At 40.8% G+C, this 288358-nt stretch overlaps 3 protein-coding genes and 2 pseudogenes across 18 annotated transcripts; 2 read left to right on the top strand and 3 right to left on the bottom strand.

Moving 5' to 3' along the window:
* Window positions 1-54587: 54587 nt before the first annotated feature.
* FHDC1 (FH2 domain containing 1) lies at window positions 54588-123583 on the bottom strand. Of its 9 annotated transcripts, none has more exons than XM_063664201.1 (15): window positions 122726-123583; window positions 117741-117789; window positions 116224-116290; window positions 98900-99029; window positions 90788-91409; window positions 80739-80800; window positions 79980-80082; window positions 73600-73685; window positions 73406-73506; window positions 71360-71430; window positions 71126-71233; window positions 69296-69366; window positions 66176-66293; window positions 61744-61908; window positions 54588-59604 (listed from the first exon to the last, which is right to left on the bottom strand). In XM_063664201.1, the coding sequence occupies exons 5-15, from the start codon at window positions 91280-91282 to the stop codon at window positions 57532-57534; spliced, it is 3453 nt and encodes a 1150-aa protein (XP_063520271.1). In that variant the 5' UTR covers window positions 91283-91409; window positions 98900-99029; window positions 116224-116290; window positions 117741-117789; window positions 122726-123583; the 3' UTR covers window positions 54588-57531. The 9 variants fall into 9 exon arrangements, with proteins under 9 accessions (XP_063520271.1, XP_063520275.1, XP_063520272.1 ...); XM_063664205.1 differs by lacking the exon at window positions 122726-123583 and adding an exon at window positions 108247-108377; XM_063664202.1 differs by lacking the exons at window positions 117741-117789; window positions 122726-123583 and having other exon boundaries at window positions 98900-100520; window positions 116224-116278.
* On the bottom strand, window positions 105834-106739 carry LOC129034846 (PSME3-interacting protein-like; annotated as a pseudogene).
* On the bottom strand, window positions 122816-252210 carry ARFIP1 (ADP ribosylation factor interacting protein 1). Of its 4 annotated transcripts, none has more exons than XM_054484562.2 (9): window positions 251792-252210; window positions 203059-203160; window positions 169076-169184; window positions 163610-163705; window positions 161873-161985; window positions 153257-153478; window positions 151574-151731; window positions 146153-146327; window positions 122816-124669 (listed from the first exon to the last, which is right to left on the bottom strand). In XM_054484562.2, exons 2-9 carry the CDS (start codon window positions 203149-203151, stop codon window positions 124514-124516), a joined length of 1122 nt encoding a protein of 373 aa, XP_054340537.1. In that variant the 5' UTR covers window positions 203152-203160; window positions 251792-252210; the 3' UTR covers window positions 122816-124513. The 4 variants fall into 4 exon arrangements, with proteins under 4 accessions (XP_054340537.1, XP_054340536.1, XP_054340538.1 ...); XM_054484561.2 differs by having other exon boundaries at window positions 251927-252200; XM_054484563.2 differs by lacking the exon at window positions 163610-163705 and having other exon boundaries at window positions 251792-252201.
* LOC129034845 (ribosome biogenesis protein NSA2 homolog) lies at window positions 235232-236082 on the top strand (annotated as a pseudogene).
* On the top strand, window positions 252131-263914 carry TIGD4 (tigger transposable element derived 4). Of its 5 annotated transcripts, none has more exons than XM_054484559.2 (3): window positions 252277-252547; window positions 260262-260350; window positions 260516-263914. In XM_054484559.2, the coding sequence occupies exon 3, from the start codon at window positions 261062-261064 to the stop codon at window positions 262598-262600; it is 1539 nt and encodes a 512-aa protein (XP_054340534.1). In that variant the 5' UTR covers window positions 252277-252547; window positions 260262-260350; window positions 260516-261061; the 3' UTR covers window positions 262601-263914. The 5 variants fall into 5 exon arrangements, 4 of the variants coding, with proteins under 4 accessions (XP_054340533.1, XP_054340532.1, XP_054340534.1 ...); XM_054484556.2 differs by having other exon boundaries at window positions 252277-252570; XR_010126155.1 differs by lacking the exons at window positions 260262-260350; window positions 260516-263914 and adding an exon at window positions 255281-258023 and having other exon boundaries at window positions 252131-252547.
* The last annotated feature ends 24444 nt before the right edge of the window (window positions 263915-288358 follow it).

Raw genomic sequence — 288358 nt, 5'->3', positions numbered from 1 at the left:
GGCAAGCTCCTATCTACCTACTTAACAATGTCTCAGTGTCTAACTGGCTAAATGTGATCTGTTAAAATTCAACAAGTAATGAAGCACCAATTCTGTGCGACTTACTGTGCTAGCAGTAGGGATGTCGAGTCCGAAAGCCACAGCCCCTTCCTACAAGGAGTTCTCAGAGGGAGAAACCAGCAGGTAAACAGGTCGTTATGGTACACTGTACCCATGCTCCCTTAGAGATAAGCTAGAGAGTGCGAAGTTGCACTTCTTGTCTATAGTTATAAGTGAAAACTCAGCAGGGCCTTCATAAGAATTTACACAAATCCCTGCTTAGATTTGCCCAGAGTGTTTCAGAATAATGCAAACCTTTTCCTTAACAAAAAGAATAAAACTAAAAACCACACCTAATCATCTCTTACTGAGATGTCATCCCAGATTTGAGTTAGAGACCATTTAGTGTTTCAGAGCAAATGGGTTTGAAAGCTTTCTATGGTTTTCCCTGTTCGGACAGTGTCTGATCTTGTTCTTATCCCTGCTTAGTTATTTGCTATAATAATATCTTGTGGCAGTGAGTTCTCCTGGGTTACTATTCACTGTGAAAGGGAAAGAACTATTTGTTTCATGGGTTTAGACTCACAGGGGAAACTTTATTCTCTTGTTGAGAGAAGTGAAGTTTAAGCTGCTAACAGCAGCTGCAAGGGACCATTCATGGCTCTGATGGGGATATGAATGGGGAAGAGAGGGTCAGGGATTCTGGCACCTGGTCTCCATTCGGGCTTCCCTGTACAAGCCATTTTAATCATTCGACATCTTCATCTATGAGAAGAGAATAAAATGTCTTTTAAATATGCTTAAATGTCACACAGTGCCTGTGTACTGACAGAACAGTCCTTTCCTCTTTGAGGAAACACTACAGCATCATGGCACACAGATCACCATGGGGCGAGCTTGAGGAAACACCAAAGAGGCAAAGGCCATGCATTCCACCTTATGTATTTTCACTTTTACTTCTTCTAAGGAAGCCTTTTTCCCCTACCTGTAATCAGTCCATTTGCTCAATCTTTGGATAGTCTTTTGAACAAAGGGTTTTGACATTCCATCAGCAAATCAATGCATTTTTGGGTACCTATATCAGGTCTCAGACTGAGAACTCTAGGGCAAGGCTTCTCAAAGAGGGGTCCAGGAACACAAGGCCAAAAGTAAATATATAAGTGGATTTTAATGTAACAGAGTATGAAAAGTTTATCGATATAGTTTCAGATTGCAATTTGCAAGTAATCTTTAAAAGAAACTATCACTTCCATATCATAGTTAATCTTTTTTTTTTTTTTTTTTTTTTTTGGAGTCTTGCTCTGTTGCCAGGCTGGAATGCAGTGGCACGATCTCAGCTTATTGCAACCTCCGCCTCCTGGGTTCAAGCAATACACCTGCTTCAGCCTCCCAAGTAGCTGGGACTACAGGTGCACACCACCATGCCCAGCTAATTTTTTGTGTTTTAGTAGAGATGGGGTTTCACCATGTTGGTGAAACCAACCTGTGATCTGCACGCCTTGGCCTCCCAAAGTGCAGGGATTATGGGCATGCATAAATAGTCTTAAAAAGAAGTATCACTTGTCAATTTTTTTTGTGTAGTATTAAAAAAGAATATCTACAACTATTTGAAAGGCTAATACAATGCTCTTCTCTTTTCCAACTACACTTCCAAGTGGGGTTGAGTTGTCTTAATATACTTCAATTAAAACAACATATTGTAAGAGACAGAATGCAGAAGCAAATATGATAATCCAGCAGTCTTCTATTAAGCCAGACATCACAGAGATCTGAAAGATGAAAAACAATGCCACTTTTCTCACTAATTTTTCTTTGTTTTGGAAAATAGTCATTTTCCTAAATATATGCTATTGGTGTTAATATATATTAGGTATGATATTATTGTTATTTTCAAATGAATTAAGTACATATGTTTAAATGTCTCTGTTTTGGTTTTTTGTTGCTGTTTTATGAGACGAGGTCTCAGCTCTGTTACCCAGGCCAGTGTGCAGTGGTGCAATCACAGCTCACTGCAACCTTCACCTTGAGCAATCCTCCTACCTCAGCCTGCCACGTGGCTGTGACCACAGGCAGGTACCACCAGGCCCGGCTCATTTTTTTTTTTTTTTTTTTTTGAGACGGAGTCTCGCTCTGTCGCCCAGGCTGGAGTGCAGTGGCTCGATCTCGGCTCACTGCAAGCTCCGCCTCCCGGGTTCACGCCATTCTCCTGCCTCAGCCTCCCGAGTAGCTGGGACTAGAGGCGCCCGCCACCACGCCCGGCTATTTTGTATTTTTAGTAGAGACAGGGTTTCTCCATGTTAGCCAGGACGGTCTTGATCTCCTGACCTCGTGATCTGCCCACCTCGGCCTCTCAAAGTGGTAGGATTACAGGTGTGAGCCACCGCGCCAGGCCATTTTTTATTTTTTGTAGAGATTGGGTCTCATTATGTTGCCCAGGCTTGTCTCAAACTCTTAGACTCAGGTGATCCTCTCCCCTCAGCCTCCAAAAGTGCTGGGATTATAGGCATGAACCAGGGTGCCTGACTTCTGGTTTAGTTGATCTTTTTTATTTTTTGAGACGGAGTTTCACTCCTGTTGCCCAGGCTGGAGTGCAGTGGTGCAATCTTGGCTCACTGCAACCTCTGCCTCCCGGGTTCAAGGGATCCTCCTGCCTCAGCTTCCCGAGTAGCTGGGATTACAGGCATGCACCACCACACCTGGCTAATATTTGTATTTTTAGTAGAGATGGGGTTTCACCCTGTTGTCCAGGCTGGTCTCGAACTCCTGACCTCAGGTGATCTGCCTGCCTCAGCCTCCCAGAATGTTGGGATTACAGGCGTGAGTCACCACGCCTAGCCTGGTTTAGTTTTTAATACACTAAATATCAATAGATATAATCAATGTAAGAAAGCTCTTTGCTGTTTCCAATAATTTTTAAATTAAACTTTTTATTTTGAGATAATTATAGATTCATGTGCAGTTATACGAAGTATTACAGAGAAATATTGGACACCTTTCACTCGATTTCCTGAGTAACAATGGTAACATCTTCCAAAACTATAGTATCTTATCACAAGCAGAAGATTGACACTGATACAGTGAAGATAAAGAATATTCCCATCCCCACAAGGATTCCTCATGTTACCCTTTTATAGCCACCCCCACTTTCCTCCCATCCTGATCCCTTCCCTAATCCATGGCAAACACTAGTCTGTTCTCCTTTTCTATAATGTTGTTATTTCAAGAATGTTAAACAAATGCAATTATACAATATTGCATTTTGGAATTGCAGTTTTAGAATTGACTGTTTTTTTTAAATTCAGCGTAATTCTCTGTAGATTCATCCAGGTGCATATATCAACAGTTCATTCTTTTTTATTGCTGACTAGTATTCCATGGTATGGATACATTATGATTTGCTTAGCCATTGGCTTATTGAAGGACGTTATAGGCAAGGTGTCATTTTTCTGTGGCTGCTTTCAAGATTTTTTTTTTTTTTTTAGTTTTCAGAAGTTTGTGATGCGTCTTGGCATGGATTTATTTGGGATTATTTTATTTCGGGTTTGCTTGGATTCTTGAATCTGCAGGTTTATGTATCTTGCCAAATTGAGACGTTTTCAGCTATTATTTCTTCAAGTTTGTTTTCAGTTTTCTTCCCCTCCCCCTCCCACTTCCATAACTTCAATTACATAACTCTTAGAGGTTTTGTGATAGTCCCATAGGCTCTTGAGGCTCTGTTCACTTCGTTTTCAGTCCATTTTCTCTCTGTTTTTCAGATTAAGTAATTCCCATCCCTCTATCTTCTGGTTCATTGATTCTTTCCTCTGTTCTCTCCATTCTGCTGTTGAGCCCATCCACTGAGCTTTTTATGTCTTTTATTATATCTTCCAGTTCTAAGATGTCTATTTGGTTCTTCTCTGTATCTTTTCTTTCTGCTAAGGCTTTCTTTTTTTCATCTGTTTAAAGCATGTTCAAAATTACTTGTTGAAGCATTTTATCACGTCTGCCTTAAAATCTTTGTCTCATAATTCTACTTTCTCTGTCATCTTGGCATTGGCATCTATTGATGGCCTTTTTTTTTCTTTTTTCATTCAGCTTGAGGTCTTCCAGGCTCTTGGTATGATAAGTGATTTTTTTTTTTATTGAACCTGGACTCCTTTGCATTATGAGACTCTGGATCTTACTTAAATCATATGTTTTGACTGGCTGTCTCTGACGCCACTCTGACATGAAATAAGGGAGAGTAGCACCTCATTACTACAAGTGGAGGAAGCCCAGGGTTCCCACTCAGCTCAGTGACAGCCGAGGTGGGGATGTCATACAGCCAGTAGGGGTGGGAGTTCTAGCTCCCGGTGGGTCTCCACTGACACCGTGGTGAAAGTGAACTCATTACCTCTAGGCAATGAATGCTGTGATGCTCTAGTAAACTTTCTCTGACATCACCCTATCAGGGAGGAGGAGGGGTTCCTGCCTCATTGCTTCCAGGTCAGGGTGGATGTCCAAGTGCCAATATGGTCTCTATGTGTGTGTTTGTGTTTGTGTGTGTGTGTATGGTGTGTGATATGGCTTGAATGTTTTGTCCCCTCCAAATATGTTGAAATGTGACCTCCAATGTTGGAGGTGGGCATAGTGGCAGTTGTTTGGGTTGTAGGGGCAGATCCCTCTTGAAGGGATTGGTGCCCTCCTCGAGGTAGTGATTAAGTTCTCACTCTATGACTTCATGTGAGGTCTGGTTGTAAAAGAGTGTGACACCTCCCCGCTCTCACTCCTGCTCCCTCTCTCACCATATGACATGCCTGCTTCCCCTTTGCCTTCTGCCATGGTTGTAAGATTCCTGAGGCCCTCACCAGAGGCAGATGCTGGCACTATGTTTCATGTACAGCCTGTGAAACCATGAGCCAAATAAACCTCTTTTCTTTATAAGTTACCCAGCTTCAGGGATTCCTCTATAGGAACAGACTAACACAGAAAATTGGTACCAAGGAGTGGGGTGTTGCTATAAAGAGACCTGAAAATGTGAGAGCAGCTTTGGAGCTGGGTAATGGGCTGAGGTTGGAAGAGTTTGGAGGGCTCAGAAGACAGGAAGATGAGGGAAAGTTTGGCACTTCTCAGAGACTTGTTAAGTGGCTGGGACCAAAATGCTGATAGAAATATGGGCAGCGAAAGCCAGGCTGATGAGGTTTTGGATGGAAATGAGGTAGTTATTGGGAACTAGAGCTAAGGTCACCTATGTTATACCTTAGCAAAGAACTTGGCTGTGTGTGTCCATGTCCTAGGGATCTGTGGAAGGCTAAACTTAAGAGTGAAGACCTAGGGCATCTGGTGGAGGGCATTTCTAAGCAGAAAAGCATTCAAGAAGTGGTGTGGCTGCTTCTAACAACCTATGATCAGATACAGGAGCAAAGGAATGATTAAAGTTTGGAATTTATATTTAAAAGGAAAGCAAAGCATAAAAGTTTGGAAAATTCAAAACAGACCATGTGATAGAGAAGGAAAGAGCATTTCGGGGTGAGAAACACAAGCGGGCTATGGAGTAATCACTTCCTAGAGAGATTTGCATGACTAAAAGGGAGCTAAGTGCCAATAGCCAAGACAATGGGGAAAAGGCTTCAAAGGCATTTCAGAAGTCTTTGGTACAGCCCCTCCCATCACAAGCCCAGAAGGAAGAATGGTTTCTGCGGCCAGGCCCAGGGTCCCACTTCCTTGTGCAGCCTCAGGACACAGCTCCCTGCATCCTCACTGCTACAGCTCCAGTCAAGGCTCAAAGGGCCCCTGGTACAACTCAAGGCCACTGCTTCAGAGGTCACAAGCCATAAGTCTTGGCAGCTACCACACAGTGTTAAGCCTGCACAGAATGCAAGAGTGAAGGAGGCCTGGCAGCTTCCACCTAGATTTAAGAGGACACATGAGAAAGCCTGGGTGCCCAGGCAGAAGACTGCTGCACGTCCACGCCCCTGCAGAGAGCCTCTACTAGGGCAGTGCCAAGGGAAAATGTGGGGTTGGAGACCCCACACAGCTGGGGGCTCTTGCACTCTGAGCCTGGAAGAGCCACAGGCACTCAACTCCAACCCATGAGAGCACCCACGGGGGCTTCACCCTGCAAAGCAACAGGGACAGAGCTGCCCAGGCCTCGTGAGCCCACCCCTTACATCAGTGTGCCCTCGATGTGGAACATGGAGTCAAGGATTTTGTTGAAGCTTTAAAGTTTAATGTCTGCCCTGCTGGATTTTGGTCTTGTGTGGAGCCTGTTTCCCCTTTCTTTTGGCTGACTTCTCTCTTTTGGAACAGAAATGCTTACCCAATGCCTGTGCCACCATTGTATCTTTGAAGTAAATAACTTGTTTTGATCCTACAAGCTCTTACAGGCTTAAAGGAACATGCCTTGAATCTCAGATGAGAGTCAGGACTTTCGACATGGGACTTTTGATCTGGTGCTGAAACAAGTTAAGGCTTTCAGGAACTCTTGAGGAAGGATGATGGTTTTGCAATGTGAGAAGGACATGAGATTTGGGGGCCAGGGGTGGAACGACATTGTTTGGATGTTTGTCCTCTCCAAATGTCATGTTGAAATGTAATCCCCAATGTTGGAGGCGGGGCCTGGTGGGAGGTGCATGGGTGATTGGGACAGATCCCTCATGAATGGCTTGGTGCAGTCCTTGAGGTAATGAGTGAGTTCTCCCTCTGTGAGTTCACACAAAATCTGCTTGCTTAAAAGAGTCTGGAACTTCTTCCTCTCTCTCTTGCTCCTGCTCTTGCCGTGTGGTATGCCCGTCCTCCTTCACGTTCTGCCATGACTGGAAGCTTTGTGGGGCCCTCACCAGAAGCAGATGCCAGCACCATGCTTCCCGTACAGTCTGCAGAACCATGAGCCAAAATAGACCTCTTTTCTTTAGAAATTACTCAGCCTCAGGTGTTTCTTTACAGCAGCACAAATGGACCAACACTGTGTGTGTGTGTGTGTGTGTGTGTGTGGTGTGAGTGTATTTGTGTGTGTCTGTGTGTATATATGTGTGTCTGGTGCACGTGTGTGTATGTGCATATGTGTGTGTGGTATGTGTATGTGTGTATGGTGTATGTATGTGTGTGCATATGTGTATCTGTCTGTGTATGTGTGTATATGTGTTTTGTGTGTGTATATGTATGTATGTGTATGTATATGTGTATGTAGCTGTGTCTGGTGTGTGTACGTGTGTATGTATGTGGTGTACACATGTGTGTATATGTGTGTGTATGTATGTGCATGTGTGTTGTATGTGTGTGGTGTGTGTGATGTGTGTATGTGTGTGGTGTGTGTGTATGTGTGTATATGTGTAGTGTAGGTGTATGTGTGTGTGCATGTGTGTGTAAGTGTGGTGTGTATACGTGTGTATATGTGTGTATGTGTGTGTATATGTGTGGTGTGTGTGTGTGTGTGAAAGAGAGACTCAGAGGCTGGCAGAGATGATATCCTGGCTCTCTTTGTGGACTTCTCCGACAGTAGCCCGCTGACGGTGCTGAAGAGCCTCGTTACAGCCTCATGAGAGTACAGGCCTAGGCTCCCCACCTGCCTCTGCTAGCCTGGGTTTGGGTGTGGTCATGGGTTTTGGCTGGCCTAGGGTGATTATTGTCTACAAGTTTTCCGTCTTGTTTTGCTATCCCTTTCCTGGGCTTCTGGCTGGAGAGAGGAGGTTTTTGTTGGGGCTTTTCTGGTCTGTGCCCATTGATATTTCCAGGTTACCAGCTTCTTCAGCTCCAAGTCTGGAATATACGGGACAAAAAGTGAACCCAGGAACTTACCACTGTGTGACTCCTTGGGTCCTGCGGTTCCTAGCCAATCTGGCACCTTCTACTCACCTTTCAGAGTTTTCTTATGTTTGTTTCATACAGAATGTCCAGAGTTTTTAGCTGTACATAGTAGGAGGAATATGGAATTTTGTCTAATCTATCTTCCCAAAGGAGAAGACTCATTAATAATTTGTTAAGAGTGTGAAGACTTTAGCTGGGCATGGTGGCATGCACCTGTATTCCCAGCTACTCAGGGGGCTCAGGTGGGAAGATTGTTGAGCCCAGGAGTTCCCAGCTGCAGTCAGCTGTGATCACATTGCTGCACTCCAGCCTGTCTCTTAAAAAATAAAAGTGTGAAGAGTCTTGAGTTTGAGAACCTCTGCTCTAAAGGATACAAAGTGCAGTAAGTCACAAATTCTTGCTCTTGGGTTCATAATCTTGCTGTGAATGTGACATATTAGAAGTTTTTAATATTTAGCACTTTATGTTAAATGATTTTTTTTTAATAAAATAAGCTATATCCAATTATAAATGGTCCCAACAATCTCTCTTTCTGGTTACATTATTATTTTATAGGCTTGCATTTCTGTTTTCTACCCAGCATACCACACTGTATCACACCACCCTGTAATGACAAGATTAGCAACAATTCGTATTTGCATAGCCTGTGACACTTTACAAAGTGCTCCCATGTTCATTATGATATTTGATCTTTACCACAGCCATATAAGGTCAGCAGAACAAGTATCATGATTACCAGGGCTGACATTCTCCTGGCACACACCAGTACATTTGTACTGGCTGCTAAAATAACAAGATGATTCCGTAAAAGCTGCCACCCTGAGCCCCAGGCACCCCCTGCCACTCTGTGCTGCCATCTCCTCATGACACTGCAGCTAAAAGGTTAATACAAGGCCCAAACAGGGACCTCAGCCAGTATCAGATCTTACTGGGTGGTGCCCGTGCTGCTACTGTTGGTCACATGTTTGGACTCTCACCTCTTAGCCTTCTGCTCATGAGACACTGAGGCTTCAAGAATAAGTGACCTGCTCATGGTCTCCAATCAGAGTTTTCGGGAATCAAAGGCCCTAATCTTTTAAATTGCATTTTATTTTTTTGAGACAGACTCTTACTCTGTCACCCAGGCTGGAATGTAGTGGCACAATTACAGCTCACTGCAGCCTTGACCTCCCAAACTCAAGTGATCCTCCCACCTCAGCCTCCCCAAGTGTGTGCCACCACACCCGGCTAATTTTTGTAATTTTGTAGAGATGAGATTTTGCCTTGTTACCCAGGCTGGTCTCGAACTCCTGGGTTCAGGCGATCCTCCTGCCTTGGCCTCCCAAAGTGCTAGGATTACAGGCATAAGCCATCTTGCCTGGTCCCCTGATCTTTTCCTGAACCAAGGAGTAGAATGACAGTAGGGTTGCAGCCCCTCCAAGCCTCCACCCATGTTCATTTTTCCTGCCCCTGTGCCTTGGCACCTGCTGTTTCCCCAAATGACCTGGAGAACCCACCCAGGGAGCCTTCTCCTGGAACCTGAGCCCACGCCACTCTTCCCCCTCTAAACTTCCCTTCAGAACACCTCACTGAGCACTACATACATCAACTTTACTTAGGGGGTGCGCTGGGGAGGGGCTCCATAGTGAATCACACATGTAAGTTTTCTATTTTCCCCCAAAGATCATGTGCTTCTTGAGGAGAAGGACCATGTCTTAAAATCCCAAATTATGCCAACGTGATGCACATAATGGGTTCTCCAAAACCCGTAAAAAATACTCACTGGTGGCAGGTTATCAGATGCAGAGCACAGGATGTCTCGGGCAGGAAGACGCAATCACACAACAGTTTCTGCTCTCTTTTCTCTCTTGTTGGTTTTCCACCCACATAAAGTTTCACACACACGTACACACTCGTGAAACAAGATCTGCATGACTCCAAATTTATTCCTCCGGTGCCCTTGAACATTTAAGGAAAGGCTTTCCTTTGACAGTTACATGATTGGTGTGTGTTCACTCCCCGTACAATTTCTTTGAGTATAAATATTTTAAAAAGAATAAAGATGAATGGCATAACTCTGACGAGTTAATGGGAAAGGGAGTTTCTAAGTGGAGCCCTTCACTCTGACTGAGAGTATCTGGTTGGAAAGTCACTGGAAGAATAAGCCACCTGGCTGCACAGCGTCAAAGGCTCTGACTGGCACTACCACGTCTGCCAAGGGCTCTCCCGGGACAACAGAATCATCTTCAGAAAACATCACATGAAATCCTCTCCATCTATGGTGGCAGACGGTGAGGGATGACCCTGATGAGATGAGATGATTTCTAATTTCTGGGACCTGACAGCCTGAGATAACGCGGACCACAGCCGCGGCTGGGAAGATCTGCGGGGACATGCTCCAGATGGAAGAATTTGTCTGGGCCTGAGGCAGCTGCATACAGAAACTGGGGATCTTCAGGGGGGGTCCTCAAGCTCACTGTTCCTCTGGAGCCTCTTTCTATTCTGCAGCAGGGGCTGCTCTTTTAAGAGTCTTTGGAGGAATAAACCATTTCCATCCTACTTGATTCGGAAGCTACCTGTTCATGGCTGGTGGTGCACCTTGACCCGCAGTTTGCTTCTCTTTTGAGAAAGACACTGTGAGAAGGTGGAGAGGAAAGTGAGAGGATTAAAAATGACAAAGACGGGAGGAAGGGGGAAGAGGAGGCTGTGAGAAACGGAAGTGAACAAGAGTTGCTCAGCCAGCACAGAGGAGTCCTGGGCCTGCGGGGACATGCAGGCACCTGGAGGTGCAGACAGGATGGCTCAGAGGTGCTCTGTGGGTCCAGCACCTACAGGTTTGCTTTTCTAGGACTGGAGGCAAGAAAACAACCTGAAGCATAAAACTTGCTGTCCCTTTGCTGATGTCAGAGTGGAGAAGTTGTAGGTGTGAGCATATGTGCTCTGTGGCAGGGCGGAGACAACAAGAGCTGCGGGAGTGCCAGCCCTGAGGGGCCCAGGGTCTTCAGGCCACCTCCCATCGACAAGCCTTGTGGCTGGTGCCTTCTCTCTCTGCATTTCTCTCTCTCTCCCCCTCCCCACCCCCACAGGCAGAATGCCATGCCGCCTACCCCCTTTCCTCTGTGCTCCACTCTTGCCTGAAGGTCTCAGATGAGGCACTCCACTAAATTGAAAAACTCATCTCAAAGGCTCTGCCCAGGTAATCTGTGTCTTAACAGGCATTTTAAAGACAGGGCCACACCCCTAGCAACACCAGCCCCTGAAGCAGCCAGCAGTGGAAGCAGCCTGGGTTTAGTGCCCCTAGACCCCACCCTGAGGGCCTGCGCCTGACCCTCACTTGCACGCTCAGGGTTCTGGTCTTTGCTCTTTTCCTGGAGACTTCAGTTATGAGAATTTGCTTTTATGGAACTGTGGTTTTTTGTTTTGTTTGTTTGTTTGTTTTTTGAGACAGAGTCTCTCTCTGTCACCCAGGCTGGAGTGCAGTGGTGCGAGCTCAGCTCACTGCGACCTCTGCCTCCCTGGTTCAAGCGATTCTTGTGCCTCAGCCTCCCAAGTAGCTGGGACTACAGGCATGCACCACCGCGCCCGGCTAATTTTTGTATTTTTAGCAGAGACGGGGTTTCTCCATGTTGGCCAGGCTGGCCTGGAACTCCTGACCTCAAGTGATCCGCCCGCCTCAGCCTCCCAAAGTGCTGGGATTACAGGAGTGAGACTTACATAACTGTGATTGCGGATGGCTCAATTGTCTAAACAAAAACAAAACAAAACAAAATCTCATACATTTCTTCCTATTGTCAACATTTTATCCCCCAAGGGTCGGTGAGCTCTGAGGAGAGTAGGTTTCCCAGAGATAATTACATCTTTAAGAAAACTGCAGCACTGTGCCTGAATGTGCAATGCCCAGGGGTTATTTCATGGGAGCCACACCCACTGTCTCATTATCCAGTACACCCCACCATTCTGCTGCCCAGGAGGCACCCTGCTACCTTCCATATAGGGCAAGCACCGCAGCTGCTCGGGGTGTGAGCCATGACAGGCCCGAGTGGGAGAGCTCCCTGGAGTGGGGACCCGCTGTTCTACCTGCCCAGGTGTGGGTGGCTCAGGTGGAAAAACAATGCTGTCTTTCATGGGAGGCAGGTGGCTTTGTTGCGACATAGCATGAGAAGAGGCAGGCCAAACTGTGAGAGGCTGTTCTGGTAATGGAAGGAAATGCATTTCCAGAGGGAAGGAGCTGATCAAGTGCTGTCGATGTGTCCAGCCCTCACGCCACGTCAGGGCTGAGAGCCAGCAGGGATACTCCGGACCAGCTGAACCGCTTGTTAAAATAGTGAAATGCTTTGGTTCCGTGTGGCAAATAGCGGCTGTCTGGAGTCCTCCCGTGTCCCAGGCACCTGGACCTACCTCTGTGAGGTGCCTGGACCTTCCCAAGCCCAGCTGCTGAGGATTCCTATCAGGGCCCTCCAGGAACTTTGCTCTTCCCTGATGGGTCAGTCCTGTCAATCTATCACATGATTTTTAGCAGCGCCTCCTTCATTAAACCTCCCCACCCCCCACCCAAATCAGAATTCATTGCTCCTCAAGAAGTCAGATAGCATGTTGCTTACACACTGGGCCTTCACCACATCCTTTCATGTTATTTATATGCAGTGTAGCTATTTACTTTCACATCTGTCTCCCTCTTTAGACAATGCACCGTTCCCAGGGCCCTTGTGCCATTCACCACAGCACCTAGCACAGACTAAATGCCACATAAGTGTTTGAGATACTGGTTTGAATTAGGAGTGGCCTGGAGATGGGAAAGCAGGATGAGAACGAAGCCCCACTGGGACAAGTGATGTGTCCGTGTGTGCGTGTGTGCACATGGCAGTGGTGAGCAGGCATTTCTGCCATCTCTGCCCATCTGAATGTAGGGAATGAAGATGAGTGCTGGTTGGAAGTGGGGAAGCCATGAAGCAGACCAGCTTGGGCTAAGGGTGGCCACACTGCAGCCACGACAGGCCTCCCCGGGGCACTGGCTCTCATCACATCAAGCTCCTCGGCTCTTTTCAAACAGAGGCTGCCGGCTGGAACTTTAGCTTCTTCTCACTGGGACTCTGAAAGAATGTGAGTCTATGCAGTTATCCCCAAGGCACTTGGCCGGAAGAGACCCTGGAAGGTTTCTAATTCAGCCTTTTCCCCAACAAATGGATAAAACAACCTAACACTGAGCTCTCTTCCCACGGCCTCCTGATGGTGATGCTGTCCACAGAGCAGGGATGCTGCAGAACCCAAGGGGAACGTGTGGGTCTGCCCTGAGGGGGCTTCCCAGAGCCCTGCTCTGGCTCTGCTGTGCCCTGGCAGAGGGGCCTGGGCTGGAGCTCAAGCAGGGCAAGGACTGTGGATCCAGATCCGGGTTTTGGGGAGTCCAAATCTCACCCAATTGGGGGGAGCATTTTTTAAGAGAAAGCATACAAAATTGCAAACACAAAATGAGGTACAGGGCTTTGGAATGAGCCTGCACAAGGAAGGATCCGAATCTTATACTTCACGAGCTTCACCATAAACTAACCTCTGGGGCAACCTAATGAGCGGGGAGGATGTATTGGTTTTCTGCCTATTAGCTGCTGTGCCACAGTACTGCAGATCGGATGGATTAAAACAGAGGAAATGTGTTCTCCCACAGTTCCAGAGGCTACGAGACTTAGGTCAAGGTGCTGGCAGGGCCATGCCGCCTCTGAAAGCCACAGGGAAGTCCTTCCTTCACTCTTCCTAGCGTCTGCGGGCTTGCCGGCAGTCTTTGGGGTTTCTAGGCTTGCAGCCTCATCACTCCAGTCTTTGCCTTCGTCCTCCCACCATGTTCTCCCTGTGTGTCTGTGTTCACATGGCTGTGTACATATAAGGACACCAGTCATCTAGGATTAGGGGCTCCCCCTACTCCAGTATGACTCCATCTAACTGGCCACATCTGCAACAACCCTCTTTCCAAATGAGGTCACATTCTGAGAAACTGGTGTAAGAGCTTCTCTATTTCAACATATCTGTATTTCGGGGATGGAGCACACAATTCAAACCATAACAGGTGCAGGAGGAGAGTGGGGAAGGAGGGGAGTAGGGCAGTAGTGAAGTGGTAGAAGCCAGGGGATCATTCTGGAGACAGGGTTGGGAGGTCACCAGTGGCTGTTCCACGGGGCTCTCTGGGTGAGGACAGCTTCCACCCCTTCCCGGGGCCACCTGGAGGACACAGAATCTCAGCAGACACCCCGCCGGCCAGCGCTGCTGCTTCATCTTTACTCCCACAGACTCGCAGCATCACATTGCTGATCCCAAAGAACCTTGGCGGTTTCCCTTGGAAGCCTTATGCATCCCGGTGAAGGCAGGCCCATGCGTGTGGGCGGAGCATGTGCTGGAGTGAGGTCTGCTGAAGCTCTGGTCCCCAGCAATTGAGAGTTCACAGCCTGGTGAAACACCAGGAATGAAGATCTGCCAACAAAACCATGTGTCGAAGCTTCCAGAGCTACAGAGCCACGAAGGTCAACTCCAAAATACTCACCACGCTCAGTGAAAGGGCAGATAAACAGGTGGTTAAAGCAGCAGGTAATTTTGGCTGGACTGCATCACTGTTTATGGTTTTCTTTCCTCTAAGAGATTTGCTCTCTTAATTATGTTTTGCTTAATCTCCAAAATGAATTCACATTCCCTGAGCAGACTGCAGCACAGGGGCGGGAGAAGCCCAAAGTGTTCTGGGTGGCAGGGAGAAGCCAGATGGGGTTAAAAACAGACAGATCATAACAAAGTGGGTGCTCCACATGCATTCAGTAAACACAGGCGGCCCAGCAAGGTCAACCATGGGCTGGGCTGGTTGCTTCAACATTCTAATTAACTGGGTGCCAGAGACGCCGTGCCATTTTCAAAGAATCAAGTTCCAATGAAATACACCCAAGGTTAAAGTGCTCCAGAACACGGCCCACCGGTGCTTGTTTGTCGACACCTCAGAATCTAGCAGTGGCCCAGGGACGTCGCCCTGAGTGTAAATTACCCATGGATACAGTGCTGCACTTGTGAGCCATGTGGGGGACTGGCTACATCTTGCTGGCCCTTTGATATAACATAGAAGCTGCCTCTTAGTCACACCAGTCGACGATAGGAACAATAGGCTTTGGGGTTGTTCGGATTCTAGATTAAGAAGCAATGTTAAAATGGAGAGTTGATTGCATTTGTATTTGAGGTCATAGAACAGAGCGCACTGGTTGACCAGTTGTGTTAAGAGCATGTTTGAGCTTGCCAAGCAGGGAAAGGCAGGCTCTGCGTGACCCAGCCCCACCCCCACCCCCACCCACACGCAGGAGAAGAAGAAGGACAGCCTCTCTGACCCTTGGATGGTGTGCCATTTAAGGATCTTTTGTGACTCTTTAGCTGGCTTTTGTGCCACCCTGCTGTGGGCTCATGGGCTTTCACTGAAAGAATCAAAACCTCCGCCCCCTCTGCCTTTTAGTCCCCCAGACCTCAAGTCTCACTTTTCTGTGGGGTGACAGTTCTCCTTCTCCCACACTTGTGCTCAGCAGCCGTCTGTCAGAAAGCAGGGCTGCCCTTCAGGGTCCACTGCCCACAGCAACCTCCTGACAGTCCTGCTCTCAGCTCCAGCCCCAGGAGACCCACGAAACAGCAGCTCACAGATACGCACAGTCTGCCGCCTTAAAAGCACGAAACAGTTGTGGCCCATGGGAAAGCTTTTTTTGCAGCTGTCACCAAGCTGGCATGAGATGAGTGCTTGCAGTATGGTGGCTGAAAGCTGTTTAGTGTTGTCTGCTTTGTGTATGTCACCTAACTGTGGCCTTGCATTTATTCTACTTGGTGACTGCCAAAGCACTGCAAACTGGAAACATCTGCTAGATAATTGATATGTGATCAATAGGGACCCTGTCTATGTTTGCTCTCATTCTAACCCCCAGTGACTGGCACAGTGCCCCGCACAGAGGAGGCCCTAACCGAATTTTTAGTTAAATGAATAAAAAAGTAAACAAACAAATGACATCGAAATGAGAGGCATGGCGATCAGAACAGAAAAAACCCAGGTGAACCAAAGAAACTGGGCAAGGCTCCATGAAGGAGTGTGATCCTGTTTGGCTCTGCATCCCCACCCAAATCTCATCTAGAATTGTAATCTTCACGTGTCAAGGGAGGACCTGGTAGGAGGTGATCGGATCATAGGGGCGGTTTCCCCCGTGGTGTTCTCCTGATAGTGAGTAAGTTCTCGTGAGATCTGATGGTTTTAAAAGTGTAGTACCTCCCCCCTACCTCCTACTGCCATGTAAGATGTGTCTTGCTTCCCCTTTGGCTTCCGCCATGATTGTAAATTTCCTGAGACCTCTCCAGCCATGTGGAACTGTGAGTCAATTAAACCTCTTTCCTTTATAAATGACTCAGTCTCAGGTAGTTCTTTACAGCAGTGTGAAAATGGACTAATACTAAGACCTGGGCTGGGCAACTGAGACTAGTGGGATTTAACCCAGAAATGAGACGGAGAAACCAGAGCCATTTCTGTCAAATATCTTCCACGGAGAAAAAGGCCTGTGCCACTAGGGACGTTGGGGGCTCAGTTAGTTAACAACCCTCCTTCCCTAGTCTCAGGGTGGTTATTTCTCCATGGGACCAAGCTAGATCCTGACATGGAAGCTTCAGGAATTCGAGATCATACAGCACAGCCAGCTGGTAGAGGCCAACAAGAGGCAAGGAAGGCAAAGAGATATAATCGTCTAGTGGGGGACTCTGTCACTAAGGTATTTGTAGCTAACTAGTCATCTATGCTACCAGAGTCCAAAAGATGCCTCCACTCCAGACCCCAAGAGCAATAGTGGGTGCAGGCAATGAGTGTGAATTCATCTTGTGCTTAGGCAATGGGGCCCTGAGTGGCTGTGCTCTACGCTCTGGAGGAGAAGGATTAAGGAAAGTCTACATCACCCTCCTCCTTAGTACCCTGGACTCTTAACCACTTGCACTGACAGGTTTTCCACTCAGCTTCTTGTATTTCCCCTAAGGAAAGTTTTCAACAGCACCACCTACTCCCAGTGTCCCATTTTGGTTCTCACACAGGCTCATCCATTCACACATACTTATCCAGCACCTGCCATGTGCCAAGCTCTCTCCCAGGAACTGCCATGGTGCAAACCAGGCAGGGTCCCTGCCTTCGTAGAACTTACAGTCTCCAGCAAGGAAGACAGAGAACAAAGAAGGAGAGGGAAGGAAAGAAGGAAGGAGAGAAAAGGAAGCAAGGAAAGAAGGAAGGAAGGACAGGGAAGGGAAGGAGGGAGGGAGGGAGAGATTAATTGCTGGTGTTTGCTGGTATGAAAGGCACAATAAAGAACATCAGCCAGGACAGCATGACAGAGCATGTAATAACGTGCGTGGCAACTTTAGATATGGTGGTTGGTAAAAGAAGGTAGCGCTGAGGAAGTGACATTTGAACTGAAAGCCATAGGTAAAGAAAACTCGTGCCAAATGTCAATAAAGAAAGATAGGGAATAAAGTTTTGAAATTATCCCAATTAGACACTGAGATGTATTGTTATTAACAACAACTAACCAAAGTGGCTTAACTAAGTTAGAGGCTTATTTCTCTCACATAAAATAAATACAGAAGTAAGCAGCCCTGAACTAGTACAGCAGCTCATCAGGGTCCTGGCTCTGTCTAGCCTTCTGTTTCACTCTTTCTAGTACCTGGCTTCAAGCTTTACATTTACATCATGGCTCAATATAACTGCTAGAGCTCCAGCCATCACATCTGTATTTCAGGCAGAAGGAAGACAAAGGGTAAGGAGAAATGAGGTCACTGCCCAGTTATGTGTCTTCCTTTGAGGGAATTTCCCTGAATTCCATCCAATGAATTCTCATTTACATATCTTTAACCAGAACTTAGTCTCACAGCCACAACAAGAGACAAGGAAGGCAGAGAGATATAATCTTCCAGCGGGGCACTCTGTCACGGATATTGATAGCTAACTAGTCACCAGAATCTAAAAGATGTCTCCACACCAGACCCCAAGAGCATGAGCTTCCGTTGACAACACTGATGGGATAGAATTTAAAACAGGCCACTTCCCCACAGGCGGGACTGAGGATCTAAATCAGAACTCAGAGGCGGGCTGCTCCCCCACCGTACAGACCCCACCTTCAACCTTCCCGAGTTCATCTCCCTGTATTAACCTCATTTGGACACATGTTGTTCTTTCCCCCGAAGAACAGAAAATGAGTTGGGTTTTTTTTAAGTGATTGTAGTAGATTTAATAGTGACCACTCAAAGATGTCAAGTCCTTATCCCTAAAACTGGTCAATGTTATCTTATTTGAAAAGGGGGTCTGTGCAGATGTGGTTAAATTAGGGATTTTGAGATGAGATTACCCTGGATTATGCAAGTAGGTCCTAAATGCCCTCACAAGTGTCCCAATAAGACAAAAACAAAGAGAGTTTTGAGAAACAAACAGAAAAGAAAAGGAGGTAATGTGGCATGGAGGTGGAGATTAGAATGACACAGCCACAGGCCGGGGAACACCTGGGGCCACCAGAAGCTGGAAGAAACAGGAAACGTATCTTCCCCAGAGCCTTCAGTGGGAGCAGGCCCTGTCAGCACCTGGATTTCAGACTTCTGACTTCCAGAATTGTGAGAGAATACATTTCCATCGTTTCAAGCCACCCAGCTTTTGGTACTGTGCTTCAACAGCTCAAGTAAACTAATCTGGTAGTATGCCAGCCTGGGGAAATACACCAGCCTGGGGAAATACACCAGCCTAGGGAAATACTGAGTTAGAGGCACATCTTCTACTATAGACTGGTGGGTTAAATATTTCAATTAAAAAAAAATAAATCACAGAAAAACTGATAGACAATGGAATCTATATCAGATTTGTGAGAATATAACAAAAAAATAAAAGAAATATCAAAGAAAACAGGTACAAATGTAGACATAAAATTATAAACTTCTATAAGAAAAATGATGAAAATATTTAAAGAATATGTAACAAGACTATAAAACTAGAGTATATGAAGAATGCATTCAAGTTGGTGAGCAAAACAGCTAGATCCTAACAGAGACAGAAGTATATGAGTGGTTATCACAATGGGAAATTCAGTGAATGAGCACAGGACATCATAATAAAAAGTTGCTTTCATTGTGTCAGATTCCACGGTAGACTCTTCAAAAACACCATCTCAAATCCCTACACAAATCCTGCAAGGCAGATGTTCTCCCCATTTTATAGTTGAGTAAACTGAGGCCCAGGAGTATGAACAAGGCCTAGGGAAATGGAATTTGAACCTAAGCCTGAGAAAATAATTTTCATTGCAGATAATCATTCATTGATTTATTAAATATTTCCATTCTACTCTGTAGAAATGGGCACTGTGCTAGAATTGGGGATGTTAAAATTGATAAGCTGCCTCTTTTCCTTGGAGACCTGAATGTAAGGGAGCAGGTAGAAAAGTGAGCTCTCAAAGACAACAATGAGAACATGAGACAACCAAAGCCGCACACTTGGAGACGCACATTTGCATCCAGACTGATTTTCAAATGTAACATCCAACAACAACCCCGGTTTCGGAGAGCAATTTTGCAATTCACAGCAGGAGCCACAAAGATATGTATACCCTTTGACCTCGTAATTCACTCCTGGAATTTTATCTTAATAAAATAATTCAAAAGAAATAAGAAAATCCTATGACACCATATGTTTATTGTAACATTGAAAAAAAATCACAATAAGAAGCTGAGAAGAGGCAAGAGGCATTTTGAGACATCCTAGGACAAAAGCTTGGGCGTGTGAGACTGATTGATAAACAGGAGGAAAGGTAGTTCAGAAGGGCTGGTCAAGCTATTCTGTGACCCAATGCCTTGGTGCCCTGATTCCCCTGGACTTGCCCATCGCTTCTGCCTGAGTCACAGATGTAGCCTGTCCTGATCTCAGCATGCGTCTCTGTGAGCAGCCTCAATTCTGGCCTAGTCTGTGCACACAGCCAAGATGGCCAGCATGAGGGACATATGTTATAACAGATTAGGGAAGATAAACATGATGACCTATCATTCAGCCATTTCAAAAGACATAATCAGGAAGGCTCTCTTGAAACATGGAAAAATGTTTCACAGCAGAGACAGCCTAGATGACCATAAGGGGAAGGACTTAATGGATTGTGGTGAATCAACACAATGGAACATTATAGCAGCTATTTTTTAAAAGGTAATTGTGAAGACCATGTAGGGAGGTGGAAAAAATGTTTCCTATTGTAATAAGTAAAAATTGCTGAATACAGAATTATATAGGAACAGACTGTAAAAGGCTTCTCTACTTCTCAAATCTTCCATCATGTTATATAACTTTTATCATCATAAAAATGGAATGTATACAAATAGAAAGTGACATGTCAAAGTTTCTGAGTTAGGGTGGGGTAAGTGAATGGAAACTGTAATTTTTCATTAGCATTATTTCAGTATTTTTCAGTAAAATGAACAAAGCATTGAAAAGACAATTCATTTCAAAATTAAGAGAACTCTTCAAAACTAGCAGATAAATATTTTTTGAGTGACTTCAGAAACATTGTTGTAGGCTCTGGTGGTAAAGGGTTAAGCAGCCAGACATGGTGCTTACCCCCTTGTTTTTCTGTCCCCAGCTTCGTGGCTAAAGAGCTGCAAAGACGGCACCCACAGTTCCTCCTGTTCTTCTGCATGCTCTTCCCACCAAGATGTGGAGATGACTTGGCCTCCTCTTACATCTGGGCTGGCTTATAACTTGCCTTGGCCATAGCACGTGGTGCAGGTGACACTGTATGACTCTGGGCCTTGGCGTGTGTTTCCTAGAAACACATGCTTCTGTTTTCACCCTCATGGGAGCCAACTGCCATGTACACAAATCCAGCTGCCCTGCTAGAGAGAGAAACCACATGGAAAGAGAGACGCTGAGGGGAGAGAATTTGACTCAGCCAGCTCCTGGGTGTTCCAGCCACCCTGCAGAGGTACCAGACTTGTGAGCAAGGCTATCTTGGATCCTCCAGCTCTGGTAGAACCACCCTCGCCAACACTATGTGGAGCAGAGACGAGCCATCTGCATTGAACTCTGCTCTAATTGCTGAACTGTAGGCAAATAAATGTTTGCTGCTATTTGCAGTCGCTAAGTTTTGAGATGGTAGCAATAGCTAACTGAAACAGCTCAAATCTTGAATAGACTGAAGGACTCTAGGACCAGCGCCAAGTCTCCCCTGGTTTTACATTTCCTTTCCCACACAGAGCCTGGCACTTTATAAATGTTGGATGGATGGATTCAGGTGAGAAAGAGGAGGGAAGCAGAACAGGCATAATAATGCCTAACTTTTACTAGGCACATTAAAGCTCCTTTCTATGTATTGACTCAGCTAATCCTCACCACAGCATGGTTGAAGAAATATGGCACAGAGAAGATAATCAACTTATTCAAGGAAAGCACAGTGATATCTGGGATTCAAACTCTGGCAATCTAGGCCCCATGCATACAACTATTTTGTTATGTTAAATAACATGATGAAGATTAAGAAGTCTAAATACTGGCTCTTAACAGGCGTCTTCTCAAATAAGTATAGAGAGAACCAGGACAGGATAATTATCAGGCGAGGGCCTGTGGCTGGGCTTCAGGAGGGATGTTCTTGGCATGGGGAGCCTGTGCCTGGTTCCACAGGGTAATTCTGCACACACACAAACCCCTGGGCAGGCTGGGCCCCACCATGCACCTGCAGCCTCCAGATTTCTGGAATTCAGGGATTCCTACAGGCTTACCCATGCAGGTGGGTGAGTTAAATAATCCACACCGCCCATTAGTTTCCATTTTATATAAACACTATGCTGGAGAAATTGTGAATCTTGACAGGCCTGAACCATCCAGTCCAGGGATTGGAAAAGTATAGCCCAGGACCCAAATCCTGCCCACCACCTGTTTTCATATGACCTGCAGCTAATAATGTTTTTCACATTTTTTAATGGTAAAAGTGGAGGGAAAAAAATCAAAGAATAATACTATTTTTTGACATGTGAATATATTACATGAAATTCAAATTTTAGTGCCTGATATAGTTTGGATATTTGTCCCCACCCAAATCTCATGTTGAACTGTAGTCCCCAGTGTAAAATGTGGAGCCCGGTGAGAGGCGTTTAGGTGTCATGGGAGTGGATCCCTCATGGCTTGCTGCTGTCCTTGCAATAGTGAGTGAGTTCTTGTAAGATCTAGCTGTGTGCATGTATGGCACCTCCCCCGCCCCAACACTCTTGCTCCTGCCATGTGATGTGCCTGTTTCCCCTTTGCTTTCCACCATTTTCAGTTTCCTGAGGGTTCCGCTATGCTTCCTGTACAGCTAACAGAACCATGAGCCAACTAAACCTGCTTTTTTTTAAAATAAATTACCCAGTCTCAGGTATTTCTTATAGCAATGCAAGAACAGCCGAATACAGAAAATTAGTGCCAGGAGTGGAGCATTTCCAAAATGTGGAAATGACTTCGGAACTGGCTAACAGGCAGAGGTTAGAAGAGTTTGGAGGGCTCAGAAGAAGACAGGAAGATGAGGGAAAGTTTGCAACTTTTTAGAGACTAGTTAAATGGTTCTAACCAAAATGCTGATAGTGATATGGACAATGAAGTCCAAGCTGATGAGGTCTCAGATGGAAATGAGGCAGTTATTGGGAATTGGAGCAAAGGTCACATGTGTTATGCCTTAGCAAAGAACCTGGTTGCGTTGTGCCTCTGCCCTGGGGATCTGTAGAAGTCTGAACTTCAGAATGATGATTTAGGGTATATGGTGGGAGAATTTTCTAAGCAGAAAGCATTCAATATGTGACCTGGCTGCTTCGAACACTATGCTAAGATGCGGGAACAAAGAAATGACTTGAATTTGGAATTCACATTTAAAAAGGAAGCAGAGAGTAAAAGCTTGGAAAATTTGCATCCTGGCCATTTAGCAGAGAAAGAAAAAGCATTTTCAGGGGAGGAGTTCAAGCAGGTTGTGGAGCAACCACTTGCTAGAGAAATTTGCGTAACTAAAAGGGAGCCAAGTGCTAACAGCCAAGACCTTGAAGATCTTTAAGGCATTTCAGAGATCTTTGTGGCAGCCCATCCCATCACAGGCCCAGAGTCCAAGTGGGAAAGAATGTTTTGTGGGCCTGGCCCAGGGCCCTGTTGCTTTGTACTGCCTCAGGACTCTGGTTCCCACATCCTAGACACTCCAGCTCCAGTGATGGCTCAAAGGGGCCCACATACAGCTCAGGCTGCCACTTTGGAGAATGCAAGCCATAAACCTTGGTGGTTTCCATGTGATGTTAAGCCTGCAGGCACACAGATTGCAAGAGTGAAGAATGTTTGGCAACCTCCACCTAGATTTCAGAGGATATATGGAAAAGCTTGGGTGCCCAGGCAGAAGCCTGCTGAAGGGGTGGAGCCCCCACAGATGCCCTCTACAAGGGCAGCATGGAGGGGAAATGTGAGTTTGGAGCTCCCATACAGAGTTCCCACTGAAGCACTGCCTTGTGGAGCTGTGGGAAGGGAGCTGCCCTCCAGACCCCAGAGTGGTAGAGCCATCAGCAACTTGCAATATCAGCATTGAAAAGCCACAGGGGTAGAGCTTCCCAAGGCCTTGGGTGTTCACGCCTTGCACCAGCGTGTGCTGGATGCAGGAAATGAAATCAAATGACTATTTTGGAATTTTGAAATTTAATGACTCCCCTACTGGGTTCTAGACTTGCGTGAGGCGTGTATCCCCTTTCTTTTGTCCAATTTCTCCCTTTGTTTACCCCAGTGTAAACATTTGGGTAAAGAACTACTTACTCCCTTTGTTTCTCCCAATGTTTACCCAATGCCTGTACCCCCATTGTATCTTGGAAGCAAATAACTTGTTTTCATTTTATAGGCTCATAGGTGGAAGGAGATTAGTCTCAGATGAGACTTTGAACTTTTGAGTTAATGCTGGAATAAGTTGAGATTTGGGGGGACTATTAGGAAGGCATGACTGTATTTTGCAATGTGAGAAGAACATGAGATTTGGTGGGGGCCAGGGGCTGAATGATATAGTTTGAATATTTGTCGCTGCCCAAATCTCATGTTGAATTGTAACCCCCTGATGTTGGAGGTGGGGCCTGTTGGGAGGTGTTTGATCATGGGGGCAACATAGCTTGGTGTTGACCTCGTGATAGTCAGTGAGTTCTTGTAAGATTTGGTCGTTTAAGTGTGTGGCCCCTCTCTCCCCACTCTCTTTCTTGCTCCTGCTCCCACCATGTGACATGCCTGTTCATCGTTTGCCTTCCACCACAATTGTAAGTTTCCTGAGGCCTCCCCAGAAGCAGAAGCTGCTATGCTTCCTGTATAGCCTGCAGAACCACAAACCAATTAAAACTCTTTTTTAAATAAATTACCCAGTCTCAGGTATTTCTTTATGGCAATGCAAGAACAGCTTAAAGCAGAGCCCATAAACAAAATTTTATTAGAATATAGCCACACCCATTTATTTATTTATTTGTATTGTTGCTACTACAAAGACAGAGTGATAGAGACTGCATGGCCCACAAACCCAAAAATATTTACTAGGTGCCCTTTTACAGAAAACATTTACCAACCCTTCATGTAGATAACACTTCCTTGGCTCTTAGCCTGTTTTCTATCTAATTATAGAAATTATAAATAACTCAAAATATTATGGTATTGACAAAGCCTATGGGTAGGCAGGCTAACTACAAAATGTTAGAGAGATGCTTTTCCTGGTACTAGGCTGAGGATCTAAAGAGAAGGGTCATAGCCTGAGCTGGGGTATTATTGCATGACCTTAGCTGGATCTTTTAATCTCCCTTAGTTTTAGTCTCTCCATCTTAAAATGTAATGCTAGCTGCAGGGCTAGTATTCAGATGTTTGCACAAGTGAAGGGAAACTGCTTGCTGAAAATGAAATACTTTGGTAGCAGTTGGTGGATAGCTGTTGTCTTGAGTTCCCAGGAGGCTCCCCAGCAGCCCTGGGCCTTCCCCGCTTTCCTTCATCTCCCCAAATGTTTGCTGCGGCTGAACTCTCCAAGACCCCGCGCCTTTATTAGGACCGGCCAGGGCCTGGGTCTCCTGGGTTATGAAGTATTTTCAGTATCACCTCTTTCAAGCGTCCTACGCAGTTTTCTATTAGTACGATGCACCCGTTTTCCTCTAAAGCACACTTTCAGTCCTTGGGTTTAGCCTGACTTCTAAACTCGGCATAATCATAAGATTCTGATCTTTTGTCAGACCTCAGTCCCCAAGTGAGCAATTAAAATGAAAAAAAAAAAGGAGAAAAAGAAAAAACCACTCCAACAAACAAAATAAACCTCCTAAACTGAGTTACGGGAAGGAAGGCAAGAATGTGAATATTTGCGAACTTCCGGCCCATTTGGATTTTGTGCCGCACAGGGCGCCCAGGCCCAAGAGGAAAATGCTGACTAACCTGGCTGTCTGGAGACAGAGTGGATTCTGACAAGCCCTCTCCTCAGAATCCTCTGCCTTTGCTCCTCCAGACAACTCCAAGTTAATGCATCTTCTAGAACGTGCCAGCCTGCCACCTAATAATTTCCCTGGGAACGGGGGTGAGAGAGAAGTGGTCCTCACCAACACAGAGCTTGGCCAGCTGCCGTCAGCGAGGATTGGGCACATACTCACCCGGATCACCATCTTGCACCAAGGTGAACTGTATACAACTAGCAGCCCCTCCTTCTGCAATTCGATCCTGCCCAGGAAAAGTACATTATAGTTGCCTCTCTTAATTAATCACTGTTTGTTTGCATGCAAATAGCCCCATTTCCTCTGCAACTCAAGTTTTTTAGGAACTGAAATATACCACTCCCACTGCAGTTTTAACCCTCGCCTGGTAGGAGCCAGGAGAACAGGGTTCATATCTGGGTTATGACGCTTCAGCTGGGTAATTCAATCATCTGTAGGACGGGGTTAGTGTTTATCCTGCGACCACAGAGGTCTGTTTTGAGGATGAAATGAGATGAAGCGCGTAAAAGCTCCTGTACGCATAGAGCCTTTGTATTGTTTGTCTTTCACATTCTCTTTCTCTCTCTTTTTAATTTTTTAAAAAATTGTTTTAGAGACAGAGTCTTGCTCTGTTGCCCAGATTGGAATGCAGTGGTATGATCATAACTGACTACTGCCTCAAACTCCTGGGCTCAAGCAATCCTTCTGCTTCAGCGTCCCAAGAAGCTGGGACTACAGGTGCATGCCACCACACTCAGTTAATTTTTTTGTTTTTGTAAAGTCGAGGTCTTACTATGTTGTCCAGGCTGGTCTTGAACACTTGGCCTTAAGTGATCCTCCCACCCTGGCCTCCCAAGGTGGTGAGATTACAGACGTGAGCCACTGTGCCCAGCCCCACATTCTCTGTCTTAGGTTGCTCATTTGGCTCTTTTGGAAGGGTGTGAGAAGTGGCTAGGGCCTTTCCTGGAAGAGGAGGAACGGAAGGGCGAGCCATCTCTCACTCCCCTCTAAAGGGAACAAACGCAAAGCTGATGAGGATATGGCTGAAGCGAATAACTCCAAGGGACTGCAGCTAATCTGGCTTAATGTTTTAGCTAACTTTTCTTTAGTGAGAAAAGTTCTTATTGTAATGCATCACCTCCTGTGCTAGACCCTGAGTGGACTGCCTATTCTGTCTGTCCAGATGTGGAAACTGAGGCTTAGAGAAGTTCACTGCCCTGGGTGCCAGCGTCCATTACACAAGGCCCAGGCTGCCGTTTGGAAACAACATCCTCTTCTGTTTCTAATGGGTAGGTTTGATGAACCTAGACCAGAACATGAGAAAAAACCTGAGCAGTTTCCCAGAGTATATTCCTACAAACACTATTCTTGGCATCTCCCAAATAAAACATGGAAGAATCTCATTATCCCAGTGTAGCCTTTCTTACCCTTTTCCAATCAACTCCTACCCACTAATTCAGTCACTCTTCCGATTTCCAGCAGGCTAGATTGGTTTCTCCTGTTCTTGGGCTTCCGATGAAGAGCATGATACAGTAAGAGCCCACTTTATCCGTCGTTCATGTACCTGTGAGGCTCATCCGTGTGTGCACATCTGTAGTTGGCTCCTTATTTTTATTTATTTATTTAGAGATGGTGTCTAGCTCTGTCGCCCAGGCTGGAGTGCAGTGGCATGTGATTTTGGCTCACTGCAACCTCCACCTCCCAGGTTCAAGCAATTCTCCTGCCTCAGCCTCCTAAGTAGCTGGGAATACAGGCGCCTGCCACCACGCCCAGCTAATTTCTGTATTTTTAGTAGAGATGGAGTTTCACCATGTTGGCTAGGCTGGTCTTAAACTCCTGACCTCAGGTGATCTGCTCACCTTGGCCTCCCAAAGTGCTAGAATTACAGGCATGAGCCACCACGCCCGGCTGTTGGCTCCTTTTTATTGCTAAGTAGTATTCCATTGTATGAATATGCCCACTTTGTTTATCCATTCTTTTGTTGCTGGAAATTTTGGGTTGTGTCCAGTTTTTTGCCTTGTGAAAAAAGCTTCTATGAACATTTTCATATAAATCTTTTTGAAACATATGCTTTCATTTTTCCTGGTAAATACCTGGCAGCAGGATTGCTGCAAGATAGGGTAGATATATGTTAAATTTTATAAGAAACTGTCAAATAGCTTTCCACAGTGGTTTCACAATCTCTTTCCCAAGTGGCAAGACCACTTTGAAAAATTGTTTGGCAGTTTCTCAGAAAGACCTCAGTCAGAGCTTTGAGTTTTCATCTTTTAGAAGCAGAGGCAGGACATGGCTCGCTTCTCCCCTGTATTCTCTTTCAGAGGGCCTCCTGCAGCAGCGTGTGCCAGTTCTTGCTGCCTGTGTTCTTGATGGCACTTGGTATCATTCATCCTTTTAAGTCTAGCTATTCTAGCAGGTATGAGGAGGGATAAGGGTTATCTTATTCTTTCACCAGCCTCATAGGCCCTGAGCTTTTGTAGTGATTTCTGTACCACCCTGAACACTTCTCAGGGAGGTACCTCAGAGATTCCTGTCTTGGTCACTTTCTGGGTCCCCAAAAACTTCACTTCCCCATAGTCCTCAGAATAAGACCTGAAATCTTTCGCTGGACTTTCAAGACCCCACGGTCCGGCCTCCACCCACCTTCCAGCCTCATTTTTCTCAGGCACCTCACACCCACCCTGCCTGGCCCGCAGAACTGCTGCGGCTTCCATTGCTTCTCCCGAGTCCCCTCAGAGGCTTTGAGGGTGGGGGGAATTATTAACCTGAGGTCACTGCACTTATCTCACGCATAGAGCAGCTGCCCAGCCCTGCCACCCACCCTCTCCTCCTCCACTGGGCGTGAGCTGTTAGAAGTGGGTTTCACAGTTGGGAGGTGAGTGCAGGGGCCCTGGTGCACTTGGGTGCTTTTGGAGGCGGGGTCTTTGTGGCATAACAATCGGTGTCCCTCACCCCTTTGCCCTCATCTCCTACTCCTCCCACTTATCTGCCAGATCCATCCTGAGCTAGGAATTAGGAAGTGACACTCCCTGGCTCAGTGTTGTTTTATTTTCAGCTCACAGCCACCAGTTTCCATGCCTTGGCCCCTTCCTAGAGCTCACACTGGCCATAGTTTCTGTCTGGAAACCATGGAGAGTGCAGCTCACAGAGCCCTGGGTGAAGCATGAGCTGCCTGGCGGCTGGAGAGAAGAGGAGCCAAGGAGGCTGCCTTCAGACTGTGTGAATGTGTCTTCTGGGAACTCTTGTCTCAGGCTGTCCTCAAGGCCACTGGCTCATGCTGCTGCTGTTACTGAATTTAAGTGGACTGATTAGGGAAGCTTTCCCCCATCCCATGGTCCCTGCTGCGTGTGTTCCCGGCTCCACGGCGGAGCTGACAGGAGACCCCAGCTCCAACACACCTCCAACCCTGGCATCATTTATGGTACCATTCCTGAAAACAACACTAGAAGGTGTTCCCCAGGCATCTGCAAAGTACCTGTAATGCAGGCGCTGAGTAGACCACGTACTTGGGCTATACAGATGTGGAGACTGAGGCACAGAGACATTGAGTGATTTGGGTGCTAGGACCCACGACACAAGTCTCAGGCTGTGGTTTTGAAACAGTATCTTCTCTTTCTAATGGGTAGACCCTGATGAAGCTACAACAGTGTTTCCCAGGGTGTGTTCCTGTAAAGAAATCCCTGCCAGATGCCCAGTGGGAAAAAAAAGTGTCCTTTGGTCAAATATGGAAATCATTGCACACAGATTGTTTCTAGTAAAGGCTCTGAGAAGTTCTGAAGTTGAGAAAAAGTTTGGCACAGGTGTATTAGTTTGCTAGGGCCGCCGTAATAAAGTGCCATAAACCGGTGGCTTAAACAACAGAAGTGTATTATCCCCCAGTTCTGGACTCTGGTTCCTCCTGAGGCCTCTCTCCCAGCTTCTGGAGGCTGTGGGCAATCTTCGGCATCCCTCGGTTTGTAAAAGCACCGTCCCGATCTCTGCCTCCATCTTCATGTGGCGTTCTCCCTGTGTGTGTGCCTGTGTCCTAACTTCCTCCTTCATAAGGACACCAGTCATATGGGATCAGGGGCCCACCTTGTTCCAGAATGACCTTAACTAATTGCATCTGCAGTGACCCTATTTCCAAATAAGGTCACATTCTGAAGTACTGGGATAAAGATTTCAACATAGGGAGGAGGGGGACACAATTCAACCCGTAACACGAGGAATTCCCACGTTTAATTTAGCCTTGATGGAATTGGACAGAGATTAATGATATAGCTCAGGGGGAACCAGAACACACACTCCCAGGCTAGAAAGACCAGCTTGTCCCTCTGAACCTTCCCCAAACTCAGGTGTCACTGGAAAGTCAGCCACCCCCCTGGGATGCCCATGGAAGTACTGCCCATGAAGCGCTGGGTCTCAGCCCTGACGGGGCAGAATGAGGGCCGGCTGAGGTGAGCGGTGACTCCAAGGGCTCAATGATGGGCAGTCCAGGTCCCTGCCCAGAGGAGAAACAGAATCACTCCACACTGGCTTGTTCTCTCCATGGGTGTTGGGAGGAGGCTGTCCATCATAGGACCTGCTCCAGATTGAGCAGAAGAAAGATCACTTTTCTCTCAATATTCAGCAGCCCCTGCACCATCACAGTTTCCAATATTCAAGGGGAAGTAGAGCTCTGGGACAGGTAGGAATTCGTCTTTTGTCTGGAGCATGAATTTGACCTCTTTTGTCTGGAGCATGAATTTGGCACCACTCTCTGGGGCTGATGTAGCTAAGAGCCTCATTGGCTCCCGCTGACATAAGTACCTGGGTGTGGCCTTCCTCCTCCTCCCCACGCACTCTGGGGGAAGTGCTCAAGGCTTTCTTGGGGAAGAATGGCCCTGTTGGAGCTCTCTCTTCTGATTATCTCAAGGAACAGAGGAGGAATAGAAGGCTTTTTATTAAACGTGGATGCCCAGCTGGCCCTCCAACAAATCACTGAATTTGACATGAGCATCTTATTACCCAGAGGTTCACTTAAATACCACAGTAGGGAGGCTGTCCTGAGATATTATTGGCACAAAGAGCCACATTGAAGGGGACTAGGGGGTGGCATTTAGATGAGCCCAGAGAACCAACTAGGCCAGACAAGAAGGAGGGAACCTCAGTTCTGGAAGGTGGAGGTTGAAGAGAAAATATGCTTCAAATGTAAGACACCACGCACATCTCAGATGAGGAAAACATTTTGGAATACTTGAGCTAACAAGTATTTCCTTGAGACTTGGAGAAAGTAGCTATAGGACAGGTAAAAGCAAGTACTACTTTTTAAACAGGTGAAAAAGAATTCATTAGCCCAGGATAGAATACAGGTTGATGATATTATAAATAAGTTTGAAGAGTTTAAATCAATAGACAGCTGATGACTCCATCATGGAATATCGATTTAGCCACAGGAGGGATAGCTGGGTTCAAAATGTACAGTGGGAGCCACTCTAATTTTACAAGCTGGCCTTGAGCCCAAAGCTGAATGCAAGTCCTTAATATTTACAAACATGATTCTAACTTTTGTTCGTTTGTTTTTGAGACAGAGTCTTGCTCTGTCACCCAGGCTAGAGTGCAGTGGTATGATCATAGCTCACTGCAACCTGAACTCCTGCATCTCAAGTGATCCTCCAGCCTCGACCTCAAAAGTAGCTGCAACTACAGACACATAACACCACACTGGGCTAAGTTCTTCATACTTTTTGTAGAGATGGGGCCTCACTATGTTGCCAATGCTGGCCTCAAACTCTTGACCTCAAGTGATCCTCCCACCTCAGCCTCCCAAAGAGCTGGGATTACAGGTGTGAGCCACTGTGCCTGGCCTGGTTTGATGAACCTAGATCAGAACATAAGAAAAACCTGAGCAATTTCCCAGAGTATGTTCCTACAAACACTATTCCTGCCATCACCCAAATAAAATATGGGAGAATTCCATTATCCCAGTGAAGCTCTCTCCTGTCCTTTTTCAATCAATCCCCACCCATAGAGACAAACACTGTTCTGATTTCCGGCACCCTAGGTTAGTTTTGCCTGTTCTTGAGCATCATATAAATAGGATCCTACAGTAAGTACCCACTTACGTCCAGCATTTTTCAAATGCCTGTGAGGCTCATCCAACTTTTAGAGGATGCTTCCCCCTTACCCTCTTCTACTCTGGCAACTGCTTTTTTCTTTATATTTGTAACCACAGGTAGCATACCATAATGGAAGGAGGGTGACAGGCTTAAGCGTAGGAAGGTCAGTTTAAATCCCGGGTTTACCTCTCATGGGCATGACTTTAGGCGAATTATTGAACTTCATCTGTTTAATAAAGATCATAATCAAACTAGATTCTTATGAATCAGTGATATAAATTATGTGATGTGCATGGCACACAGTGGATGCTCAATAAAATTAGCTCCTTCCCTCCCTCCTCTGGATTCTGGAGAGAAATTAGCTTTTCTGAACCAAGACAGACAAAGCTCACATGCTGGCTAGATGGAGTGATAGAGAAAATTCATCTAAATGTGCACCTTCCTCCCACTTCCTTGCTTCTCATTTCCCTGATTTCTCTCCCTGTATAAATGGAGCTCCCATGGGAACTAGAGGTGAAGCAGCCCCTCCTGCAACATCGTCTCTTGAGAAGACCCAGACAATGACCTCAGGCTACATTCCACTTGGCCAGAAGGCCTGAGCAAAGTCAACACTTTTAAGAGAAGGAAATTGTAAATAAATAAAAAGTTTTAACATCTTCTCCTTCTCTCTCTATGTCACTTGTCCTCAGAGGCCACCCTTGTTAAAAGCAGTCTTCTTTTTTATTTGTATAATCCATGAACACATGTTTACATGCCCAATACCGGGAGACAGCAAGGGGCAGGGAAAACACAGTCCCTGACCTCGTGAAACTCACAGTCCAGTGGAGGAGTGAACATTTCCTTTGTGAAAAACCATTTTTCCCTTAAACATTTAAGAACTTCTTGGGCAGGGAGAAGGCATGGGGCCAGGGAGCTGCCTAGGCCTTCCTTTATTCCTCAGAACACAGTGATGGAAGAGAAAGAAATGAAAGTGGGGTAAAGAGTGGAGGAGAAACGGACTTATTTATCAGGGGTTGAAGAGGCCAGGGAGAAGAGAACAAGCAGGAAAGCCAGGCAAGACAGCAGATGCCTACCTAGAGCAGGAGCCTTGGGACCCAGCTGCAGGCTTGCCCAGTGCCAGTTCCACAGGCCACACATCGGCCACGGGCAAATCATGGCTCAGGCAGGAAAAGGGGAGGACGCACGGGACCTCTATGTGACTCAGCCCAAAAGAGTGCTGGCTGTTCCCACCAGCCCCCAAAGGAAGCTGTGTGGGGTCCCCTAATCCTCTGCTTCCTGGTGGGGGACCAGAAAGAGCTACTCTTTACTTTCATGAGGGTACAGCTGTCCAAGGCCCCCTCCCTCGAAGGTGGAGATTTGAATGAAAAAAGGAGGAAACAGAAAGAAAAGAAGTCCCCCATAGCAGGACCCTGACCTGCCTCCCAGCTTCCCAGCACCCCACTGAGCGGCCTCAGCCTGCCCCATCCACCCATGTGGGGTTCTGTGGCCCTGGTGGCAGTGAGATCAGGTTTGTTGTTTTAAATGTCCTTGTGAGCCATACTTCTTCATCCTAGACGCTGTTCTAGGAGTGACCGTCCTTAAGCAGCATCCCCCAGCTACCCCCAAGAAGACAAAAGCTGCTGGAGTGGCTGATATGTGGGGTTTGCCCCAGACTGTCCTGTCTTGAGCATGGAAAGCCCCATGTCCCCAAAATCACTGGGTCCTCGGTCACTCCAGAGCTTCCTCAGGGCCACTCCAGCTTTGGTTTTTCCTGAGGGATCCCCTAGGCAGCCATGGGGTCCTAGCCCCTCTCACTGGTTTTGCCTTCTGGGACTGCCCAAGTGCTCTCTGGCCATGGCAGAGAGAGCTCCTGGGGGCGGCCATCCTAGCAGACTCCACCACAGCTGCCTTTGCCAGCAGACAGTTCTCTTTGTTGTCCTGGCCCACGTGCCTGAGGGAAAGAAGAGGACGGCTTGTACTGGGGGCTTTACCTACTGGACATATGACATTATCTCATGATCGTCCCGACCCTCCTGGGAAGGTGAGAAAATGAGCAAAAAGCAAGTGGTGGATCTGAGATTCAAATCCACATCTTGCAAACTCCAGAGCCCATTCTCTGAAACATAAGAACTAACAAAAAGTTTGTGGGGTCAGGGTTGGTGGCAAGCCATCAGGCCAGTCAATGAGGCCTCCCAGGAACACTTCTCCAAATATCCTGCTCTCCCCCATCCCCCCATCCCCAGAGAACTAGAAGAGGTGGTGGAGGTGGCAAATCTGTTTTTTAAAATCTCTCCAAGTTGTTCTGACGCATCACCCACCCCCATCACCCTGTTGACCGCGCGGAAGGGCGTGGCTCTTCCAAACAGAAGGATGGGAAAGAGATGGACTTGAGCTTCTGCAAATGCAGGCAAACCTCCAGATCTATAATCTCTCAGGAACATTCTCCAGCTCCCCTAGGGCCACAGCTCCTCATTTTATACAGCTCCTCCCAAGGAGGGAAGAGGCAGGGAAGGTGGTGTATTTCAAGAATGGCTGTTAGTAACCTTCTCAGAAACTTGGTGCTGTGCGACCTGAGCTTCTCTCTGCGTGCAGCTTGAAGTGGTAGCCTTTGAAAATAAACCAAGCCCCAAGGCCCATAAGAAATCCTAGTGAGCCTTTCAAAGTCAGAGTTCAGGCCTTAGTCTCCCAAACTCAGTAATATTTTTTCTCACTCTCCCTGTAAATGTATCAACGCTTGACTGACAAATTTTTTGAGGAGCTTGGAATGTATTTGCTGCCAGCAAAGGCAAAGGCTTAGGGCATGGCCAGATGGTTCAGGATCTCAGGCCAAAGTTTCCCAAGAATCTCAATCTATTTTAGGTACAAAATGAGCACATCTCTAGTCCTTACTTTAAGTCCAGGGAAGTATTTCTTTCATATTGCTTAATGTCTGTTGGTTGTAAAATGGAGAAATCTTTAGTCCTTTCTACGATTTCAAGGGAGTGTTTCCTTAGGCTATGGAGAGGAGAAAATGGAAGCGGTCCCTTGCTGGCTTGTGGCTGCCCTTCAGACTTTCCCATTGGACTCCTGGGTCATCCTAGGTCTCGGAACGTCAGGCCTTTAAGTTGCATTTATTGCACTTTGTACTCGGCACTGAGCACCTGCCAAGGGTCTTCCCAGGTAAATGTGTCCTTGAGGTCCACCCATGCCAGCCTCTTATTTGATCTGATATTTGATGCCTTGAGCCTGTCACAGTGCCTGTCACATGGTCGGCACTCAGTCTTACTGTGTCTGACTATTGTACTGAGCATTATTTCACTCTGCTTTCGTCAAAACCCTAAAATGGGCATCTCCCCCAAGTTGCCTCTGCTTCTTGCCATCTCAACTCCCTGTGAAGAGCCACGGGCTTCAGTAGCTTGAATCCTTGTGTCAGTGTGACAGATGGAGCAGTGATATATGAGACTGCCTGACTGGCTTGCCTTCTTGCACTAGTATGTTATTTGCAGCTCCTAAGCCTGCTGCATTATATGAATGAGCATGAATCAGATAGGACAGATGGTTTCCGGGGGCCCTCCTTTCTTCCCCTAAAAGAAAAGCACCACTGCCATCTTCTCAGCTGAGTGTCATTCCTGTCAGGCTGAGGTGGAAAAATCTCATCATTGATTAAACTTCACAATCCTACAGCTGTTGGAGTCCATAATGCTCAGGGTCAAGTCCCCAGGCACTGAACCCACTTTCTAAATGGCATGTGAACCTGTGAATTTAAAAAAAGAGAGAAATTGTATGAGTCACTTTCCTTTGAGGGAGGGGAAGGCGGAGATCCTCTCCACTCCTTCCTCCCACCTCTGGTTCTCCAGGGCTAAACTGGTCCTCTTTGCAAAGCAGGATTTTCTTGGTGGCACCTGAACTCAGGTCCCCTTTCAGGTTGGTCCTGGGAGTGTTCAGCAAACGAGATCTGCTGGCCCTGTTTGTGGCGGGGCCATGCCATGAGGGATTAATGTGATGGAGCTGGGAGGTCACACGTGGAAGGGGAGCCTCTTCAGCTGACGGGCGTTGCAGCAGACCCTGGTTCCCAAGGGCCTAGGAAGCTCCCGCCATCCTCTCCTCCAGCGCCGCCTCCCTCCACCTTCCTCCCCAGGTCTCTGGCCTCTGCCTTGCCCTGCAGTTTCTGGCCGTGGGAGCCTAGCTTCCCAAACCTGGAGAATCACCTGACTTTCCTCTCACTTGGGCTTCCAGCAAAGGCCCAGAGAGCACAAAGTTGCTTTGAATTTGTATAAAATATATTGATCTCAAGGCTGGGTTCCTCTCCCTGCTGTTCTGTGTTCTCTAGAGCTTTTGCCATTTGTTGAAGGATTTTTAATCAATATCTCCCTTCCTAGAGGCTGCAACCATAGAACAGGAACTCTAGGAAGAAATAGTCACAGAACATTGTGTCTGCACCTCCTGTGTGCTCTTTCTATGGCTAGAAGGTGGCACCAGGTGACTGGGTCAAGCACTGTCTTTGTGCAGCAGAGGAAAGTGAAATCCAGGAGAGGGGAGTGTCGTGTTCCATGTCACGCAGTTCTTGCTGGACGGAAGCTGGACCCCAAGTCTGCTGATTCTGTCTCCCCTTCAAGGGACCATCAGCTCACCCGACTGTATTTTCTGTAAGCAGTGACCAGTGTCTAAAGGTACTTATACGTTTACCTGACTCTTCTCTGTCTTTCCCCCACCAGCATGACACATCCACCAAAGTGACAGAGCTTTGGGACGTTGTTGCTCTCGTCTTCAGCACAACCCTGTGCCTGAACAGTGTCTGACACATAGTAGGACCTCAGCAGATACTTGTGGACTGACTCTGTCCAGTGCCCTTTCTGCGACTCCGGTCTGCTTTAGGAGCCCTGTGAACTCAGTGTTTAAGAAGAAACACTAAACCGGATACTCACTCAGGTAAATAAAAACGCTCATCCTTCCTGGGCTCTTACTTCAGTGAACCAGGCTGGTCCCAGTTGGACAAATAAGGAGAACAGCTCTGTGAATCACTCTCTTCACTCCTGCCTTTGGCACCCAGAGAGGTTACCTCACCCACCTCGAGGCAGAAAGAGCTGCTGGATTACTCACCTGCTGGAGAGCTTGTCACCAGCTGCAAGTTCTTCCTGCGTGCCCACGAGGCAGTGTCGAGAAACCAAAGGCAGTGGCAGAACAACACGTGCAGCGTGACCCCACGGCAAAATGGCATACACGGAGAGTCCGAGCATCGGTGCAGAGGAAAGGGCCTCAGGGATCTACCGCTTAAGAGTGGGTACGCTGAGGGGAGGACTTGGTTTGGTGCTGTGATATTCAGGGAGGGTGGCTCTTACTTTGTACACTGCACTTTTTTATAGCATAAATGTTTGAAATAAAAACCACTATAAACAATTTTTTTAAAATAAATTCTTACAGGGCACAGTGGCTCACATCTGTAAACCCACCACTGTGGGAGGCTGAGGCGGGTGAATTGCTTGAGCTAAGGAGTTCAGGACCAGCCTGGGCAACATGACGAAACCTTATCTCTACAAAAAATATGAAAATTAGCCGGGCATGGTGGTGTGCACCAGTAGTCCCAGCTACTGGGGAGGCTGAGGTGGGAGGATCACCTGAGCCCAGGGAGGTTGAGGCTGCAGTGAGCCATGATCAAGCCACTGCACTCCAGCCTGGGCAACAGAGCAAGACCCCATCTCACAAAATAAATAATATTTGAGAATCCAAAATAACCGCTGTCCCCACATCCTCTCTCACTCCCTCTATATTCTCTGTCTTCCTATTTTACCTGGGCTGTAGGTAGACCCAGGAATTCAAAACTCTGGCTTAAATCATAGCAAAATGGTCTAATTCAAAGATGCAGAAGAAAGTCTAGTCTTCAAACTTTTAGACCCTGGAGGAATGAGTTCAAATGTTTTACTGACCAAAGGGACAAATAGTTCACTGGGTTCCATGGACACAAATTGCCCCACCAGCCCCAGACAACCACCTTCTTTTTTCTACCCACTTTCCCAGGCCTTTTCTCTCTAGAGACTCAGGCCCAGATTTCTCATCTAAATGGCACGGCCTCCTGCCACAGCAGGCAGCGCACCAGCAACATGTGATAAGGTGGAGCTTCCCAAGCTTTGTGCTGTATCCGAATCCTCCTGGGCAGCTTTCGCTAGGATTCGTACCCCACTGAGCCTCCTAGGGGTCTTCCTGCAGCGCAGGTAGGGTAGGAAGTGAGGGAGGATGGAAGGAAGGGCTGAAGGAGTCCAGGAAGGAAGGGAGGTCACCAGTGCCACAGGGCGAACTTTCTGGAAACACTGACTGAATTTGTTCTATTTTTATTTAAAAAATGTAAGCTTCCCGGCGGTTTTGACATGTCCCTAACCAGAGGTCCACAGCTACATGTCACTCTAACCAAGATGGGCTGAAAAATCCCCCCAACTCCTGTTCCCACAGGAGGGTAGAGAGCGTGGCCCTCCTTCAGGAAGGGCACGGAGCTGCCAGAGGGGCCCAGGAGGAAAGCAAGTGTGGCCAGCGTTGAAACGGCCTTACAGGCCAATTTTTGGCATCATTTCTAAGCACAGGGAGCTCACTTCTGCCAGGAAGCTGGCTGTAGCCTGGGGTTTTCCTGCTCAGACGGGGCTGCGCTGAGGACAGATTCCAGGGCCCTCGGAGAGAGCCTGGCAGCACTGCCTAGGGGAAGGAGGACTGCTGAGGCTGCACCTGCCTTCAACTTGGCCACCTGGCCATGGATCTGAGGTCAGGGGACAAAAGAGGGATTCAGAGGAAACAAACAAACAAACAAACCGAGCTGTTTCGGGGCGGGAGGGGGGGGCGGGCTGTGGGAGGAGGAGAAGAGAGACCTGAGGCACTGGTAACCCCCGAACACTTTCCCAGAGAGCAGCAGAGCCTGAAAGTCCAGTTTGGTGAATGGGTGGAGAGGAGAAGAAAATTTCTCTTCAGCAAAGTCAACATTGAAGTAAGCAGAAAGATAATTATTTCTCCCTCAGGTAATGCGGCTTCCTCAGTATGGTGTAGTCAAGATGGCCCTACTAATTTCAGAGGCTGCATTTAGGTTTCCATTTCAGGAGAGGGGAAAGAAGAGGCTCCCCTGTCATGGTCGGTGAGCACAAGAACAAAGCGAAGCCATCCTCCCAGTGTGTGGGTGTCCCGTGGAAGTGCTCTGCCAGACAGCTGCGCCTGCCCCCTGGCTGGGCCATGTTCCCTCTGTCCTGAGGATGGGGACAGCCATGCAACCTGGATAACCTTTCCCAGTCTGAGTGGGCAGGACATGTCTTTCATCTTTCAGGCAAGGCTGACAGTCGGCCCAGTGGCCTTTTCTCCTTTCTGGAAAACAACTTTGCTGATGGTTGCTTGCTTTACAAGACTGGGGACCCCTATTCCAAGGGGAGGCACTTCTCTGGCTCAGAAGGGCTCTCTCACTCTTTGCCCCAGTGACACCCTATCCACTGGGACTGCAGATCCTCAGTTCTCTGTACACCCAGGGCTACACATTTCTACAGCTTTCCATGAATGTGTGTGAAGCGGTGACCCTGGGCTTCCAAGGCTGCCCACTCCATCTCCACACAGATGGCCCCAGGCGCCCAGGGCCACGCCTCCTCCCTCTGCTCCTCCTGCCCATCTCCCTTCACCACAGCTGCCAGGGACAGAGCCTCAGCTTCTGTCACCTCTACCAAGGTCATAGCCTCACAATCCCTGCCTGCCCTCAGAGTCTTTCCTCACCAGACACCTCCAGAGGATCTTCTCAAGTGCAAATTTGTTCTTGCCGCCTCTGTTCTTTGATGAATTATTGCCCCCAGCATATGCTCTGCCTCCCTCCCTTCCCCCTGCAGCCTCACCTCCGTGTGCCCCAGCCCATCACCACCCAGCCTCCGGGCCTCAGCCTCCCGCTCCAGAAACTCAGGACCCTCGCGCCACCTGAAGGCACTGTGCTGTCCTCACTCAGACCTCCACATGGTGGCCCTGGCTCAGATGGCTCTTCACCGCCACCCTCTTGACAGAATTCAGCCCCAAGAGTCCCCTCCTCAATGCTGCCCGAATTAGCCAGAGCTTCTTCTCTGCCTCCAGTGTCCCAGGTGACGACATTGTCATTAAAAAAAAAAACAACTCTTCTTTATGCATTGCAATGACTTATTTTCACAACCCCCTCCCCCACTGAACAGTGATTCTTGAGAGTTTCAGAAGCCCACATGCTAGCACAGGGTTATCACATAATTGATGCTCAATGAAAGAGAGAGGGAAGAAGAGAGAGGGAAGAGGAAGGCACCTGGTTAGATGCTAAACTTGTGATTAAAAGCTTTCCTAAGTCGGGCGCGGTGGCTCACGCCTGTAATCCTAGCACTTTGGGAGGCCGAGGCTGGCAGATCACCTGAGGTCAGGAGTTTGAGACCAGCCTGGCCAACATGATGAAACCCCATCTCTACTGAAAATACAAAAATTAGCTGGGCATGGTGGCAGGCACCTGTAATCTCGGCTACTTGGGAGGCTGAGGCAGGAGAATCACTTGAACCTGGGAGGAGGAGGTTGCAGTGAGCCAAGATTGCACCATTGCAATCCAGCCTGGGTGATAGAGTGAGACTCCGTCTCAAAAAAAACAAAAACAAAAGCAGGTGAAAGTTGTGTCTGAGGCTCAGAGCTGTGTCTGGGATGAGACAAGGGAGACCCTCATTCCCAGGTCTTGCCTATGCAGATGGGCACCAGAGAGTGAGGGCTCCTTAAGTTTTGTGGCCTGGACACTGCTCTTCCCTCCCTAGTCCCTAGAGGCTTCATTTGTATTTGTCACAGCTCAGGCTCACTCACTGATTTATAAATCCACTGGCTGTTTGCTGGGCATGTACTGTGTTAGCTCTGTTTCAGGCACGGGGCATAATACAACTGCGGGTGAGAAAGCCACCGTGCTTGCCCTCAGAGAACTCATGGTCTAGGAGGAGAGACAGACAGTCAAATAGTAAATCAATTCACCTTTAACTCAAACCATGATGTGGGCTATGAAGTAACGGGATGCACAGCTCTTAAAATAGGACCCAGTGAAAAGACTGCCTTCCCCAGAGGAGAGAATCTGGAACCAGCACCGAACAACTCAGCCAGACAATGGCTTGTGTTCAGCAGGCCCCTCTCCAGCCTATCCCTCCCCAGCACTGTGCCGCCATCTCCTCTGCCCTGACCCCTAGAGCCATCTAGTCAGGACACTGCATATACCTCTGCCTTATGAGGCAGCAGCTCCCAAGAAACTCTCTTTGAGGTCCTTAAGGGGATGATGTGGAAATGTTCACAGTGGCGCTATGTGTGGTACATGGTATATAAATAACATAGGTGTCCAGCGTGAGAGAAATGGATAAAAACAATGTGGTGACCCCATACCAAAGAATTATATGCATCAGGCCGGGCGTGGTGGCTCACACCTGTAATCCTAGCACTTTGGGAGGCCAAGGCGGGCGGATCACCTGAGGTCAAGAGTTCAAGACCAGTCTGGCCAACAAGGTGAAACCACCGCCTCTACTAAAAATATAAAAATTATCCAGGCATGGTGGCACACACCTGTAATCTCAGCTACTCAGGAGGCTGAGGCACAAGAATCACTTGAACCCAGGAGGCGGAGGTTGCAGTGAGCCGAGATTTCGCCACTGCACTCCAGCCTGAGAAACACAACGAGACTCTGTCTCAAAAAGAGAAAAAAAGAATTCTGGCCGGGCGTGGTGGCTCACGCCTGTAATCCCAGCACTTTGGGAGGCCGAGGCGGGTGGATCACACGGTCAGGAGATCGAGACCATCCTGGCTAACACGATGAAACCCCATCTCTACTAAAAATAAAAAAAAAAATTAGCCAGGCATGGTGGCTGGCACCTGTAATCCCAGCTACTCGGGAGGCTGAGGCAGGAGAATGGCGTGAACCCGGGAGGTGGAGTTTGCAGTGAGCCGAGATCACCCCACTGCACTCCAGCCTGGGTGACAGAGCGAGACTCTGTCTCAAAAAAAAAATTCTATGCATCAGTAAGAATTAACAAGATTAACAAGCAACATGGAGGGATCATCAAAACAGAGTGCAGAGTGAAGAAACAGAATGAGATTTGCAACATGCTACCATTTATGTAAATTTAAAACATACCCCAAACTGTGCTACGTGTTTTACAAGGATATATCTATAGATAGATATACATACACACACACACACCCCTCACATATATAAACACACATATCTAAGAACAGATATCAAATACGTTGTGGTGGGTGCCTGCTGAGGAGAGGAGACTAGGGATAAAGGGGAAGAATAGAATAATACTTGGCATGGAAGGGCTTTGCACAGACTGATGACAACTGTGCACCAAGAACGGAGGCATGTGGTCAGCTTCCTCTTCTGCTCCTTCAGTCCAGCACAAAATAAGACAATGCAAACCCAGCCCACCAACCTGTACAAACCCTGACTGCATGGGCGTGGTGATTTCATTCCATTCTTTTCAGGGAACTTAGAAATTACTCTGACCCAATTTCTTACTTTTGGTTTAAGGAACTCAAGGCCCAGAGAGGGCAGGTGAGTTGCCCCAGTCACACGGCTCCTTGATGGCAGGAGGAGAAGGTTCTAGCCCCCAGCTGGCACTCCCTGTGTCCCATCCTCTGCCTGGTTCCATTTTCTGACCGCTCGGCCTAACATTTCCACAATGTTTGTTTAAAGGGCTTGGCCATGTTTATCTTAGCACATGAGTGCCCAGTCTGAAGTCACGCACTGGCATTAGCTGGCCTTTCCTATGTGAAGTTCAAGGTGAAGGCCTCCTGGGGGCGGAAGGTGCAGGTACTACTTTGCGTTTGTTGTTTAGTGTTTTTTCTCTTTCCAGGACAACCGCCTCAAACCTCAGATGAGCTCATTGACTCACCTGGGCAGGTAAGCACAGAACCTGGACAGGGCTCTAATGGGAGTGCATGCTGGCTGGAGGAAATGACGTCACTGTGGGGCTGAGGGCCTTTAGAGGCCCAATCTTTCCCACAGCATTTTCAGCATTTGCTCTGAGCACAACACGACCAGAAGCCTCTGCAGAGTGTGGCTATGATGTGTTGATGTGCTGATGTCAACAGTTTTGCTGGAACCCATGGACCCATAAAGCTGCTGACAAGGAAATTGAGCAGGGTATTAATGTGGGCAGTTGGTCAAGGTTTATGACAGGACTTTTCCTGAAGCAGGGGTCTGAACAGTAAGTGTCAGAGTGCCTCTCAAAGAAGCAGCCTTCGAAATGGGTTTCCATCATGAATGCCCCCCAAATCCTGCATGGCCCTGTTGTGTGTTTTTTTTTTTTTATTAAAACATTGTATATATACATCGAAAAAATTGTACATATTGTAAAGATGAAGTTTTGCGAACTGCACATGCCCAAGTAATCAGCATCCAGATCATGACACAGAACATTCCAGACCACAGAACCCCTCCCCCCACATCCCTCTTTCCCTGCCCTGTGTCCTTTTCAGGTCACCACCTGCCCTCCTGACTTCTAACAGCACAGATGTGTTTTGCACCCCCAGTTTCAACTCCCTGGGGACCAGGGTCAGCAGACGTCAGCAGACAAGAAAACCTGTGCTACTTGATTTAGCTCCAAATGTTTGGGGTTCCAACTGACTTGGAGTCTGAAGCTCCTAGAAATTCCATCCTGACATAGATGGGTCATGCCACCAGTTCTATTGGTTACTGGACTGAGTTGGAATTGAGGGCTTGAAAAATTTCTCAGGGAGGCCAATTTATCAACCAGCAGAATGAAGAAAGAAACAGCTAGGTGAACCTTTTTTCCTGATGGCTATGTTTACACTCAGGTTTATAAACATCTGGGCATATGTTTATAAATATATGCTATAAACATATAAATATCTGAGCAATGTTATTTTGAGTCTACAGCAAAATAACATGCAGAGTTAACTCCTGGGAAGAATATTATGTGGCTAAAACCACTATTTGGTTCCAATATGCCACCTGTCACTCAAGATTAAAGCCCTTTTAAAATGAGCTCCCTTGACTGTACTACACTCCAGTGAGATAGACAGGTGGCAAGCCGTCTTCCCATTCTGGGCTGCAGAGGCACAGAGAGAACAAGTGGCTTGCTTAGTCACTAAGTCCCATAATGAGTTAGCAGAAAGCTGGACAATCAGCCAGCAACCCAGGCTGGCTCCCAGCTCGCCCCGCACCATCTGACATCCGTGAGCAGCATCCAACAGGCTGAAGCTCTGTGCCGAGCCACCCGAGCCATGCTGGGAGGGCCACAGGTTTGACATGTGATAAAGGTCCCTGGGAGATTCCTGGTCCTTTCCTCCAAGAGAGCTCCTTGGTGACAAGCCTTAGAAATGTGTTTCATTGTTAGAAACAGCCAAACAGTATACCCTCCTGTGAGAAGCAATGGTCTGGTATGCTCAAAGTGCTTGGAGAACTTCTGTTTTGGAAATTCCTTTGGTGCTGGATGATAAGCCATCATTATTTTATCTTACGATTGTATCTCACTTGTGATGGAACAGGGGTATAAGCCTGTGTGACTAGCCACCATTTTTCTGACATGTGTCCCCATTAGGGAACAAAGAGCCAGCCATTGTCATGAAGCATACAGGAAATAGTTGCAGAACAGACTTCCCTAATAATTCAATTGACCATTTATTGAGCACCTCCTATGCACCACTTAAATAACCACCTCAAAAGGCATGGTTTTTACTGTTTTACAGATAAGAACCTGTGACTCCCCAAGGTAACCCAATCAGTAGGTGCAAAGTTGGGATTTGAATCAGGTCTGTTGGTTCCAAAGCTCATGCCATCACCCATCAGTATTCATAGGTCCTCAAAGAGGCCCCAGGGTTCTGGAAGAGATCGCAAAGAGCAGCGAGGGAAGGGCTATTTGAGACCCTTCTAGGAGATGGGTGGAGGCTACTGGCATAAGATGTGAGCACTGGAGCAGAGGGGTGGGCTGCAGTGGGGGTCAACACCCTAACACTCTTACCAAGAACTGTGCCATGAGAATCAAAGAACTTCAGCCCTGATGGGAACTTGGGCATTGAGCCCACCTCCCTTGGAAGAATGAGGAAACAGACATTTAGAGAGGATGTGTGACTGCCCAGGTCCGCCCAAGACAAGGCCAGGAGGTTTCATGAGCTCCAGGCCTCTGCTCCTTCCCTAATATCTTGTGGCCTCCTCTTTGCTAGTGCTCCACAGTCACTGGAACACTAAATGTCTCCTCCCCTCCTGTCTTGCCTTCTTCACAGCTGGGGTGGCAGCGTCAATGTGGGTGGAGGACACACCAGTGCAGGTGGTGCCTGGGAAGCAGGTGATCCCAAGGTGGAGTCAGGGAAGAGAGTCCTGGGCCCCAGAGACAGAGCCTCCTTGTTCTTCCTGCTTCTGCTGGGCTTTGCTGACCTTAAGGGAGAGCTCTGGGCACAGTGTATTCCCTTGACCTTTCCCTGAAGGGACACAGTGCCTGCTACTATGTAGACGGCACCTTTCATTCTTATAAGTGTTGGGCAAACATTCTCCGGGAGGGAGGAATGCCAGGAGTCCTGGGTGGGAGGGATTCCCCTGAAGACTTTGGCCTTGAGGATGAGATCATGGGCTTTGGAAGCAAATGCATTTTATAGATCCAATAAATTAGACACAATCTGGCTATTAATGTGCTGTCAGCTGTCATGGAACCATGCCTTGCTTTCTCCAGTGGAGGAGGAAGCAGGAATAGAGGCATAGCTGAGTTCAATGACCTACCCAAGGTCACCAAGCAGATACGGGTGATGTCAAGGCATCAAAGGTCACTGCCTTGAGTCATCAGGCTGCTGTGACTCCCCACCTGATGCACACAGGTCTCTACAGCCATCTCTCTCTGGCAGGCAGAACTCCAGGGGTGCATTTCCAGCTGAGAAGTTGCCATGTCTGTGCTATGACCTAGAAGAGTGATAATGGCAAACACTTATACTGTTTCAACACATTTAGTCATTTAACCCTCTCAATTGCTCTGCGATTATATACAGCTATTGTTCCCAAGCAGAGATGTTCAGCAATTTGCCCAAGGCCAAATAGCTAATAAATTGCCTAGTTGGCCCTACCTAGCTGCTGGTAGAGGGCAAGCACTCAGCTTGTCCGTTTCCCAATATTGCCTGGAATATGTTGAGCCCTCTGCAAACTACAGATGTAGGACATGCCTTGAAATGCACAATGGCTGCTCCTTCCTGCTCAGGGCTTGAGGGTGTGGCATAAGGGCGTTCAGAACAGGTGGAGGCAACCGCCTGCAAGGGGGCTGTGGCCACTCCAGCTGCCTCCTGACGAGCCTGAGGAGGATGCCATGAGTTTGCCATTCCTCTAAATGTAAAGCCTAGGTTAGGTGCCTGGGGCACTTGGTGCTCTCTTTATCTTTGCTCTTGTCCCTTTTCTGGCCTCAAAGGACCCTCCTCTACCAGAAGCCATTTCTTTGCTCCCTCTGTGGGAGCTTTCAACAGAAGCCCTGGGTGCTGTCACCTTTTCCCGCCGAGGCCAAGCCCAGGCAGAGGCAGAGATCTGATCATGAGCAGGGCCCTGGGCAGTGGGTCTTGATCATGTGTTCCCCTAGGACCAGGGAGATCCAGCATCTTCCCTTCACGTATTCAATTCCATCAGCCTGCACACGGCGAGCACCCACTTAATGCTGGCCCTCACTGTGTCCTGGAGAGCTCCACAGATGAAAAAACATACTCCCTCAACACACGCACACCCTGAGAAGGTCACTGCCCAGTTCAGCAGCCAAACAAACAGAATAACTGTCGAGCCAGGCAAGTGGGGATCAGTGTGATGACCCCAGGTGCTCCAAGAGCTCAAGAGAGGGAAAGATCTATTCCAAGGCCGGGGGTCAGAGGAAAGATGATGGAGGGAAGCATTTGAGCTGGTGGACGCTTTTCATGTTGCTTCTCTGAGCTTTCACTTGTCATTATTGTAAATTGTCATTATAAGTTTCCATATTTTCTTATAATCAAATTCTTTGTGTTTGTAATTGCCAGTTTTAAGTTGGCTTTAAAAAACCACACCATCAGTCTAGTTTGTGCGCGCATGGCTCCCCTGGGGCCTTGCTACGAACGAGCTGCCTTTTATTAATGCCATTTTGACATTATTTTTATTTTCTGATTTTTAAAAATTTAACCATAATTCTCATAAGAACCTGTGATAGGTAGAAAGAATTCTGTGTTTTTGTTGCTTTCATTATTGGTGTTCAGATTCTTTTCAGAATATTTTCTTTGGTTTTTGCATCTACTGATTGTGAAACTAATTAGTTACTTTGCTTCAATTTTTGGTTGTTGCTATTATAATACAATATGATAATATTTATAGCAGAAATTGTTTTCATGTGTGTAATATACTTTCTTTTTTCTTTTTTTGAGATGGAGTCTCGCTCTGTCGCCCAGGCTGGAGTGCAGTGGTGCAATCTTGGCTCACTGCAACCTCTGCCTCCCAGGCTCAAGCGATTCTCCTGCCTCAGCCTCCTGAGTATCTGGGACTATAGGAGCACGCAACCACATCCAGCTAATTTTTTTTGTATTTTTTTAGTAGAGACGGGGTTTCACCATGTTGGTCAGGCTGGTCTCGAGCTCCTGACCTCAACTGATCCGCCCGCCTCAGCCTCCCAAAGTGCTGGGATTACAGGCATGAGCCATCGTGCCCGGCCTTCATTTGTATCAGGCATGAGAATGTAATGTTGCTTTATTTTTATATGCTCTAAGACTTTTTTAAATTAAGGTTTGTATTCTTAGAAAATAGTAGACCCCGCCGGGTGTGTTGGCTCATGCCTGTAATCCTAGCACTTTGGGGCCGAGGCGGGCAGATCACCTGAGGTCGGGAGTTCCAGACCAGCCTAACCAACATGGAGAAACCCCATCTCTACTAAAAATACAAAATTACCCAGGTGTGGTGGCACATGCCTGTAATTTCAGCTACTCCAGAGGCTGAGGCAGGAGAATCACTTGAACCCAGGAGGCGGAGATTGCAGTGAGCCAAGATCGTGCCATTGCACTCCAGCCTGGGCAACAAAAGCAAAACTCCATCCAAAAAAAAAAAAAAGAAAGAGAGAAAGAAAAAGAAAGAAAGAAAGGGAAAGAGAGAGAAGGAAGGAAGGAGAGAGAGAGAGAAAGAAAGAAAAAAAAAGAAAGAAAGGAGAGAGAGAAAGAAAGAAAGAGAAAGAAAGAGAAAGAAAGAAAGAAAGAAAGAAACAAAGAAAGAAAGAAAGAAAAAAGAAAGAAAGAAAATTGTAGACTCACATACGTGAAGTTGCAAGAAATACTACAGAGAGATTTTGTATACCCTTCACCTAGTTTCCCCCAATGGCAACATGTTGCAAAACCAGAGTACAATCTTACAATCAGGATATTGGCTTTGATGCAGTCAAGCTACAGAACATTTCCATCAATACAAGGATCCCTCATGTCACCCTTTTATAGCCACTACTTTTGTTCTCCATTTCTATAATTTTGTTATTCTAAGAATGGCGTACAAATGGAATTATACAGTATGTAACCTCTTGTGATTGGCTTTTCTTCACTCAGCATAATTCTGTGGAAATTAACCCAGGTGTTTGCATGTATCCATAGTTCATTTCTGGCTATTGCTGAGTAGTATTCCATTATATGAATATACCACAGTTTATTTACCCATTGGCCTGTTACAGGGCTTCTGGATTGTTTCTTGTTATTAGCTATTATGGATAAATTTGCTATAAAAGTGTACATGCTTTTGCATGAACTTAGGTCTTCATTTCTCTGGCACATATGCCAAGTCGAACAATTGCTGGGTTTTATGGTTGCATGTAAGAAACTGTCAAACTGCTGTTTATAGGGACTCTACCATTTTTAATTCCCACCAGTCAATGTATGAGTGATCCTGTTTTTCTGCACCTTCTCCAACATTTGATGTTGTCCCTGTTTTTTTGTTTTGTTTTGTTTTGTTTTGTTTTGAGATGCAATCGCGCTCCGTTGCCCAGGCTGGAGTATAGTAGTGTGATCTGGGCTCACTGCAACCTCGGCTTCCTAGGTTCAAGTGCTCCTCCCACTGCAGCCTCCTGAGTAGCTGGGACTACAGTTGTGCACCCCCATGCTCAGCTAATTGTTTTATTTTTGGGTAGAGATGGGGTTTCACCATACTGGCCAAACTGGTCTCAAATCCCTGGACTCAAGTGATCCACTCACCTCGGTATCCCAAAGCACTGGGATTACAGGCGTGAGCAACCTCAACCGGCCTCTCATTGTTTTTTATTTTAGCCATTCTGATAGGTATATGGTGCTATTTGATTGTGATTTTAATCTGCATTTCCCTAATGGCTAATGATAATCAGGAGCGTCTTTTCATGTGCTTATTTGCTGTCCATATCTCCTCTTTGGTGAAATGATGCTACTCTACTTTTGTGTATCTTCAAATTTCTCCTGGATAAAATGTTTTAAAATGAAAAAAAAAAAGAAGAAGAAGAAGAAGAAGAAGAAGACATATTCGAGCTGGGGTGGAGGACGACTGGGACTCTGAGGAGCCATTAGACAACACAGACCTGAGCACATCATTTCCAGAATCCCTGCAAGACTCAGCGCTTCCAGGAGTCACAGACTTTTCCTAACTCCCACTGTGAGTCTGTTATAAGGTGATGGTCCTTGTACTCCAGAGCTGTGCCATGTGGGTGAATCCAAGAGGAATGTACAAATGCTATTCAAGGTGACAGTGGGTCCTATACCTAGGAGATGCTCAAGAAGCGTTTTTGGGCTGGGCACAGTGGCTCATGCCTATAATCCCAGCACTTTGAGAGGCTGAGGTTGGTGGATCACTTGAGGTCAGGGGTTTGAGACCAGCCTGATCAACATGGTGAAACCCCGTCTCTACTAAAAATACAAAAATTAGTGGGCTTGGTGGTGGGTGCCTGTAATCCCAGCTACTCGGGAGGCTGAGGCAGGAAAATCACTTGAACCCGGGAGGCGGAGGCTGCAGTGAGCCAATATTGTGCCACTGCACTCCAGCCTGGGAGACAGAGTGAGACACTGTCTCAAAAAAAACAAAACAAAACAGAATACTTTTGATGTGATGATGATGATGATGATAACCAGGAAGTCTCTTCTCATGGCATGCTAAGGTGCAGCTGGCCTTCCCAGGAGGTGACCCCCATAAGGGACAAGTGGCCTTCAGGTCCTACTTGATCAGCCCAGCAACTGAGTTTGGGGCAGTCATTTTACAAGTTCAAGTCTCCCAGTGGAAGGGGCTTTGAGGCTGCCAGCCCAGGGAGGTAGGTAGATGTGCAGCTTTGGCATGAACTCATCCTGACCCTGAGGATTTATCTCTGTTGTGTTTTGGAACAACACAGAATAAGATTAATTACACCACCAGGTTCTTATTAGCCTTTTTTAAGCTTAAATGATCTTGGCAGCCTCAGTTGCTCACCATGAAACATGGTGCCCACACCCTGACTGCCCGGTCATTCTCCTCTGTCTTACTCCAGCTCATCAAGGTTCCTCCTGAAAGGGAGGTTCCAGGGCTGAGGACAGTGTCCAGTGACCAGGTGGGCCTCATTCTGGTGCTATCGTTCCAGGAACATTGCCAATGCTAGCCACATGGAACCACTGGTTCACAAGTTCCCCTTCACAACTCCTGGAAGGAATTCCTCCACTGACAAGTGGGAATGATGTTTGACAAGTGGGAATGATGTTTGACAAGTGGGAATGATATTTGACAAATGGGAATGACGTTTCACCTCCTGCTTGGTCACTAGGACAGCAGGAATGTGGTGAGTAACTGTGTGCAAAGCCATGAGCTTCTTGGAAGACAAGCTCCAGTCAGAGTTCAACCCATTGTGAGCTGGTTGAGAAAAGCAGGGGCTTGAGAAAGAGCTGAGAACATTTAGGCACTTTACCCCGCGGCTTATCTAGTGACTCCAGTTCTATTGTATTGGAGTCGATCTTGAACTTCGGAGTAGGAGGCCCTGTGGGGGTGGGGAAGCTGTTCTGCTGCCTCTGTCTCTCATCAGTGGTGAAGAAGCCTGCCCTGCAGGGAGCCCACCTCTTTTCTCTTCTCCCTGGGGATGAATCAGCTGGTGGGAACCTCTTGTGCCTTGGGAAAGAAGGAAATAAGCCAATGGGAAGCTGACGGCTCCACTCAGCCATAGCTGAATGGAGGCACTGTTCTTTCTGCTGAGGCAGCTTCCAAAGCTGAATCATCATTTTCTTTTTTTTCTTTTTTTTTTTTTAGATGGGGTCTCACTAGGTTTCCCAGGCTGGTCTCAGACTCCTGGGCTCCAAGTAGCTAGGATTACAGGCGTGTACCACTGAGCCTGGCTGAACTATCGTTTTCATTCAAATATAGCTCAAACCCTTCTTCAGCACTTGCCTAGGCTAGCAAGACCGTCCCTGAACGTAGCAAGACTGTCCAGATTCTTCCAACAACCTTGTCAGACTGATGAGCAGCCACTGACAGCACGGGAGTGGGAAAATGGTCAATTATTCTATGCTGGTCACTTTGGAAAGAGCCAGGCTCAGTCCTTCTTCCAGGGAGGGTTTCCACATCCTAAAATAGGGTGGGAGGCTGTCTTCCCGCATCCCTTCTTCTGCCTGCATTGTGAGTCAGCACCCTGGAGAGCTGCACCCCACCCCGTTCCTGACCGGTGAGGTCAGTGCAGATGCCCACCTGCCTGGCCCCAGCACAGAGCAAGAGGGAAGGAACCAAAGCTGCTAGATGGGGCTCCCAAGGCCCAAGTTGAAGTGATCCTCGTGAAGGCTGTGGAAAGCTCCAACACCCATGAAGTCCAGGGAACAGGGTTCCAAAGAATAGCTTTGCTGACAAATTCTTACTGTGGGTACTCAGACAGGGGTGTGGCATTGTTCAGCACTTGTTAGTAAAATGCTTCACATACACTAAATTATAATCTGTCCAAAGGGCAGCTATGGCAAGATGCTAGTGAAGTGTCACTTCCAATGTTCCCCCAGGAGCCATTGTTATGGAAGCTCTAATGTTGTATGACTGAGAGCTCCAGACTCTCCGTGGCCATGCATACGACTGCAAATATTTATGTTTTAAGATCTAAGTTAGACCAGCTCCTCAGGCTCCTTTGAGGCAGCTCTCCTCTTAATTGGATGCTGAGCTCAGAGTAAATGCTTCTGTCTTGCTTGCTCAGAGCGAAACACACCTACATTGCCCGGACAGAGGCTCTAAGAGGGGTCCAGCATGGAGAACAGCTCATTAGCCTGCATGGGAATCCCGGAATTCTTACCAGTCTGCCTTCTTGCCTCTCTCCAGCTTAGTGGGTCTCAACAGCAGGAGGGAAAATGAATCAGTGGAAAATTGCTAAAGTGCAAATCTGGGGGCCCATCAGAAAGATTCTGGCTTGTAAGTTTGGGGTGGGACTAGGAATCACCACCCCCAAGTAATTCTGCTGCGCACAGGAGCACTCCATGCTGTGAGTGCTGCTGGATGCTCCAACACTGTCAAGTCAGGAGCACCGAGAGAAGCTCACCATCTGCAGTGAACATCCCGGCTCTCACCAAGGTGGCTCACTTCCCCAGCTACCAGCTAGCCTTGACTCATGGGTCCACGGCCCTGGCCACACAGTTGGCCTCCCCACAGCCTCTGCCACCTTCTCATTAGTTGTCTAGCAGGCTAGGCGGAATCCAGCCTCCCTCCCAGAAAATGAAGGCAGAGGATGTGCACCCTTCTGTTGTCCCAGGGTGCTCTCTATTAGGAAGAACAGCCAAAAGGCAATTACAGTTATAGAAATGACCCATGTTTCCTGGAGTTGACCTGGGAGATGGAAACCCCTGTGTCTGCCTCTGCATTCAGCCCTGCCTCAAGAGCAGAGAGATCTTTTCTTCTCCAGCAGTGGAGAGTGGACATCACTCCTCCGGTCACCAGTGCCCTGAAGCTGCAGTGCCTTCATCTCCACTTGATGGCAGGAGGTAGAAGAGAAACATTCCTGGCACTCCTGGCCTTTTCCCTCAGGAACACTGCTGTAAGTGAGCTTCTATTCTGTAGAAATTCTGGTGCTGTAATCTACCTACACCTGGCGTCTTAGGCCGCCTGGGCTGCTATAACAGAATAACACAGACCTAAGGTCTTACAAACAACAGAAATGTATTTTTCACAGTTCTAGAGGATGGGAAGTTTAAGATCAGAGCACTGACAAACCCAGTGTTTGGTGAGAACCCGTTCACGGACAGTCACTTCTTGCTTTGTCCTCACGTGGTGGAAAGGATGCTTGCGCGTTCTCGGGCCTTCTTTATAAGGGCATTAATCCCATTCATGAGGGCTCCAGGCTTATGACCTAATCACTCCCCAAAAGCCCCACCTCCTAATCCTACCTCCTTGGGGTTAGGATTTCAACACAGGAATTTGAGGAGGAGCAAACATTCAGACCACAGCGGACAGGTTAAATAGTTTTCTAATGTGCTATCCTGAAAACATACCCATAACGCATGACATGGTTGCTCTGGGACAGTGCATTCTGAAATCCTCAAATCTCACTGCAAGCAAACTTGGGGAACATCCTCTGCTTGTGAGCTGGGGACTGCCTGCATGACTCAGCCCTTTAGTGTGTTTCTGAGGCGGGCAGGGGAAAGCCCAGGACCTGACTCCAGGAGCCTGGCATGACTCCATCAGTGAGAACCTGGAATAGGCATCCTCCCTGAAACGCCCAGGTGCCTCCCTCCACAGCTCATAGTCAGGAATGTCAGGCTTCTGGTGGGCCCTTGGTAAAGGGTCTGTGAATGAACAACTATGAATGCTGCTTGCGGCCAGTCCAATTGTCCTACCTACCAATCAGGAAGCCAAAAGCCCCATTGCAGAGCTCTGGCCCAGCAGACAGAAAAGCTGTTTTCTTCAACTACAAAGTTACTCTTGTCTTCACTTAGGAGATCCAGTGAGCTGTGGGACATCCAAACCAGGAGATATTAGTGGATGAAAAGCCCCAAGGAGCGGGTGCTCTGGGTTATATTTTCAACCCTGCCACAGATTCGGCCTGAGCTATGCATTCTTTCCCCACAGATGCTGAGCAGGGTGATTTTGCAGAGATCCCGGTGCCCCAGTTTGTTTGTGCTCACAGCCCAAATAATTTTAAGCAGTGCTTAATGAGTGATCAGATGCAATGTCCTTTATTCAAATTTGGTTTATACATTTGATGATTATAAGTGTTTGGGGACACGCACCAAAAAAATTCTCTCTTCTATTTTTCTGACAGGGTTGGAGCATGCAGCAAAAATATAATGATGAATTAAGTTTAAGTTTCAATGGAAAATTCCGTAAAATTGCAAAATGTCATCATTGCCATATGGGGGGAGCTAGGGAAAGGCTACTGCACCCTTAGAGGCAGAAATTCACAAATGTACACACCTCCGAAGGTGAATTAATAGTTCTTCCAAAGTCTTCTGGGGTCCCTCACCCTAACACATAAATATGTAATCTTGAATGAACAATTAGAAGATGGTGGCCTCTTTAATTTAATGAGTTTCTTTAGGAGGATGAAACCACAAGTTCTTTATGAAAGCCATAAAATAAAAGGGAAGGAGAAATGGAAGATTACTTGAGACCCATTAGAAAAATAAAAAGCTTTCTTGGTGGGGGGATGGGGGCGGTACATGTCAGTTATCCCTTGAGCAGCAGGACTGAAGGTTTAGGGAGGAGTCTGGTGTCCCAAACTGCTTACAACACAGACAAGACCAGCTTCTAAATGTTCAGAGAGCAAGCAGCAACTCCCAATGAGAACATCATTTACTCTCATCTGCTGATTCTGACCCAGGGATGTTCCTCTAGCCCACTTCAGATAAAGCAGGAAAGTAGCTAGGACTGAAACATGACATAATCCAAGGTATGAGGTGTATCTGAGGCACAATCCCCACTCCTTTTCAAATATGCACAATGCTGGTCATATCAAAGCCATTCTCCCTCCTCTCTGCTCATTCCTGAGTCAGCCATGAGGTGAGCTGTGATTTCCTAATGGTGTCCTGAACCAAAACGCAGGACACCCAGGACACCATCTAGACTTGCCGGGCCCACAGAGATGACATAAAACTTAGCTCAGCATGGAATAACGTGAGCCGCACACTCCATCGACAGCCTGCGTGTCAGAGGCGGGGTTACATCCCCACGGCCTGGGGCAAGGCCCACTCTCTAAGCCCTCAATTATGAGCAGGTTCTGTGCTATCAAGAAGACACACAGCCAACAGCCTCATTTAGGCTCTCCAGCCTTTGGAGGATGAGTCAGCTGCATCCCAACCCTTCCTAGCCTCCCGGATCTCTGCTTCTCTCTGGGCAGGAAATTGAATACTCTCCCAGCAAGATCACACAGACACATCCGTGGAAGAAGCTGAGACGAAACACGACTCTCATAAAACAGGAACTTTATTAAACTACGTGTTACATAAAAGAACATATAAATGGACCATTAAATACATTCAGTTTATTTTAAACAAATTTACATAGAAACTTATTTACATTACTCCATTGTATTCTTAAATTATTTTTCCAAGCTTACTACCGATAAAAGGTAATACAATGATCATCTGCTCACACAGATGCATACAGAAGTTGTCCACAAGGCTAAGTAAAGCACCACTTCCCAGGAAACGCAGCTTATTAGATCTTCCAGCAACAACTCATGCTGAAGGTACTTTCTTCTGAGCAGCCCTTGAGGTGAGGCTTTTGCTTTAGAGATGCTGGGGGTTGGTTCTGAGGAGCTGATCCAGGGCAGAGATGGGTCCTTGCTGATTGACCTGACTTGGACTCATAGAGGTGGAAGGACCCGTGGAGACCATCATTGAGGCCATGGCCCCACATCTGTGATATGGGAAACAGGCTGGGGAAGAGGTGGTGACTTCCCAAAGTCACCCAGCATCCATGATAGAGGAAGGGCCTGGGAGCTCAGTACCCAGGGTTCCTCCAAGAGGTCCCGACCCCTCTGCTATCCACAAATCCACAAACTTAGAATCACTTGCATCCATTTTCCACCACCATGGACTTTATGCTTTGAACTGTTTTGTCTATCTGATTAAATATATACCTTCTTAGGCTTCTTGAGATGGTGAAAAGCAGCTCAGGATTCCCATAAGCATCTTTGTGGAGCCCTGGAAATACCTACTCAGGGCCATTTTTACAAGAGGTTTTGTGGTCAGGTGCTTTACTACTTCAGCCATAACGTTTACCTTTAAAACTCAGCTGACTTATAGAAGCTCAGCATTTCCAATTAACTTAGATGAAAGGCAACAGTCTGCAGAAGGGAGGCTCTAACGTCAACCACGTGGATTCCCCACAAATGCATCATATTTGCCTAAATCCATCTATCTACCAATGCCAGATCTAAAATGAGGTTTCACTAATAAGTGACCTAAAATAAAAAAAAAAACACAAAAAAGTTTCTTAAAAAAAAAAGTTCCAAGAATTTCCCCATTTCCCAATTAGTCTCAGAGGAGTCATGAAACGGGCATTGGGTAGAAAAAGTCCATGTTTTCAACTCTTTTTTTTAAATAAAGCCTGATTCCCCCACTCTGCCCCCAAACTTTTCCTGATGATATACATTCTTCTGAAAGCAATTTCATGCTTTTAATCTGCTTTAAAAAACCTGACTTGGTTCTTCTCAGGATTTAAAAACCACTGTACCAAGGAAGAGATGTCAACGTTAGAAACTATTATTAAGAGACAGAGACAAGGAGAGAGACAGACTTTCTCCAGGCCATGTTAGAAAAGAAGGAAGTGCTGGGAACACACAGAGAGAGAAGAAAGGCTGGGAGACAGAATGGTTTGCACCTCCCTGTAACCAGAGTGAACACAGGTCATAGCAGCCTTCACTCAGTTTTATAATGGACACACGAATGGAGGAACACGGGATTGGAAAGATGCACACTGTCAAACAGCCCTGATGCCTTTCCACTAAAATATGGCACTTCTAGATTCCAGAGAAATCCAGCATTCTACCAGGGGCTGCCACCCATCTGCAGGGAAGCCTGCCCTGCAACCATGAGGCCCCCGAGGCTCATACTCCACTGCTCACAACGCGTGCCCTGAATACATGGAAGCATCTGATTTCTGTCTGAGTCCAACTTTCCCTCCTATTCCTAGACAGACTCACACCCAGAGTCATGCACGGAGAAGTGGGCAAGCCAGACAATCTTCAGGGAGACACAGCCCATCACAGGATACCCAAGGCTTATGGGGGAGTCCAGTTGCCAGCAACGGACCGTGTGGGCAGGTGAAACTCTGAGGCCAGAGAACACAGGAAGATAAACATATCTTCATACTGAGGATATACCGGCCAAGTGTTGGTGGCTCACACCTGTAATCCCAGCACTCTGGGAGGCTGAGGTGGGAGGATCACTTGAGCCCAGGAGCTCGAGATCAGCCTGAGCAACACAGTGACATCCCATCTCTACAAAAGATAAAAAAAAACAATTAACCAGGCGTGGTGGTGCACGCCTGTAGTCCCAGCTCCTAGGGAGGCTGAGGTGGGAGGATCACTTGGGTCTGGGAGGTCAAAGCTGCAGTGAGCTATGATTGTGCCACTGCACTCCAGTATGGGAGACAGAGCGCGACCCTGTCGCAAAAAAATATATATGTATTTTTTTCCTGGGAGGCATTTCACTCTGCAAAAGAAACCAAAACTAAAACATTTCATTTTTGTTTTGTTTTGTTTGAGACAAGGTCTCACTCTGTCATCCAGGCTGGAGTGCAGTGGTGGGGTCCTGCGCTCAAGTGATCTTCCCACCTCAGCGTTCAGAGTGGCTGGGGCCACAGGCATGTGCCACCACGCTCGGCTAAACTTTGTATTTCTGATAGAGACGGGGTTTCTCCATGTTGCCTAGGCTGGTCTCGAACTCCTAGGCTCAAGCAATCCACCCACCTTAGCCTCCCAAAGTGCTGGATTACGGGCGTGAACCACTGCATCTAGCTAATTTTTATATTAAAAAGAAAGTCTTTGATATATAAAAACTGGCCAGAAAAAAACTTTTTTGACTTGTTTCATAAGAATGTCACCTTACACTCCTATTAAGTCTTTCTCGGGATCCGGGCTTTGGGGGAGGGTGGGGTGCATGGGGGAGGTGTGGCCGTCACAGTAGTGAACGTGCATCCATCTGGACGCTGGACTGCAGCAGGGCTCAGCACAGCAGGCTGCAGTCCACAGGCCTCCTGGACTGTGCCATCCCGACAGCGTCACTAGCAGTGGCACCAGTGGCTGCTTTATCTGTAACAAAGACATGCTGCCTCTTTCCCCATCCTCGTCCCAGAAGTCAGTCTTCACCATCTGAATCCCAGGAGGCAGGAGAGGACAGGCACCCATCACTTCCGTAAGGGATTGAGGATTTTCCCCAGCGTGGTCCGACTGGAGTCCTTCCGACGGAGGGAGGCCCTTTCCCCAGCCCCTCTGGCCTTCAGAGGGGCCTCTGTGTTGGCACTGGGACCCTCCGCAGATTCTGGGCGCTTCTTGGGGGCCCGGGCACTGCTGGCTCGCCTCAAAGTGCTGCTGTCCTTGGGAGCGGCATCCTCGGGGTCCCCTTTCACCCTCAGCTGCCGCTGCGACACTGTCCGAGTGATGCCGGGGGCTTTGGCCCCGGGAGGAAGATCTGTTCTCATGCTTCGAGAGGAGGAGGCCACCGTGTTCCGGGCAAAGCTCGGGACACGCGGTAGTTCATGGGGGACGCTGGGCACTGGTGGGGTCTTGGGCTCTTCTTTGGGACTCTCAGGGCCCTCGGAGTGGGCGCGGCAGGTCTTATTTTCCTCAGGCTTCTGTCTGGGGAGGTTCCTGAGTGGTTTGGCACTGGGCTTCTTGAAAGAACCCCTGGGCTGCAGGGGGACGTCCCTCCCCGGACGGGTGCTGCTGGAGCCGCTGCTCCCCCGCGGCAGCCTCTGCTCCTCGGCGCCTGTGGAGGACCTCCTGGGCGACGTGTCCGAGGCCCTCCGCACGGAGTTCTGGCGTGACCACACAGTATCTGTGCTGCTGGGGGGATTCTGGGAGGGCCCCCGGGAAGACAGCTCTGGTCGCCTCCAGCCGGCGCCTCTGCTGGACTTGGTGATGGGCATGACCTTGCGCATGCTCTCGTTCTCTGAGGCGGTCAGGGTCCGCACAGGCTTGGCCACTGCTCCCTGGCTCCGCCGGGCGCTCCCGGGCTTGGAGGTCCCGGGAGACGCCTCTTTCAGGGAGCCTCTCTTTGGTGCTACAACATCTTTCCTTTTGGTGGGTTTGTCCCTGGGCAGGCCATCCTTGCAGCTGGGCTCACTATCCACAGAGACGGGGGCAGGAGCCTCCCCAGGGGGGCTGGATGTAGGGTTGGAGGAGACTTGGCTGTCCCCCATTTCTCCAACCCCAGAGGACATGGAGCCATCCCCTTCCCCGCCTTCCTCCGGGTCCCCGCCTCTGGGTCTGGAGTCGGTTCCCTCTGAGCAGTCCAGGGTCAGTGAGCAGTCGGTGGTGTCCGAGATGCAGAACAGAGGCCTAGGATCTTTGTTCTCAGGGTCGCTGCTACCCACAGATCCCAAAGCCGCACTTCCAGGCTCATCAGGGGCAGCCTTGCCGTCCTCCAGGGCTGGGCTGAGACTCCCCAGGGCATCTCTGCCCATGGGTGTCAGGCTGCTGCTGCTGGCACTGAGGGACTGCGGGCCCCCATGCCCCATAGACTCTAGCTCCATTGGGCTGAAGTCACTCAAAGTCAGCTGGGAGGTCTCCTCCATGCCCTGGGAACCCTGGAGGTTGAACTGGGCCAGCCCTGTCACCAGCTCATGCTCCTTAATTCCCAGAGCCAATGGCGAGAGAGGAGGGGACTGTGCTGAGCCCAGGCTCACTGGCTCACTGTACCTCTTTCGGAGGACACTGACGCCCTGGCGCCGAGCTCTGGGGAAGGCAGAGGCAGGGTCCTCAGGCTGGGCGGCTGGAAGCTGGTGCCCCCGTGCTGAGGGTGGGTTGGGGGCCTCCTCCTGGCCCCCCGAGGCCTGAGGTTTGTGTGCAAAGCTGGAGTCCTGGTGCCTCACTTCTGCAGGCTCCAGGCAGGCTATTGTGGGCCGGGCCTGCCGGGGGCTGCTCCGGGGCAGGCTGTGGAACTTATTGGGCTCCTCAAGGCTGCCGGTGGAGCTCTCCAAGAAGGTCAGCAGCTCCCGGTCAGCAGAGGGGCCCAGGGAGAGGCGGGAGCGGCGGGTGTTCGGGGGCCGGTAGGAGGGGCTGGAGGGGCTGAGGGGCCTGGGGTGCAGGAAAGGGAGCAGGCCCTCTGCACCCTTCTTGGTCAGCAGCTCCACATCATTCTCACTGCTGCTCCGGCCAAATGCCCCCAGCTCCCCAGTTGCCCAGGAGCGCTGCTTCTGCTCCTGCTCCTTCAGCCTCTGCAGCTGCCTCAGCTCCTGTGCCTCCCGGTCCTGGTTGTCCTGAGGGATGGAGAGAAGCCCAAAGATGCATGAGACATGTGGGACCAATGTGCAGTTCCAGAGCCACCTACGCTGAGAGCCAAAGAAAGATACAGGCATGGAGCAGAGCTCTGGGTCATGTCTTACACTGAGAGGCTCTCTGTGTGTGTGCACATGCATGTGTGTGTGTGTGTGTGTGTGTGTGTGTGTGTGTAGAAGGAGGGTGAGGCTCTCCAAAGCTACTAGGGATCTGACCAGAAGGGGTGAATGCTGTAGACCTGGCCCAACAATCTGTCTACAGTTTTTATCCGATCCTTGGGCCCAACTTCCAGCTTTCCAGCCAAGGCACTGCTCAGTGGAGGCTGCCATTCCACATATGCATGCGACCTCAACTCCAAGGAAAGCCAGCTCTGTTTCTGAGCAGTATAAGACAGAGAGGACTTCCAGGAAAGGGCTATATAGGCAATAGCTGAGAGAAAAATACTGTGGGTGTTTAAAGAGTGAGCCTCAAATTGTAGTTCTGTGCAGCATGGATCTGCCCTACACACATTCATGTGCAGCACATTCTACTTAACAATGATTTGAATGTATTAATGTATAGCCACAATATTAAGAGATGCTCTGTTCAGCTCTGTTCCCTGACTGCTCCTTGGTAAAGCAACACCACACGTGGCATGGTGGCTCTGCCAGCTGCAGCCTGCAGTACATGGCTCTGCCTCTCACGTCCTAGCCTGTTCCCACAATCAGAGAAGAGGAAGAGGAGCAGGTGTGCTTTACAAATCTTTCAACCCTTCACCCTGCTCCAGAGAACCCAGCCCTTCCCATCGAAACTGCACCAGAGCAAGCTCACATACCAAAGCACACTCTACCACCTGGCCGTGCGCTTTAAATAGATTTGTGTCATGGAAATATGTGGATCTCACAGCCCAAATGTGTTATTGTTAGCAGTTTTACTTGACAATCAATTTCCTCCAATGATGGCCTTTCCCTTCCAAGTTTCTGTGGGGCTCTAGCTGGGGACTCTTGGCTCCGCCTGCAGCTCTGGCCTCAGCCTCCCACCTCGTCCCCAAGTCTCTCAGGCCTTCTTTAAAGGCTGCCTGTGGTGGTGGTGGGGCCGGTGCCTGGCTCTTTGGACAGTGGGGCTGAGAGCATCACACAGGTGGCCTCACAGGCCTATGGAATTCCTGGGAGTGAGGGCCTCATTAAGAGCCAACTTGGCCTTGACACCCACCACTGCCTCCCACAGCTGAGCTCACTTCTTGGCCAGAGAAGCGCAAACGTGGCCACAGGCTGAGCCTCCTTCTGTTAACTGGATAGAGAAAGGAGGGGTCAAGAACACAAAGCAATTCTGGGCTTGAGAGAAATCTGACCAATCCCTTGAAGAAATTCAGCTATGGACTAAGCTGCATTCCAACTGGAGGGGGAGAGATGACTCACGAGCTTTGCTTCCTCATCACCACCCGAAATGAAGGGATGTGAGTGGCCAGTTTGCTTTCAATTGACGAATTAAAGTTTTACTTGAAAGCCAAGCAACCCAGAGAGTTTTCTGGCTTCTACATTAAACCCAGAGATGACTGGAATTGGTGGTTGAAGGGCAAGAAATGTAGCTGTTTTGCTCAGTACGGCAGCAGGCTTTGTGGTTATTTGGGAATCTGGGAGACTGCTCTGGGGAGGACAACATGGTTGCCCTGGTGCCAATCCCACAGTGACGGCAGTGGAGCTTGGAAGAAGGGAAAGGGAGGGCCGTTTTATCATCCCACCACAACAGAAGTCTCCCTGAAAGAGGACGTTCTCTTCTGGGAGCGGGTGAGAAAGACATTCAGGATCTTCAAGAGACTTTTAAATGGTATGACTGCCATCATGGAGGAATTTACTAACAAAATGCTCTCAAGGCATTAATGTGAGTGTCAGGGAGCCTGTGCACCAAAGTAGCAGAGGCAGTCAAATGCCGCCCCCTGATGCTATGCAAGCCCTTGGGGCTGGGATGGCAGAGCCACTTTCCAGCAATCCCAGCCGAGAGCCTGGCAATGCCACCTGGGCCAGATGTCCCTGAAACTGTGGAGATGCAAAGTGCCTTTCTGTGGTGAGCAGAGGACTAGGTTGAGAAGAAGGAAAATAAAAATCCAAGCAACCCCAAGACACAGATGCTGCCAGACGTACCTTAACTGCTTTGTTGAATTTAGTACAGAAATCTCTAAATATCTGAAAGCATTCATCCAGTTTCATGGTTTTTTTGTCTTCACAGAAAAAATCTATAAGGGTGTAGGCCTCGTCCTGGAGCTCTTGTTTCCAGCATTCCAGTTCCCTCAGCTTTTCTATGGCAAACTGCAGAAAAACAAACGAACACACACTGAGGTAAACGTGGTCAGCTGAGGCGGCACTAGGCACTGCATCCGGTGCCCAGAGAAGGCGTGCTCTGGGGTTTCATTTCAGGTCTTGGAAAAGGAAGGTTTATTGCAAGGCCAGTGCAATCAGAACCAAAAGGAAAATAATTCAACCCAGACCAAACCTCGGGGAAAGCAAGGTGAACTCCCGCGTGAGACCTAGACTAAGCAACAAGATAGATTTAAGAGCTTTAACCTGCAGAATGTCACTAACAAAATGTTCACTTTTAATGTCACTGAAAAAAATTACACGGGTATACAACTGGTCTTTACCAAGGAAGATCCATTTTACATCTGTTCCTCCTCCTCTTAAAATTGAGTCTTACACTGGTCAAGAGTTTACTTTAGGGTCCCTGAAGCTACTCGCTGTACTGATGCATTATCAATTTTGCCCCACTGAGAGGGTGTCTAAACTTAATACCAAATGAGCTCTGTGAGGGTCAGGGTCACCCCCACAGGACCAAAGCCCTCGTGCCTAAACCCGGGGTGCTGATCCAAGTCAGCTGGGAAGCTTGGTAACAGGCCATGCCTGTGTTCGTCCCGTTCAATTTCACAGGTTCGGGGTGGACCCAACACTAATATTTTCTGAAAGCACTACCCCAGGAGATTCTGATGGGTCTCGATGGCTAGCCATTACTGTCCTTTACAAATCCACCCTCTTCGCTTCTTCATTTTCTCCTAATTCTTCTAGGACAAATAAGTCTCTGAGGCCCCTATGCATTCTGGTACTGCCTCAACACAGAGATGGGAAGCAAGGAAGCTTGTTTTCCTCCAATGAGTTCCAAGGCCTTCAGCATGGAATCTGCCATGTCCAAGGGTCACACACACTTCCCCGATGGCAGTTCAGTGACAACATGGGGAGCTGCATGAGGAAGCAGTATGGTGCAGAGAAAAAGGGCTCCATAGCAGCCACAGCCCACGAGAATGAACATTTGGAATCACACTGAAGTTTTATGTTGAGACAGGGTCTCACCATTACCCAGGCTGGAGTACAATGGAGGGATCATGGCTCACGCAACCTTGACCTCCTAGGCTCAAGCAATCCTCCCACCTCGGCCTCCTGAGCAGCAGGGACTATAGCTATGCACCACCACACCCAGTTAATATTTAAATATTTTGTAGAGACAGGGTTTCCCTATGTTTCCCAGGAAGGCCTCAAGCCATCCTCCCGCCTCAGACTCCCTAAGTGCTGGGATTACAGGGGTAAGCCACTGCGCCTAGCCTATGTTGCTTCCTTGTTTACTGGGAAATAATGGTTATATGAAGAAGGAATAAATGAAGTATGTTACTTTATGAAATCACATGTATCATGTTTTTAAAAAAGGTTGTATTTGAAAACATTTTTTGAGTGAAGTGGGGATGGGCTGGGAAATGGTAAAGCTAAAGTTGCCCACTTTGGAGGGGTGGAACTGCTGTTTGAACCTGTGTGGAGAGCTACAGAACCTACAGGGAAATTCTGTGAAGATGCCACCTCCTACCCACTCCAACCCACTTTCCCCCTTAAAAGCCCTTCTCTTAAACCAAACACACTCAAGAGGTAGTAAGAAACCAAAACTATGTAGGAAACCAAATACCAGAGAAAGTAACCACCTGAGTCAGTAGCCCAAGGCAGTGTGTGCATTCATGCTATATTTTCTTTACGGAGGAATGGTATTAATGAAAGGATAAATCTTTGCCTGTCATTCTTCCACAGGGGGAAAGATGGATTCAAGCCAAGAACAGCTCAACTGCAGAAAAATAGGCCTCTTGACAAGAAGCTACATGGGAGCTCAGCTCCACCTCATATGTTTCATCTCTAGATCCTGTGGGGATTGACAGAGTACCAGGAAGGAAAAACTTAAACACACTGAAGTCACCCTTTGGACTTGGGAAAATGAAACATTCTGTATGTGGATCTGAACAGTAACCACACTTGAAGTTACCGGGCAGGAGTTCTACATGATTAGGGCCAGAAATGGAAAAGTTCAAAGCTACACTGGCAAAGCAAGAATGACAACAGGTTAGCAGCTGTAGTGTCCAATTCAACCTTACATCTCTAACTTGCCTGCTACAAACCGAAGTTTCAAACAAGTTTACTCAGTATTTCTTACCCCAAGGGTGAAAATGCTGAAATAGATCTGAAAAAATGTGTTCCTGTTATTTTTCTGCTCTGAATCCTTGAAGAGTTCCCCACTTCTTATGGCATAGAGTTTGAATCCAGCATTCAGACTGGTGTTCAGAGACCTGAGTGGCCTGACCCTGACCTACCTTGAAACATTTTATCTCACCTATTCAAAAGGAAGTTGAATTTAAGAAAGAAAAGTATGCAGCTGTATGAAACGTTTTACTTATAGAGAATAAAATGACTGGGTTGGCGCGGTGGCTGATGCCTGCAATCCCAGCACTTTGGAAGGCAGGCGGATCACGAGGTCAGGAAATTGAGACCATCCTGGCTAACACGGTGAAACCCCATCGCTACCAAAAATACAAAAAATTAGCCTGGTGTGGTGACACGCACCTGTAGTCTCAGCTGCTCAGGGGGCTGAGGGAGGAGACTCACTTGAACCCGGGAGGCAGAGGTTGCAGTGAGCTGAGATTGTGCCACTGCACTCCAGCCTGGGTGACAGGGTGAGAATCTGTCTCGAAAAAAAAAAAAAAAAGACTGCCAGAAAGAAGTGTAAAGGGTTAAAACAAGACTGACTATGAAAAGCAGTCCAGAGGTGAGGCTAAGTCAGAGCTGTTCTTCATCCTAAGCTTCTCTGTGTGAATATTGACTATGAGATGGTAATAGTTAATATGAGAACTTGGAGGAATGAAATATCCAGAATTTTAATCTTGATGTGTGATGGTCCTTATTCTTGATTTTCTGGATTTGTTTAATGCATTTGTTTACTGTTCAGTATTTTTGTGGTGTTGGTGGTGGTGTTTGTAACAAGAAAATTAGTTTGGTTTTACTTGAAGGAAAATACAGAGCACATGTTTAATAATAAAAATAAACTCACAGCAGAGCCAAACAAAATCAAGCATCCGCCGAAGGTCGTAATATTTTGAAGGAGCTGAATTAAGAAGCGAAGGCTTCAGCTGGCACAACCTCAGGAGCACGCTGTTCCTCCCCAGTGCCAAGGGCAGCCCTGCCACATGATTCCACCTCACAGGTCTCAAAACACTAACAACACTTCAGGTAGCACAGCCTTTCGCTGAAGACTAAAAGCATGAGATGGTGCCCTTTTTTTTTTTTTAATAAGGAAGATAAAAGAAGTATGTCAGACTATGCGATTAGTGAGTCACAGTGAGCTGTCACAAACATGTCCACTCTGCTGTTTTTTGTTGATGTTATTTGGAGCAGCTCCCGACACACCCTGTGGGCCCTGTGTACTCCTGGTGTTGACGGGCACAGCTCTCATGTGTTCTGCTGCTCTCATTATAAAACACGCCAAAACGCAGCTTGTTTCTTCAACATGAACAAGTGAAGAAATGACAGCCCAAGTTCTAAGGCATCTTGATTTCTGTGGAACTTTGTTCTGTTATCCAAAAGTTTAATTGGTTTAGAAACAAAACCTGAGTTGCCAGGTATAGCCCAAGTGCAACTCCATGGCTGATACCAGTTCACCACAGTAAACTGCAATCGTGCAAGCTGAGCAGTGAACAACAGAAGCCTCGCAGAAGCACTGTCCCTAAACAAATATATCAGGCTTGGGCTGGGTGCGGTGGCTCACACCTGTAATCCCAGCACTTTGGGAGGCCCAGTGAGGGTGGATCACCTGAGGTCAGGAGTTTGAGAGCAGCCTGGCCAACATGGCAAAACCCCATCTCTACTGAAAAAATACAAAAATTAGCCAGGTGTGATGGTGCATGCCTGTAGCCCCAGCTACTTGGGAGGCTGAGGCAGGAGAATTGCTTGAACCAGGGAGGCGGAGGTTGCAGTGAGCCGAGATCGCACCATTACACTCCAGCCTGGGTGACAGAGCAAGACTGCATCTCAAAACAAACAAACAAACAAACAAAGTCAAACAAATGAAAAGACAAAAAAATATATATCAGGCTTAGATCACATTTAACATCCTCTGCAAAGAATGGGCATGGAAATACCAAGTTCCTTTGACTAACTTGGAGAAAAAAAATATGAATGGGAACTGCTGCTTCCACAAATACACCCATGCAAATTTAACCAGCCCCGGGGTGCTGCTAGGAGATGAGATTAGGGGGACTGACTTGAGTCACCTACAAACCTGAAGAAAATCTTCCATCTGCTGACAAAGTTCACCATCCTGCTGGATGTTTTCTTTTAGTGATTTTGTCCTGACAAACAGCAAGTGCAGTTCTGCCTCCGTGTTCTCCAGAGATAATCTAAAAGAAGAAAGGGGAGAGTGGGCAGTTGGAACAAGGAAGCCATATGTCATGTAGGTATATTAAATAAGACTAACTGTTATTCAATCTTGGAAACAGAAGGGGAGAGCTACTGTGATGATATTTACCTATGCCTGTATTTAGATCTTCGGCGTTTCCTCCTGTTTTAAGAAGTGATTCGTTTCTAAAGACATATACTGGTTCAAAGAGAGCAGGTTGTAACTGTGCTCTCGATGGCAAGATAATCAAAACCAAGGGACCTGTAAACCTTTTCATAAACTAGCTCTGAACACCTTTATGCAATAAGCATTACAAACTAAATGCCAGTGGATTCCAGGATTCATATGCTTTCCATGGGCCACTAAACACAAATAGGAAACTCTAACCCACAAGAAGCAAGGCAATATATGTTGATAATTCTAACACTAAGGGTAACAGTGAGAAAATAGCAGATTCCATGTTGTTCACCACAGGTGGCCAGAGCAAGCTTTCTATATTTTACAGAGAACTAAAACATAGCTAACAAATGTGCAACTTTTTTTTTGAGACACAATCTCCCTCTGTCACTCAGGCTGGATCGCAGTGGCCTGATCTCGGCTCACTGCAACCTCTGCCTCCTGGGTTCAAGCAATTCTCATGCCTCAGCCTCCAGAGTAGCTGGGATTATAGGCATGTGCCATCATGCCAGCTTAATTTTTGTATTTTTAGTGGAGACGGGGTTTCGCCATGTTGGCCAGGCTGGTCTAGAACTCCTGAGCTTAAGTGATCTGCCCACCTCAGCCTCCCAAAGTGCTAGGATTACAGGTGTGAGCCACCAGGCCCAGCTGATTTTTATAATTATTATTATTATTTTTTAAAGAGACAGTCTCACTCTGTTGCCCAAGCTGAAGAGCAGTGGCAAGATCATGGCTCACTGCAGCACTGACCTCCTGGGCTCAGGTGATCCTCTCACCACAGCCTTCCAAGTAATTGGGATCACAGGTGTGCGCCACCACACCCAGCTAATTTTCAAATTTTTTGTAGAGACAGGGTCTTACTATGTTGCCCAGACTGGTCACAAACTACTGGTCTCAAGCAGTCTTCCTGCCTTGGCCTCCCAAAGTGCTGGGATCACAGGCATGAGCCACCACAGCCAGCCCTAATTCTGCAAATTAACGGTTGGATTGATTGCAATGCTTTTGTTACATCAAAATCAAGATAGGCAGAATGTGGGCCTGGCATGGTAGCTCAGGCCTGTAATCCCAGCACTTTGGGAGGGTGGCGCGGGCAGTTCACCTAAGGTCAGGAGTTCGAGACCAGCCTGGCCAACATGGTGAAACCCTGTCTCTACTAAAAATACAAAAAAAAATTAGCTGGGCATGGTGGCGGGTGCCTGTAGTCCCAGCTACTTGGGAGGCTGAGGCAGGAGAATCACTTGAACCCAGGAGGCAGAGATTGCAGTGAGCCAAGATTGCACCACTGCACTCCAGCCTGGGTGACACAGCAAGGCTCTATCTCAAAAAAAACAAAAGATAGGCAGAATGTGAATGATGGTTTTGTTACCCAGAAAATTGAGTAGGCGAAACCTAAAATGCATGTGAAATTGATAAATTAGGATGCATTCATGCTTCCATTATCAATTCAAATGTTTCTTTGTGCAATAAAGTTTTCCACCTTCACTGGTCACCAGCACATATCTGAGACCTGTTTGTACTTCACAAGTGTATTTCACCTTCCATTTCAAATAAACAAGCTTGCTGAATAGGATTTTTCTAAGACAATATCTAACTCCAATCCAGCTCTGACCAGAAATGCCATTTCAAAAATATAATGCTAATTTCTATCTATATATCTCTTAGGAACATTTTTATACTAATTACAGTAAAAATGTTCCCACACAAATTTCTTTCAGTAATTCAAAAGTTCCTATCTTATAAGATGTCCGTTCTTTTTAGAGAATAATCCAGAGATCTGTAAACATGAATTATAAACTGTTTACAACACCTTTGAACTGATAATCCCACTTTGGGAAAGACAGGTAATCTGTGGCTAGATGTTCATAGAATCAGTAACTTTGAGGTACAGGCCAGTGGCAGGGCTGTGGGCTATGGTTCATTTATTTATATGCATATGGTTCACAGATGTTATAGTTGGATACACTCAATAAGTATATGCTAGGAACTGGCTTGATACATGAAGCGGTGGCTGAACCTGCTCATGAGACCCAACTGCGGGTGTCTCTTCCTAATTTGCATTCAGTAACGTATGTCAGCAGCTTGACATCAGCCATGGTGACGGTATTTACAACACGGAAATCAGCAAATGCTACAAATCAGGACTTTTTTCTCCAACAGCTGGTTACTGAACATTTACCGTGGGATGCATGGATGCAATATAAATTTTAAAACACATATACAAAAGTCAAAATAGTATATAAACACAGAGTCTAGCTACATTAAGATACATATCTACATAAGGATCAGAAGCAAATTAGAGTGATGTAATTAGAGCCTTACGTTTGGCAGATACTTTCTCTGTATGTGCCTTTCTCTGTGAGTGACTAATTTAAAGCAAAATCATTTCACAGCTCTTGGTACGGTTCCAAACTCTTTTAATGCAAAGGAAAATAAATGTACCATGTTAGATTCTACAAGGAAACAGTGAAATGTGGCCATGAAAGTTTGATTGATATATACCAACTCCCAAGGAAATAGGTGGTGGTGTTTAAGCTCTATCTCTTGGGTGTGGAGGGATTTGAAATTCTTAATCCATATTTTTTATACTGATGATATTCATTAGAATAGACTGAAATAGTCTCTTTAGTTTACAAATAAAGATTAATTTTTCAAAACCCCCAAATTCCAAAGGTGCACACATACCTGTGTTAAGCAAATGAAGGACAGTCTGAAAGTTCAATGAAACAAAACCTTTTAGACTTCAAACTGGAATCTGAAAGTTTTAACTATTTATTAGTTTTCATAAAAAGGTAAAGAATCTTGAATTCTCACAATTCACTTGCTCACCTAGCAGTCTTCTGAACGTGATCCAATTTTTCTGAAAAGTTTAGAAGAATGGTATCTTTCTTTTGAGCTTCCTGGAACAAAAACAGAATTTTCTCTCACTATATTGATAAAACTGGAAGGAAATAATTTTCTTAGGGCTTAAAGGAATCTTGAAATCACTGCTCCTGTTTTTAAACTTGACACATTCAAAGCATTTCACTGAGACATGAACCCTGATATTCTTAGTAAGATTTGCTAGAACTCTCCTACTCTCAAGATACATTTAACTTTCCAGAGCAATTGATCTTGACACAAAATACAATTAATGCGCATTTGGCTGCAGCTCAGCAGGGCCCCTTGTTTCTGAAAGAATCCAATATATCCTGCTTAAATACCACCCATACCTGTGAGCATGCCTTTAAATGAACGAGATACCTTCAGCTGTTAAACCTGTTTGCAAACAGAGTTTAATCAGAAGGTACAGGAGCCATGGCAGTGTTTGGATTCTTCACCTGTTCAGAAGGTGAGAGGAAGGCAAGTGGGAAGGAAGCAATGACTGACCCAGGAGGCTTCCCCACATGGACAGAGACCAAGTTACCCAGAGGGCCTGGACACTTGGATTCAGGAGAGCTTTGCCCGAATACTATCCACGACCCTAGCTGGGCAAGGAACACATTTTCTTCTTTTAATGCCTGAAAATTAACCTTTCAATTAAGTCCCAAGTTAAACATGGCCCTTTGTCTTCTGAAGAATATAGTAATAATAGTGTGTATGGTTATTTATGGAGAGCTCACCATAGGCCAAACATTGAGATAAGCACTTTATGGAGTCAGCTCCTTCAGCACTCTCAATTACCTAGTTTTGGGGTAAGTTATCACTACTCTCACCGTTAGATGAAGAAATTGAGGGTCTTCAGGTTTAAGTAACTTGCCTGAGGAAGTACAGCTAGCAAAGGACGGTCAAAATCTCCCAGTCCTGTCCTGTTCTGAAGCTCACATTCAAAACAAGACTGCACCACAGCTTCCTCCCCAGTTTAAAGCTATGACTACAGCACTGATGTCAAAACAACTGAGTGATTAAATGGAGGAAAAGCCAATCAGTTCAATTAGCTGAGATCATTTCAAAACAAAGATATAAGTGTCCTTGATTTTCCACTTTGTACCTCACTCTTTTGGTGTTATAGAGATCCAGTCAAAAAAAAAAAACAAACAAACAAAGCAATGGATAGGGTCGGACCCCAAACCCTGTGCTAGCAGCATGGCGCTCAAATGCATGGTTCACAGAGAAAGACAAAAGTGACCTTTCTACACATAACTGGTCACAAATCTACTCAATTCCACATCAGAAATATTTCAATCCTCCATCCTCTATTCTCCGTCCCTATGACCATTACCCTCCCTCAATGCTCACCAAACAATTACAGCCAACTTCTGCGGAGGTGTATTCCTATTTCTAGTTCTTTCTCTACTCTAACCCAGCCTCCATAGTGCCTTATTTGCTTAAAAACAAAAACAAAAGAGATCCAGTCAAGCTATTACACTGTGCACAAACTCCTGTTGTTTCCCCACTGCTAAAGCATGAAATCCAAATTCCCCACCTTTGACACTTAAATCTTTCATAGCTGGCTTCACCAGCCTCTCTGCTTCACTCTCCCACTTCCCTTCAGCCCTATAGCCCTGGGTGCAGTACAACTCAGGAATCTGCTAATGGCGCTTCTACAAACAGAACCGTCTTGGAACTCGCCATGCCCTTTCCTAACCCTGCTGGACACCATCTTATGCCTGGGAAAAACTTCACTGCCTCCAAGGGGTATTCATATATGTTCTCTAAGTCCTAATCATTTCCACATACCTGTGCAACAAAGTGCAGGAGATTCATCCCAGGTTTGTTTGCTTTTGTGTCTGCCAATTTGAGCAAAGAAGACAGTTTAAATCCTACTGCATTGCCGGCATACCCTCCCTAAAGAAGACAAATCAAAAAGAAAAAATTATGTATACATATACACACACACACACAGACAAACACCTTTAGATAGACAAATAAGGTTGAAAACATAACATTACAATTGTTTTGGATTTTACTTACTGCATTCATGATATTCCCAGCCTGGAGCACCAAGTGTAATATTGAGTGTAGCTCTTCACATGACATCAGTTCTATCAAAAAGAACACATCACAGCACCTTAGAGAAGGCTTCAGCTTCAAATGCACAAAAGGACAGCTACCACATCCAAGTTCAAGTGTGTCTGAAGCAAACTGTCACCTTAAACTGTATATAAAACGGAAAAAACAAACAAAGCAATACATTCTATGGGATACCTAACACATCATTTGCTACCGGCAATCCGTGTCATAGTGTTTACTTGGAAATCAAATAGGTATGATAAATAGCACAAAATAGTTCAATAATAAAAATTTTGAATTAGTGAAAAATGCAAAAGCCTAATGCAAAGCAGTATCCCGTGAGATAGGAGTTAACTTCCTTCTCAGCAGTTATTTAATTTTTCCTTGTATATCCACTACTCTTTGAGTATGCAGTCTCAAAGAGATTGCATTTATGGAATATGAAAACTAACAGCAAGCAACGTTTTGCTTAGTCAATGAGTTATGAAGAGATAAAAAATAAACAAGCTGGGATAACATGTAAATAACTTGCAAAGCACAAACCACAAGGGCCCAGGCACCCAGGGAATCTTTTCATTTTATTCAAAGCCACACATTTCATTTGGATTGGCTGAAAGTTTTAGAAAGAAACTTATCATTGTAATATATTGGTAAACTAGTTCTTTATTAACACCAAATCCTTTGTACACCCATGCAAAGAAACAAAATTTAAAATTTTTAATACATTTAGAAAGGTAAAAAGAAAACTTCATTATTAAAATTACATTATCAATAAATAATAAAATGTCACTGATATTTTTAAGTTAATATTCTCCATTAAGTCTGGTAATACTTTCAAAAAATTACAGTTGGATCACTGCCTATATTGTGTTATCTAAGAAGGCCAGTTTTGGAAGGATGACCAGATAAGAAATGTTTCCACCATGCCCGCAAGTTTGCATTGCTCAATATAAAAACAGATTCTTCCAGAACAAACCTTCCAAAGTCGCTGCAATAGTGTGTATGGAAAAAAAGTTTAAAGGCCTTTATGTTGAAATTTTTAAAAATCTTTTTCCTTCTTAGTCTCCTCTCTAAAATGAAGAAAATATTATGGACCAAAGAGAAAAATTTTATCTCAAAACAGGCCAGAGCAAGTAAACAGGAAAACCAAATAGGAATAAACAATTCTACAACAATAAGTAGAAATCCAGAAAATGACCAAAAGGAAATCAGGCTGGCACTGACGCATGCTGAAAAGTGTGAGGGTCAGGGAGGGCCAGAGAATATGGCCGGGAGCTGAGAAGAAGCCAGCTGCAACTCCGCCGGGATTCTCAGTGCCAAGATGCCAGAAACCAAAGCTCCCACCCCTCCGGAAGGAGACGGCAGGGCAGCTCTGAGAAGAAGCTATCCAAGCTGGGCAGGCAAGAATTTAAAGAGCTGTTCAAATAAATGAAAATGGCCTATCTGCCCCTCTCAAATTTAAATAGCTCAGCAGAAATTGGAGTATGGAGGAGTGGGAGATGACACCACAGAACAGAAACGTCAGGAACCCTGGCAGAAGAGTCACATGGTTGACCCCAGGAAAGGAGGTCTGCTTCCGGAAAGGCTGGGTCCCAGCCACCAACAGAGGCCATGACAGGGAAGAGAGAGGCAGCTGGGCCAGGGGCCCGGGCTTTGTGTACGTGCACAGCCCACACCACACATGCACACACCACATACCAACATACACCAAGAAAGCTCATCCAGGAGAGGAACAAGAGCAAGCCGTAACCAGCAAGGTTGACTCTGAAGCCTGAGATGAAAGAAACTCCCTTCCGTGGGAGGGTAATATGCAAATTAACATTCATTGCAGGGGAAAAATGTCAATGGAAATAAACCTTAAGTGCATCCCTAGTAACATCTCATTTCCCTTTTCAGGGTATATCAGAAATTCAGGACTTTCCATGTCCAAGTTCATTTGGCTTTTTTAAAAAACTGCTATCGAAATTAATAAAAACAAATTCTGCGAAGGATCACACGTTGACTCACCTTTTATAGCAGTTCTTAAAACTGTTATATCTGTATATAGAGAAGAGCAAGAAGGTAGAAATTCCTTCTTTAGCACCATGGCTTCAATCCGAAGTGAATAGCTGAAAAATAAAAAAGTAAAACTGTAGAATTTGATGTCATTAGTTTAAAAATCTTACTGTGTGAAGACTAATGACCAGCAACTGTTTCCTTACTTTGGCACCTGAATTAAGCCGTACAGAAAGGAATCTGCCAGAGACAGCTTGGACACGTTGCCACTAAATGCTTTTAACTTCTTTACCTAAAAGACAAATGGAAAGGGAGGGTATATAAAATCACTTACGAATAAAATTTAAGATTATTTAAATTTCATCTTCCAATTCTTCTAAAAAAATTGGATTTTAGTGCTAAATTCAAATTAATTTAGAAAAGACAAAAAAGGAAATCCTCCCATCTATTTGGTTTTTTTAAAAGAAAAATACAAACTCACAAATTTGAAAGCAAAGAGCTAGCATCACTTATGTAGCTATAGATACATAGTCTCGTGTAAACTGGAGAGCCGGAGTCAGCAGAATCCTCAGGAAAGTTACAAAAGGGAGGGACTAAAAAGGAATCAGTTCTAAGGATGAAAATTTTCTGTAAGCGATAATCTGGAAACGAGATCATTGGGAGAAGAAATAAAAGACTGTAGAGTCATTATAATATGGTTCTTTAAGTCATAAATGGAAAAAAAATCTTATTTTGAGTATTTTGTATATAAAATACTTAGACTGAGTAAGATCTAACACAGATTTTCTTTCGGTGGTCAAATCCCACTTCACATATAATAGCTTTAAAGGAAGAGACTATTGTGTCTTCAGGTGAGTACGTATCTGCTCTTCAGCAGGAAGACAAATAGGAAAATTGCTTAAACAATGGGACGATCAATGTTAAGATTGCCCCCAGGGACCCTGGCAGAAGAGTTGTACTGTGGATGTCTGGAAAGGAGGTCAGCTTCTGGAAAAGCGGGGTTCCAGCCTGAAAAGACTAGGCAATAAAATAGTATGTACACTAGGATGCCATTTCTATAAATTTTTTAAAAAGGTATCTATTAACCTCCAATCCTCCCATGCACACACCTACGTACACAGGAAAAAGATGAAAAAGCCCCACATCTCCAGGTAGTGACTCATGCCTGTAATCTCAGCTCTTTGGGAGGCCAAGGCAGAAGGATCACTTGAGGCCAGGAGTTCAAGACTAGCCTGGGCAACATAGGGAAACCACTCCCCCAAAAAGCCCCACATACACTAGGTGATAGGATTACAGTTGTCTGCTATTTTCTTCTGTTGCTCATTTTTATTTTCTAAGATATCTACAATGAACGTGATCACTCTTTAAAAAATAAACTAAACTAAGTTTTTAAACACACAATTATTCCTTCAACTGTAATACAGGAAAAAGAGAAGAGTTCTGACAACAGGTATATAGCCAAAAAGCAAATAGGTGAGAGTGGAGATGAAAGGAAAGTTTTCAAACAACATTAGATCATAAATCATGCCTTCCCCACACAGAACACTGGGCCATTCCCATGGCAAAACCACTTCTAAGTCCACTGTTTAAATAGAGAGTCATCCAACAAAATTCTTTATGGTAAGTAGTACCTTAATACTATTAGTGAAGTGTACAGCCTATCTTTGCAGCTAACTGTCGCCAGTAAGTAGCTAACACTTCGTATTATTCTTTATAAAGCTTATTCTCTTCCACTCCCTTGGTTATGATTAATAACATGATTTTAAGTTCGTTGCAAAATAGGAAATGACAGTTCAAAAATATAAAGAAAGGAGTATTTGCAAAGATCCACAAACTGAAACATCTACCTCAATTATTTGAAAATATAAAATGTAACACTTCGAGTTCACACCCTAGTATTAAGTCTGACTCTTAAGACTATTTTCTTTTTTTAGGACAGAAAATAGCCATTTATGTAATTGCATTTCCCTTACTGGTAGAGCCTCAAAGTGAATTGACCATTTTTAGCCTTATTAAATTTAAGGGCACATGGCACTTCTGGTTTAGCTAAGCCCAAATCAGTCCCTGACTTCTGTGCTGAGAAACCTATACGATGAATTCTAATCCCTTCTGAACTAGAGTTGAACAATTCACTATATATGGGCAGGGGCAGAGGGAGGTTGTATAAGACCATATATGTAGCATGTGTGAAGCCTCTGAAAATCACAGCATGGTTTTCAGTCTAAAGTGTAAGAACAGGTCATGCTAAGTAAACTTGGTAAATGTTTCTATTAAACATGTGCTAAACTGTAACTGAACAATGATTAATCTCCTTCACTTACGTAAAAAGCTAAAAAAAATTTATGGATTTCAAGAGAAGGGTGATGGAAAGACCGTATTTAATTTAAATGCCATGTATACAGTTCTTTGTTCAATTTCAAAATGAGATTCATGTTCTTTAAGCGGGATTATTGTATCTTCACAGCAGCAAGGAAGTAAAAAAGAAAGGTGAACAGACCCTATAATTATTATGCATTCTCATTACCAAAAAAACATTTATTAAACATGGTTAGGCATAATTTTGTGGGCTGAGCCAAGAGACACTCATTATGGCCCTGGTTGTGCCCAGTTGCTGTCCTAACAATGAGAGCAGGCTCCTTGAGACTCTCACACTCCAAAGGGCACACCTCCTTCATCCTATCTAATTCCAGTGACATGGCTTGAAATGGCAGGATTTCCCACAAACACACCCACCCAACAGAAGACCCATGAGCTTCCCGTCATTCCCCTCCCAGCAGCAGAGTCAACGAAGAAGGTGGGAAAGAGATACTACAAATGTCCAGCAGAGGCAACTCAAGCTGCCTCAGGAGAACAGAAAGTTTCTACCATGTCTAGCACCAGCCCACAACAGAGGAAGGGTCAGGCGCGGTGTCGGGGTTCCCTGACTTGGGAACTCTGTGCTGGACAAGAACACACTCCCAGAGTTTCATTTCTGGGCCCACCTTCTTCCTCTGCAAGTGTGAACCTCTATTAGAGGAAAGATGAACAAACATGTCAGATAAAAGATTTGTGGTAGAGGGCAGAGAAATTCTCAACAACAAATTAACCTTGGCTTTGGTCGGCTTGTCAGCTGAGAAGGCAGGAGAGAAAAGGGCTGTTTCCGTTTATATCTTTCAGCATGCTGATAAGATTACAGTATTATTCAAGTGACACTTATTCACACCAGTACTTTGTGATAGCAGAGGTGATGAAAAGGCTGGCAGGCCAGCAGTGAGAGGCGGGGTTTTGACAACCTTTGCCCTTCCTTCCTCCAAGGCAGGCAGTGGAGTGCAGCAGAACCACACTGGGCTCAGCGGAATCAGGGCTCAAGTCCACCCTGCCGCTGTATCACTCAGCAATCATGTGACACTAGACAAGGTATCACTAACCTGTGTGAGCCTCAGTTTCTCATTTGTAAAACAAGGAGTGTCTTAAAACATTGCTGCAAGGATTAAATGAAAAATACACAAAAGAATCATAGCTATGATTGATTTTATGTGCCAGGCACTAGGCTGAGTCACTTCATTCTGCCCTGTCCAGTCAGTGCCTGGTACATGGGGGCACTCAATAAAGGTTTAGTCTTTACTTGTGCTAAAAATGAGCACAGAACATTACACACAGGCTGAGAGCCACGTGGTTATGTGTCCACTTACGAATTTATTAGCATATTTCTGCCACATTCCTAAACCTCTCTTATTTGGCCCTGTCTCCTGCTTGGCCTCTTCCGCATCCTCCAACCTCCAACCAGAGACCCAAAGACTCCAGGGTTGGCCCTGGGTCTGACTGGTGCCAGGGGATACAAAAAAGTTTGTCCTTACAGTGGGCAGCAGTCAGGGAGTGGCTTTGGCTTTCCCCAAGACCCCCTCCCACAGCACAGATACCCAGGAGGGTTTAGGAAGGGGCTCTCGCCAGCTCTGGGGACTGTCAGGGTGTTCCTGCTGAAGGAAACTCCCAGTTGAGTTTGGAGGGTGTGGTGAGCTGAAGCCCAGAGTCAGTAATGTAAACAAGGAGGCGAAGTGTGACCAAGCACGCCAGATATTCAGACTGAGGATGACCCCGCAGCAGGAGGTGGTGGGGAGAAACAGCTGCTGCCTGGTTCAGTGGCTGGGAAGGCACTTCAGGGTCCCAGGCCAATACTTTCATTTCAGCAGGACCCCATCTCCCGGGTTAGCTAAGTGGGGGTGACAGAGTCTCAGGGATTCAAGGCAGTGCCTGGATGGGTTTTCATCACCTTGCCCTCAACAGTCTTCCTTTTGAATTACATCCCCCACACAACCCAAAAATACAAAGTTCTTTTAAATATGAGGTTTGACAGCTTACTTGCTTCTTTGAAAAATCCCTTTGCATTTTCTAATCACCTCTGAATTTTAAATGAGAAATGAAGATATTAAGAAAATTGTATTCAGTTTCCCACCTCGCCACTGCATGAAGCAGAGCTGGCAGCCTCCCTTGTGCCTAACTTTGATTTAGTTAGCAATGTAAAGCTTTTTCAGAGCACTTTCACATGCTCTGTCAAATCTGATCCTCACTTAACAACACGATGAGGTCAGTTAGGAGTGGGTAGGCAGAGAGGTCCTAAAGGAGGCTAGAAAACAGCCCAAGCGGGAATAAGGTTTCAAGAGCAAGTACATCGTTTTAAAATTTAAATTAATTAAAAACTATACAAAGATTTTGGAACTCCTATCCTTTACAGAAAAGATTAAGGACTGTTGAGTATGTACAATCCAGGGTAAATTATGATTTAATGTACCTTTCCTTTAAGACTTCAAGACTCTACTACTAACATTAATAACTGCTACTAATTAATCTTGGCTTGGGTTAATTACACTTAATGTGCAAAGAGAAAACCTGAGGGAGAGAGAGCAGCCAGCTTAATAGGAACACCTAGATATAACTAGATCTCTACTCACTAAGATCCTAAATTTGGCATTGTGAGTTTCACACTAATCAATGTAAAAGAAAAAATACAATTATATCTCTCTTGTTATTAATGACACTAAAGTAAAGCTACATACATTATGTCTGGGAAGAAGAGTGGGAAAGGGGAGGGAGAAGTCAGAAGTGCCTGTGAAAAGGATAACATATTAAAAAGTCACTCTTACTTTTTACTTATAAAAGTTGGCCAGGTGCAGTGGCTCACGCCTGTAATCCCAGCACTTTGGGAGGCCAAGGCGGGTGAATAACTTGAGGTCAAGAGTTCAAGACTAGCCTGAACAACATGGTGAAATCCCATCTCTAACAAAAGTTAGGCGGGGTGTGGTGGCATGCACCTGTAATCCCAACTACTTGGGAAGCTGAGGCAGGAGAATCGCTTGAATCCGGGAGGTGGAGGTTGCAGCGAGCCGAGATCACTGCACTCCAGCCTGGGTGACAGAGCAAGACTGTCTCAAAAAAAAAAAAGTCATCTATTACTTTTACTTATAAAGTAAAAAACTTTGTAAGAGTCTATATTATTTAGGTATCTATAAGCATAGGTATTTGTGTAATTTCTTACTGAAATTTTTCAAGGAATTTTTTCCTTAGAAATAAAGGACAATATCAAAATTTTGGAAGGTTTTATACAACTGTTTTTCTGGGTTTTTTTTCTATCAAGTTCCTAACCATTCAACAATGCAGTTAACTCATTCAGTCCAAGCAAAATAAATAACTTTATATCATGGTAGTATGTATTACTATCACAACAATTTCCACCTTTGAGTTAATTATGTAGACAAGATTTTATTAACAGTTTACCTACCTCTCCAAAATTTTAGAGCATCTTTATTCAAAAAAGATTGTTTTCATCTTTTTTTTTTTTTTAAAGTATATGGATTATAAAATAACCTGGGTTTATACTATGCAAAAGTCATCTTTAGATGATAGAAAAGGAATCCTTTTCTTTGGATGATGAAAATTTATTGAGCTCCCACGTGCCAAGTGCCATGTTAGATGCATAACTAGGATTTTTATCATCTTGACAATCCAATGAGGTCAGCGTCGTTATCCTCCCTTTACAGGTGAGGAAACTAAAGTTCACAGGAGTTAAGAACCTTGCCCCATTTTCTCAGTTAAGGGAATAGCTCAAATCTGAATCTAGATTCTCTGACTCCATAATCCATGCTCTTTCCACCAGGTCACTTTTTACTTTTATGTGAGAAAACTCTGGCTCTGGGTAGGAGAGTGCCCTTCCCATGTGAGCTTTTTTCCTTTTTTTTTTTTTTTGGAGACAGATTCTCACTCTGTCGCCCAGGCTGAAGTGCAGTGACATGATCTTGGCTCACTGCAAACTCCACCTTCCTGGTTCAGGCAATTGTCATACCCCAGCCTCCTGAGTAGCTGGGATTACAGGTGCCTGACACCACACCGGGCTAATTTTTTATTTTTGGTAGAGACAGAGTTCCATCATGTTGGCCAGACTGGTCTCAAACTCCTGACCTCAGGTGATTCACCTGCCTCTGCCTCCTAAAGTGCTGGGATTACAGGTGTGAGCCACTGCTCCTGGCCTTCCATGTGAGCTTTGACACACTTAAAAATATTAAGCTTTTATGATCACTCCTAACATCTACAACTCATGCGCTGAATTTCTTACCTCTTCTGACTCTGGCAAAAACTTAAGAAATTCTCGCAAGGTCTCTGATCCGTAATGCTCACTTTTTCCTTGATGAATATCTTCTACAATGGACCGAGGAGACCTTGAAAAGACAATGAATCACATTCCATTTCACGTTTGCTGGAGTGCCACCAGAAGTGCAAGCCAGTGGAAATTAAATCTCCTCCACCCTCCTTCCCACCCACCTCCTTCTCAGTCTGGCCAGCAGTTTTGTGTGAGTGCTCATAACAGCCCCACTGCCTCAAAACAGGGAACCCAACACTCCGCTCAAGGGCCCTTCACCCAGAGCACCATCCTTGGGCATCCCAAAAAGGCTGAAAGCAGCAACAACCACGGGGAGTCTCTTTTGTTGTGAGAAAAATAATCCCCTTTGGTCTCACTGAAACCCCTGCACAACCTTCTCCTTATACTTCAGAACACAAAACCCTGACCGCTATTTGACTCATCAGTCCAACCTCCACTGAAGGGGCGACACTAAAAGTGACTCTAAAGGTGCCCCTGATGGGACAGGCTTGAATGGATGCCCTGGGGCAATTCTCCATATACTTCAAGCCACTATGTTATGTTTCCCTGAAGAAAAACAGCAGAAAGTGACAGTCACTTGCAGACTCATCAAGCCATGTGTCTAAGAAGGATTTGAAGGTGCGAGGAATTTGAATTTCAGCTCAGTCACACCCACAGACTTTGATGCTGACAGCAGGGATATGACTAAAGTTTCAAATGTGTGCAAAATCTTACTTCTTAAATTGCTTAAGAAATATCCCAATGTTCATGCTCCGTTTTGCGTCCAAAATAGTAATCTGGAAAAAAAAATAAGGACACATAGGATTACTAAATTCAAATAAAAAGAGATGGAGAAAGAAGATAATTAAAACTGATCAAAATGCAACACTAATTTATCAGAGAATAATTCCCAATGTATAAATCTGGTGATTAACAGATATTCCTAACATAGTTTTACAAATATTAAAAGATTATCATCTCCCCAAACTTTCTACAGTGATATTATATTTCCTTAAATGTAATAATAACACATACCTACTTTAATATTATATAACTTTTAATATACAGATGGTCCCGACCTATGATGGTTCAACTTATGATTTTTCAAGTTTACTATGGGTTTAGTGGGATATGAAATGCATTTTCTTTCTTTCTTTTTTTTTTTTTTGAGACAGAGTCTCGCTCTGTTGCCCAGGCTGGAGTGCAGTGGCACCATCTTGGCTCACTGAAACCTCCGCCTACTGGGTTCAAGTGATTCTCCTGCCTCAGCCTCCCGAGGGCAGCTGGGATTACAGGTGTGCACCACCATGCCCGGCTAAATTTTGTATGTTTTGTAGAGACTGAGTTTCACCATGTTGTCCAGGCTGGTCTTGAACTATTGACCTCAAGTGATCCACCTGCCTTGGCCTCTCAAAGTGCTGGGATTACAGCCATGAGTCACTGTGCCCAGCCACATTTTCAACTTAGAATATTTTTGACTTACAATGGGTTTTTAGGATGCAGCCCCATCGTAAGTTGAGAAGTATCTGTAAAGTCAGTCATCCTTTAGTATCACAGGGGATTAGTTCCAGGACCCTCGGGGATACCAAAATCTGAGGATGCTCAAGTCTTACATAAAATTGCATAGTATTTTGCATATAATCTATGCACAACCTCCTGCATACTTTAAACCATCTCTAGATTACTTGTAATACCTAAGACAACATAAATTATGTTATGTAAGTGGTTGTTATACTGTATTTTTAAATTTGTATTATTTTTTATTGTTGTATTGTTATTTTCTATTTTTTTCTGAATATTTTTGATTCATGATTGGTTGAATTTGAGGATGCAGAATCTGCAGTCATGGAGGGAGGACTGTAAATATATACTTTAAATGTTTTAAATTTAGCAATTTCCTCTTAGAATAATATCACCCGCATTTAAAAGCCCCAATTTAGAAAATGGATGTCCTGGCCTAACAAGAATCACGTGAGAGTTGAACTGAGAAAATAAAAAACAACTCTGAAGATATGGCAGACTGAGTCCCAACCCTGATTTATGGACGTAAAAGAACCAATAAAGTCATATTTCAGAAACATCATTAAAGTTTTTTCTAAAATAAAAATTTCATTTCATTCAAAAAGTTTACATATGTCCAATAGACCTTTTAGGAGGGTGTAAGGTAGTGTCCTACATTTTATTTACTCACAATTTTAAAAAGAAAAATCTTGTGCTGTATACATTTCACCAAGGCTAAGATACTTTTTTGTTTGTTTGTTTGTTTGTTTTTGCATTTTCCTGATCTCTGGAATCAGGATGTGCCTTACAATACATGGCATCTTTTTATTTAATGAAATATGGGATAGCTCTTCTGTCAAAACCCAGATTGGGCTGCAGCAGGTTTTCACTGATCAAAATTTCAGGTGGCTTTATCAGACTAGAAATTATAACTTTTTTTGGCTGTTAAATACAGAAGCCATTTCTGTCTCTGGATGTAAACATCCCGGCTGCGTGGAGGAGAGATAACCTGAAAACTGCTGCAGTTTTTTCCCGTTTGTTTTTTGGTAAAGGGAGACTAGCTAAAATAGGAATGTTGTTACAATGCTCTTCCTTTCCAAATGTATGTGATTCACTGTGAACAAAAGAGAATCAGGTTTCAGGCTAAATTCCTGATCTCTGGGTCTGCTTCTGAGTTTATAACCAGCATCCAGACTGTTAACCAATGTTAATGTCACTTCCTGGCTATAAGGTTAAATTTTTACAAGAGTATGGTTGCCTTCTTTTGAAGACTAATCTTTAACAGTCACATTATTTACTAACCTAGGGGTTTATTTCATGTTAACACAATCACCTGCCAGCCATAAAATAAAAACTCCCAAGCTGAAAGGGCAGCCTCCTTATTGGAATCCTATCTAGGGACTGCAGTTCAAGTTCAGTGTAAAGGGAGGGGAGGAGAGGAGAGAAAGAAAGGGTGAGAATAAAACCTGTCAAACTCAACACTCTTTAAAAGGTCATACCAAAAAATGAATCTCAATTTATTAAGACAGAAAACTGGATTCATTATAATTAATAAATTAAAAGGCCATGCATAAGAATCTGTATATTGATATAGTTACACAGCGTGTTCAAAGAACTTCCTCTGCATTCACCTAGGATGGATAGATGACTTGTTTCGCATTCCTTTCATGAAAGTGCCACCTTCTGCTACATTCAACCCTTGACTGCAGTGCTCTCCCATACCCCACGTGAACCAAGCCCCATGCTCATCCTGTTCACCCCTCAACCCTCTGGGACTCTCTTCACTCTGCCTAGATCCAGAGACATTGCTGTTGGAAAAGTGAAGGAGAAAATTACTCTTACGATCTCTACTGGACAGGTAAGGAAACTAAGCCTCATAGACATCATTTTATAACTTTCCCAGAGCAGTGTTGAACTGATAGGTTAGCCTGGTTCTCTCTGACTCCTTTTCACTCTAGTTTCTGTGGGTTTTCATATTACTGAGCTTCCTATAGAGACGTAGCAAGTGTTCCCTACCAGCATGGTGCTTGCATTGTGAGTTTTCTCCAGGAATGGGGGCAGATGTGTACGAAACTATACGTGTGCCTGGCCAAGTCCCCTGGTGACCCCAGAGCTGTATCTGAGAGATGACGGATGGGAATCATGTTCTCACCGGCAAGAGAGCCTCCAGGGGCCTGAGCCCTGGCCCTACAGGAGCAGCCCACGGTGCCCCAACACAGGGGCAGCCCAGCTGTAGAAGCAGGCATCTCTACAGCTCAAGCTGTGTTTCAGAAACAAAGAGAATTGGGTGATATTCCTAAGGGAAAACCTGAGCTGGCTGTGACTGAGCACCTTACAGGAAAAACAGAGCCCAGCACTTCACCCAAACAATATTAAAATGAGACAACTGATATCATTCAGGGACAGTCCCACTCGCTCCCGGCATCCTCAGATTTGCCTGGTGCCTGAGGAGTCTCTTTCTCCACTTTATCACATTCGATCCTTCCAAAGCAATGTTATAAGAGTGACTGTTGAAGTCCTTTAAAGAGGGTTATCACTACACATGTAAATTAGCTTATCTCCCTTCCCAAATGCTTGCTGTCTCAAAGCTGGGCCATTCAGAAACAAAGCCGGGTCGAGTTGGGTGGTGTTTTGGAATCATTCAGAGCAGTGGAATCTGCACATGGCATCCCAGTGGGACTCACTGGCTGCACAAGCTGACAAATCAGAGGCAAGAAACTGCCTAAAGAAGAGGGATAAACAAACCCAGCCAATGAGTGAGCTGCATCATCCCCTCCCTCCCACCAGCTCCAATCAACTGGTAATTACTCCTCTGGTCACACCAGGACATGCAGCCAGGACCGCCACAGAAGTCGGTGCCACAGGTACCGTCAGCATACTGCAGACTTTGTTAGCTCTTCCCCCAAAATTCCTACCAAAGAGTGGCAAACAAGGCAGCTTGAAATATAAGGTAATGAGGTAATTAATGCACTCAACTCATTTCAAGGATTTCCTGCTAGGATGCGAAGGGGGCCTGGGCTCTATTCACAGTTTCCCCGCAACTGCCAGGAGGCCAGGGTTGTGCTGATACCTACTGAAACAGTCAGCAGCGCTATGCCACTCAGTGAGGCATGTGGCTACACCATTACTCTTGCTAAAACCTTCAAGTCAGCTCTCCTAGTTTATTCTACTACAACTTTTGTAGTTTCAATTCACTTCATCAATCCACTACAAAACCTGCCTCCCATATCCTTTGAAAGAAGAAGAAACTTTTTTTCAGTTGTGGTAAAATACAAATAACAATTGCCATCATAACTTTTTTTTTTTTTTTTTTTTTTTTAGAGACAGGGTCTTGCTCTGTCACCTAGGCTGGAGTGTGGTGGTGTGATCATAGCTCACTGCAGCCTCAAACTCCTGGGCTCAAGCAATCCTTCTGCATCAGCGTCCTGAGTAGCTGGGACTACGGATGCATGCTATCACACCTGGATAATTTTTAAGACCTTTTTTTTGTGGAGATGAGGTCTCACTACGTTGCCCATGCTAGTGTTGAATTCCTGACCGCAAGCTATCCTCCTGTCTTGGCCTCCAGAAGTGCTGAGATTACAGGTTTGAGCCACTGTGCCTGGTCCATAACCATTTTCTTATTATTATTATTATTATTATTATTACTGAGACAAGGTTTTGCTCTGTTGCCCAGGCTGGAGTACAGTGGCACTATCTCAGCTCACTGCAACCTCCAGCTCCTGGGCTCAAGCAATCCTCCTGCATCAGCCTCCCAAGTAACGGGGACTATAGGCACAAGCCACCATGTCTGGCTAATTTTTAAGTTTTTTGTAGAGATGGGGGTCTCACTAAATTGCCCAGGCTCCATAACAATTTTTTTTTTTTTCAGTTAAAACAGTTTATTTATTTTTTTGCCTTCAAGCATCTGTTTAACAAAGCACATCTTGCACCGCCCTTAACAATTTTTAAGAATATAGTTCAGTGGCATTAAGTACATCCACATTGTTGTATAACCATCACCACCATCCATCCCCAGAGCACTTCATCTTGCAAAACTGAAACTTTGTACTCATTAAACAATTAATCTCAGCCCAGTGCGGTGGCTCACACCTGTAATCCCAGCACATTGGGAGGCTGAGGTGGGCAAATCACTTGAGGTCAGGAGTTCGAGACCAGCCTGGCCAACATGATAAAATCCCATCTCTACTAAAAAATACAAAAAAATTAGCTGGGCATGGTGGTATGTGCATGTAGTCCCAGCTACTCAGGAGGCTGAGACAGAAGAACTGCTTGAACCAGGAGGTGGAGGTTGCAGTGAGCTAAGATCATGCCACTGCACTCCAGCCTGGGTGACAGAGGGAGACTCCATCTCAAAACAACAACAACAAAAAACAATTAACTCTCCATTCCCCTCTCTCATTTCCTGGCAACCACCATTCTACTTTCTGTCTCTATAAATCTGGCTACTTTAGGTACTTCCTATGAGGGAATCATACAGTATTTGTCCTTTGCGACTGGCTTATTTAGCATAATGTCCTCAAGGTGAAGGAAGAAACTTTTAAACCACTTTTGTTTTTTATGTCAAAGGGGGCTTCTTTACCTACTTAAGTAACACTACGTAGTGGCTATTTCCATCCCACTTCCAAGTCCTGAAAAACAAAAATGTAAAGATCTTCCTCTATCCTCCAATATGGACCTAGCTTTTGGGTTTTGATGGTTTTTCATTTTCTTTTTCACTTTAGTTGGCTGTCAATTGGAAATTGTTCTCTCCCCCAACTTTGGGGAAAAGAAATGAAAATCCAGTTGAAGCACATTTTTTCCCAAATGTATTTGAAATGCTCTATCTAGTTCTACAGTTCTGGACTGTGAGCATATCCCGAAATTCTAGAATATACCGGCATCATAACAAAAGGTGAGAATGACTGACAGCTGAATTATAGTGTGGGAGAATAAAGTATTTATTACTTGTCATAAATTTAGAAAAACCAATCTTCCTTCCATCCTTCCCTTCTCTCTCTCTCTCTCTCTCTCTGTCTCTCTTCTTTGGTCTTCTTTTTCTAATTAGCCATTTTACTTATTATCTAGATGGTCAATGTTATATTGCTACAGACATCATAGTGAATGACCTGAGGTGTTTCAATATTTGTGCTTTGTGAGCCCCAATTTTGATCTGTTGATGCCTTATAAGCTGATCCCTTTGTGCTCTTGGTTCAGTTCTGTCCAGTTCAGTAACCTTTTGTTTCCTTTGGAGGATACCAAATGGCTAAGATATAGCCCTCCTCTTAAGAGCTGGTCAAACTGTAGAGGGAGACACGCACACCCTCAGCTAACACTGGTGGAAGGCTCCCAGGAAGCCTGAGGAAGGTCAGTAATAGAGGGTCAGGAACTACAGAGCTTCTCAGGGAATGGATCAGCCAACTCTGAGAAGATGAGATTGAGCTGAATCTCTCTAGTCTCATCCCCAGTAATATGTTTTTATTTCTAATTGCTTTATTACAGTTTAATTATTATTATACCATCATATCTACAGTCGCTTTGAGTTAATTTTTAGTTAACAAAGATACAAGGATAGTAATATTTCATATCTTCCCGTACTAAATGTCTTTTTTTCTTTTTTTTTTGAGACAGTCTCGCTCTGTTGCCCAAGCTAGAGTACAATGGCGTGATCTCCACTCACTGCAACCTCCCCCGCCTGGGTTCAAGCGATTCTCATCCCTCAGCCTCCGGAGCAGCTGGGATTACAGGCGTGTAACATCATGCCCGGCTAATGTTTGTATTTTTAGTAGAGATGGGGTTTCACCATGTTGGCCAGGCTGGTCTCGAACTCCTGACCTCAAGTGATCTGCCTGCCTCGACCTCCCACAGTGCTGGGATTACAGGTGCGAGCCACCGTGCCCGGCCCCGTACTAAATGTTCTAACTCACTATTTAAATGTTGTTCTTTCTAAGTTCAGCCATTCTCCAATCTTCCCTATCTTCCAGCAAATTTCTTCCTCACGAGTACAATGGAACTTATTAGTAATGATGTGTAAGGCTTTAAAGTATAAGCCAATCACATAATGTTGGGCTGTTTCTGTAGGAGGTTATGATATTTCAAGGGTCATAATCTGCGTCTGGGCAAGTCTGAACCTCCAGAACTGCAGCCTGTGTTGTACTATGGTGATGCTGTGGCTCCGGGCTCAGGAGCAGTCCCTCTGCTGAACAGGCTGTGGAGGGAATTCTGCAGTCCACACAGACAGATGGTACGACTATTACCTTTGACCCTGGACTCCGCTTACTGCAAAGTGAGTTGGAAGATTTATTACTGATCTTTGTTAGACAATAACCCTGCTGAGTTTTAACTTCTTCAGAAGAAAATTGAAGGAAGGAAGAAAATAGCATGTACCATATTCTTTTACTGCAAAAAAGTATATATAATACTTCTAGTCACGCTACAGATAACATGAAAATTGAAAGTAATTCTGGATAATCTCTGTTATGTGACAGCATTACCTAATGCACTTAAAGGGATCATTCTCAACTATTTATCATAATTGAATACGGAAGAGTTGCAAAGTTAGATTATCTTATGATACACAGTCATGGTGATTTAATTTTTCTTTCTAGTATGCTGTCTCTCAGACTAGGGCCTACAAGTGTTAAAAGCAAAGATTTTTGTACACCCATGTACACAGCGGCATTATTCACAAGAGCCAAAAGGTGGAAGCAACCCAGCTGTCCATCAACAGATGAGCGGATAAACAAATGTGGTCTATATATACAATGGAATAGTATTCAGCTTTAAAATTCTGACACATGCTACAACATGGATGTACCTTGAGGACATTATGCTAAGTGAAATAAATCAGTGACAAAAAAGACAAATATGATATGATTCCATCTACAGGAGGTACCTAAAGGAGTCCAACTTATAGAAACAGAAAGTAGAATGGTGGCTGCCAGGGGCTAGGGAAAGAGGGGAACAGACAGTTCTGATTTAACAGGTACAGAGTTTCAGTTCCGCAGCACGAAAAGTGTTCTGGAGAGGGAAGGTGGTGATGGTTGCACAACAATGTGGATGTACTTAATGTCAACAAGCTGTTTAAAAATGGTTAGGCCAGGCGCAGTGGTTCACACCTATAATCCCAGCACTTTGGGAGGCCGAGGTGGGCGGATAACTTGAGGTCAAGAGTTCGAGACCAGCCGGGCCAAAATGGTGAAACCCCATCTCTACTAAAAATACAAAAATTAGCTGGGTGTTGTGGCACGCTCCTGTAATCCCAGCTACTCAGGAGACTGAGGCATGAGAATCTCCTGAACCCAGAAGGTGGAGGTTGCAGTGAGCCAAGAGTGCACCACTGTACTCCAGCCTGGGTGACAGAATGAGACTCTGTCTCAAAAATAAATACTTTTTAAAAATGGTTAAGATGCTAAATTTTATGTTATATGTTATTTCACCACAATTAAAAATAATTTTTAAACCATTTAAAAACATAATTCTTAAAAAATAAGTTAATGACAAAAGTGTAAAAATCTGCGTAGGGTACAGGGGTGGAGGAAGGCAAGAGAAAGATTATTTTTTTCCCTGAATTTCAGATCTGGTTTAGAAATGGACATCTCTGCTTCTATCATAGTTGAGAAAAGATGCCACACCCCTGCCACTTTCCTCTCTCTCTTTCTGAGTGGTTCTTAACCTCTCTTTAATTTGGAAACATAAAGCAGCAAGTTCCCCTTAGCCTCTTGAAATTTTCCCAATTCACAAACGATGCCACCTACTCTAGCCTGACAGCTGCCTCCCGGGACACGGTGAGCTAGCCCTCTTCTATTATAGGTGCTCTGCTGAGACACAGGCCTCATTTCCACATGGGCCCACCCAATAATTACTTCAGTATTCTTGAATTTCAGTAAAGAGAGCTGGGAGACAATAGTGAGAAATGACCTACTGTACAATAAAGAACCTCTGTTGGGAGCTGGGGCAAAGGCCAGGGTGCTAAGGAAATGACTTCTTGCTCCTTCCAATATTGAAAGGATACTCCAGCAAATAAAAGGACTTTGCATAAAAGGAAGAGACAGGCAAGCCTGTGTTCAGCACTGATGGCACTAAGGGTTCTCATGAAGATTTCCTTCTCAAATTTACGCCATAGTTTACACTTCAAGAATTCTAAACCCAGTGTTTTCTGCATTTCATAAAAAATAGACTCTTGGCTATTTCAACAGGAGATCACACAATCAGCTTTAAGGGTCCCCCAGTGAATTAGTGAAGAGAAGTAGTTATGAGAGAGAAAGAGAAAAGAAGTCAATATTGTTGGCTCAAGAATTCAATAATGCATGGAGCTGCTACTCCATCCCAGGGCCCTGCCTACTCTCTTATCTAATCAACTCCATCTTTGACCTGTTTTCTCTGCTCCTTTATGACAGATTTTTAAATGATGAATTTCTGTTGTCTTTCTCTGTTTTGTTGTTGTTGTTGTTGTTGTTGTGCTTTGTGTGTGTGGGGGGGGCAGCATTCTTTCCTTTTTATTTTTATTTATATTTATTTTTTCTAGCAGGTAGAGGTTTCTTCAAGTTTCTAAACTGACAATACTTATAAATGTAATTTTTGATGCAGTTTCTGTAATCCATGGTGATCTGCAGCTCTGGGGTCATGCTTTCAGTTAACTTCCTGTAACTTAATAGCTTTATTTTTTCTCAAAGTAACATATTTAGTGTTAACTAGAAACATCCTTCCTATACAATCTCTCTGAAAACAGCTTTATGCTTTGTCTCTTTGGAAGCCTCTGTTCCCCAATGGCCATAATCTAGTTCAGAGATCTGAGGAATGAAGGCCATCTCGAAACACTTGTTATATAAAAACTAGAGGAGAAAATAAGGGTAAAATCCTAAGGATGGACGTCAGCCGATGATGCTATTTAACAAAAGGTAGTCTGCCCCAGTCAGCTCTAGTTCATTCCAGATAACCAATTTTAGAAACTCAGTTTTTGTTTCAACAGAGACTAACAATCCTGGACTTGAGCAGAATTCTCCAACAGGGGAACCTTCAGCAGATGTGCTAGAGATAGGGGCAGTGATCCCAAATAGCATGTTCTCTGCATGAGGTCATAATCCACCAGGGCGTCTGGGAGGATACAGCACGCATACTTCTTACACTTTCTCAATACTCAGCTCAAGCTCATCGTAAAGACCCTGCCTAGCATTTCCAAGGCAGATTCGCTTGTATTATCTCATTTCTTAGGGATGTCTAGCAATTGTTTGAAATGTACACACATCCCAAAAAACAAAACAATGCAGTGTGTGGAGGATTAGCCCTCCACCTTGCATTCTTACCTCTTCTCGAGCTTCTCTGAAGGATGAATTTAAAGTTCTTCCTCTCCTAGGAAGGGAAGACTTGGTGGTGTCTTCCTGCTGCCCAAAGAGCTCCTCAATGGTCTTTGTATCAATTTGGTAGTGATGTTCCTGCCTGGCTGCCAAGGTCCAGATGTTGGTTTTGCCTCGAACTTGCTCCTCCGGAATAGTTTTCCAAAAAAAGCTTCTCATCCGCTTTTTCTTACCAAGGTGGCTGTAGCCGTTCATGTGAGTAGTTGGGGGTAGGCCTGGTGGGGGAGGTGGGATGGGAGGCTCCCCAGGAAGTGGAGGTGGAGGTGGAGGAGGGGAGGAAGGACACTCTTCCCTTGAACATGAACATGGTGGAGATGGAGGGGGTGGAGGAGGAGGTGGAGGAGGTGCTGGAGGAGGTGTCTGCCCAATCATGAATCCAGGTGCTGTGGCAATATTCCCATTTTCTTTGTCACTGACCAAGGAGACACAATTCATAACATGCATAGTACTGTTGCCTCCTATGGAGATAATTTCTTGGCCTTGGAGAAGAAGACACAAACATCAAACTTGTGTAGCACTTTTTCACCTGCTATCTGCCGCCAGAATAAAGGGCAACTGTCCTCTTCCAAACCTAGCAAGATAAAATAAATATCAAATCAGTTACAGACAAACAGTTTCACATCAGCATTTCCCTTCAGAGGCTAGTATCAATCCTCCCATAAGAATTGGATATGAAAATCAATGAGGGGCAACACATCCCAAGCTGCATTATAAGGACCCAACGCTTTTCTAAATGTGAATCAAATTTTACTACTTGGAAATTCTGCCAAAGAAATTGCAACAAATCCAACTGGAAACCTTATATTAATCAACAAAGCACATTTATATTGAGAGCCTGCTATAGGCTCAGCAAGTATTGCTCACTTTATGAATAAACTACTTGTTTACTAACTAGTTCGTTCTCTTTGGACAATGGTTGCCCAACCCCTAGGGAAACTGCCCAAACTGCTGAAGCATTAGGCATTAGTGACCCTACCTTATTCCAGTCTGGACATGTCTCCTACCAATCAGTGGGTCAAAAAAGGCATCTTGCACCTTGGACGGATAAGACAGGGCATTTGGAGATGATATAATAATGGCCTAGCTCATTTCCCTGGAATCAGGGCCACCATATTTATGCTCTACTTGGTGATGTGGCTTTCCCCCAAATAGAGAAAAGAACAGCAGATATGAAAAATGAGATTCCAGCCCTAAATCAAGCTTTACTGCTTACAGTTTTAGACAAGTCACTTTGCCTCACTAGACTTCAGTTTTCTCATTTGTAAAATTAGGAGAACACATTAAATGACCTCTATCATCTTGGATTCTAGTTAAGCCACTCTTTGGAAACCATCACCTACCTCTTCTGCTTCTGACAATTTTAGCAAAGAAGAGATACACCCAAGGACACGCTGCCCATGTCACATCTGCCACATGTCCCTTATACACAGTCACCAACTTACTTTAGTGTGTTGCATTTTTATGGAACTTCATGTTTGTTTTTGAGGCTGGGCTGTTACCGATCTGATGTGAAAGAGAGCTCAAAACTACTAAATTTCTTCAGATATGAGAACAGGTAAGTGGGGGGTGTAGAAAGGGCCCCATGCAGGCTATTGAGTGAGCACCCCAACTAGATGAGAGTGTGGAAAGGGGACTATTTCCTCTAGATCACAAAGGGCCATACACAATGGCTTTTTACGCGGCACTTCGGGGTGTAATTATCTTTTTACAGCACCACTGTCAAAGCCCATACTTACAAACACAAGTTGATCAAATTTTAGACTACACAGAAGTAAACAATCTGATCTCACAAATTCAAATATTACAAAATGATTTACACAGAACTACATCCAAAAGGCAGGGCTGCCTTGGGAATAAGAGTGGAGATTCTAGGAATAGACTGCTTTTTCTCAGAAAGTTCCGCTACTTTCAAGATGTGCAACATGAGCTGAGGTCGGTAACGTCACCTACATTTCAGCATCCTCATCTACAATATGAGGAAATACTTGTTCTATTGGTTTGTATAAAAATAAAGAGCTAACACATGTATGGTCCTTACCAAGATGCCTGGTACATAGTTAGCTATTATTTATAACAATAACAAGTTGTTATCATATGTGCATATAATTTCCCTTTATTTTCACAGGCATTACATTTGCTTTAAAATATGTATTGGGTTTATAGATAAAATGCCAAGTTACCCCTGGCTGCTAGGAACAAACTTGTAATATTTCCATTCTTTGCTATCAAAGTTTGTGAGATCTGTCCTTTCTCAATGCTTGGTGATCATCTATTAAATTGTCTCCATATTACAAAAGCAAATATTTTAATGAAACATTTGACTATTGGAGTTCTGAAAACTGCCTCTATATGGGAGGAAAATGGCATCTCCAGCTATTAATTGGATACTTTAAAAAATCATTTTAACCACTTTTAACTGGGCAATTTAGTGGCATTAAGTACATTCACAGTGTTGTGCAGCCATCACCACCGAATAATTTTTAAATAAGTAAAATAGAAAATATTTTTCCAAGCTGACATACAGCTCACTTGAGATGTAACTGGCTTCTAGAAAGAGTTTTCATAATTATCATTAGGGGCATAACTAGGCTGTTTTCATAGTTGGCACTCTTAAAGCAAATGACTCATTGTCAATTACAGTTTATAGTTATATTTGAACTCTTCTTTTTCAAGACTGTGCAGGTAATTTTGGCAGTTTATCCTTACATATTTTAAAATACTTCTGTACATAAAATATCTCATGTATAGAAGAGCTGTTAATCCTCCAATTTACCTCCACTTCCAGATATGCTGACTTATTTAAAGATTATCCCTGTTAAGAATGGTGATAAGCTCAAAAAGTCTCCAATCTGGAAAGCAATAACTCATTCAGTGCTGTATATGTACAGATGTGCCACTAAACCTCACAATGCAAATACAGAGATACTGACAAAGACTAAGGAAGACTACATACTCCAAGGTTATGCAACCTCACTGTGTCCTAACAACAAAGCCAGAAAGGTGCATGTTTTAGTACCGTGCTTTGCACAGAGGAAGTACCAGATAAACGATTGTCAAAGTAAAAAGTGACACTTGTTAAGCTCTGCATTGGGATGATTCTAACCAACGCCCCATGTAAAAGAATGTTATTTTTAAAAGTTAAAGGAAACAAAATAAAATGTACAACACTGTCCCTGGTAGGCTGTCTGATTAATTTCTTCCCAGGGTAACACACAAGGATCCTAGCCCTACAAAGGCTTCTAATGAATAAGTTCGCCAGCAATGATTAGCCAAGACGCTAATGCTTTTACTACCTTTACTCCAATAGGGTTTTCCCCTGGGCCAGGATGTCCAATGTGAAAGAGGTGTCAGGAAAAGCGGAGTACAGACAGAATTCCAACCCTTTCCACAGCCACATGGAAATTAAAATAGAGAATACACAAAAGAATGATGGATTTGCTGCAGTACTGCCCGCAGTAGAGATGCAAACACACACTCTCCAGGTACACTAGGAGAACGCAGGTGATGCTGCAGCCCTAACAGACTACACTGGCTGCCTGTTTCTCACAGCTGACAACTGCCAGTAGGGACAATGGGATTAGCCCCCACTCTGTCTGGAAAATGCTAAGTAGTCCCATCAATCTGCCCCCAGGCAGACAGAGACAGGCCTGTATGTAAGATCTCAGCTACAGGTTGGAGACCTCAGCAACAAGATGAGGTAGCTGCTAAGGCTGACAAGTGCCCAGCTCTGAGTAAAATGCAGAGCTGTCATGGCTGGGCTCTGAAGATGGGAATGTCCCCTCAAGTCCCCTGAGTGCTACTCATGACCCATCAGAGTTGTGTTTGAGTGATGGACTCTCCCAAGGAGGCTGTAGCTCAGTTGAGCATCTTTTAACTATGTGAAATTTCAATAAAGCGATGCTGTGATCATGTACTTAACTTTTAGTTAATTGGCAGGCAAAAAATCTTAGAACGTTCATTAAGGGTCTTCAAAGCCGCCCCTGGCCCCCTCCTAAACTCTCTTGCCTAAACAGCCCGCTGTACTTTTTCCTTGGTGTCAGAAACACCCCTAGAAGTTCTAGTCTCGGCCGGGCGCGGTGGCTCACGCCTGTAATCCCAGCACTTTGGGAAGCCGAGGTGGGCAGATCACGAGGTCAGGAGATCAAGACCATCCTGTCCAACATGGTGAAACCCGTCTCTACTAAAATACACACACACAAACACACACACTCACACACACACACACTCAAACACACACACACACTCAAACACACACACACAGTAGCTGGGCGTGGTGGCGCGCCTGTAGTCCCAGCTACTTGGGAGGCTAAGGCAGGAGAATCGCTTGAATCAGGGAGTTGGAGGTTGCAGTGAGCCGAGATCACTCCACAGCACTCCAGCCTGGTGACAGAGCCAGACTCCGTCGCAACAACAAAACAACAATAACCAAAATAAAAGAAGTTCTAGTCTCTTGAAGGGAGCCAAGAAAAGAGAGTATGTAGGCTTCATCTCACAGTGTATTTAAGGGGAGAGCATGTTCCTGGACGTCAGTTTGGAGCTCAGGGCTTTCCTGAACGAAGACCAGTGGGGTCTTGGTGCTCAGCTGGTCACTCACTCCTTTGGTCAACAATAATCAAAAGGAACATCAAGGAAAACCTGCCAGAAAACCTTTCCCCTTGACTCCTGGCATGTGCCACAGATGAGGTGGGGGCAGGAAGGGCTGGCCCACATGCTTCTGATGACAAACCAGGACAGAGCAAGCCGAGTTTAGAGAGCAGAGGTAGAGAAACACATAGCCCTATTTTATTGTATGTGGGAGAGAAGAAAAGGATGGGGAAAGTATGGACAATTCTAAACTATGGAATTTTTACTCTCACTCCACTAATTCGGGAAAAGGCTCCTCCACCACCACTTATCTTTCAAAACCTTTCTTGACTATTAAACACAGAATGTCAGTCGGTACAATTACACAGTCGGGCCAGAGCCGGACCGTGCAACTCTTCTGTTAGTTCCGTCTGCCTGTGCTCCAGGCAGCAGTGAAAGAACCCAGGACAACGCGTTCCCAGTAAGCGCCTTCAATCTGCAGCACAATGTAAATATTCACAGACACCCGAGACCAACACCAGAGAGCAGAGGAAAAACGCCTGTATTTGAATGTACATTTTCAGTTTCTCTCACTGTCCCAAAACCAAGAAGAAGAAAAAAAAAAAAAAAAAAAAGCACATCCGTGCCAAAGGATGCTCTAGAGAGAGGGAAGGAAGCGCTGGCTGCTCCTTCCAGGAAGACAACTGTGGGTCAGTAGAAGGGGGTCACAAGACGGCCGAATCCCGGAGGTCGTTTCTGTCCACACAGAAGTTTGAAAACCGACCATTAAGTCGGGAAGAAATTCGGCCTGGGGGATCCTGGGGCACCACTTCTTTCAAGTTTGGATACATAGTAGTTTACTAGCTCTCCGCGTTAGACAGTGGTCCGCAGCCTCCTTACATCCCCAACCCGGCACCCCGGTCCCCGCCCGAGCCACTCACCAACAAGCCACCGGCTCAGCCGCCACCGGCTGGGCCGCGAATCCCCGGGGAGCCGCGCTGGGATCAGCAAACTGAACGCGAGTGGGAGGCCCCGCGGGCCGCGGGGAGCCCCAGCCGCGTCCTTATCAGCGCCGCGCAGGAGCGCGTCGCGGCGCGAGGGTGGGGCGCCGGTGCGCGCTGAGATCGACGCCCACACGGGCCGCGCCAGCTCTGCGGCGGGGAGAGAGGCCGCGGCCTGCGGGGCGGGGACTGCGGGGCGGGCGCCCAGCGCGGGCGTTGCATGACCCTCGGCCTTCCGCAGCGCCGACCGCTCTCCCGTCCGGCGGCTGCAGCTGCTGGGTCTCCCGCCGCACCCGCTCGCCCATTCCCGGCGCCTCCAGTTGGGCGGGGGTCTCGGCCCCGCCCCCTCTCCCCGAGGGGCCCCGGCTGGAAAGCCCACGCCCCCCACGCCACGCCCCCCGGGGCGCCAGCCCCTCTGCGGGGGATTAGCACGCTGCGCCCAGAAGTTGGGTGGGAGACGGCTAACTAGGGGAGGTGTCCGTGTGATTGAAACGAAACGGGGGGGTCTTTCGGCTCGCAGACAACCCGTCTGCGGCGGCCGCGCGCTCCCACCCCACCCAGAGCCTCCGCCGCGACATCTTCCCACGTCCCCCATCCGGGTCGCAGGCGCGGGGGAAAAGCCTCACGGCCGCACTGCGGCTCTGCCAAAAGGGAGCCGGGTCGAGCCGCTGAGAAAAACAGAGGGGAGACTCCTGGCGTTTGAAACCGGTCAGAACCCGCTCTCCAAGAGCTGGAGAAACCCCTTGTTTGGAGGATGATCCCCAGCCCACCCGCTTCCTCCCCCTCCCCACACTCCTGCAGGCGCGGGGCGCAACTTGCAACCCGAACTTCGCGCGGCCGGAGCAAGTGTGTCGGGGCGAGAAGGGCCTGGTCCTCGGTCCGCACCACCGCACTAGGTCCCCGCCACCGCCCCACCACTGTGTCAGGGGCCAGGCGTGGCCCCCGGCCGGCTAGGGAACCGAGCGCGGCGCCGCGGCTGCGCATTCCGTGCGGGACGCCGTTGTCTCCCAAGGGTCGGGATAAACTAGGGGGCGGTTGATCTGAAAGTCTTAGCCACGACTAATAGTCAACCGCCCAGGTGCGACCCGCGGCAGCCTGGCGATGCAGCTCGTTCTCCAGACTCGGGTCCACACCGACGCGTCCTCGCCTCCAGGGACCGATCGCTGTTCTCCGCGGCCGGGTAAGGGCAGCCGCCAAAGTCACCGGGGTGGATGTGGAGGGAGCTGGAACCTCCTCTCCAGCTTTCCCGGTGAGGCTCGGAGGAAGCCGAGACCCGGCACCAATCAGCCGCGCTTCTCGGCGCCTCAGCCTCGGGTCCCGGCCAACACCCCGACCCCGACCCTCCCAAGCGGCGGGGCTCCAGCTCCCCGTGTCCCGCGCCGCGGTCGCCCCCGCCTCGGCCGCCCGACCCGCACTCACCCGCGGCCAGTGCCCCCCGCTCCCGGCGCGCAGACCGCTGCAGCCTCCCGCCGCTGTGTCGGCGAAGCCGCCTCCTCCCGGTCACTGCAGGCCCAGCCGCCCCGGAGCGCGAGGGGGCAGGGCGGGGCGGGGCGCGGCGGCAGCCTCAGGTAACAAAGCTGCGGCCCCGCTGCTCCTGGCCGGCCGCGAAGGGCAGCGCGCCCTTTCCTGCTCCGCCCCTCCCTCGCCCCCCCCTTCCACCCTCAGCGCGCCACCGTCACCGCCACGCGCTCACCTTCACCTGCGCGGGGCCCCGGGGGAGATGCCTCGGGGCACACTGCTTCCCGCACCCGAAGGCTGGCGCGGGGCTAGGCTGGGGGCCACCGAGAGAAGTAGGGGCGGCAGGAGACGGAGATAGCTGGGCTGCCCAGAAGAGCCAGGTGTCCTCGGGGAACGGGCGAGAGGAGGCGCCAAGCTGGCTTCTGAACCGGCAAGTGCCTTTCACAAAGGAGCCTTTGCGGCAGCCTCCCAGGCACCCTCTCTTGTGCACACGGGCGCGCACACACTCATATACACGCGCGCACACACACACCCGCACACGCCCCCCGACGCACGCGCCGGACCACCCTCTGCCCCAACACGTGCTTCTCCCTGGAGACCTAGCAGCACTTGGGCGAACTGTCTTGTCCCAGCCCCTACAGCTGAAACCTGGCTGGGCTAGAGCTTCCCAAAGGTCAGCTCCTCCCTGGGGCCTGCCAACCTGTAAGTTTGTTACCGTTTTTTATTATTTTTTTAAATTCTCAATGGTGATGGTAACAGGAACCTTTAGGTTGTATTAAAGCGTAAAAAGACCCCTCAAAAAATTTTGCCAGGCCTGATCGAATGAACGCACGCTGTCTGGGAAAGGCACATTCCTCACAGAAAGAAACAGGGGAATCGATTTAATCACATCTTTTTTTTTTTTTTTTTTCTTCAAAGTGACGGGGCGCCAAGCAGTGAGAAGCAAGTAGTCAAAGAAAACATCCCGGGCAAACCGGCTGACCGAAAATCCACTGTCGGGGTAGGGAGGCGCCCTCTACGGGGATGAAGTCATCGCTACCTTTGACTCTTTGATCCTAGATAACCGACCAAGACGTTTCCAGCCTAATGCCTGACGCCTTTTGCTTCCTCCATCCTGGTCCTCAGTCCCTGAACTCCCAGGAGAGAATTCCTGACGTCCTCGGTCGAACCTTGGATCGAGAAAGAGAAACTATTAGTGTAAACAAACCAATCAACCCAAAAACCAGAACTGTGCCTGCCAATAGCCCATTTCTTGGCCATTGATGGAGCATGAAGAGAAATGGATCCAACTAAGAACATCTTAAAATCTTAAGGAATAAGAAAATGTAATAAAGAGAAAGACAATGTCATGCTCAGGGAGCTAATATGAATCCCAAAGGAATATTGACTGTTCAGGCTCAAGTTAAATTACAGCAGATCGAAAGTGAGGAGTGGAGTGGCATCTTCTTTTGTCTTACTGTCGACCTTGTTAAATGGGGAGTCCACACCCGCTGCCTACTCCTCCCTCCTCAACCCCATGACAGTGGGCCTCCCCCCAACTGTATTGAGCATGCACTCTAAAAACAGTTACTTTTTGAGAAGTCAAGTCTGGTGACCCATTCTCAGCCCCTCATCCCTTTGATCTCCTTGGCAGCATCCTACCCTAAGGCCTTCTCTATTCTTCTCTGGCCTTCTCTGCGGACCCTTCTCTTCCTTTGAGGACAGTAACAAGGTTCTTTCAACTCTTGATCTCCCATTATTCCATAGAAATACCTTCTGATTTCTAACTGAACCCATCCAGATGTCCTGGGGCCTGAAGCTTGTATAACTCCTGGGGGAGCTTCTTAAAGGAAAGCAATAAAAACTTACAAACATAATACTAGACATGTATCCTTGGAAGGGCCCGGGGAAAATGAGGGGCTTGGAAACTTGAGCTTCAAGGTACATCTCCAGGTTTCTCTTCAATGTCAGGGACTCTTGAATCCATATTGTCATTGTAAAATTTCAAGTCCAAATTCAAATATCCAAAAATCAACTCATCTTTCCCTCAAAACTAGTACTCTTCCCACACCCACCACCTCCCCCTCTTTACCTAAGACCTGGTTTTTCTGTTTGAAATCCTAGCTTTTCCTTTGCTTCTTTGTCTCTCTTAAATTATTTAAAATTCAAGTATTTGCTAAATTTGCTGCTCTTTCCCAAGTAACCTGTTTTATTTTTTACATACACCATCACCGCAGTAACCCCAAGTAGTGGAAGAGGGAACCAGTATTTATCTGCTGTTGGCCACATATCAGGCACCATACTTGATTCTCACCATGATCCTATAAGCATTCTGATTTCCTAGCTTAGAGAAGTTAAATTGGATACCTACATCCACTACCTTGGTGTTCTTTCTGCTTCTCTCTTCTTCCTAAATCCATCCCAAAACTGCTGTCAGGTCACTGTTTTTAAAAGTCTGATTTCATCACATTACCTACCTCTTCAAAACCTTCTGCAGATTCCCATGTGTTCCTCCAGGAAGAAGGCAGCATTCTTCAGTCTGACAATCCGGCAGCATCCTACGTTTATCTCCCACAATTGGATGTGTCCCATTTCACTTAAGCAGTGGGACGTACTGCCCCTGAATATGTCATGCTTATTTTGACTTTTTTTTTTTGAGATGGAGTCTCACTGTTGCCAGGCTGGAATGCAGTGGAGCGATCTCAGCTCACTGCAACCTCCGCCTCCCAGGTTCAAGCGATTCTCCTGCATCAGCCTCCCAAGTAGCTGGGATTACAAGCATGCACCACCACACCTGGCTAATTTTTGTATTTTTAGTAGAGATAGGGTTTCACCATGTTGGCCAGAATGGTCTCGATCTCCTGACCTTGTGATCCACCTGCCTCAGCTTCCCAGAGTGCTGGGATTACATATGTAAGCCACCGCACCTGGCCTACTTTGACTCTTATTTTTCAAATTGTATATAGGACATGGTCAAAAAGTGCTTGAATGACGCATGGCACAACTCTTAAATAGAGTTCATGTCTTGATGGATTGGATCTAAAGCTGCAAAATCTAGAAGACAATTTATTCTTCATCTATTAATAAGCTGATTGTCCATCTGTATCCCCCAAATGTGCCAACCAGCCTTTGAGTAAGGCTGGAAAGGCTCCTGAAGCCCAGTGTGCCCAAAGTCTGCCCAGCCACTGGCATTCGTGGCTTGGAGGTGGCGCTGCTGTCACTACAGGGCTCTTGAGCAGTGGGCAGTGTGACCAGCTCTCACTTTTCCAACCAGGCCAAACCTCCCAGAAAGTGTGTTAGATAATTCAGTGTGGCCCAGAAAATGGGTCTGTACCAGGCACTGGTACCAGGCCCTGCAGAAGAACTGCTGTGTTTTCCTGATTTGATTTGCAGCTTGCTCTTCCCTCTCCCTGGGTTGCCCTTTCCAAAATGCTGTATTTCCTACACCCAGTTTATTTTGATTCTTATGGCTTCTGCCTCCTTGGCCCAGAGAGGCTTTTAGTTTCTCCTACATCAAGTATTTTGTATTTCAATCTGTCATTAGGAACAACTAAAGAAAGCCTTCAAAATGAATCAAATTTCAGAATCCATGTAAAACAGACTTAGTATTCGCTTAAGGAGTAAGAGTCTAATTCATGAGCTGACTTCATGGGCCCTCTAGGGTACAGACTGAGATCTTTACTTAATCTTTAATCATTATTCTTCTTAAAATATATATTGGATTAGATCAGTTGTTCAGTATTAAGATTCTAGGCTGTCTTTGCCTTTTAAAATTGGAAACTGCAGAAAGAAACAAACTCTGTCCACATTATGGTTAAACAGATTTGCAGACAAATGCAAAGGCTTGCCAATCCTCTGACCTTGTTTCCTTCAAAGAGTGGCAAGTGCAAAATAAAATCAGCAGAATTGTTACCGTTACTATAAAATGCAAATTTGTATCAAATATCTTATTGGCAATTTTCCAAATAACTTTTTTTTTTTTTGAGATAGAGTCTCACTCTGTTGCCCAGGCTAGAGTACAGTGACACAAACATCCTCCCACCTCAGTCTCCCAAAGTGCGTGGTTACAGGCATGAGCCACTGTGCCTGGCCTCAAACAACTTTCGAACTGAAAAAATAATACTTTATTTCTGATTTTTTAGTTTATTTTTAATTTTTTTAATAGAGACAGGGTCTCACTGTGTTGCCCAGGCTGGTCTCTAACTTCTGACCTCAAGCAATCCTCCTGCCTTGGCCTCCGAAAGTGCTGGGATTACAGATGTGAGCCACCACACCCAGCCAATACTTCATTTTTGAAGGCTAAGAAATTTAAATAGTAAGTTGCCTTTAAATACTGTAAGTAATGAGTAGGCCCTGATCATTAAGAGGGAGAAAAGGGAGAAATATTTTTCTGAATGCTAAGTAGTGATTTTTGAAGGTTTTTTTTTTTTTTTTTTGAGACAGGGTCTCGCTTCATCACCCAGGCTGGAGTACAGTGACGTAGTTACTGCTCACTGCAGCCTCAACCTCCTGGGCTCAACTGATCCTCCCACTTCAGCCTCCCAAATAGGTGGGACTACAGCCACGTGCCACCACGCCCAGCTAACTTTTGTATTTTTTGTAAAGACAGGGTTGAAAGTTTAAAATAGAAAATGCTTCCACATGTGATGTTAGTATCTAAGGTAGCATCAATGACATTTGCCTTGCCAGAAGTAAATAGGGGTATTTTGTCAACAATAGTGCCTGATTTGTTTGAAGGTAGGAGAGATTAAAGACAACCTTTACCCAACATACAGGAATGAGGTAGTAAGATAACGTGATGACTCTCATGCCCGCCTATCTATACTGTATTTCCTTAGAGCAAATTGTCCATTCATTTGTTTTTCGTGTGTGTGTGTGTGTGTGTGTGTGTGTGTGTGTTTTAGAGGCTGGAGATGGAAGAGGAGACTAAGAAAAAAAAAAAAAACTGTAGATATCACTGAGCTTTCACCCAGAAAACCTCCAGCTAGAGCTCTTTTTAGTTTACAGTTGACTCAGTGCTTAGAAAACTGGTTGGTGTTTGTGTAGGGTCTGGCTGTTATAACATTCAAACCTTGAGGAGAAAAATAGCTGTAAAATATAACATCAAAACCTATCATTTCTTTCCATTATTTATCACCAGAAAAAAGTATGTGAGTCTTAATAAGAGGAACTAAGTTAAAGAGTTGGTCAGATGCCAGTTTCTTTTGCTATGGGTTTAAACTGTTTTCAAATTGTTTACCCTTCTAAGAAGTTAGAAGAGCAAACAGTAATTTGAAACCATAACACACACAGTTTAAGCAGTCTCCAAACAAACCTAATCAATCAACAATATTGGGGAGAGAGAGAGAGAGAGAGAGTGTGTGTGTGTGTGTGTGTGTGTGTTTCCCTGGGGAAATACTATGTGCACATCCCACGTAAGTCTTTGTAGGACATAGAAAGATGGGCAAAGGCGACATGTTGGTGACTTAGCAATTGGTAAAGCCCTTTCTGCTCCCCTTGGAAATCAAGTGTGTGCTTAGTTTAGTGAAATAGCTCTGGACAGTTCTTTGCACTAAGCTTCTATAATGAGAAGGCAAATACTTCGGGTATGGTAGCAAATAATAAACCAGTCCACAACAATCAGAATCTTAATATTTCTCAAGCAGATTTATAGAAATAATTAAAATGGACCATTGAAAAGCAAAGGGGGCAAGCTTTTTGTCAGAAATACTATTATTCAAGTTTTGACTGGCCTTGGACACAAAGAGGATTCCTGTCAAACACTTAGCATCATAATCAGTTTACATCTACATCTCTTTGTGGGCCTGACCTGGCTAAAATTGAAGGGGGGGTCTTTTGGGGTTAAATCTAGGACTCCTTTCATCTTAACTCCTAACTTGCTGGCCTCCTACTGAAAAACAAGGATCTGGTAATTAACTCAGAAGGGTTGGTATTAAATATTCAACCTTTTATCTAGTGTTTTTGTGCCTTTGATCAACTTTTGTATGTTAGATATTAAATTGTAAATTAGATAGTAAAAAAGAAGAAAATTTATCTGTACATTACAATGTATCCAATTGGTGGTGATTTCTCAAAACTATGCCAGAGAAAAGAGCAAAGAAGTTTACACTTAATGTCTTAAAATGTTAGTTGTTTTCCAAGTAATACCCTAGGCTTCCTACCTACCCCACCACTGTGTGGAAGGCACAGGTGAACACGTTTCTGCATTTTGGGGTTTTGAATTGTGCCCTGCTTCCTGTGGGGTGATTGATGGGCAGTGTCACTGTAGGCGTCTGTTTCACACAGTTGGGGGCAGGGAGGGAGTGCAGGGCAAGCACACAGCTAAGCACAGGACAGTTTACACTGTCAAATGGAATTGTTTTCATGCTGGAAATGGCTTCACAGAAACAAGATACAATTATTTTTTCAGGAGAATTGAAAATTTTAAAGGACCATAGAGAAGGGAAAGCAGAGAAAATACTAGATGTCCACACATCTTCATTTCTCCCTCCATGCTTCCCATGACAGATTTGAACATATTTTCTAGCTTTGCATTCCCTCCTTTACGGCATACCTTCTTCACAGTTTATCTTATTCAATAAGGAGATTAATATCCAAGGGTGGCTACTTGCCTGCAGAGCATAATCAGGTTAAACATTGTCTATGGCAGGGGAAGAAGGCAGATAAATTAATCCTACCCCAGCAGCTCCACTGCACGGGAACTCATAAAAAGGGGGTCTCTGGTGGTCCCTGTACTCATGTACAGAGTCTACAGAAGTCCCTTGATGGTGCGAAACGAAAGTAAATCTCGGGACCCCCAAATAACTAAGCCAAAGAGAAAAGTCAGGCTGGGAACTGCGTCGTTGGGCGAACCTGCCTCCCATTCTGTTTCTAAATGAGATAGCTACAAAGATTAAAAAGCGACATATTTCCCTCACAGTTTGCACACAAGGAAATTCCTTGTAGACAAAGGACAGACAGAACTCAAAGTCATCCCTCTGCTCATGTGAGACAAATGCGTGTCTGTGCTTCCTTTGCCTTATTGTTTCACTAAGCCAGACTAAGGTATAAGTGACTATTCCTCTATGCCCCCTCTCATATGTAAGTTGTGTATTCAGTAAAAGGTTAATCAGAGACTCAAAAGAATGCAACCATTTCTCTCTTATCTACCTATGACCTGGAAGCCCCTCCGTGCTTCTCTTTGTCCCAGTTTTCTGGACTGAGCCAATGTACATCTTACATATATATTGATTGATGTCTCATGTCTCCCTAAAATGTATAAAACCAAGCTATGCCCTGACCACCTTAGGCACATGTCATCATGACCTCCTGAGGCTATGTCATGGGTGTGTCCTTAACCTTAGCAAAATAAACTTTCTTTTTTTTTTTTCTCTAAAATTTAGAATCTTAAACTAAATCCTTTATTTCAAAAACAAACATAAAATAATTTCCCAGGCAGAGAAAAGGTTTGAGATGGAAGCTTTCTTGTTAGCAGTCCCTTCATGCATAAATGGGGTTGGATAGAGAGGGGAGAGGGAATGGCCAAGGATACGGAAAGCTTTCACAATGCATGCCGAGTGTGAAGTGACACCTCCAACAGATGAGGTTTATCATCTTTACTTAGTCACACAACATCAAGGACTGGTGAGTTCCAGGGAAGGGCTCCATTTCATCACCTGGGTCAGTTCTCTTCCCCCGCATGCTCCACAATGCAGTAGAACCAAACAACACATTCATCTACAACAGAATGTTCAAATAACACCTGTCCAATAACTGCCCTTACTTCTTTGTGCTCTCGGGGAAAAGAAAAAAACAGAAAGCAATGAAACCTAAACCCTTTGGCAAGTCGGCCGGTGCCTATTCTCCTAGGGCATTTTTAGTGGAACTTCGGCTGGCCCTTGCCCTCCTCCCAATATCAGTGAGGCAAGTGGCAGCGGGACAGGTTTGGTCATCTGCACTGGAGTAGAATGAGAAACCAAACGCGATTCGGGCCACAGGTGGATTCTAGCACATTTCTAGATTGGATTGGTTAAAAATGTCATGTTGTGCACAGGATGCAGGCAAACGAGTTTTTTTTTTGAGGGACATAATGCCTGTAAGGCAGCGTGAACGGTCCGATCTACCATTGGGGAGGAGCTCCCTGTGTAAGGACAGAGAAACCAGGGGGCCTCGAGGAAAGTGTTGGTTTGGAAGATGGAGGAGATGATCTTTCCGGTGGCATTGGTGGTGCCTTCACTGTCTGAGCTGGACTCAGAGTCGCTGCTCCCAGAGGAGGCCAGGCCTGGGAGGATGCTGATACAGACTGCAGCAGAGGGGCAGTGGATGGAGGGGACACTCAGGGAGGTATTTCCCAGAGACTTGCAGGATGAGGGCTCTTGATTCTTGTCATCTGGCTCAGGGTCCGGTTTCAGTCTTTTCACACCGTTGTCACTCTCTGAGCTCTTGTGTTTCACAGCTCCTGCCAACAGCTTTGCCTGGGAGAACTTATTCTTGGTTTCTATGGGCTTCACAGTCAGTTTCTTTTCCACTTCCTTCTTGTTCTCTTGAGAAATTTCAGCCTTCTTGAGGTTATTTCTGTATTCCTTCAGTTCTTTCAGTTCTTCTTCTCTTTGTTGCTTTTCTGTTAGTTCCTGCTGTCGAGAAACCTCATCAAGGAAGTTGGTCTCATCTTCATCTAAGCCTCTTACCATGTTTTTGAATTTGAACTGTTCCTTATACTCCTGCTGCTTCCTGTCCTTCTGTTCCTGTAGCCTTTCATATAGAGATCGAGGGTCATAAACCTCCTCTGGACATTCTTCTGGATCTTCAGGTTTTCAAACTTTCTCCCATTCTTCTTGCCTCCTTTTGCACCATTCATCTAGTTCTGCCTCAGACACAAACCTCTTTTTGATAACAAGGTTATGATCATCCCCTCCATCCATAATGAAACAACCAATTGCCACTACAGAGTCCCGGCAAAATAAACTTTCTAAATTGACTGAGACCTGTCTCAGATATTTTGGGTTCACAATTGGCAACCACAGTGGGATTCTGAGTGGAGGTTCCCCTGACCTTTGACAAATTTCTTATTGGTGCTTGGTACCAGCTTGAGCTATCTTTATGGCTCAAGCCAATAGGATACTTGGCTGAGGCCTGGGAGCCTCCCGTTTAGAGAATACCTGATCTCCCAAAATTTGGTCGAGATCTAAAGTTTACTTGGCTGTACAACCCCTCTTCTGGAGTTTCACTTGCTTCCAACAAGGAGAGCAAGTTTTCCTACTTCCATGACAATGGAAGGCAGGTAACTCTTTCGTGGAGTCTGAGCTCACTTCAAAACAATTTGAGATTTTTCCTGCTTCTAGGATGATAGAGAGCAGTCTTCAGCCTGAGACCCATTCTTAGACAAGTAGCTGAATCAGGGTTCTGTCTTAGCTAAAGTTAAGATTCACAACCAGCTGGTCTTAAATTCTTACCATTAGAGTACTCAGTAATCATATAAATTGTGCAGTTGTTTGTTTGATTTGCTTAGCTGTTTTTGTTGTTACTGTTGCTTGTTTGTTTGTATTTTTTTTTTTTCCCCATTGGGTTTGACCAACTCTATCAGCCCTGATGAAATCCAAAGGAAAGTCCAAATTGTTGGGAACAAGGCCTCTGAATTGGCTAAATTCCCATAATTGAAAAGGAAAAAAAGGGAAAAAGAAAAAACGGCCAGCAAAAGAAAAAAAAAGGGAAAGATTTTTTATTTAGGTTACCTAAAGGGCTTTAGTTACATAACAAGGCCACCTGTTTTTTTTTGTTTTGTTTTTTTTTTTTTTACTAACCAAGCCAAACTAAAAGAGCAATGGCTGTCACCTCACACTGCGGTTTGGTAACTAAGGTTCTGCCCCCTTTTTTTTTTTCATCACATCAGCCTGGGTTTGGTTGCTAAATCAAGCCCTTTCTGGTTTGGTATTCGTGTTACTTTTGAAATATCAGCAATGTGTCCCAGCTAAATGGAAATGAGATTTAAAAGAATTTTTTTTAGGGAGCTTAATGGTTAAAAGTCAGCTTAATTAAAAGCTAACATCCAAGATGTGTTTGTGTGTGTTGTGTCTGTGTGTGTGTGTGTCTGTATTTTAAAGGCCTTCATGTTTTGTTTTGTGTTTTTCCCTCCTAGGACCTTGGTTTGTTTGTTTTTAGCAAGTTTTTTTTTTTCTTCTCAGTGGACTAAATCTGTTTTTTCATTTGTTTCTGCTGTCTGTCTTTTTTCTTGCCACCCTCTGCTGCATGAGGAACCTAAAATAGTTTCTAACAGCCTGTCAGTTTCTAACAGGCATTCCTTAAAGAAAACAGAGAAGGTGCCAGACTCTCTTTTGGGGAGAAACCTCTGTTTTTCCTTATGGAATCCCAAGAGTGTAAACAGACAAGTTCATCTCAGGTCTTAAACTCCTTGCTTTTGTATTATGTTACCTGGTTTCTTCTTCTCCTTCTCCTTCTTCTCCTCCTCCTCCTCCTCCTCCTCCTTCTCCTCCTCCTTCTTCTCCTCTCCTTCTTCTCCTTCTTCTCCTTCTCCCTCTTCTTCTTTTTCACTAAAATAGTTACTATAACAGAGTTTACACTTGGGCGTTTAGAGTAAGGAAGAATATGGATTAGACACTTAGGGAAATGTCTTTGTTAAAAAAAAAAAAAAGGAGGATGCACTGTAAAAGCATCATGTGGTCTTAGCCTCATAATAATTCTCTTTTTGGAGACCTAGGATTCAGTGTGGGCTCAGTCCAGAGATCAGAGATCCAGTTTAGAACTACCTATCTAAATAAAATTAGTTTTCTTATACAATCCTATGATAGATTTCTATAATTTTATGTTTGATTTGGCATTTGTTTTTAATTTCCCTCTACTTCCATCAGACTCTTTCTCTCTGTACCTTGAGATGTAAATTTAGCTATCTGATTTTTTCACCTAAGAGTTCCTTTAATGTACAAATTTAGGGCTATCTAGCTGACAACTGCCTAGGGTAATAAAATAGGCTACCAGGAAGTTGGAAGTCTAAAATAGAAGGAAAAAAAGGTCTTATGAACCTGTAAGATCTACTTCTGTCTGCATGTCTAATACATCTATGCATTTATGTGTCATATGTTTCATTGCTAAAAATATATAAAAGAGGTCTAATTAATTGGCTTAAAGAAAAAAAGTTGCTTTAAATCAAATACCTTATCAGAAAAAACAGAGACTTTAAGTCAAATGCTATTTCAAGTTCATGTAACTTGAGTAAATCTTTAGTAAATAAGCTGGTTTTAAAGGCATTATGAACTAGAAATTAGAAATGGCTCCAGAATTGTCAACATACATTATTGCTTAAATTTATTGGTAAAATGATTTCATATTTATCTCTGCTAGATGTCAAAATTTGGCATGAGGGTTATAAAGCTATGAATGCAGCCCAAAGGAAAATTATCTTTGCTTATGCAAAATTTGATAAATAAGGCATTTAATATTGTTCAGTTAATGGAAACAGCTACATTCTGAGTTATTGGCAAAAAGGAAGGAAGGGAGGAAGGGAGGAAGGGAGGGAGGGAGGGAGGAAGGAAGGAAAGGAGGAAGGAAGGAAGGAAGGAAGGAAGGAAAGAAAATATTTATTTAACTGTAAGGTTCTTACTTAGGAAAACCTGAAATTCACAGACTATAAAAATGATTAACTGGGAAATAACATTAAATGATAACTATCAGAGTTTTCACAAGTAATCTGGGTAAAATATTAAAAAATTAATTAGGTAAATGTGATGAATAAATCCTTGTAAATAAACTTGTCATATAAGTTAGAATCTAAAGTTATATTAAGTTAAATAATGGATACTCATTAAATGTCTGGGTCATTTCCAATTTTTAAAAAATATATATTATAGGAAAATATTTTTTCTAAAAAAGAAATGTGTTCTTATTTAAAGGAAAATAATTTTTGTCTAATTCAAAGGTTATTTAAAAGTTATTTATGAAATAAGGTAAAAGTAACCAGTAAATAAAAGCAAGGTAAAGGAAGTTATAAATATAACAGGTATTTTCAGCATGAAAGGTTAAAAAGAAAATAATTTTATATGAGAATTAATTTTATATGGTAGATTTCTGCCTTAGAATAAAATGACTGGTTGTTTAAGAAAAAGCGATGTTCAGGACAAACCAGAAAGTCCAAGCATGTCATGAATGGTCTGTGTAAGTCATAACAAGAGGATTTATGGAAAAAACTTATATATGATCAAGTTGTCTATAATTAAAGGGAAATTATTTATAATAGTCTTTCTAGAGATTGGGTTTTTATTTTGTTTTTTAAAAGACACTTATATACTAAAGAATTGGGTAGAACAATGAAATTTTCTTAAGGTATTGATTTACTTTTAATAAAATTACAAGAGATTTTAATTTTTTTAACCCAAAGTTGAAACTTTTATTGCATCTCACTGTTTTCAGCTTTCTCTCCTCATTTAAAAGGCCTAAAATGATAACTCTATCCTTCAACTAATTTTCAGCTCCCATAAGTCTTATTTCTTTGGGTTCCAACTGCTTGCTGTGGCCTGATGCTAAAAATGTTTTATCTTAAAGGAAATGCTTCCTTCCAACCTAATATTCTGTGCTCTTGGCTTTAAATTGTTTTATAAATCAGAAAATTTTCACTATGACTCAGGAAACACTTCCTATGTCCAACTAATTCAAGTACCCTTTTCATTAGTTTTGACTTGAAGGTTATCTAAATGGACTCCCTAGAGGGACCAGCATTCACACGCACTGCAGAGGGTCTTTTTTTTTTACCTTTAGGTAACTGGCCTAACAAACAGATTTTATGTTTATCAAAATAATTTTGATATCATTAAGTTTTGCTCTTCTTAGAAAAATTGAAAAAAAAATTTTAATTAAGCCTATTACATTTACATCTGTGTAACTTTCTATATGTGCTTTTAAAGTCCTTATGCCATTAAGTTACAGGGTTTTGACTCCTTGGTCTAAAAAGGACACGAAGTCCTGCTAAATCTTAAACACTGACAGCAGTTAAATCCTCATCTTCAGACCCAGTAGAAGATGCCAATCAAAATAAATTGCATTCGTGAGACACAGGGTGAGAAATTAAAGCTATTCAACTCCTCAAAGCCAGGGACTATTGCAGAAGAGGCAGGCATGTGAATAAGGGCTGATTTTGACAGATAAAGTCAGTTCAGTTTCTCTATAAATTAACCATTAACGTCAAAGGCACACTAATGCAAGACCAGCATATCAGCCCCTGTGTCAGATTAACAAGGTTTTCTTGGAGCATTAGCTCACTGTTTAATAAAAGGTATAAAGGTTATAAAAGGCTTGTGGAAATTATATCTTATGGTCAAGATGATTAAAATTTTATGGGTTGTTTATAAAATTTTGAAAAACAAATTTAATTGGTCTTACGCTGTCTTTATTAGGTCTTAACGTTTGGAAAATTAAGTTTCCTCTCTCAAAGAATAAAGGTTTTAACTTTTTATTTGTAATCTTTATCACTTTGGCTAAATGAGTGACTTATTTTACAATGGCCTATGATCCTATTTTGTGATATCAAGTGTTTTAAATTTTTTATATTTGACAAACTCCAAAACCAAATTCTGACTTTGGTCTTCATTAATTTTTTTATGTTAGTCCCCTGAAGTCAAAAGAGATGCATTTGGGTTATTTGATAAAATAAAATCATACAAGAAGTATTGTCAAATATGAAACAGTGTTTAACCTTCTTTGGATTAGATTTATATAAATGTGTTATTAGTATGGGTTTCAGAATTGTGTGAAATTCCTGTGATTCTGATATGTCTTAGCATATGCTATTGGTAATAATTATGGTTATTATGTAAAGTTGCTGTATGCCACAGAAGTAACCAAATTTCTTTGTCAGTTGTGTCTTTAACTATGATTGTTCTAAGACTTTTGTCATCCACAGTTGTTTTATTTTTATTCTTTTTTAAAGGTGGTTTAATAATCAGCTATAGGACTCTGACAGGTGCTTTTGAATGCAGGTTTCTGATAACTTTGGAGATGATTGTAACACTAGAATAGAGGAAAACCTCTCAAGACTCTCATGGAGAGCTAAAATATTCACGAATATCATGCCAAACAGGAGTTAACTGCAGGACTGAACTAATAGAAGACTGAAATAATCTTTTTATGATTTTTTGCTTAAAACATTGCTGATCCTTTTTCAGAGCCAAGAAAACTATTGAGATTTTTATAGCTTTTAACAATTAAGTATACTCCTATAAACAAAATTTGGAGCATACTTCTCTCTACCTAATTTCTCCAAAATTTGGAAACTAGTTGTATTCTTAACATATGGCAATAGACTTATTTGCATAAGTTCAACGACAATGTTTTATTTTGTAACAGGACACAATTGGAATCACTGGTTTGGACTGGAATGGCATGCTTTCAGATATAAAGTCTCCTTTAAGGAATCAAAGTTGACTTACAGGGCCAATAAAAGCCCCTTGGGAAAGCTGGCCTCATACCCTGTCTACACAGTCCCTGTGGTAAAGAATGTCACTTTCTGACAGGCCCAGGAGCCAGGTTTTCTTGGGACCTCAAGGTGAGGAATTCACCCAATTAATACAAGTATTTGCAGGCATAGGCTGGGCTTAAGGCATTAAAGTTGAATCTGAGATTCCTTATGGAATAAAGTTCCAGCAAAGCCAATTAAAAAAAAAAAAAAACAGAGCCTATATGGCAAACAATTATCTGTGCTGACTTTATGCAAATAATCCAGCCAAGTATAATAAGACTAAAACTTATTTTGCAAATGAATTTGTCTTTGATGTGTCTTTAGTGAAAATGAGACTGGAGAAAGAATTATGTTTCAAAATAAACTATAGTACATCTGTTATTAGATTCTAGTCTTGCCTAACATTTTTCCCTTTTTATTATTTTCTACAGTTTGAACTGAATTCTAAAATTTTTAATGGCTACAAGTCTCCAAAATAATGTTTTCAATTTTTTTCCTTTCCTTTTGTTCCTATTTTTCCTGATTTGAAATCACTAAAAATTAAGCTGTACTTTCTTAAGCCATGAAAACCGAAACTGTAAGCTTTAGAAGAAAATAACAGCGACCTATTTACATCCATAAACCACTTTTATACCTGCTGCCTACTAATGTACAGACTTTAGAATAATAAGGCCTATACTGATTTCCCGAGATCCTCACTTGTTTGTTGTTATTTTCTCCCTTCCTCCCCCTATTTTCTCTTTGTAGGATGTGAGGCTTCACAACCTGCTAAAAATGAGCTTTCCTAATAACATGGGACCTACCCATCTAGGAATGAACCATCTTAGCCATGAGAGATTAGATAAAACCTGAGACCAGAGACTCATTTTCTTCTAAAATTCTTTCTCTGAAAGATTTTAAAAAGAAAAAGGGGACAATGTGAAAGGAAAATAAATTTTGAGACCCCCAAATCACTAAGCCAAAGGGAAAAGTCGAGCTGGAAAATGTATTGTTGTGCAAATCTGCCTCTCATGCTATTATTCCTAAATGAGATAGCTACAAAGATTAAAAAGCTGCAGACCTCCGGCCGGGTGCGGTGGCTCACACCTGTAATCCCAGCACTTTGGGAGGCTGAGGTGGGCAGATCACGAGGTCAGAAGATCAAGACCATCCTGGCTAACACGATGAAACCCCGTCTCTACTAAAAAATAGAAAAAAATTAGCCGGGCGCGGTGGTGGGTGCCTGTAGTCCCAACTACTCGGGAGGCTGAGGCAGAAGAATGGCATGAACCCGGGAGGTGGAGCTTGCAGTGAGCCAAGATCACGCCACTGCATTCCAGCCTGGGTGACAGAGCGAGACTCCATCTCAAAAAAAAAAAAAAAAAAAAAAGTAGCTACATACCTCCCTCACATTTACACATAAGGAAATTCCTTGTGGAAGAAGGACAGATAGAACTCAAAGTCATCATCCCCTCTGTTCATGTGAGACAAATGCATATCTGATGGCTTCCTTTGCCCTGTTGTTTCACTAAGCCAGACTAAGGCATGTGACTGTTCCTCTACCCAACTTCACACATAAATTGTATATTCAGTAAAAGCTTAACCAGAGACTCAAAAGTACGCAACCATTTGTCTCTTATCTACCTATGACCTGGAAGCCGCCCCTGCTTCGAGTTGTCTCGCTTTTCTGGACTGAATCAGTGTACATGTTACATATATTGGTGTCTCATGTCTCCCTAAAATGTGTAAAACCAAGCTGTGCTCTGATCACCTTGGACAAATGTCATCAGGAACTCCTGATGCTGTGTCATGTGTGTGTCCTTAACCTTGGCAAAATAAGCTTCCTAACTGAACTGACACCTGTCTCATATTTTGTGTTCACAATGATTCACAGCCCTTTGTCCTGTGCAACAGGCTGGGTAGGGGCACCATGAAGAAATCAGAGGGCTAACTCAGGCTGGAGCAGGTACAGAACATAAAGGGAGAAAGGGGCCCATGGAAATTATGACGTATCCTCAGTTTTTTATTGGCATCAAGGTTTTTAACAAAAGTCATATACTATTCTACCTTTAGCCAAAGTTCTTGAGATAACCAAGGAAGACACATTTTATGTGTACGTGTGTGCGTTCTCTGTCACAATCAGTCAATTTCTTCTTCATTAGATTGCAAAAATAGATACTATAATAAAGAACTTCCCAGGCCGGGTGCAGTGGCTCATGCATGTAATCCCAGCACCTTGGGAGGCCAATGGGGGTGGATCACCCGAGGTCAGGAGTTCAAGACTAGCCTGACCATATGGTGAAACCCTGTCTCTACTAAAATACAAAAAATTGGCCGGCTGTGGTGGCAGGCACCTTGTAATTCCAGCTACTCGGGATGCTGAGACAGGAGGATTGCTTGAACCCAGGAGGCAGAGGCTGCAGTGAACCAAGACTGCGCCACTGCACTGCAACCTGGGCAACAGAGAGTCTCAAAAAAAAAAAAAAAAAAAAAAAAGAACTTCCCTACCAAAATTGCCTTCCAATTCCAGAAAGCCGTGTTTGTAGACTCTGTCTCCCCTGGGTGACCTTGAAACACGCATGCAACCCAGTCCTTGTGTGCCTGTAGTTAGAATCCACACACTTGAACAGGTAGGCTAACTAGTTATTAACTTATTTTCCTTCTAAAAAATGGCAGCAGTTAGACTGGCCTCTAAATCAAAACTAAAGTCATATAAATTGCTAAATGTTCTAGCCAACAATGACCCTAATGACCTAGAAGCTTCAGATGAGTTCTGCCACTTCAACTGTCCAAATATATTCTAGTGCTACTAGGTAAAAAGGAGTCAAGCATTCTATGTTAGAATGTCTGCTGGGGAAAAAGAAGGTATTAAGATTCAAAGGCTACACAGAAATAATATTGTACCATATTTAAGATTTAGGTGAGATTTATTTGGCAACATGGATAGGACCATCTTCACTGACCTAGCTGCTATGGTAGAATGGTAAAATTCCCTCTTCCCCACCCAACAAACACACATGCTCAGAATTAAGCCATTCCAGTCTGAAGCTTAAGGCTGGCTGCCTCCATCCTCAACCACTAATCGTATGTTCTCCATACTGATCCCTCCCTTCTCCTGACCATTCATTCCTTATGATTTGTATGGACTTTCTCCCCATTAAACCCAAAAGTTTAAGGGCAAGCCTGTCTTATTCAACTTCACATCTTTGTAGTATTTACCTTCAAGGCTTGACAGCGGTTAGTAGTCAACGTATTTTCACATTGCTTGTGATTTTCATCACCCCAGCAAATGTTGCCAGTGGGCCTCCAGTCATTGAAGGCTAAGTGCCCCAGCAATGCTAATTATCATTATGGAAAACATTGAGTGACCTTTACGTGCAAAGCACAAGGAGGGCTACAAACATGTTCAAAACAGTTCTTGCCCTCAAGAGGCTTCTATGGGCCAAAAGCAAATCTGCCAGATCCAAGCTCTTTGAAGCCTGATCCTCTTCAAAGTGTTAGTGGAATCAGGTGGTGAAAGTCAACGTGGGTAAACTGACCGGTCACTCAGCAAATATTCATGACCATTTAAACTTACATTTAAAAAATAATCTACTTGATAGTACCAGTGAGTTAAGATGTAAGAGTGCATGAAGGGAACAGCCAGGTATCATAAGATTTTAAGTGAACCAAGAAATGTAGACTTATACAGGCCAATTAAGTGAAACCTTTCAGAAGACATGCTGATGTTCCACCCAGAGCAATGTGGCTCAGTGTTGGACTGAAAAACTCCAGCTTTGACACGGTTCGGGAAGAAGAGGGATGGATTGAGTTCTTTCTTCAGAAATTTGATAAAGTGATCAGGCAAAGAGGACTGAGAATCGAAGCATGTGGCTTTGATTCTCCACTTCTTTTAGGGCTACACCAAAGAGATGGGGATGCCTGCTTTTAAACAAGACTAAGTATGGCCTTGATAAGACAATTACCTGGCTCTGTCACGGCTTGGGCTAAAGCGTTTCCATAAGCTAGGTGTACAGGATTCCAAAGAGGCTACTGTAAGGAAAAACAAAACCATAATAATGAAAAGTCAGCAGACTAGAAATGAAATTGTTGAAGTTAGTTCACTACTAGTGAATGGGAATTCACATAAAAATGAGCTAAAAGAACTAAACAGGCAGAGTTCTTCCTAGAATAAATCAAGGTCAGTGTTGAGGTCACTGGCAAGGAAGTCTGGAGTGGCTTGGACTGAAGCTACTTGTGTTTGGGGAAAAAAGACTTGTTTTCATTGCTCTAGTCATAAGCATAAATAGTGACTCCAAAAGCTTGAAAACTTGAAGACAGCACAACAGCCTCTTAGTATGTCATTGTATGTTTTTTAAAAGAACAAAGGGGCAAGTTAGGGCCACAGCCTACTATGAAGCTTTAATATTTGCCTTTCCTTTGTGAGTTTAGGCAAGGTCTCTTATAGAAACACACAAAATTTTGTCATTAGACATGGCTGTTCATTTGCTATTTCTAACAAATTTTTTTTCTCATTTTATGGTTGGCTTCACTGGAGAAAAATGCTAACTAAGCTTCACAGAGAAAACTGGTGAACCTTTTCAGAGAAACAAAATTTTGAGAAAAAAGAAATTGTTAGTGCCCACTTCAGGAATCATCTGACCCTCTTTCAAGGTGTTAGTGAAATCAGGCGGCGAATGAAAGTCAACACAGGCAAGCTGACCAGTCATTCAGCAAATACTCATGACTGTTTAAACTTACATTTTTTTTTTTTTAACTCACTTGATAGTACTAGTGATTATATAGTAACCACTGCCATGGTTAAAACTCAATTCTCCAAACATTGCCTGGGCTTTTTGCTACTTCTGTTATTGATATAAACTAGTCAGAAAATTTTAATCCATAGTATTTTCTTTGTTCTTATCTGAGATGGGGTGGGGGAATAAGAAAAAGAGAATTTGAGAACAATATACATAAATATCCATTACTTATTTGAGGAATGCTTTAGAGTTAAGCAATTTTATTAATTTTAGAAGTGTTAACTAGGGAAAACGTGGCCATCTCATAAAATATATTTTTGGATTGGAAATAACCATTATTAAAAATTACCAGTGTATAAATACTTATTTTTAAGCAGTCTCAAGTTGTTATAGTAAATAAAGCTCTAAGCAGCTTCATCTAAAAAAATCTATAGTAGTACAGAATAGTAGTATATGCTAATTTACAAGAGGGCAAAAAAATTGAGACAGAAAAACCATCCTTATTAGGCTAAAAGAAAGTTAGTGTTTTGTTTTTGAATTCAACTTCCCTTGAACTTTCAAATAGCTATTTAGAAAGCATCAATTTGGGGCTGGGAACAGTGGCTCATACCTGTAATCCAGCACTTTGGGAGGCTGAGGCGAGAGGATCGCTTGAGCCCAGGAGTTTGAGCCCAGCCTGGGCAACATGGCGAAACCCGTCTCTACAAAAAACACAAAAATTAGTTGGGCATGGTGGCACATACCTGTAGTAAATATAGCAATTTTTTTGAAAAGCTTCAATTTGGAAATGAGCTGAGGAGAAAAACAAGAGAAAAAGGTCTAGTTTAGTGAATGCATGTTTTCCTATATGGAATCTTTTTTACATAGTCATATCCTAAACTATTTCTGCCTCTTCACTTGTCCTGTACTCTTTACTGACAAACTGCTCAACTTTATGCTTACTTGAATTTCTGTTTCCAAATACAAATCAATTTATCTCCCATGCTAGAGGAGAAATTCTAGTATCTGTAGGAGTGGAGCAAGTGGTGTCACTGTCTATATCAAAAAAAGCCTCTGATTGCAACCCTGGTGCAAGAGGAAAGATTTAGTGGGTCCTGCTGCCTTTCTGGACCAAATATCCTTTTTTTTTTTTTAAATGTTATTATGAAAAACATTTTTAAAAAGAAAATGTAAAAGACTAGTACTATGGAACCCCACATATCCACCCACTTATTTCAACAATTGCTAACATTTTGCCATATTTACTTTGACATCTTTCTCTCCTTTTTCTCTTCCAGCTTTCTCTCCATATATGTGAATACATATGAATGTATGTATTTTTGCTGAGCCATTTAAAGGTAAACTGCAGACATCATGCCACTTTGGCTTTAAGTAGTTTAGGCATGCATTCCTAATAAAGCTGTTACCCTATATTACCACAATATATCATACCTAAAAAAACATAAGTTCCTAGCAGTGTCAAATACACACTCAAGTGACTCAGTTTTTCCTCCAAATGTCTTATATAGCTACTTTTTTTGAATTATGATCTCAAATCTTTTGTTTTCTAACAGTATTACTAATTTTTTTTCTTTTGTGATGGACTTTTTGAAGAGACCAAGCCAATTATATTGTAGAATGTCTCAGATTCTGGATTTGTCCAATTGATTCTTCTTGGTAACATTTAAATTGTTCCTTAACCCCCTGTATCTTCTGTACACTGGAATTTAAGGTAAAATACTTGATTAGCTGCAGATTGAACAATTCCAGCAGAAATACGTGCTACTGTATAATTTATATCTCATTATATCCAAGGCACAATGATTACTATTCATGATTCTAAATTTGATCACAATTTAGGTTGTAAGCACAAATCTCTTCTTACTAATGGTACTTTTTCCCATTTCAAATTGAGCCATTTGTAGGGTAATACTTTGGTATTATGGAAATAGTCTGTTTTCCATTAATCTCTCACCTAATGATATTAGCATCCATTGGCCATCCCTGTGTGAATCAATTATTTCAGTCATGGTTGCAACATGGTGATTTCTCTAATTCTGCCATTCTTTCTACTAGAGAAAGAATGGCCATTACAGAAGAATGGCCATTTTAAAAACTGGCCACTCTTCTGTAAACATCCTACTGTCTTAGGTAACATCCGGACATTAATTTAGAGTAAGTTATAAGTGTACTGCCTCTTTTGTAACTCATTCAAATGAAATCGCAGTGCAAGCACTGAATATTTTTCTGCATTTGAATTTTGGATCAAAAAAACAACAAATTTTTATATATGGCTCCTTTGAATTAAGAACTATACAAGGAAGCCTGGCACAGTGGCTCACGCCTGTAATCCCAGCATTTTGGGAAGCCGATGCGGGCGGAATTACGTATATTGAAGGAGTTTGAGGCCAGCCTGACACACATGGCAAAATTCCGTCTCTACTAAATGCACAAAACTTAGCTGGGCCTGAGCAACAGTGTGAGACTCTGTCTCAAAAAAGAAAACTATGCAAGGAGTTGGGGATACAGGGTGAATAAGACAGCCTACCCTGTGCTTTTCTTAAGAGCTGAATGTCTAGTCATAATAAGTATATATTCCTCAAAGGAAAGAATAATTATCTGCCTAAAGCCTTAGGCAGTTTTTATAAAAAGTTTCCTAACGTAGAATCAGAAATCATTTAGGAGGAGAACAGTAAAGTAGCATATATAAATAATTTATCTTGAGTACTTTATTCATTATTCTAAGGCTTCATAATTTAAAAACTTTTCAGGAAGGCCGGCAAGATTAAAGTTACCTTTCCTCTCACTACTCTATAATGCTTTACACTCATTTGAAAAAAAAAAAAAAAAAAAGTTTTTACACAGTTTGCTTTTAGTAGAACGTCAATAATCAAAGCTCCAAGATGTAGTGAGATGTATATGGCTATGGTTCTTCTTCCTATGTGCCCTATACCAGCTAGTTGTACATTTCACCTGTAAGTTATTTATATGAACATATACACCTGTACCAAAGGCAAAGTGATATGAAAGTCTAAGTCATAGAAAGTTACTTTTAAAATCAACAAAATGGTATCCTGTTCCTCTTACATCTTCCTTATGAATCAACAATTCATGCAATCTTTGACAGAGTTTATGGCAAAGCCTAGCTTGGACCCAAACAAAACTGGTTTTGGTTCTTGTGGAACAGTTTCCGTTGTTTAAAAAACCCAGAATTCTCAGTTCTGATAGCATACTAATCAATTAACTGCACAAGAGTAGAGTTATGGTGCTCAGACTGGACCTAATTCCCTCATATTTCTAGTCTCCTTTTTCCCTACCAGAGCTGATACCAGACTAACAGTTCTCACTTAACATACATAAACTACTAAGAGTCAAACTTTATTTCATGAAAACAAAGCTGAACTTTGTAGTTTCCTGTACATTACGATGACCACTTGGCAATTTATTATAAAGGCCCATTTATGCTACAAAACCTGTTGAACAGGAAACCTTCAAGTGGGAACATAGAACTGAATTTAATGAAAGTCCTCAAAAAAATTGTTTGCATTGTCCTATTTTAATAGGTCCTGCTATACTGTAAAAGTAGTAAAGGAACTGTGACTTTGGGAAAGCTTTGAAATAATGCAAAATACAACTGGTCTTCTGATCAGAAAATAGCCTACTCACAACTGGATAGTCTTAGCTAATGTAAAAATTTGTAGTCTTAAAGGGGAATTAGATTTTTTTAAATACCTAAATTTGGTTAAAATTGTGATCAGGGTGGGGCGCGGTGGCTCACACCTGTAACGTAATCCCAGCACTTTGGGAGACGGAGGCGGGCAGATCACCTGAGGTCAGGAGTTCAAGACCAGCCTGACCCACATGGAGAAACCCTGTCTCTAACTAAAAATATAAAATAAGCCGGGCGTGGTGGCGCATGCCTGTAATCCCAGTTACCTGGGAGGCCGAGAGGCAGAAGAATCACTTGAACCCGGGAGGCGGAGGCTGCGGTGAGCCAAGATCACGCCATTGTACCGCAGCCGGGGCAACAAGAGCGAAACTCTATCTCGAAAAAAAAAAAAAAAAAAAATTGAATGATCAAAGATTTCAGGTAGTTTCAACTCTCCCAGGCAAACTGAAAGGTTAAAAAAGAAGAGCTACTGGCAAAGGATATTTAGGACTATTGCAAATAGGTACTTAAGTAGTACTTCACGAAACTAGCATAAATTATACTTGAATGACTAGCAACTCAGATAATTTACTTTTATTTTTCAAAACTACAGTCATTTCCAGTGAAAACTAAAGAATGGGCACATTTGGAGGTAGCTACATTATTCTTTCAATTAACAGTTCCATGATTAGAAGAAATTTATCTTTAGTTTTTTCAATATACATAATTTTACTTTATATAACACTTTTCAAGCTCACCTGACTTCTTTTGCAGAATACTGCAAGTTAAAGGTCAGTGGATAGAAAGGCAAGCATCTTGCATACTTTGCAATGTACCTAGTATGAAGGCATCTGGGGGGAGATGGATTTTTTTTCCCCTAATGGGAAGATATTTAATACACATTAAACTTAACTTTAGAAGAAACCTGACACTTTTGACACATTGATTTAATTATGCGGTTGAAATGGCAGGATTTAAAGGGGAATTCAAGTATATAGTTGCAAATACTCATCCGGCATTACATTTAGAGATGGGGGTTGGCTAAGTCAGTTTAACATATTTTGAAGCCTTGATAGTTTCATCTGTTAAAAAAAAAAAGTGTGTTACATAATCTCTAAGGAACCTTCTAGTTTCACACTCTATGGGATAAGCTTCAGTAACATTATCAGTGTGTTTTGAATATGGAAAAGATGCTTCTTAAAGCCTAGATTTCAGCTAAATTGCTTTTGCAAACCCAGATAGTTCCTGGACCCTAAGATTTGGAAGCTTTGGGATGAAAAGTTTAATTTCACAGACCAGTTCCTCAGTGCATTATTTTTTCTAGAATAACAACTTCTATTTTAATGAGAGAAAAGCCAGCCATTTTCATCCATTCCCTGCTGTTACACCCGGCATCCCCAAACTTTCCAGTTGCGATTGTTCAGCCTTTATCTTCCTGTTTTTCTCTTTCATTATTTCATTTTATATACACAGTACTGGCTTAAAAAATATACTAAACAGGTACATGTGTATGCTCTTAGAGGTGTAAATTGGCACAGTTTTTCTTGAAAGCAAACAGGCAATATATTACAAAGTTTTAAAAGTGTGTATATACTTTTGGGGGCCCATTTTCACTTCTAGGACTATAACCTAAGGGAGTAAGTAGGTAAAAGTGCAAAGATGTAAATGTATGTTATATTAAAGGATATTCAAAATAGAGCTTGTAATATTAAAATCCAAAACTAAAATATCCAACTTCAGAGGTGTTGAGTGGTTCCATGCAGTATTTATTCACATGGGAAGGTACTTATCTTCTATTACTTGAAATTTTCTTCTAATTCTTTTCTATAATGAACATAAATTACATTCCTAACAAAGTAAATGTACCATTGGCTAAATATATTGATTTACTTTTTTCTTTTGCTCATGTGCCCACTATCAGAATCATGGATATTTTAAATTTATTCTGAAAAAAGTCAATCCATGAAACTATTTAGCTCCTTAGCTACAATAATTGTTATTGAAATGTGGTTAAGAATGGACATGTTCAGCTCTCAAAAGAGATTCACATTGAAATAAAAATAGCTTACTGAGCTAAAACAATTATAAGTGACAGAGTACCTTTTTTTCTAAGGTTCAGAAAAGGCAAATCATGTGTCTTCAGAATTTCCAAATAGTTACTTCTTAAACTACGAAGGTCCAGAGAAACGATTTACTGCAGCAAACACGTTTAATAAGAATACAAAATTCACACCAGAGGCACATTCTGGGGAATGTAAATGAACTATCACAAGTAGTAATTCTGCTGGAAGAATAAAATAAGGCTCTCTGAGTACAAATATACAGGAAGGAATGATTTAAAATAGGTTTATGATTTACAATCACATTACATTGTATTAAGCGCTCAAAACAGGCATATTAATTAAAAAGCCAGCTAAAAGGCATTTGAACATATATAACAAATCTTACAGTCCACAAAGTTCATGTATAACGGTAATTTTAAGTACTTCATTTCAACACAGAAGAAATGAACAGGTGAGGGATGCCTCTCAAAATATTAATTTATGTCTATGACAAAAACTAAAAGGCTTTACATTAAAAATGGATTACACTACTGATAGAACCACGTAGTGGACAGGGCAACCACATCAAAACAAAACCAATAGCGCCGAGCAACTAAAACAGTACTGGCCTTTCCAATCCTCTTTCTTCCTGGTACCACCACACTGTCCCAAATTACCTCTTCATTACCCAAATCAAAGAATCCTTCTGTTTTCCCAATCCTCAAAAGGAATGAAGAAAAACCAAAGAGCAAACTCAAAAGATGATTTTTACCATAAACCTCAAATGTGGCTTAACAAGTACAAAGAAACCCAACATTTACACATAGTGCTCCATTCCATGGAAGGAATAGACACATCAAACATTATCCAACAGGGGTTTCTTTATGGATTTTGTACATTGGTTGAACAAGAATTACTGTATCTGAGAAGGCACATATCTGTGATTTAAGGCTTAAACGGTATTGTTACATACGGAAGTCAATAAAAGCTGTCTATGTATTCACTTCTATCAAAATGGAACTGACCCAAAAACTAGTTTTCTAAGTACAGATTTCTACTCCAGAAACCATTAAGAATTTCCATTCCCACATCCACCTGTCAAAAAAAAAAAAAAAAATTATCTTAAGCAGGTTTTGTTATGAACCAAAAGAAATTGCAAATGTAACTGTCCAATGACTTTGGGTGAAGCAAATTCATAAGCTTAAAAGCCTCACAGAAATGACACTGTGATTTCTGTGTCTTTAAAAAAAAGTCTAAAAATTACAATGGTACAGATTCATTTTTAAAAAGGTATTTGCCACAACTCCACAAGCTAATCATTCATTAGAGCTGCTGCCTCTGTGTGGACGCTGCAGGAACACCATATAACTTTACTCTGCAAAATAGTTTCTTTTTTCTTTAATACATGAAAATCAATCTCTTAAAGATGTTTAATATATTCATATATAAAATATCTGATGTTGATACAAATCATGTAAACCTCCCTTTGGAAAAGTTACAATTGGCCCTCATTTCCAGGACCAAAAAACCTTGAATTTTTATCTTGTCAGTGCAAATCTCTATTAGATGTTTTCAAACTACAGAAATAGCCATCAACCCTCACAATACAAAAGGATTTCTCAAGAAGGAAAATTATTGTGTTCAGATTATAGAAACTATGTTTACATTAAAACCACCCTTAACTGTTCAATTGTTAAAGTATGAAAAAGGGAAAAATTAAAGCTGTTTGTGCAAGAATCACTATAATGCTCGTCACCCCACCCACTTCCCCCAACTCTGCTTAATTCTTGTTAGGTTTGTTTAGAAATATAATAACGCGACTTTCTTTTTATTTTCCGCTGTGATTTTACTGTTCTTCAAGCCAAGATGGGGCATCCACTCCAGGGGTTTTCAATTTGATATGGAACTGTTTAAGTGTCTGTTCAAGCTGCTTCTGATTCCCAGCAAAGTAAGCGGCAATGGCATTGTGGAAAAGGACCAGCTGATTGTGCAATACTTTAACCTGTGGACAGGGCAGAGTTACAAGACCAAGCATTAACACCAATAACAATAAAATAGAGAGTGATTTATTATATTCCTTAATTAAATAGTGTATCTCTCTTGAAGAAAAGCTGGCTTAATAATGACCAAGTATTTCACACATACCAAGTGTACACTGCCTTGCACGGTCACTGAGCCTTTGATGACTTTTTAATTACCCTAAAGAGAATAGGTCAGTTTTAAGATGCCAAAATATATACCCTATTAACCATTTTCAAAGATTATTGAGAGGATTAATTAAAAATATCATTAAATCCTCCTCAAACTAAGTACATTCAAAATCATGTGAGATATCAAAAAGGGAAAATTATATATAATTGCTACACAATGTATGAATAGTAAATACGGACCTCATTAAATCTAAGCTTTATGTAAGCCAAGTAGGCTGGATACTTTCAAATATTGACTTTCTTTGTAAAGAATCAAGCAAGTAGCAAGTGTTGCTCAGAAAATCAATTTACTTAAAGCTCATATGACTCTCAATTATTTTCAACTGCCTATTACTTCTGCTGATATCAAGAGTACATTTTAACCAAGTCATACTACAAGTCTTTCTTAAAGAAATAAACAATGCATCAAAAAGATTTATAAATTGTTTCCTGAGGTTGTTTTTCTTTTGTTTTGTTTTGTTTTTTGAGACAGAGTCTTGCTCTGTCACCCAGGCTGTTATGCAGTGGCGCAATCTTGGCTCACTGCAACTTCTCCCTCCAGGGTTCAAGTGATTCTCATGTCTCGGCCTCCTGAGTAGCTGGGATTACAAGTGTGCACCACCATGCCCAGCTAATTTTTGTATTTTTGGTACAGATGGGGTTTCACCATGTTGGCCAGGCTGGTCTCAAACTCCTGACCTCAGGTGATCTGCCTGCCTCAGCCTCCCAAAGTGCTGGGATTACAGGTGTAAGCCACCAAGCCCGGCCATCTGAGGTCTTATTTACAACTGCAAAATGTTAAATAAGAATTCTGATTCCCATCCAATATGACATTCATTAAAATTGAACTTTAATAATAAATGATATAAAAATATTTGAAACATGATGCTAAATGAAAAAACAGGATAGAAAATTTGTTTCACTATATCTCACACACACACACACACACACACACACAAACACACACACACCACATTCTCTCTAGCCATTTCTGAAAATGATTTCCAAAACTGAGCTGGTCTCGGTCGCCTCTGCCATTGTGACTGAGCCTCAGATCTCTTTTGTAGAACAGGTTGTCAGGGACAGGTCTAAGGAGTGCTTCAAGGACAATCCGCCTTGACAGAGGGTAGAAAAATCACTGTATGATGTTATATATGAAAGAATTTCTTAAGTAAGGCTTATAAAACCCATAAATTATAAAGAAAAGATTGATAATTAAACTCCATTAAAATTTAGAATTTCTTTTCTTTTTTTTTTTTTTGAGACGGAGTTTTGCTTCTGTTGCCAGGCTGGAGTGCAGTGGCGCCATCTCAGCTCACTGAAACCTCTGCCTCCCGGGTTCAAGCGATTCCCCTGCCTCTGCCTCCCAAGTAGCTGGGATTACAGGCATGCACCACCACGCCTGGCTAATTTTTTGTATTTTAGTAGAGACGGGGTTTCACCATGTTGGCCAAGACAGTCTCGTGATCTGCCCGCCTCCGCCTCCCAAAGTACTGGGATTACAGGCGTGAGTCACCGCGCCCGGCTTAATATTCATCAAAAGATAGTGAAAAGATAAGCTACATTCATGAAAAGATAGTGAAAAGATAAGCTACATACTGTGAAAAGGCATCTGCTTTATATATAACTGGCAAAGAATATGTATCTGGAATATATGAAGAACTCCCAGAAACCAAAAACAGCCCAATTAAAAAAGAGCAAATAACACAGATAAACATTTCACAGAGGAGGAAACAGGAATGGCCAATTACATCTGAGAAGATATCCAGCCTCATTAGGAAATAGGAAAATGCAAATTAAAACTAACATGTGACACCACTTTATACCCTCCACATTAAGAAAACTAAATATTATAACAACTATATACTATTGATGGTGTATAAATATGTACAATTGTTTTTGAAAACAATCTGGCATGAACTAGTAAAATGAAAGATATAAATGCCCTATGGAACAGTAATTTTACCCCTAAGAATCTGCCGTAGAAAAACTTGCATGTTTGTTTCATGAAACATGTACAATTATGTTCATGGCAGCACTGTTTTTAGCATTAAAAAAGCAAGAAAACCACCACAAAGTTGTACATACAGGAGAACAGATAGAGTGGTCTCTCAACGCAATGGGGATACTACATAGGAGTAAACATAAATGAACTGTAGCTACATGCATCACTATGGATGAAACTCAGGAGTATCAGGTCAAGCAAAACAACCTGCAGAATGTCTGTGGTAGGATTCCACTTACATAGAGTTCAAACTGAATGATATATTCATATGTGAATGATATATTCATATATGGCAAAACTATAAAGAAAACCAATAAGAACAATAAACAAATTCAGAATAGGTTTATAGAGGGAGGAGAGTAGAGAGGATAAAGTAAGGGTAAAGCACAAAGGATGCTTCAAAAGTATTAATAATATTTGTTTCTTAACTTGGGTGGTGGGAACATGGCTGCTTTTTTTGTTATTTTTGTTACTCTTTATATTTTGTCTGTATGTTAAACATTCTTTTGTTTATTAAAAAAGGGAAAAATATTATGAGAGCTGAAGTCTGTCTATATCAACTTTGTTGAAGACTTGCACTGTTCACAATGTTCTGATGAACTACAGACATCCCATTTTATATTCAGAGGGAAAAAACCACCTAAAATGTTACTTACCTCCATTCATATAATAAATATTACACAGGGTCATACTGTTATGTGTCAGGCACTTCTCTAGGGGTTGGGAATGCAAGCAATCAACAAAAAAGGCAAACATCTCTTCTCAAAAGAAGTTTATGTTCTATTGAGGGAAGAAAGAGAAACATCTAACATACATAGTATGTTAGATGGTGATACATGTTACAGAGAAAAATAAAGCAGCAATGTGGAATGTGAGATGTATGTCTGGGTGAGAGTTGCAATTAAATAGGAAGGGCTCATTGAGGTAACAGTTGAATACAGATTTAAGGAAGTGAGAGAATAAACTGTAAGTTATCTGGAAGAAAAACATTCCAGAGAGAGGAAATAGCAAGTTCAAAGGGCCTGAGGTAGGCAGTGTGCTTGGTATGTTTGAGAAGCACCAACAAGGCCTGTATGACTGCAGCAGAGTGAATAATGGCCTGGTATATGTGGTAAGATAGGTAATGGGTGGCTAGATGGTGCAGGCCTTTAGATATCATTAAAAAGATCTGGCTCCTTGTCTGAATGAGATTAAAAGCTACTGGTAGGTTCTAAGCAGAAAAATGACAACATTTAATTTAATAAACATGCAAAGGTAGAAGTAGAGAGAGACCTACTAGAATATTACAGCAATAACCTGAGTGAGATAATGGTGGCTTGGACTACAGTGGTAAAAGAGATCGTGAGAAGAGGTGGGATTCTGAATATAATATGAAGATGAAGCCAATGGAATCTGACAACAGATCAAGATGGGAGGTGACAGAGAAAGAGAACACTCAAAGATGTGCTAAGAGTTTTGCTCCAAGCAACTGAAAGAATGAAGTTGCATTTACCGAAACGGCAAAGACTGTGAGAGGGGCAGGCATGGAAGAGGAGAAAAGGTGGATATTAACAGCTTAGTTTTGGACATGTTTGAGATATCTCTTAAAATAGCAGTTTGGGCTAGAGTTGTAATTTGGGAGTCATTAATATACAGATGATATTTAAAGCCACATGACTAGATAAGCACATAAGAGAGTGGACAGAGAAGTGATTCAAGGATTAAGTCATGAAAAATGAACCTTGACCCTTGTATCTCAAATTACATACAAAATTTAATTTGAAACGGATCATGGGCCCAAGTGTCAGGGCTAAAGCTACAAAAACTTATAGAAAAAAACATAAGAGAAAATCTTAATGATCTTTGGTTTGGCAAAGAGTTTTAAACAATATACACAAAGCATAAATTATAAATGAAAAACATCAATAAATTGGACTTCAAAAATATTTCTCTCTTCAAAAGACACTTACAAAAATGAAAAAGTAAGCCATATATTTGGAAAAAATATTTGCAAAACAGGTATCAAAGAACTTGATTCTAGAATACATAAAGAATTCTTGGCCAGGCATGGTGGCCTATGCCTGTAATCCCAGAACTTTGGGAGGCCGAGGTGGGCGGATCACCTGAGGTCAGGAGTTCAAGACCAGCCTGGCCAACATGATGAAATCCTGTCTCTACTAAAAATATAAAAATTAGCCAGGCATGGTAGCAGGCACCTGTAATCCCAGCTACTTGGGGGGCTGAGGCAGGAGAATCGCTTGAACCCGGGAGGCGGAGACTGTGGTGAGCCTGTATCGCACCACTGCACTCCAGCCTGGACAACAGAGTGAAACTCCATCTTGGAAAAAAAAAAAAAACAATTCTTACAATTCAATAAGAATAACCTAACAAAAAAGCAGGTAAAAAATCTGAACAGACATTTCATCAAGGAAAACACAGATGGCAAATAAGCACATAAAAAGATGCTCAACATCTTTAGTTATTAGGAAAATCCAAATTAAAACGACAATGAGATGCTACTACACATCCACTAGAATGGCTAAAATTAAAAAACCTTGACCATACTCCTTACTGACCAGGATGCTGAGCAACTCAAACTACCATACACAGTTGTGGGGAATGCAAAATGGTATAAGCATCTTAGAAAAGTTTGTCAGTTTCTTAAAAACTTAACATGCACCTACTATGTAACACAATTATTCCACTCCTAGGTATTTGCCTAAGAGGAATGAAAGCAAAGACTTCTACATGAAAGTTCATAATAGCTGTACTTGTAATAGCTTAAAACTGAAACAACCCAAATGTCCATCAACCATTTCATGCCAGTCAGAATGGCGATTATTAAAAAGTCAAGAAACAACAGATGCTGGGAAGGCTGTGGAGAAATAGGAACACTTTTATACTGTTGGTGGGAATGTAAATTAGTTCAACCATTGTGGAAGACAGTGTGGTGATTCCTCAAGGATCTAGAAGCAGAAATACCATTTGACCCAGCAATCCCATTACTGGGTATATACCCCCCAAAAATATAAATCATTCTATTATAAAGATACATGCACACATATGTTTACTGCAGCACTATTCACAATAGTGAAGACATGGAATCAACCCAAATGCCCATCAATGATAGACTAGATAAAGAAAATGTACATATACACCATGGAATACTATACAGCCATAAAAAGGAACAAGAATCATGTCCTTTAGAGGGACATGGAGGTAGCTGGAAGCCATCATCCTCAGCAAACTAACACAGGAACAAAAAACCAAACACTGCATGTTCTACTTATAAGTGGGAGCTGAACAATGAGAACACATGGACTCAGAGAGGAGATCAACACACACTGGGGCCTGTCAGGGGGTTTCCAGAGGAGGGAGAGCATCAGGATAAATAGCTAATGGATTCAGGGCTTAATATTTTGGTGATGGGGCCAGGTGCAGTGCCTCACACCTGTAATCCCAGCACTTTGGGAGGCCGAGGCGGGCAGATCACGATGTCTGGAGTTCGAGACCATCCTGGCCAACATGGTGAGACCTGTTTCTACTAAAAATACAAAAAATGAGCCGGGCGTGGTGGCATGCGCCTGTAGTCCCAGCAACTCGGGAGGCTGAGGCAGGAGAGTTGCTTGAACCATGGAGGCGGAGGTTGTTGCAGTGAGCCGATATCGCGCCACTACACTCCAGCCTGGTGACAGAGCGAGACTCCGTTAAAAAAAAAAAAAAAAAAAAAAATGTAGGTGATGGGTTGATAGGTGCAGCAAACCATCATGGCACACGTTTACCTATGTAACAGACCTGCACATCCTGCACGTGTACCCATGAACTTAAAATAAAAATAACTTAAAAAAAAAGAATTTTAACTTCCAATCTTTTAGAATTAGAGGAGAGAATAAAAGGAGAGTATGGGATTTAATTCATGTACTGGCCTTGCAGGGAGCTGCTGTTAACGGTCTAGAAAGTTAGAGAGTCAGAAAGAAAGTGGGAAGGGCATCCCAAAATTTTTAACTAGCCCTGCAAATGTCAATATAAGTCAGTTTGTTTCCCTACACCCAAGTAGCTGATTAAACACAGAGACAGCTCCTTCTGTAGCTGAGGAAGACTCAGTAGCCCACTAACAAAGGCTCAGGCTCAGTGTATTTGTTGTATTTAAACTGGCCCCCCACCCCACAATGCAACTTAATCCATGGGAAATCAAAGATGATGCTTTTTAGGATTGAATTCTAGTTTTCACAACAAAATGATACAATACCCATATCCACAAGAAACATTCTCCAAGTAATTGTTAGAAGATTGATGTGTAAAGCCTTTTAAAGTATACATGCACATCAGATCAGTTCCCTGGTATAGAGGGGAACTTTGAGGATTCACAACTTTGTAATTACAATGCAAAAACAAAAGAAAAAAAAAACTCCAAATGGAAATGAAGTATAAAATTTCATCCTCAAATATAAGAAGCTATTTTTTTTTCTAAAAAGCTAATTGTTCTCATTTTGGCTTATAACAAAACAGATAATTTATCTCACTTTTCTATTAGTATTGATTACTGTAATCTAGTACAAGCTTAATTTTGGTAGTGTATCTTCTAAATCAGATACAAATTTACATAAGAATAGTGTGTTGACTCATCCAATCAAAACATAATGAACAATCCTCAATATGAATAGTCTTTTTCAACTAAATGAATTAAAAACTTAGAAGATTTTCTGCCTATTTTTTATTAACTAATTTGTACTATGATATGCATTTGTATAATGTCCTCAATGCCATTCTGCCTGATATGCTACAGAGAATCCTCAGAACATTTTGGTTATTAAATACATTGAAATAATTACCAATTAAAGGGAATAATTAAGTAGTATTAGAAAAGCAATTGCAATACAACTTTTAAAATAAGAAATTTTTGCAATTTTGAGAATCATGCTGTTACCATACAGGTAGTTTCAGTAGAACATAAAACTATTATTTCAGTTTATTTGGCTTACTTGGTTTACCAGGTTCACTTTACCAGGCAATCTGACCTTGTAAAGGTCAACCTGGGAAAGATTCTGGTTTCTCAAACACCGCTCGCTGGCTTTCAGAGAGAGACAAAGAAACTGAGGTGAGAGGAAGTTCAAATCCCACTTCTAGGAGAAAGGACAAAAAGCCAAAATGTTCCAGGAAATATTTCAGGGTCTTTACCTTTTTTCAATTTACTTCTGTATTTAAGCTATATTTAAGCCCACAGGAACTGAGGAGCACAGAATGAAAGAAAGCAGGTATTTCAGGTATTTTTGGTAGACTATGCTTTGTTATGGTGGGGGAGCACTAACTTTTGGAAACACCTTCTATATGACACATAATGCATTACCCTTACATCTACTCTGTTTAGTCTCCTCCGGCCCACCCCGAGACCCAAGAGAGGGTCTCATTCTGTTGCCCAAGCTAGAGTGCAGCAACACAGTGATAGCTCACTGCAGCCTTGATCCCCTTGGTTCAAGTGATCCTCCTACCTCAGCCTCCTGAATAACTAGGAATAATGGCGCGCATCACTGTACCTGGCTAACTTTTTTATTTTCTGTAGAGACAGGGTCTCGCTATGTCACTCAGGCTGGTCTCAAACTCTTGGCCTCAAGTGATCCTCCCACCCTGGACTACCAAAGCATTAGGATTACAGGTGTGAGCCACTACATTTGGCCTTGTACAGTCTTAAGTCTATGATACAGTTGAAAAACAAAAAATAAAGAAAACTCAGAAAGTTAAGTAATTTGCCTAAGTTTAGACAGGTGATAGATGGATTGGGATCTGGAGAACTCAGGAATGTCTTATTCCAAGACTGATCTACGTCCTTTCACCTATTTTAATCTGCTTCTATTCATGGGCAATAGACATTTTAGAAACCTTTTAAACAAAATTTGAAACAGACAAGAAAGGGTAACAGAGCACTTAAAGGAAAAGTGGTACTGTAGAAAAGACACACAGCACTTTAACCTTGTTCCCAATTTTGTCTCTGGCCTTGAAGTTGTATTAAAACATCCTTGGGACAAGGATCTAACACGGATTGGAGCAGATGAAAGAAATAAAAGTTAATTCTTGCTAAAACTATGAAGATTAATAAAACATTAAACTTTTATATAATCTTCCCATATTTACAGAGTAGGAAAAAGTATTTATTGAACTATTTATGTCCTAAGTTAGAAATGATTTAAAATATAAAATATTAATACAACAGAAAGGCAGAGATTTAAGACAGGAGCAAAAGAAGATAGAGGTAACAATTATAATGGAATGGCAGCAAGTATGACAGATTTTGAAAACCTACCATCAGAAACAATTACAGCAATTTAGAAATACACTAAATCATTGCAAACTCACTTATGAAGAACTTTCGTAAAGATCTGCCAAACAATGAGCAAAACCACTACGGCAACATCTGTTGAGTGACCTAAACATATCATACAATACTTTCATTGTTAAAGGGCAAAACAAACTCTAACACTGACTACTAAGGCAGAAAGACAAGCTGGAGTTTTAAATAGAAACTAGGTAACTGAAATTTAAGAGCAGAACTAATAGATGATGCCAAGTAGACTACACCGAAAACTTTCTCTTGCCTACACAGCATGTATCAATAGAACATAAATAACATTTACAAAGTTACTGACTGAAAAAACTAATGACAAGCATTATCTTGTCAACATCAAAATCATATAAAAGACAGTTTATTTCTACCAAACGAACTTTTTTCAAATAAAATTTAGATTATATGACTTTCTTATTCAGAGGCACTAAATTTGTTTAAAAAAGCAATTTCCGGTTAAAATAAGTTATTAGTCTTCATATATTTAGGTTCGTGCAAAAGTAATTGCAGGTTTTGCCACTGAAAGTAATGGCAAAAACCGCAATTACTTTTGCACCAATCTAATATTTATGATTGTTAAGTTCTTCAAAGCAGTTACTGGCTTTCTCAATAATTCTATGAAATAGGGGTTTATATTAAATGTACAAAAATATTGGGATAGTAGCTGGTTGTAAGAAAACGGTGTGTAAGAAAAAAGTGTAAAAATCATATTTTGGTAAGAGGTCCCCAACCGCTAACGTGTAAGGTATCAACTTTCTTTACTCCTATTAAAAAATATACCATTCTATGCTTTCCCCGCCCATCACTGAACTTTTCCCAGAAAGAGATCAGAAGAATAACAGGCAAGAAAATATACCTGCCTTGGCCTTTTATTAGGTTTGTGGAGTATAATTTTATTAGTTTGCAATGGCTTTGGAAATGCCTGTCATGTTAAAGCAACTACTGGTTGAGAAAGAGAAACACTATAAAAATATGGGTGTGGGCACTGGGAAGGGAGTGAGAGAAGGAAAGACAAATATGAACTACAAGTGGGGTAGAAAAATAGGTTTTTACATTCTTCTGACGCATTGTGATAGGTTTCAACAAATCACTGACAAGCAGAGGGTTAAAAAAAGTCCTTACAGAAGGAAAAACAAAAGGCAGAGTTCTGAAGAGAAGAAAATTGATGAAACATTACCTATAGACTCCAGTAGCAGCAGGTCACAGAACTGTGGTGACGTCTTATAATTCTTTATCCAATAATTACATACATTAACATTCTGAGTGCGGAGATTTTCTCACCTTTAGCAAAAAAAGTCTATCACCTTTTTTGTTCTATGTTTTTACAGTGTTAGTTCCCGCCCTTTGATCCCTCCCTCCCTTCTCCCTCTCTCCTTTTCTCCCTCCTTTTCTTCCTTCCACCCTTCCTTCCTTCCAAGAGCTCCAAGTTTAGACGTGATCAATATAGCTTCTATTTTCCAAGGTTATCTTTCCATCTTCTCTCTCTGCTATCTGAACAATCTCACCTTGGGCAGCATTACAGCATTGTATTATACTTAACTAAAAGCAGGGCTGTGGAGTCAGAGAGATCTAGATTTGAATCCTGGTCTGGCTGTGAGACTTTCAACAAACTACTTAACCTCTGTGAACCCCAGCATTATCATCTGTGCACTGGTATATAATCATCTAGATCACATATTATACAGATATAGGTATTATATATATAAAAATCCTTATAGCAACTTTCCTCCATTTACAGATTATAGTACTCAAAGATTAGTGTCCACTGACTAACTCAATACTCAATGTAGGAAGGCCGTGCTCCATGGAGCACCTCTAGGGGCAAAAACCGACTAGCAGGCAATCACAACATAGTACGTTATGTGCTTTAACTGGAGAAAGGCCTGGGCACTATGGGGAGGAGGAAAGGATGAACACACTTTCAAGTTGGCAGAGAAAACATAAAGTATCATAATTTCCCATCTGATCTCCGAGTCCAAAATCAATTTAGGTACAAAAGAGTAGGTAAGGAATTGGCTATTTCATTTCATCAATTAGGTGAGAGATATAAAGTTATCTCAAAAAAAGTTGGGAGATCGTTATTAACCTAACAGAGAAGTTTGACAATCATGCGCTTGACAGCACTGAATCCTCTTTACAAAACCACACAGAAGTCCATAGTTACAGTTAGGGGTAGTGAGATCCCAGGAATAGCATGCAAGGCCATAGGGAATAGAAAGAGGAGGGGATCCCACCAATGTTTTCTTTTTTTACCCATCCTATAACTTCTCTCAGATCTTTACCCCATTCCTGATCTCAAGTTCAGAATTAGTCCCTGTCCCTTGAGGTACTCACAAAATCCCTATGAAATCCAGAAAAAAGGGAAACATATGTAGGCAGATGTTGGAGGGGGTGGAGGGAGTCACTGAATTCCATATTTAGATAACAAGAAACAGAAAGCTCAGGTATCCAGATCTGCTGGAGCTATCTGGTAAGTGACGAAATGGGGCCAAGTCACTGCAGGGATCAGCAGACCCTGTGCTCACCAGCCTTTGGACACTGGGCAATAGGAACTAGTCAAACCAATGGCCCATCCAATGGAAAAGCCTTATCAAAATCTGTTATGATAAAACAATTACGCTTCTTTTTAAAAAGCCTGTAAGTAGTAATAGTATGCTGTGCTTCAAGAAGGGAACAGATGATTCAACAGAAGTTTACAAATCACTTAAACATATGATCCAGGGTTTCTCCAAGAATTTTTTTTTTGACTCTTTCCTGCCTATGCACATGTTACCCATTCTTGTGTGGTCCTGCTCAAGTCAAACTGCCTAGCTTACCAGGTACTTTGAGCCCACACTAACATTTTTCTTCATCAAATTCTGTATTTCTTTCTCATGTTCAAGTTAGCATTGTATATATAATTGATTTTATTTAAATTCCTCCTTTAGATCGTAAGTTGCCTCTCCACAGGGAGTTTGTGATAATACCTTATATAGTTCTTTAGGATCAGGCATAATTGCACAAAACAAGCACCTTAAAAAACTTAAGGTGAATTTTTAAAAAAGCATCTTTGAAAATTTAAGGGAAGAAATAAGTATAGAAAATCAGGATGTTATTAAGTTTATGAGGAATGAGAAAAAAGTTATGAATGTTTTAATCTAACAAAGCAAAGTATAGATGAGTCATGGAAAGAAATTATGGTCAACATGAAAACGCTGAGTCATTACTGAGAGAATTTCAAGAAAAGATTAAAAAGAACATTGCAGCCGGGCGTGGTGGCTCACGCCTGTAATCTCAGCATTTTGGGAGGCTGAGGCGGGTGGATCACAAGGTCAGGAGTTCAAGACCAGCCTGGCCAAGATGGTGAAACCCCGTCTCTACTAAAAATACAAAAAAGTTAGCTGGGCGTGGTGGTGGGCGCCTGTAATCCCAGCCACTCGGGAGGCTGAGGCAGAGAATTGCTTGAACCCGGGAGGTGGAGGTTGCAGTGAGCCGAGATCGTGCCACTGCACTCCAGCCTGGGTGACAGAGTGAGACTCGACTCAAAAAAAAAAAAAAAAAAGAACATTGCAAAGTCAAATTCTTAAACACTGCTAGTGTCTTCTGAGACTTTACTCAGAAATACTAATTAAAGGTTTTACTTTTAAGCAAATTGAAAGAACCATAACTACTAAGAACTAAAAAAGTATAGAAAAGTCACAGCCGTAAGCACCCAGTACCATCATCAACAGCACAACCAATGCAGTTATTAGTGATCTGTTAAAGTATCACATTGATCACTTAAAAACTCACCTTTATCACAAACCTGGCAAATCAAGTTGGATAATACCCAAGGCTGGCAAAATAAGTGAAATGTGGATCTCTGAAGAGCACACATGTATATCAACCATTAGAACAGACACATCACAACAATAATGATTAAAAAGTAAATTTTTAAAGTGAATTCTTTTCATTCAAAGTGAAAGGAACAATTCCCTCACCTCCAACATATACAGCAGAATAAGAAACTCTAATCCTATTCTATAGTAAGTTGATGGCTTCTGACCAAAAAGGGTTAGAAAATATGTAAGTACCTTATGATTGCCGAAAAAGAACCAAGTCTATAAGAACAGTAATCCATAATTATAAAGCTATCCTTCCTGGAGAGCTTTTCAATACTGTATACAAAATATCCCTCCCTTACAAAAATTGTCATGCCGGAATCTTAGCATAACTGGTAAAAAAAACTATATGAATTGGTTAGCTAGGTGTGCTTCTCCCCAGCACCCACTCAGGCTTTCATCCCTACTCACTCTTCAACAATTACAATTACCTTGATTTATTCCAAACAGGTATGGGTTGGACGAGTCTAGTCTAAAAATCAACCTACAACTCAGAATTCTTTTTGGTTGTATGGGTTATATAAAGACAGTTAATTTCTGCCTCATTTCTAAAGAGAGGAAGGAGGCAATGCAAACCACAAGCAAATTTGTCCTCTTCCATGTGGGTTTAAAAAGACAAACCACTAACAGCAGCAAATGTTGCACCATATGTTAAAATATTTTCTTCTGTAAATGAAAAGTACGATATTGCACTATTTCTACTCTGTCATTTAAGAATGATGTTGCAACAGAACTCACATTCTAAGTTAACTTTTTCTATTCTCACCAACACAGAATTAATCATCTAATTTTGAGCTAAGAGGAAAATTAAAGACTATATTTGGGAAATACATGTCTATTTTAAGTCTCATTTTGGAAAAAAAGATAAGGCATAGTATTTAAAAAACATTTTCTAGCTAACTTTTTTTTTTAGCTAATTTAATTTTCCTATCTTTTTAAAAGTATTATTTTTCTGAATAGGTAAGACACATATGTGGTTCAAAATTAAAAAGGTATAAAAAGTATACAGTGAGAGGTTTCATTTTCATTCCTGTTTCCATTCACCCTGTTCCCTCTACAGGTAACTGATTTTATTAATCCTTCCAGTTTTTCTTTATGCAAATACAAGAAAATATGATTATACATTCTTCTTTCTTTTCTTACACACAAGATACTGTACAATAAACACTACTTTGTGCTTTGCTCTTTTCATTTAATTGTCTGTCCTGAGGAGTTTTCTATCATTAGCATTCTCATTTTTTTTAATAGCTGCAAAGTATTTCACTGTATGAAAAAACCAGTTTATTCAATTAGTACTTTACTGCTGAACCACTGAGTTCTTTCTCATCTTTAGAAATATGAAGTGATACTGCAATGAATAACCTTGTACCTATGTTATTTCATCTTTGTGTAGGCCCTAAACTACCTCTCCAGCTTCATCCAGTACTATTTCTCCCCTGTTCCCATTATGCTCTGGCCTCACTGACCATCAACATATGCTGTTTCTTCTAACTAAAATCTCCTTCCATCACATACCTTTACCTTACTCCTCTCTCTTTGTATCTTGGCCCCAATATCACTGCCTCAGAGAAGCCTTCCATGATACCCCAGCCCTTCCCCCACAACACACACACCTGGCCAAGTCCTCTGTATACACACATGACATTTCTATTTTCCCTTCATCACACTTACCATAGCTTGTATTTATGTAATTGTTTGGTTAACGCCTATCTGTCTTACTTGACTATAAGCTCTATGAGGGTAAGACCATTATACCTCTATCACCTAACTCAGTGACTGGCATATAAAAAGCAATCCACAAGATCTGGCATGGCAGCTCACGCCTATAATCCTAGCTCTTTGGGAGGCTGAGGCAGAAGGACTGCTTGAGGCCAGGAGTTTGAAAACAGCCTGGGCAACATAGTGAAACTCTGTCTCTATAAAAAAATAAAAAAATTATCCAGGCCTGGTAGCACATGCCTGTCATCCCATCTACTCTAAAGCCTGAGGTGGGAGGAGTGCTTCAGCCTGGGAGGTAGAGGCTGCAGTAAGCCATGATCACACCACTATACTCTAGCCTAGATGACAGAACAACACCCTATCTCAAAAAAAAAAAAAAAAAAAAAAAAAAAGCCAAGTGCAGTGGCATGTACCAGTAGTCTCAGCTACTTGGAAGGCTGAGGTAGGAGGATCATTTATGGCCAGGAGTTCAAGACTACAGTAAGCTATGACTGCACCACTTCACTCCAGCCTGGGCAACACAGTGAGACCCTGTCTCAAATAACTAAATAAATACAAATAAAAAGACCACTCCATCAATATTTGCTGAATAAAGGAATAAAATGTGAAAGGTGCCAATTATGCATCAGTCTCTGTTAATGTTTTACCTATATTTGTTTTACCTTTTAAATATCTCCTGAAGCCTTCAGTTTACTCTGTTTCCACTATCACTATTGTAATCCAACTTCCCACCATTTCTTGTCTAAGCTACTATACTTATTCTTAGGCCCTACTAAGATCTATCCTCCATATTTTAGACCTATCATTTGCTAAGAATTATTTCAAGGGCTTCCCACTGATATTAAACTTTTCCCTAATATGGCCGATCAGGGCTACATAGTCTGGCCACCACTTACCTCTCCAGCTGTCTCCCTATGCTCTGGTCACACTGGCTCTAGTTACATTCATTCTTTCACCATACCACACCCTCTCCTGCCACAAGCCAGTTGCACATGCTGGTATTTCTTCCTGGAATACTCTCTGGTTCTCAGTTTCTCACTTTCTCAACATTAAGTGATGTTAATGTTCAGCATCACTCCCTCATGAAGGTCTTCCCCAACCACTCTTAACTGACCATGTACCTTCCCTTGAGAGCGCCAGTCACAGCCAAAATTAAGTCTGGAAGTAAAGATGCATGAATAAGAGAATGATTCACAGAATCCAAATGTATGTAATAATATTTGGCACAGTGTTGAAAGGCAGGTTCTTTTGTGTCCAGCACTATGAACTCCCTGGTTGCTTGTTACACTTACAGACATCAATCCATAAATGCTTATTTTAATATTTAGAACCAGGTAGTTCTTTCACCTATATAACTTAATCTCACTTTCCCTAGGAGCACACACCAAGAAGTACTACCGTTTTTGCTTTAGAAGTAAAGGTGACATTAAGTCACTGGCATGAATATTTTTAAAGTACTCAAGAAGAAATTGGGGTTCTTTTTCTTCTGACATGGGAAAAGAGATTTCAAGAATGTATCTCCTTGTGCACATTAGGTATTAACATGCTCCTTAAACTTTGGCAACAAGTATCTATTTTTTAAATTCTGAGGTTTATATTTTTTCCTCTCAAAGAGAAGTTTTAGTAAGCAAAGAATACTTCTGCCCTCAAAGCTTTTCCAAACCTTTAGTGTATTTTTACAAAGAAGTACTAGGCTTTGAGCATTTTTTTCTTTTTTTTTCTTTTGAGACAGAGTCTCGCTTTGTCACCTAGGCTGGAGTGTAGTGGCGTGATCTCGGCTCACTGCAACCTCTGCCTCCCAGGTTCAAATGATTCTCCTGCCTCAGCCTTGGGAGTAGCTGGAATTATGGGCACGCTAGGCTAATTTTTGTATTTTTAGTAGAGACGAGGTTTCACCATGTTGGCCAGGCTAGTTTCAAACTCCTGACCTCAAGTGATCCATCTACCTCGGCCTCCCAAAGTGCTGGGATTACAGGCGTGTAAAATAATATATTAGAAAAGAAATCCTAATATACAGGAATGTTACCGTATTGTGATTATATATGAAACACTGTGAGTGAAAACAACAGTTTTCATATCAATCTAAGATTAGGAATGACTATAAATTTTAAGAATTTTTTTTTTAATTAAGTAACTATATAAATCAAATACGTGTTCAGGATAGATCCCAAGTCTGGTTCATCTTTTTCTGCCTCTTCTGTCATCCTTTAAGTCACTAAAATATAACATAATAATGAAACAAACCTGCATTTAATGGTTATAGCTAATTTGACATTACCTTAGAGTAGGAGTGTATTTTACACTTCTTAAAATAAAAATAAAACCCTTGCTTTTTATATTTATACCCCAAACTGCTTTGTCGAATCTTCTGATACATTCAGATCCCACTCCCAATATATTCATTGCCTTGAGATTTATCATTCCCAAGTTAAATTACAGTCACCTTAAAGAAAAAATTAACCTTCAACTATTTTTTCACATCTTTATAGTTCCAAGCCACATAAAAAGCTATCTAAAAAAAAAAACATGAGTTGCTTACATTGATCTGCATATTTTTCTTTAACTTTTTGCCTCCTCTTTCCATGCAAACAGTAAACATTGCAGAAAACAGAAGCATTTCTGAGAGACTATCCTTTGGCCTCACGAAAGCAAAGAGTGAGGTAATCAGGATTCCGCCTTTTATCCTCTCCGAGTTGACTTTCATTCACTTCCATCTCCTTCCAATCCCTGTAGTGCGCCTCTAATTCTGGGAAGAATGCAAACATGCACTTGCTGAATGAGTACTATATACCTGCACCATTGCTAGGCTTTATGAGGGCTGTAAAAGAAAGCATGGTATCTACCCTCACAAAGTCTACAAAGCACCAGAAATGCCTATTATTCTTTCTCTTTACTAAATTAGCCTATGTTTTGTTTTGAACTCTGAATGAAACAATAACAGGTAAACAAACTGCCTTAAGTCACAAAATAGCTCAAGTTACATTATTTAAAGGTCTCAAAAAGAAGAAATACTGATGAAAGGAGAAATATTAGAAGACTAATGAGCTATGTCTTTACTGCTACACAACTCAATGTGGTTTAGTAAACAAAGAAGAGAATATCAGAGATGAGTAAGGATTGTTTAGGTTAAAGGCAAACACAACTAAATCACGGGGTGAAGAGACAGAAAATACGAACTATAAATAGTAGAACAACACTGTTTTTTGTTAAGGGTAAATGACAAATGCCCTTAGGTGCATTTATCACATATATATGCAGAAATGTGAGTATTTTATACACCTTACCTCTTTGTTTTGCCATAGGGAAGAAAGGCTAGACTAAGTACATATAAACACATCAATTTTATAGCTAAGAACCTAACTCCTGATCTGTCTCAAAATTTTAAAAAAGTTCTAAGAGGGAACAAACAAAAACACTAAATGCTAAAGCTTATTACTATAGTCACACGGCTGGCTTTTAGTCCCATACTCAAGGACTACTTGCTTTTATTTTATGCCCTATTCTCATTGTTTGGTTATCTGGCTTCTCATTTTAGAAGAGAAGTGTTATGAAAAGATATTCCAAAAGCCATGACATGAGAACCAAAAGAAAGCCAAAAAGAGAGACAGAGAGAGAGAAAAGCTGCAAAAAACAGGTGTATATACTGCAGCAGTCTTTAGGACATTATCAAATTACAGAACAGCACATTCATTGATGTTTCAGTTCTTCCTGTTAAGAAATAAGACGACTAGCGGGATGCGGTGGCATGTGCCTGTAGTCCCAGCTGCTTGGGAGGCTGAGGTGGGAAAACCGCTTGAGTCCAGAAGTTCAAATCTAACCTGGGCCACATAGTGAGATCCAGTATCTTTAAAAAAAAAAGCAGGGGATGGGGAGTGGTTGGGGGGAAGAAATAGGAAGAGTATACTATGTTTTCTTCAAATTAAAGTGTTGGGCCTGGTGCAGTGGCTCATGCCTGTAATTCCAGCACTTTGGGAGGCCAAGGCGAGTGGATCACCTGAGGTCAGGAGTTCGAGACCAGCCTGGCCAACATGGTGAAACCTGTCTCTACTAGGAAAAAAAAAAAAAAAAAAATTAACGGGCATGATGGCACACACCTGTAATTCTAGCTACAGAGAGGCTGAGGCAAGACAACTGCTTGAACCCAGGAGGTGGAGGTTGCAGTAAGCAGAGATTATTACATCACTGCACTCCAGCCTGGGCAACATAGCGAGACTCCTTCTCAAACAAAAACAAGAAACAAACAAACGAACAAATTAAAGTGCTAAGTAGATTACCTGGCAACCACACATAAAGAGATGTTGAGGTACAAATTCACCTACAGTTTAACAAAAGAACAAAAAACCTAGACTTGAGGCATTTCAAATTACCAAGAAAGCAAACAGGGATGACAGACAGTTCCTAGGCTAAAAACCTGCTTTTCCTTCCTTTTTAAAGCTATTAAAAGTAACAGAAAAGAGTAAACGTTGCTCAACAACAATAACAAAAAAACAAAGAAAAGTTCTCTCATGGCTCTCTGTCTTCTTCTAAATGACAATTACTACTTAAAATAACAGTCTGACAATACTTCTTTATCGTTTTGAAGAGTTAAATAAAAAATATACAAAGACCAAAGTTTCTTTATAGATTTTACTTTAGACATAGCTGATTACTCAGTTCAAATTCAAACTTAACCTTGATGACAACTGTGGAAAGCCAAAACAAAGAATATCTATGCTATCTGCTGCAGTCTGAATGTTTGTGTCCCTGCCAAATTCAAATGCTGAAATCTTCACCCTCAGTGTGATGGTATTAGAAGGTACTAATCACCTTTGGGAGGTACAGTCCTCATAAATGGAATTAGTGCCCTCATGATAAAGGAATGGGAGGGACCCCTCCCTGTTCCACCACGTGAGGATATAGCAAGGAGCCATCTATGAGTCAGAAGGTGGGCCCTCACCAGACACTGGTATCTTCATTGTGAACGTCCCAGCCTCTAGAACTGAAAGAAATAATTCTCTCTTGTTTATAAGCTACTCAGTTTATGGTATTTTGTTACAGCAGCCCAAAAAGATGAAGACATCATCTAAGAGTATAAAATCCTTGAGAATAGAAGCAATTTTCTATTTTTATTTAATAGTAGTAATAATATTATTCTTAAAGCAATGACTTCCAAGCCTTTATATCCGAAGCCCTGACCCTGTTCATCCAAACTCTCAACACGCATCATCAAATTCCTACCAATCGTTTCCACTTGAGTATTCTGTCATCATCTCAAACTAAACACTGGATCAAACAGAAAAAATTCCCAAACCTTTACCCTTACCCCCTTCAGGCCACACCAGCTTCCCATTTTAATTTTCCGATCCCTGTCATGCAGCCTTAAAATCACCATATTCCTTCCTTCATGCTGCTATTGCAAAGACCCTAGTTCAGGCTCTTAATCATTTCATTTGGCTATAAAAGATTCCTAATTAGTATGTGTGCTCCTACTTTCTTTCTTCCTTTAAGAAAGAAAGAGACTTTCTAAATAACTTTTTCCTGCTACTATCAACTTTAAAAATTCTTCAATATTTACAAGATAAAATTAGAAGTAACATTCATCTGATTGACATTTAAAATTTATAGAGACGACCTGGCTCTATAAATGAAAAGTGTCTCCTCCTTCCCTCCCTCTATAAATGAAAGTGTCTCCTTCTTCCCTCTCTGCTCAGTGTACACATTCCAAGGCCACAATTCAAAGTCTTTATGTGGTCAAGGCTTGGTATAATCTGGCTTCCAGTTACCATTTGATTCTCTCTTCCTTTAAATCACGTGAACCTTATGTTTCACTATGTTAGTCTACTTTTCTATCAAACACGTATATTCTTCTAGCATACCTCTTTTAGTATTATTGTGTAGTGATGATAGGGCGGAATGTCAAAAATATTTTTATATTTAAAATATACAGTGTCTATTATCTAAATATTGATATATTCACATCCATTATATATATGACTAAATATATATGACTAAAATGAATATGTATATATGACTAAAATATATAAATATATAGTGTGTAGATAGATACACTATATATTAGTGTATATATATACTAATATATAGTGTATATACTAACATATTAGTGTATACATATAATACATAGTGCATATATATACTATATATAGTATATATATACACATAAATACATTATACACACACACACACACTAAAATAGGTATATATATATGACTAAAATGAATGCAATCTTATGTGCTCAGCTAATGAATACCAGAAGGCTGCACCGGGCTCTGTCTGAATGATGCCAGGCAATTTTTCTGACAACTCTGCTGAGGTTTCCTTTATTGCCACTATAACGTCTTCTGGTGAGTAATTTTCACCCACAGCAGCTTAAAAAAAAGTCAGTGAAAGTGCTGGACTGGGTGGATCCCAAAGAAATATATTATTTTATAGGTTTTATAGTAGCCATGAGAATTTCTAAGGAAATGTTAAAGAAAACAATAAGATACTGACAGTTATAGTTTACTAAAATGCCCTTTGATGTTATGGAGGAGAGAATATAAACATGACGTTTCCTGAGAGAACTGAAAAACAATTTTAAGAGGGTAACTGGAAGAGAGTACAGTTGAAGACCTGTCATGACTTCACAGGATGTGAAATGCATAGAAAAAACTACCAACGTGCAATGGTGAGACCCATCTGTACAGGACTGCACTACACCTATTCTGTACCATGCTCACTCATTTCCCATGTCCAGAACTGCAATCCTGCATACAAAGCTGAATATGCAAGTAATAGAGATACGTCAAACACGAGAAACAGTAATTTACTTAAACCAAAACACAGGAGCCTATTAGTATATGAATCCACTTCCTGCTGAAACCTACAGCTGGTCCAGTTCAGCCCTCGTTGCTCTAGTCCTTAGATGTGTTCACATACGAAAAAAATGTGGAAAATGGACCTCTTGGCTTCCTTCTCCTAGGTTGTGCTAACTGCAGCCCTAAGCTGCACCTTTTAGCTATTTTTCATTTGTCAGTTACTGAGAAGAATGCCATAGTTCTTTTCCTGAAATCTGTACCTATCATTAATAGAAAAGCTTCAAAATATTCAGAGCATAATCTATCATTATTTCAATTTTTAAAGCACTTGCTACCAACGCCAGTCCAAAGATCAATGGCTGTCCATCAAATACTTTTTGCCATGTGTTATATGTGAAAGACTGGGACAGTGGCATTAATAACTTTTATCAAAGAAAGGTAAATATATTTTGTATACTTCTAAAAACTCAAACACTGATTACAAATGGAATTCCTTCTTGCAATTGTCATACAAGAGAGTTAACAGAAACAGAAAAACTGACTATCTCTCTTTAGGGTGACTTCAAAGTCCACAGAAAGACCTTAGAAGGTAAAGAATTTACCTTATTTTCTTCTAGAAATTTCAATTTGACAGAAACATCATTGCGCATTTTATCATATTTTTCCTTATGTGCTTGGAAGAGATGCTGTGACTGCTCAATCTTTGGCAGAGTGTTTGCGTCACGTGGTCCAAGATTCAGTTCTTCTAAATCAGTGCGATATGCATCATATTCAATCCTGGAAAGAAGAGAGTAAGTGAAGCATACTACAAAAACAGTAAAATATGTTCAAAAGATGGGTTGGAAATATGTAATATTCAGTCTCATACTATACAATAAAATATATAAAATTCTCACACATATTCTACTTGACACTTCTGAAATCATTATTTCTTTAAAAACAAAGAGCTATTTAAATAAGAACGGGGAAAGCTGCTGGTTAATCTCATTAACTATTTCTCTCAAAGCACAGTATTAACTGACAAGTAAAATTTCCAAAATCTAAAAACCAGTTAAAAAAAATAAATGTCAAAACAAGATCAAGGGTAGAATAAACACCCCATGTGAATTCCTTAATACTGATGAGGCAAAGCAGGTAAGGACAGCAGACTCTAGAATGGCATACTAAAACTAACAGAAGTGTAAATGGTTCTGAAAAAAGTCTGGGTTAGGAATGCTCAACAAAAATGTAATGTCAGCAACACATGTAATTTAAAATTTTCTAGTAGTTACAATGAAATAATAATTAATTTCACCTGTTGTCAATATATTTCATTTTACCCAATATATCTAAAATATTAATCATTGTGGCATGTAATCAATATAACAGAATTATTCATAGGTACTTTACATTTGGAGAGTGGGTAGTGAGTCTTTGAAATCCACTGTGTATTTTACACTTCTATCCCATCTCAATTCAGACTAGCCACATTTCAAGTGCTCACCAGACATGTGTGGCTACCATACTTGACAACACAACTCTAGATGAATTTCTGTAACATCAGTATTCAGAACGTAACAACAGTATCTACTGTAGAGCACTTACCATCCTGTGTTCTGTAAGATGCCTCACTCTGATATTCTCCCCCCCATCAACTCAAATAGTTACCCCACCACTGTCATCACTCCAAGATCCCATAACCCCTCATAATAGCTCTATCACAGCGCCTGTCTAAGTATAGTACTACCTTGCTTATTAAACAGTGATTTATCCAGCAGCTTCAACTATTCGGTACTCAGCAAAGAAGAAGCAAAGTGACCTCTAATTTAGTCAAGATCAGAATCACAAAGCTTATACCCTAAAACTAAAGCTCTTTATTTGGAGATCATAGGGGTATAATTCACATCTCCTATTCTGGGAATTAACAATACTTTAAATAACATAATCTATATTGTATACATGACTTGAGAAAGAATACATCAGTTCTTCACACTGTTCCTAATTTATTCTTAACTCATACTGAATTTAGCAGTATGAGTTAAGATTTAATTTATTTGGCCTCTTTCAGGGTCAAAAGAGAACCATTCATTCATTCACTGATACATTGATTCATTCAACAATTCTCAAGTGAGCACTTTCTACGTTCCAGGCACTGTGTTAGAAAGTAGAGCTATAAAGATGAACAGATATGTTTATCCTCAAGAAGCCTGCATTCTAGAGGAAGAGAACCTTGTAAACAATTACAACAAAATGAGATAATAAGAACTACCATAAAGGAGGGTAAGGTATAATGGAAATCAAGAGGAATAATTATTTAATTAGATATCTGAAAAGGTATCTCAGACAGAATTAAAATACTATAATTAAAATTTGAAGGATGGTAAAAGCTGGCTAAGTGAATTGGGATAGGGAAATCAGTAGAATACTCTGATTCTGAAGAGAATAGCATGGACAAAGGCATAGATTTGTAAGATACAACGACACATTTGGGAATTCAGTATGTCAGAATCTGAAGTTGGAACATGACAATGGAAGAAATTAACATCAGACAGGCAGGCAGGATTGAAAGCAAGCAGCCCTACAGGCCATGTTAAAGTGTTTAAATTTAATCCAGCAGGACAAGTAATGGGAAGCCACTACTTGAAGTGAACAATGTTGATCTGACATAAAAATGACATGATTGTATCAGGACAGAAAGATGAACCTGGTGGTAGTGTAAGAGATGGAGGATAGAATAAACGATTAAAAAATCAGGAGCAAAGAAACCTATTAGAAGACAATATAAGAAATGAGTCACTGAATCAGGACAAAGGCATTGGAGCTAAGGAGACAAATACAAAAGATTTAGGAGGCAAGACTGACTTGGCAATAATAACTAGTTAGTTAAATCCATGGGTTCAGGAGCCAAGCTGAATGACCTCTCTGCCTTTTGGCTCTATCTTGAGCTAGTTATTTCATCTCTTTGTGCTCCAGTTTTTCAATCTATAAATGTGGATAAAAATCTCCACAAAAACTTCATATAGATAAAACACACAGGATACCTGGTAATAACTGATACCTTTAGAATGATTACTATTATGGCCAAATTAGAAGAGGGGTATCTAGAAGCAAGCACGCTAAAAACAATAGGAAATAAAAGAGAAAAAAGTAGAACTAAATAAATAGTAATACATGGTGATTTAATCTAAGGACAAATATCCTTCAATAGCCTTGGAGCACATTTCTAAAAAACAGTGATTAGCTTAAACATATTCAAAGTTATAATACTGACCTTATATTTCTTAATTTTACATTCAGAGTTTGTAGGTGGTACCAAAGTAAAACTTTCCATAATAGCTTCTCTAACAGTGCTCATTACCACCAAGAAGAGAAGCTCACTAAGTTTTCAAAAAGCAACTTCACTTCAAGGTTGCCCGTCTGAACTGAGTCCATATCAACAAAGTTAGTGACGGTTACTTTATGGCTTATGTAAAACTTCTAGAGAACAGGTGTCCAAATCTGAAAAGTCTTGACCACAATTGACTCCCTTGTTGGTGCTGCTGTGGAGAAGTGTTGAATGGGCTGTTACAAGATTTTCTATACATGAAGCACCAGAGGGCTAAGAAATACTTGTACACAATGCATAATAGGGAGCATTAAAAGGCCACTAGGGCATTTGCCTAAATTACCACTTTTTGTACTGATCAAATAGATGACCCTTGCCCTAAAAGTCAGTAAATTCTGGCTTTGACAGAGAAGGAAATTCAGCTACTGAAAAACTTGTAACCTTGGATTCTTTTTGACTATTATCCATCAGTAGGCAATGTTTTAGTGTTAACAACTAGCCAATTCCACAGCTACTTCATAAACAACAGAAAAGTCAAATCCCAAGCTAAGTTTAATGAATAAGATCATACATTGTAATTTGAATAAAAAAGGATAAATTACGGGATGGCATAAAACAAAAACAACATTACTGTTGTTGTTTTTTAAAGTATACACAGAGGCTGTGTAAGGGTTTCCCTTAAGAAACCAGCTACCAAGTACATGTAACTTGATTTATAATTTTGTTCAAAAGTTCCAAATGAACCTATATACTGTATTTTATAATCTGAGATCTTATACCACATTATACTTAGGGCACTAATACTCAGGTATAAGGCCTACTGATAAAATGTCAACCATACAGAACCAATGGGTTCTTATTTTGCCTTTGAAATTGACTACAAGTGAGCAAACCATTTAACCTCTAGAGTGTTTTCTCCTCTACAAATTAATTATAAACTGTTTAGAAATAAAAGCTGAAGGGAAAGAGATTATTACTAACGAAAATATATTTCAGGATAGGTAGACAATTGCAAAGTAGAGAAACTAGATTCACAAGTTCTTAACTAGGAGGTGGTGGCAGTATTTTTGGAAGAAAACAATATCCATCTTTAAAACCCATAAATGTTAATCAGAAAGACTAGAAAATATGAATATTTAAAATGATTAGAGATAAAAGAGTACCATTATGAACAAATTAGGACATTATGAATAAGGAACAGACAAATTTAGAAAAGGATCAAATAAAACATATAAATGAATTTTTAAATTCATATACATAATGAATCCTTTGAAAAATACAATTTCCATGAAAGGATTTAAATTGAGACTGAAAAACCAATTACTGAGAATGTTATTGAAGAGATTTCCACGGAAGGCTATCTTACTAACAGCTATCCTCACCCTTACCCCTCCACACAACCACAGCTGTTTGACCTTCATTTTCAAGTCAATAAGAATCTCATACTTTAACACTAAATGGAAAATGACAAAATAAACATGGTATGGGACAGAAGCATCTCTTCCTGTGAAAACATCAAAAATTAACTTTTCAAAACGATTTGGGCTTTTACTTAATGGAAGTGTAAGGAAATATATATTTAATAAGCACTCAATTGCAAAAATACTAGATGAGTTTGGAGTTTTTACAGGTATTTCTCATACCATTAAACTAGGATAAGAGGCCAAAGAGTAGTTATCCTTCTAAAAGGTAAAGTTTATCTTCAACTATGCATAAAAAGTATAATGGAAAATAAGAATTTTGAGTGCTCAAAAGAAAAAAACCTCAAAAGGGACTAGAATGATACTTAAATAAAAGTGGTAGGGCATATGGGGAAAAAATTGGGCCTGGAATCAAAACGTGAAAAATGCTATTATAGGTCTGCCATATTTTAGACCCTTCAAAATGTTTATTAATATATTTATTAATATATATTTTGTTCACCATTTAACAGGATAGTTATGAGACAGGGAAACTGTATATATACATACATATATATGAATATGGATATATAAAAACCCATTAAAATAGGATGTATAAAAACACTGCATTATAAACAGTTATAAAAATACAAGTCAAATATTTAATTTATATAAAAGGTAAAATTTGAAAGGGTTTGAAGCCTTGTTATAATCTGGATAAATGGAAGATGACTGATATCCTAACAAACAAAAATCACGGAGGCAAAACGAGCTTATTTATTCAATAGAAGCTGAAAGTATGGGTCTGGCTATTGTGGAAGCAGTGGTAATAAGGATGAAAGGTAAATTTAGGCGAGAGTATAGAGGACCATGTAATACCTACCTGGTAGAACATAGGGCCCTGTCCTCTTCTAAAGAAGCCGGAGCTGGGAGATCCTCCATTTCCCTACTCACCAGAAGGCAGGGTTTGGGCACATGACCAAGGCTCAATTAGATAATCTCAAGGCAATGAAGCAAGTATTCATGGGTATTTAGGAAATTATTTATGGTAGCTGTGGCAGCATCAAGTACTAGAGGCACCCAGCATAGGGGTTCTAATTAGATTCTTCTGAGGCTTAACTTGGCTTTGGTTCTTGGTTGTTTCCAGAATCTTGTTCTCTCCCTTTCTGCCAGTTCTGTAGAGGTATCCTATAACTTTCCAGTACATTTTTTTCCTGCCCATATTGGCCAGAGTTGGTTTCTGTTGTTTGTAACCAAAAAATTAACTCAATTATATGCCATCTGTAAAACAGACAACAAAGTAAAAATGTATACCTTACCTGGCACTTTCATACTGTTTCACAGTCATTAATGTATCTTCAATGGTTTTATTCACCAAAGTGTTCACACTAGCAATGAAAAAATTAATGGCCCCAAGAAGAGTCTCTCCATTTTTAGCCAGCAGCTTCTGGGTATCGGCATTATAGCCAAATTCTTCCTAAAACAAAGAAGTCACCTTAATTTATTCAGTAATAAATCAGGAAAAGTGACTTAAAAATCTCAAGCACGTCACTAATGGGAAAATATGTGATTTAGAGATCTAGCTGTAGCAGTTTTACTTTTTCTTTCTGTCTCTAAGAATCGAAATCACAGCTAGCTATATAATTACTGAAAAAGTCTAATAAACCAAAATTGTCATCAGCTCAGATACATACCTAAAAGCTAAATAATTTTTTTAAGTTACTTTGTAGTAGAAACAATATTTTCATTTCTACATTTTGTTTCTATTACACTATAAGCACAGCTGTTGGAAAGAAAAATATAGCAGATTATTAATCAGAGAAACTATAACTTTCACAGCCAAATTAGGTAATAGTTGGTTAAAACTTTCAGACATAAAACAAAGTGCATTTTTTTTGTGTTTTGACTGATTCTCCTCAAAGTATAAATATTAACAATACATATTTCTTTGTAAACTTGGTGACTAGCTGACTCCCAAGCTCAGCTCTATCTAGGCACACAACTGAGGAAGGATCACTCAACACCAGATTTAGTTCATTCTTTTTGAATAAACTGCATCTTGGTGCAGTAAACATTACACATGACTCCTTCGGATATGGCAAGAACTAACTCTAGCTCTGTACATTCAGCAGTGAAAGCTTTCCAGTGCAAGTTTTACTAATTAACAGATTAATCAGGAATGCACCTAACCAAATAAAAAATCGATCACATATTTTAAGATGTATCATTTAATTTGATAATTCTCCAGTTTGTTATAAAACACTTCAATTTCAGTTGAAACAAATAATGTAATATTAAATTAACCAGAATATTAGAAGATACAAATTTAATGCTATTGCAATAGCTGTAATTACGTTTCTTAGGTAACAAAGTATTCAATAATTCAGAAAATAGCAGGAAAGTAAAATTATCTTTATTATGCTAAAACCATTTTCCATTTAAGAGATGTCCATGTAACTCCACTCTGTACTCAGTCTTCAAAATATTATAGACCTTGATTTGCAAATATTGGCAGATAAAGGACCACATAAAAAGACTATCAATCAATGTATGTAAAAACTAAAATGAAAGGCAGGACAGCTTAAGATTTTTGGCACCAAATTTCCACAAGCTAAGTTACACACTTCACTGAAGTCTACATAAATGTTACTGGAAATAGAATAATACAGAAAACAACATTTTTACAACTTTTAGAAAAAGTTAACAGAATATATTACAACAGTAACCCTTGATATTGATTAAGAAGTAAAAGGCAAAATAAAATATTAACAAACAGGAAGAAAAATATGAAAGATTTATATACATACGATAATTCATAAAAAGTAAACAGAAGTCATATCACTTTAAGAGGGCCTTCTTAAAGTGATATGAAATATCTTAAAAGAAAATCCCAGAATTCCATTTTCATTAAGAGTTCAGCAAATCACAATGACAAATTACCTCTTAGAGTACTTCTATTATCATTTTCTCCCATCCCTAATAGTTATTTAGAATAATCTTACATGAAGTTCTAGTGACTTCAAACTCAGGTCAGCAAATGCATCTCCAAGTTGCCTTTGGGTATGTACCATCTGGAAAAGCTGGGTTGACAATGTTTGAGCCAGTTTTAAAATATTTTCATATTTTTTCTTGTTATCCCTTAATATATCAATCTGAGCTTCAAGTTCAAGGTCCACAGTTCTTGAGCCACGGCCTAGCTTCTCAGAGATAATCTGTCGAGTACACTAAAAGTGGAAGATGCATTTTGTTTAGAAAGAAAAAACAAAACAAAATATAAATGCTAGAGCATATGGCATACACCATTTTTTGGATTCAAACAAGCTAGCGTAACAAACTGAAAATTGTCAGCTCCCTTAGTTGATCAGGACTCAGAAAGTAAATTCACCAGATGTGTCTAATAATTATTACTAATCAAAGAAAGTTTTAAGACATATCTAGCAAACTTATATACTGCCATAAGAACTCTCTCACATAATTATTTTGCAAGTTTAGTACATTTGGGTAGATTATCTAAAACGGAGATATTTGGCATTAAGACTAATATAGACTGTTAATATAGGAATAATAAGAACACCAAAATACTACTCTCTTATTGCTTTCAAATGCTCTTTTTCTTCTATCTTCCCCCTTAAATGACTTGTATATATATATGTGTGTGTATGAATGAGGAACAAAGAAAGAAGAAACAGGAAGGAAGGAATGAAAGGTAGGGGGGAAGAGGAAGAGAGAGAAACTACTAAGTTACTTTTACTCACACAGTGTGGTATTATATGATGTTATGTTATTGTATTCTGCCCCAGAAATAATAATACAGAAACCTATAATTGTTTTTTTTTTTGTCTGAGATGGAGTCTCACTCTATTGCCCAGGCTGGATGAAGTGCAGTGGTCCGATCTCGGCTCACCGCAACCTCCACCTCCCAGGTTCAAGTGATTCTCATGTCTCTGCCTCCTAAGTAACTGAGATTACAGGCGTGCACCACCAAGCCCAGCTAATTTTTTGTATTTTTAGTAGAGATGGGGTTTTGCCATGTTGGCTAGGCTGGTCTCAAACTCCTGGGCTCAACTGATCAACCTGCCTTGGCCTCCCAAAGTGCTGGGATTACAGGCGTGAGCCGTTGTGCCCAGCCTAGAAACCTGTAATTTTTAAAAAGTATCTAATTTCAGAGCACATGGAAATAAGTTTTCTAGTATTAATGTTTTACTCTCAACTTCATTCAATAATACATTTTAAGAATAACTGGGGCATTAACATATACCTCATCATTAAATGTTATCAGAAATATTCTTAAAAAGTAGTAAATAAGTACTACAATTTTTTGTTTTGTTTTGTTTTTTTGAGATGGAGTTTCGCTCCTGTTGCCCAGGCTGGAGTGCAATGGTGCAGTCTCAGCTCACCACAATCTCCACCTCCCAGGTTCAAGCAATTCTTCTGCCTCAGCCTCCCGAGTAGCTGGGATTACAGGCATGCGACACCACACGCAGCTAATTTTGTATTTTTAGTAGAGATGGGCTTTCTCCATGTTGGTCAGGCTAGTCTCGAACTCCTGACCTCAGGTGATCTGCCCGCCTTGGCCTCCCAAAGTGCTGAGATTACAGGCATAAGCCACCGCACCTGGCCAGTACTACAGTTTTTAAAACTTGCTCTTTATCATATTCTTCAAAGTTCTGTTACAGAATTAATGTCTCTGGTAAAAATTAAAATAATGCATGAAATAAGAGGTGAATTTCCTCTTCCTTTAATCACACTGAATAGTAGAAAACTACTATTAACAGTCTGATAGGTATACTAGACTTCCCTTCAAACATACAATCTCATATATATTTTTAGAGTAAACATGAGATTATGCTATATATAATATCCTGAATATTTCTTTTCTACGAACAAAATAATCTGAGACTTTTTCTTGTCAATATACACAAATCTGCTTATATATTTGTCTACTTCCCAACACATTTTCTATTCTCATCAACTAAGGATCCTTATAAACTTTTTTTTTTTTTTTTAACAAAAGAGTTTTATTTTTTAAAAGTAGAGAAATCCTTAATCACAAATAACAGGACAGGTGAGAGATCAAAACCACGGAAGGGGATAAAGTATTACTGTGGAAAACGTACAAACACTCCTAGGAAATGAAAATCACAAGAGAAACTGAAGATGTGATTTTAACAAGAAAACCATCAGCAAGAAATAATGCCTGAAATTTTAACAAGATAAAGGAGATAGATAGGTCACTTATTCCCATATTTTTCTTCCACACCAGGGTTTTCCCTATGCAATATTATCAGAGACATATACTCTATTCACAAGCCAAAGCATGTGGTACTTTCACAGCAGCCTAGATATAATAATCCATTAAGTCAGAATTCATTGAAGAAGGATTGTTTCTTAGCACAGTGAGAGAAATGTACTCACTGCTGTCTGAGTGGCCTTTTTTTTCCCCACAGAAATAATGGTTACAAGCAGGCATAGAGGTGAAGAATTAATGAGGAAATGTTTTTTGTTTCCAGGAAGCCAAAGCAGTGGGAAGAGTAAGATGATACTGATTATAAGGCAAATTAAGATAAATTGGACACTTGAAAGAAGTTGTAAAACTAGACTCACATATATTCCAATCTGATAATTCTACACTCTTCAGCAAAACCTAAAGAATCTGGAAATGAGAGTACCACAGATTTCCTACAGGAAGCTTTGTAAAGAAAGTTGTAGTGAGAAGACATAAAGTTGCCACCCATTTCCCAACTCATCAAGGTCCTAGAGGAAGTGTCTTAGATGATCTCTACAGTGGATTTGTATTTAAATTGCTTTCTAGTATATACTGAAATAAAATGTAATATTGGGGATCAGTATATATTATAAAGCAAGTTTAAAATGGAAGAGAATTAACAATCTAAATTATTTAACCTTCCTCAGAGTCCCTGAAAATGGAGATCACTTACAATGAGCTGGTGGTCCTAGTCAGTTTTCCACATAAATGAAAAATTCATTTTGAAGAATAGGACAAATGATGCTAAATTCAAGAGGCAAAAGGAAGCTACAGTAAATTACTGACCTATGTAGATTCTCTACTTGCGAAAGGGTGGGTGAAATACAGTGATAGTGTACAAAATACCATGAATCAGCACTATACTGGTTTATGAATTTATGCAACAGTCAACTGTGTACTCTGAGTATTTAAGTAGTGTATTAGTCCATTTTCACGCTGCTGATAAAGACATACCTGAGACTGGGAATAAAAACAGGTTTAATTGGACTTAGAGTTCCACATGGCTGGGAGGCCTCAGAATCATAGCAGGAGGCAAAAGGCACTTCTTACATGGTGGTGGCAAGAGAAAATGAGAAAGAAGCAAAATTGGAAACCCCTGATAGACCTATCAGATCTTGTGAGACTGATTCACTACCACAAGAATAGCACAGGCAAGACCAGCCCCCATGATTCAATTACCTCTCCCTGGGTCCCTCCCACAACACATGGCAATTGGGGGAGATATAATTCAAGTTGAGATTTGGGTGAGGACACAACCAAACCATATAATTCCACCCATGGCCCCTTCAAATCTCATGTCCACATACTTCAAAACCAGCCATGCCTTCCCAACAGTCCCCCAGAGCCTTAACTCATTTCAGCCAAAGTCTTAACCCAAAAGTCCACAGTCCAAAGTCTCATCTGAGACGCGTATGAGTCTGTAAAAATCAAAAGCAAGCTAGTTACTTCCTAGATACAACGGGTGTACAGGTATTGGGTAAATACAGCCATTCCAAATGGGAGAAATTGGCCAAAACAAAGGGGTTATAGGGCCCATGTAGTCCAAAATCCATCAGGGCAGTCAAATTTTAAAGCTCCAAAATGATCTCCAGATCTCACATCCAGGTCACGCTGATGCAGGAGGTGGGTTCCCATGGTCTTGGGCAGCTCCACCCCTGTGCCTTTTCAGGGTACAGCCTTCCTCCCAGCTGCTCTCACGGGCTGGCATTGAATGTCTGAGGCTTTTCCAGGTACACGGTGCAAGCTGTCGGTGGATGTACCATTCAGGGGTCTGCAGGATGGTGGCCCTCTTCTCATAGCTCCACTAGGCAGTGCCCCAGTAGGGACTCTGTGTGGGGGGCTCTGATCACACGATTCCCTTCCGTACTGCCCTAGCAGAGGTTCTCCATGAGGGCCCCACCCCTGTAGCAAACTTCTGCCTGGGCATCCAAGCGTTTCCATATCTCTTCTGAAATCTAGGCAGAGGTTCCCAAACCTCAATTCCTGACTTCCGTGCACTCGCAGGCTCAACATCATGTGAAAGCTGCCAAAGCTTGGGGCTTCCACCCTCTGAAGCCACAGCCCAACCTCTACATTGGCCCCTTTCAGCCATGGCTGGAGCAGCTAGGACACAGGGAATTAAGTCCCTAGGCTGCATACAGCACAGGGACCCTGGGCCTGGCCCACGAAACCATATTTTCCTCCTGGGCCTCTGGGCCTGTGATGGAAGGGGCTGCCGTGAAGGTTTGATATGGCCTGAGGACATTTTCCCCATTGTCTTGGCAATTAACATTAGGATCTTTGCTACTTATGCAAATTTCTGCAGCTGGCCTGACTTTCTCCCCAAAAATGGGTTTTTCTTTTCTATTGCATAGTCAGGCTGCAAATTCTCCAAACTTTTATGCTCTGCTTCCCTTACAAAACTGAATGCCTTTAACAGTACCCAAGTCACCGCTTGAATGCTTTGCTGCTTAGAAATTTCTTCTGCCAGATACCCTAAATCATCTCTCTCAGGTTCAAAGTTCCACAAATCTCTAGGGTAGGGGCAAAATGCTGCCAGTCTCTTTGCTAAAACATAACAGGAGTCACCTTTGTTCCAGTTCCCAATAAGTTCTTCAGCCTGGATTTTATTGTCCATATTGCTATTAGCATTTTGGGCACAGCCATTTAACAAATCTCTAGGAAGTTCCAAACATTCCCACATTTTCCTATCTTCTTCTGAACCCTTCAAACTATTCCAATCTCTGCCTGTTACCCAGTTCCACAGTCGCTTCCACATTTTCGGGTATCTTTTCAGCAACACCCCATTCCTGGTACCAATTTACTGTATTAGTTGGTTTTCACACGGCTGATAAAGACAGACCTGAGACTGGGAATAAAAAGAGGTTTAACTGGACTTACAGTTCCACATGGCTGGGGAGGCCTCAGAATCATGGCAGGAGGCGAAAGGTACTTCTTATATGGTGGCAGCAAGAGAAAATGAGAAAGAAGCAAAAGCAGAAACCCCTGATAAACCCACCAGATCTTGTGAAACTTATTCACTATCACGAGAATAGCATGGGAAAGACCGGCTCCCATGATTCAATTACCTCCCCCTAGGTCCCTCCCACAACTCATGGGAATTCTAGGAGATACAATTGGAGTTGAGATTTGGGTGGGGACACAGCCAAACCATATCAAGTAGCACCAAGAGCTCTTCTGTAGTGCCAAAAAAAAAAAAGAATAAAGATATTTAAGTGCAAGCAAAAGAATAAACTTATGGCAACAACTGACAGATACAACATGGATTATTAAGGTAAGGGATAGAGAAGGTAGCATAAAAGGAAAATGAACAGGGGAAGTGGTCAACCAATAAATGAATAAGGCAACATGACAAGAAACACAGGCATGAAAGTTTAAAAGATATTGGTTTAAAGACATCAAAGGTTAATTTGATAAGGGTGTGAATGCTAATGGCAAATTCTTAAACATTAAGAAAAAAGTTTGGGAAAGATGCCAAATAGCGCTGAATGCTGAAACTGAGAGATTCTTCTTTTCTTTTTTTCAATTTTTTTTTTAAAAAAGACAAACTTCAAAAAGCACTCTATTCTAGACTAGGAAAAAATAAAAATAAAAAACTTAAATAAACCATAGTTTATTATTTCAACTATTTCTGTAGATGAAAATAAATAAGAAAATAGATTTTGGATTCAAATTTTGTGAATAAAATCAGGTAGATTAAAATAATATTTAAGAAGATAGGTTCAATGTCTAAACCTAAAATTGCTCCTATTATATATTTGCTTTGAATCACCATGTTGGTCTTGGGACCAAAATTAACAACCAATAAATGAAGCTAAATATTCCCTTTAAGGAAAAGCATTAAGGCATTTGTTACAGAATAGAAACCGAAGAAATTAAAGGTAGAAAGCATGAAAGAGAGAGGACCAAAGACATAGCCAGAATCAAGTTATTCGAGAGTAAAATGGGGCCGGGCGTGGTGACTCAACACCTGTAAGTCCCTGCACTTTGGGAGGCTGAGGTGGGAGGACTGCTTGAACCCAGGAGTTCAAGACCAGCCTGAGCAACATAGGGAGACTCCCTCTCCACAAAAAATAAGAAATTAGCCAGGAGTGGTGATGCCTGCCTGTATCCCAGCTGCTCAGGAGGCTGAGGTGAGAGGATCACTTGGGTCCAGGTGGTTATGGTTGCAGTGATCCATGATCATACAACTGCACTCAAGCCTGAGTGACAGAGTGAGACCTATCTACACAAACAAACAAACAAACAGTAAAATGGATAACAAGCACAGTCCTGAATCAACCAAATCAGAATCAGTATTTGAAGCATTATCCAAATGACAATGAATGCCCAACATTAGCTAAAATTTGAGCTGAGAAGCTCAAAAAGCAATAAGAACACAGAGAGTCATGTAGACCCCATGAGGTCATTACACTATGAACTTTTTTTGGTTGAGTGGAATATGTTAGCCTGGACACACTGGACTATTATTAACTCCACAGAATCACGTAAGTCAGATACTTTCTTTTTCTTTTTTGACCTAGATTAAAATATCCAAGTTAAGTTCTAATGAAAAAAATTGTCATTTAAAAATAAGGTTTAAAGAAAATAATGCCTCCTTCACATAGTACTATCCCATATGTATAACATTTTAAAGAGTTGTCATTTTCATTAACACAAATTTTTAATAAGCTAAATGTGGCATATTAATATAAGAGATAAATATGGAATCTTAATAGTGATTCAACTCAGATTATTGTAGAGATAAGAGATGCAAGAAAAGAAACAGATAATAACACATAAACACATAGGAACAAATAGATAACAAACAAGGAAAACATCAACTAAACAACATGAAAGGAAGGCTCAAATGAACAAAAAGCTTAAACTTGCTCAGTCTAGTATGAAAGATGAACAAGTAAAATGAAAGGGAATTACAAGCAGGAGGCAAATAGTCTTATGAACAAAGTTACAGAAGTATGAGAATGCACAGATTGTTTAGGAAGTTTCTGGGTAATTTGGTATGAATCACTTGATCCATAGATAGAAAAGAGGCAGAGACAGAGTGGGAAAGGTAGATAGAGGTCAGATTCATGCCACTCCAAAAACAGTGGGGATCGACTGAAGGATTTTAAGCAGGAGCGAACCCACATTAGGCAGGGTCGAACATGTAATCTTAGCAAATTGGTTAAGAAGCTGTTACAGTAATGTGAGAGAGTAATAAATAATGAACTATGGCTGTGAAGGCTGGGATGGAGGAGAACAGGGAAAAGGTGAAAGAATATTAAGAAGGCAGAATGCATAGGACTTAATGACTGACTGGCTATGTGGAATCAGCAAGAAGACGGAATAGCAATCTGTGAATATTTTAGAAGAGTTTAGTTTAAGCAAACATCACTTTTTGAAGACTACCATTGGGATTTCTCAGATTCTACACTTACATGAGCTAAATAATTTTTGGACAGATTCATGTAACATGTTTCAGGGAGGTTTTACCATCTTAAGAAAACCTATACTTTTGTAGAAGACTTCTACATCATATTTTTAAGGTATTAACTGAAAGAATAAATTCACTTCTGTTTTACTGTTGAGAAGATGTAAGAAAGGCCTGTTCTGTATAAAAATATAGACAATTCCTAATTTACCAATCACTAGACCCACAATCAGTTCACGAATATAGGGAGAACTGTGGCTAATGTTCTAACCTGAGCTGCTAGGGCTTTCATCCTAACTATTCCACGAATTCTACAGTTTTGTCCCTGTTAAAATTCAAAAGGTACTAAGTGGATTTGGGGGTTGAGCTGTTTGTAATACATCAAATACAATATGGGTTAAATAATTTGCTTATTTGTTTTATGGAGGGCATAAGAAAAATAATCACCAATTACTCTGAAGCAATGCAACTAAGAATGTTAACAAACTTTAGAAACACAACTAATTTGCAATCTGGTGTTGCCCATATAGTTAATGCTTAGTTATTATAGTAAAATCAGAGAATTTCAAACTTTGGAGAACTAATATACCTCTCTTCACCTTCAGCTCCTATAAAGTACCAAAAGGAGGGGAAGGAGCAAATATATCTATAGTAGCTCTACAGCTAAATAAATTCCAAAGCAGTACATGTGTTCAATTATGTACATTATCGGTTAATAAGCATTTTAATAGCTTTTTTACTCTTTTGTACTAAATTCTTAAATTACATGCAAAGATCAATAATAAAACAAATACTTCATTTTCAAATTGTATTTCTACCATATTTAGGTGGCATTTTCTCTTCTCTGTGTGCATTTAATTGCAACATAATGACATGAATAAACATATAAATGAACTTTTTTAGAGCCACTTAGGGTGGAAACATTAAATAACTACAAACCTTATAGGTGTTTAAACTCCATTTTCTAACAAGTTCTAACTTTTCCATTGCAGGATTTTTAATTTCATCTGCTAGAATAACTGGTCCACTTTTTGTCTGTGTTCTCTGGCCACCTGCAAGATAACAAAAGATAAAAACACAATCCAGATGAAGACAAGCAGGGAAAGAAAACAAAACCCTGACATTGTTCAAATTAAAATACTTATGCATCTAAAAAAAGAAAAAAGGTTCTCACAAAGTAAAGAACTAGAACTTCCTGGAATCGCTGAGGATAGTTTCCTAATTACTTAAACAACACTTCTGTCCATTAAACACAAATGCCATGTGACTTATTTGTCTTCTTTAAACAAACAAACAAACAAAAAAACCCCTGCTGCAATCAGCCTTATTTTCTACATAAGCTGCCATTTACTTCAAGAAAAATAAAATTCCCACAACTAATCTTATACGCTAATGACACTAAAAAAGAAGCATCTTGGTCGATAAAAATCTAAAAGGCCACGTATTCCCCACAGTGATCTTTCACTGTAATGTGCAGACTACAACAACAATAGACTGTTGCTATAATTTTGGAGAATTTGAAAAAAATAATTCAAATTTCATATAGTAGTTCAATTCAAATAGTCATTAAAGGTATGCTATCACTAGTATGAAAGGCTGGGTTGAAACAAGATCTATATTGTACCTCTTTTTTCTCAAGAGACCACCAAAAAAAGGTAAGAAAACCAAAAAGAGACACAATGAATAAAGAAGCAGTGTAAATTCCTGACAATGCACTCTTCTAACAATTAAGAATTTTTAATATGAAAGCAACTCTACAACTATATAGTTCTTAATAGTAAAATACTTTTCATAGTCAAAATATTTTTCATTTCAGTTTTGGGATGGAAACTTTCTAATAATTTAAAAAGAATAATGAAATAAGGAAAAGAGAAAAATTAGGATCAGCCCCCAGTAAAAATGTGATCAGCCCCCAGTAAAAATCGCCAAAATTTCTTCTCTCACTTATTCCTATAACCAGACCAATCTTTCCCATAGCTTTACCAGTCCAAGAACAGGAATGGTATATAAAATAGAACACATTTAAGAATTTACAAAATTCTCACAAAACAAAATATAAATGTTAACATTTCATATAAGAAGAAACGTGGGGTTCATTTTTTCTCCCATTTTTATAGTCCAGTAACGGTAAAGTGCAGAGCAAATTGAATGTAAAGATACTGATTTTCCCAAGTATTTTTCATTGGGTATAACTGGTAAATTAATAGTATTGTGTTGCAATCTGCAAACTATTTGTAAGTTAAAGCTAAAAGTAAGAAGACAAGACCTTTTTCATTTAATCCATTCTTAAAAACAACCAACCTAATTGTTGAAGGTTGTTTTTCCTTTAACTGAAAATAGAAGGCAGAGCTGCAAAGATGAGAGTTTAGGATCAAATAGTAAACCTACATTTTCCAGAGCAAAGAAAGAATGATTTAAAGCAAATCAAATTTTATAATGTTTTAATTTTAAAATGGATTAAGTTTCAGGTATGAGATACAGCCGAATTATTCTGAAAAGCCACAAAGATAGGATACAGTTAGAAAAATTATTTCCTTTATTGTTAATAAGGCAGCCACCAAAAAAGTCAGAATCACACACACCTAAGAATATAAAGCAAGTGATTATGAAACTGAGTAAATTAGTGTAGCTTCAGCAGTAGCAAGAAGGGCTTTATCCAATCAGTGCAGTGAATACCTGCAGGAACAATTAAATCACTTCCTTGTTGAGCCAGTCGACTAGCTGCAACCCTGCTAGGAGACATAACAGATGGCAGTGGCGGTGCTGGGGAACCTGAAAAGGTAGACATTTTAACTGTGAAAATCCTTTTCCTCCTCCACATACTGTACATTTTGAATATAGGGTTACTGATATTTCCTTTAAAATATTCAAACACTAGGATTAAAAGTTGGAATTAATATATTTGTTTTCTTCCAGGGAAGGACTAATAATAAATGTATGCTACCAGGCTCAGTTTTTATATAAACTTTTCATCAAACTATCAAAACTAAACAAAATATGTAACTATATGATGAAATCTAAATCATATGTAACTATATGATGACATCTAACCAGGATTTTAACTGGACTCTACTATTTCCAAAATCAGTTAACAGAATGTGAATACAGTCCCATAGTTGGATGATTTAAAGCTTCAGTAAATATTTCATAACTTGCTACTCTCGGATATTTCATAACTTGCTACTCTCGTATATAAAGGAAAAGCTCTTTAAGCAAAAATTCAAAGGCATTGTAAGGGATATTAAAACATGCTTTCATATCTCTTATAAGAAATGTGAATGAACTACAGCCTTCACAGGAATTGTAGCCAAAAATTTCAAATCACAAATCAAATGTCACATAGTGTGTCTCATTGCTATTCATAATGTGGACATAGGGGACCTTCTTCAATTCACCTGGACGCTTGTTAGAAATGCAAAATCTCAGACCCTGCCCAGACCTACTGAACCCAAACCTGCATTTTCATAAGATTTCCCCAGGTGATTTGTATGTACTTTGAAATTTGAGAACCGCTGATGTAGAATATTTTTTGACATTATAAGAATCACTTTTGGAGCTTTTAAAACATACCTGCGAAACTCAAAAAGATCTACTGATTATCAGTGAAACAGGCATCTATTCTTTTGCAAAAGCCACTCAAGATGATTCTCAAACACAACCAAGTTTGAGAACCAGAGGAAACAACACAATTTTTGAATGAAACACAACTAAGTTTTAGATTCTAACACTGAGTTTAAAATTCTGGCTCTATCTACCACATGATATCAGGAACACCCTGGCAAATTACTAAACATCTCTGAGCCTTAATTATCTACAAAGTAAGAAATATTGACCACTGGCTGAGAGCGGTGGCTCATGCTTGTAATCCCAGCACTTTGGGAGGCAGAGGCAGATGGATCGCTTGAGCTCAGGAGTTCAAGACCAGCCTGGGCAATATGGCAAAACACCATCTTGCTGGGCGTGGTGGCACAAGCCTGTAGTCCCAGCTACTCAGAGGTTGAGGTAGACGGACTGCTTGAGCCCAGGAGGAGGCGGCCGCAGTCAGCCAAGATCGCACCACTGCACTCCAACCTGAGTGACAAAGCCAGACCCTGTCTCAATTAAAAAAAAAAAAAAAAAAAGAAAGAAAGAAACACTGACTACCCAACATTGTTGCTAATGTCTAGCATTAAACAAAAAAAGGGAGTAATAAGTTTTTAAAACTGAAAAAATATTAAAGTCCTTCCATGTTTAGCTGAGAATATTTTAATGTCTATAATGTACTTTTATTTCAATTACACTCTTCCCCAGTTCTCTGGGAAAAATACATGCATTAAGTTCATAATTAAATTTCCTAAAAGGAAAGACACGTCTACTTTCTTTACTATTAATAATAATTGGTCATATCCCAGATGTACTAAATTCTGATGTAGAAACAGTCACGAGTTCTAACAGTATAAAATATACCTTAACTTGAACTGGATCTCACATTAAAATTCAAACATGCAATAGACCTAAACTAAATAGATTGTTGTTAACCTTCAAAATGAGAGATATTTGTCTCTTTAAGTCTGTTAAATTATAAAATTTAAAACCAGAAGGGATGATGGAAATCAACTAAACTCTCACATTAAACGGTAAGATTAATGAAGCCCAGAGAAGTTAAAATAGTTTCTTATTAGAGACTCAGATGTTCTGAACACCACAATATCTCCATTATTAAATTCAATATAGAAATCACTAATCTACAAGTTACTTGCTGAGTTGGAAGGCATTTTAATAGGTTATCCAGTTCAATCACCATTTTAAACAAAGACTGTATCTCTACTGTCCAAGGCATAAGGGATTCTAAAATAAAGTGTAAAATAAAAGAAGACTACTGTACTTCCATGTCTTAACCCCAGGAATAGGAGCTCTATTGTTCTAGTCATTACAGTTTATTAATCTTGCATAAGAAATAAACCATAGCACTACATGAGATGTGTATAATATATATAACAAATGATATGTAACTTTTCAAAGTAAAATAGCAAATGATGTAGTGTGACTGTAACTGGGACTTCAGCTTTTTTGATTTACCTTCAAAGGTAATTATCATTTTTCTGTATCTTTAATACTTTAACCCTTTAAACAACTGTTACCAAAATCACTCACCAATACCAACTAAAAAATAAATAATAATACAGGATCTCTCAATAATACAGGATTTTACTAACTGGCTAAATTTGGGGAATTAAATCTACTTCACCTCCACAACAAAAATCTAGAAAGATGAATACATATGTGCAAAGATTTATACCCTCATTAAAACAAAACCCTGGTACCAAGTACATTTCACTCTTGTGAGCTTTGATTTATTCATGATTTCCACTATTACTGATTCTGCAACATCTTTGGTGCTAGGCAGATTTCAATATTTGTTGTGTTAAAGCTGAATTTAAGTATAACTTTTTAATTTGCTCTAGATAGATGAAAAAGTAGATGGTTATACTCTTCTTGTTAACTGTTAAAGCAATAGTAATAATTTATCATTTAGTCATCTTTCCAGAGAGCTAACACAGCCCTAATTCCTTTAATATTTTTTCGTAAGACCTATTTTCCAGATTGTAATTGTATGTTATTCTTTCTCATGTTCATTCCAATTTATCTACATATATCTTAAAACAATCACAACTTTCCAACAAATGCTTAACTAATTTAAGTATAGCAGCAGAATGATTATTTTCCTAATACACTGATCAACAATACGGTTTGGATTTTAAAATGTTTTACAAACTCAGTTCAGAGAGACATATATTACTGCCATTATCATGAAATATATTTTCTTATTCCAATTGGAAGGATTAGGATGTATCTATAAGCAAGTGAAACTGATGGGCATTTTAATGCTCATGTATATAAGTTCGTAATGGCCAACTAATTTCAATTATTGTATAATACCATTATACAATAACTTTAAGGGGAAAAATGCCAGCTAAATAATTTCATTAAAAATATTTAAAATATCTTAATAGTAAAATTAGTTTTTTATTCTATGTTGACGTTTAAATTTTAGAATTGGTGATTAGTCAAAAAATGGTACCAAATTATGCAAAGTAAGCCTTATGTTTTTCAGTACTCTTAGTTTTAGGTACTCAGTCAGCTCTTCCAAATTCAAAGTTATCCCTGATATAAGAATGCCATGATGCTTCAGAATGACTACTAAGACACTGACGTGATTGCTCCCTTTATTTTTCTAAACATAGGAATGAAAAGAGAAAAAAAATGATGTCAGTAGACAGTCCATTCATTTCACAGCCTAAAGGAGAGGATATTATACTGGATTATCCTAAATGTCTACTTCCAGGACCCATATAGCAGAGAATATACTTCAAAATCTAAATTGTTCTTTAAATAAAGTATTGGCCAACTGTACAATAAAAAATACAGAATACAGCCGGGTGCAGTGGCTCATGCCTGCAATCCCAGCACTTTGGGAGGCCCAGGCGGGAGGATTGCCTGAGCTCAGGAGTTGGAGACCAGCCTGGCCAACATAGTGAAACCCCATCTCTACTAAAAATATAAAAATTAGCCCAGCGCAGTGGCAGGCACCTGTAATCCCAACTACTTGGGAGGTTCAGGCAGGAGAATCACTTGAACTCGGGGGCAGAGGTTGCAGTGAGCCAAGATCATGCCACTGCACTCCAGCCTGGGCAACAGAGTGAGACTCTATCTTTAAAAAAAATTACAGAATACTAATATCTGCACGAGGGCTATGGTTTACAAAGGCATAGACATAATTGTTTCTTCATTTTGTAAAATGTAATGCAGCATTAAAATTAATATGCACTTAATTGAACTGAACATAAACTATAGCTACTACTTTACAGTACTGTCCAGAAAATCTATTTCCCACATCGAAATGTTTACACGGCTTTACTTTCACTGGAGTAACCAAAAAAAAAAAAAAAAAAAAAAAAAAGTTTAAAAAAGTTATTACAAGTAAAAGCATTAAGAAAGGAGCCAATATTTTCCTATTAAAAACAGACATAGATAAGAGATGTGTGCAGAAAAGAGTTAACACAGCAGGTCTTACTGCTATCCTTAAAAAGGCTGGCATGCGGCAACTTGAATTTTGGGAGGATTCCCTCCATTGCCAGAATGATTACGAGTGCCTCACTGTGCTTAAGCTGTTTACCTGCAATGTGGCTTATGCTGCGTACCTGCTTTCCTTCTGGAAGTCTAGAATCTTGGTATGTAACAGACAGAGAAACCTATGTGATCAGCCCCCAGTAAAAATCCCAAACATGGAGTTTCAAATGAGCTTCCCTAGTTAGCAAAATTTCACCTATGTTGTCAGTCTCACTGCTAGAGGAATTAAGCAATTCCTGTGTGATTAAGCTGGGAGAAGCCTCTTGGAAGCTTATGCCTAGTTTTCCTCAGACTTAGCCTATGCACTTTTTGCCTTTACTGATCATGCTTGCTACTCTCATCACAATAAATCATAGCCCTGAGTGTCACTGTGTAAGTCCTGTGAGTTCTCCTAGCAAATTACTGATTTGGTTAAAAGAATGCTTAAAGAATATTAATTTGGCAGACATGTAAGAACAGCTTGGAAGAGTCAGAAACTGAGGCAAGATCAATCATAACATACCACTATATCTCAGGTATTCAATAGCTACAGTTTAGGATAGAGAGGTGGTCAAAAGTATGGAGAGAAGGGAGGAAATTTAGGAATAATTAAGAGTAATTAAAATACAAACTTTTAATGAGTGTGGTCTTGGAGACCTCCTATATAACGTAAAAAGTTCATTTTTCTATTTGCTTTGAAATAAGAAATACGTATTTATAAAAATCAACATTGATTTATAAATTTCATGGTTACAAGTTAAAATAATCTACATCTACATTTCTGACATAATTTTTGTTTTTATTTCAGTATTTTATAACCAATTCTTAAATAATAACCAGTGATATCATGCACATTGATCTGTTTATATAAAGGAGACTACTGAAATAATTCTTATATTACTTAAATTGAAGAGAAAAAGGAATACATTTATAATCAATGTCTTATCACAGAATGAGAGGGCTCCATTCTTGTGCTTTATTAATAAAGGTAGCATTTGGTGAACTTCTCCCATCCTCCATCCCAGCCATCTTTACAAATATATGGGCTCTTACCTTGAAATGCTCCTGCTTCAATAACGCCCTCTTTGGTATTGTCAAAGCCATGAGATGTAATTTGGGTTTCTGAGAGACCAAGTCCAGATGGTAACGAATGCTTCAAATCCTTAGCAAGATTTAAATAAAAGGAAAAAACTTTGTAAAAAATCCCACATGACGTAACAGTTCAGAATAATTGTATCCTTTTAATCAAATCTTAGATTATTTTTCTCTCTGCTATGCGGTATTCCCTTATGCTATCATGGCATTCTACAATGATGTATAATCAGCAGCAAATACAGCAAGATTTGTATTAAGTGGTATTGTGTACATCACATACAATACACTTTCATCATTCTGGAATTAAGCAGCAGGCAGATATTAAAATTCAATGTAAAAATTTTAATCTTACTGATACATTAGAAAAATTATTTTAATGAACAAAATTAAGATCATTCAATTGCCATGTCTAATATGTAAAAGCTGACGGACATCTAATATAATCACAATGAGCCTGGTTAATGCACAGTATAAACAAATCATTCACTTGCCATGTTAATTTCTCTTCCATTTCAAGAGGGCTTCTCTGACTTCGGTCAGGGTGAGGTAAGCAAAACTTATTTAGATTTACATTGCACAATGATAATAGTTGACCTAACTGCAAATTAGCCTATAACAGAACCTTATTATTAGAATAAAAATAATATTCAACACTGGGTCTTAAGAGCTTAAAAAGTATAAAAAGTCAAGAAGCACAATGTTCTTTAAAAGGCACAATCCTAGTTAAGTATATTCTAAGTTTTTTTTTCCAGAACCTTGTAAATTAAATCTCAGGGCTTAAGTAATGATTAGGCAAAAAGGCCAAGTAAAACTGTAAAATCACCAAGAAGTAAAGCTGAGGCTACAGTCTGCTGGCTTCAACTGATGCAACAACTATGAATAATGTAGACTTAAATCTGGCCTATCCACATGACTAGAACTTCAGAGAAATCAAACTGAAATGAAGGCATTAAATCTACAATACAATCACTTTTCTATTTACCTTTATAGGTAAATAGAATTTACCTATATGGGAATTTCAGGGCTATGACAAGTTAAAAGTAAACATAGCTAGTAAGCTAAATTTTTAGACTGATCGTAGTTTAAGATAGCAGATTTTAGACCATAAATATATATAACTAGTGTTATATATTTTTTCTAATCCATTACACCTTTTCTTGATGTAATGGTAAAGTATAGAGCCTACAGCAGGGGTCCAGGATATTTCTCCAAAGACAGAGTTATCCTTTTTTTTTTTTTTTTTTTTAACCTAGGACAAAACATACACATCTTAATCAGAAGGTGAAGGCAATATGCAATCAAAGAGGAAAGTACACAACAATTTATAATGTAGTTAAGAATTCAGAAGAGGAAATGATCAGTGTGCATTCAATAGAAGAAAAAGTCTTAATGGAAGAGATGGATTCTAAGCTGCATCAATGACCAACACGGATGATATGGAACGTTGGAGGGATGGAATAGGGTTAGGAAAGGTTCATCTTCAACCTAGTAGAAAAACTTTCGGGGGAGAGGGTGGGTAGCACTGGGCAGTCATTATCATATTACTGGGATAGCATGGAGGCCAGCAACTAGGCTACCATGGCCAACGTCGCTAAAAGTCTATGTTGCGAGATAGGGGTAAATGAATTAGAAAATTTTGAGTAACGGGTTTACTTGATTTGGTTAAAGCATTGCTTAAAGAATATTAATTTGGTAGACATGTAAGAACAGCTTGGAAGAGTTAGAAACTGAGGCAAGATTAATCATAAGGTACCACTGTATCTCAGGTATTCAACAGCTAAAGTTTAGGATGGAGAGGTGACCAAAAGAACAGAGAGAAAGCATGAAATTTAGAATAATTAAGAGTAATTAAAATACAAACTTTTAAAGAAAATTCAGGGTATAGCCATATGTTAAATGTAATAATAAAGTGGTATAGCTAAGATAATATATACCACTGAAATAAGAAGCCCTTTCAGAAGTTAATTTCCATAATCATGAACCAAAATGCAAAAGGATTATTAAATCACTAGCCAAGAACATTTAATCTTAAACAATTATATCTACTCTGCTACTGAAGTAAAAATAGTGTAGGACAAGTTAAGTGACATGTTGTATAATATAACTTGAAAACACCCTATTTTGGAATGTTTGCTGAAGAAGTTTCCATCTGGATTCTAATGTTCTCCTAAATGTACTCCTTAAATGTACTTGATGTTTTTCTTGACCAATGTATAAGCAACCCTTAATTACCTTTTCTTCCTCAAGTTTTTCACTATTTTCAATGTGGAACTTACTAACTTATACAACGTCATAGAAATACAGTAAGGATAACTTGGTTCATCATCTCTATACTTCTGAGAAAAGGTATATGCTGCAAATGAAAATAGATGGCTATAAAGAATAGAAACAAAACAGTTCCTAAAGATGAACAGAATCTTCTAGGTGCTAGGCCATGGAGTCATGCTTTTCTCTACTTTGCATCATCTTTGGAGGACTCTCTGGGACTATATTACGATTAGGTACCCAGGTCCAGAGCATGCTGAATCTCTATCACTAAACTTCTTTAGTTAACCATGAACATTTATTAGAATCTGTGATTTCAAATTAAGTACATAGGATTTAATATAATTTCCATTCTGAAAGGTCAAGTTTTACATTGCTTAAAACTATTCTTAGATATTTTTACTAAAGCATTTTAAAAACTGAAGTATAAAAAAGCCAATTTGGTTCAATTAAATTAAAAATAGTTTTTAAAATTCCCTCCAGATCCTAACACCTAAGAATGGAAAAACAAACACCTATATACTGACCTTCTACTGTCTATTAATAAAATTTGTAGGCTGTCTATGAGATCTAAAAATCTACCTTGTCATAAGTATCTTTGCTTAGTTTTAGCCATTTTAGTTTTATCCATTCAGTCTTAAATCTCCAATTTTGCAGCTTGGTTTCCTTTTTCTAGCTAAACAAATATCTGTCCAGTTACTGACTAATTTATTATTGGAAATAAATTAAATGGAGGGGATTGTGTCTGGGAACGGCTCCTTTATGCTGTAGTTCTCAAACCTGGGATTTCATCACACTGGCAGTGAGATGTGTGTAAAGTGATTTGTTACTAATAGTAGTTGAAAGCAAAACACTTATCAACTTCAGTGTGTAAAGTATTTATATTACGGTAGGTTCAAGGTAATCTCTGTGACTCTTTCGCTGCATTTTAGTATGCTTTTTGGACTGAGAGATACAGGGTGGAGTTTCAGAAGGCAAACAAAATTGTTTAGCACTTTGGACATCAGTGAAAATGTCTGAGAACTGGCTCTGATTTCAAATGCATCCATTATTTCAAAAAAATAATACCTAGCAATCATCTGATGAGGCAGTTTGATATAATGGATGCAATGTGGGCTCTGAAGTCAGCTCAGATATACCTGAGTTTGAATCCTGGCCCCAGTCACTTAATGGCTGCATAACCCCAGGCAAATAGTCTGAATTGCTGAGATTCTTCACTGTACCATGATAATGTTAAGGGATAATTATTCTTACCTCATAGACAACATACAAAAAGTACACTACAACATCTGGTACTTCAAGTATTAATGTCTTTCTCCTTCATCCCAATTTTTAAATAGAACTCTTCTGGAGACTAGAAGTTGGAATGATGAAAGATTATTTTCTTATATGTAAAACTGACCATTATATCTAAGAATGTATTTTCATATCACTTAGGATGAGTGATTTTTATTTTTTGAGTGAAAAAGTCATGAAATTATAAGTATTTCCACCCTTATTATGCTTACAACTCCATCTTAATTATATTAGAGCATGCCTAGATGGGAAACTAACCATATAATTAACTTCTGATATCCAGTGACTTTAAACAGGGCAACTAGACAGAAGTTACAAGTCGGAGAGATCTGTTTTAAAATGTATAAAACGACACCTTTAGTAGAAATAGAGTTTCTGAGTGAGAGACCAAAAAATGTGGGAAAAAAGACATGCTTTAAAGGGAAGGTGATGAGTTTGATACAAAAAGTAAGGAATATACAGAGTACAAACCAAAAAATGCAAGAAAAGCCCAGCTGGAAGATCATTAAAAATAAGTACCTTCAGTAGCGATAGGAATGTTTTCATAAACAAAGAAAGGCTGCTAAAGAGAATTTGAAAGATAAACTGGTCTTTGAAACAGTCATTGGAACACTTGTGAAAATCCTCAAAAGACTACAAGCTTGGGTATTCTGAAGAACATCACTCTATATTCAATAAGTGAGGCATCTGAGGAATTCTAGACCCCAAGACATATGACTGGTTACTTACTGTACATAAAATCCAAATCAAACTCTTTCTTTCAAAGAGATAAACTGGTCAGGCATGATGGCTCACACTTGTAATCCCAGCACTTCGGGAGGTCGAGACAAGAGGATCGCTTGAGCTCAGGAATTTGAGACTAGCCTAGGCAACATGGCAAAACCCCAACTCTAAGAAAATACAAAAATTCAGCTAAGCATGGTGGCACGCGCCTATAGTCCCAGCTACTTGGGAGGCTGAGGTGGAAGGATGGCTTGAGCCCAGGCGACAGAGGCTGCAGTGAGCCAATTGGTGCGACTGCCCTGTAGACTGGGCAGCAGAGCCAGATCCTGCCTCAAAAAAAACAAAAACGAAAACAAAAAACAAAAAAGAGAGATAAACTAGTAAGTCTCTTATAAAGGAAAAGAAAAATATTGGTCTTGGGTCTCAAATGGGTATCTCAAAACATTAGATTTCCAACTAAAAGTCTTTTTACCGTCTGGTTTGGATATGAGGTTTGGATCAGAGATTTATAGGGCTTGCTCCTTTAAAGATAACATACAACATAGCAATCCCCTCCAACCTCCACAAAAGAAATCCCTATTCCCCTTACCTTGTTCTATTTTTCTCATAGCAATGACCACTAAGTGATATATTATGTGTATATTTGTTTATTTTTGTGTCCCCTCACTATAGTATAGCCGTCATGACAGCAGGGTTGCTGCCTATTTTGTTTACTGCTATATACCCAGCACCTGAAATAGTACCTGAGATATAGGAGGATCAAATAAATATTTGAATAGGTAAATAATCAATTTGTTGAATGAACTAAAGGATTTATGATTCAATGCCATGTAGATTAAGAAGCTGCAATAATAACGGGTTTATTTTGAAATATAATTTAATGTATATTTGCTTATTCTTACATTAGACTTTTTGGTCAGAGAAAGAGATAAGGTACACTCCTTGCCATCTCATTGGAGACAAGATATACATTAACATAAAAATTGAATGTAGTGCCAAAGTAAAGACACTAAGTATCAGAAGAATTCAGAATAGACTAAGTCCATAAAAAACAAAATAGGAAGGAAGTACTGCCTGAGCTATGGAACATAAATTATTTATTTACTTATTTTATTTTACTTTTTTGAGATAAGGTCTGGCTCTATCACCCAGGCTGGACTGCAGTGGTGTGATCTGGGCCCACTGTAACCTCCGCCCCCTGGGCTCGAGCCATCCTCCCACCTCAGCCTCCCGAGTAGCTGGGATTACAGACATGCACCACCACGCCCGGCTGATTTTTGTATTTTTAGTAGAGACGGAGTTTCACCATGTTGCCCCAGCTGGTCTCAAACTCATGAACTCAAGTGATCCACCCGTCTCAGCCTCCCAAAGTGCTGGAATTACAGGTGTGACCCAACAGGCGTGGCTTATTTATTTACTTATGTATTGAATCAACATCTAATGACCACCAACTTCATGACAGCCACTGCTCTAGACACTACTGACATGGCAGTGAAAGAAAAACAGATAAAGTCCCTGCCCACATAGACTGATGTTCTGGGGGGTGGGGACATAGGAAGGGAGGAGACTGATAGTAAACAAACATAGGTGGTAATAAGTCCTGTAATTAAGTAATAAACAAGTAAATAAGTTTTTGTTTTTAAAGGCAGGATAAGAGGGATAGAGAGTGACAGATAAAGGTTGCCACTTCAGATGCAGTATTTGGGGAAGGTCTCTCTGACGAGATAAATTGTGAACACAGTCCTGAACAAAGTGAGGGAGTAATAAGCTGGGTTGTTCAGGGACTGGTGTTATTTAACTAAACTGTGCTAACTGAAATTAATGTATATTGGAACTATACAAAGCAAGAACTGTGTATATATTATCTCATTTAATCTTGACAAACACTTGAAGTGCTTTCACTCCCATTTTACAGATGAGAAAACTGGGACACAGAAGTATGTCATTTTGATATTAACTAGCAATATGGTTAGGACTAAGCTTCCAGAAACAATATTAACTGTAATGTACAATAAATGTAAGTAGCCATAGGCAATTTACTGGAGACTTAGAATTTATTTTAGCTAGTATGTTTTCTAAAAGACTTATTTAAATAAATAGCTTTAAAAAAACATTATTTCAGAACCTGCTTCGGTTTAAGCGCACTAATAGAAATATGTTCTCAAACTGTAATTTCCTACTGGTACAAAACAGATGAACTGCCTTTATCCCATTCACTCATTTCCTAATATCACTTAAAACCTCTTGTCACAGGACAACGCCCTTTTCAACTACATACTGTTTTGAAGAACACTTAAGAGTCAAAAAGAAAACATTCCTTACACTCAATTTTTATTTACTTCCTATTTTTAAACCGAGTCTCCAAGTCTGTTCATTACACTGAATAAGTGACCTTTAACTTTCCCAGTTAGTTTTCAATATCTAAAATCAATGGTTTCCAGTTTTAAATATTAGCATTCCTTTTATTCATATTTATATTACTAGAATCTTCCCTCTCTGAAAGACAAAATAAAATGCTGTCAAATCACTGAAATAATTTGTAAACTTTGCAAGTTTGGTCATTAGGTCAACTATTTTTGGAATGGCTTCCTTGAATGTTGCCTTGCTTAAGTCTTGACAGCTTTTCAGCGGCTTATGTTTTAGTGAGGATAACAGCTTTCCTTAAGGAAAAAAGTACCAAAACACCCCTCAAAATACAAGAATTGTAAAAAAAAACCCTAACATCTGAACACAAACAACATACAAATGGCACAGGGTTATCCTCTGGAAGTTTGGTTCCAGGATCCCTTGGATACCAAAATACATGCGGATGCTCAAGTCCCTTATATAAAATGCCTAATATTTGCCTATACTCTGTACACATCTCTAGATTACTTAAAATACCAAATACAATGTAAATGTCATGTAAATAGTTGTTATATTGCATTGTTTTAAAATCTGTATTATTTTTAATTGTATTGTTATTTTTTATTTTATTTCATTTTCCCCAAATATTTTCAGTGCAGTTGGTTCAATCTGTGGATGTGGACCCTGGGATACAGAAGCTGGGATAAAGACAGCTGACTGTATAGGTCCAGAATGGTTATGTTAGATGTATCCTTGGAACTTTATCAGAAAGAATAACACTCATCTGAATCATTCTCCTGTCATAGAATATTGTGTAAATTTCTGGAAAAGAGATATAATAGTAGTACTATCTGAGAGGAGGGGAGCTAAGTAATGTGTTATTAAATAGTACACATGATAGATAATTCTGATTACCTAACTTTTCAAGCAGTTATAGAGATAGCTTTCATCTTGTCACCTATGGCCTCTTAGAAAAGACAACTTAAGAGAGGGGCTTCAAGATGGCTGATTAGAGGCATTTCGCACTCCCTTCCTCCATTAAGAAGAACCAAAAGAGCAAATATCACACCTCGAATACATCATCCAAGAGAGACCACTGGAATCCAACAGAAAAGTGACAGGAAATATCTAAAGCAAGGAAGGAGAAGGAAGGAAGGCAACCTGCTCTGCCAGGATCAGCTGGGAGGCAAAGGGAGACTTCCCAATATGGGAAAGAGGTAAATGACAGACCCTCAGAAGTCTACATTCCCACTGTGGACTCTTGCAATCCTAACTACAGGAGAGCCCCTGGACCCTCATGGGCCCTGAAACAAATGTAGGGAGCTGCCAGGAGATTCTGTGATGGCACTGCCCCAAAAAGGAAGCTCACTCTGGGTCCCACATGTTCCCTGAGATCTAAGCAGATACGGCAAGGTGCCATTTCAGAGCTCTGCTCCCAACAGATCTCACACTGTCCTGAAAAACAAGAGAAGCACGGGCTGCAGGCCCTAGGACTTAGGTGCAAGTGATAGCAGACTACCGCGTCCAGGGCTGAGGCACAAGCACTGCAGGGGCTGAGATCTAAGGGGCATAGATGTTCCCTATCTACCAGCCTAGGCTGCCGCCAGTCACTAAAGCAGCACCACCCTCTCCAGTGGAAGTGCAGAAGCACAGCTGTTGCCACCTCCTACCCACGTATTCTGCACCCCACCCCTCCCCACCACAGCTAGCACACCTGTACACACCATGGGGGGCCTGAGGACATGCCTACCCAACCTGGCTTCCCCACCCCCCGCAGCTGTGCCAGAACACATAGTCTGGGGGCCACAGCATTGCCCAGCCCAGTCCATTACCACTGGCACCTGAACACTCTTCCAGAAGACCTGAAGTTGGACTACCCACTCAGCTGCTACCACCTCAGCTGGCATCTAGTTGCATGCACTCCCTGAGGACCTGGAGACTGGTCCGCCCAGCCCATCACAGCCACTGCCAACACCCATGCACACTACTCAGGACCCAGAGGGTCGTCTGCTACTGCCATTGCCATTGCCCACGCTATGCTGGCTGCCTAGAGGTCCAAGAACCTGCCCACCTGCCTGGCCCACTGCTGTCACTACTGGCATCCAAGTAAGCCATTTGGAGGCCCAAAAATCCACTCGCCTGGACCCATTAACACTGGTGCCAGCATATACCACCCTGGGGCCAAAGGACAGGCATGCTCAGCCCACCACTGCTACAACTGGGGCCCAAAGAGTGGCCTATCTGATATCTAAAGCAAAACTTCACCACAGCTTCCACTAATAACTGTACATTTAATCCACTGAGGAAAATCACAGATACCGCTGATGCTGTATACAGCCAAAGAAATTATACAGAGAGTACACTACTGCTTGCACAAGAATCAAAGTCAAAATAGCCTACTCACCCAACAGCATAGATACAACTTCAGGAAAAAGTCCTCGCCTACAACAGCAAATTCAAACTAATGGAGAAACCATTACACCAGATATCAATGTAAAGACACAAAAAACATGAACAAGCAAGGAAATATAATACCTCCAAAGGATCACAATGATTCTCCAGCAACAGATCCCAACCAAAAAGAAATTCAGGAAATCTTGGAAAAAGAATTCAAACTACTGATTCTCAAGATGAAGACACAAGAGAATTCTGAAAAACAATAGAGAGAAATCAGAAAAACAATTCAGGATATGAATGAGAAATTTACCAAAGAGATAAAGATCATAAAAAAAGAACCAAACAGAAATTATGGAATTGAAGAATTCACTGCTTGAAATACAAAATACATTCAAAAACTTCAATAATAGACTAGCTCATGCAGAAGAAAGAATCTCAGAACTTGGCTGAGTGCAGTGGCTTATGCCTGTAATGCCAGCACTTTGAGAGGCTGAGGCAGGTGGATCACCTGAGGTCAGGAGTTTGAGACCAGCCTGGCCCAACACGGTGAAACCCCATCTCTACTAAAAATACAAAAATTAGCTGGGTGTGGTGGCATGTGCCTGTAATCCCAGCTGCACAGGAGGTTGAGGCAGGAAAATTGCTTGAACTCAGGAGGCGGAGGTTTCAGTGAGCCAAGATCGTGCCCCACTGCACTCCAGCCTGGGTGATAGAGACTCAGTCTCAAAAAAAAAAAAAAAAAAAAAAGAATCTCAGAACTTGAAGACAGGTCTTTTGAAAGAACCCAATCAGAAAAAAATAAAGAATAAAAAAGAATGAGGAAAGTATTCATGACATGAGACAACATAAAGTGACCAAATATTCATATTATCGGGGTCCCAGAGGGTGAAGAGAGAATGAAAGTGTTAGAAAACCTATTTAATAAAACAATAAATGAAAACTGCCCAAGTCTAGCAAGAGACTTAGGCGTCCAGATACAGGAGGCTCTCAGATCACCAAATTGATACAATACAAAAAGATCTTCTCTATGGCACATTATAGTCAAAATGTCTAAAGTCAACATTAGAGAATTCTAAAAACAGCAAGAAAAAAGTGTCTAATCACCTATAAAGGAACCTCCATAAGACTATCAGTGGATTTCTTAGGAGACAGAAGCCAGGAGAGAATGGTATGACATATTCGAAGTACAGAAAGAAAACAAACTGCCAGCCAAGGATACTATATCCAACAAAATTACCAGAAGGAGAAATAAAGTCTTTCATAGACAAGCAAAAGCTGAGGTAATTCATCACCAGTAGACAGGCACCACAATAAATGCTCAACGGAGTGCTAAACCTGGAAGCAAAAGGACAACGTTTACCATCATCAAAACACATGAACATACAAAACTCACAGGTAAAGCAAACACATAAATGACAAAGAGAAAAGACTCAAATGGCACCAATACAGAAAACCACCAAACCATAATGAGAAACAATCAGGCGAAAAGAAAGGAACAAAGATTATACAAAATAACCAAAAACCAATTAACAATATGAGAACAACAAAACATATCAATAAAAATCTTAAATGCAAATGGAGACAACTGTAGCTGAGGACATTACAGTCACTCAAATCCCTCCCTACTGTCTGCTGGGGTTCTTTACTAAACAAACAAAAGTTCTTCCAAAAGAAAACCCTACTGTCCTATAGGCAAAACAGGTGTAAAATCTGAAAATCACTAAGGCCTTCCTATGCCTAAGCTGCTACTAACAGAAGGACCCTAACCAAAAATGATACAAACAGGTTCAATTCCAATTCTGAAGAGAACTATCATTCTGATGTGGTTTGGCAGCTAAATGAAACACAAAATGATAGGGGCTATGTGAGATGAATTTACGACTTGTAAGATAATACTCAGGATTTTATGAGTTTGTTGATTGTTTTCAATAAAATACTCATTCTCTAAGTAATATTATATAGCCTCATAGTTCACCAAAATATTAAATGTGCTTTCTTTACATAACCTGAAAAAATTTTTTTTTTTTGAGACGGAGTCTCGTTCTGTCACCCAGCTGTAGTGCAATGGCGCGATCTTGGCTCACTGCAACCTCCGCCTCCCAGGTTCTCCTGCCTCAGCCTCCTGAGTAGCTGGGACTATAGGCGCACGCCACCACACCTGGCTAATTTCTTTGGTATTTTAGTAGAGACGGGGTTTCACCATGTTGCCCAGGCTGGTCTCGAACTCCTGAGCTCAGACAATCCACCCGCCTCAGCCTCCCAAAGTGCTAGGATTACGGGCGTGAGCCACTGCGCCTGGCCAACCCTTAAATTTTTTAAGTGTATCAGTTATATAAGTCTGTGCCTAGCTTAGCAACTTTTGAAGTATCTGCTACTGAATTTACTCCTATATTTTCCAGAATATATTTCAGAGACAATGGACTTATTTATAATTAACAACATAAAATTCCTAATTTGCATTTTTATGTTGCTGACATTCAATTCAAAGTTTAACACTTTGCAAGGCCAAGCTTAACAAGTGTATAATAAAATGGGATAAACCTGAGTTAACCTTTTATTCAAGCTTTTAGCATAATACTGGAGTATTTAATAGTTTTTGAAAATATTTTTCAAACAATTAAGCTAAAACAAAATATGCTTTTGGCAAAAGCTCCAAATACGTTTTTGTATATTTTAGGTACTTTTAAAAGAATACAAGTAATATTTGTAGTAATAGCTTTCATAAAGCTGTGAAAAATAATGTCTCCATTTTGCATATTTTAATAGAGGTTATTATAATTATGACATTAAAAACATAAGTTTAGAACTTAAAATTTAGCATGGTAATACTTTTGAACTGTAGTGTAAAACCAACACATGAAGAACACAAAATGTTCAGTAAATTTGTTTTAAAATATATATCCTTGAGAATGTCCTAAGTCTCACTCCTCTTCTGCCCTTGATGACTGAACTTGTTTCCCATGTCTCTAGTACTGTCAGCCCTGCAATTAATTCTTCAAACTAGCCACATACAGTTTTCTAAAATGCAAACCCAACTGAGACACTCCCATTTTTATAGCATTTAGTGGCTCTCCATTGCCTTTTAGGTAAAGACTAAACTCTTCAATATGGTTCTTAAGGTTTTGCAGGATCTACTATCTACTTGTCTCTCTAGCCTCATTTCTCACACACCTGCCCTCACATTCTCCATTCCAACAACATGAATTTCCAGTTCTACGGTCTCACACTTCCTTCGGGTTGTTACAGTTGCTTCTGATGAGAATATTTTTCACCCTTTATCTGGCTAGGTCATCCTTCAGACCTCAGCTTACATAGTAATCACTCAAGTAATCTTTCCATGCTCCCACCAGTACCCAGACCATGCTATACTTGGCCTAGCACAACATTTTTCACATGGTATTAAAATTAATTTGTCTATATCCTCTCTTCCCACTCTGAAGACCATAGGCTAAGACCAGGAAGCTTATCTATCTTGTTCACCACTTGTATTCGTGACATCGAGCAGAGTGTCTATTACTTCATTTGGGAAGAAATTTTCTCAGTAACATCTCATGCTTCAAAATGGACAAAACCTTCCAAAGCATCTACATAATAAATTTTTTAAAGAAACAAACTAAAAACTTATGTTAAATGTTTGATGATTCTGTTAATTTAAAATCTCCTTTGTTAGTTTAACAGTTAGCTGTCTATAAAAAATATCTGCCAGAAGCAAAGCTATTATTACAACAGCCTCCACATCCCCAGTTCTGTAACATTATTAACCCCCCTTAAGTGGTCTCTCTGCTCCTCCACAACTATCTTGAGTTTTATAAAACTGATTATCTTCAACATTCTACTTATCAACATTCTATTGTTAGAAGGCAGGGTCAGCATTTTCTAAACTCTTTATTGGTACTTCTAAACAACCAGTTCTCAAACCTTAATTTCAGTAGGAATCACCAGAGGATCCTGTTAAAAATGCAGATTGCTCTTAGCTGCTTGTTGTGATCCTCACTGAGTTGGAATGTGAAACCCAGAAATCCGAATTTCAAAACAAGGAAATCAGGTGATTCTGATGCAGGTGATCCTTAGTTTATTTTGAGGAACTGTTGTAGAGAACTGCTTTCCATTCTTGTGCAACTCTGCCCCTACCCTACCCCCGTTTCCTGTGTGCCACCTTCCTCACTGCCCTCGTCCCCACCTCAACATTGTCATCTACCTTCTTTCCAGTCAATTTCAAACATTTATTGAGCACTTTGGCACATGTAGGGCTTCTGCTTTATCCCTAACTCTCACCATTAAACTGGGTGTTTCTAACCTTTTGCATGTTGTTGGGCACATTTTCAGGAAATGATTATAGATGTTCAGTTAGCAATTCCTTCCAAGCTGATATATTAGCTGTCTAGGCTGAAAGTTTTCATAGATCATTAAAAATACAGTCCACTAACGTCATGGTATGTAGTATGTTGCTATATTTTAAAATATAAATTGTAAAACACTTAAAATCTGTTCCATGAGCCTGCCTACCTATGTTGATGCAGAATGACAGGGGATAGTAATAATGATATGTAAAGGTATGTGATTTTATTTTCCCTCCGTATACTTGCAGAAATGTGTAAAATTGGTAATCTGGATCAGGTTTGGGAATCTGTAGTTGGACAACATGCCAAAAAAGTGTCAGGGCAGATAAAAGACATCTTAGACTTAGTATAACCCAATCTACACCTTAGCCTCAGATTTCATTAACATCTTCATTTCTAATGCCTTTCATCTTTCATACCCCATATTCCACTCAGGCAACCTAAACTCAAGTTGCCACTCTTAGACCTTGTCATCACTTGGGAAGCAACACTTCTAGACTCTCACTTTAAATAAGTTTAATAACTCACTTTATGATCACAATATCCTCCTATACCTTATTCCATCTAATCAAGAGAGTAAATGTAACATTTTTATTGATTTTTTTCCATTTACCACCATACACACACACACCTGCCACAGACACACAATTTCAATCTTCCTTTCTCCCTCTCTCTCATTCATTCAACAATATTTAACAAGAACTTACAGTACCTTTTGGTGGTTCACTGCCTACCCTCTTGGCCTCACCCACTTAGTCTAGATTCTAAGCAGTTCAGAAGCTTGAATCATGTACCACCTTGCATCAAAGAAATACTGAATTCATTCACATACTATCACTGTGGAAATATTTATATGTATCTACATTCAAAATAATTCCTCCAAGAAATTTAAAAACAACATATTCCTAATAGCTTTCGTTTATAAATAACGACACACTCTCAGATTATAATTTAAGACAGATAAGCCTTCAACCTTTCATTATGAATTGTATTTTCAACAAAATAATTCCTCCAAGAAATTTAAAAAAACATATTACTAATAGCTTTTGTTTATAAATAAGGGCACACTCTCAGACTATAATTAAGACAGATAAGCCTTCAACCTTTCATTATGAATTGTATTTTCAACAGGACTCTCAATCCAGAATTAATTTAATGTATATGTATATTAAAAATATACTTAAAATTTTAATTTGTAGTAATAGTATTAAGAGTATAGCCTATAGCTGAAAAGCAAACAGTATTAAAATGAATCTAGATTTGTATGGGTTAAACAATCCTTGAAAACCATTTGCCATATCTCTAAAAGGGATCAACATACATATTTGGTCAAAACTGGCTCTCTGAAAAAGCCCCCATCAAATCATTATTGCCATTGACAGAGCTACTACATTTTTTAGGTGTGAGTAACGTGGAAACATTATATTGCATTCCTATATAGAATGGAGACAAACTGTAATCACATGCTATGAAAACCCTAGGGTAGGATGGCTGAAGGAGAAAAGATGTGAACTTTTAAGTCTATTTACTAGAATTCATTCTTTTATTGAGCAACTACTATGAACCATAAATTGTGCTGTGTATACACATTATCTCTGACCTAACAGTGATTCCAATCTCTTGGGAAAAGCAGATAAATAAGTTACAACATGTGACTGGTGGGGGTAGGAGTTGGAGGAACAGTGTTCCAACAATTTCTTGTATTTCTTTCCCAAATCTTCTCCAGATTGTAGTGTATGATATTGCAGACTGCTTAGTACAAGGGAATGAAGAAACGACTTAGTTCAACAAAATCATTAAAAATTAAAACAATAACAACAAAGACTCCATACTCACAAACCCAAATACCACATGCAGGGAAATTAAGAACACAAGATGTATCAACTGTAAGATTACAATATCTCTTCCCTGGTCTTTCATAAAAGTCTAAAAATCTGGTTTCTAGTCTTTGTCCTCGTTCTTACATGAATAAACATTCATTTATTCACCATTTATTGAAAGGCCCTCTTTGGTAGTACGTGCCAAAAACTGTTACCAAACCCTGGAAATAAGGTAATGAAAGAGCGCTCTTGCACTCACTGCACTTATAGTCAAATCACATAAGCTTTTGGTACAGCTATTTAATTAATACTGGGTAATTCCATAACAACTTCAAGGGCCTTTTACCTCCACTGTAAAATAACATAGTGAGACTCAGAGATCTCTAAGGTACTTCTACTGAATGAATACTCTGTGATTTAACTTAAAACTTACAGGTGGGGGGTTCTTAAGACTCAGGGAACCTGAGAACCCTTATGCAGGGTTCAGGGGGTCCTAAGCTCACTAAATCTGAATGCAAAATGTGGTAGGTTTGTGTATGTACATTTTCCTAGAGAAAGCGTTCATAGGTAAAAACACCCTAAATTAGTGGATTTTTGTTTTGGGCCTTCTATGGGAAAAATTCCATTTTAGCTATGTCTAATGAGGCAATATCTTTAAATCTACCAACTATAAATTAATTCACAAGAAGTTTCAACCATGTGGAGTTAGTATGATTTGCTTCTGCTCTTAAACTCACGGTATGAGTTGCAAATTGCTAATTAATTTTGACCAGCACTATAACAGCACCCATTACAAATACTACACACAGTTTACAAATCAGAGTAATTTGAATTATTTAGATTAAATTGTGCTAATCTTTTTAAAAAGAATAATTTTTAAAAGAATAAAATTATTCTTTTAAGAATAATTTTATTTTTATTTTCTAAATAAAATGCATTTATTTAGAAGCAGAAATATTTTTACTGTAAAAAACTGAGATAATACTAAGATGATTATCCTCTCCACATCTGGCTGTTGCTTAATAAAAAGAGGACACCGGGCGCAGTGGCTCATGCCTGTAATTCCAGCACTTTGGGGGACCAGGGCGGGAGGATCACCTGAGGTCAAGAGTTCAAGACCAGCCTGGCCAACATGGCGAAGCCCCCTCACCACTAAAAATACAAAAATTAGCCGGGTGTGGTGGCACATGCCTGTGGTCCCAGCTACTTGGAAGGCTGAGGCAGAATAGCTTGAACCCAGGAGGCGGAAGTTGCAGTGAGCCGAGATCATACCATTGCACTTCGGCCTGGGGGTGACAGAGTGAGACTCTGTCTCAAAAAAAAAAAAAAAAAAAAAAAAAGGAACAAACCTAAAAACATTAACATACGAGGCAATGACTAAACTGCTGGCAAAGGGATTTCTAGGACGAAATCATCTCTACATAAATGTGAATGTTGAGTGTGAAGCTAACCAGGGCCTCTCTTAGGACAGACTAAGAAAGGAAGTAAAATGAAAAATCAAACATCTGCAATGAGAAACACAAACAAGAACAAACAAGCAAAAAAAAATTATAATTTCATTGCCTGTGCCACAGTGACACCAGCTGGCCAGCCAGGTTATGACAACATAATAACCTACCACCTTGATTTTATGTAAGACTAAACTTTTAAAAGTGCATTATGCATTCAACAAAAGCCATTATAAGATTTTAAACAAGTATAAAAGAAACATGTATATAAGTAAAGTACCTCAGAAAACTTTGGTTATGATTCAGTTTTATATATGAGATCTCACTAGTCTATAAAATATATTAATATACTTATTTTCTCTATAAAATGTTATCTCTATTAAAACAGAAAAATGAATTTGGAGTTAAATGAAATTTTCCTATTTATTTCTCAGAAAAATAAATGGGGAAAAGTAAGCCAAAACTGAGGTAAACAGATGCTTAAAAGATCTTGAGGGTAATTTATTCAAAATAGTCAAACGATGCTTCTGAAATATTGTTTTCACTCATGGGTTAAGAGAGCACATGGCTGAGCTTTATTTTAATTCAAAACTATTAAATATGTAAAGGACTCATATGCTCTTTGTGTGTGTGTGTGCATTTAATTTCAACTTTTATTTCAGATTCAGGGGTTACATGTGCAGGTTTGTTACTAGGATACATTGCATGATGCTGAGGTTTGGGGTACCATTGATACTGTCACCCAGGTACTCAGCATAGTATTCAATAGTTTTTCACCCTTTGTCCCCTTCTCTCCCTCCCTATTCTAGTCGTTCCTAGTTTCTATTCTTGCCATCTTTATGTCCATGAGTATCCAATGTTTAGCTAGCACTCATAAGCGAGAATATACGGTATTTGGTTTTCTGTTCCTGTGTTAATTCAGCAGCAACAAAAACATGTGGATGGTCTCCAGTTGCATCCATGTTGCTGCAAAAGACGTAATTTTGTTCTTTTTTATGGCTGCATAGTATTTAATGATGTATATCTACCACATTTTCTTTACTCAATCCACCATTGATGGGTACCTAGATTGATTCTATGTCTTTGTGACTGTCAATAGCACTCCGATGAACATACAAGTGCACGTGTCTTTTTGGTAGAATGATTTATTTTCTCTTGGATATACACCCAGTCATGGGATTGCTGGGTCTGACGGTAGTTTTAAGTTCCTTGGGAAATCTCCAAACTGCTTTCCACAGTGGTTGAACTAATTTACATTCCCATCAAAAGTGTATAAGTGTTCCCTTTTTCTCTGCAGCCTTGCCAGTATCTGTTATTTTTTGTCTTTTTAATAAAAGCCATTCTGACTGGTGTGAGATGGCATCTCATTGTGGTTTTGATTTGCATTTCTCTGATGATTAGTGATGAGCGTTTTTTCATATGTTTGTTGGCTGCTTGTATGTCTTCTTTTGAAAAGTGTCTATTCATGTCTTTTGCCCATTTGTTTAATGGGGTTGCTTTTTGCTTGTTCAACTGTTTAAGTTCCTTATAAATTCTGGATATTATACCCTTGTCAGATGCATAGTTTGCAAATATTTTCTCCCATTCTGTAGGTTGTCTGTTTACTGTGTTGGTAGTTTCTTTTGCTGTGCAGAAACTCTTTAATTAGGTCCTACTTGTCAATTTTTGTTTTTGTTGCCATTTCTTTTGAGGATTTATTCATAAATTATTTCCCAAGGTCAATGTCCAGATGGTGTTTCCTAGGTTTTCTTCTAGGATATTTATAGTTTGAGGTCTTATCTTTAAATCTTTAATCCATCTGAAGTTATTTTTTATATATGGTGAAAGATAGGGATCCAGTTTTATTCTTCTGCATATGATTATCCATTTATTCCACCACCATTTATTGAACAGAAAGTCCTTTCCTCATTGCTTATTTTCGTTGACTTTGTCAATAATCAGATGGCTGCAGGTGTGATGCTTTATTTCTGGGTTCTCTATTCTGTTTCATTGGTCAATGTGTCTGCTTTTGTACCAGTACCATGCTGTTTTGGTTACTATAGCCTTAGAGTATAGTTTGAAGTTGCAAAATGTGATGCCTCCAGCCTTGTTCTTTTTGCTTAGGATTCCTTTGGCTATTTGGACTCTTTTTTTGGTTCTACATGAATTTTAGGATAGTTTTTTCTAGTTCTGTGAAAAAATGATACTGGCAGTTTAATAGAAAAGCACTGAATCTGTAGATTGCTTTAGGCAATATGGCTTTTTTAATGGTATTGATTCTTCCAAACCATGAACATGGAAGGTTTTTCTATTAGTTTGTGTCATCTCGTGTATTTTTTAATAACAGCAGGTACAAACAGAAATAATTAATTTGTATTATGTTGAATTTCTTTAAGGAGGTGAAATAGGTTATTGCTTCTATGGAGGCTTGCCCACTGATAAGGTTCATATTCAATAAGGAGAGACCACCAAGACAACCTATGTTTTCCTTTTCTGCCTTCCAATAGGAAGTAAAATAATTGCAAGGGAATCTTTAAAAAGAGAATTTAATATAAGTCAATCAGTGAATTCACAAAGGAGGAAATTATTGGCTTTGAATAAGCAAATAACTCATACTAATATGTTGCAGTTTAATTCACTTTATTCTAATAAAACTTTTCATTGTAAATTTTAGCTCCAGATCGAATGCAAGAACAAATCAGCAATCCCGGGAGGACCCACAGACCCTCTGAAGGAAGTGGACTGCTCCCGGAGGACCCAGGAGACACCCCAAATACTGTGAGTGGCCCAACTACGGAAGTGGGAAAGGGAGAGCCTCCTCTCCCAAACACACACTCCCACTGGAGAGGCTGAAGGTCTGTTCGTGGGAGAAGTTTCTGACTTTACCCAAAGCTGAGTCAAGTTTAGAGAGCCAAGAGAAATACAGGGGTACAGGAAGCATTGGAAAGGCCCTGGGAGCTCGCTGGGTCCCCTAGCAGGCCATTCCTGCCTGGTACCACAGGGATCCATCAGGAGGGTGACCACAGGTGCAGGGGGTAAAACTCCACAGTGAGAAGGATATCTCCAGCTGAACTTTGTAACAATTTGAACCGTGCTAGAAGACTCCTGGCCAGAAGTCGGGGGAGGGCACAAATCCAGTATGCAGACTCCACAGGCCCTGGAAGAACCAAGCCCTTTTCTTTCGCAGCTGGAAGGTGGATAGCCTGGGTCAGTTTTTCAAGCCCATCACGCTCTCTGCCTTGAAACACTCAGGGCTGTTGGTGGGGGCACGGTGGGAGTGAGAACAGCCCTTCAGTTTGCGTGCAAGCTGCGTGAGGCCTGTGACTGCTGGCTTTCCCCCACTTCCCTGACAACCTGCGTGACTCAGCAGAGGCAGCCATAATCCTCCCAGGTACACAACTCCAGTGACCTGGGAATCTCACCCCCATCCCCCAGAGTAGCTGCAGCAAGACTCGCCCAGGGAGAGTCTGAGCTCAAACACAACTAGCCCTGCCCCCACCTGATGGTCCCTCCCTACCCACCCTGGTAGCTGAAGACAAATGCGTATACTCTTGGGAGTTCTAGGGCAGTGCCCACCACCAGTCCCTCTCCACATTACTACAGCTGATGCTTTCTGGAAAGCACCATCTCCTGGCAGGAGGCCAACCAGCACAAAAATAGAGCATTAAACCACCAAAAGGATCCTCATGGAGTTCATTGCACCCTCTGCCACCTCCACTGGAATAGGTGCTGGAATCCATGGCTGAGAGACCCATAGATGGTTCACATCACAGGACTCTGTGCAGACAACCCCAGTACCAGCCTGGAGCCAGGTACACTGTCTGGGTGGCTAGACCCAGAAGAAAGACAAAAATCACTGCAGTTTGGTTCACAGGAAGCCACATCCATAGGAAAATGGGGAGAGTACTACATCAAGGGAACACCCTGTGGGACAAAAAAATCTGAACGACAGCCTTCAGCCCTAGACCTTCCCTGACAGAACCTATCCAAATGAGAAGGAACCAGGAAACCAACGCTGGTAATAGGACAAAACAAGGCTCTTCAACATCCTCCCAAAAAATCACAGAAGTTCACTGGCAACAGATCCAAACGAAGAATCCCTGATTTATCTGAAAAAGAATTCAGGAGGTTAGTTATTAAGCTAACCAGGGAGGGACCAGAGAAATGTGAAAACCAATGCAAGGAAATCCAAAAAAATGACATAAGAAGTGAAGGGAGAAATATTCAAGGAAATAGATAGTATAAAGGACAAACAATAAAAAAATTCAGTAAACTTTTATGGACACGCTTTTATAAATCCAAAATGCTCTGGAAATTCTCAGCAACAGAATTGAACAGGTAGAAGAAAGAAATTCAGAGCTCGAAGGCAAGGTCTTCGAATTAACCCAATCCAACAAAGACAAAGGAAAAAGAATAAGAAAATATGAACAAAGCCTCCAAGAAGTCTGGGATTATGTTAAACGACCAAACCTAAGAATAATCGGTGTTCCTGAGGAAGAGGAGAATTCTAAAAGCTTGGAAAACATATTCAGAGGAATAATCAAGGAAAACTTCCCCAGCCTTGCTAGAGACTTAGACATCCAAATACAAGAAGCACAAACAACACCTGGAAAATTCATTGCAAAAAGATCCTAGGCACAATGTCATCGGGTTATCCAAAGTTAAGACGAAGAAAGAATCTTTTTTTTTTTTTTTTTTCCTGCAGTTGCAAGATTTAATAGAGTGAAAACGGAGCTCCCACACAAAGGGAGGGGACCCAAAGGGGGTAGCCATTGCTGGCTCAAATGCTTGGGTTTATATCCCGATCATTGTCCCTCCAGCTGTGCTCTCAGGCGATAGATGATTGGCTATTTCTTTACCTCCTGTTTTTGCCTAATTAGCATTTTAGTGAGCTCTCTTTCCTATCTGATTGGTCAGGTGTGAGCTAAGTTGCAAGCCCTGTGTTTAAAGGTAGACGTGGTCACCTTCCCAGCTAGGCTTAGGGATTCTTAGCCTAGGAAATCCAGCTAGTCCTGTCTCTCAGTGCCCCCTCTCAATAGGAAAACCCAAGTGCTGCTGGGGAAGTTGGCTGACGACCGCTCTAACTGCTTCCTGCTGAACTGGGGTGTAGTAGGGGCTGTGCAGTTGAGATTTCCTCGAGAGGGGTGCCTTCGATGTCATTAACATTGGAGCATGTGGGCTAGCAGGCCAGTCCAGGGGTAGAAAGAATCTTAAGAGCTGTGAGACAGAAGCATAAGGTTACCTATAAAGGAAAACCTATCAGATCAACAGCAGATTTCTCAGCAGGAACCCTATAAGCTAGAATGGATTGGGGCCCTATCTTTCACCTCCTCAAACAAAACAATTTTCAGCCAATAATTTTGTATCCAGCAAAACTAAGTATCATATATAAAGGAAAGATACAGTCGTTTTCTGACAAACAAATGCTGAGAGAATCTGCCATCACCAAGCCACCACCATAAAAACTGCTGAAAGGGGCTCTAAATCTTGAAACAAATCCTGGAAACACATCAAAACAGAACCTCTTTAAAGCATAAATCATACAGGACCTATAAAACAAAAATACACATAAAAAAGCAAAAACAAAAAACAAAAGTACACAGGCAACAAAGAGCACAATGTACGCAACCGTACCTCACATTTCAATACTAACATTGAATACAAATGGTCTAAATGCTCCACTTAAAAGATACAGAACTGGCCGGGTGCGGTGGCTCATGCCTGTAATCCCAGCATTTTGGGAGGCTGAGGGGGGCGGATCACGAGGTCAGGAGATTGACACCATCCTGGCCGACATGGTGAAACCCTATCTCTACTAAAAATACAAAAATTGGCTGGGCGTGGTGGCACGTGCTTGTAATCCCAGCTACTCGGGAGGCTGAGGCAGAAGAATCACTTGAAGCTGGGAGGTGGAGGTTGCAGTGAGCTGAGATCATGCCACTGCACTCGAGCCTGGCAACAGAGCAAGACTCCGTCTAAAAAAAAAAAAAGATACAGAAGATACAGAACTGACTGGGTGCGGTGGCTCACGACTATAATCCCAGCACTTTGGGAGGTCAAGGCGGGTGGATCACCTGAGGTCAGGAGTTGGAGACCAACCTAGCCAACACGGTGAAACCCTGTCTCTACTAAAAATACAAAAAGTAGCTGGGCGTGGTGGTGGGTGCCTTGTAATCCCAGCTACTCGGGAGGCTGAGGCAGGAGAATCACTTGAACCCAGGAGGTGGAAGCTGCAGTGAGCCGAGATTGCGCCATTGCACTCCACCTTGGGCAACAAGAGTGAGACCCTGTCTCAAAAAAAAAAAAAAAAAAAGAAAAGATACAGAGCCACAGAATGGATAAGAACTCACCAACCAACCATTTGCTGCCTTCAGGAGACTCACCTAACGCATAAGGACTCAGATAAACTTAAAGAAAAGGGGTGGTAAAAGGCATTTCATGCAAATGCACACAAAAAGCGAGCAGGGATAGCTATTCCTACATCAGACAAAACAAATTTTAAAGCAACAGCAATTAAGAGACAAACAGGGACATTATGTAATGGCAAAAGGCCTTGTCTAGCAGGAAAATATCACAATCCTACACAAATATGCACCTAACACTGGAGCTCCCAAATTTATAAAACAATTACTAATAGACCTAAGAAATGATGAGATAGACAGCAACACAATAATAGTGGGGGATTTCAATACTCCACTGACAGCACTAGACAGGTCATCAAGACAGAAGGTCAACAAAGAAACAATGGATTTAAACTATACCTTGGAACAAATGGACTTAACAGATACACATAGAACATTTCATCCAACCACCACAGAATACACATTCTATTCAACAGCACACGGAACTTTCTCTAAGATAGACCACATGATAGGCTACAAAACGAACCTCAATAAACTTAAGAAAATTGAAATTATATCAAGCACTCTTTCAGACCACAGTGGAATAAAACTGGAAATCAACTCCAAAAGGAACCTTTGATACCATGCAAATATATGGAAATTAATAACCTGCTCCTGAATGAGCACTGGGTCAAAAATGAAAACAAGGTGGAAATTAACCTATCAAAACTCTGGGAAACAGCAAGGTGGTACTAAGAAGTGCAAAGAGGTGCTAAATGCCTACATCAAAAAAACTGAAACAGCACAAACTGACATTCTAAGGTCGCACCTCAAGGAACTAGAGAAACAAGAACAAACCAAACCCAAACCCAGCAGAAGAAAGGAAATTACCAAGATCAGAGCAGAACTAAATGAAATTGAAACAAACAACAACAAAAAAATACAAACGATAAATGAAACAAAAAGGTGGTTATTTGAAAGATAAATAAAACTGATAGACCATTAGCAAGACTAACCAAGAAAAGAAGAGAGAAAATTCAAATAACCTCATGAAGAAACGAAACAGGAGATGTTACAACTGACACCACTGACATACAAAAGATCATTCGAGGCTACTATGAACACCTTTACACACATAAACTAGAAAATCTAGAAGAGGTGGATACATTTCTGGAAAAATACAACCTTCCTAGCTTAAATCAGGAAGAATTTGATACCCCGAGCAGATCAATAACAAGCAGCGAGACTGAAATGGTAATTTTAAAATTACCAACAAAAAAAAGTCCTGGACCAGAGAGATTCACAGCAGAATTATACCAGAAATTCAACAAAGAATTGGTACCAATCCTTTTGACACTATTCCACAAGAGAGAGAAAGAAGGAACCCTCCCTAATTCATTTTATGAAGCCAGCATCACCCTATTACCAAAACCAGGAAAGGACATAATCAAAAAAGAAAACTACAGACTGATATCCTTGATGAACATTGATGCTAAAATTCTTAACAAAATATTAGCTGATCAAATCCAACAACATGTCAAAATGATAATCCACCATGATCAAGTGGGTTTCATACCAGGGATGCAGGGGTGGTTTAACATATGCAAGTCAATAAATGTGATAAACCACATAAACAGAATTAAAAACAAAAGTTAAACAATCATCTCAATAGATGCCGAAAAAGCATTTGACAAAATCCAGCATCACTTTATGATTAAAACTCTCAGCAAAATCAGCAAGCAAGGGACATACCTTAATGTAATAAAAGCCAACTATGACAAACCCCACAGCCAACATAATACTGAATGGGGAAAAGTTGAAAGCATTCTCTCTGAGAACGAGAACAAGACAAGGATGCCCACTCTCACCACTCCTCTTCAACACAGTACTGGAAGTCCTAGCCAGAGCAATCAGACAAGAGAAAGAAATAAGGACATCCAAATTGGTAAAGAGGAAATCAGACTGTCACTGTTTGCTGACGATATGACTGTTTACCTCAAAAACCCTAAGGACTCCTCCAGAAAGCTCCTAGAACTGATCAAAGGATTCAGCAAAGTTTCCAGATACAAGATTAATCTAGGCAAATCAGTAGCTCTTCTATACCCCAACAGTGACCAAGAGGAGAATCAAATCAAGAACTCAGCCCCTTTTACAATAGCTGCAAAAAATAATAATAATAAAATACTTCAGAATATACCTAACGAAGGAGTCAAAAGACCTCTACAAAGAAAACTACAAAACACTGCTGAAAGAAATCACAGATGATACAAACAAATGGAAACACATCCCATGCTCATGGATGGGTAGAATCAATATTGTGAAAATGACCATACTGCCAAAAGCAATCTACAAAGTCAATGCAGTCCCCATCAAAATGCCAACATCATTCTTCACGGAATTAGAAAAAACAATTCTAAAATTCACATGGAATCAAAAAAGAGCCCACACAGCCAAATGAAGACTAAACAAAAAGAGCACATCTGGAGGCATCACATTACCTGATTTCAAACTATACTATAAGCCATCACCAAAACAGTGTGGTACTGGTATAAAAATAGGCATATAGACCAATGGAACAGAATAGAGAACCCAGAAATAAACCTAAATGCTTACAGCCAACTGATCTTTGACAAAGCAAACAATAACATAAAGTGGGGAAAGGGCACTTTTTCGACAAATGGTGCTGGGATAATTGGCTAGTCACTCGTAGGAGAATGAAACTGGATCCTCATTTCTCACCTTATACAAAAATCAACGCAAGATGGATTAAGGACTTAAACCTAAGACCTGAAACTATAAAAATTCTAGAAGATAACATTGGAAAAACCCTTCTGGACATTGGCTTATGCAAGGATTTCATGACCAAGAACCCAAAAGCAAATGCAATAAAAACAAAGATAAATAGCTGGGACCTAATTAAACTAAAGAGCTTTTGTATGGCAAAAGGAACAGTCAGCAGAGTAAACAGACAACCCACAGAGTGGGAGAAAATCTTCACAATCTATACGTCTGACAAAGCACTAATATCCAGAATCTACAACGAACTCAAACAAATTACTAAGAAAAAACCAAATAATCCCATCAAAAAGTAGGTTAAAGATATGAATAGACAATTCTCAAAAGAAGATATACAAATGGCCAACAGACATATGAGAAAATGCTCAACATCACTAAATGATCAGGAAAATGCAAATCAAAACCACAATGCAATATCACCTCACTCCTGCAAGAATGGCCACAATCAAAAAATCAAAAAACAGTACATGTTGGTGTGGATGCGGTGAACAGGAAACACTTCTCCACTGCTAGTGGGAATGTAAACTAGTAAAGCCACTGTGGAAAACAGTGTGGAGATTCCTTAAAGAACTAAAAGCAGAACTATCATTTGATCCAGCAATCCCACTCCTGGGTATCTACCCAGAGGAAAAGAAGTCATTATGCAAAAAAGATACTTGCACACACGTTTATAGTGGCACAATTCACAATAGCAAAATCATGGAAACAACCCAAATGCCTATCAATCAATGAGTATATAAAGAAACTGTGGTGTATATATATGATGCAATATTACACAGGCATAAAGAGGAATGAATTAACAGCATTTGGAGTGACCTGGATGAGATTGGAGACTACTATTCTAAGTGAAGTAACTCAGGAATGGAAACCAAACAATGTATGTTCTCACTGATTATGTGGGAACTAGGCTATGAGGATGCAAAGACGTAAGAATGATACAGTGGACTTCAGGGGTTTGGGGGGAAGAGTGGGAGGGGGACAAGGGATAAAATATGGTGCAGTGTATACTGCTTGGTGACGGGTGCACCAAAATCTAACAAATCACCACTAAAGAACTTATTCATGTAACCGAATACCACCTGTACCTCAATAACTTATGGAAAAATAAAAATAAAAAATAAAATAAAACTTTTTATTCTAAAGTTAAAATTTTAGAGGAAGGGGGAAAAAACTTGTTTCAGTGCTACTCAAAGGCAAATAAAGGTTCTTAAGACTCATAAATGAGTTTAATGTGCAAGGCAACCTCAGAGAACAAAGCTGGAGAAATAAACTACCAAGTACCAAGATTGGAGCTGACATTTGCTCCAGTTTTAATTACTGTAGTAAATAAATAAGACAATGTGTTGTTGCTTCAAGGTCAGACCAAAAAAAGAAGAAAGAAAAGAAATACCAGAAACAGACCCACACATATACAATCATCTGAAAACAAAGCCCCCAGTGGAGGAAGGATAGTCTTTTTTTCTCCCAGCTTTATTGAGGTATAATTGACAATTAAAATTGTATTTAATTGTGAGGTGTACAATGTGGTTTCAATTTACATATATACTATGAAAGGACTACCACAATCAATCAAACTAATTAGCATATCCATTACTTCACAGTTATCATTTTTATTTGTATGTGTGGGTGAGAATACTTAAGCTCTACTCTCAGCACATTTCAAGTATATAATACATTACATAGTTAATAAACTATAGTTAGCATGCTGTACATTATACCTCCAGAACTTACCCATCAACTGCAGGTTTGTATCCTTTTATCAAAATCTTCCCCCCCACCTCCTCAACATATGGTTTGGATGTTCGTCTCCTCCAAATCTCATGCTGAAATGTGATTCTCAATGTTGGAGATGGTGCTAGGAGGGAGGTGACTGGATCATGGGGGCAGATCCCTCATGAATGGTTTAGGACCATCCCCTTGGTGATGAGTTCTCACCCAGTCCACATGAGATCTGGTTGTTTAAAAGACTCTGGGTCCTCTCCCTTCTCTCTTGCTCCTGCTCTCATCATGTGATGTGTCTGCTCCCCTTTTACCTACCACCATGATTAGAAGCTTCTTGAGGCCCTCACCAGGAGCAGATGTTGGTACCACGCTTCCTTTACTGCCTGCAGTACTGTGAGCCAAATAAAACTCTATTCTTTATAAATTACCCAGTTTCATGTATTTCTTTATAGCAACATAAGAATGGACTAACACAGAAAATTGGTACTGAGGAGTAAGTATTGCTATAAAGGTTCCTGAATATGTGGAAGCAGCTCTGGAACTGGGTAACGAGCAGATGTTGGAAGAGTTGAGAGGGCTCAGAAGAAGACAGGAAGGTGAAGGAAAATTTGGAACCTCTTAGAGACTGGTTAAATGGTTGTGACCAAAATGCTGATAGAAATATGGACAGTGAAGTCCAGGCTGACAAGGTTTCAGATGGAAATGAGGAAGCGATTGGGAACTGAAGTAAAGGTCACCCATGGTACACCCTAGCAAAGAGCTTGGCTGCATTGCATTCACGTCCTAGGGATCTGTGAAGTTTGAACTTAACAGTGACAAATTAGGTTATCTGGCAGAAGAAATTTCTAAACAGCAAAGCATTCAAGAGGTGACCTGGCTGCCTCTAACAGCCTAAGATCGGATATGAGAGCAAATAAATGACTTAAAGTTGGAACTTATATTTAAAAGGAAAGCAGAGCATAAAAGTTTGGAAAATTTGCAGGCTGGCCCTGTGGTAGAGAAAGAATATGAGCGGACTGTGGAGCAGCCACTTGCTAGAGAGATTAGCGTGACTAAAGGGGAGCCATGTGCTAACATCCAAGACAATAGGAAAAAGGCCTTAAAGGGCATTTCAGAAGTCTTTGGGACAGCCCCTCCTATCACAAGACCAGAGGCCTAGGAGAAAAGAATAGTTTTGTGGGCCAGACCCAGGATGCTGCTGCCCTGTGCAACCTTGGGACACTGCTCCCCACATCCCAGCTGCTCCAGCTGCCACTTTGCAGAGTATAAGCTGCCATATGTCTTGGCAGCTTCCACGTGGTGTTAAGCCTGTAGGTGCAGAGAATGCAAGAGTGAAAGAAGTTTGGCAACTGCAGCCCCCACACAGAGTCCCCACTGGGCCACTGCCTAGGAGAGCTGTGGGAAGGAAGCCACCACCCTCCAGACCCGAGAATGGCAGAACCACCAACAGCTTGCAATCTCAGTGTGGAAAAGGCACAGGCACTCAACTCCAACCAGTGAGAGCAGCCATGGAGGCTGCGGCAGAGCTGCCCAAGGCCTGAGGTGCCCATCCCTTGCACAAGTGTGCCCAGGATGCAGAGCACAGAGTAAAGGAGATGGTTTTGGAACTTTAAGATTTAATGATTTCCCTGATGGGTTTCAGACTTTTGTGGGGCCTATTCCCCTTCTTTTGGCCAAATTCTGTCTTTCGGAATGGGAATGTATACCTAATACCTGTACTACCATTGTATCTTGGGAGTAAATAACTTGTTTTTGGTCTCACACACTCAGAGGTGGAAGAAATTCATCTCTAGTTGAGAGTTTAGACTTGAGAGTTAATACTGGAATGAGTTCAGACTTTAGGAAACTATTGTGAAGGCATGACTACATTTTGAAATGTGAGAAGAACAAGAGATTTGGGGGCTAGGGGCAAAGTTTGTCTCCTCCAAATCCCATGTTGAAATGTGATTCCCAATGTTAGAGGTGGGGCCTTGTGGGAAGTGACTGGATCACGGGGGCGGATTCCTCATGAATGGTTTAACACCACTCCCTTGGTAATAGGTGAGTACTTGCTCAGTTTGTTTACACAAGATCTGGTTGTTTAAAAGAGTCTGGGACTTCCGCCATTTCTCTCTTGCTCCCTCTCTCACCATGTGATGTGCCTGCTTTGCCTTCCACCATGAGTAAAAGCTCCCTGAGGCCCCACCAGAAGCTGACCAGATGTTGGCATCATACTTCCCGTACAGCCTGCAGAACTGTGAGCCAAAACGAAATTCTTCTTTATAAATTACCTAGCCTCAGGTATTTCTTTATAGCAACTCAAAAACGGACTAACATACTCCCTACAATCACCTATCTACTATCTGTTTCTATGAATTCAACTTTAAGATTCCACATGTAAGTACAGAATCATGCCGTATTTGTCTTCCCGTGTCTAGCTTATTTTACTTAGCCTAGTATCTTCCAGGTTCATCTATGTTGTTACAAATGGTAGGATTTCTTCCTTTTTAACAGAGCCTGAATGATATTGCATTGTCTGTGGGTGTATGTGTATGTATATATTTTCTTTATCCATTCATACGTTAACAGACACTTAGGTTATTTCCATATTTTGACTATTGTTTATAATGCTGCAAAGAACATGGGAGTGCAGATAACTATTCAAGACAGTGATTTAATTTCCTTTGAATATATAGCCAGAAATGGAACTGCTAGATCTTATGGTCGTTCTACTTTAATTTTTTAAGGAATTTCCATACTGTTTTCCACAACAGACGTACCAACTGACATTTCCACTAACAGTATATAAGGGCCAACACTTATCTTTGGACTTTTTGATAACAGTCATCCTAATAGGTATGAAGTGATATCTCATTGTGGTTTTGATTGGCATTTCTCTGATGATTAGTGATTTTGAGCACCTTTTCACATACCTGTTGGCCATTTGTACTTTTTTTTTTTTTGAAAAATTCCTACTCAAATCCCCAGTTTTAAATTGAGTTGTTTTTCTGCTATAGACTTGTATGAGTTCTTTATATATTTTGGATATTAACATTTTATCAGATATATGGTTTACAAATATTTTCTCCCATTCCATAGAATGCCTTTTCATTTTGTTGATTGTTTCCTTTGCTGTGCAGAAAGTTTTTAGTTTGACGTAGTCCCACTTGTTTATTTTTGTTTTCGTTGCCTGTGCTTTTGACATCATATCAAAAAATCATTGCCAAGACCAATGTCATGGAGCTTTTCCCCTATGTTTTCTTCTAGAAGTTTTATAATTTCAGGTCTTACAGTTAGGCTTTTAATTTATTTTGAGTTAGTTTTGTGTATGGTGTAAGATAAGGATCCAATTTAATTTTTTTGCATATGGATAGAAAGAAGAGTCTTTTCAATAAACAGTGCTGATCAATTGAATATTTACATGAGAGGAAGAAAAATCTTGGTTCCTACTTCACATCATACACAAAAACTAATTCAAGATGAATCACAGACCATAGTGTGAAAAACAAAACAACACAACTTTTAGAAGAAATAAAGTGTCTTCAAGATACTGAAGTAGGCAAAGATTTCTTAAATGGGACATAAAAATTACTACAGAAGGAAACACTGAGAAATTGGACTTCATTAAAATTAACAACTTCTGTTCATCAAAAGATGCCATTAATAGAGTACAAAAACAAGATATAGACTAGAAGAAGATATCTGCATATATACATCCAAACAAATGGCATATACCCAGAATATGTAAAGAACTCCTACAAATAGATTAGAAAAAAGACACACACCAAGTACAAAAATGGGCAAAAGGCTTGGAAAAGTACTTTACAAAAGACAATCTCCAATGGTTAATAAGAATATGAAAATGTGCTCAACATCATAGTCATCAGGGAACTGCATTTTATAACCACAATGGGATACCATTATAAGAACGACTAAAATTGAAATGTATGACAATATGAAGAGCTAGTAAGGATGTGGAACAACTAGAACTCTCATTCATTGCTGGTGTTGTCAGCTGGTCCAACCATTTGCCAAACATTCATATACTCGTGACCTGGCAATTTCACTCTTGGGTATGTACCCAACAGAAACAAATAATTAACTACACCAAAAAATCTGCACAAGAATGGTCACAGCAGCTTTATTCATAATAATCATAAACTGGAAACAACCTAGATAACCATCAGCTGAAGAATGGATATACAAACTGTGGTATATTAACACACTGGAAAACTATACTACAATTTTAAACACTGAAATACTTGGGGGGTGGGGGGCAAAGGGAGGGAGAGCATTAGGACAAATACCTAATGCATGTAGGGCTTAAAACCCAGATGATGGGTTGACAGGTGCAGCGAACCACCATGGCACATGTATACCTATGTAACAAACCTGCACGTTCTGCATATGTATCCCAGAACTTAAAGTAAAATTTAAAAAGAAAGATTGAAAAACTGCCATAAGCAACAATATGACTGAATCTCACAGACGTAATGTTGAGTGAAAGCCGGCTGAAAGAGTACACACTGTATGATTCCACTGATAGGTAGTTCAGAAACAGCCAAAAGCAATTTATGATTATAGAGTTAGGTTAATGTGGTTATCCCAGGATGGGGTGAGTTGCATTGCCTAGAGGGCATAAGGAAGCCTTCTGAGGTCCTGGAAATGTTCTACATCTTTATCTGAGCAGTAGTTCTCTTGAGCAGTACACTTAACATTTGTGCTTTCTGCTGTGTAGAAGCTATACCTCAATAAAGAAGAACAAGAAGAAGAAAAATAGGCTTAAGATGGCAAGTGACTTCCCTAACCATGAATGCAACATTTTCTATGTATTGCATTATTCTTGGATGAAGGTCCTTAGCTTTCATCAGATTGTCTTTTAAAATATCAACTACCTGATGACAGATATTTTTGTTCACTGTATATCCCCAGTACCTGGTACAGAGCAGATATTCAGTAAATACTTGCATAGTAAGTTTGCAAAAAGAGCTGTTACCAAAAATAAGATGAAGAAATCATGAACTTGAATCTTGGCATAATTAGTATTAAAATTAGTAAAAGTTTATCAAGTAATTGGTATAGTCTAATGATGCTAACTTGAGTTTCTTTATTATGCAGGTGTGTCTTGGAAAGACTAAAATCTGAAATGAAAATTTCTTTTGTGTGCTCAGAATTTAAAAGTCTCTTGGTTCTATGAGTCACTCTATATTGGACCACAAGTGCTCAGAAACCAAGTTAAAGCACTTGCCATCAAAATAAACCTCAAGCTTGAAGACATACTAGTTCCTTTCAAAAGACTGTTAATGCAAAAATAAATGAAATTCAGTGGACTTTTCTACTATTATTCAAACCGATCTATTTATAACAGTGATTCTCAACCAAGGAGGAATTTCTCCCCTCTCCTGGAGACATTCAGCAATATCTGGACATTTCTGCTTGTCATAACTGCAGGGTACTACTGGCATCTATTAAATAGTAGGAAGAGGCCAGGGATGTGCTAACCGTCCTACAATGTATAGGCCAATACACCCAACAAAGTATAATTTGGCCCAAAATGTCAACAGTGCTAAGACTGAGAAATCCTGATTTAAGTTATCACCTTCTGCTAACTAAAAGATTTTATTCTTAAACATATGGAGTAAAGAGTCCTATTTAAACTACATAATAATTTAAGTACATTTCAACCACTACTTTTTCAAAAATATGAAAACTCTATTTTTAAAGTTGTACACTTGCATCAAATGTCATAAAAAGGAATGTTTAATGCAAGTATCTCCAGAAATAATAACCATCACTATCATTTCTATGACTATATTAGACATATTATCTCATTTAATATTAATATCTTCATGAAAGTAAATAAGATATTCATTACAGAGATTAGAAAACAAAAACCTGAAGAGATTAAATAAATAACTGGCTCAAGGTTATACTGCTAGAAATGTGGCATCGCTGAAATCTGAACCCAGATTATCTTCAAACCCATGGTGTTCCCATTAAAATGCACTAAAATTAAATTTCAGCTGAGAGACAGATCAAAATTAAATGCACCTTGAGTATCATTTTCCACTGAGTCAAGTATGGCACTTTAGAAAATGAACAGCAAAATCAGAAGTGGCTATTTAGAAATTATGTACTAAATGACATACATATAGAAAAGATATTAGTGCCAATTTTAAAAGGATAATCTTTTTATTACAAACAGAATTAAGTAGTCTTATACAGTTAGATACCAAAATCATTAGACATACTCTTGTGCTGATCAATTACTGAAAATAAACCAAAGCCTAATAGTGTACTGACCTGGAGCTTAATCTTGACAAACTACTAAAATGGCCTTCCTTGTCATCCCTATATAATAACATTAGATTCCTGACTGAAGCCAATCTAAGAAAACAATCCTATATTAAATTTTGTCTATTACTTTCATCTCAACATTTAAAGACTTATCATGATTCCTTGTATTAAGAGAAAGAAAAGTGTTCTTACCCTATTAAAGCCATGTTCACGAGAGTCATCAACTTCTCCATTACTAGTCACTGGAATTTCTGCTGCTGAATTTTTGGGAGATTCTTGAGCCATGGTAGACTCCTAAAACAAAAGAAGAAAAAAAGCGCCATAACTAATACCAAATCATAAAGACTGTATTCATGTTTATAGTACTTACAAGCCACCGTTTTAATATTTTTTATCAATGCAACCTACCAAATACTTGTATAATAAACAGAATACATATATAATTTTAAAATTCCATCTGGCTGCTTTAACTTCACTTAACCTAAACTTCTTAATTAAAAACGAGTTACATATTTGTTGTAGGTACCAGAGGCACTATCCTTGCCTCTTAAATAGTGTTATGATAGAACACCACTTACAATCAGAAAAAAAAAATTACAGAAAGCCAAGCTTGGTTGTTAATTCAACTACAGCAGCTTTATTTTTCCAACTGGAGTACTGCGAAGACAAATGAGAGCACAGGGCAGAGTAGAATTAGGTTGGTAACAGATCACTAGCTTAAAAATCCACTAACTTTAGTTGACAAGTGTTATCAAAATAATTCTGTGTCTATTACTAGACTTCAAGACTAGCTGGAAAGCTACAATAATCAAGACAATGTGGTATTGGTGAAAGAACAGACAAATAGGTCAGTGGAATAGGGAGCCCAGAAACAGACCCACATTAACGTAGTCAACTGATCTCTGACAAGGTGGAAAGGCAATGCAAAGGTGAAAAGACTGTATTTTCCACAATGGTGCTGGAATAATGGTGCTGGACATCCACATGCAAAAAATGAATCCAGATGAAGACCTTACACTTTTCATAAAAATTAACTCAAAATGGATCACAGACCTAAGTGCAAAATGCAAAACCATAAAGCTCATAAAGACAGCACAGGAGAAAACCTAGATGACCGTGGGTATGGTGATGACTTTTTAGATACAACACCAATGCCATAATCCATGAAAGAAAAAACTGATAGGCAGTACTTCATTAAAATTTAAGATTTCTGCTCCACAGAAAACAATATGAAGGAATGAGAAGACAAGCCACGGACTGGGAGAATGTATTTGCAAAGAACACATCTGATAAAGGACTGTTATCTAAAATATACAAAGAATTCTTGATACTCAACATTAAGAAAACAACCCAACTAAAAATGGGCAAGAGATCAGAACAGATGTTTTATCAAAACAAATGTTTCATCAAAGACAATGTAAAGATGGCTAGTAAGCATATGAAAAGATGTTCAACATCATATGTCATAAGGGAATTGCAAATTAAAATAATAATGAGATACTATAACAAACTTATTAGAATGGCCAAATTCTGTAACACTGACAACACCAAATGCTGACAAGGATGTGAAGCAACAGGAACTCTCACTCACTGCTAGAAGGAATGCAAAATGGTACAGCCACTATGAAACAGAGTTTGGTAGTTTCTCGCAAAATTAAACATACTCTTACATATGATTCAGCAATTGTGCTCTTTGGTATTTGCCCAAATGAACTGAACACTTACTTACCCACAGAAAAATTTACACACAGATGTTTACAGCAGCCTTATTTATTTATAACAATTTATAATTGCCAAAACTTAGAAGCAATCAAGAGACCCTTCAGTGAACAGATAAAATGTGGTACATACATAAATGGAAGATTATTTAGCACTAAAAGTAAATAAGCTATTAAGTCACAAAAAGACATGGAGGAAATTTATGCAAATTACTAAATGAAAGAACCTAGGCCAAGTGCAGTGGCTCATGTCTGTAATCCCAACACTTTCGGAGGCTGAGGCAGTGGATTGCTTCAGCCCAGGAGTTTGAGACCAGCCTGGGGAACATAGCGAAATCCCGTCTCTACAAACAATACAAAAATTAGCTGGGTGTGCTGGTGCATTCCTGTAGTCCCAACTACTTGGGAGGCTGGGGTGGGAGGATCATTTGAGCCCAGGAGGTAGAGGCTGCTGTGAGCCAAGATCACAACACTGTACTCCAGCCTGGGCAACAGAGCAAGACGCTGTCTCAAACAAACAAAAAACCCAATTTGAAAAGGCTACATACTGTATGATTCCAACTATATGATGTTCTCGAAAGGGTAAAACTATAGAGGCAGTAAAAAGATGAGAGGGTGCTAGAAGTTAGTGAGGAAGGAAGAACAGGCTGAACACAGAGGGTTTTTAGGGCAGAGAAACTTTTCTGTATACTACAGTGACAGATACATGTCATTATACATTTGTCAAAATCCACAGAATGTACAACACCAAGAATGAACCCTAAGGTAAAGTACAAACTTGGGGTGATGATGTGTCAATGTAGGGACATTAATTTTAACAAATGCACCACTCTAGCGAGGGATGTCAACAGTTGTGCATGTATGGGAACAGGCGGTACAGGGGAACTCTCTGTGCTTTCTCCTCAATTTTGCTGTGAAAACTGCTCTTGAAAATAATTAAAAATAGTAATAATGCTGTCTAAATCTGCCACTGCTTCTAAATTATGACCTTATGAAAGAATTGTTCCTAGATTCTTTTTAAAAATTATTGTAAAAAACACGTAACATAAAAATTACCATCTTAACCTATGTGTATAGTTCAGTACTGTTAAGTATATTCACAGTTATGCAATCAATCTCCAGAACTTTTTCATCTTATAAAATTGAAATAGTATAACCCATTAAATTGCCCTCCATTTTCCACCTCCCCACAGCATCTGGCAACCACTACCCTACTTGTTTCTATGAATTTGACTACTCTAGGTAAGTGGAATTGTACAGTATTTATCTTTTCGTGATTGGCTATTTCACAATGTCTTCAAGGTTTATCCATGTGGTGGCATGTGTCAAAATTTTCCTCCATTTTAAGGCTGGGTAATATTTTCTTGTATGTATATACCACATATATGTATCCATTCATCCTGTGATGGATACTTGGGTTGCTTCAAACGTTCAGCTATTGTGAACAGTGCTGCTGCAAACATGGGTGTGCAAGATCCTGCAAGATCCTCCTTTCAATTCTTTTGGATATATACCCAGAAGTAGTATTACTAGATCACACTGTAATTCTATTTTTTAAATAAAATTTTTTATTTCAATAGCTTTAGGGGTACAAGTGGTTTTTGGTTACATGGATGAAGTACGTAGTAGGGAAGTCTAAGGTTTTAGTTCACTCATCACCCGAGTAGTGTACATTGTACCCTATAGGTAGTTTTTTATCCCTCACTCCCCACCACCCTCCCCTCTTCTGAGTCTCCAATGTCCATTATGCCATTCTGTGTGCCTTTGTGTACCCACAGCTAAGTCCCCACTTATAAGTGAGAACATGTGGTATCTGGTTTTTTGATTCCTGAGTTGCTTCACTTAGAATAATGGCCTACAGTTCTATCCAAGTCACTGCAAGATATTATTTCATTCTTTTTTGTTAAGTAGTATTCTGTGGTATATATAAACCCCATTTTCTTTATCTACTCATTGGTTGTTGGGCACTGAGGTTGATTCCATATCTTTGCAACTGTGCACTGTGCTGCAATACAACTATGTGCAGTTTTGATATAGTGACTTTTTTTCCTTTGGGTAGATACCCAGTAGTGGGAATGCTGGGTTAAATGGTAGATCTACTTTTACTTCTTTGAGATCTCTACATACTGTTTTATCACCAGCAACGTATAAGCATTCCTTTTTTTACCACATCCATGTCAACATCTACTGTTTTTTGACTTTTTAATCATGGCCATTCTGGGTGGGGTAAGGTGGTATCTCACTGTGGTTTTAATTTGCATTTCCCTGAAGATTAGTGATGTTGAACATTTTTTCATGTTTGTTGGCCATTTGTGTATTTCTTTTGAGAAATGTCTGTTCATGTCATTTGCCCACTTTTTAATGGAATTACTTGTTCCTTGCAGATTCTGGATATTGGTTCTTTGTCAGATGCATAATTTGCAAATATTTTCTCCCATTCTGTAGATTGTCTGTTTATTCTGATGATTATTTCTTTTGCTGTGCAGAAGCTTTGTTTAGTTAAGTCGCATTTATTTATCTTTGTTTTTCTTGCATTTGCTTTTGGGGTCTTAGTCATAAATTCTTTACCTAGGCCAATGTCCAGAAGAGTTTTTGCTAGGTTTTCTTCCAGAATGTTTATGGTTTCAGATCTTAAGTCTTTAATCCATCTTGAGTTAATTTTTGTATGTGGTGACAGGCAAGGGTCCAGTTTAATTCTTCTACATGGTTATCCAATTTCCTCAGCATCATTTATTGAATAGTGTGTCCTTTCCACACTCTGTTTTTGTATGCATTGTCAAAGATCAGTTGGTTGTATTTGGCTTTATTTCTGGGTTCTTTATTCTGTTCTATTATTCTATCTACTTTTATGCCAGTACCACACTGTTTTGGTTTACTATAGCCTTACAGTATAGTTTGAGGTGGGGTAATGTGATGCCTCTAGATTTATTCCTTTTGCTTAGGATTTTGGCTATTTGGGCTCTTTTTTGGTTCCATATGAATTTTAGGATTTTTTTTTCTAATTCTGTGAAAAATTATGCTGACATTTTGATAGGAATTTCACTGATTCTTTGGGCAGTATGGTCATTTTCAGAATACAGATTCTTATGGAATGTATTTTCATTTGTTTGTGTCATCTATTATTTCTTTCAGCAGTGTTTTGTAGTTCTCCTTGTGAAGATTTTTTGCCTCCTTGGTTAAGTGCGTGTGTGTATATGTATGTGTGTGTGTGTGTGTATATATATGTGTGTTTTGTGTTTGTGTGTGTGTATATATATATATACCAATTGTAAAAGGAATTGAGTTACTGAGTTGATTCTCTGCTTGGCTGTTGTTGGTGTATAGCAGTGCTACTATTTTGTGTACATAGATTTTGTAAACTGAGACTTTATTCAATTCATTTATCTGATTGAGGAGTCTTCTGGAGGAGTCCTTAGGGTTTTCTAGGTATCCAATCATTGGCAAACAGAGATCACCGGACTTCCTCTTCTCCAATTTGGATGCCCTTTGTTTCCTTCTTTTGCCTGATTGCTCTGGCTAGGACTTCTAGTACTATAATATGTTGAATAGAAGTAGTGAAAGCGGGCATCCTTCCCTTGTTCCAGTTCTTACGGGGAATACTTTCAACTTCTCCTTGTTCAGCATGATGCTGGCTGTTAAGTGTGTCACATATGGCTTTATTTTGAGGTATGTTCCTTCTATGCCTAGTTTGTTGAGGGTTTTTATCATAAAGGGATGCTGAATTTTATCAAATGCTTTTTCTGCATTTATTGAGATGATCATACCATTTTTGTTTTTAATTCTGTTCATATGATGAATCACATTTATTGACTTGCATATGCTGAACCATCTCTGAATCCCTGGAAAGAAATTCACTCGAACATGGGGAATTACCTTTTGCTTTTTTTTTTTTTTTTTGATAAGAGTCTTGCTCTGTCGCCCAGGCTGGAGTGCAGTGGCATGATCAAGGCTCCCCGCAACCTCTGCCTCCTGGGTTCAAGTGATTCTCCTGCCTCAGCCTCCCGAGTAGCTGGGATTACAGGCCTGCACCAACGCTTCCAGCTAATTTTTGTATTTTTAGTACAGAGGGGGTTTCACCATGTTGGCCAGGCTGGTCTGGAACTCCTGGCCTCAAGTGATCCACCTGCCTCGGCCTCCCAAAGTGCTGGGATTACAGGTGGGAGACACTGCACCTGGCCTCATGGGGAATTATTTTTTTGATGTGCTATTGGATTCAGTTTGCTAATATTTTGTTAAGAATTTTCACATCTATGTTCATCAGGTATATTGGTCTGTAGTTTTCTTTTTTGTTATGTCCTTCCCTCGTTTTGGCATCAGGGTGATACTGGCCCCATAGGATGAGTTAGGGAGCAATCCCTCCTTCTTAATTTTTTGGAAAAATTTCAGTAAAATTAGTACCAATTCTTTTTTTTTTTTTTTTTTTTTGAGATGGAGCCTTGCTGTGTCACCCAGGCTGGAGTGCAGTGGTGTGATCTCAGCTCACTGGAGCCTCCGCCTCCTGGGTTCAAGTGATTCTCTTGCCTCAGCCTCCCAAGTAGCTGGGACTACAGGCACACGCCACATGCCCGGCTAATTTTTGTATTTTTAGTAGAGACGGGGTTTCACCATGTTGGCTGGGCTGGTCTCAAACTCCCGACCTCAAGTGATCTCCGCCTTGGCCTCCCAAGGGCTGGGATTACAGGCATAAGCCACTGTGCCCAGCCAGAATTGGTATCAGTTCTTTGAATATCTGGTAGAATTCAACTGTGTCTACAACCGGCTGTGGGCTTTTTAAAATTGGCAGTTTTATTTTATTTTTTTTAAATTACTGAATCAGTCTCACTGCTTGTTATTGATGTGTTCGGGATTTCTATTTCTTCTTGATTCAAGTTTGAGGGGTTGTATGATTCCAGGAATGTATCTATTCCCTCTAGATTTTCTAGTTTGAATGCATAACAGGTGTCCATAGTAGTCTTGAATGATGTTTTGTATTTGTGTGGTAGCAGTTGTAACGTCTCCATTTTCATTTCCAATTGAGATTATTTGAATCTTCTCTGTTCTTTTCTTGGTTCATCTAGCGAGTAGTTTATCTGTTTTGCTTATCTTTTCAAAGAACCAGCTTTTTTTTCATTGATATTTTGTATTTTTTTGTTTCAATTTCATTTAATTATGCTCTGATCTTTGTTATTTTTCTTCTGCTAGCTTTGGGTTTGATTTGTTCTTGTTTCTCTAGTTCCTTGAGGTGTGATGTTAGGTTGTCAATTTATAATATTTCATATTTTTTATGTAGGTGTTTAGCACGATACATTTGTTAGCACTGCTTTTGCTGTATCCCAGGAATTCTGAAAACTTGTTTCACTGTTATCATTCACTGCAAAAATTTTTTAAATTTCCATCTTTATTTCATTGTTAACCCAGACATCATTCAAGAGCAGATTGTTAATTTCCATGTCTATGTATGGTTTTGGGTTCTTTTTAGAATTGAGTTCCAGTTTTATTCTGCTGTGATCTGAGAAGATACCTGATATAATTCTGATTTTTAAAAAATTATTGAGACTTGTTTTGTGGCCTATCATGTGATCTACCTCGGAGAATGTTGTGTGTGCTGATGAGAATCATGTTTATTCTGTGGTTCCTGGGTGGAATGTTCTATAAATATGTTAGACCTATTTGTTCTACAGTGTAGCTTGACTCCAGTGTTTCTTTGTTGACTTTCTGCCTCAATGATTTGTCTACTGTCACCAGTGGGGTATTGAAGTCCCAAACTCTTTTTGTGTTGCTGCCTGTCTCTTTTCTTAGGTCTAGCAGTAATTGCTTTACAAACATGGAAGCTCCAAAGTTAGGGGCATATATGCTTAGGACTGTAACATTTTCTTGTTGAACTTTTTACTATTATATAATGACCTTCTTTGTCTTTTTTTTTTTTTTTTTTTTACTGCTGTTGCTTTTATAGTCTGTTTTATCTGATATAATGGCTACTCCTGCTTGCTTTTGATTTCAACTTGTGCGAAATCTTTTTCCATCCCTTTACCTTGAGTCTGTAAGAATCCTTATGTGTTATCTGTGTCTTCTAAAGACAGCAGATACTTGGTTTGCAATTTTTTATCCATTCTGCCAATCTGTATCTTTTAAATAGATCATCATGTTGTTACCTAGTGACTGTTTTCTTCACTGTATTATTGTTTTATGAAATCCTAGTGAATTTTATGCCTTCAGAAATTTCTATTCTGATGTGTATCAACCTTTTGTTTCAAGATTTAGAACTCCTTTTAGCATTTCTTGTAGGGCTAGTCTAGTATTGACAAATTCCCTTGGCATTTGCTTGTCTGAGAAAGACTTTATTTCTCCTTCATTTATAAAACTTAGTTTTGCTGGATGTTATTCCGTTTAATGAGACTAAAGATAGGACCCCAATCCCTTCTGGCTTATAAGGTTTCTGCTGAGAAGTCTGCTGTTAGTCTGTTTTCCTTTATAGGTTACCTGATGCTTTTGTCTAACTGCTTTAGGAATTCTTTCCTTCATGCAGACTTTAGATAGCCTGATGACTATATGGCCTGGTGATGGCCTTTTTGCAATGAGTTTCCCAGGAGTTCTTTAAGCTTCTTGTATTTGGATGTCTAAATCTCCAACAAGGCCAGGGCGTTATCCTCAATTATTCCCTTAAATAAGTTTTCAAATATATATATATATATGTGTGTGTGTGTATATATATATATATATTTTTTTTTTTTTTTGCTTTTTCTTCTCTTAGGAACACCTATAATTGTTAAGTTTGGCCATTTTATATAATTCCCTATTTCTGGATGACTTTGTTCATTTCTTTTAATTCTTCTGTCTTAATTTTTGTCTGACTGGGCTGATTCAAAAGCCTTGTCTTTGAGCTCTGAAATTCTTTTTCCTACTTGGTCTAGTCTATTGTTAAAACTTGCCACTGCATGTTGTAGTTCCCTAAATATGTCTTTCGCTTCCAGAAGTTCTGGTTGGTTTTTCTTTAAAATATCAATTTAGAAAATTTTCATTCATATCCTGAATTGTTTTTAAAATTTGTTGGTTTTCACCTTTCTGTTCTTTTGTATCTCCTTGAGTAACTTAATAATCAGCCTTTTGAGTTCTTTATCTGTTATTTCAAAGATCTCATCTTAATTTGGATCCACTGCTGGAGAAGTGGTGTGATCTCTTGGGGGTGACTCGCCCTCTGTTTTTTCATATTGCCAGAATTAGTTTTCTGGTTCCTTCTCATGTGAGCAGACTATTTCTTTTAACTATTTTTTGAATTTATTTTTTATTGTACTAGGTTCTTTTAAAAATTTCCTTTTCTCCTCCTTGAGCCTGTGACTTAAATGTTTGTAGTTTATTGTCACTTTGCTTCAGCTCTGGGTGCTTTCAGTGGTGAAGACTCTGTATGAGTTCCTTGGTTATGTAGAGTCTTTGTGTGATGGCTTTGCCAGATGCTAGTTGCAGAAGAAACGTGCTGGGTGTGTGATATGGTTTGGATTTGTGTCCCTGCCCAAATCTCATGTTGAACTGTAATCCCCAATGTTGGAAGAGGAGAGTGGTGGGAGGTGATTGGATCATGGGAGCAGATTTCCCCCTTGCTGTTCTTGTGATAGTGAGTTCTCATGAATGCTGGTTGTTTCAAAGTGTGTAGCACTTCCCCCTTCATTCTCTTCCTCCTGCTCCAGCCATATAGGATGTGCCTGCTTCCCCTTCACCTTCCACTATGACTGTAAGTTTCCTCAGGCCTCCCAAGCCATGCTTCCTGAACAGGCTGTGGAACCATGAGCCAATTAAGCCTCTTTCCTTTATAAATTACCCAGTCTCAGTTTTTTTATAGCAGCAATGCAAGAACAAACTAATACAGTGTGTGAGAAGGTTCACTGTCTCCTGTGGGGCTGGAATGGCAGAGGTCTCATGAACCTTATTGTTCCCCAGTAGTGTGCACTTTCTAAATTTTTTTCCCCAGTATTTTATTCACTGGGTTGAATAGTTCAGGGTTTATGCCAGTAGGAGGTGCCCATGGGTAAAAACTGGCCACAGCAAACACAGGTGGGTAAATGCAATACTGCAATGGTGGGCAGAGGTCCCAGCCTTGACAGAAGTGGCTGGGGAAGCTCTCAGTGAAATGCACTGAGGTCTTCTTTGGGGGTGGGGGGGCCACCAGAGCTCTTCTTCCAAGCCAGCAGGAAAGCAATCTACCTCCCAATCACACTCTTGACCCAGTGTTCCAGCTATGCAGATCACAAACAGGCACCTCTTTTCATCTGCAGAAATGCTGAAGTTCCACATACAGAGAAGTTGTGACTCCACCTCTCATGCAAACCTGAATCTGGAAGGCACTCCTCCTATGTGGATGTAGTCACCCTGAAATGTTCCAGAAATGCTGTCTAAAGAGGCACTCACAATGAGCTCCCTAGGAGAAGCTGTAGCTATGTTTGTGGTGGCGGGCAAGAGGGAGAAGTAATCTCCTTCTCCAAGACCCTTCACGAGCACCAGGGCTGCCTGACTGTTGAGGTAGAGCTGCACTTTCTCTACCAAGCCCAGAACTGCACTTGTGCCTCTGCTGAAAGAAACTTCCCACAAGTAGAAAATTCATGGATTCAAGGCCTGCAGTCTAGTTTCCTTTGTCCCACAGGGTACTCCCTTAATGTGGCTCACTCACTCCCTCCCTTCCCCTAGGAGTAGCAGTCCCTGAGGGCCATACTGTGAATCCTGCTGCTCCTCTGGGTCTAGCTGCCCAGTGAAGCTGCCATACTCCAGGCTGGTGCTGGGGAATGTCTGCAATAGATTCAGTGACGTAACCTGTCCTCTAGTCTCCCAGCAGCAGGTACCAGCAGCAACTCCGATGGGGGTGGGAGGGAAGTGACGTAGATTGAGATTTCCTTGTAAAGAGCCTTAGTGTGTTGCCTTTCTGAAATGCCAGCAGTAGCAGTAATGTACTGGGTACATGAACAGACTGAAGGCCTTCTAGTTAGCCAGGGTGATGCAGGCGATGGCAATAGTTGAGGTCATGCCACAGTTTTCTCTTTCCTGAGTGCTGTGTTATTGTGCCTGCAGATGCTGTAATGGGGCTGTGCCAGGTGCCCATCAGCCAGGAGGTAGCACTTGCAACTGCACCAGCTACAGTGGTAGTGGTGGAATTTGTGTTTGCCTTATGTTACCCAGGGGAGGTACTCTGCTGCCTCAAGTAACGGGCAGGGCCATGGCATTCCCAAAGTCCCCTGCCCATTGTGTTACACGACCAGGGCAAGTGAAGGAGCAAAGCTGGGTGGGGGCTGGGTCAGGCAAGTCCTTGCTCTGGCTCCCCAGGTATGAGCACAAGCAGCAGCACCAACAGGGCTCAGAAGGTAGTTTCCTGGCTGCTGGGGTAATGTTCCCGGGAGAAGCGCACATGCTTTTGTTGTACAAAAGAATCTGCGTGGGAAGGAGGGGTTGCAGGCAGCAGTAAGTCCCACTCAGCTCCCATGCACTTGGCAAGGCAGGTCTCACAACCCATAGTGTTCTGCTAGCAGCAGCCAGCTAGGTCCTAGGCAGCCTACATTTGGAAGGCAAAACTGCCCCCAGGCCACCAACCTATTCAGAGAGACAGAAATCACAGTTTCCAAGAAACACCATTCCCAGTATGTGGAAGCAGGAGTGCACAGTTTCTGTGCCTGTGGCTACAGCACACTTACTGTTCCTCCCTTAATTCTGGCCAAAGGTGTTCATCCTCACTCAAGTTTATAGCACAAATCTCAGTGGGGAGCTTCTCTCAACCTGTGACCTCAGCCTGAGTTAGCTGACATGAGGTCCCCTGTGATAGGGAATGGCTTCCCTCCGTCCCTGCTGGAGTCTGGGCGTGCATGCAAAGCCCATCCTGATGCCGCTCCTTCCCATATATTCCCCACTGCTCACTAAATCAGCTCCAGTGCCAGACAGGGTTAAAGCCTTCCCCCCATGGACTGGATTACTGGGTTCCCCAGTGGGAGTGTGCGTCACGGCAGCTGTCTCTCCCCTTCCCAAGCTCTGGAGACAACATTTTCTGTCGGGTTCATGGTGTAGGCTACTGCCTGCTGCTTCTTTCAAAGGGTCTGTAGTTTCCGTTTTTCTGTTAAGTTCCTATGTTGCTTCTTGGAAAAACGTTCAGTGTGAATTTCTACACACTATTTTGTCTTTCCAAGTGGGACAGGCATGCTAACAATGTCTCCAGTCTGCCATCTTGGGGAAAAAAAGAACTATTTTTAATTTTTTGGGAAACCACCATACTGTTTTCCATAGCAGCTGCATCATTTTATATTTCCACCATCAGTGCACAAGGATTCCAATCTCTGCATCTTACCAACACTTGTTATTTACTGTTTTTTCTAATAGCTGCCATCCTAATAAGTGTGCAGTGATATCTCATTGTAGTTTTGATTTGCATTACCCTAATGGTTAATGATATTGAGTATCTTTTCATATGCTTGTTGGCTACATGTATATCATCTTTGTAGAAATATCTATTCAAGTTCTTTGCCCATTTTAAAATTGGGTCGTTAGGGGGTTTTTGTTGTTGTTGAGTTATACAAGTCCTTTATATATTCTGGATATTTACTTCTTATCAAATGTATAACTTGCAAATATTTTCTCCCATTCTATAGGTTGCCTTTTCACTCTGTTGTGTCCTTTGATGCACAGAAGTTTTTCATTTTGTAGTCCAATTTGTCTATTTTTACTTTTGTTGCTTGTGCTTTGGTTTCATAACTAGGAAATCCTTGCCAAATCAGATGTCAGAAAACATTTCCTGTTTTCTCCTAAGACTTTTATAGTTTTAGGTCTACATTTAGGTCTTTGATTCATTCTGAGTTAATTTTTGTATATGGTGTGAGGTAAGAGTCCAACATCATTCTTTTGCATGTGGATATCCAGGTTTTCCAGCATGATTTGTTGAAGAGACTATCCTTTCTCCATTTAATGGTCTTAGCATTTTTGAAATACCTATTTTCCTTCCTGTCACTGCATTCTCACACTACATCTAGATTATTTGTGGCTACTGGAGTTAAGTTTCTGTTCCTTGCAAATAAGAGATATACACACACTAGCATTTGGACTCTAATTAGGAAGACTAAGATCCAGCTCTCTAAATAATCACTACCTTTTCAAATAGCACTATTATGTTCTACTTCATTCCTTCTAAAATCAGCTGGTGATTCAACAGGAATTTACTATATGCTTACTATTGTGGGCAATGTGCATGAGATAAAACAGAAACATAAATCAGTTTTTAGCCTTCTAGAAACTTAAAGTGTTTTTGGCAGATAAAAAATTATAATCAGTGTTGTGAGCACAAAAAGGGAAACAATGTTGTGAGCAATAAGATGAAAAACTTAACAGAGGTAATATTTAAGCTAAATCTTGTACGATAACAGATTACGAATATAGTAAAGGAGAGATCCTCAATAGGAGGAATAAGAAGGAGAGTGGAAAAAGTCATATATTCTAGAAACTGCAAGTAAAGCAACTTGGCTAGAATGGTGATTGCTCACTCACACATTCATTAGTCCAACTAATTTATCAAACTCTATAATGTGCTAGGTACAATTTCAGACACACAGTATATTTTGTGATGTTTTGTGAAGAATAAAACGGACAAAGCTCCCTGCTCTCATAGAGCTTACATTCTAGTTGGGAAAAACAAACAAATATACATGTCATATAGTCATAAAGGTTCATTGTCATGTATGTGTATATGTGTTCACACTTGTGCTGTTTTAGATATGGTGGTCAGGGAAAACCTCAGAAAAGGTATATTTTTGTGAGACCTGAATAAAGTGAGGGAGTAAGTCATAAAGACAGCTACAAAACTGCAGGCAGAAAGAACAGTAAGTACAAATACCAGGAGGTGGTATCATGCTCAGCTTTTCAAGGAATGGCAAGAAGGCCAGGTGGCTTGAGGGAAGACAGCAAGGGGGAGAAAAGGAGGAAATGGCAGAGACGGCCAGTAGCAAGAACATGTATGACTTCAAAGATTATCATGAGAACTCTGGATTTTATTCTGAGTAAGATGAAAATCTACCTGAGAGTTTTGAACAGTGGGGTAAAACAATCTGACTCAGGTTTTTAAAGTACTGTTCTTTTGCTGCTGTGTTGGAATTAAACAATAATCATGCACAGGCAGAAGGAGAACAATTAGGAGTCTACTGGAATAGTCTAGGCAAGAGATGATAGTAGCTTGGAGTAGGGGAACAGTAGCTGAGGATGTAAAGAAGTGGTTAGATTACAGGTATATTCTGAAGGTAAAGACAACACGAATTCCTTACAGACAGATGTGAGATAAGGAAAAATGAGAAGTCAGAGATAACTCTCAAGAGTTTTGGCCTGAATAGCTGGAAAGATGGAATTGCCATTGGACAAGATTCGGGGAGGAGCACAATGTAGGGGAAATATCAAGAATTTAGTTTAGGACATATCAAAGTTTACAAGCCTATTATATGCAAGCAAAGAAGGTAAGTAGGTAACTGGATTTATGAGCCTGAGGTCCAGACAAAAGCTTGAAGCTGGGAATAAGAAATTTAGAAGACATCAGTGTGTAAATGCAATTAAATCTCTGACTAGATGAGATAACCTAGAACAGTAGTCAACAACTTTTTTCTATGAAGGGTCATACAGTAAATATCTAACGCTCTGCGGGCCATAAGGTCTCTGTTGCAACTACTCAATTTTGCTGTTGCAGTCCCAAAGCAGCCACTGACAGTATGCAAATGAATGAGCATGGATTTGGCCCGACTCCTGCCCTAGAAAGTCTGTAGAGATTAAAAAAAAAAAAAAAAAAGAAGAAGAATCTAAAAACTATACTCTGGGATATACCAAAATCTGAGATATAGGGAAATGAAGAGGCACTAGCAGAAAAAACTCATAAAGAATGGCATGTAAGGTAGAAGGAGAAACATAACAGGGGGCTTCTGAGGACAGGTAAAAAGAACACAGGTTCCTGCTTCTGAGACTGATGACAAAGACCCTACTGAACCTCCCCACACCTGCAAGAATGCAAGTACAAAACTGAACACAATTTAAAAAGAAATCCCCTGAAAGTATCAGAAAGTAAATAGAAATGCTGGTGGGGAGGTCATGCTCACTTGCAGAATGGAAACAGGGACCTAGGCAAGTAACTTTCCGTCTCCTAGGCTTTTAGCTTTGAGCTAAGTGCTATCCGTGCTGTGCATCCAGCAGTGGCCAGGGTACCCAGGGGGAAAGTTGTAGTCTTACTTTTGCTTATTCTTTTACCTTTACCTTACCTTATCTTACCTTATTTATTTTTTGAGACAGGGTCCCAGTCTGTTGCCCTTGGCTAGCAGTGCAATAGGGTGATCATGAATCACTGCAGCCTTGACTGCTCAAACTCAGGCAATCCTCCACCTCAGTGTGCCACCATGCCTGGTTAATTTTTTGTTTTTTAATTTTTTGTAGAGACCAGGGTGTTATTATGTTGCCCAGGCTGGTCTCAAACTCCTAGATTCAAATGATCCTCCCACCTCAGCCTTCCAAAGTGCTGAGATTACAGGCATGAACCACTGCACCTGAGCTGAAACATTTTTAAAGTGATGAAAGACAGAAACTGGCTAGAAGTGGTGGCTCATATCTATAATCCCAGCACTATGGTAGGCTAAGATGGGTGGATCGCTTGAGCCCAGGAGTTCAAGACTAGCCTGGGCAATATGACAAAACCCCGTCACTACAAAAAATACAAAAAACATTAGCTAGGCATGGTGGTGCATACCTGTGGTCTCAGCTATTTGGGATGCTAAGGTGGGAGGATCCCCTGAGCCCAGGGAGGTCGAGGCTGCAGTGAGCTATGATCATGTCCCTGCACTCCAGCCTGGGTGACACAGTGAAGCAAAAAAAAAAAAAAAAAAAAAAAAGAAGAAGAAGAAAGAGGACAGAAGAAGAAGAAAAGAAAACTGTCCACCTAGAATTCTATATCGAATAAAGGAGAAATAGATATTTTTGGACAAAACCAAAAGACTTGACTTGCATTACAAGAAATACGAAAGGAAGTTCTTCAGGCTGAAGGGAAATGAAATCAGAGAGAAAGATGGATTTTCAGAAAAGAAGGAGGAGGAAGTGAAATGGTAAATAACTTGGTAAATACAAAAAATAACCCTATTATTTTCCTTTTGCCTTTTCCTCTCAATTTATTTATAATCCACATAATTGCTTGAAGAAAATGTTATAAGATTATCTTCTGGGGCTTAATATGTATCAAGATATAATATCTATAATAACAATTATTATCAAAGAACAGGGGAAAGGTAAGGAAAATACGGACCTAAAAGGTTGTAAGACTTCTATATTTCAAGTGAAGCAGTGCATTATTACTTGTAAGTGGACTACAAAATTTCAGGATATATACTGTACTCCTATGGCAACCACTAAAAGTATAATGCAAACAAGTAAAGCTAAAAAGTAATCAGAAAAATAAAAATGGAATTCAAATAAAAATATTCCAATAATCAACATTAAAAATATTCAGATTATCAAATAATAAATGAAAAGGCAGGAAAAGAGGAGGAGAGGAAAAACGCAGAGTAGAGAAGCATAAAAACAAACAAAAAACTGAAAGGAATAAGAAAGCAAGAGGAGTCTGATCAATTTACAGTCATCCCTTGGTACCTGTGGGGGACTGGTTCCAGGACCCCCCAGCCCACACTCCCCTTCCCATGGATACAAAATTCTACCGATGCTCAGGGCCCTTATATAAAATGATGTAGTATTTGGATATAACCTATGCATATCCTCCTGTACACTTTAAATCATCACTAGATTATCTGTAATACCTAATTCAATGTAAATGCTATATAAGTAACTGTTACACTGTATTATTTTTTATTGTTTTTCCCCCTCAAATATTTTCAATCCAAGGTTGGCTGAATCCGTGGATTAGAACTCATGGATAGGGAGGGCTGACAGTATTTTAAACAGCCTGGTGGGAGGCTAGACTGAAGGAAAGCATCACAGACCGAAGACAGAAAAGCTATTTGAAAGACTATTTTACAATATAGTCAATAAATCATAACTGGAATCAAAGTTATGGGAATGAAAAAAGGTGGATCCAACAGATATTAAGGAAGCAGAAATAAGAGACTTACAGAGTAACTGGATTGTGGAAATGAAAAAGGAGGAGGAATCTAGAATGATCTACCTCTTCTCACCGTCCTCCAATTTATGGCTTGAGCAACTGGAAAGATAAACATGTCACTCACCAAAATAAGGAAAGCAAGAGGTTTATTTGGCTTGGAAAGGCCAGAGATTGAGTCTAGTGTAGACATTCTGAATTTGAGAATGTCTGTGGGGTATCCAAGTCCACCAGTTCATTGGGAATTTCAAAATGCAAGTCTAGAGCTCCAGGCTGAAGACATAAACCTGGAAATCATCACTGTAGGGATGTGGATTGCATTAACTGTTAAGAATGACAAAAGAACTCAAGAGAAGAATCGTGTAGAACATTAAAAGGCAGAGAAGGCCAGGCGGGGCGGCTCATGCCTACAATCCCAGCACTTTGGGAGGCCAGGAGGGAGAATGGCCTGAGCCCAGGAGTTTGAGACCAGCCTGGGCAACAAAGGGAGACTCTGTCTGTACATTTTTTTTTTTTAATTAGCCTGGCTTGGTGGCATGTGCCTGTGGTCGCACCTATTCAGGAGGCTGAGGTGGAAGGATTGCTTAACCCAGGGAGGTCACAGTTACCGTGAGCCGTGATCGTGCCACTGCACTCCCGCCTGGCTGACGCAGCAAGACCTCATCTCAAAACAACAACAACAAAAGGCAGAAGATACTGCAAAAAAGATTCTGGGGGTAAGGGGAGTAAATGGTTCATGATGCAGATATAGCAGAGAAAATTACAGCAATGGCACTATGTATTGTTCCAGGTTGGTGACTTTAAATAAAAAACAGATGTTCTGAAAATCAGAAAGACAATGATAAACCAATACTACTTTATGCCATAAAGTAGGTAATAAGAATACTCATTTGCCAAAAGATATGCAAACATTGCAACTATTATCTATTCATTTTCTTCTTTACAAAGAATGACCCATTTTGGGGAACATCATTTACTAACCATTAATTATAGTACTGAAAATTAACAGCCAACATACTGCAGAATAAGGCCCCAAACCAAAAAAGCTCCATGTTATCTCCCTGGACAAAAAATATACATGATACCTCACTCATGCTTTAAATTGAAATTGAACTTAAATTCAAATTAGGCAACCAAAATAATTATACAAAACGCTTTCGGAAATAATTATGTCCTTTAGGAATAAAAACAGAATTTCTTTTGTTCTAAGGTTGAGGCTATTTAAGGTCCTTCACAATAGGTTCCAATTAACTTTTCGGGTTTCACTTCTTTTAACTTTACTCTTCTAGATATCCTCTATTACTGAATCTACTACTTATCATTTCTGGAACATGAAATGTACTTTGATATCTATGAACATTTGCTGAAACTGTTCACAATGCTTGAAATATTCTTCCAACTTCAATATCTAGTAAGATCCTGCCCATAACTTAAGGCTCAGCTCAAATGATCTCTCTTCTATAAAACTTATTCCAAAGCCTCAGAGACACCACACACTATAATGAGAAGACTAAGGGCTTTGGACCTGGGTTAAAATCCTAGCTGTACAATATAGCAGCTGCTTTCTGATCTTCATTACTTAATCTTGTTTTTCTCATCTATAATATTAAGAAACATATCAGATAATACTTGAGGAAATTAAGTAAAGATTTATTCAAAGCACTTATGAAGGGGTAGCCAGCACACAGAAGGCATTCATTGAATAAAGAATGATGTCTCCAGAGTGGGTGTGCTAGTAAATGTTTAACAACCAGTTTTCCAAACTAAAAAAAAAAAAAAAAAAAGGCTTAACCTTAGCATGTGGCTGTTGTCCATTTCCATGGTACCAATACTCCTACAGTGGCCAATTTCAAGCTTCAAACATGACCTCACTGAATCCAGAGGCAGGAAAAAGAGACATGCAATAGCACACTATCATACAGTAGAAAGAGATATGCTGCAGCACAACATCATATAGTAGAGATAAGCACAGCACACTATCATACACTAGAAAGAGATATGCAGCAGCACACTATTATATAGTAGGAAGAGATGTGGAATAGCACACCATCTTTTTTTTTTTTTGAGACAGAGTCTCGCTCTGTAGCCCAGGCTGGAGTGCAGTGGCGTGATGTTGGCTCACTGCAAGCTCTGCCTCCCAGGTTCACGCCATTCTCCTGCCTCAGCCTCCCAAGTAGCTGGGACTGCAGGCGCCCGCCACCATGCCCGGCTAATTTTTTTTTTTTTTTTTCGTATTTTTAGTAGAGATGGGGTTTCACCGTGTTAGCCAGGATGGTCTCGATCTCCTGACCTCATGATCCGCCCACCTCAGCCTCCCAAAGTACTGCAATTACAGGCATTAGCCACCATGCCTGGCCAGCACACCATCGTATAGTAAAAAGAGATATATGGCAGCACAACATCATATTGTATTTCTACCATGGAAACACCACAGACACAACTTTAAGAGCACAGATAACAGTAAAAGACAGTAACATATTTAGGAACTACTAAGTTTGAGGACATATTATTTTTATTTTTAATATATGTATTTAATAATAACTTTACATAATTTTTAAAATAATGGCTGTGTTTAACAGTTGGCTTACAAATTCTTGAAAATTTACCAATCAGCTTTTGCAGGCAGTACAAGCCAGCTTTAGCCACCACTGAATTATTTCCAAGTTAGAAAAGTATTAGGCACACACTCTGTACAGCTGAATCTTTGGAAACAATCTTTAAAAATCCAATATATATGGATGTCACATTCCAATTATGATGTTACTTTTTTGGAGATGATCTAAAGGCATCGTCATGTACCAAACCTGCATACCAACAGAAGGTTAGATTCACTATTATATTCATAAACAAAAAGATGAACAGTGTATTCATTTTTTTTATTTTATAAAGCAACAATCAAATCACGTGCCTTTTTTGGTGTTGTTACTTGTTAAGTTCAAGTACATTCTAAATCCACAATCATGTTAAAGGAGAAGATCAAAGCTGAGCAAATACTCTTACATGACCATGACTACTGCTCTAGTGCTAACAGAAAGAGTGCATTTATAATAGGTGATTTTCTTGAGTTGTACGTAGAATGTACATTGAAAGCAGAATTAGCCTTGTAACATGAAGAGTAATGCAAAATTAAAAATATGAGCATAGAACTTACCTAGAGAGCTAGTATATTTTACAACCAAAAAAATGAAGGCTGGGAACTAGCTTCTTGAATCCTTTCAATGGGTCAAAGTTGGGGATAAATTAACATGACACATACCTAATAAAGATTTTATAGTTGGTGCTTCATTCCTAAAGGGTACAGCAGGCCCCTTGAGAAGCAATGGAATATTCATTCCATTTGTACATGCCAATGATTATCAACCCTCTGCATCTCAGAACTACCAGGGGAGCTTTCTGCCTCTCTCCACAGAGATCATAATTTTAATCTTTTAAAGTTAATCAAGAGTTGTTGCATGCATCAGTAGTTCATCCCTTTTGTATTGCTGAGGAATATTTCATTGTATGTATATATCACAATTTCTTTATTCATTAACCTAATGATGGACTTTTTTTAGTTTTGGGCTCTCATAAGTAAAGCTGCTATGAATACACATCTACAAGTCAGGACCCATATGAATGGCCAGTATGCTTTTAAAATAGTTTTAAAAGCTCACCAGGTGATTCTAATGTGCAGCCAGGTAGAACCAGTGCTATAAGCATGCCCTATACAAGAGAGGAAGGTTAATACAGCTAAATCAGCTATACAAATATCTGTTGTATTTATACAAAAACCCAAGAACACTTACTATTATTTAAGGACTTGTGTTTACATGCTACAACCCTTGCCACTTTTTTTTTTTTTTTTTGAGACGGGTCTTCCTCTGTCGCCCAGGCTGGAGTACAGTGGTGCAATCTCTGCTCACTAAAATCTCCCCCTCCCAGGTTCAAGCCATTCTCCTGCCTCAGCCTCCTGAGGAGCTGGGATTACAGGCACACACCACCACGTGGTGAAACACCACAGGGTTTCACCATATTGGTCAGGTTGGTCTTGAACTCCCAACCTCAGATGATCTGCATGCCTCGGCCTCCCAAAGTGCTGGGATTACAGGCAAGAGCTACCACACCCGGCTCCACTTTGTAAAACACACAGAAAACCTTAGCATTGGGAAGGAGCTACAAAGTCATTCAGCTCAACTTGTCATGCAGATTAAAACCACGAGATACCATTATACACCCATTAGAATGGCCAAAACTAGAAAGACTAACAAAACCAAGTAGTAGCCAGTATGTAGAGCAACTAGACTCTTATACATTGCTGGTACAAGTAAAAGTTGGTAAAAATCACTTTGGAAAACTATTTGGCAGTACTATTTGAGTTAAACATACAACTATCCTATAACCCAGCAATTCCACTCCTAGGAAATATACCCAAGAAATATAAATGCACATGTCCATTAAAAGGCAAGTACAAGAATATTCATAGCAGCTTTACCTATAATGGCCAAAACCTGGAAACAATCCAAATGTCTATCAAATAAACTGTGGTAGAGTCATACAATGAACTACCACACAGCAATAAAACACAACAAACTACTGCTACCAAAAAAAAAAAAAAAAAAAAAATGGAGGCCAGACACGGTGGCTCACGCCTGTAATCCCAGCACTTTGGGAGGCCAAGGCGGGCAGATCACCTGAGGTCGGGAGTTCAAGACCAGCCTGACCAACATGGAGAAACCCCATCTCCACTAAAAATACAAAAATAGTCAGGCATGGTGGTGCATGCCTGTAATCCCATTTACTCGGGAGGCTGAGGCAGGAGAATCACTTGAACCTGGGAGGCAGAGGTTGCAGTGAGCCAAGATCACGCCACTGCACACTCCAGCCTGGGCAACAACAGTGAAACTCTGTCTCAAAAAAAAAGGAAAAAACTTCACAGACATAATGTTCAGCAAATGAGACCAGAACCAAAGAGTACATACTACATGATCCAATTCAAAAAGAAAACCAGTAAGTGTTGATGATATAGGCAGAACAGTAGTTATCTTGGGGTGGAATAGTATGGAGTCATGACCGTGGGTAAGCAAAATTTCTTAGACACAAAAAGTAAAAACAAGAAAAGAAAAATACTGATAATCTGGACCTCATTAAAGTTAAAAACCTCTTTTCAAAAGACACCATCAAAAAAAACCAAAAAGGTGAACCACAGACTAGGAGAAAATCAGTTACTATATCTATATGTGACAAATGACTGACAGTAAAGACATATAAATAACTCTTGCAATTCAATAGTAAGAAAACACAAATGAAAAATGGCCAAAACTTAACAGAACACTTCACAAATGAAAGTACAGGAATGGCGAGTAAGTACATTAAAAGATGCTCAACATCATTAGTCATCAAGGAAATGCAAATTAAAACCACAATAAGATACCATTATATAACCACTGTAACGGCTCAAGTAAAGATGACTATAATACCAAATGTGAGTGACGGGCAACTGGAACTTGCATACATGAATGTAGGAAATGCCAAGAAGTATTTCACTTTGGACAACTGTTTAGCAATTTCTTGTAAAGGTAAATATATACTTGACTATATGACTTAGCCATTCTATACAAAAACATTCACCAAAAAGAAATTAAAATAAATGTCCTACTTGTAGATATGTACTCCTAGCAGCTTTACTTATAAGAACCCAAAACTAGAAAAAAAAAAAAAAAAAAGTCCATCACTAGGTTAATGAATAAACAAATTGTGGTATATCCATACAATGAAATACTCCTCAGCAATACAAAAGGAATGAACTACTGATGCATGCAACAACTCTTGATTAATTTCAAAACATGAGTTTGACACCAAACTGGGCAACACAGCGAGATGCTCTCTAAAAAAAATTTTTTTTATTAGCCTGCTGTGGTGGTACATGCCTGTTAGTCCTAGCTACTCAGCAGGTTGAGGTAGGAGGACTACTTGAGCCTGAGTGTTCAAGGTTACAGTGAGCTATGATTCTGCCACTGCATTCCAGCATGGGTGTCAGAGTGAGACCTGTCTCTAAAAAAAAAAAAGAAAAAGAAAAAAATAACTTATGTTGAGCTAAAAAAAAAAAAAAAAGGTCAGGCACAAAAAGAATACATACTATTATGATTCCAGTTGTATAGAATTATAGAACATACAAAACTAATTTGTTATGACAGATCAGTGGTTGCCTGGGAGACAAGTAATATAGGGAAGAACTGACTGCAAAGGGACACAAGAAACTAACTGTACGGTGACGGAAACATTCTGTATCTTGATTATGACTGTGGTTTTCCAAGTTATATGCGTCAAAACTCATTAGACTGCACATTTTAAATGAGTACACTTACATGTAAATCTTACCTCAATAAACTGTTGATTTTGAAAAAAAGGTAAAAATTACATTTTATCATCTCTAATGGCAGAGGACCTATTTTTCCTGCAGGCCCCCAATCCACCCAGAGAGCAACCATACCATACCAGTCTGGTGAGGGGAGGTGTGTGTGACCCTGATCATAGTGCCCACCTACAAAGAGGAACTAATCAGCTCCACAACCCAGCAGTAAAATAAGTTTGTCATTTTCCAAAACGTGTCCTGCCCACAAAAAATAAATTACACCATTACTCTCTCACTAGAAAAATGACTGCATAGTTCTAAGTGTCATTTACAAACCTATTTTCCGTGTGTTTGATCCAGAGTCTGAAAATTAGAAGTACTGCCTCAAAGAGAATATCTAAAGAAAGGCAAATATCTGAAGAGTGGCAGAACATAAAATGCAATCACGAAGAAAAAAAATTCCTCTGTTCCTCATTTTAGATCTTTTAAAATAGCAATACAGGCATAACTGGTTTGCCAAGTAAGACTTTAGCCAAGTATGATGTATATTTCCTTATTTTTGGCTGCCCAGCCCCAGGCCCCAACCAAAGTTGGGGAAAGCCTCCACATTGTGAGGCTTGGGAAAGGGCAGAGCCCGCCTTGTATTACATAAAAGCTCAAAATACCAGATATTCAAGCAAATATCTGAAGCCAGATTGTTTGTGTTCAATTCATGGCTCCTCCACTAGCTGTGAACCTTAGGCAAATTCCTAAAGCTCTCTTCCTTCATCTGTAAGATGATAATAGTACCTACCTCATAGCATTGTTGTGGCATAAAATAAAAACATAAAGTATTTAGAAGAGCGCTTGACATATGAGTGCTATATTCAGTTACATTAATACTATTCTTTCCCAAGCTCTAGGGCACTGCCATCATGATCTAGGCTCTGCCAAATCAAAGTCCACTTATCCCAGACTTAGAATCAGAAACTAGGGTTATGAAGAAAGATATCAAAGAACTCACTAGGAGGCAAAAATAACCAGCAAGATCAAATTTCTAGGTCAGAAATGACTATAGGGGCAGCATCCAGTCACCAGAGCTACAGGTATTGGCAGTGCAAACTGCCAAAATCCAGTGTTAAGCAACAGTGCCGTCACTGGACCACTGCTCAACCATGATTTGGATCAATATTCCTAGATATGTGGGTCTGGATTCTGGTTTTCCAACGCTCCAGGCAATTCTATACACTACCTCATAGCCTCTTGGTAAATCCCTTTTCTAAGTAAATGAGCTGGAACTGGTTTAGTTTGCTTACAACAGACCTTGACATCAGATTTACAATCAGGAAGTGGACAAATGGAAAATGGTCTTCCCGTCTCTTTATGAATGCTTTTGAGTATCAGGTGATAACTCTGAAATGGTCTAGCAAGTTTTTAGAATGTCAGAATGCTATAAAATTTGTTTGATACCTTCATAGTTGCCTACTCTAATCCTAACACTAATCACTAAAAATCTGGCCTTTATTGAGAGTTTACTACATGCCAGCCACTGTGCTAAGCACATTACATAAATCATTTCATTCAGCCTTCACAACAATCCTGGTGAGGTAAATATGATTTTCCCAATCTTACAGATGAGGAGACTGCACCCTAAAAAGGTTAAGGAAATTAACTAATTTAAATAATGTATCCACTTGCAAATGAAGCTCTACAACAATAATAAGAGCTAGCATTTAATGGGTACTCACCACATATCAGGAACTATTCTGTTTTTCACATTAATTTTACATATTAACTGATTTAATTCTACTAACTTTATGTGCATTATCTCATTTAACCTCACAACAAATCTCTGACCTAGGTACCATTATTATTCCTATTTCACACCAATACTCTTCACACGTAAGAAAACAGAAAGATTAGGAAATTTGCTTAACAACACACAGCTAGCAAGTGATGACCTGGGGATTCAAACCTGGCAATCTGGTTTGAGTTTTTAATCTTTATATTACACTGCCTCTCCTAGAGTGACTGAAATACATGAGCAGGCCCTCCCAACTATATATGTGTATATATATATATAAAACATATATAATATATGTGTGTGTGTATATATATATATGTTATATATATATATACACATTCAGACATTTATATGACTCAAACACACTGCTTTCTTGATGTTGACAACTTGTACTGTTGTTTCTTTTATCTCCATATTATCATGAGCAGTTAAGAGTAGCACCCATCTTAATTTACTCTGACCCTTCACTTCCAACAACTGCAGACTGATGCATTAACCACCATTTATATCATTAGGGCTGTCTTCTGCTAATACCAGAGCCTTAGAGACAGCTGCATCCAGGAACCTCCTACTCCTAGCAGTTGGCAGTTGCAGAATTAAACTAGGACACCTGGAAATTAGGAGTTACAGGATAACAAGCCTGTTGTTGAAAATGGCATCAACTGCCCAAAAATATGCACATGTTATCATTGATCCTGACAGCTCAGTGGTTTTCAAACTGGGGATGTTGGGGGTGGATTTTGACACCACCTCCCCACCACCCACCATTTAGCAATGTCTGGTTGTTATAGCTGGGAATGGTGTCCTCCTGGCATTTTGAAGGCAGAGGCCAGAGATGCTGGAAAACATTGTACAATGCTGTTTAAGACAATTCCCCAAAATAAAAAATTACCCAAATATGTCAATCGTGTCAAGGGTGAGAAATTCTGTAAATTGCCTGATGCTATAAATTGCCTCTTAGATTGGCAGGCCCTATGGGTCTTTTCACTCAATCTCATAAATGTAACCCATTTCAACTGCACTGGGGGAGAATAGCTTCCCCCCTGTCCTTTGGTGGACCAAATAGCACTCCAGCAAACTTTCTCAGTACTACAATCGCGATAACGTGGCTCATAAAACTGCTTACAGTCTGACCTCTACCTACGTCTCTAGCTGCTTCTCATACCATACTCTCCCCCTCCTTTCTTCATACTGGCCAATTTGGACAGTGGACAAATCTCCACTAACTTCATCTTTACCCTGAGGATACACAGTAATTCTCCTCCCTGACAATTCAACCCCTAGTCTATAGCCCTTTCTGTAGCTGCCCAAGACTTAGGGCTAAAATTTAAAAGTCAATGTACTTTTTTTCTCGTGCTACTTACGTTTTTCAAATCCTGAAAATACACTTTGACACTAACATAAATGGCTTTACATTTGACAATTTAGTATTTATAGGCTAATACCATATGGAAAATAAGAGTCATCCAAAGACTAAAACACTATCTTAATAATGCAAAAGAAAGGCACACCAGAAATAAGTTTCCTGCTATTCATTATATTATTCATAGTAAAACGTAATTTCTAAAATGCTTAGAAACAATGTAGAAACTTTCTAGAAAGGATCTAAAAGAACTTGCCTTAGCCTTGGTTAGATTTGTGGAACTACATAAGACATTATATTTTCTAAAACACATTTACATTGCTCTTTAATCCAGTTTACCACTGAGCAAACAAAAACAAAGTGGTATAATAAAGTATTTCTAGCTGTTTCTTAAATCTACTTTTTTAAAGTTATTTGAAAATGCAATAAAAAGTACTGTGAAATATTTCCAATGTTCAGGTTATTAACTACATATGTCAAGTAGCTATTTTGTTCTGTTATCAAGTAGTTATATTTTCTTCCTATTTAAAGGATCAAATTCTTAAGTTCAGTCAATTCCAGGCAAAGCAATGAAGAAAGTAAAGAAAGTGAAAGAAGAAAAGAAAGACAGAAAGCTAATTCAATTCTAACCGTTTTAGTTATGGCTTCAGACAATGAAGGCTGCAGTGCTTAGTGGACTAATTATGCATCTCAAGAGAGACCATATTTTGTTCCAATACCAAAAAGCACAAATGTCTTCTGTGTCAGATGAAATTATTCAGATTTTTGCCTATGAAAAAAACTAATTCTATTAAATTCATAATTCAATAGTTTTTGGAATTTCCTTCTGTATTAGTAAAAATATGGCCTTTGAAAAGTGGTTAATGTATTTATTACAAAGTGGTAATTCAACATGGTTCAAAACTATTAGGTGAATAAGTCTACTTAATGAAATTGCAGAACTAACCAACATATTAAGAGACACGGACTTAAGGTCCAGTTCTGTCTCTTTTTATCCTTTGCATCTCACTTTACTTGTGTAACTTTGTTTCCTCATTTATAAAATGAGATTTTTAACCTCACCTATATATAACACAGCTGTTGTGAAAATCAAATGTAAAATTACAGCACACCGATTTCAGCTCAAGACTGATAGAACAAATGTTGAAGTAGTTCCAATAACACTAGTATTTACCAGCACAGCTACTCTTTGTAACTTTGTCACTATGGGTACCCTAAGTGTACTTTTCTAAAACAGACCACAATCAAGACAGATTTGAAATATGATTATAAATGTTACTGTCTGCAGCCTTGGTGTTTCTTTCTTTCTTCTATCTATCTTGGCAATTTCATGGCCTCAGTAGGAAGGTAATTCTCAAACCTATTATTATAAATGAATGAATAAGGCAAATATGGTGAAATCCGGATAATTACTGAACACAGATGATACAGAAATTCATTTACTCTAGGGAAAGCCATTCTAGCTGCTAGCTACATCTTGAACCACATTCCTTTCCATCTTTCCTGACAGGCAGTTCTACCCACAGAGCCCTCTCCACTGTTTCTCAAACACACCAATCTTACTAATATTTTTGCTCTTGCTCTTTGCTCTGTCTGGAAAGTTCTTACTCCTGGATTTTCACATGATTCTCTTCCTCACCTCATTTAGGTTTCTGCTCAAACATCAACTCCTCAGAAGGGCTACCATTGACCAATCTATGTCAATTAGCATTCTTCATTGCTCTAGCCCCTTATGCTTTACAACAGTAAACACTAGTTTACATTACATTATAAAATAACTTACATATATCTTTAACATGGTCTGTCTCCCTCCCCGATGTGTCTACAATGTAAAAGCTGACTCCTCAGCTTGACACTCAAAATCCTTCCTATGGTCTGACCTGTTTTCTTTCTACCAATCATGCTTCTTCAGATACCCTATGAAATCAAACTTACTCTTCTCCATACATATTTCTCAATGTTCTTTGTCTTTGCTTTTGCTCAAGTAGTTCCAATTCCACCCACGCTGTAAGACTTCAGAATAAATGGCACCTTCACTGATATTCCTGGCTGCTACTCCTCTGAACTGCCACAATGCTTGACTTGTACCACGCTAAAGGAATTATTATTCTGCATTTTATTTCATTTAAATTTCCTCTATTAAACAATACGACCTTGGATGCAGGATCTGTACTCAATTCACTTTTCAGATGTCTGAGTTACACAAAAGAAGAGTGCAAAATCTGTATATTTTCCTTAAATATTAGAAATAGGTATATGTTCTAGTGTTACTATATTGAAGGACAGACAGAAAAGAAGAATTAAGACTACAATCTCAGGATAAACTAATAAATATCTAATGCAATTTCTTTGCCTTTTTTGTTGTCACTGTTATAAAAATATACCTAATTTGCTTCTTTCCCCAATTTCTTGCTTCTACTTTTAAATAGTTTTTTTCTATACAGTTTCCTAAATTTACTCATCTTTTCTTTCATTTAGGCTCAAATCATAGCTCTGCTCCTTAAAAGCTATGTTGACCTTTCCAAGTTTTAGTTGCCTAATCTATAAAATGGGAGAAAACATCAACAGGGTTATTGTAGCATTAAATGAGATGATATATGTAAAACCTTGTACAATGCCTGACGCTTAATAGGCCCTCAATGAATGTTGCCTGTTAGGCTACTGTTCTTCTGGTAAACAAATCTGACCCATAAGTTTTAAAAATGCAGGTTTAAATTAGCAGAATACTAATGAGTAGGGAATTTTAAAGTCATAAAATATTCCTAAACTGTACTTTTGTTAACTGTAAACTCATATAATGCTTTTAAATTGGAGGATAAATTCAGCTTATACTCACGTACCTGTTCTTTTTTTAAATTTAATAAGAATGTTCCCTATGAATGCTGCACATTTGGGTATAGCTAAAAACACAAGGAATGCATAACATGGATTTCAATGTTAATTTCCAGACAAGTATGAACAATCAATTGCTTGGCAGTAGTTTCCTTCAGATCACTGTCATTCAGACTTAACTCCCTATTGAGCAGGAAATTTCTAGTTTAGCATCTAACAGAGTGACAATTACAAAGACAAAACTCACAACAGTAAACCACAAACAGAATACTTTCATTTATTTTTATGAATCTCATCATTGGCTAGGCTGTCAATCTTTACTAGAACACACATGCACAATCTTCCTCTGATCATCTCTCAACAGGATAGATTCAGAGATCTGATCCTAAAAAAATCAAATCCATGAACTAAGATACGTACAGTATACATAATTATCTAGCTTTTCAGGATTACCTGTAACTACAACAGTGCTTTGCCAAATGTTAAACACTCAAGCTATTTTAAATCACAAGGAACCCTGAATCCCCCGCAAGGAATACATATTGTGCAAAGAATTCGTCTTTGATTTTTGGACTAAACATAAATAATCCAGCTCTAAATCCTACATTAAAACTTATCACACCGAATCACAGTAGCTTGGCTTAGTTGAAGAAACACTGTGCCTAGCACTGTGTCACATAAACAGATGGCAGATTGGCACAGAAACACTGTAACTGGAGACAGAAAACCCCATATTGTGCTCCAGCCTTACCAATTCCTCTAAATCAGTCGCCATTTCTCTGAAGGTTAAATTTGTTCAACTAAAAAATGGGGAAAATAATAACTAATTTATTTGTATTCAGAATTTGCTTTTCAAAATTATCTATAATCATATGTATATCTATTAATTACAACAGGCAAACCATTCTAAAGACAAATAAAAATTCAGAAAAATTATTTGGCAAAATGTAAAAATGAACACTGCAATAAGTAAAAATTAATTTCATAAGATCATTTAGATATGAAACAGATTGTAAAAGATCAGAGCGTCAACTGACACATGAAAAAACTGTGATGTCTGATGCCAAAATGTTAGTTTTTGTGACCTATGTAAAACAAAGTTCCAGACCAGAACTCAGATCTCTCCGACCTTCATGTGGTAGTAGTGCTCTTTAGGACTGATGTGACTGTTTGCTGTCTAAGTGAAACATGATACTCAAATTTCATTCAAGAAAAGTTTAATGTGCTATTACTGCTTCTATTTTTGTTCAGTAAAATTGAGATAATACCAACTACATATGAAGAATTCTGCTAGGCACTAAGGGTGATAAAAAGTAAACTCTAGTTCCGGTTCTAAAAGCACTCTGAATCTAATCACAGAGATAAATACACACACAAATAAGTACCAGACACCATTTTAGCTACAATAATGCAAAGAAACAAATTTTTACTCTAGAAATACACTGGAGGGAACGATTTTACTGTTTGCTAACAGAATGTAATACATTAAGAAAATAATACAACATGGCCAAATGGGATTTATCCTAGAGGTAAAGGATTGGTTCAATTAGGAAATCTATTAGTACATACCGTATTCATAAATCTAAGGCAGGTAGGAAACATACAATTTTCTCCATACCACTGAGATGGAGTGTATGTGACAAAATTCAACACCCATTCGAAACCCAACACTCAAAGAAGCAAGAATTAGGAGGTAATTTCTCAACATGATAAAATATATACATTTTAGTCCTACAACCATTAAATTATTTAATAAAGAAATAACAGAGGCATTTCCACTAAGATCAGTAAAAAGGCAAAGATGCCCACCATTTCTACTACTATTCTTGTTTTTTGAGACGGTGTCTCACTCTGTCGCCCAGGCTGGAGTGCAGTGGCACGATCTTGGCCCACTGCAACCTCTGCCTCCCAGGTTCAAGCGATTCTCCTGCCTCAGCACCCGCCCCAACCGCCCAGAGTAGCTGGAATTACAGGTGCCTGCCACCACGCCCAGCTAATTTTTTGTAGAGACAGGGTTTTGCCATGTTGGCCAGGCTGCTCTTGAACTCCTGACTTCAGGTGATCTACCCGCCTCAGCCTCCCAAAGTGCTAGGATTACAGGCATGAGCCACCGAGCCCGGCCATTTCTACTGCTATTCAACATCATACTAGTGGTATTAGCCAAATCAACTAGTTAAGAAAAATCAATCAGAGGAATAATAGGTAAGAAGAAAGTAAAACTATCTCTATTTGCGGATGATATAATGGTAGCCTAAAAACCTTTGAAGAATCAATAATAAAATTAACTCAAAAATAAAATTCAATGAAGTAGCAAGATAATAAACTAACATAGAAAAAAATAGTTCTCCTATACAAAAACAATAATCAGGGAAAATCATGGCAGAGAAAATCCCATTTATAATAGCAACAAAAAGATTAAATAGTTAGGAATAAACTAAACAACGTGTAAAAACTACACAAGGAAAATGTCAGCACCACTGAAAGACACTGAAGAACACTTGAGCAAATAGAAAGATATCCCCATTCTAAGATAGGATGACAACATTATAAAGATGCCATTTCTCCCTTACTTTATAAATTTGATACAATACAATGAAAATACTAACAAGCTATTTTGTAAAGTTTGGCAAGTTGATATTCAAGTTGATGTGGAAAATCATACATGCAAGAATAGGCAGGAAAACACTGAAAAAGGAAAACCACAAGGAGACCACCTCTATCAAACACTACAACACCAAAAAACATCTATAATTAAAGCAGTGTGGGACTAGCACATAAATAGACCAGTGGAATTTAAAAAGTCTAGAATTAGACTCAAATATACCCAGAAATTTAGTAAATAACAAAGGTGGCATCTTAACTCACTAAAGTACAGATGGACTTTTCAATAAATGGTGCCAGGAAAACTAGGTATCCACTTGGAAAATATAAAATTCGATCTCTGTCTCACATCATACTCCAGAATAAACTCCAAATGGATTAGGAATCTAGATATAAAAAATGAAACCAGAGAAAGTACTAGAAAAAAATGGATGAATTCTGCTCAAAGTTGGTATAGGGAAAAGAGAATCCAGAAACAATAAAAGAAAATATTGACTACATAAAATTTTTTAATTGGACAACACACACAGTACATGCAAAGCAAACTAAGATGAAATATTCGCAATATACACCATAAAAGGCTAATATATAAAGAACTTCTAAAAACAAAGGGAAAGGAGAGCATTTTTGCACCCCAGGGGCTGCTTCTGGGCGCTCTGCAGCCGTCACCATGCCACAGAATGAATATATTGAATTACACCATAAATGCTATACCATTTGGATTACCATGAGAGAAAGAGAAAGAAGGAAGTCGAGAAGCTCAAGAATGTTTAAAGAAGGCAAAGAAAATGATTGGTCTGAAGGCTAAGCTTAATCATAAACAGCACCATGCTGAGAAAATACAAATAAAAAAGACCATCAAGATGCATGAAAAGAGAAACACACCAAACAAAAGAATGATGAAAAGATTCCACAGGGAGCAGTACCTGCCTAACTGTAGGACAGAGAGACAATCTCGAGCTAAAGTACTTTCCAATATGATTAAACAGAAACGAAACGAGAATGAGGGAAAATGGAAAGTCCTTCTGCCTGAAGTATGTGCCCAGGGAGAAAAAGAAGTATGAAGTTATTCAAACAGGAAAGAGAAAGAAGAAGGCATGGAGGAGGATGGTTACTGAAGTCTGCTTTGTTGGAGATGGCTTTACAAGAAAACCACCTAAATATGAAAGATTCAACAGGCCAATGGGCTTGCGTTTCAAGAAAGTCCATGTAACACAACCTGAACTGAAAGCCACCTTTTGCCTACCAATACTTGGTGTAAAGAAGAATCCCTCATTCCCACTGTATACAACTTTGGGTGTTATTACCAAAGACTGTCACTGAGGTAAATGTGAGTGAAGTGGGCCTTGTGACGCAAGGAGGCAAAGTTATTTGGGGAAATATGCCCAGGTTATCAACAATCCTGAAAATGATGGATGCATAAATGCAGTCTTACTGGTTTGACAGCAATTTCATATATAATTATTGAGCACTACACACCAATTGAAAAAACTACCATTACTGTAATGTTTCTGAATACTACCAAACAGCCATACCTGTCTGCAATCAAGAGATTATTAAATTATAAACATTAAAATGGGAGGAAAAACAACAAAACAAAGGGAAAAAGGACCAAAAATCAGATACAGGAAAAAAGACATAGTCAATTCACCAAAAAAAAAAAAAAAAAAAAAAAAAAAAAAAAAAAAAAAATTACAAGGGCCCTCAAATAAGTAACAATTGCTTAAATTCACTCAAAATTAGAGAAATGCAAATTAAAACAACACTGAAATACCATTTCTCATCTATCAGACTCGCAAAAATTTTAAAATATGACAAAACATTCCATTAGTGAGGATGTAAGGGAAACAGGCATTTACATGCATTGCTGATGGGAATACAAATTGGTACAACCATTCTGGAGGGAGTGTTGGTAATGTGTAACAAAATGACATATACACTTACCTTTGACCCCAGCAATTCCACTTCAAGGAATCCACCCTGGGAATATACCTCCAAATACACAAAGACAAATACACACTGCAGCATTCTTTGTAATTGTAAAATACTGGAAACTTGGATGTGCCATATTCAATTACCTTCCTATGGTAGGAACATGGCACATAGGAAAGTGACTGAATAAACTATGGTACATCCAAGTTATGCAACTGTGGGGGGAAATAAAGAATGAGGAAAATCTCTATAATATGAAGTGATTTCCAGGACACAGTGTTAACTGAAAAAAGCAAAGTCTGAAAAAAGCAAAAAAAAAACCTATGGTATGTTATGTTCATGTAAGAATGAAGGGGGATATAAGAAAATACACATTTCTACTGAAAAAGCAAAAAAAAACAAAAAAACAAAAAACACCAGAAGGATAAACCAGAAACTAAAGAGATAGGTTACCTACCCCAGGCAGGTGAGAAAGGGGTGGAAAGAAGAGGGAAAGGGCATGGGAACAGGGTAGCAAGGCTAAGGATGGAGTGACACTTCTCTGGATACACGATATATTTTGTAACAATTCTGACTCTCAGAACCATAGTAATTTCCACATGCTGACATGGTGTCAGAAAATAAAGAAAACTTCAAAAACAGATGGGGGTTTGTTGAAAGAACACAGGAGCCAACCTGAAGGAGCCCATAACAGCCAATGCTGGAACAAATACAGCAACAAAATAAATGATAGTACTAGATCAAAAACAAAGAGTAAAATATTAATGAGTCCATATTGATATAAACAATCTGATAAGTAAATGGAGGAAAAGGGACAACTCTTCTTCACAATAGACTACAATAAGTAAATTAACATAGCAAGCAAAGTGGGAAACAATCAACATCAGGCAAATACCACAAATACTGCAGACAAGATCCACTTGATAGATGCTAAAATTAGAGAGCAATAGTTTGAGAAACAGGATTTACACAGTCTCCATGTAACTCCAACAAGATACTTACCAACTAAAAAGGGAAAGATAGTAACTTCACAGTGTAAAAACAGCACACTCAACCAAGTGATCAAGTAGTCATAAGTAGTAAGACATATATCATAAACTCCTCAATACAATGCACTAGGAAAGACACAACATCATTTTTGTGGTATTCTTGCCAAAAATGCATAGGCTCAATCCAATCATGAGAAAACATCAGACAAACCCAAACTGCCAGATATTCTAAAAATAACTGATTAGTACTCTTCAAAAGTGTCATAGTCATAAAAGACAAGCAAAATGTCAGAAACTTTAAAAGAGACTATGGAGAAATTGCTAAATTCAATGTGGGTTCCTATATAGGACCCTGGGACTGAAAACGGACAGTAGTTGAAAATTTGGTTTCATTCTAATAAGAGCTACAGTTTAATTAATAATATTATATCAATGTTCATTTCCTACTTGTAATAATTATATTACGGTTATGTAAGATGTTAGCATTGGGGAAATGGGGTGAGGAATGTAAGGGAACTCTACTATTTTTGCTCTTCCGCAAGTCTAAAATTAGATTAAAAGTTTTTTAAAAACAGTAAAAAATTCTAAACAAAGGTAGAAGAATTACCCTTTAAATAAAAGGAGAAAATCTCTTCCAGTGAGGCCAGAATAAAGGAAGAAGGAACCTGTAGAGATAGTAAAGAGTAACATGGAAAAATGGAAGGTTAAGGCAGTTCATTTTTGCTGTCTTACTTTCTTGTGAAATAGGAGTTATCATTTGACCCCCTGTATAAAACAGCACCAATGAGGAAAATATAGTACATCTCCCACCTTATCCACGTTTTAGCTTCCCACAGTTTGTTATCAGCTGTCAACCACAGTCTGAAAATAAACCTCTCTTCTTCATAAATTACTCAGCCTCAGGTATTCCTTTATAGCAACTCAAACAGACTAAGAAAATATGTTGTTATAATTGTTCTATTTTATTATTACTGTTGTTAATCTCTTATTGTATCTAATTTACAAATTAAACTTTATCATAGGTATGTATGTATAGGAGAAAACTTAGTACATATGGAGTTTGGGACTATCCACAGTTTCAGGTATGTGGGTCTTGGAACATCTCCCCCAAGACTATGGGAAGACTACTGTACATCATTATCATTCAGCTCTGGAAAAAACCAAATAACTCAAGGCAGATAGAGAAACATAAATCAAATTTCTGAGAATTACAGAGATAGGTACTAAATATTATATTTATATATATACATATATATATATATAAAATTTTTTTTTTTTTTTGAGACAGAGTTTCGCTCTTGTTGCCCAGGCTGGAGTACAATGGTGCTATCTTGGCTCATTCTTTAAGTGCTCTGATCCACTTCATATTTATTTCTTAAAGGTCTTCTTGTTTATAACTTTGATAACAAAATACATGGGAGTAACAAGACTTAAGAAGTTAATGACCTATATAATTTGTGCTGTTTAGGTTATACATTTTCTAATTTTTGTATGAATTCAGTTATCTTTGAAAGCTGTCTTTAAAACAGAGTGATAAATTACTACTACAAAACCACCACTGATGTTCAGCCCTCACAGACCAGTTATATTGGAGGCCAAAATGTCGTTAAGTCATCTCTGGGGGTTCTACTGTAAATCAGCCAGAGGTATTTGCTAACAAAAGAGTGTAAGAACCAAAGACCTACAAAGTGAATTATTAATTAGAATTTGTCACCTCAAGTTTAAAATCCATCCAACTCTTTGCAGCTGCTTTGATTTTACTATAAAAACCACATTTTTATATATACATACTGAATAGACCAAATCTATACAGAGGAAAACCTTATAAGATCCTTTCCCAAATTTTAGTGAGGGAGAATTTTATACTCTACCACTCTTAAATGCATTTAAGGTCTTCTTAGCACCCAGGAAAGAGAGGGCAGGAGGTATTAGATTTGCCAGGATCCCTAAAACCCCTTCAGAGTCTCCATGACAACACTGAGTTTAAAGATTCAGAAGTCTAATGATAAAGGATCTGTGGCAGGAGTGTTGTTGAACATAAATCATAATGTGAGCTTTTCAAATTCAGATACTCATATAACAGGTGGTCTGAAGTGGTATGCCCAAGACACAGGAGGGCAGATACAACCATAGCAGACAAGATAAACATGGCACATCACACTGGAATACGAATTTACATTATTTTTCACTAAAATAAATATGATAGAATCTAAAGCAAAATTCACTTGAATAAAACAACACACGTAAGTCTTCAAAGAAATTTACTGAATTTTTATGATAAAATATGAGTCTTCAAAGAAATGTCTGAAGAGTTATTACTCTTTCTAAAGGTACTTTAGTAAAAAAAAAGTTTGAAAATACTATAAATAATGATATACAGCATCAAGAACTTCTGACTGGTGAGTCAAGGACAATAAAAGGTGGTAAACAGAAAACACTAAGAACAAAAAGTAACAAAACTTGGACTTGCTTTAAAGTGATTTTGCTTAGTTTCTTTAGACTTGATATTCCAGAGATCGTTATTATTCTAAAGATTTTTTTTAAGCGGCTCTATTTTTTTCACTTTTGATGAAATCTATTGGAATATGCCCATCTTTTCTCATTCATGGATAAACAGGAACAGAATGGTAAGATCAGTTTTTTCTTTACCATTACAATATATTTATTTCGCAAGTTATTTTTAATGCTTCAGCCACAATTTCCACACATTTTTATATTACCACAACTTTTAAAAATACTTTTTAAACATCAGATACAGAATTTGTTCGAGGTTAAAAAGGAAAAACATATTCTTTCTGTTGAATAATATCACATTATATTTAACTTAAAGACTATTAACCTTTTGAATAGCAAGAATTGAAGCAGCTAGTGGTCATACTTATTTGTAGATCCCAAAATAGCCCTGAGATCTGAAGAGGAAAATATCTTTTATAAACTATAACAAAATTCTCACCTCAAAATAAAATATTATGAAATTTGCACAATTATATCTGTATTTACGTCTTTACAAAATCCAGAAACCTACTGGATTTTTAGAAATTACAATGAAAATAGGTTTATATTCAGAAAACAGAGCTTATACCAAGATGACATTGCTTAAAATCTGGAAAAGACTTGTTTTGATTTCGTAACTGAATATTAATTTTCAAGTTGAACTGACTTGTTTACAATAAAAAATTGAGTTACCATACATGACTCCATTTTAAAACTATATGTTCAGAGTTTAAAATATCCAAAATATAGACGCTTTTCAGTCAAAACAATTTAAAATGATTTTGTTTTCTACGATGACAGTTCTCCTAACAAGAAGAAAAACTAATCATTTTCCTTACTGTCCAATGCAAAAGAACTGGAAATGGCTTACCACACAATATGTTCAAAGTATATTACATTTATTTTTATAAGTAGAATAACCAAAGAAGATAATACAGAATAATTTACATTATTCTTCTGTCTTTATATTAACAACTATCTGGTATCTGTAAAAGCTATTTTGCTAAATACCTACAAGTTCTTTTACATACTGATAAATTAAGTTCAGGTTGCTTATTAAGATAAACACATCGGGCCAGGCATGGTGGCTCAAGCCTGTAATCCCAGCACTTTGGGAGGCCAAGGCCAGTGGATCACTTGAGTCCAGGAGTTCAAGATCAGCCTGGGCAACCTGGCAAAACCTCGTCTCTATAAAAAAAAAATTAAAAAATGAGCCAGGCATGGTGGCACGCACCTGTGGTCCCACTGACTCAGGAAGCTGAGGTAGGAGGATCACTTAACCCGGGAGGCAGAGGTTGCAGTGAGCTGAGACTGTGACACTACACTCCAGCCTGGGCAACAGATTGAGACTCTGTCTCAAAAAAAAAAAAAAAAAAAAAAAAAAAGATAAACACATCAGTCTAGATAATTCAAAAATAGCCCTGACAAAATATAGTTAATTCTGAATTATATGCATAATAAGAAACAATTTAAAAGTTAACCTAACAGATGTTTCAACTATGCCTATCTCTACCACCATAACCAACTCTTAGGTAACAAAACTGACTGTTTGCAGAAGTCTTTTTAATTTCCCCACTCAGACTGTGTTACAGAGAAACTAATGAGAAGCAAAATGATAAGACTCTGAAAACTAAATTACTCTCTGAAAAGAAAACTAGCTGTAAATTAAATTATTCAGTATGCTGTAGCCTCATTCTTCATAGATGGCTCAGTTCCAGAACGTTAGCAGTGAAGCCAACCAAGAACCAAGAGAGGTGGTCATCTCTTTTGTAATTGATTTCATTCAAAGATCAAACAGGTTACCTGTTATTCGGTATTATCTGAACTGCTTTTGTCCCTCAGCAATGGATAATTGGAGAGTTACTTTTTGTTACTAAATTCCCAAAACCATGTAAAATAAACCCCTTCAATATTCACAGGTAATTTTTTTAATGAAAAATGCTCACAGGAAATAAACTAAAAATATAGCTCAACATATATATAGTTACATATAGAAATATTTATAGATATGCGTATATACATGAGTTAGTGTACACACATATATTTCCTTACTCTGTCCACTGGGAGGGCCTAGAAGCAATGACATTCCAATAGCAATGAGCAAACATAGTGCCCAGATGTTGGTTTCTAACACTATTCTCCAATAGAAGGAATCAGTGCTCCTTGGAGAAAAGGCTGATTCTAGGCCTGTGGTAGGTAATACACAAGGTTAGCCTAGAGCATTTTGTAATACCAGAAAGTTAAAAGTGCTCAAAAACAAACAAACAAACAAACAAAACAAGAACAAAAGTCTCACAATGACAGGAGTATGTCAAAGGAATACAGGAACCAACTAAAAGAGCTCCCAATGGCCAAAGCTGAAACAATTTGAGCAACAAAGTAAATAACTACTGGATTTACCCTTAAGTATAAAATAAATATCCATGAGTCAGACTGATATAAATAAATGACTGAAAGGGGAGAATAGACAAAAAACCCTTACAGAAGATTTTTCAAAAATTTATGTAGACACTTCACCCTTAAAGAGGTAAAGCATAATTCCCCAATCCCCGATTGTGTGCTTCACAGAGAGACTGTCTTCTAAAAAGTACAATATACAAAAGGAGGGGGGAAAAAGAGTAACTTTACAGTGGACAAAACTGATGAACATTATCTCAAGCCAAGTAGTCAAGGTTAATATCAATGGTACTGTCATATTAATAGTTTGTATTCTTGGCCGGGTACAGTGGCTCACGCCTGTAATCCCAACACTTTGGGAGGCTGAGGTGCGTGGATCACCTGAGGTCAGGAGTTCAAGACCAGCCTGGCCAACATGGTGAAACCTCTCTCTACTAAAAATACAAAAATTAGCCGGGCATGGTGGCATGTACCTGTGGACTCAGCTACTTGGGAGGCTGAGACAGGAAAATCGCTTGAACCCAGGAGGTAGAGGTTGCAGTGAGCCAAGATTGTGTTACTGCACTCCAGCCTGGGCAACAGAATGAGACTCTACCTCAAAAAAAAAAAAAAAAAAAAAGTCTGTATTCTTGATACGATGTGATGGGAATGGCACTTTACTTCTGTGATCTTCCTCCTAGAAACATATCACCCAGTCTAATTATGAGAAAAACAGTAGACAAGTCCCAACTGAGCGACAGTCTACAAAATACCTGACCAGGCAGTAATCTTCAAAACTATCAACTTGTCATCAAAAACAAGGAAATCTGAGAAACTGTCAAAAAGAGAGGATACGTGACCACTAAAGGTAATATGCTATCCTAGATGGTATCCTTGAACAGAAAAAAAAAAAAAAGACATTGGGGAAAAGTGAGGCAATCTGAATAAAATATGGACTTTAATAATTACGTGCCAATATTGGTTAATTGTGACAAATGTACTATGCTAATGTAGTATGTTTTTGTTTTTGTTTTTTTGAGATGGAGTCTCACTCTGTCATCCAGGATGCAGTACCATGGCATAATCTCTGCTCACTGCAACCTCCACCTCCTGGGCTCAAGTGATCCTCTCACCTCAGCCTCCCAAGTAGCTGAGACCACAGATGAGCACCACCATGTCCAGCTAATTTTTTGTATTTTTGGTAGAGATGGGGTTTCACCATGTTGCCCAGGCTGGTCTTGAACTCCTGAGCTCAAGCAATCCACCTGCCTTGACCTCCCAAAGTACTAGGATTACTGGCATGAGCCACTGCGCACAGCCTATCTTATAATAGGGGAAAGTGGGTATGGGAAGCTCTATTCTATCTTCACAGTAATTCTGTAAAACTAAAACCATCCAAAAATAAAAGGGTCTATTACAAAATAATCTAAGAATACTATGCTATATTGCTATATTTTATATAACTACTAATAACACATTTTTTTTTTTTTTTTTGAGACAGAGTCTTGCTGTGTCACCCAGGCTGGAGTGCAGAGGCACGATCTCGGCTCACTGCAACCTCTGCCTCCTAGGCTCAAACGATCCTCCACCTCAACCTCCCAAGTAGCTGGAATTACAGGTGCAGGCCACCACACCCAGCTAATCTGGATATGTATATTTTTTAGTAGAGACAGGGTTTCACCATGTTGGCCAGGCTGGTCTCGAACTCCCAACCTCAAGTGATCCACCCACCTTGGCCACCCAAAGTGCTGGGATTACAGGCGTGAGCGACTGTGCCCGGCCTAATAATTTATTTCCATACACTCGAAAGAAATAGTCTAACTGAAAATTTAATTACAGGTTGATTACCTCTTTTCCAAAATATTTGAGACTAGAAGTGTTTTGGATTTCAGATTTTTTTGGCATTTGGAAAATTTGCATATGCATAATGAGGTATCTTCAGGAAGGGACCCAAGTGTAAACACAAAATTCATTTACATTTCATATACACCTTATACACATAGCCTGAAGGTAATTTTATATAATACTTTCAATAATTTTTTGCATGAAACAAAGTTTGTATACACTGTACCATCCAAAAGCAAAGGTGTCACTATCTCAGCCACTCATGTGGACAATCTGTGGTTGTTTGACATCACCATCATTCCTGTCTCTGAACTTATATGCTACCAATAACCAATCATTTCTTACACATACACATGGCATTATATTGCCCTTTGTGGGCATGCTTGCGTAGGTGTATCTGGGTGTGTGAGGAAAAGATATATGGCAGCTGAAGGGGGCTAGGTAGGTCTTTTTTCTCTTGGGGAAACTGTTGTACACCTGCATTCTGACTTCGATTCATCACATAAAGTTGGGTGCAGAATTATGTACTTGCAGCATCCCGTTGGGCTCAAAAAGTTTTGAATTTTGCAGCATTTTGGATTTCAAGTTTTTGGATTAGGAATGTTCAAACTGTACTACCATTTTAACACTATTTTTATAAAAATTCATATTCAAATTCTTGTATTACAAAACTCGATGAACTGAAATCCTTAATACCATTAACTTGGAAATTTAATAAGTCAAATTTAGGTGTCAAGTACTGAGCTAGGTTCTAGGGATTCAAAAATGAGCCAAAAAAGAAAACAAGATATGGACCTTACCTTCATGAAGTTTACAGGCCACTGAACAGAAAGAAAATCTTATAGTCATATGAATAAATGTAAATTGCAAACTGTGGGAAATGTATGATGCTATTACCTTAATGTGGGAAGTTGGCATATTCTCTAAGGATGCAAAACTTCAGCTGAGGTGTGAAGGATGACTAGGAACTAACAAGTGAAATGAAATGAAAGTAAAGAAAGAATGGTCCAGACAGAGAGAAAAGCATGTACAAAAGCCTTGCAAAAATGGCAGGGAGCAAGGTGCATACAAAGGACTAAAGAAGGCCAGCATGGTTGAACTGGAGAGTTATGCAGAACGTGGTACAAGATGAGTCTGGAGAGCTAAACGCTGTTAAGCAGTTTTATTTTGATCCTAGAAGCAATGGAAAGCCATAAAAGCACTGGGGGAGGAAGAAGGAGAGTGACAATCAAATGTGTGTTTCAAAATAAATCACTGTGCCTTCAAGATGGGTAATGAATTGGAGAGGATAGATAAGAATGGAGGCTACTGTAAAAGTTTCAGGCAAGATGAAGTGGCAGTAGTGGAAACAGGAAGAAATAGAAAAATTCAAGAGTCATGTAGAAAGTAAGATTTTAAAAACTTGTTGAATCATTGGATCTATCAGGGAGAAGGAATTAAGGATCACTTCTAGTTTTCTGGATTTTACAATGAAAAGATAATTGTGTCATTCACTGAAAAAAGGAACAAAGAACCAACGTTGTGCAGTTTTGTAGGGAGGGAAGGGGAAATCAGTTTCATTTTAGACATACTGGATTTGAGATACCTTTGAGATATTCAAGAAAGGATGTCAACAAGACAGCAAGACATACAGATGTACAGCTCAAAGCAGACAGAAAACACTCATGCCCTTAATGAAGCTGACATCTTTATCCTAGAAAAGCAGCTAACTATAATCCCCAAATATCCAAGAAAAACATTAGACTTAGACTTTGACCATCTGGATTTAGTTAAAACAAAAAGCTGAGAGAGAACATGGCAATAATATTTCATCAGCTAAAATAAAAACTGCTAGGCACCATGGGTAGCAGATTTTTAAACTTGTGGTTCAACAACATAGGAATTATGTATCACATCATATCATGTCGTACTTTAAAGTTTTATCAGGGCTGGCCAATGTTGTTGGAAATGTTCTAAATTTGCACTGTCCAATAAAGTAGCCACCAGCCACATACGATACTGACACTGAAATGTGGCTGGTACAATGAGGAACTGAATCTTTTATTGTATTTCATTTTAACTACCTTAAATAGCTACACATGGCTAGCGTCCCTGGCATTAGACAGTGCAGGTTTACAGCTTCCTCATATATTTCATGTGATTCCCCAATACCTACTTTTCAAATTAACTGGGAGAGAGGTGTGGTGGGTGGAGAGATTAGAGGAATAGAAAAAACATCCTTTCCATTTTCTGCTTATTACTTGAATTTTTATTTCAAGAATTTATAATACTTAGGCTGGATTCAGTGGCTCATGCCTGTTATTCCAGCACTTTGGGAGGCCAAGGTGGGAAGATCGCTTGAGCCCAGGAGTTCAAGACCAGCCTGGGCAATATATAGCACCGAAACAAAACACTTAAGGTCCTGGCCATTTTAGAGATTACAGATCACAGGCTTAAACCCAGGGGCTCTTTCCACTGAGGGTATAAATTCCTGATCCATCCCTTTTTAGGTATGTGACCATGGACAAAGCACTTTACCTAAATCTCTATTTCTTTATTTCTAGTGTGGTGATGTTATCTGCTCTACCTGTTTGGTATGGCTGGAGTAAAAATAAAATGAGGATATATGTGAAAGTGCTTTGTAAATTATTACATGCTAAACAAACAGAAGGTATTAAACAGAGTAACATATTCCTTTTCTCCAGGGCAAAGATTTCCAAACAGTGTGCCAAGAATGGATGACAGATGTGCTGAAATTGTGACCCATTCCCCCACTCCACAGTTTCCAAGGAACCAGGGAGGGCCTGGCTCTAGTCTGCCATACAATTATAATCATTTTTTATGTGTGCCATGATAAGTATCTCAGGCTAGCAGAAACTGGAGTTGGCGAACTGACTCCCTCCTCTGGAAGATTTAGGGCTTACCACTAACTCTGCTGCTTTTATGATCCTGTTCCAAAGGCAGTATGTCACTGTTCCCCAGGGACCAATGAGGCTCAAGCTTGAACATCAAGGAGCTGCTAGTCCAGTGCTATCACAGATATACAAAAATAAATATAAATTCTTATCTTAAGTGAGAACATGGCAAAGACACTGCCATATTTTCACAAAAGATTTGAGCAATTGCCTATTTTGCAACTACCTTCAGATCCCCAAATCTTTGTCTTTCAAGAGAGGATCTGATTTTTTCCAAATACCCAAAGTTATTCAGATTCTGGTGACTGAGGTCACGAAGTGACGAAGCCAGGCAAGAACTTCATTTTTGTATGTCTCAATCTGAACTGACAGTCATACTAGAAGTAGATTTCAAAGCAGATTGCCTACTCTGAAGAACAGTATTCACTTAAATAAGTATGTTCATTAAGGGAAAAAAGTGTATTTCATAAAGAGACTTTATATTCCTTTTTCAGGAACAACTAAAGGTTTGAGCAACACCTGCCTATGCCCATCCTAAGACAAAGGCTTAGAAGGAATGGAGGAGAATGGAATGAGAGATGGGAGAAAGAGAATAGGAATAAAGGAAAAAGAAAAAGAAAATAAATACTTTTGTCTCATAAAGAATATCTGTTAATCTGCAAGAGTCATTCGGTGACTTCCATGACTGCCAAAAGCTAGTAAAGATCAAGGAAAACAAAATTATTTTCAGGCCAATAGTCTTTTTCATACATCCAGAAGTAGTGCTACATATCTGACTTTTAGATTGTCACGGTCCTAAGTCATCGACTTCCATATTAAGTGGAACAACTCACTTTCCATTCTGTACAAATATTTTAGTTTTCCATCCATAACCATATTAAAGTTTCCTGTTTAATTTACTCCTTTTTCTATTCTGAATTTATTCTTTCCTCCATCCCAAATGTATTATTCTAAAATTTATTTATACTTCCAGACTCTTACAATGCCCAGTTTATTACTTATAATCTTCATTTTCACATTTTCCCCTCCTCATATACACACACACCATCTGTTTATTATTGAATCTTCATTTCAAGAATTTCTAATACTTACAATTCTTTATTTCAAGTAGGTGTGTGTGTTCTAACACACACACACACACACACACACACCAGAGATTTATATCCATCCCCATAGGAAACCCCTACCAACTGCCTCCTCCAAACTCACTTCTTTTTGTCAAACTTCTCAGTATGATATTCAACCAGATGTTCATCCACTGAAGATTGAGAAAGGAAACAACCTTTTCTCAATACCTGATAGAAAATCAGGTGATATATCTCCAACTCATTTCAAAAAGGACATAATGGACGCATGGTAGAAGTTGTCTACAGTAGTAGTCTGGAGTCAGACAACGTAGGTGGAGCCATGCACTGGCTCCACCAGTGCAATTCTGAGCAGACTACTTTAGCTTTGGTTAATCATTCAGCTTTATTTTCTTCACCTATAGAAATGAGGACTTTAGATACTTTATAAGGTTATCAGATGAGATAATAATGTAAAACACTTAGCTTAATGCACATGGTAAGCAAATAAATGTAACTGTTACAGTGTTAGATATAAACTATCTTCCGAATTTGTTATTACCTTAAAAGGAAACTAATTTAGCATAAGCTAGTCTGTTGTTGATGTTGTTTTTGAGATGGAGTCTCACTCTGTTGCCCAGGCTGGAGTGAAGTGGTGGGATCTTGGCTTACTGCAGCCTCCGCCTCCTGGGTTCAAGCGATTCTGCTGCCTCAGCCCCTCCCAAGTAGCTGGGACTACAGGCATGCAACACACACCCGGCTAATTTTTTTATTTTTAGTAGAGATGGGGTTTCACCATGTTGGCCAGGCTGGTTTTGAACTCCTGACATCAAGTGATCCACCCGCCACAGCCTCCCAAAGTGTTGGGATTACAGGCGTGAGGCACCGTGCCCAGGCTAGCATAAGCTATTCTCTATAAACTTATGTTGACTGCTCCCCCAAGCGAGGTTGCTAGACAGAGGAAAACTTATTTTGTGAGCAGAAGAAACTGGTTACTCAAGATAGACTATGATGAGCTGTATAGGTCTCTTCAAGTTAACATTCTAAAAAAAAAAAGTATCAGACCTTTAGAACTGCAACCCTCAATCAACAAATAATTCACAACCAAATCAGTAAGTTCAAACATGTACTCTAAAACTTACATTAAGCTTGGAAGGGTACTAACGTATTCACAAGAGAGAAACAATCATTAATATATCTCTCATACAGAATGGAGGGAAAGGGGATGTCAAGATAAGCAACAACATTCCAAAGGACCATACCACTGAAACATCTTGTTTGCTCTTCCTAGCAAAGCCAAATCAAATCCTAAGGTACATGCCTCAAGCAAAAAAAATTAAGAAAATGAAAGCAAAATACAACTAGAATTTAAATGTTTTACTCTGAACTGTGCCTAGTTGGTTGGTGATATTTAATACATATTAAAGATAGGCGCATCAGTTTGTAAATCCACTGGATCTCCAGAGCATTGACCACAAACAGCTATCCCTAAAAAGAAACCTCAGAACCACAAATCAGGAAATAAAGTGGGCAGGCTCATTTCCTTCTGTAAGTCTAGGAAGAAATTTAGAAACACTAACGTTTTAAAGTAGAGATTTCAATATCAAACTAGAAGAATCCCTGCATTCTCCTTTCCTTGGTCCCAAAGCAAACAATTTACAGTTTGGGAAAACACACACACACACACACACACACACACCCTACCTGTTTTCACTAACTTCAACAAGACACTGCCTAAGTGGTGGTTTTAATCTATCAAGAGGCTATATATCTCCTTTGCACAGTTTGGGAAAACACATACACACACACCTGTTTTCACTAACTTCAACAAGATATTGCCTAAGTGGTGGTTTTAATCTATCAAGAGGCTGTATATCTTCTTTGAGAATTTGATAAAAAGAATGGACACTTTCCCCAGGGGGGAAAAAAATTCACTCAAACAAAACTGCATATAATTTCAGGGGTGGGAATGAGGAAGACCCCTGAAAGTTGTTGACCCTTAGGCCATGAACCCCAAATCATCATCCAGGATTAAGGTAAATCATAATCCAAGGAAAACCAGTTTATCAATTTGAAAAGAAACTAAAGTAACTGAGGCAAGGATTTAATCCAGAAAATACATTAGAAATGTTTTCTGTTTTCTCAGATAAAAGTGTGTTAGACTTGGTAGTTCTGGGAGAAGACGTGGGTCATGCTAAGCAAGGAAAACAAAACAAAAAACATCACAGGACAAACGAAAGAAAAGTAGAATTAAGACAGCAGTAAAATATAGTCATCTGTAGCCGCTCTGAGAGAACAGCAACGAAATGGCCAATTCGGCCGGGCACGGTGGCTCACACCTGTAATCCCAACACTTTGGGAGGCCGAGAAGGGCGGATCATTTCAGGTCAGGAGTTTGAGACCAGCCTGGCCAACACGGTGAAACCCCGTCTCTACTAAAAATACAAAAATTAGCCAGGCGGTAGTGGCGCCTACCTGTAATCCCAGCTACTCGGAAGGCTGAGACAGGAGAAAAGCTTGAGCCTGGGAGGTGGACGTTGCGGTGAGCCGAGATCGCGCCAATGCACTCCAGCCTGGGCGACAGAGTGAGACTCTGTCTCAGAAAAAAAAAAAAAGAAAAAAGAAAAGGCCAATTCCTGAAGCCCTCTGGCTGACTTAAAGGTAACCATTTCTGGTGTACATTTCTATGCCAATTAAGTTAATTAAATGGCAAGCATGAACACACCCTTACAGGTGAAAGTATGAAAGCAAAAGTTTATGAGAAGTTCTGGATCTCTTCCGGCTTTTCCTTATCAAATAAGAATGGAGTTAGGTGAATTTTATACTTTAGGAGAAAACAGGGTAGGGGCGGGGGACAGAAATCCTAAGAGTGGCTAAAGGATCTGCAGGAAGCATAAAGTGTAAACTTCTTGAAATCAAAGAGCTCAAGAGGAAGGTAAGAACAAAACAAAGGAAGTAATAACAAAATAAAGTAAAAGGGAAAAACGTCTAGCGTCTAAAAACTGTTTTTAAAAAATTATTTCCTTTTCCTAGACACGTAAACAGTAGTAACTTGGCAAACAGGAACGGAGCAGAAGACAATCGCACAACTCCTTTTCCAAAACTCCAGCATTCCTTGAACGTCCTCAGACGCACAGTCAGGCTTGGGACATTTCACAGGCAAGACTCCTCCCTGCACCACTGCCAGATGAACCTCTCAGAGGGACTGTCACTATCTCCCTTCCTCCCACTGCGGGAGAGAGGAAGTTGGGGATGCAGGGAGAGGAGGGGAGAAATGAGGGTTGGACACCAAGCCTGAAGGTGGCCCACTCCGACACTTTGTCAAGAAAGGTCCGGATTCTGGATCCTGCAACCCCTTTTCCCACCCAATGTATGCAAAGCCAAGAGAGTGCCTCCCTGCAAGGGCCAGTCCTACACCTTCACTCGACTGTTTCGGGGGCACACTCAGAGGGACAGAAGGAATGAAGGACAGAAGAAACCAAAGGCACAACACTTGGGCAGATATGGCACAGACTAAGGAGAGGCGTGCCCTGTGAAAGTCCGGAACGGTGAACCCGGAGGCAACGTGCCCGCCCCACCAGCCACCTCAAACCATCTTTCCCCCGCCTTTTCCCAGGCGAGCCAGCTCCGCCCTCACCTGTCTTAGGGTAACTCGGTGGCTTCCAAGTCGAGGCTTATCCCTTCCGCCGCTCTCTGGAATCGCCTCAACCCTGGCAAGAAGTAAGCGGAAACGCGACCCGGACCTTTTCCTTCTTCCCCTTCCCCCACGCACCTCGGCTGCTCGGGGGCGGGGAGCAACTGCAGCTGTCACAAATTCACACTGACCAACCGCCGAGGACAGTCGGACCGGCGACCTCTCAACCCGGCCTCCAGAACCAGCACCAAGACCAGCGAAGCCGGAAGTGAGGAGACCGGAAGTAGCGTTGTCCCTGGCCCTGGACGGCCTCTCTCTCCCTCAATCCGGCCTTGCCCGGCCACGTCTCGGTGGTGCCAACGCACCTCCCACGAGGATCCCTCCGCCCTTCTCCGGGAGGCGGGCTACGCCCCTCCCTCTGCTGCCCTAGCAACCACATCCGGGACTCCGACGGTGTCGTTTCCCGGGTAATTTTCTGGCAGCGACCTAATAGTAGAAGGATGTGCGCGCGGGGCCAGAGGCACCGGCTAGAGCTGGGAGTTTGCGGAAGGGCGCCCCTGCCTGGTCTTGAGAGGTCGAAGGTCTCCAGGAGGCCTCCGCCTCCCTCTTTTTCATTCACACATCCTAGCCTCACACGTTAGGAGTCCCCCCAACAGACCGTGAGCTGGTGCCGGGAGGGTGGAGGTGGATGTAGCTCGCCGCCACGCTACCACAGAAGAGCGAAAGCTGCTTTCTCAGCCACCGGAGAGCACGAAGAAGGTTATTCCAGTCCCGCGGGGAAGGTAGGGGTGGTGGGGAGAATGCGAAGATAAGGCAGCAGACGGAATGCGGGCGCTCCCTCGCGCTGCCCCCGTGCCTGGGGAGCCCCCTCCCTTCAGAAAGGCTAGACCCCCGGGCCCGGCATCCCTGAGCTCTTACTTGCTCTGGATCTGTGATCGCTTTTTGCTTTGCTCGCTCTCTCACAGTAGATTCCCTGATACTTTTCTTTCCGGCTCCTCTTTCTTTTCCCGGATGACCGAGCTCTGCTTTCTTTGCTTGCCCCATTACTTCTTAAATAGATCATTGTCCTGTCACGGAAACTGCTGAACAATTCGCTCTCTCAGAGCCCTTCATAGTTTCCTAAACGGGGCCCCAACCTGCACTACTCTACCCATCCCCAGCGCTCAGTGGTGGGAAAGCGTGGCTCCGCCGTGGTGCTAGATAGACCTGAAGTTCATTTACACACTGTACCATACAGTTGGTCCATCACAGAATATCCCTTCGAACTGCTGGACTGCTTTTGACAGCTTTGAATGCTCATTTTTACTCCCATTTCGCTTGTAGAAATGCGAAGGGTAACTGTGCACATGGCGAGATTTACCCTTCTTTAGACCGTATTTCTCAGCTGCCTTTACTTGTCGCAGTAACTGACAAGATACTTTTAATGACTGATGCCCAAAGGCAGAACTCTACCTCTACAGATTTCCAGGGAGTTTCAGTGTAGTGAAATATCCCTGGCAGGTATCTTCCCCAGATCTGTGAATAGTAAATACCTATGGCACCATAAATGTTTCCAATGTATAACAATATTGATTGAGCTCTCTAGGATACCAGCTCTTACAAAAATCGTACTGAAATTCCAAAACATAAATCTCTCGTCTTAAGTGGTTCTGTCTTAAACAAAAGGAAGGAGCAAATATATATGCCAACCCACTCAAACTGTAACTTCAATTCTTATAGCTTAGTGTGGATTTTTCTGTACAAAGCCATCTTGTTGGTTTGGAGACCATTAGTCTTCTCAATTATAAGAAAATATTCCCAATCTAAATTAATTACTGCTGTAATTGTGTAGGAACTGAACGACTACAGAACTTGCAGCTAAGTACAAGTGTTGGTCCTAGGGTTTCAGAAGGGTGACTTGGAGGAAGTGTACGGTAGGACTCAGCGGTGCTTGAATGATGTGGGCAATGAATACTAAATTGTTTTTGCTGGCTGTTGTCTTAAAGATTCCTGCTAGCTGTCTCTTGAATTTGGAGGTACTTAGCTTGACTAAAGTTAGTCTAACTATTAGACTGTTAGACTCAGAAGTGTTTCTTATTTTGGAAAGGTGAAGACTTGCTTTAGTTTGTTCATAGTTTCTTTGGCAGCTGCTGATGGTTTTGATGGAGATTCAGATGGATTTGGAACTAATGCTAACTTCTGCTTGGTGAAGGTGCTAACTAAGTTAGATACTCTTCAGTGAATTCTGGTGCTGTGTATGATTAATCCTCATCCACAGTATTACCCTGTGCAAGGCTATATATACACGGGATTAATCTTTCCATGATTTCCACTGCCCTGAAGGAAATTAGAATGTAGTCTGGCTCCAAGAAAACACTAGAAACTACTTCAGCTGGTGATGGAAAATAGTGGAATTCTATACATCCTTTGAGACAATGGAAGCAGCAACCAGCGTTCTTTGGATTGGGGAATATTTTTGGTACTAACTGAAAAACATTATTTTAAGCCTGGTGCTGCTTAGAGGAGACTTGTTTTCTCTTCCCTCTCTCCCTCTCTTCCTTTTTTCCCTCCCTTCCTCTTTTCCTTTCCTCCTTTCCTTCTTGTCTCCCTCCCTTCTCCTTCCTTCCTTCTTCCTCTTCTTTCCTCCTTCCCTCCCTCCCTTCCTTCCTTCCTTTTTTCCTTTCTCCCCTCCTTCCTTCCTTTTTTCCTTCCTTCCTTCCTCCCTCCCTCCCTTCTTTTCTTCCTTTCCTCCTTTGCCCTAAAACTTGGGGGACCCTGCCTGCTCATTTTGTTTAGAATAGAAGATTACTACTTTTCTCTGAATTGTCATTTATTTTTGGAGAGATAAGAAAAAAGGGAATAGCTGCCTTCCATATATACTGATGACATGGAGATTATCTACTCATTTAACTTTGCACTGCTATTGGCTGCTTATTTGGCTTTTGAAAAATCAGGTGCTATTTATTCATTGGGCTTGTGGGGAACTCTAGTAGCCCTGAATGGCATTTGTGGCATACTCAATGAAGTCTAATTCTTTATCCTGGCATTAAAGGCTTACCAAGATCTGGCCTCAATCTTGCAAATGAGCACTCTCTTTTATATACCTGAAGGAAAAGTGCTAATTTAGCCAACTAATAGAGATAGGTATAAATACCAATATAGACATAGATGTGAAACTTTAGTTGCAAAGAAATGTTTAATATGCTTCAAACTGCATTATTTCCCTCTTCCATGCTTTATTCTCTATTCTTATCAGCAGAAATGTTTTCCTATTTTTCCTTACCTGTGATGTACCTATCCATCCTTTACAGTTGAGTTCAGATGCTGCTTCTGTCATGAACCCATTATTTATCCTCCCTGTGAGAATTCATTTTTCCCTCTTTTTGGATCTTACAGTCTTTGATTTGAGCCCCCATTTCAGTCTGCTTTATACTACTGTTTTGCATGTTTTCCCATGATAAATAAGATGGTTTTTGGGAAACTGAACTTTGGACTTATTTGATTCTCTTATAGCACCAGGAAATTGGCCAACTCTAGTTGAGTTATGGAAATGTTGTCTGCTGCATACCAGGCAAGTTCAAGAATACCAGCAACTCCTGCTACTTAGGGTAATGGTACAAGCAGGATTAAGTGGATATAGTTGCTATCTATCTGTAGAAGACAATGAGTGAGTGCTTTCTTAAGTTTGGAAAGTAGTTGATACTCTGCAGAGGGGTATAAACTACTGATAAAAGGAGAGTGACTCATTACTCCTAGAGATTCTGAATGGGAAGAATGCCAGCTTTATGTTTTCTGATACTGATTTTTTTTTTAATAACTTGGTGCAAAAGTAGAACATTATTCTAAGATGACTGTTGTGGAAGCAAAAAAAAGGTAGAACATTAGAGTTGTAAAAATGTTTTTAACTATAAAGAGGAAAAAACTGAACTTATTTATAATTCATTTACCTAGAGAGAACATTCAACATTTTGGTCAATGTATTTTTTTTCTTTATATCTATGTAGATATATATTTCTTCATTTATTTAACAAATTGTTATTGACACCCTATGGTTTGCTGGAAGTGAGCTGTGTAGGAATAACCATGAGCCTCTGCTCTCATGTAATTTTTAGTGTATGTTGTATTTGTTGACATATAATTTTATATTTTGCTTTTTTCACTTAATGTATCATGGAATTTTTCATATCATTAAATATTCTCTTTGTGTGGCACAATAGTATTTCAGCATGTAGATATTTCTTAATTTATTGAATGAATCCTTTTTGTTGCATATTTTCAATTTTGTCCGTAATTATATAGCAATGCAGGGAATAGTCCCGTGTAAGTACGTAGAATTCTAAGATGAACTCCAGTGACACTTACCTTGTATAATTCCCTCTCCCTGTGAACATGATGGGATATTACTTCCATGATTATGTTATGTTACTTGCAAGGGAATTTTGGCGATGTAATTAAGGTTGCTAATCAATTGACTCTGAATTAATCAAAAGGGCAATATTCTAGGTAGACCTAACCTAATCAAGTGAGCACTTTAAGAACAGAGAGTTTTCTCCTGCTTGTGGCAGTAGAGGAAGTCAGAGAGATTCAAAGTGTGAAAGAGATTCTACAGGAGGAATGTTCTCCGTTGCGGAAATGAAGAGGGCCACAGACAAGGACCTGAGGGAAGCCTCTAGAAGCTGAGAGTAGTCCCTGCCAACTGCCAACAAAAAAATAAACCAGGGACCGTAGTCCTACAACAGCAAGGAACTGAATTCTGCAAACAATCTGATTGCGCTTAGAAGCAAATTCTTCCCCAGAGCCTCCAGATAAGAGCCCAGCTTCTGACCAACATCTTGATTTCTGCCTTGTGAGACCCTAAACAGAGGATCCAGTTGAGCCCACCTGGACTTAAGATCTACAGAACTGTGAGATAATAAATGGGTGTTGTTTTAAGCATTGAGTATGTGGTAATTTGTTGCATTAGCAGTAGAAAACTAATACATTTGTAAGAAATTATTTTTACATCTATAATTATTCTTTTGGGATAAAATCCTTGATATAGGCCGGGCATGGTGGCTCACGCCTGTAATCCCAGCACTTTGGGAGGGCAAGGTGAACAGATCACGAAGTCAGAAGATGGAGACCATCCTGGCTAACACGGTGAATCCCCGTCTCTACTAAAAATACAAAAAATTAGCTGGGCGTGGTGGCATATGCCTGTAGTCACAGCTACTTGGGAGGCTGAGGCAGGAGAATTGCTTGAACCCAGGAGGCAGAGGTTGCAGTTAGCTGAGATTGCACCACTGCACTCCAGCCTGGGTGACAAAGCAAGACTCCGTCTTAAAAAAAAAAAAAAAATCCTTGACATAGACTTGCTAGATAAAACATTATACACAGTTTTAAGGTTTGTATATCATATTGCAAATTTGCCCTCCATAAGCGTATTGTAACAATTTATGTGCCTCCTAACACCCTGTTACCTCACCCCAGCAAATACTAGATACTGACATTCTGATAGGCAAAAACAAAAATGTATGTTTTTTTAAAAGAAGATTTATGTTTTTCTTATTAGTAGTAGGATTGACCATTGTTTTCTTTATTTGAAATTAATTTGGTGAGTCTTTTTTGATGATTTGCATATTCTTATTTTCTGATTAGCTTAACCGTTGACATAGAGAAAATATTCCCTAATATGTAGAATAGCATTTCTCTGCTGTAATATTTTCAAGAGGGAGAATGATAAATGAGCTTGAGAGGATGACTATTCTGAGAAATATTAGCTGCTGCCATTACTCCTTGCAAAAGAATATCCCAGATGTTATACTGTTGGAGTTTGGAGAATGTCAGCTTCATTGATCAAGTAGTATTGATGCCTTATTCTTTTCTAGGGAAAAAGTCTAATTTGTCTGTTTGGGATTAGAAATGTGATTGTTTTTAGGAATAAAGATGTATTGTATCTTATCATGGAAAATTGTAGCTTTGACTAATGTTAACTCAGGGGAAAAACCTAATCTTCCTAAATAAAGTTATCACATTTTCAATTTTCTCAAGATAATGAGCAATCTCTGATAGTATATATTATATCGCTTTAACCAGGATGGGAAAAGAAGAAAATGAAATTACTTTTTCTATAATCCTTGCTGTTTGACATGATAGATTTTATTTCTGATAAATGAGATAAGGCAGGAGGGAGAGAGGAAGGAAGGGAGGGAGGAAGAGAGGGAGGGATTGGGAGAGGGAGGATGGAAGGGAAGGAAGGAAAGAAAAAAGGCGGGAAGGAAGGAAAAGAGGAAGGAAAGAAGGAAGGAAGGAAGAAGTTGGGAGATTTTCTTTCTCCTAGTAAATTTGGTTTGTTTTGTCTTTGAAAAATTGGTTTTTGCTATGTCAATTTCTGAAGGTTGGTATCTTCCTAATAAGAGCAAGAATTTTATTTTTATTTTGAAATAATTGCGTATTTACGGAAAATTGTAGGAAAATATAAGAAGAGATCCCATATACAAGCAAGATTTTTTTAACGTTAGTTGTATGGTCAAATCTTATTACTTAGGTCTGCCCTCCCTGACAGATAGAGTTGCTATTTGTGTTCACAGAATTCATAATGGCCTATTCTTCCATGGAGGCCTAATGTTGCTTTTTTTTTTTTTTTTTTTTCTTAAGGCATTGGAAATGCTGGCTTAGGTTGGTGCTGGGAGCATAGAATCAGTAACTATGGTCACAGGAGGCCCCACCAGTGTGATTCAAAGATACTGTAATATAGTGAAAAGAATGCTGACTTGACATTTAAAAGCCTGGATTCTGGACTGCTCTTAACCACATTGTAACTGGGACCAATGAAATCCAGTTTTACCTTCCTCCTTAGTTATTTGGAGTACAGGTAGTAAAACCATTTAAAAACTAAAACCCTGGGCTATCATTTTTAAGACTTTTTTCGAAATGACACTTTTTTTAAAAAAAGAATTCCTTTACTGGTTGTAATTCCTATGATAAAAATTCCTCCTTTGAGTTGGACAACAAGGGCAGAAGAATTTTGGCAAAAGTTTTGTCAAAAGATTTTGTGCAAAAAGTTGTGTGTCACCTGGGAAACCAGGAAGCCCAGCAAGAAGAATGGAGTGCCCACACTCACACAGAAGTAACACTGCTCATCAAATTAGCTTGTTATTATCTTGGCTGCCCCACAGATTCTGATAAGGGAGGTGCTGACTTGGGAAAGTAGAGGTGAGCCTATCTGGGGCCATGTGACTGTTCTCATGGCTTAAGAAAAGCCCTACTTTAGGCCGGGCACAGTGGCTCACGCCTATAATCCTAGCACTTAGGGAGGGTGGAGGCAGCCGAGGCGGGCAGATCACGAGGTCAAGAGATTGAGACCATCCTGGCCAACATGTTGAAATCCCGTCTCTACTAAAAATACAAAAATTAGCTAGACATGGTGGCGTGTGCCTGTAGTCCCAGCTAGTTGGGAGGCTGAGGCAGGAGAATCACATGAACCCGGGAGGCAGAGGTTGCAGTGAGCCGAGATTGCGCCACTGTATTCCAGCCTGGGTGACAGAGTGAGACTCCATCTCAAAAGAAAAAAAAAAAGAAAAGCCCTACTTTGAGTATAGATTTAAGGTGGGATTCTTGCTTCTGTTTGCAAGTAGGATTTTATAGTTTCCCGAATTGTAGATTCACACAGCCAAAAGACATGAGAGAGATAATGATGATGAGATCATCACCACCTATTTGTTGAGCACTTTCTTAAAATACTAAATACTGTGCTACGTGCTTTATGCTCTTTCATTGAATCTTTTTGAATGCACAATAATGAAGTATGTACTGTAGTTACTCCCATTTTACAGATAAGGAAGCTGAAGCTTCAAATGGTTAAGTAAATGACCTGGGATCACATGAGTACTAAATAGCAGAGTCACTTCTCAATTCAGAACTGCCTGGCACCTTTTTTTTTTTTTTTACAGATAGAAAGTAGAGGACCTGAGACGTTAAGACTTGTGGTCACTATCCTTCCTATTCTTAGTCTACATCTTTTTCTGCATTATACTCTCCTAATTGTTTGTTTCTATGCCTTTTGTCCAGTATTTCTGGCCTCTGTACCTTCAGCTAATGTGTCAAATTAATAAAAAAGTTACTGAGTTCTTAGCCTACTAACAGGATAAGGGTTAAAAAAAAAAAAAAGAGAAGAGAAAAATTTTAAATAATAAAAATAAAAAGGTATTGGGTTTTTAAGCTTTTAGGTCAAATGGGATTTAGATTTTTTTTTAAATAGAATTGTCACTTGATTTTTTAGGGAAGCATTTTCTGTCAGACTCCTATAAAAGAGACACTGTCTCCCATGTGCTATTAAAAGTTGAACCTTGTGACTACTGTCTGAGTATGTTTTCTTTTGGAGAAGTTAGAGGGTGCAGTCTGTGACCTCATGTGAAAAATAGCCACCAAGCATCTATCCAGCATCATTTTTAGTTCTTTAATTTTGGTAAGCCCACATTTTCAAAATAGATTAAATTTATCTGATTTATTTCAGAACTATATATTATAAAGCATTCAAAGGCAAGTGAGAATTCAAATCTGTAGAACAGAACTAGAGAGCTTTTACAGAGAGGCCTTTGGGAGGTAAGCATTTCTCTTGGAAACTTTATTGTATTTTCAGAACCATGCTTCTATTATTTTCATTATTAACATAATAATTGGGTATAAGCATTATTTTAATATTCAACTGACATATCGCTAAAATTGCTTTTTTTTTTTTTTTTTTTTTTTTACATTTTCAAACAACAGCAGAAGATATACTGGCAAGTTCTAGAAGGATTCTACCATTTTCTTCTTTACCATGAACAAACTTGAAAATTAATGGGTAATAGTTGCATGAAAACTTTTGAACGTTTTTTCTTCTTATCTCTGAGGCCTTCTATGGAGAATTAATAGGTGGTTGAATGTGTGCATGGATAAAATGGATCATCTTAAAGGATTGAAGTTCCAAAAATACATCAGCAGGACTGGACAGGTTTTATATAATGAGATTTCTATTTTAGCTTGACTTCTACAACTCTGAATAAGCTATAAACTGAGCTATACAAGGTTCTAGGAAGGAAGTTTCTCTTCTAAAATATTCTAGTTGCATATAATATTTTTCTTCTTCAGATCTTTGAAAAGCATATTTTGTCATCAAGTTCCTACAAAATAAGACTATTAGACACTTACCAACTTTTAGTATATAAAGTAGGTTAGAAAGCAGCAATCTATATCATACTGGAAAACAAATGTAATTAAAGAAACAGTCACCAGGAAGTAAGAAGAGTAATCTCTACATAAGCACTGGCTGAGATGGCAGAAGCTTCTGTGGATGCCTCAACTCTGCCTGTAACAGTGAAGAAAAAGAAAAGCCTATCCATTGAAGAAAAGATCGACATCATAAATGCAGTGGAAAGTGGCAAGAAAAAAGCAGAGATTGCTGCTGAATATGGAATAAAGAAAAATTCATTGTCTTCTATTATGAAGAATAAAGACAAAGTTCTAGAAGCCTTTGAATCTCTAAGATTTGATCCAAAGAGAAAAAGACTGAGAACTGCTTTTTACACAGATCTGGAAGAGGCATTAATGAGGTGGTATCGAATTGCTCAGTGTCTAAATGTACCAGTTAATGGTCCGATGTTACGTCTAAAAGCTAATGATTTTGCCCAGAAACTGGGCCATAATGATTTTAAGTGCAGTAATGGTTGGCTGGATCGTTTTAAATCCAGGTATGGTTTAGTATTCAGAGCTCAACCTGTGGAAGCTACAGGTGTACCAGTAGACCCTTCGACTGTCTGGTACCAAAATGTACTTCCTTATTATTTAAATGATTATCATCCTAAAAATGTTTTTAATATAAAAGAGACTGGGCTGCTTTATCGAATGTTACCTACCAATACATTTGCATTTAAAGGCGAAACATGTTCAGTTGGAAAGTTATGCAAAGACAGAATAACTCTGGTGGTTGGCACAAACATGGATGGCTCAGAGAAACTTCCTCTGCTTCTCATTGGAAAAAAGAGAAATCCACATTGTTTCAAAGGTTTAAAATCATTGCCTGTGTGTTATGAAGCTAACAGAATGGCATGGATGACCTCCGATGTATTTGAACAATGGATGCGAAAGCTTGATGAGAAATTTCAAGCTCAGCAACGAAGAGTGGTGATTTTTGTTGAGTCTTTTCCAGCACATCCAGAGGTAAAGAACCTAAAATCCATTGAGTTAGCATTCTTTCCATCATGTTTATCTTCCAAATGTATAGCTATGAAACAAGGCATTATTAAAAGCCTTAAAATCAAATATCGACACTGTCTTATCAAGAAATTTTTAAGCTCTGTTGAAGGTAGCAGAGAATTTACATTTTCACTACTAGACGCAGTTGATACATTGCATCTTTGCTGGAGGGCTGTAACCCCAGAGACTATTGTTAAAAGCTATGAAGAGGCAGGATTCAAATCTCAAAAGGGAGAAAGTGACATAACAAATGCAGAGAAGGATACTGGTCTGGATTTGGTTGCTGATGCTCTGGGGGCAGGAGTAGAATTTCCTGAAGGTTTATCTATAGAAGAATATGCTGCCCTGGATGACGATTTGGAGACATGTGAAGCAGCACCAAATGGTGATTCCGTATGCACCAAAGAAAGTAAATCGGATGAAACTGGATTTTACACTTCTGACGAAGAAGATGATGATGGATCTCCAGGAACTGAACTCCCTTTACCATCAAAATCTGAGGCAATAACTGCTTTAGATACTCTGAAAAAATTTCTTAGAAGTCAAGATATGAACGATGGACTTCAAAATTCTTTAGCAGACCTTGAAAATTTTATTAACTCTTTATCACCTAAGTAACTATGTATTGTACATCTAAAGAGTAATAGCTTTTCCTGATACATTTTATTATATAAGGTATGTAAAGGAGTTATACCACACCACTTAAACATAAAAAATGAAAAACTAGTAATCCTTGGTTTAATTGCAAAAACCTTTGGTTTGAATAGCAAAACTCCCTAGTAAATAATGATTGAATAAAAAAATACTAATTTCTATTTAACAAGGTTTTAGGGAGTAAAAAATGTATTTCAAAGGGCTATACTAGACACATATGGTCAATATGTCAAACATAAAAGGAACTCTTCTGCTATATTTGCACATTGAATTGGTGATTTCTGTTTTGTTTTTTTAAGTTCAGATTATGTTCTAGAATATTTTAATTTATCTACCTAATCTCAGAAAAAAATCTAGCAATAGTTTATTTTTATAAAGATATATATATGCCATATGTATTCTAACTAGACTTTTTAAATATCAAAGATAAAGTAATTTTAAATTATTTTTCACATAACTAGCTGACCTTTCTAATAAATTATGGAAAACTGCTGAAAATAGAATCTGACCTAACTATATACCAAAATGATTAAAAATATGAGTCTTACTACTTTCAAGTTATTTGTATATCAGATCAAATGAAAAGCTGTGACCCTATCAGGTTTGTCATCTGTAACTAGAAGCTGTGGATTCTTCCTAAATATTTATATGTATATTTGTGTTTAATAGAAAAGTATATTATTGAAACATTTATTAAATTATTGTGATATTTATAGTTTAATAGTTATGCCCAGATATTTTTCTAATTTTAACACTCAAGCTTTTAATCTATAATATTTAATTATTTTTTGGATTTTACTGAATTTTATTTTCAGGTAAAACTAAATGTCCTTTTAGCATATTTTGATGTATGTAATCCTTTTTTCCCCCAAATTTGATGGGTAACACTTTGTATTAAAATTCTGTTTGAGGAAGTTTTATCTATAGAATGTTTTAAAATATTGTATGGAATTAATTGATTTCCATCTATAAAGTAGTCTTTAGATAGTAGAATGTTGTAACAATAATTTGTGAGACTTTTCCATTGTTAAATTTTAGTTTGCTTATTTAACTTATTACACTCAATTTAGTATCCCCTTTGAAAAATATTTTATAAAAATGTAAAACATACAGATTATTTTTACTATGAATCATTAGTCTGCCAACAGATGACACATTTGGAAGGAAATATCTATAGGAAGCATTTTTATTTTTCAACTGTTGATTTATTCTGCTTTTGAGAGTTGGTAATTGTAAGCCTTAAAATGTATTAAAATTAAAGTTTCTTTTAGAGTGAAATAAGGATTACTTGAAAGCATTTTATTAATGATTTGATTTAAAATTGTAATTTGGTACAATCATGGGTCTGATGGAGCTCTTAGGAGTTCCACCTTTAACTATAGTACTTGGCATATATTGGCTCCTCAATAATTTTTTTCTTTTTTTGTGATCTGTTTTATTTAATCATTCCAGATATTCAATGATAAAAGAATTGTTATCTCCATTTTTATAGACGAGGAAATTAAAACCTAGAAAGATGAAATGATTTGGTTAAAAATATCTCAGAGCCAAAACTAAAATGCAGCTGTTCCCTGTCACCTAGTCCTGTATTCCTCTATGTACCACAATGCTTCTTATCTATACTCTATGAAGGAAAATTGTATTATTTTCTTCCCTTGAGTTTAGGGGACTGAGGGCAAAGAAAATATGCTGGATCCATGCTGGTAGCACTATTCATAAGAGCTCTTCTGAGAACACCATTACTAGTGAAATACTGGGACGCCATCAGATTTGGTAATTCTATACCAATCACAGAGGTTCCAGTGTAGTTCTTTTGAAAATATTTAAAATAAGTTCAATATTTCCAAAGTACAGAAAGCACCCTCTTTTTTTTCTCCTATATGACATGATCCATTCCATGATCCATAAATATTTCTGAGGCATAATGTATCTAAAGATAATATAATAAGACAAGGCCGGGCATGGTGGCTCACATCTGTAATTCCAGCACTTTGGGAGGCCAAGGCAGGAGAATCACTTGAGCCCAGGAGTTCAAGACCAGCCTGGGCAACATAGGGAAACCCCATGTCTACAGAAAATAAGAAAATTAGCCAGATGCAGTGGCACGTGCCTGTTGTCCCAGCTACTTGGGAGACTGAGGTGGGACGATTGCTTGAGCCCAGGAAGTTGAGGCTGCAGCAAGCAGTGATTGTGCTACCGCATTCCAGCCTTGGTGACTGAGTGAGACCCTGTCTCAAAAAAAGTAAAATTAATTTTAAAAAATAAGACAAAGCTATTATAAATAAGAATTTAAAATGCCCACAGATTTAAATTCAAAGATAAGTTGTTACTGTGCACTCTTTTGTAGTTTAGAAGACATATAAGCAATTTTTTGAATAAAAATTTTAGAAATTAACTTTTCCTCAGATGACAATCACTGCTGCATATCTTGCTCCTGATTTATCTTCTACGTACACAATCATTACAAAGCTAGAACTAAATATTGCTTGTCTTTTCAAAACACAACTTTAGTTTGCCTGTTTTTCAATTTAATGTAGCATTATTTTCATTATTCTTGCCTTGCAAATCCCTACTGTTTCAACAATGTTTTTGCTTCCTTCTACTTCATCAAGAGCAAGTCTTATGTTGAATTTGGGACATCATTTCACTTCCAGTGGCCACTTAACTACTAGTGAAAGGTTTGGTTCAGGATAAAGTAGGACAATGAGTAAATTAAGGCCTATGAGTTTCATGTGGCCTGCCTGGCTTCCCATTTGGACCTGAGATCAAATCTCAAACCTTTTCACTGTATACAAAGCAGATTAACCAGAATGGGGAAAAGAGGAAAGAGAGGGTTGAATGAGAGCTTTCCAAGCAAATAAAGAATGGGGAAAAGAGGAAAGAGAGGGTTGAAGGAGAGCTTTCCAAGCAAATACCTCAGCTGTTAAGAGACACCCTTTTCAATTGCTGGTCCAGTAGGGGCTCCAGTTTGGTAGAGACTGGCAGAGAGAGGTTTGCACCTTAGGAGAGGCAGCACTACACATCTGGCTGTGGTTTCAGAGTCCAGTGGTAGGCTAGATCCTTAGATCTAGCCTGAGCTAAATAAGTACAGTATGGCTTGAGTCTGTCAAGAAGCTAAGAGAAAATCCTACCACCACAGCACAGAAAGACCTAGGGTGGGGACCATAGTGTGCATATAATACATTCTCAGAAAAAGTTTCATTCAGTGGAATAAGTCAAATCAAACTCTAATTTTGTGCTACCTTGTGATAGACATATATTTCTCTAAATCTGAGTTTATTCCATAGAATGAGACTGAAAGAAAATTTTGCATATAAAAATATAAATGTATTTAGTAAAGTGTTCCACAACTATAAGGAATGACTACATTGTACTTCCATGTTACCACTTCCAAATTTGCCCAAATGGTAACATGTGGTCACTAAACATCAGTAACAGTTTTCTCATTGGCGTTCTTCTATGCAATAAAATAGGGAAACCAGCATTTCTAGAAATATGGAGCCCAGAAACTATTTTCAGGCCAAGGCAGGAGGATTGCTCAATGCCAGGAGTCTAAGACCAACTTGGCCAACAGAGCAAGACTCCACCTCTACACAAAATTTAAAAATAAAAATTAGCTGAGCATGGTGGCAAGAGCTGGTAGTCACAGCTACTCAAGAGGGTAAGGCGGGAGAAACACTTGAGACCAGGAGCTCAAGGCTGCAGTGAGCTAAAATCATGCCACTGTACTGCAGCATGGGTGATAGACACCTTGTCTCAAAAAATAAATAAAGGAAAACAGAGAGGTTTTCATTTTGAACGAGGGAAAAAAGTGACTTAGAATCCTTTATTTTTTCTGAATCAATCCTTATGCAAAGCAATACAATAAAATGCACTTTACAAACAAAGTAGCCCTTTCTATGGCCATATTTACTGTTTCAGTTGTCCTATTTTCTTGGCCTAGAATTAACTTGTGAAGCCTGGAGTAACCCAGAGTCTGGGGACACACTAAGTAACAAATATATTACTGTATTTGTCTGCTTGGACTTCCATATTGCAGTATCATAGACAGGGTGGTTTAAACAACAGAAATTTATTTCTCACAGTTCTGGAGGCTAGAAGTCCAAGATCTGGGCATTGGCATGGTTGGTTTCTGATGAAGGCTCTCCTCTTGGGTTGCAGACTGCCACCTTCTTACTCTGTGCTCACATGACTTCTTTGTGTGAGCAAGGAGAGAGAGCAAGCTCTCTGGTGTCTCTCATAAAGGCACTAACTCCCAACATGAAGATCCCAACTAACCCTAATTACCTCCCCCTCATCTCCAAGTATCACATTGTGGGTGAGGGCTTGAACGTATGAATTTTGCGGAGGGTCGGGGGTCGTACACAAACATTCAGTCCCTCACAACTACCTAGTACAAATAAAGGTATTCACATGTTAATCAATTTAGTTTTCCATTTGCTAAAAATTAAAAGGGCATGCTTGTTTCAGAACTTGTTAATCAGCTGTAGCTATTAAAAAGGACTTTAAAGTTTATGAAACATACATAAAGTTTATGAAGAAATGAAGACATTTTATGTTCTTGAATAAATGAGAAGACTCAATACGGAATATGCTAGTTTTCCTCAAGTTAATTCCAATCAAAATCCCCAGGCAGTTTTGTTGAAAACTTTGCCAATGCATTCTGATTTTCATGTGGGAGAATAAATGTGTATCAATACCTAAGAAAATTTTGAAAAAATCAAAATAATGGAGTATTTGACATACCAGAAGTCAAAACAATATGGTGTGGGCAAGAGAAATAATAGGTCAGGCTGCATGCAGTGGCTCATGCCTATAATCCCAGGACTTAGGGAGGCCGAGGCCGGCAGATCACTTGAGGTCAGGAGTTTGAGACCAGCCTGGCCAACATGGGGCTCTACTACAAATACAAAAATTACAAAATACAAAATTTAAAAATACAAAAATTAGCCGGGTGTGGTGGTGCATGCCTGTAATACCAGCTACTCAGTGTCTGAGGCACGAGAATCACTTGAGTCCGGGAGGCAGAGGTTGCAGTGAGCTGAGATTGCGCCACTGCACTCCAGCCTGGGTGACAGAGCGAAACTCGGTCTCAAAAAAATAAATAAATAAATAAGAAAAGAAATAATAGATCAATCAAAGGATTAATATATAATATCTAGAAGAATACCAGTAATTTAGTATGTGATAAAAATGGAGTTTTTAATCAGTGGAGAAAAGATGAATTATTCAGTAACTGGTATTTAACTGGTACTGGGGCAACTGGCTAACTCTATAGGATATTTTTAAAGTCGTATATGAAAATTAATCCTAAAAGGATTAAACTCTGAAAAGGAAGAAAGGAAGGAAGGAAAGATAGTAACAAACAGGCTTGCAAATACTAAGAAAAAATACAGGTAAATATAAATATTGTAATAAGGAATTGTAATAGGAAATGTAAATATTGTAATAGGGAAGATCTTTATAAAATAGTGACACTCAAGAAAAAGAGTATAAAAATACTAATGGTTCATGAAAGTAGGAAAATATTTTCAACATCGCTGGAAATCAAAGAAATGTAAGCAAAACAATGGGATCTCTCTCTCTTTGTTTTTTGGCCTGTCACATTAGACAAAAATGATAATACCAAATGTAGACAAAAGCATAGGGAAATGGATGCACTGTTGTTAGAAAGATAAATTGGTACACTGTTATGTTATCATAATTATAGCCGACATGTATTAAATGCTTACTAATTTCCAGACATTTTAAGTGTTTTGCATATGTTACCTCATTTAATCCCTAGAATAATTCGAAATCTTATCCCCATTTTACTGATGAAAAAATTGAAGTATAGCACAGCTAATAAATGACAGAACAAAGATTCAAACCCAGATAATTTGACTTGATATGTGTACACGATATACATTTATCCTGACAAAACAAAAATGTTAAGGATATTTGTTGCAATGCCTACAGTTCCAAAGTCCCATATTCAAAACCCTGGGGCATATGTGTTTCAGAATTCAAAACTTCTTATATTTAAAAAGGATAATATTGCATATGCTCTGTATTGTATAACACCCCCAGTAGGTACTGGAAAAACACCCTACAATAAAATAATTCTGCAGTGAAACATATATTCATGTGAAGTCAGATAAGTGAAGATCATGAATAGCTTAATAACTTTGTAGGTTTTATTGCTAAATAAGTTCACGTCCATTCAACTTTTACCACAAAATGGGTTACAAAAAAGTTTTCAGAGCTTTTTGTATTGCAGAACCTCGGAAAAAAGATTGCAGTACTGTAATAGCATAAAACAAAAATAAAAGATTGAAACTATTTAAATGTTTCTAATAGAGAATTGACTCAATATACATGTTTATATATTGAATGAAATGTCTAGGCTCAAACTTTTTTTAACTTCTTTTATTATACTTGAGTGTATATGCTATGATGTTGGCCTGAACTGAAGAGGATATTTTCTAAATTTGACTTGCAAATTCTTCTTGTTGAATATTTTACCATCACCACAGGGCTAGAAAATTCCTTGCCAAGTAAAATAGAAACTATACCATGGTATTGAATTGGTGAAAAAGTAGACTTGCTGGCTTAACATAATAAATTATATGTTCATCTTTGTACATTAGCCTAATTTAAGGCCAAAGGAGTCGGCTTCTTTGATCAGAAAACTCTTAGCCATTGTGTCAAGGAGAAAATCAAAAGATTAAGAGCCCCACTTCACTCCACTTAAAATTATTTTTTTCTTAGTTGTCAAATCTCAACAAGATTGTGAATATTTTTAAAGGTGAGACTATCATATAATTCCTTTATATCTCCCCAAGAGTACCTACTAAATACATAGCAGGCTATTGATATGATTAAATATTTGCTCAATGGAAAAAGTAAATTAAAGATACAGGTAGTCTTGTTTCTTGTATTAGGAATAAAGACTTGGCTTTTGTTTTCTTTTCCCCTAACTTCTTCTTCTAAGGCAAGAAACTCTTCTAATCATTAATGCAAGGTCACTGCCTGGGTTATTGGCTGGTATTACACCTTATTTTCTTTGGAGTTTTGCTCTTGTTGCCCAGGCTGGAGTGCAATGGCGTGATCTTGGCTCACCACAACCTCTGCCTCCCGGGTTCAAGCAATTCTCCTGCCTCAGCCTCCCAAGTAGCTGGCATTACAGGTGCTCGCCACCATGCCCAGCTAATTTCGTATTTTTAGTAGAGATGGGGTTTCTCCATGTTGGCCAGGCTGGTCTCAAACTCCTGACCTCAGGTGATCTGCCTGCCTCGGCCTCCCAAACACCCTATTTCCTATATTATGAAATAGACTTAGCATAGAGATAGAAGCCATTTTCATGTCACTACCTGCTCAAATGAGGAACCATTCCCCAAAAAAGATCCAGAATTGCATCTCTCAATTCTTGGAGTACTTTGCAGAAAGACATTCACCCCACACCATAGAGTGACTAGTTTACTGTTTAGTTATGCCTTTTCTATGTGTAACAAGTCCTGCACCTGCACCCAGAGGTTATGCTAGGGAACAGTTTAAAGATTACAATGTCTAAATAACGTACGTGTGTGTGTGTGTGTGTGTGTGTGTGTGTGTGTGTGTATTTATTTATTTATTTATTTTGAGAAGGAGTCTCGCTGCATTGCCCAGGCTGGAGTGCAGTGGTGTGATCTTGGCTCACTGCAACCTCCACCTCCTGGGTTCAAGCATTTCTCCTGCCTCAGCCTCCCAAGTAGCTATGACTACAGGTGTGTGCCACCACATCTGCCTAATTTTTGTATTTTTGGTAGAGACGGGATTTCACCATGTTGGCCAGGCTGGTCTCGAACTCCTCACCTCAGATGATCTGCCCACCTTGGCCTCCCAAAGTTCTGAGATTACAGGTATGAGCCACTGCACCCAGCCCAAGACAGTTATATTTAAGTGGAAAAATTAAGTTTGTTATTTTTCTGCTACCAAACAGAAATGGGGGCTTGAGAGCAAGTAAAGTTTAACTTGTTTAAAAAAGAGTATTTATTCATTCCTGAATTGTAGTATGTGCAATTTAAATCTACTATGAAGCTAATAACCTTTTACAACATCTACTTGTACTTAGGCTACAAGTACAAACGGAATTAGGAATTGTAATTAGGCTACAAGTACAAGTGGAATTTCAACTTTCAGCCTTTTTCTTCTAAATTTGGTCATTGTCCTCCAGATTTAGTTATTCTGTTAGAGAAATTATACTAAATCCTTTGGAAGTCCAGATTGGTCTGACTTAATTTATTTACTTACTGAGGGGGTTTTCACAAATAGAATTGATGCAATCCTAGTGACTCTAAAGATTACAGTGGGGAGAAAAATGACTTTATTCAGCAAGAGCCTGTCATGCTCCTCTTGTTAGGCACTGAGGATTTAATGATGAGAGTAATTAAAAAATCCCTGCCCTCACGGAACTGGCAGTATAGTATGGGAAGCAGACACTACCCAATAAAGACACTAACAAATATAATATTGCAATTGCTATAAATGCTCTCAAGGAGTGGTACCTACTTTTATAAATTTGCATAATATGGGAATTTGACCTAGACTCAAGGTCAGGGAAAGATTCACTGAAGTATCAGGAGCTGAGACCTGAGATTTGAATGATAAATAGGAGTTAAGTAGACATGAGCAACTAGAGGAAGGAGAAGACCATTCTGGACAAAGGCTCTGGGGGAGAGAGAGGCTGTATCAGTTCAGGAACTAAAAGCCTCTAGAGTAAGGAAAAGTGTGGTGTGGTAGAGGGCAGGCGTTGCAGTGACTGACCTGTAGTTAGGGCTGGGAAAGTAGTAGCTATCTTATTTACAGGAAAAAAAAATGTAGGAGGTGAGGGAGAAGTCTTCCTTTCATGCGCGTCCGTGTGAAGAGACCACCAAACAGGCTTTGTGTGAGCAACATGGCTGTTTATTTCACCTGGGTGCAGGCGGGCTGAGTCCGAAAAGAAAGTCAGCAAAGGGAGATGGATTATCATTAGTTCTTATAGGTTTTGGGTTAGGTGGTGAAGTTAAGAGCAATGTTTTGCGGGCAGGGGTGGATCTCACAAAGTACATTCTCAAGGGTGGGGAGAATTACAGAGAACCTTCTTAAGGGTGGGGGAGATTACAAAGTACATTGATCAGTTAGGGTGGGGCAGGAACAAATCACAATGGTGGAATGTCATCAGTTAAGGCTATTTTTACTTCTTTTGTGGATCTTCAGTTACTTCAGGCCATCTGGGTGTATATGTGCAAGTCACAGGGGATGTGATGGCTTGGCTTGGGCTCAGAGGCCTGACATTCCTGCCTTCTTATATTAATAAGAAAAATAAAACAAAATAGTGTTGAAGTGTTGGGGCGGCAAAAATTTTTGGGGGGTGGTATGGAGAGAGAATGGGCAATGTTTCTCAGGGCCGCTTCCAGCGGGATTAGGGGCGGTGTGGGAACCTAGAGTGGGAGAGATTAAGCTGAAGGGAGGTCTTGTGGTAAGGGGTGATATTGTGGGGATGTAAGAAGAAACATTTGTCGTATAGAATGATTGGTGATGGCCTGGATACGGTTTTGGATGAATTGAGAAACTAAATGGAATAACAGAAGGAGAAAAACAGGTATAAAAGGTCTAAGAATTGGGAGGACCTAGGACATCTGATTAGAGAGTGCCTAAGGAGATTCAGCATAGTCCTGCCAGCAAAGATTATTTATTTACTTCAAGAGTTTAGAGTGGCAGTTTGGGGATAGCACCAGGAGATATCAGCTGTGATGGCTTGGCGAAACAGCGTAAACCGGCAGTGTAAACAACAGCAGGGCATGTATGAGTAGTTGAGAACAGTGAATAGGAGTATGACTAGACAAAAGATAGTAGGAATGACAAGTTTTTTTGGGGCACAGTCTAAGTTGGCCTGGTGTCTGGAATGAGACTGGGGCCTAATAAAAAGGAGCGTCTATACAGGAGCTTAAATGGGCTGTACCTTGTAGCATTCTGAGGACAGGCCTGAATTCTGAGAAGCGAAAGTGGTAAAAGTATTGTCCAGTCCTTTTTAAGTTGGTGGCTGAGCTTGGTGAGGTGTGTTTTTAAAAGACCTTTAGTCCGTTCTACTTTTCTTGAAGATGGAGGACCGTAAGGGATATAAAGGTTTCACTGAATACTAAGAGCCTGAAAAACTGCTTGGCTGATTTGACTAATAAAGGCTGGTCTGTTATCAGACTGTATAGAGGTGGGAAGGATAAACTGAAGAATTATGTCTGACAGAAGGGAAGAAATGACTGTGGTGGCTATCTGAAACCCTGTAGGAAAGGCCTTTACTTATTCAGTGAAAGTTTCTTTCATGAGCGTCCGTGTGAAGAGACCACCAAACAGGCTTTGTGTGAGCAACATGGCTGTTTATTTCACCTGGGCGCAGGCGGGCTGAGTCCGAAAAGAGAGTCAGCAAAGGGAGATAAGGGTGAGGCCGTTTTATAGGATTTGGGTAGGTAAAAGAAAATTACAGTCAAAGGGGGTTTGTTCTCTGGCGGGAGGGAGTGGGGGGTCACAAGGTGCTCAGTGGGGGAGGTTTTTGAGCCAGGATGAGCCAGGAAAAGGACTTTCACAAGGTAATGACATCGGTTAAGGCAAGGACCGGCTATTTACACTTCTTTTGTGGTGGAATGTCATCAGTTAAGGTGGGGCAGGGCATATTCACTTCTTTTGTGATTCTTCAGTTACTTCAGGCCATCTGGGCTTATACGTGCAAGTCACAGGGGATGTGATGGCTTGGCTTGGGCTCAGAGGCCTGACATTCCTGCCTTCTTAAATTAATAAGAAAAATAAAACAAAATAGTGTTGAAGTGTTGGGGCGGCAAAAATTTTTGGGGGGTGGTATGGAGAGAGAATGGGCGATGTTTCTCAGGGCCGCTTCCAGCGGGATTAGGGGCGGTGTGGGAACCTAGAGTGGGAGAGATTAAGCTGAAGGGAGGTCTTGTGGTAAGGGGTGATATTGTGGGGATGTAAGAAGAAACATTTGTCGTATAGAATGATTGGTGATGGCCTGGATACGGTTTTGGATGAATTGAGAAACTAAATGGAATAACAGAAGGAGAAAAACAGGTATAAAAGGTCTCAGAATTGGGACAACTCAGGATATCTGATTAGAGAGTGCCTAAGGAGATTCAGCATAGTCCTGCCAGCAAAGATTATTTACTTCAAGAGTTTAGAGTGGCAGTTTGGGGATAGCACCAGGAGATATCAGCTGTGATGGCTTGGCGAAACAGCGTAAACCGGCAGTGTAAACAACAGCAGGGCATGTATGAGTAGTTGAGAACAGTGAACAGGAGTATGACTAGACAAAAGATAGTAGGAATGACAAGTTTTTTTGGGGCACAGTCTAAGTTGGCCTGGTGTCTGGAATGAGACTGGGGCCTAATAAAAAGGAGCGTCTATACAGGAGCTTAAATGGGCTGTACCTTGTAGCATTCTGAGGACAGGCCTGAATTCTGAGAAGCGAAAGTGGTAAAAGTATTGTCCAGTCCTTTTTAAGTTGGTGGCTGAGCTTGGTGAGGTGTGTTTTTAAAAGACCTTTAGTCCGTTCTACTTTTCTTGAAGATGGAGGACCGTAAGGGATATAAAGGTTTCACTGAATACTAAGAGCCTGAAAAACTGCTTGGCTGATTTGACTAATAAAGGCTGGTCTGTTATCAGACTGTATTGAGGTGGGAAGGCTAAACTGAGGAATTATGTCTGACAGAAGGGAAGAAATGACTGCGGTGGCCTTCTCAGACCCTGTAGGAAAGGCCTCTACCTATCCAGTGAAAGTATCTGACTAAGAGGTATTTTATTTATCTGACTCGGGACATGTTGAGTAAAGCTAATTTGCCAGTCCTGGGTGGGGGCAAATCCTCGAGCTTGATGTGTAGGGAAGGGAGGGGGCCTGAATAATCCCTGAGGAGTAGTAGAATAGCAGATGGAACACTGAGAAGTTATTTCTTTGAGGATAGATTTCCACGATGGAAAGGAAATGAGAGGTTCTAAGAGGCAGGCTAGTGGCTTGTACTATAGCATAGCCTGCCTTTGCTGGTGTGTGGCGATTAGGCCTGGTGGAACTACCATCAATAAATCAAGCGTGATCAGGGTGAGGAACAGGAAAGAAGGAAATATGGGGAAATGAGGTGAATATCAGGTGGATCAGAGAGATACAGTCATGGGGGTCAGGTGTGGTATCAGGAATAATGTGGGAGGCCAGATTGAAGTCCGGGCCAGGAACAATGGTAATTGTGGGACTTAACAAAGAGTGAGTACAGCTGAAGGAGCCGGGGAGCAGAAAGTATATGCGTCAGGTATGAGGAAGAAAATAGATTTTGGAAGTTATGAGAAATGTAGAGAGTGAGTTGAGCATAGTTTGTGATTTTTAGGGCCTCTAACAGTATTAAAGCAGCAGCAGCCGCGGCACGCAGACATGAGGGCTAGGCTAAAACAATAAGGTCAAATTGTTTGGACAGAAAGGCTACACGGTGTGGTCCTGGCTCTTGTGTAAGAATTCTGACTGCACTAACCATGCCTAGGAAGGAAAGGAGTTGTTCTTTTGTAAGGGATTGAGGTTTGGGAGATTAATCGGACACGATCAGCAGGGAGAGCATGTGTGTTTTTATGAAATTATGCCGAAATAGGTAACAGATGATGATGAAATTTGGGCTTGACTGAAGTAATGGGGGCTGTCTGTGAAGCCTTGTGGCAGTACAGCCCAGGTAATTTGCTGAGCCTAATGGGTGTCAGGGTCAGTCTAAGTGAAGGCAAAGAGAGGCTGGGATGAAGGGTGCAAGGAATAGTAAAGAAAGCATGTTTGAGGTCTAGAACAGAATAATGGGTAGTAGAGGGAGGTATTGAGGATAGGAGAGTATATGGGTTTGGCACCATGGGGTGGATAGGCAAAACAATTTGGTTGATAAGGCGCAGATTCTGAACTAACTTGTAAGGCTTGTCTGGTTTTAGGACAGGTAAAATGGGGGAATGGTAAGGAGAGTTTATAAGCTTTAAAAGGCCGTGCTGTAGCAGGCGAGTGATAACAGGCTTTAATCCTTTTAAAGCGTGCTATGGGATGGGATCTTGACATTGAGCAGGGTAAGGGTGATTAGGTTTTAATGAGATGGTAAGGGGTGCATGATTGGTTGCCAAGGAGGGAGTAGAGGTACCTTATATTTGTGGGTTAAGGTGGGGGGATACAAGAGGAGGACGCAAAGGAGGCTTTGGATTGGGAAGAAGAGCGGCAATGAGATGTAGCTGTAGTCCAGGAATAGTCAGGGAAGCAGATAATTTAGTTAAAGTGTCTCAGCCTAATAAGGGACCTGGGCAGGTGGGGATAACTAAAAAGTTCTTAAAAGAGTATTGTCTAAGTTGGCACCAGAGTTGGGGAGTTTTAAGAGGTTTAGAAGCCTGGCCATCAATACCTACAACAGTTACGGAGGCAAGGGAAACAAGCCTTTGAAAAGAAGGTAATGTGGAGTGGGTAGCCTCCGTATTGATTAAGAAGGGGACGGGCTTACCTTCCACTGTGAGAGTTACCTGAAGCTCAGCGTCCGTGATGGTCTAGGGGGCTTCCGAGACGATCGGGCAGTGTCAGTCTTCAGCCGCTAAGCCAAGAAGATCTGGGAAGGAGTCAGTCAGAGAGCCTTGGGCCAGAGTTCCAGGAGCTCTGGGAGTGGCTGCCAGGTGAGTTGAACAGTCTGATTTTCAGTGGGGTCCCACACAGATGGGACGTGGCTTAGGAGGAATCCTGGGCTGCGGGCATTCCTTGGCCCAGTGGCCAGATTTCCGGCACGTGTAGCAAGCTCCTGGGGGAGGAGGTTCTGGAGGAATGCCTGGCTGCTGCGATTCAGGCGTTTGGAAGTTCTTGTTTGCTGGAGATGTGGCTGGGGTTTGTCTCACAGTGGAGACAAGGAATTGCAACTTTTTTCTGTTATTGTACACCTTGAAGGTGAGGTTAATTAAGTCCTGTTGTGGGGTTTGAGGGCCAGATTCCAATTTTTGGAGTTTTATTTAATGTCGGGAGCAGATTGGGTAATAAAATGTATATTGAGAATAAGACGGCCTTTTGACCTTTCAGGGTCCAGGGCTGTAAAGCGTCTCAGGGTTGCTGCCAAACGAGCCATGAACTGGGCTGGATTTTTATATTTGATGAAAAAGCCTAAATGCTATCTGATTTGGGATAAAGAAAAAGGAGCATTAACCTTGACTATGCCTTTAGCTCTAGCCACCTTTTTAAGAGTAAATTGCTGGGCAGGTGGGGGAGGGCTAGTCATGGAACGAAACCGCAAGCCAGAGCAGGTGTGAGGAGGGGAGGTGATAAAAGGATTATAGGATGGAGGATTGGAGGCTGAGGAAGAATTGGGACCTAGCTCGGCCTGGCTAGGAGGGGAGAGGTCAGATGGGTCTGTAGTAAAGGAAGATTAGAAAGACTCAGTGACATTTGGGGTTGGGACCGAGGGGACAGGCGGGAGGGAAAGAAGGAAGATTTGGGATGAGTTGCATTGGGCACAGAGACTAGGAAGGGACTGATGTGTAAAAGAATGCCTGGACGTCAGGCACCTCAGACCATTTGCCTATTTTACGACAAGAATTATTTAGTTCTGGCAGGATAGAACAATTCAAAGTGCCATTTTCTGGCTATTTGGAACTACTGTCGAGTTTGTATTGGGGTCAAGTGGCATTGCAGAAGAAAATAAGGCATTTAGGTTTTAGGTCAGGTGTGAGTTGAAGAGGTTTTAAGTTCTTGAGAACACAGGCTAAGGGAGAAGAAGGAGGAATGGAGGGTGGAAGGTTGCCCATAGTGAAGGAGGCAAACCCAGAGAAAAGAGAGCATAGAGACACGGAGGGAAGGGGTTCGGGGGTTCTTACCCTCCAGAAAAGTGGGAAGGGGGGTCGGGGCATGGAAATAAGGGATTGGGGCACAGAGATAAGAGGTTGGGGTGCAGAAATAAGGGATTGGGGGTTCTTGCCCCCTAGAAAAGCGGGACTTGCCGCTAAGGGTGAAGGAGAAGGGGTTGAGGGGTACTTGCCCCTCCCCCAGAAAAGCAGAGAAGGGGTAGAGACACGGAGAGGAGGGGTTGGGGTACTTGCCCTCCAGAAAAGCAGAGAAAGGGTAGAGACAAGGAGAGAAGGGGTTGGGGTACTTGCCCCTCCCCCAGAAAAGCAGAGAAGGGGTAGAGACAAGGAGAGAAGGGGTTGGGGTACTTGCCCCTTCCCCAGAAATGCAGGACTTGCCGCTAAGGGTGAAGGACCAAGGCAGGTGTCCCTGCATGGTCTGACACCTTTGAAACATGGGTGAATAATCAGAGAGGCGTCCCTGCAATGATTAAACACCAAGGGAAGGCTGCCTTTCCAGTCTGTGACCGGCACCAGAGTTCTGGGTCCACGGATAAAACGTGTCTCCTTTGTCTCTACCAGAAAATGAAAGGAATTGAAATTAAGAGAAGGGAGAGATTGAAGTGTGATGCCAAGATTGAAAGGAGAAAGGGTTGAGGGATAGTGAGGGAGGTTGGAGAAGAGAGTAAAAGGAGGCTGCTTACCGGATTTGAAATTGGTGAGATGTTTCTTGGGCTGGTCGGTCTGAGGACCTGAGGTCGTAGGTGGATCTTTCTCATGGAGCAAAGAGCAGGAGGAGGATGGGGGATTGATCGCCCAAGGGAGGTCCTCCGATCCGAGTCACGGCACCAAATTTCATGCGCGTCCCTGTGAAGAGACCACCAAACAGGCTTTGTGTGAGCAACATGGCTGTTTACTTCACCTGGCTGCAGGCGGGCTGAGTCCGAAAAGAGAGTCAGCGAAGGGAGATGGATTATCATTAGTTCTTATAGGTTTTGGGTTAGGCAGTGAAGTTAAGAGCAATGTTTTGCGGGCAGGGGTGGATCTCACAAAGTACATTCTCAAGGGTGAGGAGAATTACAGAGAACTTTCTTAAGGGTGGGGGAGATTACAAAGTACATTGATCAGTTAGGGTGGGGCAGGAACAGATCACAATGGTGGAATGTCATCAGTTAAGGCTATTTTTACTTCTTTTGTGGATCTTCAGTTACTTCAGGCCATCTGGGTCTATACGAGCAAGTCACAGGGGATGCGATGGTTTGGCTTGGGCTCAGAGGCCTGACACTTCCCATCTTTGTTTTTCAAAGCCTGGATCATAAGCAGAATAGTGGGACGTGGAACATAGCCAAGTGTTAGCGAGAAAGTAGAGTTTGAGGAAAGAGGAGTTGCCTCTCAACATTAAAAAGGATTTCCTCCAGGCATGGAAAGAAAGTGGATGGAGGGACTGAGAGCAGGAAGATCAATGGAGCCTCCCAATAATGAGGACGATTAGAGCCAAGGTCACTGGGAGGGACATTATTTGAAGTTCAAGGAGCTGTGGGAGCTGAGTTGGCTCTGCAGATGGCCCAGCCCCCACTGGAATGAGCAATTTCCATTGCCTGGACCTGTGGGCTTGCATTAATGCCTCTTCCTCCTCTCAGCATCCCTAAAGAGGACTTCCTTTGGCAGCAGCCAGTACTTTTCCTGGTGACCACCTTGCAGAAATGATTGCAGTCTTAGCCTTAGACTTTGGCCTATTTCGTCCACTTCTCTATGTGGGCAACCTCTCTTTGAACTCCCCAGAGAAGGGCAGTAGGGCCTGGAGACCTCATGAGATAGTGAGGGTGAGGAAGGGAAATCTTCCCATACCTACCCTTGAAATAGAACCTGAACTGAGCCCATTTGAGATCCCTGTAACTGCCCTGCACCAAACATCCATAAATTATAAGCTGGTAAGAATAAGCATATGTGGAACAAATACATAGGTCATGCTATAAAAGACATCTTTACAAAAACAATAATAGGGATTTTAATATTATTGTTAATATTCCCGATTCCCTTTCTGCCACTTCTTTACAAATCTCTATAAATATAGTATGTAATAATAAATACATACTATATTTATTATATAATAAATTTATTATATAATAAATATATTTTTTATATAATAAATTTATTTATATAATAAATTTATTATATAATAAATATATTTATATAATAAATTTATTTATATAATAAATTTATTATATAATAAATATATTTATATAATAAATATATTTATATAACAAATTTATTATATAATAAATATATTTATATAATAAATTTATTTATATAATAAATATATTTATATAATAAATTTATTATATAATAAATATATTTATTTATATAATAAATTCAGTGTGTGAATAATAACCAGGGTTCTCCTAATTCTGTGTTGAGGTATAGTTTTTCATGGGGCAGCTTGAACTATGTTAGGTCAGTGATCCCAAATGGCCTCATTGGTAATTAACCTCCTACTTGGAGAGTAATTGGAAAAGAAGTAAATAATCCACCTGAAAACTGTATTTTAAGGTTTGAACCTCAAAAGGAAGATTTGAAAACACTTGAAGAAAAAAAAAATGACAAAAGGCAAAACAAATATTTATTTAGAGAATAAGTGATTAATCAACAATATCCCATTCTTTTTTATTCTCATTCAGTATAGTAACAAGATGTGTTCTGTAGGACAGGTTGGGGCTCAGGTGTCAAAAAGGAAGAGTAAAAAGTTTAATTTTAGGATATGTGAAGCACAGAAGATAAGTTTCTTTCTCAGATTTTTAATTTGAGGTATTTTCTTTGGTATTTTAATTATATTCTGCAGCTATCCTTAGCATAAAAGATTTAAAAAATATTTTTAGAACTGTTCACCATCCTTTCCATATTCTGTTGTCACTGGAGTGACTGATGTTCTCTGCTGGAGTGTCATTCACTGCATTATGATGAGCACATTAAACAGGAACAAGCGTCTTTAAAATGACTTTCACTGAAAGCTGGTGTTTCTTCTCACCCTGCTCCATTCCCACTCTGTTTAATAAATAAGAAGCCAGACTTCTTGAAAACTGACTTTATTCTGCATATTCCTCCTGGTTACAAGATAGTTTTGATTTTTATTTTCTTCAGGAGTTTTTACCAGAAGCACAGGCAACCTTTCTTCTTTTAATAATGTGTGTAATAGACACACTATGCTGAGCAGTTTGAAAACTTCTTGGAGTCTGGGAGAAAGGCATAGTTCCTAATTAACTGCCCAGAGAATGGTTTCACTATGTGGGATTCAGTTAAGTGCTTCTAGTGGGTTTTGTGGGACCAAAGGGAGATGATACTACATTTTTAATCAGGCAAACTAAAAAGCTAACACTTTTTAATGACTTAGCAGCCTCACTCCTATGAGGACTCCAGATGTTCAAAGCTCTCAAGAGCAACTCTAGAAATCCTTGTCAAGTTCCCTAGGTCCAAGGGATTATTATATAAGTTAAGCCTTTGAATGCTAGCTGTGTTTTGTTTTTCTTTTTAACTTTGAGACCGATAAAGGTAGAGGGTTTTTGTTTACTTCAAAGTAAGTAAAAAATGCGCTGAAACTGGAGACATACTTGGAATAAAGGTAATTTGGAAGTATCTTCATCTTTCCTATTAAACTCAGAGTAAGGCCGGGTGCAGTGGCTCAAGCATGTAATCCCAGCACTTTGTGAGGCTGAGGTGGGTGGATCACCTGAGGCCAGGAGCTTGAGACCAGCCTGGCCAATATGGTGAGACCCTGTCTCTATTAAAAATGCAAAAATTAGCAGAGTGCGATGGCACACACCTGTAGTCCCAGCTGAGGCAGTAGAATCACTTGAACCTGGGAGGCAGAGGTTGCAGTGAGCTGAGATCATGCCACTGCACTCCAGCCTAGGCTACAGAGCAAGACTCCGTCTCAAAACAAACAAACAAACACAGAGTAGTGAGTAGGAAGAACGATGTGTTTTTAAAATCTCTTTTGATTACAAGCTCCCCTTTGGGAATACAAATAAAGCTTTGGATTTTCTCCAGAAAAGGGACATGCGCAGTCATCTCTTGGTATCCACGGTGAATTGGCCAGGAACCCCTTGGTTACCAAAATCTATGAGTGCTCAAACCTTTTATATAAAACGGTGTAGTATTTCCATATAAGCTACACACATCCTTCTATGTACTTTAAATCATCTCAAGTTACTTATAATACCTAGTACAATATAAATGCTATGTGAATAGTTATCTATATTGTCAAGGGAATAACGACAAGGAAAAAAGTCTGTACGTGTTCAGTACAGATGCAACCATCCATTTTTTTTGTTTTGTTTTTTCCTGGAATATTTTTGATCTGAGGTTGGTTAAATCCACAGATGTGGAACTCATGAATATGAAGGGCCAACTGTATATAAAATTTATTTAACATTTCAGAAGATTCACTGTTAAGAAATCTTGCTTCGTCTTTTTACCACTTATAAAGTCTTCATTATTAAAAGCTGAACAAAATCTTAAAAAAGAAAGAAAAGAAAACAGTTGCTGAGGAGATTGAGCTAACATTCCACATTTGGCCTCTTTTTTAAACACTTCAATGTTATCACTAAATACTTAAATGAATTTTAATAGAATTCTTTTTCTACACTTGTACTTGAATTGAGCAATTTAGATTTTTTGTACATTATTTTTAACCTTCTCCTTTGAATGTTATTTTTAATAGTTTGCTTGTGTATTTTTGCAAGGAATTAACTCTCCTTGCCAAATCCAATTAATAAATAGAACTATCTGTGGACTTGTGCTCTCTAGAAGTTAAACATAGAGTCTGGAATTAGTCAGGCAGAATCTCCATAATGACTTGCTCAGTGCGACACTCTCTGATATTATCATCTAGCGAAGTATCAGAAATACAAGAACGACGTGTTTTCTGTTTTCAGAGCAAAGAAAATTATTCAATCATGCAATCACTATTAGCGAAGCTATTTCAGAACTGAGAAGAAGACTGTCACATAAACATAAAAATATTATTTTGAGGGCCTTCTCTGTCAATGCCTTGTGTTAGGTAGTGAGCTGGGATACACAGGAACTAAAGACCTGTTCTCTACCTTGGATTTTACCCTTTAATTTGGGAAGACAGAATAAATGCACTGAATGATAAAGCTAAGTTTCAAATCAGTGAGATAAAATAATTCCAAAAGTGCAGAGAAGAGCTTGCCATGAGCTGCTGTAGTCGGGAATGCTTCATGCAGAGAGTCTCAAGCCTGAACAGGTAAAGTGCAGGGACATAAATCCAGGTAAGGAAAACTGGGCAAAGGACCTGAGGCAGAAATGAACAAGGCACTTGGGAAAAATTTGTAAAGGTCTTTAATTTGATCTGTCATGTCATATATAAAGAAGAAAGTGTACATTTACAATATTTCCAAATACAGATTGTAGAAGATGAGTCTATTAATTCACCTAGAGCTTGCATGTGTTTTAGATAAATCTGCAAACTCCACCCTTGATTGCATGAAGTTCCAATGAGAAAATGCCATTTCATTCCAAGTGTGCATGTAATCTTCACAAAGAAACTTTTTTAAATGATTAAAATGATTCCCACAATAGATATGAAAGGAAAAGTTAGGCCTGAACTCATGCTCCTTTAAGATATGGGGGTTAGCCCGGTGCGGTGGCTCACGCCTATAATCCCAGCACTTTGGTAGGCCGAGGCGGGCAGATTACGAGGTCAGGAGATCGAAACCATCCTGGCTAACATGGTGAAACCCCACCTCTCTAAAAATACAAAAAATTAGCCTCGCGTGGTGGCGGGCACCTGTAGTCCCAGCTACTCGGGAGGCTGAGGCAGGAGAATGGCGTGAACCTGGGAGGCGGAGCTGGCAGTGAGCCGAGATCGCGCCACTGAACTCCAGCCTGGGCAACAGAGTGAGACTCCATCTCAAAAAAAAAAAAAAGAAGATATTGTGGTTGGGGTTGGAGTTGGATAAAAGGATCAAGTAGGAAATACCAGTCTAAAAGAACACTGAGGTCAAGAAAAGTATTTTGGGAGCTAGAAGTTTATATTAAGCATTTTAAGGAGTGGCTGGAAAGTCATGTGGCTCATGTTACTTCTTGTTCCTTGCCCTGGCAGCAGCAAGTTAAAAGGAGCAATCTGTCTGCATGAAAGAGTTTGAAGAAAGAGCAAATCACCTCTCCACTAAATTTACTATTTGATTTACTTTTCAGTAATTCTGTTTCAAAGTAACTTTAACCAACTTAAATATAAGTATAAAAGTATGAAAGTTATTCTGCGTTGTATACTTAAAACCAATTCCCACTCCATACCCCAAATCCAAACCATTAAAACTTAAGACTCCACTTAAACCAGATATATGTTATTAATAAGGTCTTATATAAGTGAAAAATCACCAAGTTAATGATACATTCTGGGGAGCCAGGACTAGCTCAGTTCTTGAATGGAATTGGCTATTTTTCGCATTGTCTCATAAACTTCTATGTCTACCCCCTTTTTTTCTTTTTCTTTCTTTTTTTTTTTTTTTGAGACAGGGTCTGGCTCTGCAACCTTCTCTGCCTCCCGGGCTCAAGCCATCTTCCCACCTCAGCTTCTCGAGTAGCTGGGACTATAGGTGTGTGCCACCATGCCCAGCTAATTTTTGACGGGGTCTCGTCATGTCACCCAGGCTGGTCTCGAACTCCTAGGCTCAAGCAATCCACCTGCCTTGGCTGCCCAAAGTGCCGGGATTACAGATGTGAACCGCTGGACCTGGTCTATGTCTGCCCTTAATGGTAAACAGTAGTACCAACTGCCTATATGCTTACAATGTGCCCAGCACTGTACTAAGCATTTTATGTTCATTAGTTCATATAACATCCTAATAAAAGTAACCCATAGGGCAGATATTGTCTTGATTTTACAGATGGGAAAACTATTAAATAGCAAACCAGAAGTCAAGCACTTTAGAGGATGACTCTAACACTATCCCTAGCTACATATATTTCCCCTCCTAGAATGTCCTTCCCACTCCTCTTTGCCCACCCACATTTTGTGAAGGCCCAGCTTAAATCCTGGTAAGTTCTCTAGTAAGTGCCCCTACTGCCTACATTGATCTGTCTCATCTCAGAATTCTTAAAGCATTTACTTATTGAACTCAGAAGAACATCATTAGTAAAATACAGAGTAATAGAGATTTCACAACCTAATCAGAGTTAAAAACGTATTGAGTGCTTAGTCTGTATGAGGAATTGTTCTAAGAATTACATATGGATTAATCAATTTCATTCTCATAACAAATCTGTGAGGTCAGTAGTGAGTACTGTTATTATTTCCATTTTTAAATGTGCAAAATGAAGCAGAGATAGGTTAACTAACTTTCCTAAGGGCAAAGATTAGGAAACTTTCTCAGGTTGGTGAAGACTCTAGGAATTGAGGATTAAAGAAGTTAATATGTGGAAAGCCTATAGAACAGTATCTGGTACATAGAGTGTTAGCTATTATTACTATTTTACTCTACTCCCTCCCTGAAAACATCTCTGACTCCATCCAATTGAGTCATCTGCCCAGGAAGAAAATGAAGCATCTTCGATGAACCAGATGCTGGGTTTGACAGTTTCATGACCGTCATTTCATTTATTAATTCAGCAAATATTTATTGAGCACCTACCACCACCTGGTACTATTCAAGGCATTGAGATTCCAGCTGTAAAACAAAAAACAAAGTGGTTCTTCACAATAATCCCATAAAGGAGGTTCATGAGTTCTGTTACTACAAATGACAAAACTGAGGTTCACACAGCTCACCAGTTGGAGGGTTGGGGTTTAAATATAAATCAATTAAAAGTTTCAGATCTTTCTCTCACAGGATATAATGTTACTTCTGCCTGATCCACCTGATAGAACCATTCTCCCCAATGAAACATAATGCATTTGGAAATTAGGAAGCTGTTGTTTCCCTTTCTCATATATAGGTTAGAATTCCCAATAATATCACCACCATCCCCAGATTGTATTTATAGGGTACATGCATGCATTATTGTTGTTGAGGCTGCTTTCCCTACCCCTCCCAGTGCCTTCCAGCAAATGAACTACTCCAGGGAAAAGAAGAGCTGCTCTAGCTGAGAGTGGGGTTGGGGTGGGAGTGGATGGGCCTTGAGCACTGGTTGCTCTGCCTTCTTCTAAAGTCTCTAAGGTGCCCGGCTTCCACTGCAGGCATCTGCTTCTGGACAAGGGGAACGTGGTGGCACCCAGAAGCTTGAAGACACCAGGAACTGCAAAACCCTAAAGAGGGTGTCACAGCCCTGGCTCAGGGAGCCCCTAGGTCTGGGCTTCACAAGGGACCACAGCTCTTCCCTCCTTCTCATCCCCTGCAATGTGGCAAGCAGGGGATGCATGTTTCAGCATGCATGTTTCTTTTAGACCAGCCATTCAGCAGGTCCTGAGTTCTTGTCCCACATCCAAGAAGAATGAGGTAGGCAGATACCTGGAGGGTGAACAAAGTGGAGAGTAGCTTCATTGAGTGGTAGAACAGTTCTCAGGAGACTCAAAGTGGATAGCTCCTTTCCACAGGAAGGTTGTCCCAATGAGTGTCCAGCTCTCAGTGGAGAGGAGACCTGGAGTGGGTAGCTCCTATCCACAGGCAGGTCACCCCAACATCTGTGCAGCCCTCAGCAGACAGGAGACCCAGAGTGGATGGCTCTTATCACAGGCAGGTCATCCCAACATCTGTGCAGCCCTCAGTGCAGAGGAGACCCTGAGTGGGTGACTCTTATCCACAGGCAGGTAATCCCAACATCTGTGCAGCACTTAGCAGAGAGGAGACCCTGAGTGGGTGGCTTTTACCCACAGGCGGGTCATCCCAACATCTGTGCAGCCCTCAGGGGAGAGGAGACCCAAGTGGGTGGCTCCTATCCACAGACAGGTCATCCCAGTGGTGTCTCTGTTGCTCTCAGCAGAGAGGAGACCTGGAGTGAGTGGCTCTTATCTGCAGGCAGGTCATCCCATCCCCTCTGCAGCCATCCGCGAAGAGGAGGCAGAGTGAGAGGCCCCAGAGTGAATAGCTCCTATCTGCAGGCAGGTTGTCTCCTTGTCTCTGCAGCCCTCAGTGAAGAGGAGGCCCAGAGTGGATGGCTCCATCCCCTAATCTGCCAGGGTCTGGCTTGGGGGTCGGGGGTGGGCTTCAGAGGGGAGGAAGTGTGTGCTGATTGGTCCATGGGCAGCAATGGGCGGACCTGGAAAAAGCACCATAAGTTCTCACTCTCGGCGGTACTGGCAGCCCAGCCCCCAGGCTTCGGGCCGTTTCTGGCCTAAGTGGGGTTTCACTGAGGACCCACTGCTTTCTGCCCAGGAACCTGTCTGCCTCCTACCGCCATCAACCTGCTGTCCACGAGCCCACAGTGCCCAGGCTGTTCATGTCGAGGTGGGCCTGCAGGCCTGTGCCGAGCTGCCCTCACCACCCCTCGGCCTCACTCCCATGCTCCTCGGTGCCCAGAGTCCGGAGGGGGCTGAGGCGGCAAGGGCTGGTGAGTCAACACTGCCCTGAGCGCGTGCACACCCAGCTGGGTCGCAACAGTGCCTGGGTTCAGCCTCAACTTTGCTCTGAAATCGGAGCGGGCACTGGGAGCAGGGAGAGGCCTGGCAGTTGGAGCAGACACTTCCAATCCTGCGAGGGGAGGTGGGCTTCCCGGGTCACTGAGAGCGAAGGGATGCCCGGGTCTGCAGCTGTGGCTGGGCAGCTGCAGTGCGCCCGGGAGGTTGGGGCTCCTGCCCCTCTAACTCGGAAGGGGGTGAGGCTCCCACCTGTTCCCAGCTCCCGCTGGCTCTGTGGAGTGCGTAGCCTAGGCCATGCCTCCCCAGCCGCTGCCATAATGCCACTGCTATCATTAAGGTGATCTTGAAACTAGCATCCAAGGTCACACTACAAGTGCTCGGAAAATATCTGTTGATTTCTGATTCCTAGATGGCTTTCGCCCACTAGCCCATTAAGGACCTTCATGTCTATAATGTCAAAAATTATAGACATATCGTGTGTCTATAATGTTTAAGTTCAGTTCTGGGATTCCAGTGCAGGTGAGACAAATGCTCTCTTTTATGAACTCAGCTTCTCCAGTGTAAACTGAAAAGGAAGCCAGGCTGTGTTGTATTATTGAACTAGTTTGGGGCACACAAATATCCTTGTCAGTTTCAGAAGGGTCAGTGGAGTATTCTGTTCACTGAAAATTTTCATACATTGCAGGGAGATGAAATGCACTGAGAATAAAATGAAATGTCATCCACAGTGAAATGAAATGTCTGGGAAAGGGAAAAGGAGACAGACAAGGATGATAGAGTTGACAGTCATGGGCAGACAGCCGTTTAGCATAAGTTAATTTACCAGCCAGCTCAGTCCAAAAGGAGGCTTATATCTGGCTTACGCTATGATATATTAGACTGACACGATGGTAGGAGGGGAGGAGGTATAAAGGGCCATTTCCAAGGACATAATATATTTTGTGTATGAAGTGCAAAAGCACATGAAGGTCCAAGAAGAAACTGATATGTATTTTTCATCTTTTTCTGACTCATGCCACCCTTGTGTCTATGCCAGCTCCTTTTCTGGAACGCAAGACCCAACCAGTTTTGATGTACCAAATTAAACTATGTGTCATGCAGGTGGATAAGAGATTTCATTTGGCATCAGCCAGAGATATGCATATATCTGCACTCTAAGTATATAGCTTTTTCATGAGAGTCAGCTAGAAAGCAAGTCAGCCATATTATGTACATATCTCTTAAAATATGACTTTTATTGGATATTGGTAAATAAGGCCTCTGGTTGTAATTCAAACAACATTTAAAATGCAAAAATGAATAAGACCTTGGTTTCTAGATGCTTGAAATATTCAGAAAGACTAAAAGACCACTTGCTTCAGCTT

The sequence above is a fragment of the Pongo pygmaeus genome, chromosome 3, assembly GCF_028885625.2.
Source record: "Pongo pygmaeus isolate AG05252 chromosome 3, NHGRI_mPonPyg2-v2.0_pri, whole genome shotgun sequence".
Taxonomy (NCBI): Eukaryota; Metazoa; Chordata; class Mammalia; order Primates; family Hominidae; genus Pongo; species Pongo pygmaeus.
The sequence above is the reverse complement of the archived record's forward strand: the minus strand, read 5'-3'. Positions and strand labels throughout refer to the sequence as shown.

Bases quoted from the DNA above. Each gene is read 5' to 3' on its own strand.
- FHDC1 (XM_063664201.1), bottom strand. From the start codon at position 91,282: ATGCATGTTATGAATTGTGTCTCCTTGGTCAGTGACAAAGAAAATGGG. The intron at 71,431-73,405 runs GTGAGTCAACGT...TCTTTTTGATAG, and splicing joins TTTAAGAACTGCTATAAAAG to AACTGATGTCATGTGAAGAG. The intron at 66,294-69,295 runs GTGAGCAAGTGA...TTCTTCTTTTAG, and splicing joins CACGTTCAGAAGACTGCTAG to ATTATCTCTGGAGAACACGG.
- ARFIP1 (XM_054484562.2), bottom strand. From the start codon at position 203,151: ATGGCTCAAGAATCTCCCAAAAATTCAGCAGCAGAAATTCCAGTGACT. The intron at 151,732-153,256 runs GTAAGATTATTC...TCTTTGTTTTAG, and splicing joins TGAAGTCACTAGAACTTCAT to GAAGAATTTGGCTATAATGC. The intron at 146,328-151,573 runs GTAAGGTATACA...TCTTCTTTCCAG, and splicing joins AAACAGTATGAAAGTGCCAG to GATTGAATATGATGCATATC.
- TIGD4 (XM_054484558.2), top strand. From the start codon at position 261,062: ATGGCAGAAGCTTCTGTGGATGCCTCAACTCTGCCTGTAACAGTGAAG.